This window comes from Jaculus jaculus, chromosome X (assembly GCF_020740685.1).
Source record: "Jaculus jaculus isolate mJacJac1 chromosome X, mJacJac1.mat.Y.cur, whole genome shotgun sequence".
Classification (NCBI taxonomy): domain Eukaryota; kingdom Metazoa; phylum Chordata; class Mammalia; order Rodentia; family Dipodidae; genus Jaculus; species Jaculus jaculus.
The window spans coordinates 132,176,313-132,464,670 of record NC_059125.1 but is presented as its reverse complement, the minus strand read 5'-3'; the positions used below and the strand labels follow the sequence as shown (position 1 = coordinate 132,464,670).

The window sequence follows — 288,358 nt, the reverse complement described above, 5'->3', positions numbered from 1 at the left end:
TCTCTTCTTCCATTTTTTTTTCTTTTTTACCCTCTTACTATGTTTAAGAGAAAGGAGTTTTGCATAAGCAAATTATGACTTAGTAACAATGACTTTATATTCACCAAAAATTTGTAGATAATCCCAGACTCAGAGTTGTGGAAGAAATATTTGCTATTGGTTGTGTTGTACACCAGTACACATCTGTAATAATACACCGTTTGTCTTGCCTTCCTGTATCAAATGATCTGTTTCTAGGTGGTGGAGTTACTTCTCTTGAATGGAGCTGATCCATTATTTAGAAATGAGAGTGGAAATTGTGCTTTGGATGAAGCCAAAGATTCCCGTATGAAGGCTCTCCTTGAGAAACATGTTCCTAGACATAAAAAATATCTTACATCAGGTACGATTAAATTGTGACACATTGCTATGTACACACTATGTTTGCAGAGACATTAAGGAAGTTCCCCCTGGTCACCAACTGGTAAGCAGATGCATCAGTATTAAAAACCAACAGTTGTGTTCCAGAGAATGTATCAATATCCTTGCTTTTCCCCAGCTGAATGAGGTGACAGGTCGATAGAGGTTCCATTATGCAAGTTATAACTTTATTACAATCATGAAAACCATTTCCAAATAAATAAACTGCTTTATTTTTAAACACCATATTGTTAAAACATTATACATTTCTAAATTCAAGCAAACTTGAATTTTAATGTATCACATGTAAAATTCTTCTTTAATCCTTCTATTGAATATTAATTCATCACTTTCAATGTATGCACAGTAACTTTTTTGGATTTTATCTTTCATGGATAAATGCATATTAGCTACCTACCATTCTATATTCATTATTTAAAGGAGGCAATGAAAGACATATAATAAATTACAAATTATCAATATAAGCTTTTAAATCAAATTATCTTATGTTTTTCCTGTATATTCACAATGCTGTTGGTCAGTCTGGAAAAGAATGCAGCATTCACGCTATGACCTTATCAACTCAACATACTACGAAATGATGATGATGTACTTAATTTTGAAAGAATCTTCTGTCTTATAAAAGGAGCTAGCATAATCTTCTGAATGAAGAGCATATATCCAGCTAATGTCTGTGGGAAAGTAAAATAGTATTAATTCAGTACCTATGTTTTCTTTTAGTTATTTTATTAGAGCTAGATCACTTTCCCAATAGATATGTTATTATCTCTCAAGATAATAGTTCTAATGAATGTGAAAGTTATATAACAGAATTCGCTGGGAATGATGTTGCTCACATTCCAGCATAGCACTCAGTAGGAGGATCTCTATGAGCTGGAGGCTATCTTGAGACTACAAATTGATTTCCAGATCAGTCTGTAAGTATAGAGTGAGAACCTACATGGAAAAACGAAAAATAAAAGTGGGCTGGAGAGATGGCTTAGCAGTTAAGTTGCTTGCCTGCAAAGCCAATGGACCTAGGTTTGATTCCCCAGGACCCTTGTAAGCCAAATGTACAAGGTGGCACATGCATCTGGAATTTGTTTGAAATGGCAGGAGTCCATGACGTGCCCATTCTCTCTCTCTCAAATAAATAAATCAAAATCAAAATATTTTTAAAAGTTATAAATTATAGTAACATTTTGCCAATTTTAATCTCTTTAAAGTTTTCATGGAATATAACTTATGGATGTTAGAAGTCTAGAGACAGACCAGTGGAAGTAACTTATTTTATTTTCTCTCTCCATTCCTATGCAGCTCAAAAAAAGAACATGAACCCAGCACAGGTAGAAGACGTAGAACCATTTAAGGTATGTCTATATATAACAATAAACTTTTTATAGGGCTGCAACTACTAGCCATTGTATAGATTGTTAGAGGAAAAAGAACAACTGTTGGAGCATCCATGAAGTCAGTTACTGCACCTTTGGCCTAAAGGCAATTTGGAATAATTCATGAGAATCAGAAGGTTCTAGCTCACTAATCTGAGAAACATTTGAGTAATTGAAATTTATCTGGGCGTATTAATGGTTTATAATCCATTTCCTTCCTCTTACCCACCTTCCTCTCCATGGAACTACTAGTTTTTCTACCATGTCAGATAAGTTCTGGGTTAATCATGGTTCAAGAACTTAAGTGCCAGTGCACCCGTTCAAGTGTTAGGTGGTAGGTGGCTACTCTTCATTTGGTACTTCAGTTTGGACCCAATGGGAAGAGACAGTTTTCTTTTCTTTCTTTCTTTTTTTTTTTCTTTTTTTTTGATTTTTCCAGGAAGCGACTCACTCTAGTCCAGGCTGACCTGGAATTCACTCTGTAGTCTCAGGGTGGCCTTGAACTCATGGTGATCCCCAACCTCTGCCTCCCAAGTGCTGGGATTAAAGGTGTGCTCCACCACACATGGCTGAATTTTCTTGCTTTAATCTTAGCTGCACACAGTTAATGTTTGAGACAGACTAATTTCCAAGTGTACATGTCTTTCTGTTTTAAAATCCCTTCCTCCCTTGGCCCACCTATATTTCCTCAAGTAGCAGAAAAAAATCATTCCTAATTCTGGTTTTTGCTAATTGTTGGGACAGGGAAATGTTGTAAAAGCATTTTGATGAAGCGTCACATACAACACTGTATGGGTACTACAGACAGAATTGAAAATTAAAGCTGACCATGTATTTTGTTTTTGCAGAAACAAAGATTCAATTCTAATGATGGGACAGGCTTTGTTTGTGACAAATATTCCAACAGTCAGAAGCCAGAACATGCAAACAGCAATGAAGGAAACAAAGGTGTATTTATTAATGAAAATTATGAATGTGGGTATTACCAAAAAAATCCCAGGACCACGGAGTTTAGTAAGCCCAGTATTAAAAAATCAAATGTTAACCAAACATGCTCTATGGGATACAGAAAGGGCTATCTACACCATTCCAGAGATAGCAGAACAGATGTGTCTAAAAGTAAAGGAAAAAGGAACCTGATGAAACACAAAAAGTCTCATGACTCTCAAGTAGATGATGAAGGTTATAATTTAAGAGGAGTAGCTATTTCTTCCTCCAATACAATGGATAAATCAATTAGACATCCTCAGTACACTCTCCAGAGCATTGAGGACTTTCCAGAGGAATCACTTGAAATATCCATCCCTACTCTGTCAAACTTGAAAACTGGTTTGGATAACAATAATGAGACTTGTTCAATTTCCAAAGAGTTGCATACCCACACTACAGATACACCAGAGAGTCAAGAATTAAAATCATTGGAACTGGAGTTCACTGATCAAACTGGAGATGTTTCTTTGTCGGGGTTTTCTGTACATAAAGAAACCATGTTACCAGTTGTCACTACAGATCACCAACCACCTCCTCATGAAGAACAGTGCAATAGCCTTGACAAGTCCCTTGAAGAGAGGATCTCCAGTACACAAAGTAAGCAGCTTAATGCCTGGGAAAATGCTTTTTTATCCATTATAAAGGAAGATGTTGATAGTGATAATGTTGATCACAGTACCTCTTTGAAGACGGTAACAGCTGCACCTGAAGTAGCTTCAACAGAGGGTGAAAACCTCTGTGATTATCAAAAGAGTATAACAAATATAGAAGAAATGGACGCTCAAGAATCTTTACCTTCCAAAGACCATCTTTCACAGAAAAATGAGATAAATGCAGATAACTTGACCTCACTTTCACAACCAGAAGACGTTAAACTTTATGATTCAGGCAATGTAGTCATTTCTGAGCAACATGCTGCAAAGCATAAACAGTGCATGGGCAAACCTCCTGTTGATCACTCACATGGAAATCCTGAGCAAACATCTCTGCCATGTATCAGAATGCCTTCAGAATATGACATTTCAAAGATGACTTGTTATGTGAAACTGTTCAGAATACCTCTGGAAGATGTCCCCAGAGGACCAACTCCTTCAGTGAATCAAAGAGATGCAAAATATGTGCAAAGGGGAAAAGGCTCTAAAAGGAATGGGGCTGTGACAGACCAAAATCCCAGTTCTTCAAATAGCCTCTTCCCCACAGATGTTCCTTCTCAAGAACTGGGAATAACTAGAGTTGGAAAGATGAGACAAGACGTTCCTGAACATGATTCCCTCTCTATTGACATTGAGGACGGAGGATTGACCAACATCTCACAAATTAACCAAGAAGAAGATAATGAGTCATTTCACGAGTCAGGTATTAGGACTATTACTCATTTTGTATTCTGTAAGTAGAACCACATTACTAATGCTATAAAATGTTTGTTTTTCAGATAGGGAAAACGCTAGTATTGCTAATGAAGATGAAAGCACTATAAATAATTGTGAAAAGAAAAAAGAGAAAATGGAATCAGAAATTCATGTGCCTCCTAAAATCCATGGCCACAAAAAAGGTCATAGTTTCTTTAAAAAAAAAAAAAAGCCATCCTTCCTCTGTTTTCTTTTCCTACCTCATTTTCTTGCTCTCTTCCTTCCTATATTTTTTTCTAAATGTGTATGTGTGTCTTTTCATTCATGTGCATGTATGCATGTAGAGACCAAAACTAATCTTTGGTATCATTCCTTTGTCTTTTGGAGATAGGATCTTGCCTTGTCCTAGAGATTATGAAGTAGACTAGATAGATGGGCTAGCCAGTTTGCCACAAGTATCTCCCCATTTCTGTCTCTCCAGTGATGTAGTTTTAAATGTGCATCAGCAAACCTGGCTTTTAAAACGTGGGCTGTAGAGATTGAACTCCATTCTTATGCTGTTATTCATTTTACTGGCTGAGCTATTCATCCATCCCTTAGGCAAACACCAAGGTTTGGGTAAAAGATCATATCAACCTAGTTCATCACTCCACATTAGAAATAATTCTAAGATTTTAGTAGTACTTTTTGTTAGGAGGCATGATATTCATTTGTTGTTAATGCGCTATCACTGGAGAATCCAGTGGTCTTCAGGTATGTTCTTGTCATATTTCAGACTATGACTTCTAGTTTCTTATGATAGAGGAGATAAACAGCATCAATAAATGAAAGGAAGAGAGAAAGGGAAGGGAAAGTGGGAAGAGTAAGAAAGACAAGAAGAAGGGGAAGGAAAGTGAAAGTGGGAAGAGAGAAATAAGGAAAGAAAAGAAGAAGGGAATGGAAGGAAAGTTAAGAACACGAGGTAAGGGAAGGCGAGGGATGGGATTTTAGTATTATTTGGTGACTTTCAGATATCTTCTAGTTTGTAATTTTAAATTTTCAGTAAGATACTGTAGAGAATTATGATGGCAGTGGCATTGACGGGAAACTTTATGCTAGAAGCATATCAGAAACCACAAAGTAGGATTGCTACCATCTGCAATAAAAATAACTACAAAAATATATCTTAAGATTTTGGGCTGGGGAGATTGCTCAGCACTTAAGTGATTGCCTGGGAAGCCTAAGGACCCAGGTGCAATTCTCCAGGTCCCATGTAAGCCAGATGCAAATGGTGTTGCATGAGTCTGGAGTTCATTTGCAGTACCTAGAGGCCCTGGTGAGGGCATTTTCTCCCTCCCTCCCTCTCTCTCTCTCTTTCTCTCTCTCCCCCTCTCTTCCTAGTCAATAAACAAAAATAAATTTTTTAAAAAATTGTATGTTTCAGGCCCACCATCTTAGATATTTTGTACTTGAAAACTAAATTATTTCAGTCTATACATCATTCTGTCACTGTCTGCATATGTGTACTCTTCCAAACCCTAATGTTGAGTGCCATTCTCCAACAAGGAGTATGCTGTCTTTCAGTCTGCATGCCAGAAAATACCTGTGATGCTTTCAGTCTTCTTTGTGATTTACACAATGCAATATTCCCTTTTTATATCAAGTAGTCCTCTCTCATTGTTTCCCCCAATGTTACATTACTGACATAGTAAAATGAGGCAAGAAAGGTCTCATGGCTTAATACATTCCTTCTTAAACCTTACCTTGAGTCACCACACTTAGTTAGCCTGATTAGACAAGCATGCTTGAACCAGCCTGCAGAACATCTACTTCAGTAGGTATAGTAGTTGTCTCTGTTGGTGAATAGCAAATTATCACACACATAATAATTTGAAGCAGTACACATTCATTATGTCATATATTCTGTAAATCAGGAATTGCACACCCCTAAACTAAGTCCTCTCACAGGAACAATAATAGACTACATCCAGGGCATTGTCTGTTACTGAGGTTTCTTCTGAAAACAACTAGGAAAGGACATTCAAGATCATTTACTTCTAAGAACTGAGGTTGTTTTTTTGGCTGTTTTTGTTTTTGTTTTTGTTTTTCAACGTAGGGTCTAACTCTGGTCCAGGCTGACCTGGAATTAACTATGTAGTCTCAGGGTGGCCTCCAACTCACAGTGATCCTCTTACCTCTGCCTCCCCAGTGCTGGGATTCAAAGCGTGTACAACCATGCCCGGCAGAAATGAGTTCTTTAAACATCGTTGTACTGGGTGCCTAACATCCTATTAGTTGCTGTCTTTCCCTAATAGCTTGCGCATGGACTTTTCTAATATGGTTCCTTCATTCATCAAAATATATAAGCTGGAGACAAGGAAACGAGTCCATAGCAGTACAGCAAATGTTTTAGTACATCCAATACTGAAGTATTCTTTTAGTTAAAAGAAAGTTACTCACTCAATGGGGAGGTGCTGACATAGTCACAAATGACAACAGGCAGGGATCCTTAGAAATCATTTTAGTGTTTTTAACCTTCACAGTAGGTTTGGGTTGGGCTAGTGCATTTGCATATTTATTTATTTGCTTATTGTTGTGAATATGTGCCATGATGTATGTGTAGATGCCAGAATACAACCTTGAAATGTTCCTCTCCTGAAACCTTGTAGCTTTCGAAACTAGTTCTCTTCTATTTATGCTGCTTGGAATGAAGGCCAGACTACTTGGCCTCATATGCTTCAGGATTCCCCTGATTCTACCTTTCATTACTGTAGGCACATTGGGATTATAGATGTTGGCGTGGCTTTACGTGGGTGCTGGAGCTTGAACTTGGGTTGGCAATTTTGCCTAACATTGCTATTAACCACCAAGCCATCTTCTTGGCATGAGAACTCACATTCTTAGCAAGTTTATCTAATACATATTCTATTCTGTTTTGTAGTCTTCCCCTCTATCTTGTTTAATGTGTTGGCTTGATCATCTTTGATATAGAAAATATAAAAATATGGAAAATAGACCATTAGATTTCTACTTTTTAAATGAGATTCTGTGATAAAAGAGTAGTTGCCAGTTAATCCAAAGATGGAGAAGGGACCTGTGGAAGTTTGAATGTGAAAGTGCAGGCACACACTACAGCACATAGCCTGAAAGAAGATGCTCATAATATGAGAATTTAGTTGTTTTAAGAAAAATTTCATCCCAGTGTTAAAGGACTACTGAACATGAAATGAGTATAGGGGGAAGTGAAACAAGATTGCTTGAATCAAGTGTGATTGACCACTCGCTAGAATGAATATAAATTAATGTTCTCAGGTGTTCTACAGCTTTTACTCAAGTTAGGACTCAAAAGCAGCGATGTTGGGTTTGTTTTGTGTACTGCATCCTGTGTTCAATATTTTCATGAAATTATTCTGCATTTTCTAACATCCTTTATGGTCATCAGAATTTGAAAAAAGAAGTAATATCGGTTTTGCTTGACATATTTACAGAACTGCAAACAGATGGGATCAATGACAGGAATGCTAGTGGGCAAACCCAGCTTCATTTGCCTTCCAGAAGAGGAAACTTGTCCCTAGTGAATATGCTGATGGAACCTGGATCAGATGTGAACATGAAAGGTAATTGTTGCAATCCGGTTCGCATTGCTGGTAGAAATCACCTAACCAAGAGCAGCTTCTGGGAAAAAGAGTTTTATTTTGGCTTACAGGCTCGAGGGGAAGCTCCACGATGGCAGGGGAAAACGATGGCATGAGCAGAAGGTGGACATCACCCCCTGGCCAACATAAGATGGACTACAGCAACAGGAGGGTGTGCCAAATACTGGCATGGGGAAACTGGCTATCAAGCCCACAAGCCCGCCCCCAACAATACACTGCCTCCAGGAGGCGTTAATTCCCAAATATACATCAGCTGGGAACCTAGCATTCAGAACACCTAAGTTTATGGGGGACACCTGAATCAAACCACCACAGTAATGATGCAGGTTTGGGGTCTTTTAATTATTTTTATAAATTGAACTGAATGAAATACGCATTTTCTTCCCCAGCCACTGTTTTGACCCTATCCAGTGATGAATTAACTTGGAAGTGTACTTTTATTACATATTTTATTTAGGTGAAAGTATGAGTTCTTATTGTTAAAATAGCTTTCTCCTTACATCTATTTGGGAACATCTGTATATAATGCATAATAAAAGAAGTTCAACCTTTTTCTTGGAAGTTTTAATTCAACCTCCTAATGTGGAATGAAAAATGCTGCCATTTTCCTGTCTCTTTCCTTTTTTGAACCCTTTATTCTGATTTTAACTGTTCTAGGTTTTTGTTTTTGTTTTGTTTTGTTTATTTTTTTTACTTTTCCCTCACTGTTATTCTTCAAACCTCTGTTTTAAAATTTGCTGTTATAACATGTCACATACTTACAAAAGAATTTTCAGATGGTGATTAAGGTGAAATGGGACAATGCATTGTCATACAAATATGACAAATAAGAAAGTCAGATATTTTAATATCTGAGTTGAAAAAAGCTAAAATGATTAGAGGATTTTCTAGTTTCACTATGTCTTACATACTGTGAGTCTACTATTTTGACACTTTGTCAATAGTATTTATGAAGAGCTCAGTGATTTTATTCCAGATGAAACCTTTTTATTCATTTTAATGCCTTTTATACTTTGATGTTACTTCTTGTTCAGTGGTTGTAATATTTACATCTGTAACAACAGAGAGAGGTATTAATTCGACTAATAAGAAGCCCTTAGTACTAAAGATAAGACATGACTATTTGTGGGAAAAGAACTGCTTGACTTTTTTCTTTCCTTTTTCCTGTTTTAGGTTGCAAACCACTTCATGAGGCAGCTAATGAAGGATTTAATGATATAATTGTAGACTTATTAAAAGCTGGCACAGATGTAAATTATGAAAATACTGATGGAATTTTGCCCTTATGCAAGGCTGTTGCAAGCAATCTTTCAAAGGTACAGCAAGTTCAGTTTAGGTTCTTACTACTTTTTTGGTAATGTGAATGAAGAAAATGAAGATAGCTTAAACTGAGAACTAAAGTGATTCCTCATATTAATGAATATAGTAAGGCCTGCTACAAATAAAAATGAAGTATAATATTACAAATTATAGGATTTGAAACCAATGTATATCTTAATAACTCACTTTCTGTTGTCTATCACATAATTTATCTACGTCAGAAGAAAACACATTCTAATGAATCTAACATCTCTCATTTGCGCATAAAATGATTTATCCAAAAAGGCTTAATTTTAGTGAGATAAATATAACAATATTTTTGCCTTTTGAGCAAGATCTAAATATGTATTTCTGGCAGGGCTCAGAAGAGCAATATTCTGGCTTTAACCACCTGACTACTGGACTATAAGCCTGTGACATATGCTGCCTACATTTTTGGCGTTGCTGTTTTCACTTTATCCTGGTTATATGGGCTACATAATCCACCCTACATTGAAGAGCACATCTATTTAGGTTCTAATTGAAACACATCCTATTTTCTAGACTAGCAAAGACTAAAGTGTGTTCATTTGGTTTAACTCTTCTGTCAAATTTATATCACAGTATAGGACATCTTTGATCTTACAGTTCTTTAATTCATGAGCTCAAAGACGATCTTTGTTCAACTCCTGAGACATCGTAAATTTGCCCTAAATACTCTATTAATCCATTCCCTTTCAAACATTATGGTTTTTCTATTTTTACTCTGAAAGACCTGTTAGTTTCTCATTTGTCAGTTTCTTCATAGGTGCTTCATGTACTCTAGATGTTTTATCATATGACTTCAGGAAATCTTCTATCTATTCATTTTCATTTTGTGATTCATAGTAAGTGCATTTCCATTTCTTTGTTAACTGCTTACAACATCAGCGATTAGTGATAAACTGATCAAGAGTCAAGTGAAATTTACTGATGGGATGTGTGGGAGAAATGTCATGTAAATTAGCAAGGAGAAACATTCAGTGAAATCATAGTTACATTTTTTAAATTTTTGTTTTATTTTATTTATTTACCTACTTATGAGAGAGAGAGAGATTGAGAGAGAATGGGCAGGACTTCTAGCCACTACAAAGGAACTTCAGAGGCATGCACCACCGCATACATCTGGCTTACATGGGTTCTCAGAAGTTGAACCTGGGTTCTTAGGCTTTGTATATTTTTAAGTGATCTTAATTAGTTAAAATTTTACTTTTGAAGGTCTGTTTTCCTTTATAGTCATTTGGTTACTTCAGGGAAATTGGAAAGATACTCAGATACAAAGTGTTTTATAGACAAATAAATACTTAGGGTAAAAAATAACCACAGGTGAAAGCACAAATGGAACTGAGTTTAGAGGATGAAAATTAGAAAAATCAGATTCTAGGACTTCCAGTTAAGATGGCTGCATAGGTACCATGACAAAGCAGCATAGGGGGAAAAAAGACCCCCCAAAAAAACTCAGCAAAATACGCACTTTTACTAAAAAGTGAGGTGTATAGGAAATTGAAGCGGCAGCAGAGAAGTAGAAGAGATCCAGAGCCTGCATAGGCCGGCAAAAGCAGCCCCGGCAGCTCCACCAACCGCCGCGGTGGCAGCAGCGCACCAGAAAGCTGCCAGGCTCGACTTCAGCTGCAGGATAAGCCAGGTGCGGGGAGCTCTCCGCAGCTCAGGAAACATGAAGGGAAAGTGGCAGTGAGCAATGGAGGAGCAGACTACGAGGTAGAAGAACAGATGGAACAGCAAGAGAACCAGAGCAGGTGTGGCTCCCTCACCTCCCCCACCACCTGAGCCCTTCTCCAGTGAACAGAGCAGCGGTCCCGGGAACGGCCAGACCAACTTGAGCGAACAGCGGGACCCAAGCAGGAGCAGAGTCTGGCAGCAACATCAGCGGCTCCAGCACCAGAAACAGCTGCCCCAGCAGCAGCAGATCCAGTAATGGCAGCAGCGGCAGACCAAGCAGCAACAGCTTCAGAGGCGGCAGCAGCAGATCCAGCAGCAGCAGCCTTAGTGGCAGCAGTGGTGGTGGACCCAGCAGCAGCAGCTTCAGCAGCAGCATGGCTACAGCAGCAGCAGCAGAGGCAGCAGCAGTGGTGGACCCAGAAGCAGCAGCTTCAGCAGCAGCGGCAACAGACCCAGCAGTGGCAGCTTTAGCAGCAGCAGTTCCAGCAGCGGGTGTGCTGATCTGCAGGGCCACAGTTGCCAGGCTCGGTTTGCCCCGCAGGAAAAGCCAGTGCCCAGCTCCAGAAATCAGAACAGCAGCCCGATGACCCAGGCAGCAACTTGACTGAGACCAAAATCATCCAAGGTAACTGGGATTGCACCAGGGAAGGATCTCACTTGGTCACAAGCTGACTTGGATCCCTCAACAGACCAGAAATCTAAACCTCTTTGTTGATAGAGGATCTGGTCATTATAATAACTACTCTTGCATACATACTTGGGGCTGTTTTTGATTGAATGTGTACAGTGTTTAGTTAACTTTTAGAATCTACCTGTATTTTATTCCACTCAGCCAACTTGAATACTCCCATAGCAGGGAAACTCAACCCCTAGGAACACCTTTGTACATACTCTGAGAGGTTTAAGACCCACACCTAACACCTTAAGCTCCTACCCTGAAAATATATAATAGCAAATCAATTGGTACAGCTAAGAATACCCAGCTAGCTAGAAAATCCAAGTATTAACTTAATCCAAGATGCAAAAATATATACATTATAACACAAGAAACACTAAAAGCAAGACGATATAAATTCACCTAAAAGTGTTAATGCATCAGAAATGACCTCCAGTGAGAATGAGTTAGAGGAAATGCCTGAGAAAGATTTCAAAAGAATGATTGTAAATATGTTCAAAGAGGTCAAAGAATGAAGCAAAAGAATCAAAGAAGAAATCATAAATCAAAGGAATCAAAGAAGAAATCAGAGAGGAAATCAAAGGAGTCAAAGAAGACACAGGACACCAATTTAATGAAATAAAGAAGGCAATAAAAGACATAAATAAGGAAATAGAAATAATAAAGAAAAACCAGTCAGAATTACTAGCAATGAAGATCACAGTTAATGAAGTAAAAAACTCTGTAGAAAATCTCACCAGTAGAATGGATGAAGGAGAAGACAGAATATCTAAGCTAGAAGACCAGGTGGCAGATCTAATACAGTCCAATAAAGAGAAAGACAAACTTATAGAAAAGTATGAATTGGAATTTCAAGATATTTGGGACACTATGAAAAGATCAAATATAAGAATTCAGGGCACAGTAGAAGGAGAAAAAGTCTACTCCAAAGGGATACTAGGTATCTTCAACAAAATCATACAAGAAAAGTTCCCCAAAATTGGGAAAGAGGTGCCAATGCAGATACAGGAAACCTTTAGAACCCCAGCCAGAAAAAACCTGGAAAGAACCTCTCCTCCTCATATTAAAATCAAACTTCCAAACACACAAGCCAAAGAAAAAATATTGAAAGCAGTTAGAGAGAAAAATCAAGTTACCTACAAAGGCAATCCCATCAGGATTAAAGCAGACTATTCAACACAAACTTTAAAAGCCAGAAGGGCTTGGAGTGATGTATTCCAAGTTCTGAAAGATCACAACTGTCAACCAAGGTATCCATTCAAATATATGGAGAAATAAGGACATTCCATGACAAAAGCAGGTTAAAGGAGTATTTGAAGACAAAACCAGCTCTACAGAAAATACTTGATAGAATCCTTCATGCTGAAGAAAAGGAAAAGCACACATATAAGGAACCTAGAAAAAACAAGCAATACTCAAACACTAGTTAACACAAGAGAGCACAGATAGAACAGAAACCACAAAAGAAATGACAAACATAAATACATGCCTTTCAATAATATCTCTTAATATCAACGGCCTCAATGCCCCAAAGAAAAGACATAGGTTTGCAGACTGGGTTAAAAAGCAGCATCCTACAATTTGTTGTCTCCAAGAAACTCACCTTTCTATAAAGGATAGACATTATCTTATGGTGAAAGTTTGGAAGACAGTGTTTCAAAAAAATGGGCCTAGAAAATAAGCAGGGGTTGCTATCCTAATATCTGACAAGGTAGACTTTAGTCCAACGTTAGTCAAGAAAGAAAAGGAAGGTCACTTTATATTGATTAAGGGCACACTCCAACAGGAGGACATTACAATCCTAAACATATATTCACCTAACATGGGGGCTCCCAAATTCATCAAACAAACACTATTAGAAGTAAGGTCACAGATAACACCAAACACAGTGGTGGTGGGTGACTTTAACACCCCACTCTCATCAATTGACAGGTCATCCCAGGAGAAAATAAACAGAGAGGCATATGGACTAAATGAAGCCGTAGAAGGAATGGACCTAACAGGTATATACAGGACATTTCATCCAAAGACAACAGAATATACATACTTTTCAGCAGCACATGGAACATTCTCTAAAATAGACCATATAATAAGGACACAAAGCAAATCTTAACAAATTCAGGAAAATAGAAATAATTCCTTGCATTCTATCTGACCACAATGGAATTAAACTACAAATCAGTAGCAAGAAAGGCTATAGAGCATACACAAAATCATGGAAACTAAACAATACACTACTAAATGATGAATGGGTCAATGAAGAAATCAAGAAGGAAATCAAAAAATTTATAGGGTCAAACGATAATGAGAACACAACATATCAAAATCTCTGGGACACAATGAAGGCAGTTCTAAGAGGTAAATTTATAGCCTTAAGTGCCTATATTAAGAAATTAGAAAGGTTGCAAGTAAACAACCTAATGCTTCACCTTAAAGCCTTGGAAAAAGAACAAGGCAAACCAAAAATCAGTAGGCGGGAAGAAATAATAAAGATTAGGGCAGAAATTAATGGAATAGAAACAACAACAACAAAAAAATCCAAAGAATTAATGAAGCAAAGGGTTGGTTCTTTGAAAAGATAAACAATATTGATAAACCCTTAGCAGATCTGATCAAAAGAAAGAAGAGACACAAATTAATAAAATCAGGGATGAACAAGGTAACATTACAACAGATTCCAGAGAAATTCAAAAAATCATAGGGACATACTATAAAAGCATATACTCCACAAAGTATGAAAATCTGAAAGAAATGGATGATTTCCTTGATCTATATGACCTACCTAAATTAAACCAAAATGAGATTAATCACTTCAATAGACCTATAACAAACATGGAGAGCCGAACAGTTATCAATAATCTCCCAACTAAAAAAAGCCCAGACCCAGATGTATTCACTGCTGAATTTTACCAGACCTTTAAGGAAGAGCTAACACCATTGCTTCTTAAGCTTTTCCAGGAAATAGAAAAAGAAGGAATTCTACCAAACTCCTTCTATGAAGCCAGCATCACCCTGATACCAAAACCAGGCAAAAATAGAACAAAAAAAGAAAATTACAGACCAATCTCCCTCATGAACATAGATGCAAAAATTCTCAACAAAATATTGGCAAACAGAATACAAGAGTATATCAAAAAGATCATTCACCCTGACCACGTAGGCTTTATCCCAGAGATGCAGGGATGGTTCAATATATGCAAATCTATAAATGTAATACATTATATAAACAGGTTGAAGGACAAAAATCACATGATCATCTCATTGGATGCAGAGAAAGCATTTGACAAAATCCAACATCCCTTCATGATAAACGTCCTACAGAGACTGGGAATAGAAGGAACATATCTCAATATAATAAAAGCTATTTATGACAAGCCTACAGCCAACATATTACTAAATGGGGAAAAACTGGAAGCTTTTCCACTGAAATCAGGAAAAAGACAAGGGTGTCCACTGTCCTCACTTTTATTTAATATAGTTTTGGAAGTCTTAGCCATAGCAATAAGCAAGAGACACACATAAAAGGAATACAAATTGGAAAGGAAGAGATCAAGTTATCATTATTTGCAGATGACATGATTCTATACATAAAGGACCCTAAAGACTCTACTAGCAAACTGTTAGAGCTGATAAAAAACCTACACCCATGTAGCAGGATACAAAATAAATACACAGAAATCAGTAGCCTTCATATATCCTAACAAAAAACACACAGAGAATGAAATCAGAGAATCACTCCCATTCACAATTGCATCAAAAAAATAAAGTACCTTGGAATAAACCTAACCAAGGAAATAAAGAATGTATACAATGAGAACTTTAAAACACTCAAGCGAGAAATTGCAGAAGACACTAGAAATTTGAGAAACATCCCTTGTTCCTGGATTGGAAAAATCAATATTGTGAAAATGGCAATCTTACCTAAAGCAATCTACACATTTAATGCAATCCCTATCAAAATTCCAAAGGCATTCTTCATGGAAATAGAAAAAACAATCCGAAAATTCATTTGGAATCTGAAAAAAACCTTGAATATCTAAAATAATACTGAGCAACAAAAATAAGGCTGGTGGTATCACCATACCTGATTTTAACCTATACTACAGAGCCATAGTAACAAAAACAGTGTGGTACTGGCATAAAAACAGACATGTAGATCAGTAGAACAGAACAGAGGACCCAGATGTAAGCCCAGGTAGCTATAGCCACCTGATATTCGATAAAAATGCCCAAAGTACTCATTGGAGAAAAGACAGCCTTTTCAGCAAATGGTGTTGGGAAAACTGGATATATATCTGCAGAAGGATGAAAATAGATTCTTCTCTCTTGCCATGCACAAGAATTAAGTCCAAATGGATTAAAGACCTTAACATCAGACCTGAAATTCTGAAACTGCTAGAGGAAAAAATTAGGGGACAAAGACTTTCTGAATACAGCCCCAATTGCTCAGGCAGTAAAACCACAGATAAATCATTGGGACCTCATGAAATTACAAAGGTTTTGCACTGCAAAGGACACAGTGAAAAAAGCAAAGAGGCAACCTACAGAATTTGAAAAAACCTTTGCCAGCTATATATCTGATAGAGGATTAATATCTAGGATATGCAAAGAACTCAAAAAGTTAAATAATAAGGAATCAAACAAGCCAATCAAAAAATGGGCTTTGGAGCTAAATAGAGCATTCACAAAGGAGGAAATACGAATGGCATATAAGCATCTAAAAAAATGTTCTATGTCACTAGTCATCAGGGAAATGCAGATTAAAACTACATTGAGATTCCATCTCACTCCTGTCAGACTGGCCACCATCATGAAAACAAATGATAGAAATGTTGGTGGGGATGTGGAAAAAGAACCCTTCTACACTGCTGGTGGGAATACAATCTGGTCCAGCCATTGTGGAAATCAGTGTGGAGGTTCCTAAAACAGCTAAAGATTGATCTACCATATGACCCAGCTATAGCACTCCTAGGCATATATCCTAAGGACTCATCTAATTTCCTTAGAAGTACATACTCAACCATGTTTATTGCTGCTCAATTTATAATAGCTGGGAAATGGAACCAGCCTAGATGTCCCTCAACTGATGAATGGATAATGAAGATGTGGCACATTTATACAATGGAGTTCTACTCAGCGGTAAAGAAAAATGAAATTATGAAATTTGCAGAAAAATGGATGGACCTGGAAAGGATTATACTAAGTGAGGTAACCCAGGCCCAGAAAGCCAAGCGCCACATGTTCTCTCTCATATGTGGATCCTAGCTACAGATGTTTGGGCTTCTGCGTGAGACAGAAAATACTTAGTAGCAGAGGCCATTAAGTTAAAAAGGAGATATAAAGGGAAGAGAAAGGAAGGGGGAGGGTACTTAATAGGTTAATATTGTATGTATGAAAGTACAGTGATTGAGTTGGGGCGGTAATATGATGGAGAATGGAATTTCAAAGGGGACAGTGGGGGGGGAAGGGAGGGAATTACCATGGGATGTTTTTTATAATCATGGAAAATTTTAATAAAAATTTAAAAAAAAGATAAAAATAAAATTTAAAACAAAAAAAGAATTGGGATTAAAGGTGTGTGCCACCACACCCAGCATCTCCTCTCTTATTTAAAAATATATTTTTATATTTTTATTTGCAAGCAAAGAATGTTGTTGCAAATGAACTCCAGACTCATGCACCACGTTGTGCATCTGGCTGCTTGTTTATTCTTTTTCTTTTCAAATTTTTATTAACAACTTCCATGATTATAAAAAATATCCCATGGTAATACCCTTCCTCCCCCCACTTTGCCTTTGAAACTCCATTCTCCATCATACCCCCTCCCCCTCTCAATCAGTCTCTTTTTTTATTTTGATGTCATCATCTTTTCCTGCTCTTATGATGGTCTTGTGTAGGTAGTGTCAGGCACTGTGAGATCATGGATATCCAGGTCATTTTGTGTCTGGGCTGATTGTTTGTGTTTTTTTTTTTATTTTTGAGGTAGTGTCTCACTGTAGTCCACGCTGACCTGGAACTCACACTTCTGTCCCAGGCTGGCCTTAGAGTCACAGTGATCCTCCTATTTCTGCCTCTCAATTGCTGGGACTAAAGGCATGCATGTGTTACCATGCCGGGCTGCATCTGGCTTTTCATGGGTCCTGAAGAATTGAACCAAGGCCAGCAGGCTTTGCAAGCAAGTGTGCTTTTAATATCTGAATCATCTCCCTAGCCTGGAATTCTCTTATTTTTGATGATTTTGAAATATTTGACAAGTACATGCCAGTACTATCTATCTAGTGGAATTGTCCAATGTTTTCATCATGATGGGATGGGGATTATGTGTTCTTGGGAGGAGGATCACAGAGATGATTTTGATTCTTGTGACGTCATACCAAGAGGACACTCTGTAAATGTGATTTGTGACTGTTACGTTGACCTTGATCAGTGGGCCAAGTGACATTTGTCAGGCTCCACTGCAGAGTCGTCCCCCACCCACAGCCACTTCTGACTAGGGCTGCTAGGAAGGAAGTCAGCCATGTGGGGAGACTAGAAGAGTTGGAATATGGAATAAGTTAAGAAACATACCAGGGGTGTTGGCTCACACCTTTAATCCCAGCACTTGGGAGGCTGAAGCAGGAGGATCATCACGAGTTTGAGGCCACCCTGAGACTACATATTGAATTCCAGGTCAGCCAGGGCTGGGTCAGGGGAGATGACTCAGTGGTTAAAGGCACTTGCTGGAAAAGTCTGCAGGCCAGTACTCAATTCCCCTGCACCCATGTAAAGCCAGAGGCACAATGTGGTGCATGCACTGGAGTTCCTTCACAGTAGCAGGAGGGGCTGACATGCCAATACTTTCGATCTCTCTCTCTCTTAAATACATAAAACTCTTTTTTAAATTTATTTTGGTTTATTTTTATTTATTTATTTATTAGAAAGTGACAGACAGAGAGAGAAAGTGGCAGCTAGAGAGAGAATGGGCATGCCAGGGCCTCCAGCCATTGCACACGAACTCCAGACGAATGTGCCCCCTTGTGCATCTGGCTAACGTGGGTCCTGAGTAATCAAGCCTTGAACCGGGGTCCTTAGGCTTCACAGGCAAGTGCTTAACCGCTAAGCCATCTCTCCAGCCCCATAAAACTCTTAAATAAAATAATATTAAAGAAGTGTAAAAAAAATCACATTCTAATCATAGTTCTACTGGTTGAGAACAATATTTGTGTCTTTATATCTCAAATGAAGAATGTCATTTTCAGCAGCTCTAGTTTTTACTATCTTAACATGTGAAGCAGTTACTTTACCAACTAAGGTATATCCCAGAGCCCTAAAGTATTTAATTATAATTCAAACTCAGTTTATTAGAATTATTACCCATATTTCAAGAGATTGATTCCCACATGTGTTGGCTGTATTTGACAAGGAGACTTGAACATTTCCATCATCACAGAAAATTCTGTTAGATAACTCTGTTCTACAGAAGGAGTTGGTGATAACTTCTCTAAGAGGCTAGACGTAATATTTAAGTTTTTTGTGCCACACAAACTCTGTTAAAGCTATACAGCTGATACAGTGGGTAAAATGCTTTTTATGCAAGCATGAAGACTTGACTTTAATACCCAGCAGTCACATAAATGCCACATGTGGCTGTGTGCACATATAATGCTATCTTTCAGGAAGCAAATGAAGGTGGATCCCCAAGGTAGACAGGATAGCTATAGTAACTGACTGTAAGATCTATGTACAATAAGAGAGCTGGTTTCAAAAAATAAGATGAAGAGTAATAGATGAAGAAACACAGTGTCAACATCTGAACTCCACAGAATGTACACATGGCCCTTCACACACACACATATAACACACGTCCACACACTGCACATACACACATGAAAAAAAGAAGTCTTCAAGTTTGAAACATAAATATAATTATGAGCACAGTGAACAATAACATCCAAAACTATGATAGCTATTATTACAAATAAGTATGTTCCATAAAAATCATGCTTTAGTAAATAAAATTAAGGTCTAAACATGAGTTTAAGCTAATACAAATGAAATATATGCAAACATTGTTAAAGCATTTTGTATCAAGCATTGTATACACATATGACACAAATGGCATTTATCTCAGAAATATGATTGGATTATATTAGAAAATCAATGTAATTTACCAAACTAATGAACTAACACTAAAAAATTATTTTCATATATATATAAATGGTATTTGAGAAAAATCCAAATTTGTTTATGATTAAAATGTAAAAGCTCTCAGCAAACCAAAAGTGACAGTAAACTTTTCTCTTTTTGATAAAGTGCACCTTCAAAATTTTCAGAAATGGACTGTAGAGAAGGCTTAATCAGTAAAATGCTTGGCACTAATGTCTTAACTGGGCATAGTGGCATATGTGTCTATAATTCTAACATGGGAGAAGCATACACAGGTGGATCTCTGGGCCATGCTAAGTTGCAATTCTAGCTGATTCTTTGAGCACTTATTTCAATGAGAGAGAATTCAGTAAGGCAGAAAGGGATTAAAGGCACGTGGTGTTAACTTCTGGATATGAGCATGTGTGCACACAACACACCAACTCATAGGTTCATGCAGTCACCTGCCACACATATGTGCTCCCACAGCCATATACATACAAAAAATAAAGGTAATCTCAAACTTAATTGTGAAGAACTATTTTTTTTCTTTTTTAATTTAATTTTATTTTTTCTCAATTTTTTTAAATATATTTTTTAAATATATTTTTTAATTTTTTATTTATTTATTTGAGAGCGACAGACACAGAGAGAAAGACAGGGAGAGGGAGAGAGAGAGAATGGGCGCGCCAGGGCTTCCAGCCTCTGCAAACGAACTCCAGACGCGGGCGCCCCCTTGTGCATCTGGCTAACGTGGGACCTGGGGAACCGAGCCTCGAACCGGGGTCCTTAGGCTTCACAGGCAAGCGCTTAACCGCTAAGCCATCTCTCCAGCCCTTTTTTCTCAATTTTTAAAATATTTTCAATAGCTATAAAAAATATCCCAGGGTAATACCCTCCCCCCCCCTTTTCCCCTTTGAAATTCCATTCTTTATTATATCCCCTCCCTATCTCAATAAGTCTCTCTTTTATTTTGATGTCATGATCTTTCTGTCCTCTTATGATGGATGGTCTTGTGTATGTAGTGTCAGGCACTATGAGGTCATGGACATCGAGGCCATTTTTTGTCTGGAGGGAGCATGTTGTAAGGAGTCCTACCCTTCCTTTGGCTCTTACATTCTTTCCACCACCTCTTCCGCATTAGACCCTGAGCCTTGAAAGGTGTGATCAAGATGTTACTCGGTACTCTAGTCACTTCTTTCCAGCACCATGATACCTTCTGAGTCGTCCCAAGGTCACTGCCATCGGAAAAGAGAAGATTCTCTACCCAAATGAGCGTAGCATTAATATAAGGGTGTGAATATTAAGAGAAGTGCTTACTGGGCAGTTTGATAAGCATAGTATATACACTTATCCAGACATCAGCTTTATTTTATGAAACATGGCAAAGATGCCTGCACCCACTGCTTCTCAGTAGCATAAAACTGCAGGTTTCTACCCAATGCTTTAATAGAAGAAAAAGAAATAAAGACCATGCATACAATTTGGAAAGGAAAGAATAAGACTGTTTTATTTTATATAACATGGAAGAAAAAACATCTGCTCTGCTAGGTGTGGCTTCTCATGCTTGCAGTCTTATCAGGTAGGAGAATACCCCGAGTTTGAGAGCAGGCTGACTACAGAGTGGGTTCTAGTCCAGGCCGGTTTAGAATGACACTGCCTCAAACAACGACTACATAATGAAGCTAGGAAGATGGTTCAATGGATAAAATGATTGTCATATAAGCATGAGGACCTGAATTCAGAACCCAAGTGCTATCATAACATGCCAGGTTTGAGGTAATCTTGTAATCCTTGACCTGGGGAGGTAGAAACACAGAATCCTCAGGGCTCAAGGGTCAGCCAGTCTACCTGAATCAGTGAGCTTTAGGATCAGCAAGAGACCCTATCTCAAAGAATTAGGCGGAAAAACAGTTGATTAAGCCTCTTGAGGACATTGACCTCTGTTCTCCACATGCACCAGCACAAATGTGGGCACCCATACACATAAGAACACACAAACATATACATGCATATGCAAAAAGTAGAAACAAAAAGAAAAACAAATCACTCTTGTATTTCATATGATGTAATGAAAAATAGAATACAGAGGAGGTACTCTGTAACTAAGTAATTCTAACATTCAACTACATTTCTCTGTACCAACAGTGAACAACTTAAAGTTGGAATTTTGAAAATATCAGTTATGATTATATCAAAGATATTATAGGCTTGAAGATAAATTTTATATGATATGTCAATAGCTTTGCATTGAATATTATAGAATATTGCAAAGAAGTATCAAAGAAGACCTAGATAATTGTAAAGGTGTCCCATGTTTCTACTTGGAAGACTCAATATTCTTTATGTTTCTATTCTAACTAAATCAGAGACTCAATTCCATTCAAAATCTCAACTAACCATCACAAGGAAATTGTCATGCTCATTTTAAAATTTATATGGAATTGAAAGGAGCTTGAAATAGCTGAGAAGTTTTGAAATAGCAATATTAGAGGGCTTAACACTACCATTTGCTTATAGGTACTTGTTTTATACCTATAATAATTTAAGAAGTATGGCATTACAGTTGTTAAGAACAGGTTTCTCAGCCTTAGCCCTGCTGACAATTCGGTGGGTGTTTGTCACTTTGTCATGGAGTGCTGTCCTGTATATTAAGGGGATGCTTAGCAGAGTCTCTAAACTTTAATTACGTGATGCCAGCAGAAACCATGCCCCAATAATAACTCTGAGCATTGCTGAATATACTGGGGTGACAAAATCAGCCCCACTTGGGAGCCACTGGGTTTTAGACAGAAATCATTTGTATAGTTGAGTAAAAGCTGATCAGTTTATATAACTTTTCACTGACAACTTCCATAATTGTAGACAATAAACCATGATAATTCCCTCCCTCTCCACATTCCCCTTCAGAAATCCACTCTACATCATTTCCCCTCTCTTCCTGAATTAGTCTCTTATCTTCCAATCTCATCTTTTCCTCCTGTTTTGAGGGGCTTGTGACTGTAGTGCTAAACACTGTGAGGTCATGGATATCAAGAGCTATTTCTGTCTGAATGGTTGCATTAGAAGCAGTCCTACCCTTCCTTTGGCTCCTACATCCTCTGCCACATCTTCCACAATGGTCTGAGACTTTGAAGGTATGATAGAGATATCCCAGACCTGAATACTCCTCTGTCACTTCTTCTCAGCCCGATGGAGCCTTTTGGGTCATTCTCAGTGCTCCCTACCATCTGAAAAGAGAAGCTTCTCTTACCCAAAGTAAGAGTAGCATCAATATGAGTATGAACATTAAGAAAAGGGCTTACAAGATAGTTTGGAGAGCATAATATAGGCATTTACCCAGGTAAAAGCAGACATCGCACTCCTAGGGCTCATGACCTCTCCCCTGCCATAGGCTTTTGATTTGGTTTTCAGTACCAGGCATGTATTCACTTCCATGGAGTGGACCTCTAGTCCAGTTAGGAAGCAGTTGGTTTCCCCAATAACAACATGCAGCTATTGTACCCATTCAGTCATTTGCCCTGGCTGGCCAAAATTAAGGCTTGCCATGTCCAATATTTTCACTGCGGATGACTTGTCTCTCCCATAGGGCTGCGTGCAGCACAGCTTTTTCCAGCTTTCTTTCAGCTTGTCTACAGTGAGGAGGGTTTCAGTTCAGGTGCAGCTTGATTTCTCAGTGACCTTGCTGCCCAAGCACGTGTGGTCTTGAACAGTATGGTCTTACCTTCTAATTCTGCTTATGAAACTAAGACCCTTGGCAATGGCCTGTGATGGTTTGGGGGCATCAGGTATCTCGCTGGCCAACAACTCACTGGAAGGTACCCCATCCCTGGCACTGAAATTTTTCTAATAACAGTCTAAGGCTTCTGGGTAGGCCATTATCCAAAAATGTAGGTTTCCAGGTGGCTCATTCACAGCATCTTGAATTTTGATTAACCCTCCCTCACCTGTCTTTTATTCAAACTCTTCCTGTGACCTCACTTAGAACATTTGTCCCCTGTCATCTGCTCATCTGCTCAAATATACAGAACACCATCTCCTTAAGTCCTCCCTTCTCACCCCTGCTTTATAGCCCTTTTCTAGCTTACTGGCTTTTGCTACCTATTTTTACCCCAACTCACATACAAGTGTAAAAATTTTTTAGCTGGGATCCACATATGAGGGAGAACATGTGACGTTTGACATTCTTGGTCTGGATTACATAACTTAGTGGAATCGTTTCCAGATCCAGCCATTTCCTGCAAATTTCATGATTTCATTTTACTTAATCACTGAATAGAACTCCATTGTATAAATGTACCCCATCTCCATTTATCCATCCATTAATTCAAGGATGTCTAGACTGGTTCAATTTCCTAGCTATTGTGAATAGAACAGAAATAAATAGTAAGAAGACTCCTTAGGATATATGCCTAGGAGTGGTTTAGGTGGGTCATAAGGTAAATCTGTTTTTAGCTGTCTCAGGATCCTCCCTACTGATTTCCACAATGGCTGTACCAGATTCCATTCCCACCAACAATGTAGAAGTTTTCCTCTCTTTCTGCCATCTCGCCACCATTTATTGTCATATGTTTTCTTGATGATAGCCATTCTGACAGATTTGAGATAAAATCTCAAATTAGTTTTAATTTGCATTTCCCTGATGGCTAAGGATGTAGAACATTTCTTTAGATGTTTCTATGCTTTGAGTATTTCTTCTTTTGAGAGCTCTGTATTTAGTCCCATTTTACAATTGGTTGGTTTAATTTCTTATTATTTACTTCATTGTATTCTTTGTCCTAGATATTAATCCTCTGTCATATGTATAACTGGCAAAATTTTACCTCTGATCAGTTGATTTTTGATCGTGGTATAGAGCTAAGTTCAATAAAGAAAAGATAGTTTGTGAATAAATTGAGTTAGAATTTTTTAATTATTTATTTATTTATTTGAGAGCGACAGACACAGAGAGAAAGACAGATAGAGGGAGAGAGAGAGAATGGGCGCACCAGGGCTTCCAGCCTCTGTAAACGAACTCCAGATGCTTGTGCCCCCTTGTGCATCTGGCTAACGTGGGACCTGGGGAAGTGAGCCTCGAACCGGGGTCCTTAGGTTTCACAGGCAAGCGCTTAATCGCTAAGCCATCTCTCCAGCCCTTGAGTTAGAATTTTTGAACTCCCATTTTTAAGGTACATATAATTTTGCATCATACATAGAAAGCTTATTTAAAATGAATCATAGGTCTAAATGAAAGAGTTAAGAAAATCTTTCAAAATAAATGACATTCATTGATTTTTGTGACATAAAGATTTCTCAAATGGGGCATACAAAGAATGAAATCTACTGTCTTGCTCTGATATATTGGAGCTTGTAAAATGTAAATTAAAATTAAATGGGAAAACTCTCAGATTGAGAGAATGTATAATGTAGTGTATCTAACAAATAGCTTGTACTCAGAATTTAAAAAGTGTTCTTAGAAGTCAGTTATAAGACCACCATTCATTAAGAAATGGGCAAAATAATTCAGCTTCATTACCAAGGAAGACAGATGAATGAAAAATGCTTAAAGTGATGGATCATTCTTCTCATGGTAATGCAAAACCACAGTTATGTCAGTTCATAGCCACAAGTGTGGTGAAATGAAGACTACTGAAAATAACAAATATTGGACGGATGTTGTAACAACATGTGGATTCTCTGGTACAAGTACAAATAGTACATTTGAGAAAACAATATATCCATTTTTAAATTATATTAAAATGTATTTACCAGTCTGGGGGTGGTGGTAATAGATCAGTAGTAGTATATTTTGCTGGCATTCATGAAGCCTTGTGTTTAATCACCAGCACCACAGAGATAAAGTAAGTAAGTGTGCGTGTGTGTGTGTGTGTGTGTGTGTGTGTGTGTGTGAACAGCTTCCCTTTGACTTTTTTCTTTTTGGCTTTTCAAGGTAGGGTTTTACTCTATTTTAGGCTAACCTGGAATTCACTATGTAGTCTGGGTGGCCTCGAACTCACAGCCATTCTTCTACCTCTGCCTCCCTCCCAAGTGCTGGGGAAGAAGGCCATATGCCACCATGCCTGGCTCCAACAACCATTTTCTTAAAGCTAAGATCTTTCTCTAGTCTGAAACTCACCAGTTAGGCTCAGCAGAAAATTCCAGGGATCCTCTTATTTATGCCTCCCCAGCACAGGAATTACGAGGCTGTGTTACCATGCCCAGCCTTTTTATGTTGGTACTGGGATAAGATCTTCTTGCTTGAGGGGCAAGTACTTTAGAGACTGCACTTCACCTGCAGTTTTAAAATTTTAAAGGAAAAATTGGGGCAACAAAATAGAAATAGAGGAAACTTCACCCAAACTTATTTTAAAAGTATGTCTATTAATATATAATTGACATACTACAAAATTCATTCAGGCTGGGCATGATGACACATGCCTTTAATCCCAGCACTCACAAAGCAGAGGTAGGAGGACCGCCATGAGTTCAAGTCCACCCTGAGACTCCATAGTGAATGCCAGGTCAGCCTGGACTACAGTAGACTACCTCAAAAAACAAACAAATCACTCAGAAGTATACAATCCAGTTGTTTTTGTTATATTCACAGAGTTGGTTAACCATCATTATCACCTAATTTAGAACATTTTTATTATTCCTGAAAGAAAACTCACAGTTGTTAGCTGACACTCCCCAAAGGCCCTGAGTCTACCAGTCCCAGGAAACCTTTCATCTACTTCCTGCCTCATGACTAGAATGAATGTATGGACTTCATGGAGGAAGACTGGAAAGGAAAAGTACCATTCCCTTCACATTACATCATTTCTTTTCCTATTTCTCTTTTTTTCTTTCCTTCCACTCTCTTCTTTCTGTTTTCCATCTTAGTGGTTTTTTTAAATTTTTATTTATTTATTTATTTATTTGAGAGCGACAGACACAGAGAGAAAGACAGATAGAGGGAGAGAGAGAGAGAATGGGCGCGCCAGGGCTTCCAGCCTCTACAAAAGAACTCCAGACGCGTGCGCCCTCTTGTGCATCTGGCTAACGTGGGATCTGGGGAACCGAGCCTCGAACCGGGGTCCTTAGGCTTCACAGGCAAGCGCTTAACCGCTAAGCCATCTCTCCAGCCCCCATCTTAGTGTTTTTAAGAGAAAAGATATTTGTATAAGAAAATCATGCCAGGCGTGGTGGCGCACACCTTTAATCCCAGCACTCGGGAGGCAGAGGTAGGAGGATTGCCATGAGTTCAAGGCCACCCTGAGACTCCATAGTGAATTCCAGGTCAGTCTGGGCTAGACTGAGACCCTACCTCGAAAAACAAATAAAAAGAAAAATAAAATCATGTCAGTAACAATGACTTTATATTGAGCAAGGATTTTATAGGTAATCCCAGATTCTGTGTTGTGGACAGAATATTTGCTGTTGCTTTGCGTTGTGCACCAGCACACATCTGGAATAATACACTCTTTGTCTTGTCTACTTTCCTTGAACAATCTTTTCCTAGGAGGGGGAGTCACTTCCTTTGAATGGAGCTGACACATTGTTTGGAAATGCAAAAGGAAAGTGTGTTCTGGATGAAGCCAAAGATTTCTCTATGAAGAGTAACCTTGAGAAATATGTTCTTAGACAGAAAACATGCCGTATATCAGGTAAGGTTAAACTGCCTTCTTGAACACATTAATAGACTTAGAGAAATTAGGTGGAAAATTACAAAAATTACATAACTTCATAATCACAATAATTTCATAAATTTTGAGAAAATACATTAGAAGGTGTTATTTCATCATTTTAATAATGCACACTGACTTTTTGTCAACTGTATGTAAGGGAAATACTCTCGAGGACAAAGCAAAGGCATTTCTTTTTCCCAAGGTTGTACAGAGCTATGAATTCAGAAACATTTAGAATTTTTCTTTTCTCAAAACATTTATTCATTTACTTGAGTAAATGATTGTGTGTGTGTGTGTCTGTGTTTGTATGTGTTTGGGTTTGAAAGGGTCACTTGCCTCTGCAAAGAAATGCCACACAATCACACCACTTTTGCATCCTGCATTACTTCTGTAGCTGAGGAAAGGAAACCAGGCCAGCAGCCTTTACAAGCAAGAGCCTTTAACTAATGTGTCATTTTCCCATCCTCAATGATTCTTTCATTTACTTGTATGATGTGACAGAATTTATAATTGGGCCAGGTGTAGTGGTTCGTACTTTTCATCCCAGCGCTTGGGATGCAGAGTTAGGAGTATTGTCATGAGTTTCAGCCTAGCCTGGGAGTACATAGTGAATTCCACATCAGCCTGGTGTTGAGTGGAAACCTACATCACAGAAACAAAAAAAAAAAAAAAAGAAAGAAAGAAAAGAAATTATAGTTGGATCTATCCATTGCAGTGAGTATGGCTAGAATTCCTTAAGAGGTTTTCTTTTATTTAGTGTTTTTATTTTTGTTTTTATTTATTCATTTGAGAGAGGAAAAGATGCAGAGTGAGAGAACAAGAGGGAGAGAGAGAGAGAGAGAGTGCATCAGGCCCTCCAGCCATTGCAAATTAACTCCAGATGAATGCGCTCCCTTGTGAATCTGGCTAACATGGTTCCTGCAGAATCAAACAGAGGTCCTTTGGCTTTGCAGGCAAGCGCCTTAACTGCTAAGCCGTGTCTCAACCCCCCTTAAGAGGTTTTCTTATGCATGTATATTATACTTTCCAAATGGATATCAAAATAATTTAATTTGTGTTTGTAAGTTAAATTCTATAGAAATTCTATTTAAAACTAATTTAAACTCATGGAAAATTTTAATTCACTCTTCAGTGCATCCTTCTTTGGTAAGATTACACTTCTTTGCTAAAAAACATACAGTAGTTCTTCAGTTCTATACAAGGGAAATACTCTAAAGGAAAAGAGAAAGGTAATACGGTCTGCTTCTTCTCAGGGGACTCAGTTGGGTTCATAATTCCTTATACTCCTTACTTTTTTGGTAGAACAGTGTATTGTGTTTTACTTTGTTTCTTTTTTGTCCAGGTTACTGGATGATGTTCCTATCAAACCATCTTTACCAGAAGTCCTATGTACCTCAGAATTCATGTCTGTATAATCAATTGTTTGTACTAGACAATGCAGAGTCTTAAAACTGAGAGATAGTAAAGCCGGGCGTGGTGGCGCATGCCTTTAATCCCAGCACTCGGGAGGCAGAGGTAGGAGGATCGCCGTGAGTTCGAGGCCACCTTGAGAATACAGAGTGAATTCCAGGTCAGCCTGGGCTAGAGTGAGACCCTACCTCGGAAAAAAAAAAAAAAGAGAGAGAGAGAGGAAGTAAAACTTTGTCCCTTCCATATTCTGTTAGGATCCATGTCTGCCTAACAGAATGGTTCCTGGAAAATATTATTTTTCTGTTCTTTGATATAAGAACCAAAGCTTGGAGAAGGCATGGTGTCCTTCATGCTGTTGGAAAACAAGTAATAGCAATAGTGGAAATAATGCTGTTTTCTTCATGCAAGGAATTCCTCTCACCTTTTTATGTTGAATTTATTATTTAATGTTTTAACTCTGGAGCTATTATGACCTTTCATTCATTAAGAAACTTGCCAAAGGTCACCCATAAGTAAGCAGAAGCATGAGTACTGAAAACGAAGTGTGATGTTCCAGAGAATGTACCAACATCCTCTGTTTGACAGAATATTCTGTTCACCATTCCTCACCTGAATGAGGTGACGGGGTGATGGAAGTTTCATAATAGAAAGTACACTTTGACTGACATCTTTTAAACCATTTTTAGAAGTAAATCAAATTTCTTTATTTTACAAACACAGTATTGTTAAAATGTTTTACATTTCTAACTTACATATACAGAGAAATTTGGATTTTTTTGTATTACATCTATAATTCTCATTCATTTTTTCTATTGAATATTCACTGAATCATTTCTATATACACATAGTAACTTTTCTAGGTGTATAACTTTTATGGATACATGCACATTTGCTAAATACATTTCTATATTCTATATGTAAATGAGCCAAGGAAAGATACATGATAAATTGCAAATTATCAATGGAGGCTTCTAAATCATATTCACTTTTGTTTTCCCTGTGCATTCACAATGCTGTTGGCTTGCTTGTATGAGAATGCAGCATTTGCACTATGATCTTATCAACCAAATGTACTGAGAAATAATAAGGATGCACTTGCTTTTCAAAGAATGATTTTTCTTATAAAAGCATCTAGCATACTCTACTGAATGGAGAATGTATATCTGGCTATTTCTGTCAAAAGTAAAAAATCATTTAACTCAGTGCCTAACTCTATTATTAGTTATTTTTGTTGGATCTGTTTCACTTTCCCAATGGAAATGTTAGTATCTTTTAAGACAATATTTAATTTCTAATGAATATGGGAATTATAAATTATAGTAACATTGCGCCAAGTTTACTACAAAAGATTAACATGATTTCATATCTTCCCACTGACTTTTTCCTTGCATACAACTTGTGCATTTTAGAAGTCTACAGTCTGACCACTGGAACATATTATCTTTTATTTTTTCCTCCTTTCCCACACAGCTCGAAGAAGGAACATGGATCTGACCCAAGGAGAAGTTGTACAGCAGTGTAAGGTATGTCCATGTATAACAATAAGCACTTTATAAGGCTGCAACTAATACACATTTCATAGATTACCAGAGGAAAAAGAATGAATGCTTGAGCATCAGGGTAGTCAGTGACTTCACATTTGGTATCAAAACAATCTGAAATAATTACACGAGAATCAAAAAGTTCTAGCCCTTTAATCTGAGAAGCATTTGAGTAAATGAAGCATATCTAGACACATTAATGCATTTTAATCCGTTTGTTTCCTCTTCATCCTTTTGCTCTTTATGGAGCTACTAGTGTATCTACCATGTCAGTATTGTTGGGATATAATCATATTTCAAGAATTAATGATGCTAGTCAGTCCCTTCAAATGTTATGTAGTAGGTGGTTACTCTTCATCTGGTACTTGTGTTTGGTGCCACTGAGGGGAGACAGTTTTCTTGCTTTACTCTTAGCTGCCCATAGTCACCATTTGTAACAGACTAATTTCTCAGTACATTTGTTTTCTTGTTTTAAAAACCCTACTTCCATTGAGCTACCTATATTTCTTCCAGTATCAGAAAGAAACATTCCTAGTTCTTGTTTTGGCTGGTTGTTGGGACAGGGAAATGTTTCTAAAACATTCTGTTAAAGCTTCATTTACAAAACTGTGTTAAGTACTACAGACAAAACTAAAAATGAAAGCTGGCCATGTATTTTGTTTTTGTAGAAACCAAGACTCAGTTCCAATGATGGCACGGATTTTGTTTGTAATGACAATTCCAGCAGTCAGAAGCCAGAACATGCAAACAGCAATAAAGGAAAAAAAGGTGTACTTACGAATGAAAATTATGAATGTGGATATTACAAAAAAAATCTCAGCACCATGGAATTTGGCAAGGCCAGGATTAAAGAATCAGATGTTAAGCAAACATGCTCTACAGGACGCAGAAAGGGCTATCAACACCATTCCAGAGATAGCAAAACAGATGTGTCTAAAACTAAAGGAAAAAGGAACCTAAAGAAACACAAAAGTCTCAAGACTCTCAAGTAGATGATGCAGATTATGATTTAAGACAAGCAGCTATTTTTTCTTCTAGTACAATGGACAAGTCAGTTAGACATCAGCAGTACACTCTCCTGAGACTTGATGACTATCCACAGGAGTCATTTGAACTTTCCACCCCAACTCTGTCAAGCTTGAAAAAGGGTTTGGATAACTATAATGAGGCTTGTTCAGTTTCCAAAGAGTTGTATACCCACACTCTAGGTATACCAGAGAGTCAAGAACTACAATCATTGGAATTGGAATCCACTGATCAAACTGGAGATGTTTCTTTGTCTGTGTTTTCATTACATAAAGAAACCATGTTCCCACTTGTTACTACAGATCACCAACCTCCTCCTCACAAAGACCAGTGCAATAGTCTTAATAAGTCCTTTGAAAAGAGGATCTCCAGTACACAAAGTATAAAGTATAAAGCTTAATGCCTGTAAAATGCTTTTTTATCCATTATAAAGGAAGATGTTGATAGTGATAATATTGATCGCAGTACCTCTGTGAAGATTGTAACAGCTGCACCTGAAGTAACTTCAACAGAGGGTGAAAACCTCTGTGATTATCAAGAGATATAACAAATATAGAAGAAATGGACTCTCAAGAATCTTTACCTTCCAAAGACCATCTTTCACAGAAAAGTGAGATAAATACAGGTAGCTTGACCTCATTAACACAACAAGAAAAAGTTAACTTGTATGATTCAGATACTATAGTCATTTCTGAGCAACATGCTCCAAATAATGAACTATGCATATCGGAAATTCCTTTTGATCACTCACATGGATATCCTAAGCAAACTTCTCTGTCTTGTATATCAGAGCGCCTTCAACGTATAAAGTTTCAGTGATGACTGGTCATGTGAAGCTGTTTAAAGAACTCCGGGATGATGACCCTAGAGACCTACTCCTTCAGTGTAACAAACAGAGGAACATCCTGTCGACAAAAAAGAAGGCTATAAAAGGAATGATGATTTGACAAACCAAAATCCTAGTTCTTCAAATATCTCTTTGCCCAGAGCTGTTCATTCTCAAGAAACAGGAACAACCAGAGTTGGAAAGACAAGACCAGACCTTCCTGAACATGATTTCCTCTCCAGTGACATTATTGACCAAGGACTGACAAACATCTCAAAACTTAACCAAAGACAAGATAAAGAGACTTTTCACAAATCAAGTATTAGAAGTATTGCTTAGCTTGTATTCAGTTCCTGCATAATGCTTTTCCATTTTGATAGAAATTACTATTTGAATTCCACTTAACCTCTTTTTGAGCTGTCAGGAATGAGGCCATCATCCTGTTTTGATTTAGGAAGCTCGTAATCCTGGGAAGTGGATACTAGTGTTTACAGTAGAAGTCATATTGTTATGATCAACTTTGGTTTCCAAATGGATATTAACCAGTAATAAACTGCATATCATCATATTTTCATTTTTCTTGTCTTATAGTACTTACCAACACAAAACTCAGTATCATTTCATAGCAGGAAATTGGACACTCTACTGATTTTAATTATTCATTATATTTCCATTATCATTACAACCACCAAACTTTCTTCATTACATAAATACATTTTAACAGATTCTGTTCTCTTAGTGGTTCAGCTTGAAACAGAAGCTCCAATACATACAAATGTTGTCGCTTTTTTAACCTTCATTTTATATATTTGAGAGAGTGAGAGAGGGAGAGAGAGAATCGGCACATCAGGGCCTTCAACCATTGCAAGCGATTTCCAAGCACATTCGCCACCTTTTCTATCTAGCTTGCATGGGTCCTGGGCAATTGAACCTGGGTCCTTTGGCTTTGTTGGCAAGATGAGTGTGTGCTTCACATGGGGAGTGAGGTTTGAGAAGGGTTGGAAGATTTGCCAAGTAATTGCCACTACCATTGAGCCATCTTAGAAACATGAAAATTCACATATCTAGCAAGTATTTTCACTGGTAATAATATTGCTGATTTAATAAATATTCATTTGTATTTTGTATTCTCACACTATTTTCCTTCATGTGCTCCTCTGATGTGGTTCCTATAGAAAATACTTTATATTCTTAGTTGTTGTATGATGATATGTGATAAAAGTGTAGTTTCCAGTTAATCCAGAGTTGGAGAAGGAAGCTGTGAAGGGTTGAATGGGAATATATGTCCCCGTTAGCCTGAAGTATTTCTGATTAAGCTTGCAATTTGAGTCTCTAGCAGGCAAAGTCCTGCTGGAGGAGGTGTCACTGTGAGCTGATCTTATAGTCCATCCCTACTAGGTGTGTACAGAGCAGTTTGAGCTCTGGATGTTCATGTTTGCTGGCTGTTGGTGGTGTCTCTGACATCAGTCTGTGGAAGTGAGAGAGGGTCTTTCACCATGGTGAAATTTCACCTAGAGTCTATAAGCCTGAAATAAATACTCTTCTGTCATAAGCTTCTTCTGGTGTGGTGTTTGTCATGCAATGAGAAAGTAACTTTTCAGCCAAAGCTGAATTGGAAATCCTGACTTAATTTCCTATACATGCTGTCAGTCCATTCTCCTATTTCTAGCGCTATTCCAAACATTACCTTCCATGGTAACTGATGACTTTCATGGTAACATGAAAACTGATTCCTATTTTCTCTGATACTTAAAATGTATTTACTACAGGCTGGGGAGATTTCTCAGCGGGTTAAATCACTCTCTGGGCAAGTCTAAATATTACCTTTCACATCTCTAGTGGAGTAAGCCTGAGCAACTGTAATCACAGCCTAACTACAACAGGATGGGAGGAGACAGGTTTTTGTAGTGGTGAACAACAATTCTTCCAACAAGATGGTAGGTGAGAGGATCTGCACATGGTAGATTCACAATCCCCCATATGTACACACACATGTACACATTCTCTCTCTCTCATACACACACAAACACACACAGATATCTTTTACTATTTTTCAAGGTTTGTGGAGAAAGGAAGGAAAAGATATCATCTGTTCTTTGCTTTCACTTTCAACTTAAATCTGTCCAATTTAACACTGTAAAGAAACAATTATTTTAAAAATAGATCTTTAGAAAATTAAATTATATTGGGTTTTTAAATTTATATATTTTTTATTGAAAGCTTCTGTACTTACAAACAAAAACCCATGGTATTTCCCTCCCCTCCCTTCCCCCACTTTCTCTTTCATAACTCTGCTCTCTGTCATATCCCTTCCCTCTCTCCATTAGTCTCTCTTTTAATTTGATGTCATCATCTTTTACTTCCTATTATGAGGTTCTTGTGTGGGTATTGCTAGGCACTGCCAGGTCTTAGATATCGAAGCCAAATTTTGTCTGGACTGTTCTATGTTAGGGGTGGTTCCCTTCCTTTGGTTCTTACATTCTTTCCGCCACCTCTTCCACAATGGACACTGAGCCTTGGAGGGTGTGAGATGTTTCAATGCTGGCCACTACTCTGTCCCTTCTCCACACTGTGTTGCCTTTTGGGTCATTCCAGTGGTCACTGCCATCTGAAAAGAGCAGCTTCTGTAACCAGAAGTGAGAGCAGCATTGATATATGAGTATGAACATTAAATGTAGTGCTTTCAGGGCAATTTGGTGAGAGGAATACATACATGTATTTAAACAAGAGCAGGCTTTATACCCCTAAGGCTCATTCCCACCCCTGCCATAGGATTTTGATTAGGTTTTCAGTACCAGGCATGTATTCCCTCTCTTAGAGTGGCCCTTCAGTCCAATTAGAGGGCAGTTTGTTTCCCCCAGAGCAGGCATGCCACTAATGCACTCGTTCAGTCATTTGGCCTATCTGGCCAAACTTGAGGTTTCCAGTGTCCACAGTTTTCACTGCTGATGACTTCTATCTCCCATAAGACTGCATACAGTGCAGCTTTTTCCAGCTTTCAGTTGGCTGGGCTACATGGAGAAGGTTGTCTTCTCAGTACCAACTTGGTTTCTCAGTGACTTTGCTGCTCAGTCATGTGAAGTCTTCAGCAATAAGGTCTTACCATCTCCTTCTCATGGGGAACCAATGGCCTTGGAAATAGCCTATAATTTTGTGGAGGCAACAGAGACCTCCCTGGCCAATGACTCACTGAGACGTATTCCATCCCAGGCACTGAAAATTTTCTAGTAACAATCTATGGCTACTGGATTATTTAAGAAAGTAGATTTTCATAAATCTTGTTCAGAATATCTTGAATTTTGAATGACCCTCCCCCACTGACCTATGCCAATAATGAGTTCCCCCTACATTTTCCTCTAGCAGTTTACAGTTCAAAGTGTCTATATTAAGAAATTAGAGAGTTCACAAATAAACAATTAATGCTCCATATTAAGGCCCTGGAAAAAGAAGAACAAGGCAAACCAAAAATCAGTAGACAAGAAGGAATCATAATGATTAAGGCAGAAATTAATGAAATAGAAACAAACAAAATCCAAAGAATCAACAAAGAGTTGGTTCTTTGAAAGGATAAACAATATTGATGAATCCTTAGCAAATTTGACTAGAAGAAAGAGAGAAGAGACAAAAAATTATAAGATTAGAGATGAAGAAGCCCCATTAAAACAGATACCAAAAAATTCAGACAATTATAAGTACATGCTTTAAGAATATATATGCCTCTGAGTTTGAAACTCTGAAAGAAATGGATGATTTCCTTGGTTCATATGACCTACCAAAATTAAATCAAGATGAGATAAACACTTAAATAGACCTATAATAAGTACAGTGATCCAAGCAGTTATAAAAAGTCTCCCAACTAAAAAAATACCCTAGGCCCAGATGGATACACTGGTGAATTTTAGCAGACCTTCATGGAAGAACTAATACCAATGCTTCTCAAACTTTTCCATAAAATAGAAAAGGAAAAAATTCTTCCAAACTCCTTCTATGAAGCCAGCATCACCCTCAAACCTCATGGATTTTTCTTGAAAAGAATGGATAAACCTAAAATGCATAGTGTTGAACATACCTAAGGAGAAACAGAATAGGTGTAGAATGAAGATTTTTGTTTGGTTTTGGTTTTTAGAGAGAGAGTCTCACAATAGAGCCCAAGTTGGCTGCCCTGAAGTTACAGATCCTATTGCCTTGGCCTCCAGAGTACTGGGACTATAGGCACATACTACATTAGTTAGCCTGAAAGGAAGTTTCCATAATATCAGATTTTTTTAAAAAATTTTTTTTTAATTTATTTATTTGAGAGCGACAGACACAGAGAGAAAGACAGATAGAGGGATAGAGAGAGAATGGGCGCGCCAGGGCTTCCAGCCTCTGCAAACGAACTCCAGACGCGTGCACCCCCTTGTGCATCTGGCTAACGTGGGACCTGGGGAACCGAACCTTGAACTGGGGTCCTTAGGCTTCATAGGCAAGCGCTTAACCGCTAAGCCATCTCTCCAGCCCTAATACCAGATTTTTGATGTAAGGAAAATTTTATCCCATTATTACAGGACTACTGCAAGAGAAATGAGTATAGACAGAAGTGAAACATATTTGCTTGAGCCAAGTGTTTGATTGACCACTGGTTAGAATGATTATCAATTAATGCTCTTGGGTGTTCAACAACTTCTACTCAATTTTGGACTTAAAATACAAGTAACAATGTTGTGTTTGTTTTGTGTAATGCATCTTGATTATATTATTTTCATGCTGTCCTGAATTTTCCAACAGTCTTTATGGTTATTGGAATTTAACCCCCCAAAAAATTTATCAGAGTTTTGCTTGACATATTTACAGAACTGAATACAGATGGGATCAATATGAGGAATGCTAGTGGGGAAACCCAACTCATTTGGCTTCTGGGAGAGGAAATTTGTTCCTGATGAATGTTTTAATTGAATCTGGAGCAAAGTTGAGTCTAAAAGAAACTCCATCAGTGGTGGAAGAAGGGCATTACCATGGGATATTGTTTATAATAATGGAAGTTGTTAATAAAAAATAAAAAGAAAATAAAAAAATCATTAAAAAATTAAATCAAGGTTAAAATGGTAAAAAAATGCAGGTTTGGATCTTTTTTTTTAATTTTTTATTTATTTATTTGAGAGCAACAGACACAGAGGGAAAGACAGAAGGAGAGAGAGAGAATGGGCGCGCCAGGGCTTCCAGCCTCTGCAAACAAACTCCAGATGCGTGCGCCCCCTTGTGCATCTGGCTAACGTGGGACCTGGGGAACCGAGCCTCAAACCGGGGTCCTTAGGCTTCACAGGCAAGCGCTTAACCGCTAAGCCATCTCTCCAGCCCAGATCCTTTTATTTTTATAAGTTGAACTCATTGAAATTTGCATTTTCCTACTAGTGTTGTAATCTTTGACCCTAGCTCATGATTAACTAAGAAGTATGCTTTAATACCATATTTTTAAAGTAGAATAGTAGGATTTATTGCTATTATGCAACTTTACCCTTTGTAATTGTCCTAACATCCATTTGGGAACAGTCATGGGCATGTACATAATGGATGATAAATGAAATTTTAACTTTTCCTTCATAGCTTTAATTCTACTTCCTAACGTTAGAATGAAAAATACTCCCATTTTTCTGTCTCTTCTTTCCTCTCCCAAATCCTTTAAGACTTTGCCCCTGTTTTGTTCTGTTCACTCTTGTTAAGCAAACCTCCATTTCATAATGTTATGTTATAATACTTCACTGATGCACAAAAGTATCATGTGTAATTATATCAAGAGGAAAATGCATCTGGCTTATGTGGGCCCTGCTTATTGAACCTGGGTCCTTTGGCTTTTCAGGAAAGCTCCTGAAGCACTAAGTAATCACTCCATTGCTAGAGGGAGATTTAAAGGTTAAGCCAAATGGCATGTAAAAAGAAACTTGAAAATGCAGTGCCAAACCAATATATGTGTGGTGGTTTGATTCAGGTGTCTCCATAAACTTAGATATGCTGAATGCTAGGTTCCTAGCTGATGAAGATTTGGGAATTAAACTCTCCTGGAGGCACTATATTATTGGGATGGGCTTATGGGTATTAAAACCAGATTCCTCTTGCCAGTGTTTGCCATACTCTCCTGGTGCTTTTGGCTATCTGATGTTGGCCAGGAGGTGATGTTCACCCTCTGCTCATGTCATCATTTTTGCTGGCCTTCATGGAACTTCCCCTTGAGTCTGTAAGCCAATATAAACCATTTTCCCATAAGCTGCTTTCAGTTGGATGTTGTCTGCCAGCACTGTGTATCTGACTGCAGCAGTAGATTTGGTACTGAGAGCAGGGTCATTGCTGAATGTGTGGATTTAGCCTTTTGGAACTGCTTTGCAGGAGGAATGGGGCTCCATTTGAAATCTTGACCTAAAATATGCCTTACAGTGCTGTAAATAGGGCTTGATGGGCTATTATGTTGAGTTGAAAGACCTGAATGCAGTAAGACTGTGAGGTTCGGCTTGTGAGGTTGAGAAAGTGCTTTGCTTGGACTAAGCTAAAAGTTTGTGTGAGAGGCTTGCTGCAATGCCTTTTTCCTGAGGTCTTGTGCAGTGTTGCATTGCTTAGAAGTGGACTTTTGTCAGCAGAGGGATATGGGACAGAATAAAAGTAAATTTGTGGGCAAAACTGCTGCCTGTTCACCTGCAATTTTGTGAGAGTTTACAACCATTGAGATTGGGCCAGATGCCCAACATTGGAACAAAAAAAAAAAAAAGAATGCAGAGTCTTTGAAGGGCCCTGAAGGAGTGACATGTTCTTCAAAATCTGCTTTCTCCCCCTGGATTTACAATTGGCACCCCAACTGGTATTATGCAGCATAAAAAATACAGGAAAGAGAGGGACAATGAATTTCAACATGGCCTTATGTTTTGGAAATGGGCATGGGCAGTGTGAAGTAGATTTGCTGGATTGTCTGAATGGAGACCAGATGGAGCCATTAGAATGTACCTTGGATTGCAGTTGAAAGGCTGCAACCACAAGATGGCTGGTAAGGAGGGCTGATGATCCCTGATGAAGTTTTCCAGGACTGTGAGTAGCCTAGCTAAAGGGGTGGAATTAGACCTCCAGAGACTTGTTGCTGGTTAGAATGATCAGAATTGTAGATTTGTCACTGGCTAGAATTGTTGAACTTGGAGCTACATAGTTTGATATTTTCCCTATTTAAATCTTGTATTGATTGAATATTTCTTTGCTATGCCCAATGCCATCTTTTCAGTGTAAGTGCTTATTCTGTTTCATTATGTTTGGGGGTATTATAGGTCAGTTAAAAGAACATTGACTATGGGAATGTTTGAACACCATTGCGACTGATAAAAAATATGGGTTCTTTTAAAGTTGGACTGAATATATCACATTGTACATCATGTATGGTTATCAGTATATTGGGGCCAGGGGTGGAATGTGGTGGTTTGATACTAGTATCCGCCATAATCTTAGGTATTCTGAATGCTAGGTTCCAAACTGCTGGCAGTTTGGGAATTAAATCCCCTTGGAGGTAGTGTATTGTTGAGGGTGGGCTTATGGATATTATAGCCAGCTTCCTTTTGCCAGTGTTTGGCACACTCTCCTGTTGCTGTTGTCCACCTGATGTTGGCCAGGAGGTGATTTCCACTCTCTTCTTATGTCTTATACCCTTGCCATCATGGAGCTTCCTCTCGTGTCTGTGATCCAAAATAAACCCCCCACCCCAAGTTGCTCTTGGCTGGGTGTTTTTTTGTTTTTGAATTTGAAACATGGTTTTGTGTCTTGAAAATGGCCATGGGCAGTGTGTAGCAAGTTTGCTGGATGCCTGTATGGAGACCACATGGGGCCATGGGGTTGAACCCTGGATTGCAGTGGAGACCCATTAAAGTTGCTGGGACCAAGAGATGACTGCCAAGGAGAGCTGCCAGCCTCCAATGAAATTTTCCAGTCATGTGATTAGCCTAGCTGGAGGGGCAAAATTGGAACTCCAGAGATTTGTTGCTGGTTAGATTATCGGACTTGGAGACTTTTCAGTGGCTAGAATTGTTGGGCTTGAAGCTACAGAGTCTGTTGTTTGCCCTGGATATTTTAAGTCTTGTATTGGTTGAATATTTTTGTGCTATTCCAATGCTATCTTTTGCAGTGTGAATGTGCCATTATTTGGAATGTTTTGGTATTATGGCTCAGTTAAAAGACCTTGCAATATGGAACATGCATGGTTGTACAAACATTTAATCCCAGCATGCAGGAGGAATAGGTAAGAGGATGGCAGTGAGTTCAAAGCTACCATAAGACAACAAAGTGAATTCCAGGTCAGCCTGGAAAAAAAGACCTTGGTCTATGGGGACGTATGAACATCATTGGAATTGATATAAAACTATGGGGACTTTTAAAGTTTGATGAGTGCATTGCATTTTAATTTACATTTATTTATTTATTTATTTGAGAGAGGGAAAGGGTTAGAGAGAGAGAATAGGTACACCTGGGCTCCCAGCCACTGCAAACAAACTCCAGATTCATGCACCAAGTTGTGCATCTGGCTTACATGGGTACTGGGGAATTGAACTGAGGTCCTTTGGCGCAGGCAAGGGCCATACCCACTAATCCATCTCTCCAGCCTTGCATTGTTTTTAAATCATGTATGATTATCAGTTTATGGGGGACGGTGATGGAATGTTGTGGTTTGATTCAGGTGTCCCTCATAAACTTAGGTGTTCTGAATGCTAGGTCCCCAGCTGATGGACATTTGGGAATTACTGCCTCCTGGAGGCAGTGTATTTTGGGGGATGGACTTATGGGTCTTATAGCCAGTTTCCCCATGCCAGAGTTTGGCACAATCTCCTGTTGCTATGGTCCACATTATGTTTGCCAGGGGCTTATGTGCACTCTTTTCTCATGCCATTGTTTTCCCTGCCATCATGGAGCTTCTCCTCCAGGCTCTAAGCCAAAAGAAACCTCTTTTTTCCCACAGGATAATCTTGGTTGGGTGATTTCTACCAGCAATGAAAATCTGAATGCAACAGAAGGATAGGGAGTCCTGAGAGAGGATTTCTGGAACAGGGAGGCCCTGAAGGGGAAGTCACTTTAAACAAGGGAACTGCAGTTATGAGGGATGGTTCAGGTAAAGCATAGGGGAGGCAGGCAGTGAGTTGGTATGATAAAATTGATTCAGAAGGGAGAGCAAACAAAAAAGAATAGATACCCACCACGTGGTAGAAAAGGTAAGATCATGTAGGTCATGTTGAAGTTTAATATGAGCCTGTTTGTTGTCTATAACAATCTGAATATGGGCATTTTGGGCAGTCTTATGGGCAGTCTGGGGGGAATCTAAAAATTCTTTAATTTCTTTTCATTTATTTATTGATTTGAGAGAAAGTGAGAGAGACAGACATAAAGAGAGGGAGAGAGAGAATGTGTGTGCCAGCGCCTCTAGGCACTACAAGCAAACTACAGACTCATGTGTCATCTTGTGCATCTGGCTTTATGTAGGTCCTGGAGAATTGAACCTGGGTCCTTTGGCTTTGCAGGCAAGCATGTTAACCACTAAGTCATGTCTACAGCCTTGGATGGATCTAAAAATTCTTATTCTGCCTCCATAGTGAGATGGAGAAGGATATAAAGTTGCCACTCCCTCCATTCAGTTTGCTCACTTCTGATCCCAGAATACTGTAATGGTGAGGACCACGAGTGATCCCTGAAACTCAAGTTGTGGTGGTTGGCTATGTAAACCTGGTCTGACAGGTTTATAGAAATGGGATTTGCAGAGTGGTAGGATCGACACAGAGCAACCTCAGAGAGTACCAGTGTAACATGCCAAGTAGACCTGGTCCCAGGCAAAGCAGAGGCCTCTTGTTCTCTTCTAGGGGTAGCCTCAGGGCAGTCATTAACTCCATCTGTGCTGGAGAAGGTAAGAGGGACACGTCCTGCACAGTTTGAGAGAGGATGGAAGGAAGAGCTATGGAGTTTGCTGTCTTTGTTTGTGGCTTTAATGTTGAAAAGCCAGGCACAAGGTGGATGAGCATTCAGAAGTGAGAGAGGAGAGTTCAGTATGAGGGACATGAGGCAGAAGGGGCATCAGTGAACCTAGGGAGAGTATTATGGGACTGGGAAAAGTGTAGAAGTATGGAAAATGCTGAGTTTGAGAGGACCAGTTGAGGTCTCCACCTGTACTTATCTCCTGATAAGATAGTGTCAGGTGGCAGTGTCTTTACCTGCTTGAGTTGTGATATGTGGATACAGTTGGTGATGCCTTGGGGCTTTGTAGCTGTAGGAGTAGTGAGTATGACTAGATATGGGTCAATCCAATGTGGTGGGAGGCTCTGTGGGTGAGGTTGTCCAAAGTGTACCTGGTCAACAGGGTTAAGAGAAAGACAGTGATGAGTTTTTTTGGTAGTTGGGGTAGGAGGTGATCAGCATGTTCTCAGGGGAGTTTCCCAACAAAAATGAAAGCAGGCAACTACCCAGGTATTTTGATAAGGTTTCCTAGTAAGAAAGGGCAACTGTACATATAAGTTCAAATGGACTGAGGAAAGAGGGAGGGCATGGGGTAGATCAGATTCAGGCAAGAGCAAGCAGGAGGAGGCTAGTCCAGGGCAGGTGCAGTTCAGAAGGTAGCTTTGAAATATGTGTCTTAAGAATGTCATTGGTCTGTTCTCCCTTCCCTGAGGATTGGGCATTTTGTGGAATGTGGAACTTCAGATGCGTTCCTAGCACCCTGGAAAATTCATGTGTTTCTTTAGAGATGTAAGGGCAAAGCCAACATGAGATAGAATAGACTCGAGAATATGGGAGGTAACCACATTTGCAGTCTCCTGGGTTGTTGGGAAGGATTCAACCATTACTGAGAAATTATCTACCATAGAGAGAAGGTATTTAATTTTTTGTGAGGGGTCATGTGTGTGAAGATTTTATGATTTTCCAATCAAAGCTGGGGATAGAGCCTTGGTGTTTGGTGAGGTTTGAAGGAAGGAGGGAGTCAAGCCCAACTTGTGAGGAGGCTTTGGTGCAAAGAAAGCAGGCTTGTGTCACAGAGGAAACCAGGGAGGAGAGGCAAGGGTGAAAACGAAGTGGAGTCAGAAACTTTTGCCAGGGGCAGGCACCAATATGGAAGACATTGTGTAAGAGGGTTAATACAGTAGTATCTTGGAGATCAGGCAAGAAACAGAGGTCTCCCAGTAGTAACCACCCCTGTATACCTGGGATACCACTCTGTCTTGTGAGAGTCTGATATTTCCAGGGATATGTGAATGGGTAAAGGAGGTCAGGGTGAGGAAAAAAGCTGAGAATATGTCTGTACTTTGAAGACTAGATTCCCTGGTGACTTTGTCTACAGATGAGTTTCCCCGGGCCACAGATGAAGCTAGAGGCTGTTGTCCCCTGCAATGGATGAAGGCTGCTTCTGCAGAAAGGTATGAAGCTTCTAGAAACTTAAGGATAAGAGGCCCATTGGTGGTTAAGGTTCCCTTCACTGATAGAAAACCTCTGCCCATCCAGATGGTGGCATCGCCACATAGAATACGAAAGGCATGTATATGTTAATTGATTTCCTTGGGCTAAAGTCGGAGCTCTGGTAAGGGAGACAAGCTTGGTGTTGTGAGACATACTTCTCTTAGGCAATGGGCCCATCTTTGTTATCTTGTCATCTGAGACAAGAGCATATCATGCTATCCGAGAGCCCTGTGGATTACTAGAAGACCCGCCATCTATATACCTGGTATGGTCAGGGTTGGGGAGTCGGGATATATAGATTGTGGACTTCTGATAATTAAGTTCCTCTAAGGTTCCTAAGCAGGAGAGTTAGAATTGTTTAGGTAGGGGTAGGAATGTATCAGGCTAAGTTGGGGACTGGAGTCATATGTGATGACAAGATCATGAAGGAACATGGCATGAAAGACTTGAAATTTGAATGGGGTCAGAGTGGACAGGCAGGATTCACAGACAGGAGGTCTCTGAGTATGTGAGGGGAAAGTACGGTGACGTTATGTCCAAAACTGCACTTCTTGAGCCAAAAGTGCTGCTGAGGGGTCAATGGATGGCTTAGTGGTTAAGACACTAGCCTGAAAAGCCAAAGGTTCCAGGCCCGGTTCCCTAGGACTCAAGTAAGATACACAAGGTGGCACATAAGTCTGGAATTCATTTGCATTGGCCAAAGGCTCTGGTGCACCCATTCTCTTTTTGTCTATCTGCCGCTTTCTTGCTCGCTTGCTCTCTCTCTCTCTCTCTCTCTCTCTCTCTCTCTCTCTCTCTCTCTCTCTCCCCCCTCACTCACTCAAATAAATAAAATTAATTTTTTAAATTTCTATTTTTGTGTACATATGCATGTATAAAATACATAGTATACTTTTATATAAGGTATCACCTTCCTGGTCACGGTTACCACAAACAAACTGAAGAGAAACCAACCAACGTGAAGTCCCATCCATGTGTTATTTCTATATCCAGCAGTCAGTGAGATGTGAAAGGAGAAGGTCTGGTGAAGTTCCTGCTCCTTAAGTATCTAATGAAGGGGCCAGCAGCTACCAGGGTACCAATGGTGACAAGTGTCACTAAAACAGGAATTTTGGGTTTACTTGCCAATATACTCATGTGCCAACACATTTAAACATTTAGGTCATGTTGGATTCTTGTGTTATGAATTTGAAGAGTTAAAATGTGCTGAGTGGAGGGCCAGGCTTAAGGGACATTATATTAGTTTAAGAGAGGAAAGAGGAGGTAGTGCAGAGAGCTCCTGTCACATGGAAGCAGGAGGCAATAGAGAGCCCAAGAGTGGTTGTGGTGGTGGGGGTCATATCCTCATATCAGCCCTGCTGGGATGACACTATGGAAGGCTTCCTAGAACCTGGCATTTCAAGAGCAAGGCCAAGAGAACTTGTCTTTTCTATGAAGTGTTTATTTACATCCTTAGTGTGGCATGCTTCAGGCTCAGGAGTGCTTGAGTGAGAGATGATTGGTATGGAGTAGGCGTTGGCTCAAGCAGATGCCACCCACAGTCCAAGCAGCTTCTGACAATGATATGATCAAGGAAATGATTTAAGTAGTGGAGGGAATGCAGTGTGAAATACCCTTACCTTCTCCTTTCTGTAACTGGCTGATTTTTTTTGTTGTTGTTGTTTTCTAAAATGTTACATAAGTAAACATAGGCTACCATAGGTTTATGAGTCTAAGATTATAAATCAATAAACTATCTTAATCATACATTTATTCCTGTTTATTCTGGTTAAGGGAAAGAGCTGTGCTATTTTGTAAAAGAAATTGAAGTGCTTTCTGTGCAACTGTCTATTGTTCATAAGATTACACGACATTTAAATTCAAAATGGAAAAGAATGTGGGACAATAATGAAGAGAAATAATGTCATTAATTTTTGATTCATCATTTTTGTTCTGTGCTTTGGAAAGTTAGGACATATTTACTAGGATTGTATTAAACTCAACACTACAGTGTGCATAGAATATCATCTAATCACGGGTTGATTTTTCCTACCACATTACAAGCATCTGCTATTTGGAAGGTCCTGTGATAGCAGTGGGATGCTAGGAGAAGTCAGATTGTTCAATACCTGAACAATTTGGTAGTGATATCAGGAAGAAGGTACATGTCCTCCTTGACAATGAGCAATTTCAATGCAGGTGAGGAGGTGGAGTTGTAGGGGAAAGCAGTCATGTGTCCATGCCCCGGAATTGATGATACTTTTTTTTTTCTTTTTTAAATGATTTTAGTTATATGCTGACATTGAGAGAAAAAGAAAGGCTTCGTAGGCAAGTGACTTAACCACTAAGCCACCTCAGATGAAGGTTCTCTGTATAGTTCCTGTTTGTGATGGATATGGTAGGAAGCAACATGGGATTTGGTCTATGAGTAGGAATAGGGTTACTTTGTAAGAACTTCCAGAGAGATAAGGGCATTAGGGTGACTGAGTCATAGAAGGCCTGGCAAGGTGTTCTTTTTGCTGGGCTGGGAGAGACTGATGCAACTACTGAAAGTGAATTTGAGTGTCTCCACTGTAACTTGGCCAGTTGCAAGCAAGCACTGTGTTTGGGCTGTCTGTTAAATGAATAGAGATCATTATTTGGTATGGAAAGCCAGAGGCAAATAGGAATGGAGTGAGAACTTGACACACATTTTAAGAGTTTTCTGAGGAGGATTCTCCTGAACACTCAGATAGTGCCATGTGTTTCCTGAAGGGGAATATTTAGTTCATTTGATAAGTAAAATTTCTATTTATGGCTTGGAGGATACCACAGGTCTGAATGTGTCTGTAGTCCAGGCTATTCTATACTCTAGTCCAAGGTTGGAGTATAGAACAGCCTGGACTACAGACACATTCAGTCTCTTCTCAGCACAAGGACAAGAATGTGGACAAATAGGGAGCTACACTTCCACAGTGTACCACTATAGTCAGTTCTTTACTCTGGGAAGAGGAAGGGCCTCTTGGGCTCCTCTAAAACCTCATGGACTCTGTGGGTCCCAAGAGCTTCTACTTGGTCTCCATGATATAGTATTAATAGGCCAGATCTCATGGGTATGTTCTGTGGGTGATAATAGATGCTCTGATTAAATACAGTAATTACTTTGTCCATCCCTGGTGAAAAAAAAAACACAAAACTGAATGAATATATTTTCCTCACAATTCTTTACCCCCAACTACAGTGAAATATTCACTTTAAACAAGACTAATGTCTTAAACTGTTAGGCCTAATGGGCAGAAGTGTCTCCTTAGTGGAGGTGGATGTGAGCTAAGAGTCCTGTAGCAACCACTGCTCATGTGTGTTTCTAAATTATGTCAAATAAACACTGATGTGTGTTCAATCTCCAGAGCTACAACTTATGTGTTTTTTAAAATTTGGTATGGTTTAGTTTTGATTTATTTCTTTAATTAAGTGAAAAATAAAGAGGCAGAGAAGAGAGTGATATAGACAGAGATAATTGGCGTGCCAGAGCAACCAGCTACTGCACATGAACTCCAGATGCATGTGTCAACCCTGTGCTTACATGTGTCTGGGGACTCACACCAGGGTTCTTTGGCTTTCCAGGCAAGCACCTTATTTGCCAAGCCATCTCACCAACCATATGTTTGTTTCATTCTCCCAAGAAAGAGCCCCATATGTCTATATGAATAAAATTCAGAGATAATAAGGTAATTACTTATGTGCTAACTGTCCTTCAGTAGTACATGTGTTAAAGATTTCACCCCATTGTGGTAGCTCATGGAAGTGGAGCATTGTGGGAGGTTTCTAGAATTTAAGATCATAACTCAAGTGAGAGTCTGTGGGACCACAGCCTACAATGCCTCTTGTTCTCTTTATGGTGAAGTTGTAAGCAGTTTGGTCTGTCACAGACACCTGTAAGGTTGTGTTGCCCTCACTGGATGCACAAAGACATGAAAACTTAATAAAACATTTGTCTTTGGTAACCATCTAAAGTAATTATATTAATGATTTAGAGGACATCAGAGGTCTGAATGTATCTGTAGTCCAGGTTGTTTTGGAGTACAGACACATGAAGCTGATGAATACAGCCCCAAGTGGGGCTAGTCATAATGCTGAGGCCACTAAACCCTTAGAATTTGCATATCAACATAAGAGCTTCTTGCTGATTATCCTGGAGTACAGAAGACCATATCACTTGCCCAGTAAGACCTCAGTGTAGATTACAGAAGCCCCACTCCATGTAGAGTTTTTCCAAGCAATACAGTTATATGTCTCTGGTCATTGCTATATCACACAGAGATTCAATTATCATGAACCCATTACTCTGTCCAGAGACTCTGTGCTGGAGCCTCCTTGGTGTTTCCCAGAGAGGAGACCAGGACAACTGTGTTCCTGAAGATCAAAGCTGAGAGGGAGCTACAGAAGCTTCACTCCAGGTAGTTGTGGGAAGTTTGTAGAAACTCTGACCTTTATGGAAGGAATTGAAATCACTCAGTATTGACTGTTCTGACCAACCAAGTGTGTCCTCGAGGGGACTCTGGAATTCCCATCCATTTTCTATTGTCCTTGGAGCAGAGAGTACCTGGGCTCTTTGAGGTGACATTGTAAAAGCCTGCACCTAAACTGAGGAATGATCACAAAGGGCACTCCAGATACTTCTGCTACAACTCTCTGTGCAGCCCTCATCCAAAGCTGTTAACATAATCAGGGTTGTAACCTACTTCAGCCTCAGGTGTTCAGTGTTGTCCTGAGATCTAAGGAGAAAGGTCCTCAGACCTGCCACCAGTCAGGCTAGAGCACAATATAGACTGAGGAAGCCTCAGCCCAGATGCATGTACCCCAAACGTTTCAGCTGCATACCTGCCATGCACAGTGAAGGAAATACTTTCTTTCCCCTTAGCAATGAGCCTATTCTCGCATTACTTCTCCAGGGACTCTGGGTGTTGGAGACATAATCTAAGTTCTGTGAACAGAAGAGTGCTCAGTGGACTGGTGATTTTCCCTTACATTCTGCCTTCAGTTTCAGAAGATTCTATATTTATTTATTTATTTACTGTTTTTCAAGGTAGGGTTTTCCTGTAGCCCAGGCCTTGCCTAGATTTCTCTACGTAATCTCAGGATGCCTTCAAAATAATGGTGATCCTCCTACCTCCGTCTCTTGAGTGCTGGGATGAAAGGTATGTGCCCCAATGCCCAGGTTTTGGATGACAGACGGAAATGTTGCCCACATTTAGAGGAGACCAGACACAGGGTGTTTGTTATATTTTCGGACTCTAGGACAAGGGTACCCCACAGAAGGTTGTCACTGTTGTCAGCACAGTGAAGTACCACTTGGGGTGGCCAGGGAGTAGGACCTCAGGTGAGCAGAGTTGGGAATCCAGATAGTGCTAGACATCACACTAAACACTTTATATGGGCTGAGATTACTCTGGATGGAGCAAATCCCCACCATTGCTCTGAGCACACACAGACAACTTGGAAGGTGAAGGGAAACTAATTCTTGACTTATGCATCCAAGAATAATAGAGGTAAGACATTTTTGTAAAGAACACCACCACGGCAGGGCATGCAGCCTAGCTATATCCAGAATATTCTATGTCCCTGTTATTCACCAAAAAAATCACTTCCATCAAGGTATTCCTTTAAGTGCCTTTCTATGAACTAGACAACGTTTACAAAAATCACAGCTCAAGTCCTTACACTCACATCCCTATATTAAGTTAGGTTCTGGGTGAGACCGAGTTCAGAGCTGGGAAAAAGTGACAGCACTTTATGCAGTTAATGATGCTTTATTTCTTTTCTGCTGGTGAAAGGCTTCAATCAAATTCCTGGTGGAGGGGCTCCTTTCCATTCTGCAGCTCTCCAAGTTTTCCCTATCTTACTATCCTACCTGAACCTAAGGTAAGGAGATCTCCTGCCACTGTCTCACTCCATTATCCTTGTCATCTATATAGTATAATGTTTGTGACAACACAACTTTCTCCAAATAGTGCCTCACCTGCCATTGATTGACATGTAGTATGTGGACCTCAATTTAAAAAGTCAAGTGTGGTGGCACACACATGGGATTCTACCCTGAGTGAGGTTTAGACAGGAGGAGCACCAGGACTGCTAGGCGAGCTTGTTTTGCAGAGCATGTTCCAGGCAAGCCAGGTCTACATAAAATTACCATGCCTCAACACAATGCAATTGTGAATCCCGTGTTGCCCATAGTACAAATGAGTAAAATGAAAGTGGTGTTACTATGAGCACATGGGGGCCCAAGTTCATCCACAAACAGTTAGCTCCATAAGGCTGTTGTTCATGCAACTCTTCTGTTGTTACAAGAGCTTCCCCAGGTATGGCATGTACTTTGTCTACTTGAACAATAGGCAACTGGGATTACTACAAGGAGACTTGCACAAGATTGGCCCCATCAAGTGTCAACAAGTAGTTCACAAGTTCATATTCCCCATGACGATTTTTTAAATAAAAATGGTGTGTTATTTATTTATTAGAGACAAGAAGAGAGAGAGGGGGAGGGAAAGAGAGTGAGAGACAAATGGGCTCTCCAGGGCCTCCAGCAACTGCAAAAACCTCCGTTGTGCATCTGACTAACCTAGGTGCTGGGGATTCAAACCTGGGTCCTTTGGCTTTGCAAGCAATACCTTCACTTCTAATCCTTCCCTCCAGACCCCCAAGAGGATTTTTGATAATTAACATTTACTACTCGAGAGGGACTCTTGAGGTCACCACCTGTGCCATGGATCCTTAGACAATTTGTGCTCCAGAAGAGGGTGTGGATGATGATCACTGCCTTCCCAGAAGATCTTTAGGCAATGAACAGTTGCTTTCCAGGAAGGGTATCATCATAAGGCCCTACTTCTTCCGCAATATTTAGAAGTTTAATCATTGCTGGGAGAAGAGAAACAATTTATTCTTTGACATGCACACATATACATTGCCAATTCTCTTGAAAGAAATCATTCATACATGCTTTTGTATATAATCCCAGAAAAAATGATTTGGTTCATGAATCTAGACTTGTGTGGAAACTACATTTGGTGAGAGAAAGGATTGCATGCTTGTATATTTTTATATCTTGGTACTGAAAACCTGCTTTAAATGTTGTCTTAACTGTGAAAATTTAGAATCCAGCTGCCAGATACACTCTCCACAAATAAGCTTCCCAACAAAAACGAGATTCTAATACTTAGGTATGGAAACAGGGAAAACCATACATTGCCACAAAAGAGTACCAGGCTGAGAGAATTTCCCTATGGAAGCTACGGAAGTGTTCACATAGTGATGCAACTGCAAATGATGAGGATGGTTGAGAAACTTATACATTCACCATCAAGTAGGACTTGTAATCATACAGTATGTCACTCAAATACTCCTAAACCAATCATATCCCAGATCAATTTCTTCCACAGCCTTACCACACCATTTCAGGGATTAGCATTCCCCTGCTAACTCCTACATTAGCTTTAATGTCTCATCATACGACTCCAATCTATGCCTTTTCAGCTGTATCTACTCCTATATGGTACCAATCTCAAACTCTCCAGCCCTGTTTTTTGTTGTTTTGTTTTGTTTTGTCTTTTTGAGGTAGGGTTGCACACTAGTCCAGGCTGGCCGGGAATTCACCATGTAGTCTGAGGGTGGCCTTGAACACACCATGATCCTCCTACCTCTACTTCCGGAATGCTGAGATTAAAGGCGTGTGCCGCCACCCCTGGTTGAAGCCCTTTTTTTTTTTTTTAACAATACCTTTTCAGTACCTCACAAGGAAGTAGCTAATGTTAGCCATCAATGTTCCTCAACCAAGTTACACTTGAGCACTCACAGCACAGCACTTCTACTCCTACTAACTGCAACTAGATTATTTCATCGGCCTGAGGCCCACTGCTTCTCTATATAATCCCACTATACTTCCTGGCAGTGTTCAAAGTTCTCTCCAAACATCCTACATAACAACCCAACATCCTACCCTTTTATTCTCATAATAAGCCAGCCAGATGACTCCAAAGTCACCATTCAAATCTGCCCTGGTGCTCCTTTAGCCATGCCCTGACTTGTGCCAGGACTCCACATTTTTATTTCAACACTTAATTCAGCACACAGAGCACGAACCCCAACTCCTATCTCAGTTCTCAGAGTACAGGCTTGATGCTGGGAATGCTCCATCCACTGTGCAAAAAGAAAGGGCATGTTGCTCCTCCACAACACTTCACTACCCAAAGTCTCACCCCAACTCCCATCAGAGCACTGAGAGCATCGCCCTTGAACTGCCACTACCCACCCCATGGCAGCTCAGTTCCCTGTCTCCAGAACCTTCTTTATCCCTTCACATGGGTTTGAGGTCATTCATCTGGACTCTTGAGGCCTGATGGATGCAGGGAGGTAGTCACCTGTGCTCCCTATGGCCACAGGATGAGAGAAACATGAAATCTCCTTAAATTTACAGGCCAAGAACCCATTGCAGAAAGAAGCTGGAATGTTGAGGTTGAAATAGTGACCTTGGACTTCCAGAGATTATTCCTAGGGAAGACACTATAGTTACAGTGTTCGGCTGGACTTTTGTGCTGATTCTTACTGCTGAATTTTTAATTGGTGGAACTCTCCATGCACAAAATGTCATTTTTGTTGGATCAAAAGAGAGTGTAATCTATCTTATATATTCTTCCTCAAAGAAGCTTTTTTTTTGGCTCAAATTAAACTCCTGTTTGAGGCTCAATTATGAGCCCAGTCCTCCTCAGTTTTGCATAACTGTGTCTGCCTTGGAAAACTTTATGTCTACTTGCAGATGTGAAATTACACAGCAGACATCTCAAGAAATGTGGGCAGACAGTGAGATAAATATCACAGTTTGTCCACTATGTGCAGCTATGTCTTTCATTCCTGCCTAGTACCAAATCCCTTCATCTCTCTTTCCCCACTGGTAATGCCCTGAGCCACTTTCCATTCTCACCACTTGAATGTCTGCCCTAGGCCAACAGAGTACTTAATTACATTTATTATAATTAATTATTTTTATCTCCAAACATAACAATAATTATACATTTATCTTCCGATGACAGAAATGTACTTCCATGAACAAAAGTGACTTGACTCAGGGCATGGACACTTGATTGCTATTCCCCAGAATACCACCTCCTGAGTGTTCTGTCCATCAAAGGGGACCCACCCAGTTTTCCTCATGTTTCTGTAGCCTTTTACCTGTAAGGTTGTTCTGCTTCCTCCATTTTCCCAGAGAAAATACATACAGGGAGTTTCAAACAACAGGTTCTCAAAGAAAGTTCAAGGCCTGGATTGAGATTGAATTGATTTCATGTTAGCTGCCAAATTCTACCATTCACTCTGTCCACTCAGAAGTGTTAGCTATTAATCCCAGGTTTATTTTCACACATGATTCTAGTCCAAGTTCAAGGGGCGGCATCAATTGGTATCCTTCTTGCTGTCCGAGCCTCTAGGTGGTGTAGTACAAGGTATGGAAATAGATGGTGTGGGTGCAAGAGACCTAGGAAGACTGACTGTCGTATGAGCCACACTCTCACGAGACTACACTATGCACTAATCATATGTTTGATTAATGTATTCATGAAAGCAGAGCCCTAAACACCTCCTAAATTCCACATCTTATAGAACTCCTTCTGAGGATTAAATTTCAACATGTGTTGCAGAGACGAAAGGCTATGTTCAAAGTGTAGCACATGGGCTAGACGCACTAGCATTTTCCAACTGTCATTGGTTCTTCATGGTCACTACCAATGTCATCTGTTATGTCATGGATAAGTTGTGGGGTAAGAAGAAATGTGGCACTGCTGATGCCACTGTGGGTACCTATGGCGAGCACATGTCCAACCTGGCAAAAAGAGAACCCTACCCACTTCATGAGAAGAATACCATCTAGCTGCCATAAGGTAGTTAACTGTCTCCCTCTCACTGCAGCATAAGACTCTTTTTTATTTATTTATTTATTTGAGAGCGACAGACATAGAGAGAAAGACAGATAGAGGGAGAGAGAGAGAATGGGCGCGCCAGGGCTTCCAGCCTCTGCAAACGAACTCCAGACGCGTACGCCCCCTTGTGCATCTGGCTAACGTGGGACCTGGGGAATCGAGCCTCGAACCGGGGTCCTTAGGCTTCACAGGCAAGCGCTTAACCGCTAAGCCATCTCTCCAGCCCAGCATAACACTCTTATATAGAAAGTAAGGCCTTGTTCTCCTGTGCTGTGCTGTGCTGACAGCGGGTTGGAACTATGAGCATTAGAAGTCCTCACATAGACTCAAATGAGTGCAGCTTGTTGAGCCGACGCATAGCTGCCATCCAAGCATGTCGCCCAATGAGTTAAGTCAGTGATTCCACTGAACCCACATTGCTGGATCCCCCCAATAGCCCTTGGGAGTGGGGTAAGAAGGCATAGAGACAACACACAGACTCCAGGAGTCAGGTGAGAAGCTGAAAGCAGACTCATATATTGAGGAAAACAGACGTCTCTGTACACCCCTTCCCTGCTTCCCATTGGTCCTTTCATTGTTTGGCATTGTGTTGTCCCTTTTTCATTGGCTCATTTCCTGCGTTTAGGCAGGGTTTAGCAGTTGAACATGTGCTGTAATATCAGGGCCTCATCCCAGGGACCCCCAGCTATGCTTCCTCTACATATCCACCCTTTTTTATTTCTTTTGGCATTCCAGCGGGAATCTGAGCCCAATGCTCTGGTTTTATTACTCCCACCTCAGACGGCACCCAGCACACTGGACAGTGTCTGTCTTAGGTTGTCCTCTTCAAGATTAAACCTTACCCATCATTGGCACATGAAGTTTTAATTCATGTCCTGTCTTAGGTTGACCAGCCCAAGAGGACATTACCCACCTTTGACTACCGGCCTTGGAAGAATGACCACTCTGGGATACATGCACGAGTGTTTGGGAGGGAAATGTATATGACGGATTTCCATGAGCCAGGCCCAAACGACATCATGAGGTGGACCACTATTAGGATGTTCAAGAGTCATGAGTACCTGGGGTGTAGATTTATTGATGGTGTGTTGGCATGACACATGCTGTAAGAGACACTTAAGGAGAACAATTAGAAACAAAATAACTCCACCCATAATAGCATATGTAACGATACAGGAGGGGTCCAATAGTATTTTCATATTATTCCAGATCTTTTGGATGAAGGAGTCATCAAATGACAGTACTTCAACATATGTCTGATTGAGATGATATTGAATATTGAATATTAAGGCAGGCTTGGGCCTGTGCTTGGTCATCATAAACAGAGTGCCAGCTGAGGAAAACCGAGGGCTCCACCACAAACTTAAGAAGGTGGTACCAATCATAATGTGTTTGAAGCTGCATGACCCATTGTCAGAGGACTTGTGCAAAACATGGAGAGTCAGGGTCAGACTCATTGGCTGCCTTGCAAATAAGGGAGTGATCACCAAGGAGGGTAGGTAACTATGGCTTGGTGGCTGCATTGGGGCCCAGATTAACCAGATAGGCCTCAGTTGGCTACCCGTATGTAAGGGGGTTGGCATGAGGGCAGATATAAGCTGTTGCCTTGAGGCATTTGACAGGAGAGATGTAGGTGGCTCCACCACGGAGGAGATAGTGTGGAGCTCCTGCCAAGGGTACTGGGGAGGAGGACCGAATGCGGTAGCCAGGGTATCAGGCTGGGGCAGGTGTGGGGGCTTGCAGGAGGTACTGAGTTAGATGTATCATCTCCCTCATCATCAGAGGATAGGGGTGGGCATCTACTGCAGACTTAGCAGCGGGCAGTGGTGGGATGATGGAAATGTTGACACTGGCCTGCTTCTGACAGTATATTATGGGCAGCTATGACTTCTTCAGGAGAAGAAGACTTCAAACTTGCTCTGATGGCAAGGAGAATAGGGTCAAAAGAGACAGGGGTAACAATCCCCAAGACAACTGGGCACTTCCTGGCGAGGAAGAGAACCCTCATCCATATGTCTGGGTCCCACATGTTCTTGGTAGAGATCCAAGGTACCAGTATCGCAGCCTCATTCCAAAAGTCCTCCAACTCTGCAGACTTCACCTTAAGTCCCTGAGTTACAAGAAGGGATTTGAATGCCCTGACTTGGGGCTTCTTGCAGTGTGATGGCAGTTTGACCATCTCATAGGCAAAGTGAAAGCAGAAGAGACAAGAAGTGTGTCAGACCAGAGTGTCTTATGCTGAGCCGGGGACTTTCATGGTTTGTTAGGCCATGGCCATATGCCCACATACTGTCTCTGGTAGAGGAGGGCCAGTCACGTGACAACTCCTTGGTTCATTCTCCTGGGGGATCAGCCCTTATGTGGAGATGCTGGGAAAACCTAGCATGAAGAATGTACCTCCCCAACGTTCAGATGGACAAACACAGAGAGAAAAACAAAGGGAGGCCGCCTGGCTCACCTCTGAAGGGCAAAGAACATGGAACACAAAAAGGGCCAACTTATTGAGAAAACACCAAGTGGGGGGCACCAGGTCTCACAATGAGAGAGGAAGGGCATCCGCGAGGTTGCCAGCTGGACAGCCAGTGAAAGGGAGTAAAAATCAGGACCCAAGACACGAGGTCAGAACCCATGCTCACATGGGTAAGGGGCAATGGATGCCAGCCATTGCTGCATCCCCCTGAACAGCCCTTGGGGGTGGAGGTAAGAAGGCACAGAATCAACAACACAGACTCCGGGAGTCAGGTGAGAAGCAGAAAGCAGACTCTTTACTGAGGAAAACAGACATCTCTATACACCCCTTCCCCACTTCTTTTATTAAATATTTATTTATTTTTTATGAGAAAGAGAGAAATAATTGACCAACCAGAGCCTCCAGCCTCTGCAATTGAACTCCAGACACATTTGCCACCTTGCGTTAATGTGTGATCTTTCATGTTTGTGCTACTGACTTACTTGGGACCTGGAGAGTTGAACATGGGTTCTTAAGCTTTGTGTACAAATGCCTTTACCACTAAGCCATCTCAAGCATAGCAAGTTGAATTCTACAAGGAACTGCAAATACTCCAAATGTTAAAACAAGAAGAACACACCTTACAAACCTGGTCCTCTTCCACACACCCCTTGACTCCTCTCTTCACTTCTACCCTTTTCTCTCCTGTCTGGCCTTTCCCTCTCAACACACCCATCCCATGAAGCTCTATTCCTACCATGTTCTTAATTCCCTCATGTGTTGCCCATTCTGTCCATCAAGGCGCCTACAATGACAATGGTGGACAACCAACACAATAAAAAAGAATCAAGTGGGCAAAACCTCCAAAAGAGGTCCTAACTCTTGGGGTAATCCTGAGAAATGGAAGGGGCAGTACTGTCCACCTCTTATTTTGACAGGGTGTTGGGCATTCAGGAAAGAGTCCTTGAATCACAAGCCCCAAATTCTTGTCTGTACCTGACTAAAGACTTGGGCAAACCTGAGAGAGAAAATTATTACACTTTTACATTTATTAAGGGAACTACAAAACTAAAGAAAGGAAAATGGATACTTCCACATGGGTTGAGAGGCCCTGTGATTGGCCTGGATAAATGAAAAATTGATTTAGAAAAGAAAGAGTAGAAATTATCAACAGCTCCTGCTGACGTGGACATGGTGTGGGCAAGGGGGATTCCATGTGTGAGTAGTGGTCAGAGAAAACTGAACAAGACCAGGAAGTTCAGGAGAGATGGATCGGCGGCAAATAGACTCCCCCCACACACATTAATCTACCTATAAACTTATTGTCGTGGCGTCTAACCTGAGGCTCAGTTGACCCGTAGAGAGTGGTGATTACTTTGGGCTAGGGGACTGGCTCAAGAAGCCAGCCATGACACCACACTTTTGGGCTGAGCTTCACCAAGTATGATGACAGATCATATTTAATTCAAGGAAATGGAAACTATAACCCAGTAAGGGGCTCAGATTGCTCATGGATATAAAAAAAAAAAAGGTCTAGGGAACTCCTTTAAAAAGAGATAGGATGTCAGATCATCTTTGATGTCTAGCAAAGTGGAGACTGCAAGGGAAGTCTACAAAGGCATCCCTTTTATGATCAGGGTCCAGTCACACCAACTCCCTCTTTATGACCAGCTGAAAGAGAAGGTAAGTGAAGATAATCCAGATGAGGTAAACTATAATTCCTCCACACAAAAAGGAACCAGACAACCACCCTGGTCAGTGTGCAGCTAGAACCAGAGACCCGACTGTGAAACCTCTACAGGTCTCACTACTGGACACATGTTACCATTCAGAAAGTGACATTTCTACCAACTGGTATTCTGTCATATTGATAACAGTGTCTAGTACTTATGACTACATATTTGTGCCTGTCTGTTATTACGCATAGAGATGAGGGAGTGGCAGATGAAATGATATGGGAAAAGAGGGAGGTGGATCATTTGTAAGGTTGGGCAGGTCCACAGTGAAGCAGAAGTACAGGGTAAGTTCTGGGTCAGGACATGACACTAAAGTCAAGTATAACACTGAACTGCCTAATGTGACTTTGGTTAAGCTATCTTCATGGGAGCATGGTAACATTTAACAAAGTAAAAATTAAGAAAACAAACACTCCCTTACATTCTATTAGACATTTACAATATTTTGTTCTGGAGAAATCAGACAGGGAAGAGCCTCACAATTCTGAGATTTAGGCAAGAGTTCAGAGGTGGGAGGTGCTTGATTGCCAAGTCTGCCAAAATGAGTTCAATTCCCTAACATCCGTGTTACAAACGCCAGAGGCAAAAAGTGTGTCAACATCTGTGTTCAAGAGGTCCTGACACACACAAACACACACACACACACACACACACACACGTGCAAATATACAAACATTTAAAAATTCTAAAATTTTGGTCATTTGAAATTTAATCTGACCCTCATGTCATAATTTAAATATGTGCAAAGGGTTCATGTTTTAAACTTAAAAAATAATTTTTAGTAGGATTTGCCCTTGCTGAAACATTGAGCTATAAGTTCCTCCATAATATTCATTGTATTTTATTTATGGTTTTGTTGGTGTGGTTGGAAAATGTATATATCATCATAAAAATGTCATATTTTGTTATTGAATTTGAAAAAATCAATTCATTTTAATGTTCATTTTTCTTTCCTCATCATCATAAATGGGAAAAAGCTGAAATCAGAAGTTTGTTTCTTCTAAATTTTTGAATCCCCCACAAATGTTTTCACTTTAAAACTTGCGATAGTCTATGGATTATGCCTAAAGCTGAATTTGCTGATACATGTGTTAACTGCTTTCTTAGCATCTGCAACTCACCTCCAATTTCAGGTTTAAACAGTCTGTAGAAGAACAATGTTAAAGATTAGGAATATGGCTACATTTCTGAGGAATGAATTTTCCACTTTTTATGTAATATTTACCTGGCTCACTGAAGATCAATAGCACACATTTTCACACTGAGATTTTTAAAATTCATTATGTATAGAACTGTCTCAAACACACAATGGAAGTAATTGCAGAAAATAAAGAATTTATTTCTATTTTGTACCTAACAGAAAAAATCTCACTCAACAAGTTCTAAGTATTTTGAAATATAAATAATGCACTATCACAAAATTTGAATTGAGAAACAAACTGACATGAAATATGAAATTCAGAAAGTGAATTGTGAAGGAATATTGTCACTCACACTGCAGGATCACTCCTTCCTCTACAAATGACACACATAAAACAAGAGAACATGAACACATCCTATGGTCAAAATATTCCAACTGCTATTTGAAGTGAGATACGAGATTAGTGGACACAAGGAGCCCTTATGAAAACGAGCATACAATGCATTTTCACACATTACATGAACATTGACAAGCATAGCTAGTGTCTTATCTGTCTACAAAGGGTGAAACCCATAAATCATAAGGAATTCACATGTCTAGAAGAAATGTCCCAAGAGGTAATGTGATGATGAGTGATACTGCAAATTAACTATAATAATATTCAAATCAAAGACTTTGGATATAAAATAACAACTTTTAATGTGACAATCAGGTGGCATTACAAATTACATATGCTATATTCAACACAATTATTTATTTGCACATAAACCATAAACTTTTGATGTGGCAAACAGATACCATTACAAAGTTGACACCAAATCAATATCTTTACAAAATCTGTCTGAAAATAGCATACTCATAAAATCAGACTGCATAACAAACATTTGTCTACATAGTGGTGTAACGGAGTTTTGCATGATCAGATCACTCTGAGACACATCATTATGTTGCTTATACTAATTAGTACAAATACACAGATTCATTTAATTTATAAAGTTATATTTACTGGGTTCAGTAATGTATGAAATTGGAATAATTGAATAATTGAAATCGATTGTTTATGCTTGAATTAATAGCCCATGTTTTGGGGATTCAACTCAGAGGCACAGTGGTTACCTAGCAAGAAGAATGTCATAGGGTTAGTCTCCATCACCAGAACTAAAAAAAAAAAAAAAAAAAAAAAAAAAAAAAAAAAAAGATCATATGGGTTTTTTGTTGTTGTTGTTTTGTTTTTTCGAGGTCGGGTTTCACTCTAGCTCAGGATGACCTGGAATTCACTGTGTAGTTTCCGGGTGGCCTCAAATTCATGGCAATCCTCCTACCTCTGCCTCCTGAGTGCTGGGATTAAAGGCATGCACCACCACGCATGGCTAAATGTTGTATTTTTTTTGTTTTTTTCTCATGAGGGGAAATATTGATTTCAAAGCAGGACAAGGAAACAAAAATGCTGTGTTTACTAAATTGGGAAGTTGATGCTGGAATTCTGAGATAGCACTTAAAGTGACATTATCATTACTGCTATGAGTCAACTGACAATAATAAGGGAGTGAGTTACCATTAGTACCAGGGTCTACAGAGTCAATCATACAGCTTAGGAAATGGTATCTGGTAATTCCTTGGGTTTTATTTGGGTTAACAAATAGGGCACCTGCCACATCGTGGACATGTGAGCAAAGAAGAAGTAATCACTTGAACTGCAGTCATACACCACTGTAGATTCAGGAAGCTAATCATCTGAAGGAACTGTGTCACCAACATGGAGCTTCTCCTTCAAAGCACTATGAGAACAACTGGTCTAGACGGGATCTGTGAAAATCTTCCTCTTCTGCAGTTGGCCCGTGAAATGACATGGTCAATGCGTGCTTTAAAGAAAAACATACCCGCACCCCATATACTTTGCAAGACACATTACTTACATTTGAATTTAGAATGCTGTCTTCCAGGGAAGCCATGAGTTTTCTCAGTTTAGCATTAACAATGATTTCCTCATCATCCCCAAGTTCCTTGAGACTCTACAATCAAAGACACACTGAGTAACTGCCACTGGTCACCCTGGTTTCCAAATGAGAGCAGCCATGTTTAGAAGGCATTAACTATGAGGATCAAAGTGGTGATCTTGTATTGTTTGAAAGCAATCTTACACTGTGTACTACATGAAAATCAAAGATCCCTTATAAACACAGAGTGTATGAAAGAGTCCCACACTGAGTTTTAACCCCACGCTTCCCTTTGAATCATGCCACATTGGGGTTTAGTGTGGATTGGCAGTGGAGTGCCATCTTTCCTGTTTCAGGCATTGAGATTGACACCTTTACATCATTGTGAACAAAAAGGAAAATGGAAAATGCAAAGCATTCAAATAAATAGCCAAAATACCAGAAACAGGAAGCCATTTGTTAAAACAGACACAGCTATTGGAAAAACTCATACAGGCAATAAAATATGCTGTGCTGTATGAACTCATCAAGTATTAAAATAAACCTTCATCTATACAACTCTATTTTCCATTAGGTAATCAGGATGGTATGAAATACTACCTGAAACGATTGTGCTATATGCTATGGAGGAACTATAAAGGTATGAATTCTTCCATAATCCAATGATAGTAGTGAACACAGAAACAGAAGCCACACACCAATTTCATAATGGTAATATGAACAAAACCCTCAGGTCTACGTAGATGAAAGGCAAACTTAGTAGTGACTGAACTGTGTAGCACACAATGATGATGGGGGGCGGATAGGGGAAGAGAAATGCGGGAATATCCTGAAGCATTGTCCACTAGCTGCCCCACAGGATGCACTGAGGCCCCCATGATCCCACATAGTATACACATAGTATACCATAACTACACTGAGGTGGGGCTCCAGTATAACAGGAGCCAGGGTGAGGGGATATAAGAGTAAATGCTGTTATAATATATATACAATAAAAATGAAACATGCAGAAATATTTATAGTTACTTGATGGAGAAATAGAAGGAAAGAGTGAATATGGGCATCCAATGTCTTCTGCAACTGTGAAAAAAGTCCAGACACACGCACTACTTTGTGCATATCTTTTTATATGGTTACCGAGACTTGCAAGCAAGTTGCTTCAACTACTTACTGATCCATATCTCCAGTTTATTTGAAGTTTTTAAATTAAATTTAATTTACACACGCATACACATGCGTGCACACACACAAAGAACAAGGCTGCAGGCTGGGGGAGGAAGAGGTCTACAGAAATGTGACCCTGTCAATAATAGAGAACGGTCTAGCCGAAGCAGAAACATGAAACACTGATTTCTCCAGGCTTCTCATGGAGGATGTCATCACTACACCCCTTCTCACTAGCACTTCCTATGAGATTCTGTGGTTTCAAGTGTCTTGGCGTGTATCAAGTATTCTGAATGCACAAACGGACACTTTCACTCTGTTTCTTGCCCCATGCCCATTCCTCTGCATGAGGTAAGTTTTAATATCAACTGTGGCAAGCACAAAAGTGCACAAGATTTAATTATTCTCCTCATAACTGTAAACCTGCAGCAAGAAAAGTTCACTGTGTCAGCAAAGGATTTGCTCAGACGCACATAGACGAATTCATAAGTGTGATTTCAGAAACTCTTCTTTCTCAACTTGCTTTTGCACTCTGTGGTGTATCTGGGTCCTGTATGACAACCCTAAGGGTCCATGAAAAGCAATCCAGTGCCAATAGATGATGGAGGAAGCAAACTTCCCAGAAGTATAAGCCATGTGCAAATATCCTACATTCACCTTGCCATTCTCTGATGAGGAATGGACAGTGAAACAACAGCTGGAATTCTTTTTATTGAAGGGTCTTTTTTAATTTATTTATTGTAGCTGCAGAGAGGGGGCTAGATAAAGGGAGAGAATGGGTGCACCAGTGTCTCCAGCCACTGCAAAGGAACTCCACATACATGTGCCACCATGTGTATCCGGCTTACGTTGGTCCTGGAGAATCCAACTGGGATCGTTTGGCTTAGTCAGGAGAAAACTTAAATCTAAGCCATCTCTCTAGCCCAACAGCTAGAATTTTTAAAGTACTAATTTCCTAGCTGGGCGTGGTGGCACACACCTTTAATCCCAGCACTCAGGAGGCAGAGGTAGGAGGATCACCTTGAGTTCCAAGGACACCCTGAGACTACATAGTGAATTCTAGGTCAGCCTGGGCTAGAGTGAGGCCCTACCAAAAAAAAAAAATTTAATTATAAAGTACCAATTTCCTAATATACTTTACTCAAGGTAAAATGACCAATGCACAAATTCCTGTTTATAGTGATTCTTATAACCTTTAATGCCACCAAATACTATTTTGGATAATCTGGAACAGTGTTCCTAGGAGAACATCCTTCAGTAGTGTACTTGTATAAGTTGAATGTTTTGAAAACAACATGAGACAAGAATGGACAACTTACTTCCAAGTGTTTCTCACACACCTCCTTAATTTCTTCCATATACTTTCTCTGAATAACTTGAAAATTTAGGATAAGCATTCGGTGATGTTGCAATTTAACCTATAAATATGAAGAAAAACATATAATAATAAATTAAGCAACACTCAGTGCATAACAGGCCCATTTTGACAGAATACCTTAAATTAAGTATTTTTGCATTTTCTCATCTGAAAGAATCTAGAGCCATTTTTCCTGACACTATGTTCTCCAGTATGATAAATTATTAAACCCCACAACCATTCTAACACACTTCTTCAAAGGGGAAATTTTTTCATTAACAATATTCAGAGAAGATGTGTTAGTTTTTGAACATTTGGAAAGCTACTCTTCTGAGGCTTGAAATAACACTGAGCTGACTATTCTTTCCCCACTGATGGTGACACCTCCCAACATTAGTCACTGTCCTACATAAGAACCCACACCATATTGACCTTCAGAGTGGCCTGCAGAGCCTACACAATAAGGGAAGCTTAGTAACTTTCACTCATATGGGAACCAAAGAACAAAGTTGTGCCCGTTCCCTGTGAACACAGAGCTAACTACTGGGGGAGGGGATGACGACTTGATCCCAGTCACTGGGCTTCCAGAGTGTACACTCCTGACCACTGGACTTCACTGGGCCCACGTAATGCTCAGCATGTAGCCTCCTTCCTTGGAGATTGCTCTTTTTAGTAGGATTTCATCATATTAGATCAATATGTATGATCCCTGGAATATAGCACTTTTCGATGTGCAGTACCATGTTCCTAAGATTTCACCTTCTCACTATACCTTCAGTGACACTGTTGTCTCGTTTTTATGTTGGTATGTATGTCCTGTTCTTATTGCCCCTGGACCAATCTGCCATGAATTCCAGCCCCTGCAAGTCAACTTTCAACCTGCTCTGCACAGCCCTGATGACAGCTCTTGCTTTACATTACTCATCACTGTGTCAGAAAGCTTCATGGCCTATTCCCATTGCTTGGCATCTGGAGACCACTGGACCTTTAACGGATTTGGAACACAAGACCATATGTTGTCTTCTACAACATGTGTCTACTGGCCCCTAAGCTGGCAACTAACATATGACCTTGTCATCTCCCCACATATACAGAAGTAGGCCAGAGAGCATGTGTAATCTCCCACCACCCACCTTGACCCTCTAAACTGACACCTTCTACCTTCTCCTCTGAGTATGAATTTCTGCTACGTCTATCTTTGACACAACTGTGTCAGATTATCGTAAGTCTGGTACCCACTGCACATTGGTGTTGCACTTCCTTTATTTTCTCTGCGTCCATAATCATTACTTCATTTAATGCAGCCATCTGTTCAGAATAGTCTCTGTTAAGCTTCTCCCTGGAAACGATAAATATTAACAGTTAAACATTGCATAGCAAGAAACGGATGATATGTACAATCAATTCTGACAAGATTAGTTGACACTATCAATGCCAAAGTCGAAAGCACCAGCAAAAATATTCTGAGGTGAAACAGAAAAGTTAGGTTCATCACTCCTGTTACACTCAAAATATTTGATCTTCCTGTGTAAGACGAGATGTGAACCCACAAACCTGATATCTAGAACACAGAAACAGAAATCAATTTATACATATCCCACAACTGTGCATTCCTGGGAGAAGAAAAACATTATTTTCTTTTCCTACAGAAAAGATCCTTTGTGAATAATGTACCCATGCCTGTGACAGAATTTCATGGAGGAAAATTTCATGGTGCCTTTCCTTGTCCCAGTGGTAGTTTTGAACATGATCATGGTGGACACTGATAAGCAAATTGACACACATTCATAATATCAAATTCACTTTTCTATCACATGGAACACAGTAATTTATTAAAACATTCAGAAAGGTATCTTTTATTCAGTCAGCATAATGGTGGGATGTGAGCAAAAGTATTCCTGCTTTGGTAAATCTAATGTATTTTAACAGGATCAAAAAAAAGTCATCATTATTCATTCCAGAAAATTGTACCCACTTCAGTCACAATATGAGAATATGGGACAAAAGAGTAAAATTACATAAACAAATGAAGCATAATACAGTTTGCAATTCAGAATCTAAAAACATAAGGTGATGGAAATTTCTGCAAATTCTATGTTCTTTCAACTCTCAATGACCAAAGGATCTGCTGTCACAGAACCAATGGCGAAAACCTTACCTTTCTTCACAATGGAGTTTTATGACATGCTCCATTTTCTGGCCAAAAGGTTGGAATATCTCAGTAAGAATCATTAAGGATCTTTCTCTACTTTCCTGGAGATGGTTCTCCATACGACCTGTATGGAAAATATAAGCTTGTGAGTATTTATTGTTAAGAGAAGAAGGTACCTTCACCTTACTGCAGTTGAAAAGATGCTTACTATAATTATGTGGGCACTGTGTCAAAAATTAAGAATTTTTAATGTCTTTCAGTCAAAATTACATTTGAGCTTCAATTTTTATGTTGAGATGTAGAATATACTAATGGAATTTATCAAAAGTAACATAATGATTTCAAAGTACTTCCTTCAATCTTGTGTGGAAAAAATACATTTCAAAAACATCCTAAAAATTTCTTTCAGTTTAAGGACACATTATTGAGGGACATTTGGGTCACTTCATACAAAGCACAAATGTATATCCACTTGTAAACTGTTTCAAAGTCTCACAGGTTTTTTCAAAGCATTACACAGTATTCTATCTTCAAATAGTCACTGATGCTTTCCAAAAAATTTGGTGGTAATATAGACCCCATGAATAATTTAAGAAAAAATATCCTGATTGCTGGATAGGTTTTGGTGCTGCAAGTGGAAACCATGGTGTGGGGCATGATAGCAAGTGCTCTACCACTTAGCTTCATCCCCATCCCAATTCTTGTATAATAGCCTAATGCTGGCTCTTGATCACACCAAACCATCTAAAGTGGCTCTGACTCACTTTGAATTTGAAGTTGAACGCCGCTAGTGTCTATAATTTGATACAGCAATGTATGATAGTTTTGATTCTGATCCAATATGGCTTACATGCTAACAGTCTTGGCTTTTCTTCTCCACTGCATGTGAGAGGGTGGAACTAAACAATAAGGGCCTATTTCATACAGGCGGGGCTGACTGCCTCCACCACAAAAAGAATTGTAGACTACAGCACAGCTGAAATGAAAAAATATAGAAGTCAGATATGAAAAATAGAAGTACCCGCTGGGAGTGGTGGCACACGCCTTTAATCCAAGCTCTTTGGAAACCGAGGTAGTTCAAGCTACCCTGAGACTACATAGTGAATTCCAGGTCAGCCTTAAATAGAGTGAGACCATCCTTCAAAATACTAAACAAATAAATAAAGGAAGAACCATTTAACTGAGAGAGATATACTGGAATGCTGATAATTTCAGCCCCCTCTCATGTAAGGCCTCACAGCATGTAACATTAAAGCTAAATAAAGTGATGTTTACGTCAACCATTTAAAAGGGCGAATAAGACAACCTAGAATGGGAGCTAATAAAAACTGAAGTATGAGTGGAAGGCATGTACACATGGCTGCTGTCCTCTAAGGAGCACATGCTGGCCTTACAGTGCTTTTTGCTTCACCCTTTTTTCTTAAGCTGCCAATGCCACCCAAAACATACCTGCAAATTCATCAAATACTTTCTGTATTTCATGCCTGCAAAGAAATCACATGAGTTTTTTAATGAAATGAAAATAAAAGACCAGGTTTCTTTTGAGCAGTGGTATCTTCAGCCACTTTACTTTGGACCTACTTGTAGTTTATTTATGAATACTGAGATGGGAATGGATATGCTAGGGTATCTGGCTAGTGTAAACAATTTCCACATGCATGTGTCCCTTACTTCAGCTGGCTATAGGTGAAACCTGTTGAGTCAAAACCAGGTGAATGAAATGGGCAGGTTATGGAAACAAGTACCTTCAGCTACTGCATGCAAAACCTCCCCAGGCCATAAGACGCATAGTTTACACAGAATCCATGTTCCAAGTGTCCCAAATGACTTTTAAATTTCCCACCACACTCAAAACAAAAAACACATTACCTGACTTGTGGAACATGTGGTCCTAAGGGTGTTCGTTCCTCACCACTGGAAATAATAACTTGACTCATTGCTGCAAAGAATATAAGAAAACCATTTTCAAATGAGTTGCAGTACTTCCATTACCTGTATGCAGAAATAGCTGGGACTGTTTTATCTTTCTTTCTTCCTTTCACTTCTTTTTCTTTTCTTTCTTTCTTTCTTTCTTTTTTTCTTATTTCCGTAACACGGAAAGTTGGAGGTGTATGGTGTATGCAGTTGTATATGACCTTGTAGTGTTCTATGTTCTTGCCTGAGGCTGCTAGACAACACAAGTGTTTAAGACAGACACCCCCATACTATCATGGCTATGTGCAGGTGAAGCAGAATTGGGCCACTGCATTTTTATGTCCCTGTGAACCCTACAGGAAGAGCTGTTAGTCCAACCCGTACAGCGGTGCCATGATCTGACCTTCCGGTGGGAAAATGGTAGCCTACACACATGCCTGAGGAATAGCTTTCACCTCTTTAATTCTTTATTTTATTATGTTATTGAACATTATTTCTTTGTATATGTATTTGCATCATAATCTCCTCCAATTCCCTTCATGTGACCCAACCCCATTCCTCTTCCATTGCACCCCTTCTCCCCAACTAGTAGTGCTTATATTTGATGACTTTATTATTTCTATGTGTGAGTGAGAGAGAGACAGACACACCCGATGTTTAATTATAGTTCCCTGCCCGAGCATGGGTTGCGGAATATTTGCCAAGACACATGCAACCTACCACATGATATGGAAACTGCAGAACATATACCCCATCTTCCCCCTCCTGAAAAAACAAGAACTGACAATAACTTCTCATGGATGTTTGTGGACATCCAGCAGGCCTGTATCATCCAATTTTTAGATTTTTTCAGTTTCTACAATTTCAAGTTATGCTACCAGGGGAATCCATGTGCAGCACCTGCCATGAGATGGATTAGTATGTCCTCTGCATCAGGGACCATTTACTGACACCTCCCCCATTTTTTACCTGAGAAAGCTTGACTCGCGTTTCTGGAATCATCAGCAGAAGGGTCATTATCCTTCCTCCTGTGTTGTTCAGGTGCATCCAAGGACATCCTTTGGTCAGGTGAGAAGCTTTTTTCTCACTGGCTGGAGAGGACTCTGAAGCCTGAACCTTCACATAAAAGACACAGGGAAGATTCACACAAAGCAATTAACAGGTACAGGTTCCCAGGGGATGAGGCAGCTGTCCCGGCATGTATGTTGGCCCTGGAGGGTCAGGGAGGATGATGGGTTGTTCTGTCCCATCTAATCCCAAGCTTTCCCATTTCCAGTTTTGAATGCAGAGCTCTTCCTGCAGTGAACCCCTGACCTCCATACAATGCGCTGTTTTCCTTTGCTCATCATGAAGCAAACACTGACCTATCACACAGTCACAAAGTAAGCCACTACTGGTCTGTTTGGAAGGCCCTTCCCATAGACAATTCAGCCACTGAGGTCATGAGTATGAAATGAGTACTTTAGTCCCCGGGCTGCAGGCTCTGTTGAGGGCCCTGGCCACTTGTCTCTGAACACCCAAGGAATACACAAATAAACCCTGGTGTGGACGTAGCACACAATCCCAAGGAGCACAGGGAACCGTTGCCCAGTTTCACCCAAACAATATAATCTAGCCCTGTCTGGGCCCAAAAGTCACTGTAGGACTCATGTCAACTCATGTAGGATACTAACAAGAGTTGTTGTGTGAGGAGGTCAAATTGCATAGTTGGAGAGGAGGATGAGGATGTGCTTGTGGGTTGGGGGTTCACCTGCTAAAAGCATGCATAAGGAACGAGGCATGTGTAGGGGCACCAAATTGCGATGCGCCCTTTGAAAGTGCGAGAAAGCCTAGGCCTGGAGCAGAACCGGTTGCAGCTCCTGAGCCGAGGGGAGTAAACCTGGTTTATGTTTATTGTGTCTGGCCAAAGAGCCCGTGCCAGAGAGAAGGACGGTCCAGGGATGAAGTCCTGGCATGGGTAAATGACCCCTGCGCTTGGGCAGTGTCCTACAGGACTCCCTGGAGGTGAGGACTCGGGAGGTTCGGGAGGCAGTACGAAGAATCAGAGACCGCACAGCCTTTCCGGAGGATCCAAGCCCCGGATGTTGACCTGTAACTCCCTCCTCCCCTCCAGTGACCGTTAGTTAGACCCAGGAGCCCTTGGTTGGTGACCCATCCCAAAAGGAGGGCCTGCACCCTCCAGCCTGTCTCCGCCCCCCCCCACGCTCCCCGTGTCCATCCCAAACCCTGGACACACTCACACAGACTCAAGAGACAGGACAGACGCCAAAATTGCACTTGGTGTACTGCGTGACTCCGCTGTTCACGCTGCGACGCAACCCCTCGAGCTTCCCGAGCTCGGAGAGATGGACGACAAGCGTGCCTCCTCCGCCCTCTCTCTGATTGGCTAGAGTCACGCATGCGCAAGGCGTGGTCCGTGTGTCCAGGGCATGGGGCGGGGAGAGTGAGCAAGGACCCTGATTCCTTCCTCAGTACAAACAGCCCTGCCCAAGTCCTCTAGCAGCGTTACACACAGGGTGACCGCAATGAAAGCTCCTCCCCTACTCCCTAAGCCTCCATCAGTGCACACTCTAGTACCATCCTGACCCAACCACCTAGTTCAGTTCTCATGAGCACACCCCCAACTCCCACCTCCCCTCTCAGATCCTCCCCCTGCTTCTTCCTCAGCCATGCCCCATCTGTTCTCAGGACTGCCAGGTTCCACTACTAGATGCCCCCGCAGCGCTCACAGCCCTGCCCTGCCACTCCGTCAGTGTCCCCAACCTCTACTGGAGCACAAGGAGCTCTCCTCTGGTCCTTGTAGCCACACCCGTTCAGCATGTCTGAGTGCAAGCTGCCTCCCCCCAAAATGTTATGGAACCACTGTTAGACCTGGTGTGTCAAACCAACCCTATCTTCAGCTCCTCCCTCAGCACTCATAGGCCCACCCAGCTTGTCATGCACCCTGCACTGATGAGTTGGAACAAACTTCTCACTGTTCCACTACTAATGTGACAATGATCACCTCACATCAAGTCCCAAACCCTGTCTTGAACAAGTGCCTTACAAACCCTCCCATATTCTCTTTTAATCCTGGCACAGGAATGCTCTATATTACCAAAACAGGCCCATCCCTGCTCCTCCCCTAATCCCCTGAACCTTACATGAATGCCCTTAAACACGGTTTGGATAATCAGTATCTGGCAAAAATCCACTTAAACTCGAGGTCAATTTCAAGCAAACCCCTCATACTCAAAGACTCCTACTCATTGAAACTCCCGGTTTCATAAAAACTCAGAACCTCATCTGCTTTCCAAGGTATTCAACTATACCTCTTCCATAACCTCCTATATCTGTTATCACAGCCTAGGCCTCTTTCCATAGCCCCTCTATCTCCCCATTGCCAAACCTGAGGACTCACAGCTTTGTCTAAAACATTTTTGAAGTAAACCCAGCACAGACCTCATCCATCATGCCCCAGTCCTGCTCCTACCTAAGCTCTTCCATCTCTATTTTCTCATAGATGCACCTCACACCTCACTGCAAAACCACCACCACACTCCTGAATGGTCTCATCCTGCCCCTCCCTTTTTCACCCCACATTTTCCTGGTTTGCTTTAGTGCCTCAGGGCGCAGTGATCCCAATAGAATCTGCTACTGGGCACTGACGAGTTGATTATATAATCCACTCTCCTTGTACCCATGGACATTGATACTGTAGAGTCCCTTGTTGACAGGTCATGTACATGTGATAGGTATATGTTCATATGTCCTTGATGATGCCTACATATGCCCGAGTATGAATGGTCATTGGCTTCTTGTGCGAGGAACATCACAGTTGGGCATCAAAATCAATTCCCTTAAACACCTATCATTGAATATCTGTCTCAGAATACATGTCAGCAGTGGCACCTTTTGGACATCTTCATAGTCACAATGCTCTCTGAGAAGGCCTAGGTCTTCTGCAAAGCTGGGCACAGGGGCCATTCATCAGATTACTGGAGGCCTGGCAGTATTGACTAGGGGGAGGATATTATTTCCTCGTGAACCAAGGCAAAAGTAACACCATGCCACATGATCAAGCACTGTGCTGATCCAAATGGTATTTGAGGACCAACTTTCTCTGTACCCTCATATCATGTGACATGATAACGGAAGAGCCCACTCACAAAAACTATCTCAGCACCAACTCACTAGACTTTTACCTGGGTAACTCCAGCCTGGAAGAAATATAATGGGCTTATTACTCCTTCAAATTTAGCAATCCAAAAAGCCCCACCTCCCAAGACATATCTAAGCAATCAGACCATCCCTGCTTCTGCCACGACACTGCCTGAAGTCCAAATCATCACAAAGTCAGGACATACTCTTCTCTATTGCCCACTCCATACACATACACAAGTAACTTGGGCTACTTGTACTGGAGCTGGAGTTCTAGGTGGACTCTAGGAGGTAAAGAATGGGGCTGCTCTGCTCTAAGGCTACAGGCCACATCCCCCAGTTTTCCTGAGCCTTAAGATTCAGAAGCCTACTAGAATTTAAGGAAGTAGAAAACTTTGAGGCAGTGCCTGTGAATGTGGAGATTCATGTACCATATATCTGGATTTAATTTCCTTGTCTTTTGACCTCAACACACCAGGCAGCCCAGCTGAAGGCCATTTATCCATGCCCTGCCCTCCTGACAGCCTCTCAAATTGGATTTGGGCATGTGGGAAACTGTGTGTTGCTGCATCCATGATGAGAACTCACTTCCCTTGAAGGTTTCAGGACAGGAGTGAAGTGATACCTTGAGAAGTCTACTCTTCCCTTCATTGTCGGTTGTGATTTTTTTTTTAAGTTTCCTGATTATCTTAGGAGCCTGGATTTTGACTCATAGTTCAGTCACTGTATCTGTCCAATCCATCCATTGAATTTACATTTGGACCAAGTAAAGGAATACATGGGACCTTCATTGATAGATATTCGCCAGTCATTGGAACTCGACTGGCTTCAGATTCCTCTTCCCCACTCTTAGTCACCACAGCCCTACACTAATATAAGCTGTATTCTATACTTCAGAATAACATCATCCATCACATCTCTCCAGTCCAAAACACCTTTTTTATTTCCTGCAGGGTTTTCCAAAATATTTCTAGAATGTACTCGATGGAGTAACTATCTGCTGAAGTCACTGTTCTCATTTAATAAGCAGTGTTAACCATCTTGGACCACAAAACTTGTCAGGAACAAGTGGCCAATATATTTGGATAGGATCCCAGGGCCTACTTTTGCTGAGATCTATGTACAAAGTTACGGTATAATTTGCAGAGCAGTCTTCTGTCTGCTGACAGACACATTTTGTTACAGGCCAGTCCTAATGAGTTAATAACTGTTTCCATTTCCTCTCCCTCTCATAAATATTATGGGGGGGTTATAATATTGTGACATCATCTCTGCTTTACCCAAGGGATAGATCCTTGTTACTTGACGCTTGTATATGACCCATATGATTTCTTAGATGGGCTAATAGTGGACTATATATCTAAGGCTGAGTCACCTAGTCTTCCTTTTCACCAAACAACATACCCGCACCCCTATCTTGAAATAGTATCTTCCAATTGCACATATGGGTTTCTTGGGTCTGCTCAAATGACACCAACTAATAAGGGGATTTTACTGACGATTGGTCAGGTTGTCCTCAGAGTAGGGACTGCTCAAAGAAAGCTGCATAGGTGCTTCTATGCTTCCAAGATTGGAGTGTTAGTCCAAGCACTGTTGGAAGAGGGAATAAAGGAATCCCTGCCTGTGTTGTGACATTCCACGTGGTGCTTGACTTTCCGCCCCAATTTAATTGTTTAGTGGATCACAGCAAAAAGGAATTTCTTCCCACATACATTATACTCATTGCCACAGACAAACTCATTTTTGAGGCCTGAAGACACAGGCTCTATCTTAAGGAACATTCCTGCTGCTTTCAGTAGAAAAGACAAATGTAATTCAAGTATAACAGGTACCACTAATGTTCTATATCTGGATTGAAGCTGACCCCATTGTTGTGACCCTTTAAAGCAAATTCACACAGCATTTATTCAGGGACAATTTCCTCAGCAAGCCTACATACGAAGAGAAAAGTAGTACATTGCATGCCCCTGAGATGTTTTGAAGCCTATAGAGTTTTCAGTTAAAAAGCCACACTCCTGGGCTGGAAAGATGGCTTAGCAGTTAAGCGCTTGCCTGTGAAGCCTAAGGACCCCGGTTCGAGGCTCGGTTCCCCAGGTCCCACGTTAGCCAGATGCACAAGGGGGCGCACACGTCTGGAGTTCGTTTGCAGAGGCTGGAAGCCCTGGCGCGCCCATTCTCTCTTTCTCCCTCTATCTGTCTTTCTCTCTGTCTGTCACTCTCAAATAAATAAATTTTAAAAAAATGAACAAAAAAGCCACACTCCTAAACTCACATAGCAATGCCTATGTTATGAAAAAAATGCCTCAAAATGAGAATGATATATTTTTGGAAACTTTACTGGAATGATTAGTAAATTTGATGTTATCACAAAGAAATACCACGGACTCCTTCTAAAGATAAAAGTTTAATATATCTCCAACATTTATTCACCTCTGGTGAGGATGACATAAGTATGTGGTTGTGCAAACAGCTTTCAGACCAAGACAGGAAGGAGAGGAGACATTATGGGGTGACATCTCTCAGTCTATCCTCTGAAGCATGTCCACAAGTCTCATCCTCCATGTAGCAACACTGTATGTATCATGGCCTTAGCGCATGGACCGTCAGCACCCACGGTTCACTAATAGATGAAATGCAGAGAGGGAAGAGGCCCTTGTCTTTGACTAAAACGCTAAAAAGGAAACATGTCATGGATCTAGAGTTGCAACAAATCACAATGCTTATTTGATGTAATTTAGACAATTATGTGGTATAGAAACTGTCCGGATCTCACCTCACACCCACCCCATATTAAGAGTCACTATGACCCACTGGCTATAAGAAAATGACACACCTACTTTGTTTCCAGTGCTGACAACTGTCAAAGTGAGAAAAGACATTGTGAGGAACTACCCTCCATCAAGTGTGGTGTAGCTCTTTCCCCATGGAGGGACATAACCATTGCTTTCTTTAGCCAGGTCCACTCTGATTATACACTCAGGACCCTCAGGAGATGTGGCCTATTAATATTCCTTCAGGGATGCCGGTGGTGTCTCTTAGGTTGGCCAGGGTTCATAGAGTCCCTGAGATTGCCAAGGGTCCTCTCGCATTCCCAAGGTAAATAACTGACTGGAGCAGGACTCTGTGGTATTGCAGCTTGCTATGTGACTTTCTTGTCACCTGACATAGTATGCTGTGCCAAGGAAAGCCTTGTAAGAGATTCAGGGCAGCCTCTGGCTGGGAGGATTGGATTCTCCTGGCCAAATTATACTAGAGACAGCCAAAATAATATTTCTTCCTCATAGTTGGTTCTGTTACCCCCTGATGCAAAAAACAGAACATCTTGTCAGGGATGCTAGGCCTTATAACCCATAAACTCCCCTTCTTCTTTCAGAAATACTTTCAGGCAATGGAATTAAATCAGTCTATATACTACCTACAACTGCAAGCATGATTCTTCCTCTAGTATCAAATGAAACCCTGGATTCTTTCCTTGCCATACCCACCATCAATATAAACTGATCAAGCAATATTTCCTTCACTAAGCACTAAGTCAGTCTTGACACCCAAATATATAGGGACAGAGCATGACAGATGGAAGAGCCGGCAAGGTGATTGGTCCCCCTGCACTTTGTTGGGGGGGGGGTTCATCTTATTGTCTGTATAGAGTGGAAACCATGGCATATGGCCAGAACAGGCTTATGGGAGAAGGGTTTATTTCAGACTCTCAGAATCAAAAGTTGTCACAATATGAGCCATTAAGTAGGAAGGTGAAGGGCAAGCTACAAGCAGCCACCTTTCCAGGGACAAACATATCAAGCAAGCAGGTTCTATGTAATCCTTTCATTGGTGGATGTGGGCTTCCTTCACACATGTAGTCCTGATCATGGATCCTCACTTAATAGTTGACAGAGCCTGCACACTCCCTCTGTTAACCAGACTGGGTCCCTGTGCTGCTCTAATTATGCCCCTCAAATCACAGCCTCACCTTCTTGAGAGAGGAGACAGACATGAGGATGAAACACATGTAGACACTCTTTGGTGAACAATCCCAAGGTTGACTAAAGGCGTAGAGTATTGTTTGTCTCAGGTGTCCTTAAAGAATTTATATTTCTTCCTGATGGTTCCTCCACTGTTTGTAGATTCAGTTTACAATTCAAGACCATTATTGTCATGATCCCAACATAGGCCCCAAAGAGGAAGCCAGAGGCAGAATAGCTTATCTACATTGTTTTCTCAATCCAGCCTGTACTACAGACAAAATCATGTTTGTTGAATTGGAGCTGCTTGTTCTTTTCCCAGTGGTACCTTCATTTGGACACCTGTGCCCAAATTCCTCAGATGAAAAGCCACACCTCCCTGACACCTCTCAGGCTGAAGTGAACATGCTGTACATCTGGTTACCCCACCAAGTCTCCTTCTTGTGGTTGACAGGAGCATGGAGGAGGTCTCCCTAATGTGAAGTACAAGTTCCCATTATACTAGCTCATTACTCACCTTAACACCCCACAGGATTGGGGCTCTCCTGCCAAGGTGATGCACTTTGTACGAATTTTCCAATCTCCTTTAGAGTTGGATGGAGAAATTAGGAATAACATCTCTGAATTATTTGATAACCCTCCATCTTGGTGGGTCTTTAGTTGTTTAGTCTCAGATAGCACTTCACAGGGAAAGTGTCTTGCAGTCCTCTAACATCCAAGGACATCTCCAAATGATGCTGTATCCTCAAAGTCTCACTTGTTAATAGGAAGGATGGGAAAGGACTCATTGCAACATATCAGCCATGATTTGCTGCAGTGCCTTTAGTAAGTTTGAGCTGTGTTAGTGGGGCCTGACTTTCTGAGTTGGGGCATCTGCAATCCCCTCTAAGCTCGCATCTAGATTCAGAAATCAACCACACACTGTCATTTTCAGGACTCCGTAAATGGATAATACGTGGAATCCTAACCAATCGACCAAGGCAAGGACCCATTATAACAGTTGAGCTGCACTTTGTGATGGGCATACAAAGTGCTAAATCTGAACTATTTCTTGACCCTCCATCTGGAGGGTAGCCTCTATAATCTAACTCTAAGCTCCTTCTTTCTGTTTTAAAGTATGGAATGTCCCTGTAAACCCCTGGAAACTCACAAAATTGTGCTATTTGTGATTGGGGTCTCATCTAGTATTTGATACTGGACTCTCAACAGTTATCACTCAGTCATTGGGTCCTACCTATGTGGGGTGGTGTTTTTTTCAACCACGTCCAGCTCCCCCATTTTGACTCTAAAAGTGGCTTGGACTTTTCATATCTAGAGCCTCTGACAATGGCCCTCACACAAACACACTTGGATTCCAAACAGGAAAAGGCTCATAACAATGGGATTCAGTGGGGTGCCAGGATGATATGAGGGTGAAGATGTATTAGTTGTAGACTGTATCAGGGTTGGGGTTTCTACCATCCATGGTCAGTAGTCACCTTTTCTTCTGAAAATTTAGTTGGAAATTCTTAGCTCCAAGAACATCAGAAAATGGTGTTATATCCACAAACTCCCTGGATGAAGATGTGGAAGGGTGGGGGGGTCCTCCTCCAGAAAGTAAGTCCCCAAGTTTTACCAGTCCCTCAGCTACATTTCAACTCAATTGTTGAAGCCTATTTATGTGGATTGGGGTTTCAGTGAACCATTCCCTGATACTACATTGACTAAGAAAGTATCCATTCCTTTTAGATCCACAACCTCCAAAAATGACTCCTAAGATGAGATTCCCAAGAATTGGAGGTGGGGATAGTCTCATGAAACCAACTCATTGTACTTTGGCCAAACTGACCAAGGAGTGATTACACATTACTTGAAGATATTCTTCATGCAGTTTCTGCTCTGCCCCCTCAATTCATGCCAAGGCTGGAATTAGAGGGATGTCTATTTCATTCCCTTTAGGTAGTCAGATTTGTAACTTATGGAAAGCTAGCCAGTCATCCAGTTATGGGTGATCATTTAATATTAACACAGCACTTCTCTAAGAAGTCTAAAGCAATAAATTATAATTTCCTCTAGGTGGCTAGTAATATGGGTATCTCCCCCTATGGCACTAAATAATTTTTTTTCAACTAGCAATGATAATTTAGACATGACAACACTGAGTTTCAACTTTCTGGATAGAATTTAATGCCCTAGATATCAATACTTACATCTAGTAAATTAGGTGCCATTTGATATTTATGGTATTAGTGCATTAATAACTATGAATATGTCCCTGGGACTATTTTGCATGTTAATTTAAGTTGTGATTTATTATGTCTATATATTGAATTTATATGTTCACAAGACACATTGACTATTAATACCACATTCACTTGCTAATTCAGATTGCCAAGTTTGTGAGAATACTCTTTATATTTTTTTTCAATTTTTAAAAATTTAGTACAATTTTATTTTACCTGGATCTTTAGTTAGTTAACAAACTATAGGATGGAGGGGTTCAGCAGGTTGACCCCATTCCCAAAATCCTTTCAGCCATTTCCATCCATTCCCAGGTGGGCCTGGACATCTGCCCCCCCCCACCGTATGTTCCTTAAGCAGTGAATATTTGCTAAGAGTAAAGGGCCAATGAGGTTTTGCCCCTTCATGAGGATATCTAAGAGGTTACCCATGCTGGTATTATAAGTGACATCTTCAGAATTGTAGCTGAATATAAGTTGCCCATTTTACTATAGACAATCCCTCACTCATGTGCCTATACATAAACCCAATTGAATACATTCCTTCACCAAGCAAGAATTTCTGGGACTCTTGGTCTCCTAATCCTCACTGCCCTATTAAGTGTGTATAAATATTTCATCATTTGGGAAACATCTGGAACCAGGAATGGCCAATTGCAGTGAGGCTGATGGTCAGACTGTGAGGTGACACAATGTGTAGCTATACAAGTTTGTTGACACACCATGGAATCCTTGCTGTTGCATTCAGGTTCACAGTTCTAGCAGAAATCACCCAACCAAGAGCAGCTTGTGGGATAAAATAGGTATATTTTGGTTTATAGGACATCACCCCCTGGCCAACATCAGGTGAACAATAGCACAGGAGAGTGTGCCAAACACTGTCAAGGGGACACTGGGTATAAAACCCATAAGCCTGCCCCAACAATACACTGACTCCAGGGGCCATTAATTCCCAAATCTCCACCATCTGGGAGCCTAGCATTCAGAAGACCTAAGTTGGTTGAGGACACGTGAATGAAACCACCACACTTGCTGAGCTGCCACCAGGAGTGCTCCCCAGCCACACTGCTCACAAGGACAGCAAAGATGAAGCCATCACAAGAGAAATTTGTAGAGAGGCTGCAAATGACAGTCATTCAGATTCAGGACATACACAGGAAGGGGAATCCTTGACTCAAGAGGGATTGTAAGTGGGTCTCTACCTGCTATGAGATCAACAACTCAGAGAGAATTCCTCCCCCCTCCCGGGATACACTTCACTCATCCAAGTGGAGGGTCTGTTTTCTTGTGAGCTAACATCAGAATGTGTGATGAGGTCCTTCAAAGCTTTACTCCTGAAAGAGGCAACTAAAATCCCGGTGGAGGTGTGTACAAGCTGGGTTCTCTCAGCCTGGGGTGGTTGACTTCTCCATTCTGTACCTCATTTCTTGTTGGTGATCTGAGAGCCAGGGTTAATGCAGTGTGTGCCCACGTCATGGAAGTGTGCTTTTGTGTGTGCTTCAATGGGAACAAATGGAAAAGTGCATGAACAGCAGCATGGACACTGAGAATGCTAATTCTCCTCTAGTGTCTGGCCACCTGCCTGGATGATCAGAGAGATGAACCAGGATTCAGGCTGTTATAGTCAACTTCCCCTTAGGAGACTCCCTCTCTCTCATACTGCTGCTTGCAATCTGCTCAAGCCTCTGCTTATGACTTCCTTTGCCCTGCTTGCCTGCTGCTTCTCCTCCAGAGAGTAGGCCAGAAGAAAACAAACTTTTCACCCATCAGCTGGTTTTGCCCAGGAGCTTTATCCCAGCAATGAAAGGGTAAGAGCAACAGTGAACTCTGCAGGGCCATGTCTCCAAGGAACCGCCTGCATGATGGCACGAATGACTCACCACCAGGGAGCAGGCCTATGAAAAGCAGAGTGACTCTGAATGGTCTCTGCCTTGCTGAGCACTCCCTGCTCTCCAAGACACAGACATCTCTGCTCTCAGGAGGGGTGGAAGTCAGGGATCTTCTTGTACTGTGCTTCTTTGGCCTCAGTGACAGTATCTCAGTCACCGTGACATTTAGAGGAAAGGAAAAGATACCAGGAAATATCCTCTCATTGCTGCTGACTTTTGTCCTCTTGCTGTCTAGATGCTACAAAGAAATGTGTTGGTGTTAACTGTTCTGTGGCAACCTTGGAGTAACTCTAGGACCAGGCAGGGAGTTAAAAAAAAACAAACTTTATTTTTATTTATTTATTTATTTGAGAGAGAGAGAGAGAGAGAAAGAGAGAGAGAGAGAGAGGGAGAGAGAATGGGCAAACAGGGCCTCTAGCCATTGTAAGCAAGCAACAAATACATTTGCCCCCTTGTGCATCTGGCTTACATGGGTCCTGGAGAGTTGGACAAGGATACCTTTCTCTTTGCAGGCAAATGCCTTAACCACTAAGCTATCTCTCCAGCCCCAAGGCAGTGACTTTGATGGCTGGTGTCATTAGATAAAGAATCCAAAGAGCTGTCGGTCTGTCCTTTCACAGTGCTATCATGTGCCAATGAAAAATTTGTCCTGTGGTCAATGTAGAGTGGGTGCTTCATATTTCATATTCCTGGGATCCTAAATACTGCTCTAATAAAGTGTGATTAATGTTTGAGAAGATTTAGGTTGTCTTGTTCCATGTGTGGAATTTTGTTATATTTAACAATGTTTCCAATGCCCGTTTTCCTAAGTGTCAGGGGCTCCCCACCATCATCTGCTGACTGGAGTAGCCTTTCTCTTGGGAGACAGGGTATAGTATTGCCCATCTACTGGTAGATTGGGGGTGGGGAGACTGTTAGGTGGTTCTGGGGATCTGCTGTGTTTTGTGTTAAGAGACCCTCAGTTGCTAATCAGAAACCCTTGAGCAATACTGATGGTAGGAGGTGACCCACGAGGAAGTACTCTCAGAATAGTTGACTAGACGGAGGTGACCTGTCTAGGTCAGGACCCAGGCTCTTCTGTCTATGGCCAGCTATCATGTGTCAGGGGCAGAGCTTCCTGGACCCTTGGCGCAGCTAGCAGCATGCTTTCAAGTAGGTGGGACAATGCTGCCAATTCAACTGAGAGAGCAAAAGAAACCCAAGTGATGGAAGCAAAGACACAAGAACAGAAGATTAGACATGTCACAGACTCAAGAATCTCACTGATAAATTTTATTTATCACCATGGAATTTGTTTTGAGGTTTTTAATGAATATAGCTGGGTTCATTCTTAGAAAACTGAGTTTTTTCTGTCTTCCATGATTTCTGACTTCATGAACGAGAAGTGCCCTTAAACAGCTCACAGATCACACACTTATTTTGAGAGGAGCCATGCTGGTCTTCCTCATCAGAGGACTCCTTTGAGAACACCCCCCACTTCTTCCCCATCACACAACCTATTTTATGGCATGGTGACAAGGCAGCCTTCAGGATGGAAGAACAAGTGTTGTAAGAAGATATTACGGCTCCCAAGCTACCCTACCTTGAGGAGCTACTGCTCACTTACCCAGAACCTTCCACCTTATCAATGGATGGGGACACAGAAGTAACATTTCTAGAGGTGACTGCCCAACATACACCAAGTCGCCCCAAAGAGGTGTCAGTTGTTTGAGGGTTTCCAGGGACTCTGGTTGGCATGAAGGCTCCATTGCCTCTGTGTCCCTAATGGTTGGGGATATGGGTGTTTTCTCCATCCTTCTTATGTAATCCTGGATAGTGTCTTGCAAGACAAGCTTCATTCTCTTCCTCATTGGTCTCCAGGTGTCTGTGCATAAGATTCATGTTTGGAGGTGTGGGAAACAGAAAGGACTGAGTGGATTACAGGGTGAAAGTAACACATGAGAATGGGCTGAAGAAGCCCTAAACCATGCAGCATTTCCAAGTAACACAAGAAAGTGCATACTTGTCCTTGGTCTACAACCAATTTAGGTGGACTTGTGGCAGATTTCCTCTTCACATTTCTTGGGTTTTGGGGAACTTAAGGTCACTGTGTAATGTTCTTCGAGTTTATACAGAGGGACATGCTGCACTTCAGGGGTTAAGGTCACTGCTAATGGCAGACTGCAGAAGGCCACTTCAGACAGTCCTCATAATATATCTTTATCCCTGGGTCATCCATAGGGGCAATTTTTGGATGCTCTGGATCTAAGGGGAGTGGTCACATTCTGAGTCGGGCTTGGGTATCCTAAACTGCATTCCACAAAGGCAGGCCCTAGTAGTTGAGTGATAACCAGGTTGAGAGTCCTGTGTAAATCCCTGGAGCCCCTCCCCACCCTTCTGCAACAACATCCTGGGACTTGCAGTATGTAGAGGCCTTTGTGAGTCTCCTAGGTCTCACGAGAGCTCTGCTTGTGTTGAGAGTCAAGGTGAGAGGCCAGCTTGCACTGCAGAAGCTCTACTCCAGAAAGAGGTTACCTCCAACCTAATGCAGTGGCCCTCTCTCAGCCTGGCACCAAGGTGATGCGTAAGTTATATTAAGGCAGGACCTTAGCCCCTCCACCTCCAAGATCCTTCTTAGGAAACATGTTTAGAAGTTACAATTTTCAGAGAGTATGTAAGGCCAATTTGTTAGTGAAGATTAGTTGATGGGAGTGAGTCCCCCGAAGCTCACTCTGCATAGACAGGCCCCAGATATTACATCACAACTCTCTTGATGGCCCTATGTCCATTAGTGGCTGAATTTTTTGGAATGAACCCTTAAGTGTTAATGAAGCACTAAGCAACCGGGACAAGCTGGCCCGGAAGAAAGCCAGGAAGCAGGGGAAATTTCTTTTTTCTGTAAACACTTCCCCAGGCCTTGACCCTGATAAATGACATCTGTTATACAAGAAATCACTGTCCTGAGACCACTAAAAGAAGCCCATAACTTAGAGATAGTCAAGTTTGACCTTAGATCTGGCCAGATCCGCTAAGAAAAAAACAGGTTATCAAGGGAAAATGCCTTGTTTCTATTTTGTGTCTTCCAGTCCACATTTCCCTGACCTTTTCCTCTTTCCTTTTTCTTTACCTTACTCACTTACTGTCATGAAAGTCATCTGTTTCCATTGAGGTTTGGTGCCATCTTTATTTCACATCACCCAGGTTGGTCCTGGCCCTGATTCACACCCAACAAGCCCAACTCTCCTCTTCTTTATTAGCATCCATGGACTTGGGCTATTTCGCATCATTTTGTGAGGTTTTGGTTCTTTGAGGCTCCCACCCTGTGTTTAGATTCAATGTAATTGCTAAGCTCTAGAGGTGGACAGCGTACAGTCCTTGGAAGATGACACAGCACCATAAATCCTTATTTCAGCATCAACGTGTAAAGAAAATTGTGGTTTCCTACCCTGAGTGGCACCCAAGCAGAAGGAGAGGCCAGATCCTGTGGGGAGTCATGGTCAAAAAGCATGTAAGATGCCAGGAGCATGCACTTCACAGTGTAGAGACCTCCACCCTCCTGAGTACCCTGGAGGGGAGACTGTGCTGAGTAAACGCATGGAATGCAAGTGAACTGCAGTCTGGGGGGGGGTCAGCATATGGTCAGTCTTTATCTGAGGTATGGGGGCACTAGTGTCCACAGATAGCTTGTCGGGCCCTTGTCAACAATTGAAAAGCTAAAATGAATGCTTCTGTTAGCTCAGGCTAGGTTCAGAGATGGATGTGAGCAAGATGGACAGTCTCTGACTTCCTATTAGAGGGCTGAAGTGGAATTGTGCTGGTTGTGCTGCAAGATGGATGTACAAGTCAGCAAAGACCCAGAGAAGAGTAAATATTAAAAGCTTGAGGACTCTTGCAAGAAAAGAAGACCCCTGCTCCTTCTGTGATCATAGGAAATCCCCCCAAGTTTTGTTTCCATGTGTGTTGTCACCTCATTTCTGTCTCTTCTCTCAGGAAGGTGATACGGTGGAGGGAGTGTTGTCTCCAGGGCAACAGTGGAGGCCAGGCCTGGATAACAGAGGGAGGTGTGCAGAATCTGCCAACACTCTAGGTGGGCAACCTTCTTCAGGAGTGTATGTGTGTGCGACAGCCACATCCTTGAAACAGAGACCTCACACACCCAGCTCAGCCTCTTCTCCGCTCAGGTCATCCCCTGAAGGGTGGCTCCAGGTCACACTCTGTCACTTCTAGTTTGCAGCTGGAATTGAGAGGTGCCAGGGTGCTAAGGACCTTGCCCCTTCGGATGATGTCAGGTTAATAGAGGGAGATATGGTCTTGGGTAATGGGGAAATGACAGAACACACAGGTCTGAGGAATAAACTTCAGTAGACTACAGGGTGCCCATCCAGACTCAGAGAGATCAGCCCAGCTCATGTGATCACCACCGCAGATGCCAAACAGAGGAGAAAGAGTGTGTCACCTGCTTACCTGTCCTGAGTGGCAGTAGTTTTTCTCTGTGGGGAGGCTCTTGCCCTGAGTGGATAACCATGGTAGGCACACACACGAGAGTCAACTGATCTGGAAATAGACAAGATGCAGACCACACAGGCAAGAATAAAGTTAACTCTTGTATAGACTATGGAAAGATGCTTTAAAATATCTACCCTGCAAACCCTGGCACATTCACAGTCCTAGATAGGGCTGTCAGTGTGACCCCATCCCTGTCTTGTTTCCAGGTCATTTGTGTCAGGGTGTTGAAGGTAAGAGAGAACAACTGTCAGGTCTCAAGATGAGGACACAGGAGCCTGTCACCCACACATGGGACCTAGATTTTCCTGTTCCTTGAGGTATTATTGGGAAAACTAGGAGCTGTGTACAGATTCAGTCCCCTCACGGTGTCTTCCTTCTACCTCACAGAAACTGTGCTTTGGTTTAAGGAAGGTGCATGGTTTATGAGAAGGAATGTTCTGATCCTTGCCATTTACCAAGTTGAGAACTGTGAAGAGCCCCATCAAATGTCACAAAGACAACACTGAATTGCGCTGCCTCTTATAATCTCCCCTGGAGAGGCATCAAAGAGAGGTGAGACCAATTCTTTTTTTAATGCATCTCAGGGATGTGGACACTTGTTCCATAAGGTTGCCCACAGACAGCAGTAGGGTGGAGCCCAGACCCTACCAGAGCAAAACTGAGACACTTTGGAGACACCATGAGCACACTGGGGACCATATGACATAGTGTAGGGACATTCCCCACAATCCAAGCCACACTTCCTTCCAGACTGGAGATCAAGTGTTTTACTGCCAGTCCTCCTCTGTGTGCCTCTGTGCATCCACAGCAGGTGTAGGGACCAGGGCATGAAGGAATGAAGGTCTTGGTCTGAGGATATGTCCTCCCCAGGTCAGATTGGAGGAGAAGCCCAGGCAGGTGCAGGAGTCAAGGTGAAGTACACATGACAAGGTACATAGGACCTCACAGTGCCTGGATCCACACACTCCCATTCTGTGACACAGCTTTACTCTAAGAAGGCTTTTGACTTCACCTCTGGATCTTGAAGTCACAGGCCTTCCCAAAAGACATGTCCTTGTCATCACACAAGGGAATCATTTGAGTGGCCTTTGGGAGAGAAGTCAGCAGAGTCTACTCTCACCAAAGATTAAATGATTCTTTGAGTGCTTCAAGTTGTAAGCAGGCATTATGTTTGGGCTGTCTAAGAAATGAACAGAGATACTCATTTGGATGCAAAATCCACTAGGAAATAGGAACGGAGTGGGAACTTGACTCATATTTTAGGAGCTGCTCTGAAGATGATTCTCCTGAACACTCAGATTGTGTCATATGTTATAAGGGGGAGAATTTAGTGACTTTTATTCATGAAATTTCATTTCAGGGCTTGGAGGCCACCACGAGTCTTAATTTGCCTGGAATCCTGGCTGTGTTATACTTCAGACCAAGGTTGAATTGACTCTCAGTATAAATCTCTTCTTAGCACAGGGACAAGTGGTGGACCAATAGGGAGCTACCCTGCCACAGAGTCCCATTGCCCTCATTTGTTTACCCTGGAAGAGGAAGTCTATTGGGGAACTATATGGCTTCATGGACCCTGAGAGCCTCTGGAATCTCCACTCTCCTTTCATGATATTAGTAGCCCAGCTCTAATGAGGGTGTTTTGTGGGGGAGCTTCACAGATGATCTGTATAAAGACAACAATCACTAGGTCCATTCCCAGATGAAAAAGCCATTCAAAACTGACTCAGACTAGGTTTCTCCCAATGCTTTTCCACAGCTACCCTGAATTCTTCACTGTAAACCAGGATGATTATTTTTGTTGTTGTTGTTTTGTTTTGTTTTCCTGAGGTAGGGTCTAACTCAAGCCCAGGCTGACCTGTAATTCACTATGAAGTCATTACAGGGTGGTCTCGAACTCACTGCAATCCTCCTACCTGTGTCTCCCAATTACTGGGATCAAAGGCATGCGCCACCATGCCCAGCTTCAGCATGATGTTTTACACTCTTAGGCCTGGTGTCACCTTCAATGTGGTGGATATGAACAAAGAACCCTGCGGTAGCCAATGGTCATATATGTGTATGCTTAAATTGAATCAAATAATGATTTGATTTGAAACTGCAGAGCTGTGACTTTCATGTTTCTTTATTAGCATTCTCCTCCCACCAAAGAGCCACACCCATCCCTATGAAGAAACTGCAGAAATCATAAGCTGATGACTTAAGTGCTGATTGCCCATCAATAGAGCATTTGTTAAGATTTCATCCTATGGTGGTATTACATGGAAGTGGAGCATGTGGGAGGTCCCTAGTAATTGGCAACCTGCCTCAAATGAGGGTCTGTGGGATTTAAGCCCACAATGCCTCTTGTTCTTTTTTGGGTTGAGTTGTAAGCAATTTTGTGTGGCATAGACTCTTGTTGCCCTTAGTGAATGCCTACAACCACTGGAACTAAATAAAACTTTTGTATTTACTAGGTGTCTTAAGTGTTTCACTGTCTTATCATAAAACTGATGCATACAACTCCATTAAAGTCCTGGTGTCTCTGTATATGAGCTACTTTCAGAGGTTAGTGGTTCCCTGCATGGCTTCCAGAGTAACAGAAAAATCTAATGGACTTCAAAACTCCAGAGAGAATGTTCCAAAATAATACAGGTGTCCCCAAATATGAATGTCATGCCATCCATGGTTCTACTTTTAGCCTGCTGTGTCTCTGGGAACTTTGTGAGTATGAACCATTTTTCAGAAGTTCTGGGCCTCTTTCTGAGACCAGATGAGAGCTTTGAATGGGTTGTCAAAACCCCACCCCAGCTAGGCCTCACTCATCCTTCGGTGACCCTATTAAGCACCTCCTGCTAATTAGGGCCTGTCTTGTGGAAATGAACCCTTCCTCAACCTACCCCACCCTCATCCAGCAACTTTTAGACTTGTGTCCATTTTGTGAGGTTTTGGCTGCACATAGAATCCCTAGCACGCTTGTTGTGAGAACATAGGTGAGATGTGAAGGTGGATTGCTGAAGGCCCTGCCCACAATGAGGGTCTCCAAATAATGCAAATGCACCCTATTTTCACCCAGGCCCCAAACAGAGGTTAACCTGCTGAAGTCAGCCACTTGTCAATCCCTCTACCAGTACTCTCCACAATGATTCCTTCTTCAGATATTTATGGACTGTTGAGGATAGGCTAAGTTTTCCAGTGGAGAAATGGATGGCAGTGTTCAATGTCCCACTACAGATAAACTGTCTCCCAACTGACGCTGCAACCCTTTGCCAGCCCTGCAACCAACTGGACCTCACACAGCCATTGTGATTTCTTTATGACATCTCCTATTCTTATAGCCTTACACTCTCTCCTCTTGCCTCCTGGATGTCCTAAATAATGCTCACATATCATCTTTCTCACATCTCTGAGGCCCAATATGAGGCTTCCCTTATCTGAAAAAGTTTCCTCTTTGAGTCTGCTCAAAAGTCTGGGACACTAGCTATTCTGGATGATCTTTCCTTTAAAATTTAAAATTGTGTTTTATGTATTAGAGAAAGAGGCAGAGAGAGAGAGAGAGAGAGAGAGAGAGAGAGAGAGAGAGAGAATGGGCACACCAGGGCCTCCAGCCACTGCAATTGAACTCCAGATGCATGGGCCCCTTTTGTGCATCTGACTTATGTGGGTCCTGGAGAACTGAACCGGAATCCTTTGGCTTTATAGGCAAATGCCTTAATGACTAAGCCATATCTCCAGCCCTGGGTGGTCTTGACACAAATTCATAGATTCCCTTCAAATATATACTGGTCAGTCTAAAACCTTCCTTTATGAAACCATGGCATGTTTCTCTGATGTGTTCCTTGTCTTGTTTGAGTAGGGTAGCCAAAGGTCTTTCTCAATTCTGTGTACAAACATTGTGTAATTTGTGCTAAGTTTCCTCCACCTGAACACATGCATTGTCCATGTGTTTTCGGGGAAGTTTTGGATACATCATTCTTATAGGTGTTTGGACGTGTATGTGTGTATGTGTACCTGAAGGTCAAAAAGCACCCCACTACTCACATGTCTGGAGCCCATGACCACCTCACCCCTGAATTGTGGTATGTGCTATTCCAGTGACCTTGGGGACTTTGAGCCATTTTGTGAGAGACCTGGATTGAAGTGGGACAGAGTGCTTTCTGAGGCATAGTGAGAGCTCACAGTGGACTGCAGAACCCATTCAGGAAAATCTAACACAAACGAGAAAGCGTTGCCCCTATATTTATGTATACACCATGCGGGGGCCTCAGTGTGAATTGCAGGAGCCTCATTCCATACAGAGGATTCCTTGGAAACACAGTTATGTGTCTCTGGTCATTGCTATATTACACAGAGAATCAATTATCATGCACCCATTACTCTGTCCAGAGACTCTATGCTGGAGCCTCCTTGGTGGTTCCCAGAGAGGAGACCAGGACAACTATGTTGCTGAAGTTCAGAGCTGAGAGAGAGCTACAGAAGCTTCACTCCTGCTAGTTGTGGGAAGTTTGTAGAAACTCTGACCTCTATGGAAGGTACTGAAATCACTCAGTAGTGACTGTTCTGACAACCAAGTGTGGCCTGAAACAATAGTCCACCTCCCTTGAAGAGACTCTGGGATTTCTATTCATTTTCTCTTGTCCTTGGAGCAGAGATTGCCTGGGCTCTTTGAGGTGACATGGTCAGAGCCTGCCTCTAAGCTGAGGAAGGAACCCAGAAGGCACCACAGTTACTTCTGCTACAACCCTCTGTGCAGTCCTCCTCCAAAACTGTTATATTAATCAGGGATTTAACCTACTTCAGTCTCAATTGTTGTCCTGAGATCTAAGGACAGAGGTCCTCAGAGCTGTCACCAGTCCAGGTTAGTGCAGAGCATAGACTTAGGAAGCCCCAGCCCAGGTATAGGTACCCCAAATGTTTCAGCCACATACCTGCTATGAAGAGTGAAGGAAATACCTTCCCTTGTAGTAATGGGCCTAACCCCAACTTACTTCTCCAGGGCTCTGGGTATTGGAGGCATATTGTAAGGTCTATGGACAGAAGAATCCTCAGTGGACAGGTTGTGTTCCCTTCCTGTCTGCCTTGGATGTCAGAAGAAAAGGATGCCCACAGTTAACAAAGACCAGCCCCAGGGTGTGAGGAACAGGTTTTTAGACTCCAGGACAAGAGGTACCCCACAGAAGGTTGTTGCTGCTCTCAGTACACTGAAGCTCCATTTCAAGGTACCCAGGGAAAGAGTGACGCTTCATAAATGGCCGCAGAGGTGATGTATGGGGGATCTTTTGGTTTCTTTTGAGAAAGTACCTGGTGGGCTCTGACTCACCTTTATACAACCGAGTCTACAAAGAGGGGTTTTAGAGAACCTTTTTTTTTTGTTTGGTTTTTGGATGTAGGGTTTCATTCTAGCCCAGGCTCACCTGTAATTAACTATATATTCTCAGGGTACCTTGAACTGAAGGTGATCCTCATACCTATGCCTCCCAAGTGCTGGGATAACATGCACATGCCACCACTAGAGGACCTTTTTGAAGACTAACTGTGTGTCTCCATTTCACTTAGAGCCACAAAAGACTGATATCTGGGTCACACTTGAGGAAATGAATGTATACAAAATAATTGGTTCTATTGGTAGAGCTAAGAGAATGGTCAGGGGCTGGAGAGATGGCTTAGCGGTTAAGCGCTTGCCTGTGAAGCCTAAGGACCCCGGTTCGAGGCTCGGTTTCCCAGGTCCCACATTAGCCAGATGCACAAGGGGGCGCACGCGTCTGGAGTTTGTTTGCGGAGGCTGGAAGCCCTGGCGCGCCCATTCTCTCTCCCCCTCTATCTGTCTTTCTCTCTGTGTCTGTCGCTCTCAAATAAATAAATAAAAATTAAAAAAAATTCTTAAAAAAAAAAAGAGAATGGTCAGTTTGCATTATTGGAATTTGTTCAAGCAAGAAGTATTTCTTCAAAGTAAAAACAAAGTTATGTTCAGGAGAGAGGCAACCTGGCAAAATCCTATCCAAATGGAAGTCCAGAGGGCAAGCAATCTTCCACAGAGCATATGGATCTGGACTTCTGTGCCATGTAACCCAACAATATAGTAAGGCATCACCAATGTAGTGTACATCTTCCTAGAACAAGCAAAGTGAGTATGAAGAAGGTCAGAGACCAGTGGTAGATCAGGTCTCAAAGTTGCTACAAGATCACTTATAAGAGGATTAACTTGAAAACACATGCCACAGAGGAACACAGCTGCTTGAGAACAATACCATTGGTATATGTTTCATAACCAGGCATCAAGTTGTGCAGGTGGCACTTGCTATGTCACCCTTAAGGAAGACACTTTTTCCTGCTACATACTGCAATAGACTTTGATAGCAGAGAACAGAGATTGGTCTCAGCCCAGCATACAGCATGGGCATGTGAGGATTTGTAGATAAGAATCAGTGTGTCATTGCATGGAAAATTATTAAGAGGTAAAAAATCAGGAATAAGGGGTATTCTGGCCTAAGCAGACCTAGTAGGATTCTAGCTGAGTACACTATGATCAGAAACATCTTAGGGAAGGTGGTGGATGAGGACCATGATCAGATGTTGAAGGCTACACCGGAGCTACATTAACAACACTGTAGTAGGAGCTGGCCTGCTTCCATTCCTCAGTTCTGAACTCCACACATGCCACTCCTGGAAGGGTAAGAGTATGCATTTCGTTAGAGGAAATTAAGAGATACATGAAATAAGAAATGATAATGTATAAAGTTTTGGAAATCTCAGTACTCTGAGAGAACTGGACCTTGGAGGAAAGTTAGTCCTTCATTCAACAATGTGGGGATTATGCTAGAATGATCAGGTATGTGATTGTCCTGAATTCTGTAAGCAATCATGATACAATGATAAGTATTTGTGTATTTCAGCATACGAAACATATAATGAAAAATCAATATAAGGCAAAAAATGGCATACTTGTTTGTACAGAGCACATACAGAGATCGGTCCCATAAGACCAGAAATTGTCCTTTGTGAGTCAGAGTGAGGGTTGAATGATGTTATTATATGCTGTGTAGACTTTTAGTGACAATTCTTACACTGCACTACATCTATCATTTTTCCTCAATAAAAATTCACTTTTTACTTGATCAACTTTATTTTTTTGTTTCTAATGACACTTAGCTTAAAATGCACATTGTGTATTTGCATAAAGTACTGCATTTATATTCTTGTTCTATTTTTAAATTAAAAAATTTCTGTTAGAGGGGCTGGAGAGATGGCTTAGTGGTTAACTGCTTGCCTGTGAAGCCTAATGACCCCAGTTCAAGGCTGGATTCCCCCAGGATCCACATAAGACAGACACACAAGGGGGCACATGTGTCTGGAGTTTGTTTGCAGTGGCTGGAGGCCTTGGTGAGCCCATTCTCTCTCTCTCTCTCTCCCTCTCTTTCTCTCTCCTCTCTCTCTTTCTCTCTCTCTCTTTCCCTCTTTCTCTGTCACTCTCCCTCTTTCTCTCTCTTGTCACTCTCAAATAAATAAATAAAAATAAACAAAATTTCTATTAGAATGGGAGAAAATCTTTGCCAGCTATACATCTGATAGAGGATTAATATCCAGATTATACTAAGAATTCAAAAAACAAAACAATAAGAAATCAAACAACCCAATTAAAAATGGGCCATGGAAGCCGGGCATGGTGGTGCATGCCTTTTATTCCAGCACTTGGGAGGCAGAGGTAGGAGGATTGCCATGAGTTCGAGGCCACCCTGAGACTCTATAGTGAATTCCAGGTCAGCCTGGGCTAGAGTGAGACTCTACCTCAAAAAAACAAAAAATAAAAATAAAAAATAAAAAAAATGGGCTATGGAACTACATAGAGAGTTCTCATACAAAGAAATACAGATGGCATTTAAATACATAAAAAAGTGTTCTACACCCTAAACCATCATGAAAATGCAAATTAAAACGACTTTGAGATTCCATCTCACTCCTGTCAAAATGGCTACCATCAAGAAAAAAAAATGACAGTAAATGATGGTGAAGATGTGGTAAAAGGGGAACCCTTCTCCACTGTTGGTGGAAATGTAGTCTAGTACAGCCATTCTGGAAATCAATGTGTAAGTTCTTGAGACAGCTAAAAATAGATTTACCATATGATCCAGCTATAGCACTCCTAGGCATATATCCCAATGACTCTTTTCATTACCTTCAAGATACTTGCACAGCCATGTTTATTGCTGCTCTCTTCACAATAGCTAGGAAATGGAACCAGCCTAGATGTCCCTCAACAAGGGAATGGATAACATAGATACTGTACATTTACACAATGGAGTTCTATTCACCAGTAGAGAAAAATGAAATTATGAAATATGCAGGGAAATGGATGGATCTGGAAACGATTATAGTAAGTGAGGTAACCCAGGCCCAGTAAGCCAAATGCCGCATGCTCGCTCGCTCTCTCTCTCTCTCTCTCTCTCTCTCTCTCTCTCTCATATGTGGATCCTAGCTACAAACTTTTAGACTTGTGTGTGAGCTAGAACCAAAAATAAGTAGCAGAGGCCACTAAGCTAGAAAAAGGCTACAAGGGATGGAGGATAGGGAAGGACTTTCAGTGATGGTATCTTATATATGGAAGTAGATGAACAGATTAAAGGGAGTAGAATGGCCTAAGTGAGGCCAGGGAAAGAAATTGAGTAAAAGAAGTGTGGAGAGAGGGTCAATCAAAATTCAATTCAAGATATTCTCATTAAGACACATAAAAGCCTAGGTTTTTTTTTTTTTAATAATGGCATATTCAGAAGCCATAGATTGCTACTAGAAAAATTTCAGTGCCAGGGATGGGATACCTTCCAGTGAATTGTTGGCCAGGAAGCCATGTTGCCACTAAAACATTACAGGCTATTGCCAAGGCCCTTTGTTTCCCACAAGCAACAGATAGTAAGACTCTATTGCTGAAGACTTCACATGCCTAGGCAACAAGGTCACTGAGAAATCAAGCTAGTCTTGAGTTGAAAACCTTCTCTCTGTAGACCAGCCAGCTGAAAGCTGGAAAAAACTGCACTGCATGCAGCCCTATGAGAGACAGAAGTCATCAAAAGTGAAAATAGTGGAAACTAGAAGCCTCAAATTTGGCCAGACAGGCCAAATGACCAAACTGGTACAATAGGGACTTGTCTGCTCTGGGGGAAAGCAATTGCATTCTAGTTCAACTAGAGACCCTCTCTATGGGAGGGACTACATACCGAGTACTGAAAACCTAATCAAAAGCCTGTGGCAGGGGAGGTCATGAGCCTTAGGGGTATAAAGCCTGCTCTTTTCCTGCTAAATGCATATATTATTCTCACTGAACTGCCCTGAAAGCAATACACTTAATGTTCATATTCATATATAAACCTACTCTCACTTTTGGTTAGCGAAGCTGTTCTTTTCAGATGGTGGTAACCACTGGGTTAGCCAAAAGGCAACACACTGCTGAGAAGAAGTGACAGAGGAGTGTCCAGCACTAAAACATCTCTATCACACTCTCAGAGGCTCAAGGTCCATTGTGGAAGTGGTGGTGGAAAGACTGTAAGAGACAAAGGAAGGGTACCACTGCTTATAATGCAACTGTCCTGACATAAATTGGCCTTGATATCCATGACCTCGCAGTACCTAGCAATACATTCACAAGAGCCTCATAATAGGAGGAAAAGTCATCAAAATAAAAGAGAAACTAATGTAGAGAAGGAGGGAATATGATGGAGAGTGGAGTTGTGAAGGGAGAAGGGGAAGGGAGGGACTTATTATGGATTATTTTCTGTAAGTATAGAAGTTGTCAATAAAAAAATAAAAAAAATCTGCCCGGCGTGATGGCACACACCTTTAATCCCAGCACTAGGGAGGCAGAGGTAGGAGGATAGCCATGAGTTCGAGGCCACCCTGAGACTACATAGTGAATTCCAGGTCAGCCTGAGCTAGAGTGAGATCCTACCTTGATAAACAACAACAACAAAAAATTTAAAATAATTCTGTTGAAAACTAAAAAGCAAGCATACCTGATAGCCTAGGCCTATGCAGAATTAGGATCATTGATGTCACTGTTTTTTCCTTCTACATATTGTCCCACTGGATGCTATTTAGTGGCAGTGACATGCACATAGCTATCATCTCCTACACCACCACCTTCTTCTGCAATCCCCCCTGAGCCTCCCCACTGCTCTTTTTGAGAAATTTGTCTGTGGTAGCTCTCCTGCTCCATACCTTTGCATTCTAGAATTGCTTGTAGTCTGACCATCCATGTACCACCACACCTGGCAAAAGCTGGTATTTTTAACACAAGCTGCTAGAACAACTGGATATACATGCAGTAAAAAATAAGCTTTATGCTGTGCATGGTGGCACACGCCTTTAATCCCATCACTTGGGAGGCAGAGGTAGGAGGATCACCATGAGTTTGAAACCGCCCTGAGACTACATAGAGAATTCCAGGTCAGCTTGAGCTAGAGTGAGACCCTACCTCGAAAAGCCAAAATACATACATAGATACATACATACATACAAACAAATAAACTTTATGTTCTAGTTCAGAATGTACATACACAAACAACTTAGAGTTAAATCATAGATCTACATGTAGTGTTAGACTCCTGTCTTCTATAGAAAGCAAGGAAGAATATATTCATAAGTTCTAAGGGAAGAGTATCTTCATGACCTTGCCTGAAGCAAAGATTTCTTTCTTTCTTTCTTTCTTTCTTTCTTTCTTTCTTTCTTTCTTTCTTTTTTTTTTTTGAGGGAAGCTGAACAGACTGGCCTCTTCTTCATTCAAGAGAGTGAGCGTGAAAGAGAGACAGAGGGAGAGAGTTAGAGAATGAGAATTTGCCACGAGATGTATGCCTGTGAGTTCCAGGCTAACCTGAGACTACAAATCAAATTCTAGGTCAGCGTTGGGTACAAGTCAGACTCTACCTCAAAAAAAAAAAAAAAAAAAGAAAGAAAGAAAGAAAAGAAAAGAAAGGAAGAAGATAAAGAAAGAATAACTAATTTAAATATTTTGTGGTATACACTGTCTACCTTAGGGGATACTTGAAGAGGGTGTGTATCAAAGGAATGAGACAGAAAAGAACCACTTAGTGGACTGAAAAAAATTCTCCTTTGGGTCTAACACCTCATTTCTTTAAGAACAGGCGGGGATGCAAGGGGAGGGCAGCAAAGTGTGGCAGATCCCATTAGGACCCCAAGCACCAGGTGCTGGTTCAGTCTCGGGTCTGCAGCATGACTGCATTCCTGATGGTCATGTATCAACCTCAGTTTCCCCCTCACTGGGTGAACTAGGCAGTGAAAATCCATGCAAAGTAGCCTTAGGTAATGGCTTAGTGGGAGCTTGAGCATGGCGTTGTGGGCCACTTCATGCAGGGGAGCCTGCGATATATCTGGCTGGAACTGACTCCAGGAAGCATGGCTGTAAACGCAGACAGGGGGCGTGACACCAAGGGGGCATGGCCAGAAAGAAACCTGAGGTCCTGATTGGTTGTGAGTGCAGGGGGCGTGGCCGGAAGTGAAGCTTGGCTCAAGCCTCTGAGGAGGCTTGGCGCACTTCGGCGCCTTGCTGGCAGCATGTGAGGCGGCTGAGCCTGGGAGTCTCTTCCATGCTCGAGGCTTCAGCAGCCCAGTCCGACCTGGCTGTTGCTGCAAACTCGCTTATATTTTGAAGTCGGCATTTCCCTTGCGCTGCAAATCTTTGTTTCGCTTGCAAGCAAGGGGAAAGTCAAGAAGAGTCAAGACCCAAGACCGCAAGAGTGCGACGCCAAGATGGAGGAAGGCGCTTGGGCCTCAGAGAGCGACAGTGACGAAACAATCATTGAAGGCTCGGTGACAGAGAGTGAGGAAGGCGAGGAGATATACAGGAGAAGGTGACTGACCGCTAGTGTTCGGGGACTTCTGTTCTGTGTGTGGGGTGTGTGTGGGGGGTTGTTCGTGAGAGCGACAGCGCCTCGTCGGGGCTCTTAGGTGGGCGGTGGCGCCGAAGCCGAGTCGCTCAAAGGCTGAGGCTCCACACAGCAGCAGCCGAGGCCGCAGCCTCTTGCCCGTTCTTGTCGCTATGAATTTGAGCAAGGCAGTGTGTTACGTAGACCATAGTGGGAGAAATACAGAATTTAGAAGGAGTTCACGAGAACTTGTTACAAGAAAACGAGTCTTGTGGAGCAGGAACGGGTCTACAGGGATGGAGGGGAACTCAACTGTGGGTGGAGCTTTTGTGGGAATAGAAATTCCTTTGGGAAGAAAGACCAGGTTTAGAAGCTTTCTAGGTAGGATTTCTGGAAAAATTGGTAGTAATAGTCAAGAAATCCTAAGGTTCCTTTAAGTAGGGGGCCAGGATAATGGGCAAAGGGGCAGTATTCCCTGAAATCTTAGTTCTTTAGGAAGGGTGGGTATAAGCTTAACCTTCTAGAAATGTTCGGGGGGGGGCATGTCATTTCTGGGAGAGAAAGATATGAGGGGGAAAAAAACAGGTTCTTTTTGCTGTATCACTGACATTTCCTACATTTAGCCAAGGAGAAAGCTATTCAGTCTGAAGTTCTACTATCGTAAATTGCATATCCATTTTTTAAATTTATATTAGAGTGAGAGAGAGAGAATTGGTGCTCAAGGGCCTCAGCCACTGAAGTTGAACTCCAGAAGCTTGAACCGCCTATTTGGCATGTGCAATCTTGCACTTGCCTCACCTTTGGTGCTTCTGGCTTGTGTGGGAACTGGAGAATCAAGCTTGGTCCTTAGGCTTTGCAGGCAAGTACCTTAATGGTAAACCATCTCTCCAGCTCTGCATACTCATTTTTTTTTTAATCTCCTATTCCTCATTAAGGCCTGGAACTCCAGGACAACTTCAGGCTTAGGCCTTGGCTACCCTTGCCACTTCCAGTATTTTTTTTTTTTTTTTTTTTGGTTTTTCGAGGTAGGGTTTCACTGCAGCTAAGGCTGATTTGTAATTCACCATATAGTTTCAGTGTGGCCTTGAATTCACAGCGATCCTCCTACCTCTGCCTCCTGAGTGCTGGGATTAAAAGCGTGCATCACCATGCCCGGCCCACTTCCAGTTTTTTTTTTTTTTTTTTTTTTTGTGGGGGGGAAGTTCTGAGGTAGGATCTCACTCTAGTACAGGCTGACCTGGAATTAACTATGTAGTCTCAGGTTGGCCTCGAACTCTCAGTGATCCTCCTATCTCTGCCTTCTGAGTGCTGGTATTATAGGTGTGTGCCACCAGGCACGGCCCCACTTCCAGTTTTGAGTGGAAATAGTTGCCATTACATTATGTACCTGTGAGCAAAAATAGAGCTGTGTGTGTGTGATGGGGGCACGTAGTCATGATAGCAACCTTTGCCTGTCCACCTCAGCAGGGCCAAAATGATGCTAGGTGTCCTGGTGGCATTTAAAAAAACTCAACTTTTACTCATATTGGAGCTGTTAAGTACTGCTGTACAGGTTTAAACGTCTTGAAACTGAAAAAGATTCATCACCTACCATTAGCTTTGGTCTAGATAATGGTTCACAGAAATTTTTTTGTTGTTGTTTTTTAGGTAAATAACTGTGATGGCAAAACTGGTTTGTATTAAACTGGGAACATAAGACTTCCATGTCAGGATTCCAGTCCATCAGTCTTTTTGAACATGGTCTCTGTGTTAGATAGGAAAAATAGTTCAAAGACGGGGCCACTGCCTTTGAGACAACTTAAGGCTTGTAACAGAGTTAAGCAGATAATTTCAATATAATATGATAAATCCAGAGGTGTAGGCATTTTGTTCAGAGTGGTTTAGGAGCCCTGAGAATTCTAACCTCAATGTGTGTGGTTATCATTTTGCTGGATTGACTTCATAATGAAGCTTGCAAGTGAGCAACAACCAGCCACACAAGGAACAGATTATATTCTCTTTTTTTTTTTTTTTTTGGTTTTTTGAGGTGGGGTCTCACTCTGGCTCAGGCTGACCTGGAATTCACTATGTAGTCTCAGGGTGGCCTTGAACTCTCGGCGATCCTCCTACCTCTGCCTCCCGAGTGCTGGGATTAAAGGCGTGCGCCACCACGCCCAGCTCCGAGATTATATTCTTGGCAAAGAAAGTGAATGGGAAAAGAGGAAGATGTGGAATATAGCACTGAGTTGTGTATTTTAGAATTACAAACAGTTAAGTCTTACAGAGTTGAAAACTATGAGATGGGAAGTGATTAAAGAGAAAGCTAAGTAAAGTCAGGCAAACCCTCATTCATCCTATCTTTTTTTTTTTTTTCCCGTCCTATCTTGATAGGGTGTTTGTAACATTTTAAGGGGAAGGCTAAAAGAAGATTTCTGTTAACTCTGGCTTATGTTATACTAGGGATTTCTAATTTTAGAATCATATTGGAATCCTGTTAAATTGTGGATCCTAATTCAGGAATTGGTGGGGGGGGTAGGTTCTGCATATCTAACACACTTCTAGCTTAAAGTTGTTACTAATAGAGCAAAGACCCCCTTTTGCAAGAAAAAGTTGTAGAGCTTAGGTTTGGGATAAGTTACAGACTGTGTCGAGTAAGAACCTAGCAGAAACCATAGGAGTGAAATTCTTTTTTTTTTTTTAATTTTTATTTATTTATTTATTTAGTTAGTTAGTTAGTTAGTTAGTTAGTTGAGAGCGACAGACACAGAGAGAAAGACAGATAGAGGGAGAGAGAGAGAATGGGCGCGCCAGGGCTTTCAGCCTCTGCAAACGAACTCCAGACGCGTGCGCCCCCTTGTGCATCTGGCTAACGTGGGACCTGGAGAACCGAGCCTCGAACCGGGGTCCTTAGGCTTCACAGGCAAGCGCTTAACCGCTAAGCCATCTCTCCAGCCCAGGAGTGAAATTCTTTATACTGTAGAGTTGCTATGGCATCAATTACCATGTCTTGATTTAGCTTTAATCTATTGATATGCCAGTGGGCAACAGACTTGGTGCTGATGGTTTAAGTTTTCCATTAAAAACAAAAATGTTCAACTATCATGAACAAGTAGGTAAATAAACAAAACCCTTAGTAACAAACTTCTTAGTCATACCTTAGTACAGAAAATTTCACATTGTATTCCTGGATTCTGGAAAATTATATTTAAATAATTAAAAATTTTAAATTTCTTTTATTATGGTGGGAAAATACATTTTACCCTAAATTTATTAATTTAAATGTTTTAAGTGTGTAGAGTTACTAAGTACATTCACGTTGTTCTGCAACCATCACCACTGTTTCCATCCCAAAGTGACATTCATGAAGTAATAAATTGGCTGGGCATGGTGGTGCCCACATTTAATACCAGCACTCAGGAAGCAGAGAGGTAGCAGGATCACTGTAACATTGAGGCCAGCCTGACACTACAGAATGAGTTGCAGGTCAGCCTGGGCTACAGTGAGTCCTAACCTTAAACAAAAACCAGTAATTCCATTCCTTTCTGTCTCTACCCATGGCAACCACTGTGTTTCTATGTCAGTGGATTTGAATACTCTGGGTTCCCTGTATGAGTAATGTAATTGTCCTTTGTGTCTGGTTATTTCTCCTAGCACAGTGTCTCTCAGGTTCATCTGTTGTGCATGTATCTGTATCTTTTAAACAGAATGATTCCATTGTGTTTGTATACATATTTGTTCTTGATGGACATTTAATTTTTCCCACTTTTTGTCTACTGTATATGATAATTCTATGAAGATTCAGATTATAATGGTGTTTCAAATTCCTGCTTTCACTTCTTCTGCATATATACTCAGAAGTGAGGTTTAAGTCTTTTTTTCTAAATTTATATGTGTATGTATGTGTGTGGGAGGGTGTCGCCAGGCACTCTTGCTCTTGCAAGTGAAAGCCAATGCAAATGGATTTATGTGGATATTGGGGAATTGACTTCAGGTCATCCAGCTTTGTAAGCAATCACTTTAACTGCTGGGTCATCTCTAGCTCCCTGTTTAAGTTTTTGAGAAAGAAATACACTATTTTCATAGTAGCAACATCATTTTATGTTCTCACTAGCGATGATTCTGATTTCCAGTTTCATTGTGTCTTTACCACATTTGTTGCTTTCATTTTTCTTTTTTTTTTGTTTGTGACACAGTGTCTTAAGTAGCTCTGACTAACCTTGAACTTGCAAAGTAGCTGAAAATGACCTTGAATCCTGATCTTCCTGCTTGCTTCTCTCAAGTGCTACGATTATTGATGGGTACCTTCCTACCATGCCTAGAAAAGATTTTTAAATCTTAACTTAATAAATCACAGCCATCTAAATAAGTGTGAAGTTGTTTCTCACTGAGAGTGTATTGTGCATTTTGGTGTGTGTATGATATAGGTGAGTGTGCCCCACAGTGTATACTAGAGGTTAGAGGACAACTTTTGGGTATTGATTCTTGCTTTCCACCTGGTTTTGTGGCAGTCTCTTGTTCACTGTTCTACTTGCCAGGCTAGCTGGTCCATGAGCTTTTGGGGAATCCTGTCTCAACCACCCATCTCATGATGATCATTCTGGGATAACAGCAGCTCACCAAAACTTCTGGCTTTTACATGGGGTCTGGGGATTTGAATGAAGGTACTCTTAAGTGGCAGTGGCTTTACTCGCTGAGCCATCTTCCTGGATCCTCATTGTGGATTTGAATTATATTTCTCTAATGATTAGTAATGTTGAGCATTTTTATATTGTTAATAGCCATTTGCTGTTACTTTGTGAAACTATTTGAAATATTTTCCTAATATTTTATTTTAATCATTTTATCTATGTATTTATTAGATACAGAGGGACAGAAGGAGAGAGAGAGAGGGAGGGAAGGAGGGAGAGAGAATGGGCTTGACAGGGCCTCTAGCCAATGCAAAGAACCCCAGATGAATGCACCATAATGTGCACTTGGCTAACATGGGACCTGGAGAATCCAACCTGGGTCCTTAGTCTTTGCAGGCAGGCACCTTACCCACTAAGCCATCTCTCCAGCCCCCTTTCATATAAAAAAAAAAACAAAAAAAAACAGAAAACTTAATACTTAAATATGCCAAGTACTATACTCACTGTGGTGATTCATTGCTATTTCTTTCTTAGTTTTATATCCCTCACTATACCTGGAGCTTCTTGAGGGCCAAGCATGGTGTATCTTTTTTCTTTTGCCGTGGGTCCTGACTGAGACACAGTATGAGGTACATCCATAAATTAACAAATCATGCCCCTATGCATTAGAAAATGTATCCTCCCGTTTAGTCCTGTAATTTTAATCTCAACTTCTCTCTGTTATTACAGAGAAATATGAAGGATAAAAACACAGCCAGCAGTTATGGGTGCTTAAATGATCTCATGTTTGCATTTGTTCAGGTACCATGGACACCCTGTGCTCAATCCACAATAATAACAGAATATTTGTACGAATGAACATGACTGACCATAGAAGTATCTTTCCTCTTCGACCAATTTTATGCTTAGTGTTTGGTTTTGGAATAGAAACACTCATAGTAGTATCATAGAATTTTATCAAGTTTAGCTAAAACAACAGTTAAATGTTAGTGTTCCTTTTGGTAACATCATAATAATCTCTGTCTTCTTTCTGTCTTTGAAAGTCTGCTCTTAGATGAAGACACATCTCTTGGAGCTAAGTTCGTTTTTCATGCTGGCACAAATGGAATGTGGCAAGGTGAGAAAAATATTTCATTAAACATTATATCAATTTCCCAAGTATTATCATTGCTGCCCTCTTACTTTGCATTTAGGCTTACTGTTAACTTTGCACAGTTTCTTATTGGCATTTGTATTAGACCATAAGGTATAGCATTGCAAAGTGTACCATTGAGTAGATATTTAAGAATCCTGGTAATGGGTCCAAAAGTTATTGAAGTGTCACCTGGATAGCTCTTCTCATCCATCCCTCAAATCTCTTTTACCCCAACACCTATCTGTAAAAGTACGTAAGAGTTTTATTTTTCTGTTCTTTTATTTATGTATATACAATACTGTCTCTTAAAGTCCTTCCCTCTCCTCTCTCCCTAATAGCCTTTTTCTAGCTTACCGGCCTCTGCTACCAATTTTTTGTTCCAGCTCACACACAAGGCTAAACATTTGTAGCTAAGATCCACATATGAGAGAGAACATGTGATATTCGGCTTTCTGGGCCTGGGTTACCTCACTTAGTATGATCCTTTCCAGAACCATATATTTCCCTTCAAATTTCATAATTTCATTTATTTTTTTTTACCAATAACTAGAACTCCATTGTGTAAATTTACCACATCTTTAGTATCCATTCATCTGTGTATGTACATCTAGGCTGGTTCCATTTCCTAGCTATTCTGAATAGAGCAGCAGTAAACATGTTTGTGCAAGTGTCTCTAAAGTAGTGAGAAGAGTCAATAGAATATATGCCTAGGAGTGCTAGAGCTGGATCACATGGTAAATCTATTTTTAGCAGTCTCAAGAACCTCCACACAGATTTCCATGATGGCTATGCCAGATTACATTCCCACCAACAGTGTAGAAGGCTTCCCTTTTTCCTGCATCCTTGCCAACATTTATGGTCATTTGTTTTCTTGATGGGAGCCATTCTGACCAGAATGAGATGGAATCTCAAAGTAGTTTTAATTTGAATTTCCTGATGGCTAAGGATGTAGATCTCTTTTTATTTGTTTTATTTTTTGAAAATATTTAATTAATTAATTTATTTGACAGAGAAAGAGGGAGAGAGAGAGAGAATGGGAGCACTAGGGCCTCCAGCTACTGCAAATGAACTCCAGATGCTTGCGTCCCCTTGAGTTTCTGGCAAACATGGGTCATGGGGAACCAAACCTGGGTCCTTTGGCCTTGCAGGCAAACTCCTTAAACACCAAGCCATCCCTCCAGCCCTAGATCTCTTCTTTAGATGTTTATATGCCATCTGTATTTCTTTCTTTGAGAAGTCTCTAATTAGAACCATAACCCATTTTTAATTGGGTTGATTTATTATTGCTTTGTTTTTTCAGTTCTTTGTATATTCTGGATATTAATCCTCTGTCAGATGTATAGCTGGCAAAGATTTTCTCCTATTCTGTAGATTTTCTCTTTGCTCTATTCACAGTGTCATTTGCTGTACAAAAGCTTTATAATTTCATGAGATCCCAGTGGTTGTTTAGTGGTTTTATTTCCTGAACAATTGGGGTTATATTCAGAAATTCATTGCCTTTGTCAATATGTTGCAGGGTTTCCCCTACCTTTTCCTCTAGCAATTTCAGAGTTTCAGGTCTGATATTAAGGTCTTTGATCCATTTGAACTCAATTCTTGTGCATGGAGAAAGACAAGGACCTATTTTCATCCTTCTACATATAGATATACATTTATCTTAGCACCACTTTTTGAAGAGGCTGTTTTTTTATCCATTGAATATTTTTGGCATTTTTTTTTGTCAAAAATTAGATGGATGTAGCTGCCTGGCTTAACATCTGGGTCCTCTATTCTGTTCCATTGATCTACATGTTTGTCTTTGTGGAAGTGCCTTGCTGCTTTTATTACTATGGCTTTGTAATATAGCTTAAAATTGGGTATGGTGATACCAACAGCCTTAGTTTTTAGTTCAAAATTGTTGTGGCTATTTGAGATTTTTCCTGAATCCAAATGAATTTTAGGGTTGAATTTTCTATTTCTGTGAAGACTGCTATTGGAATTTTAATGGGGATTACATTAAATGTGTAGATTGTTTTGGTAAGATTGACATTTTAACAATATTGATTCTTCCAATACAAGAACATGAGATGTCTTTCCATTTCTTAAATTCTTCTGCAATTTCTCACTTGTAGAGATCCTTTTCTTCCTTGGTGAGATTTATTGAAATGCACTTCATCTTTTATTTGAGGCAATTATGAATGGGAAGGATTCCCTGATTTCATGCTTGTTGCTAGTATGTAGGAAAACTAATAATTTATGTGTGTTTATTTTGTATCCTGTTATGTTACTAAAAGTGTTTATTAGCTCTAACAGAAGAGTCTTTAGAGTCCTTATGTATAGAATCATATCATCTGAAAATAATATAATTTGGTCTCTTCCTTTCTAATGTATATCCCTTTTATGAGTGTCTCTTGCCTTATTGCTATGCCTAGGACTTCTAGTATGGTGTTAAATAAAAGTAGGGACAGTGGACACCTATGTCTTATTCCTAAATTTAGTGTAAAAGCTTTGACCTTTTCACCACTAAATATTATGTTGGCTGTAGGTTTGTCATAAATAGCATTTATTATATTGAGGTATGTTCCTTCGGTTCCCACTTTCTGTAGGACTGTTACCATGAAGGGATTTTGGAATTTGTTGAATGTCTTTTCTGCATGTAATTTTTGTCCTTCAGTCGATTGATATAGTCCAGTTATATATATTTTGTTGAACTATCCCTGAATCTCTGGGAAAAAAGCCTGCTTGGTCAGGGTGAACTATCTTTCTGAAATATTCTTTTATACTGTTTGCCAGTATTTTTTGTTCAGAATATTTGTATCTATGTTAATGAGGAAAATTGATCTATAATTATCTTTTTCTCTTCTGTCTTTGTCTCATTTGGTATCAGGGTGATGTTGGCTTCATAGAAGGTGTTTAGTAGAATTCCTTCCTTTTCTGTTTTAAGGAAAAGTTTGAGAAGCAGTGGTGGTAGTTCTTCCATGAAGATCTGGTAAAATTCACCAGTTAATCCATCTGGGCATGGAATTTTTTAGCTGGGAGATTTTTTATAACTGCTTGGATCTCCATACTTGTTATAGGTCTATTTGAATTATTTATCTCAGCATGATTTAATTTTTGTAGGTCATATGATTCAAGGAAATCACCCATTTCTTTCAGGTTTTAAAATTACAAGTGTATAAAGTCTTAAAGAATTTCCTTATGATTTTCTGAATTTCTTCTATTGTAATGATACCATTTTCATCCCTAAATATATTAATTTTGTCTCTTCTGTCTTTCTTTTGGTCAGATTTGCTAAGGGTTTGTCAATCTTGTTTATGGTTTCAAATAAAGCACTCCTTGCTTCATTGTTTCTTTGGATTTTATTTGGTTTCTTTATATTTCATTAATGTCTGTCTTAATCTTTATTATTTCTTCCCTTCTACTGATATTTTGTTTGACTTCTTCTTCTTTTTCCAAATCCTTAACGTGAACTACTAAATTATTTACTTGTGAACTCCCTAATTTCTTAATATAGGCACTTAGAGCTCTAAATTTTCCTCTTAGCACTGCTTTCATTGGGTCCCAAAGGTTTTGTTATGTTGTACTCTCATCATCATTTGATTCTATGAATTTATGGTTTTCCTTTTTATTTCTTCAATGACCCTGTCATCATTCAATGGAGTACTGTTTAGTCTCCATGAATTTCTGTATACTTCATAGTTTTTCTTTTTGCTGATTTATAGTTTAATGCCATTGTGGTCTAATAGAGTGCAAGGGATTATTTCAGTTTTCCTATATTTGTTGGGCTTTACTTTGTGTCCTAATGTGTGGTCTATTTTGGAGAATGTTCCATGTGCTGCTGAGAAAAGTATATATTCTGCCACTTCTGGATGGAATGCTCTGTAGATATCTGTTAGGTCCATTTGTTCCATGACATCATTTAATCCAGATGTTTGTCTGTTTGTTTTTGCTGAGATGACCTGGCAATTGATAAGAGTAGTGTATTGAAGTCATCCACTACAATTGTGTTTGGTGTTACCTATGACCTTAAGTCTAATAGTGTTTGTTTGATGAAATTGGGAGCCCCCATATTAGGTGCATATACTTTTAAGGTTGTAATGTCCTCCTGTTGGAGTATTCATTTTATCAGTATAAAGTGGCCTTCTTTATCTGTCCTAACTAATGTTGGTTTGAAGTGTGTTCTGTTGGATGTTACAATAGCAAGCCCTGCTTGTTTCCTAGGCCCATTTGCATGAAAAACCATTTTCCATCCTTTCACCCTAATACAGAGTGTATCTTTAATTGATAGATGAGTTTACTGGAGGCAACAAACATCAGGATCCTGCTTTTCAATCCATTCTGCAAGCCTGTGTCTTTTGGTTTAGCCACTGGGGCCATGACAGTAAGAGTTATTTTTGAAATTCTTCTTGTTTGTAGTGCTTCCTGTTTCCCTTTACTCTATTGTTTTAACTGTTATTTGAGCATTTTTTTTTTTCTGTTTCTCCTGTGTGTGCTTTGCTTTCTGTTCAGCATGAAGGATTCCTTCAAGTATTTTCTGTAGAGCTGGCTTAGTTGTCATAAATTCTTTTAGCCGGTTTTTGTTGTGGAATGTCCTTTTGCCTTCAATTTGGATAGATAGCTTTGCAGGATAATGTATTCTTGGTTTACAGTTGTTATCTTTCAGAGCTTGGAATACATCTTTCCAAGCCATTCTGGCTTTCAATATTTGTGTTGAGTAATCTGCTGTGATCCTTATGAGCTTGCCTTTATAGGTGACATGGTGTTTCTTTTTCCTCTCTCTAACTGCTTTCAATATATTTTCTGTTGTGTGAGTGTTTAGTAGTTATTTTTATAACATGGTGAGGAGAGGTACTTTCCAGGTTTTGTCTGTTTCGTGTTCTAAAAGATTCTTGTATCTGCATTGGCATTTTTTCCCAATTTCGGGAAATTTTTCTATGATTTTGTTGAAAATGCCTACTAATCGTTTGGATTGAAATTCTTCTCCTTGTATTATACAAAGAACTCTTATGTTTTATCTTTTGATAGTATCCTGAAATTCCCATTCATACTTCCTACTAGCTTCCATTTCTCTTTGTTGGTCTGTAGTATTAGAGCTGCCACCTGGTCTTCCATTTTAGACATTCTGTTCCCTCCTTAATCCTTTCTACTGGTAACACATTCCATAGAATTTATATTTGACTGCCTGTGTTTTACAGTGCTAGTATATCTGCATGTTTGTTTTTTTCAGTATTTCTAGTTCCTTACTCATATCTTGTAATGACCTCCTTATTTCATTAAGCTGGTTTCCTGTGTTCTTTTCCTAAGCTCAGGAGTTTGTTTTCTTCTTTTACTTTTTTCAGTATAGAAACATTTTTTTAAAAAATCTTTGTCACGCATTTCATCTAAAACAGTTTCATGGGAAGCCATTTTTGATGGATTTATAATTTTTGGTGGGATCTTATTGTCTTGATTCTTTGTGTGTCTTGTATTATAATGTAGTGATTTTTGCATCCTGAGTTGATTTGATGCTTGGGTTTTGTAATTATCTGCAGTGCTTTTAGATTTGGAAATCCATCTTTATGCACCTTCAGAGTAGGCATTAAAGGTGCCAATTTGTAGCTCTTGTACTCCAATCCAACAGCAGAAGAAATCCTAGGTGTTGATTTTGCCTGCCATTCAAGTATTCTTGTGGGGTGGGTGGAGCAATTTATTAGCAAATTCTAAAATTCAACTCAGTAATATACACATTCAATAATAACCAGTACAGAGTATGCAAGTGTGGGTATTGAAACAAGCAGATTACCTTATAATGCCAAAATCTATAAGGGTATATGTTGTTCTACAATATTAATCCTGTCAGCTGGGAGGTTGAGATTTCTGTTCTTAAATGGGTTCTAGGTCAGTCTGGGTCTGATTCAGACCCTGTCCCCAATAATGACAGAAGAAAAAGACAAAGGCCCTATGTATCTGAAAGCATCAAAGGCAACAGTAATCAACCCCCAAATACACCTTAATTGAGAATGATAATGCCAACCAAGGATATGGAACCTATAATCTGCCCTGACATGGAAAGAGAGATTAGCACTTCCAGCACAGGCCTGTATATCTGCTTTTCTGTCAGCCAGCCTTGTTACCTTTTGGGATGGCTTCAACTCTCACTAATGATGAGTGCCCATGTCAATTACTCCATGTTGTGCTGTCAATCTGGCGTTCTGATCAGCTGTGCTGGATGCCCTGCCACAAGGAGCTAAATGCATTTTCCATAGGGTGGTGGTGCTGTGGGTTAGGGGATGAGAGATTGTAGTAAGCCTGGAGTTATACTGGAACTGCTCAGTTGGTCCCACCTGTGTCCCATTCAGCAGCTCATTATCTAATCTCTGCTGCTTCCCATTCAGGTTTCCTGACTGTGCAAGGAAGCTGATGAGTTGGAAAGACACCTTGTTTGGTTTCTGCTCCTGCAGCTGGGTGCCAGGTGGGGGTGTGGATCAGTGCAGAGAGGGTCCAGTTCTGCAAGTGGTTTCTTGGGATTCTGGCCTGTTTCCTCCTTTCTCATAGATCTTAGTCTCTCCTGCTTCTCCACTCTGGCTTATAAAAACCTGTACACCTTCACTTTTTTGGATCAAGTGTATATTTTTTCTGTGGTTTTGCTTAAATCCCTCCCTAGGCTGGATTGGTGTGACTCCTGTGCAGCCATCTTGCTCAGAAGTCCTCTTTTTTAAAATTTTATTTATTTGAGAGAATGAGGGAGAGAGAGAAAAAAGGAGAGAGAGAGAGAGGTACAATGAGGGGGGTGTGAAAATGGGCCCACTAAGGCCTCCAGCTGAAGCCACTGAAAACGAACTCCAAATGCATGCACCATCTTGTGCATCTAGCTTATGTGAGTTCTGGGGAATTGAAACTTGGTCCTTTAGCATTGGAGGCAAGTGCCTTAACCACTGAGCCATCTCTCCAGCCCATAACTGACTTTTTATGTTGATTTTGTTATCCTTCAACTTTGTGTCACATGTTTTTATTAACATTTATTTCTTCCTCTTGTCTTACTCTGTAATTGAGACATGAAGCACTGCATTAAGTTAGAGTGGAGAGATGGGCCATCCTTGTCTCACTCCAGGTTTTGTAGGAAAAGGTCTTAGTTTTTCTCTATTTAATGTCATTGGCTATAAGTTTGTAACATACAGTTTTCAGTATTTTAGTATTTTGAGCAGGTTTTTTTACTTGAGATATCTTTGCTTTATGAATAAAAGCATTCATAGATGTAAACTATGTTAGAACTATGTTAGCTATATCCCAGAAGTTCTGGTAAGTTATGCTTTCATTTTCATTTGAACCATTTTTTTAAAATTTCCTGTCTGATTTTGTCAATGACCCCCTGATTATTCAAGAGTATAGTTCAATCTCCATGTATTAGTGTGGTTTCTATAGTGTTTTCTGCTGTTGTTTTCTAGATTTCTTACAGGGTGTTCTGATAAGATATAAGAGATTCCTTTGATTCTTTAGTATTTAGTGAGACTAGAATGTGATCTATTTGATAAAAGGTTGCACAAAATGTAAGAATGTGTATCTGCATCTTTGGATGGAATATTATGTACATATCTGTGAAATTAAATTGATCACTGGAATATTGAAATTTCCTTTATGGTTTATACTGTGCATGACCTTTCTAAGTTTGAGAGTAGGGACTTGGAACATGGCTCCAAAGTTAAAGGTACTTGCTTACAAAGATGGTTGGCCTGGGTTCAATTCCCTAGTACCCATATAAAGCCAGACACAGCTGGATGTGGTGGTGCGCACCTTTAATCCCAGCACTTGGTAAGCAGATGTAGGAGGATCACTGTGACTTCAAGGCCCCCTTGAGACTACATAGTGAATTCCAGGTCAGCCTGGGCCAGTGTGAGACCCTACCTCAAAAAACAAAAACAACAAAACAAAAAACCAGACACATAAACTAGCACATGTACATCCAGAGTTCATTTTCAGAAGCAAGAGGCCCTAGTGCACCCGTATTCTGTCTGCTTCACTCCAATAAAAAAAAAAAATAAATATTTTAAAGATGAGTGTAGGATAATTGAAAGAATCCATTATTATGTTTTCATGACCCTCTGACTTTTTTTTGTTTGTTTTGTTTTTTGGTTTTCCAAGGTAGACTGTTACTCTAGCCCAGGCTGAATTCACTATCTCCTCTCAGGGTGACCTTGAACTCACTGCAATCCTCCTACTTCTGCCTACCAAGTACAGGGATTAAAGGTGTGCACTACCACAGCAGGCATCTCTAACTTTTTATATGCACTAGTGAGGTGCATTGTGTATATATGTGTGTGTGCAGATGTGTGTATTCCATGTATGAACATGCTAAGGCCAGAGGTGAACATCAGATGTGTCTTTATGTTGTTGCTCATCTGCATATTTTTTGAGACAGATTTTGTTATTCAACCCAGGGTTACTCTCCATCAGTGACCTCAGTTATTTATTTTCTGGTCTCTGCCCCTGCAGACTGCGGGGACAGATGTGTGTGGGCACTCTCATGTTTTAATATTGCTTCTGCGGAGTTGTACGTGTTGGTCTATGGAATGAGAGACTTTAATACTTAACCAGCAAGTGCTCTTAACTGCTGAGCAATCTCTCCAGCCCTCAGTCTATATTGCATTTATTAAGTGTTGCGTGTGTGTCTCATCCAATAATTGTAAAACAATAACTTAATAAGAAATTATGATGCACAGTTTTTCAGCTATGTTGGTGATTTAACACAGGCTTTCACACATTCAAAGCATGTACCCTGCCGTCAAACTATAACCCTGGATCCTCCCAAATGTTTTCTAGTGACATTTCACAGTGCTTATAACATTCTTGAATCATTGTAAAAGCAGTGCAACAAATGATGTGCTTTCTTTTTTATTCTAGGTAATCTTTCTCCTGTGATTCCAGTTGGGCTCACACTCAGAAAGTACTCACAAGCGCAAAAGAACAAAAGGGAGACAATACTGGTTCTTAGTGAGGATACAACATTACAGGTGTGTCAGATGTTGATTGAACACATCCTTATTAAAATTGAAAATGTGTCGGGTGTGGTGGCACATGCCTTTAATCCCAGCACTTGGGAGGCGGAGGTAGGAGGAACGCCATGAGTTCAAGGCCACCCTGAGACTACATAGTGAATTCCAGGTCAGTCTGGGCTAGAGTGAGACCCTACCTCGAAAACTCCCCCAAAACATATTGAAAATGTTATTTGTCAAAGGGGCATAATATGTGTGATAATCCTTTTGCTATTACTGTCTTGCTTTTTATCTTTTCCTTTATATATTTATTAGACCTTCCTTAAACAGTCATTCTATTTCTTGCTCCAAATTTGAAAAAGGCTATTTGTTTTAGGAGGGGAATTGAAAATATTTCTCTTTTCTCCCTTAAGACTTTCGGTTTCTGGTGGATATATGGAAGTAAAAGGAACAGATTAAAAACAGGATATTATGATTATGATTTTCATTAGTTGATATCAGTGTTCATCTTAAATGTGTGAAGAAGATACCAATTTGTGTGGTATGATTTTAAGATAGGAGACATATTTAAAACCTTGTCTTACATGTGTGCAAAAAATAAACATATATATGTACATGTATACATGTGTGTGTGTGTGCATGTGTGTTTGTGTAGGTGTGTGCTCATAGTTTAAGAACCTTACTTGTTTTTCTTTAACGCAAACACTATAGTGAAGAGTGGGGGATGAATAATTAGTACATTGACACGATTAACTTAGCCAGCCAGAGATACCTAACCACAAAGTCTCAAGGGATTAGAGGAATGATACATATGCATATATATGTATTTTTTATAATGAGACAAGGTTTCATTATGTAGGGCAAGCTTATCTGAGGCTCACTATATAGCCCAGGGTGACCTCTAATTCATAGCTCTTCTCCTGCCCCTTCTTTCTTTCTATTTTTTTAATTAGTTATGTACTCAGTGTATATACAGTCATGTTGGTACCATTATTAGCCTCCTCCCTGCCCTCCCCCCCTCCACAGGGACCCTCCTCATTGGGGAATATGGGCCGTCCATGTCGGGTTAACAATCAGTTATGGGTATATGGGTCGTTCATTGTTGGGTTAACAATCAGTTATGGGCATATGGGTCGTCCATTGTTGGGTTAACAATCAGTTATGTGTAAGAGGCAATGTCTCTGTGCATAATGACACAACTTGTGGCTCTAACAATCTTTCCACCCCCTCTTGGGCAAATTTCTCTGAGGCATGTTGGGTTCATTTTACGTCTGTTTAGTGATGAGGTCTTGGGAGCCTCTGTGTCTCTGGATGTCTGGTTTGGTTGCAGTTGGGTATTCTCTGGGTCTATCTCCTTCACCATTGTGTTAGTACTAGGTTCACCAAGAAAGCAGCACTCTTACTCACTTCACCAGTTACTCTAGGTTTCAGCTGGGGCCATTGGGGTACAATGTGTTCATTATCTCATCTGGATCTGCATCCATCTGAAAAAGAGTAGCAGATTATACAGCAGAGAGTGAAGTCAGCACCAGACAAATGGGATACCCATTATTTTTTTAGAGATAATTTCATAGGTGTAGGCCCTCTTGTAGCCCACGATTGGTAGGAGATTGATAGTGCAGAGTGGGCTTACTTTTTGAATATTGTTCTGAATTGTTTCCTAGCTCTAGCTATGAGTTCTATTCCACTGAGAAGATCACTTCAAGAGCAGCTGGTTACCCACCATAACTGTGTGCCACTATTGTCCTTGTGTGAGCATCACATCATGCTGTTTGCTGCTGGGTAGCTTAGACTAGGAGTTGCTTGGACAGATGTTGGTCATTTTTCCCATAACTCATGTAGCACCTTCTGGCACTAAATGAGCTAACTGTCTGGTGACTAATTCTTCCAGATTCCAGCCAGGTCACTCCATGTTCTGTACCAATAGTACATAATATCTTCAGCAGTAGGGTCTTATCACTAACCTTGAGTGTTTAGTCAAGTACTCTGACAGAAATTTGTCTACTTTTGAAAAACCTTGTAGTTTTTTCTGATCAAGAACTTATTGTGGACTGGGAGTTACAGTCCAGCACAAAGTTAAAGAAGGAAGACAAAGAGAGGTAATATAAAGGCATAAAGGAGATAGAGAGGAGAGAGAGAGAGAGAGAGAGAGAGAGAGAGAGAGAGAGAGAGAGAGGATATTAAGGTTAGTCTTCATCTTACCCTCTCTAGGGCCCTGTAATGCTGGTGTTCCCTCTGCGGATCTGATGAAGGTTCAACCATTTAGTCTGTCGTTTAGGATGTAGAATTTTATAGTACCATTGCCATTTGGGTCCAGTTTTATGTACCTCACCCCAACCCTTACACTCCCTACCTTTACACTCCCCTCCCACCCCACCCACCCTGTTGACCATTCCTCCTTGAGATGTTTACTAGGTATGTCAGCATCTTGGGTCCATTCACATTAGGGACTGCAGAAGAGTGAGACCATGTGCCAGTTATATTTCTGTGATTGGGTCCGTTAGCTGAGAATGATCTGTTCCAGGTTCAACCATTTTTCTTCTAGTTTCGTTGTGTCATTTTTCCTTAATGCTGTATAGAATTCTATTGTGTAGATATACCACATATTAGTTGTCCATTCTTCTAACGATGGACATCTGGTTTGATTCCAGCTCTTAGCTATTATGAATTGAGCAGTGATAAACATGGTTGAGCAGGTATCTATGAACTGAGGCATGGGACATTTAGGGCAAATGTGCAGTAAGGGAATAACTGGGTCTATTGATAACTCTATAGTTAATCTTTTTAGGAGTATCCATATTGCTTTCCATAGTGGTTGTACCAACTTACATTCCCACCAATAGTGAATGAGGGTTTCTATTTCTCCACATCCTCACCAGCTTTTGTTTTCATTTGATTTTTTTAATGTTTTCTATCCTTACTGGGGTAAGGTAGAATCTCATAGTTGTTTAATTTGCATTTCCCCAATGGTTAGGGATGATGAACATTTTCTTAAGTGTGTGTTTTCCATTTGTATTTCTTCCTCTGAGAACTACCTGTTCAGTTGTTTGCCCCATTTTCTAAGTGGGTTGTTTGACTTTTTATTGTTTAGGTTTTTGAGTTCTTTGTAGGTTCTAGAAATTAAGTCTGTGTCAGTTGTATAGCCAGCAAAATTTTTCTCCCATTCTGTGGGTAATCTATTTGTCTCTGTTTATTGTATGTTTGTCTGTGAAGAATCATTTTAGCTTCATGAGATCCCAATGGCTGAGTGATTGTTTATGTTCCTGAACTACTGATGTTTTATTCAGGAAGTCTTTTCCCATTCCTATATCATGGAAAGTTCTTCCTATTTTTTTCTTCCAGTAGTAGCCAAGTTTCCAGTCTTGTATTGAGGTGTTTGATCCATTTGGACTTGATTTTTGCGCATACTGAGATGTGTAGATCGAGTTTAATTTCCCTGTATATGGTTATCCAATTTGTCAAGCACAATTTGTTGAAGATTCCTTCTTTTTTCCAGCCTACATTGTTAGGACCTTTGTCAAATATCAAGTAGCTGTAGTTACTTGACCCAAAGTCCGGGTCCTTGACTCTGTTCATTGATCTATAGTCCTGTATTTTTATGCCATTGCCATGCTGTTTATATTACTATGGATTTTTAATATAGTAATGCCTCTAGAGGTGTTCCTTTTGCTGAGGATATGCTTGGATATCGAAGGCCTTCTGCCATTCCATATGAATTTTGAGATCATTTTTTCTCTCTGTGAAGAACAATGTTGGGATTTTTATTGGTATTGCATTTAATCTGTATTTTGTCTTAGATAAGACTGCCATTTTCCCAATGTTAATTATACCTATCCTATCCAGGATTATGGGAGGTCTTTACATTTTCTCAATTCCTCCTTAATTTCTTTTTTGAGTGTATTTATGTTTTCATTGTATAGAAATTTTTTGTTGGGCGAGGGGTTTATGTTTTCATTGTATAGGTCTTTCACATCTTTGGTTAATGTTATTCCAAAGTATTTTATTATTATTTTTTGTTGCTATTGAAAATGGGACAGTGTTATTCATTTCTTTCTCTGTATCTTTGTCTTTTTGCATATAGAAAGGCTACTGATTGTTGTGCATTGATTTTGTATCCTGATACTTTACTGAAGGAGTTAATCACCTTTAAGAGTTTAGATGGAGGTTCTTGGGCCTGTTATGTATTGTATCATATCATCTGTGAATAGGGCTAACTTCACTTCTTCCTTTCCAATTTGTATAACTCTTATTTATTTCTCCTGTCTTATTGCTTGAGCTAGCACTTCTAGTACTATGTTGAAGAGCAGAGGTGGGAGTAGAACAAGACCCTGTCTTGTTCCTGATCTCAATGGTAATTCCTTCAGTCTATCCCCATTAAGTGTTATTTGGGCTTTAGGAGCTTTATATATAGCCTTTATTATGTTGAGATATAAACCAGCCATGCCTATTCTCTACAGTATTTTGATCATGAAGTGATGTTGTATTTTGTCAAAGGCCTTTTCTGCATCTACTGAAATGATCATGTGCTTTTTGTGTTGAAGCATATTTATGTGGTGTACTACATTGACATATTTCCATATGTTGAACCACTCCTTTGTTCCTGGATATGAAGTCTATTTGATCAAGATGGATAAGACTTTAAAAAAAAATTCGAGATAAGGTCTCACTCTAGCCCAGGCTGAACTGGAATTCACTATGTAGTTCTGACTGGCCTCCAACTCACAGTGATCCTCCTACCTCTGCCTCCCAAGTGCTGGGATTAAAGGCATGTGCTAACACACCTGGCTGTATAATGCTTTTGATGTGTTGTTGCATTCAGTTTGTGAGGCTTTTTCTCAGGATCCTTGTGTCTAAAGTTCTTCAGGGAAATAGGCCTATAGTTTCTTGTGGCATCTCTGCCTGGTTTTGGTATTAGGGTGATACTAGCTTCATAGAAGGAGTTTGTTATCTTTCCTTGTTTGGCACAGTTTGAGAAAAGTTGGTTTCAGTTCTTCCATGAAGGTTTGATAGTATTCAGCTGAGTAGCCATCTGGTCCTGGAGTCTTCTTTTTGTGGAGGTTTTTGACTGCTTTCTCAATCTTGGTGGGTGTGATAGGTTTGTTTATGAGATTAACCTGCTCTGAGTTTAGCTTTGGTAGGTGGTATGTGCCCAGGAATTCAATCTTTTCCTCCATATTATTAAGTTTTATGGAATAAAGGTTTTTGAAATAAGTCCTGATGATTCTCAAAATATCATTTATGTCTGTTGTGATATCTCCTTTCTCATTTCTAATTTTGTTAATTTGAAGTGTCTCTTTTTTTTGCTAGATCACATTGCCCAGGGGTTTATTAATCTTGTTTATCTTTTCAAAGAACCAGCACTGGGTTTCATCAATTTTCTTAATTATTTTCTTAGTCTCCAATTCATTAATTTTTGCTGTGATCTTAATTATTTTTTTTCCGTCTTGAGGTCTTTGGGTTGGATTCTTCTTGCTTTTCCAATGTCTTTAGGCGAATGATTAGGTTATTGATTTGGGATCTCTCTGTCTTTGTTATAAAGGCATTTAGTGCTATGATTTTCCCCTAAGGCCTGCCTTCATTGTGTCTCATAATTTTGGGTCAGTGTGTTCTCATTGTCATTCATTTCTAGAAATTTCACAATTTCATTTTTTATTTTGTCCACTACACATTCATTGTTTAAAAGTATGTTCTTCAGTTTCCAGGAGCTGATGGGATTCTTGGTGCCTTTTGTTGTTAATTTCTAGCAATACAGCATTATGATCTGATATCATTCAGGAAATTATGTCAATCTTCCTAATTATATTGAGGCAGGCTTTATGACCCAGTATATGATCTATTTTAGAGAAATTTCCATGGACTGCTGAGAAAAATGTGTAGCCTATGGATTTTGGGTAGAATGTTCTGTAGATATCTGTTTGGTCTAATTGATTTATCATTATTTTTTATGCTGTCTCATTTCCCTGTTAATTTACAGTTTGGATGACCTCTCGATTGCTGATAGTGGAGCATGAAAGTCTCCAAGTATGATGGTGGTGGTGGTTATTTCTGTTTCATTGTCAACTAGGTTTTGTTTTATGAAATGTGGTACAGCTGTGTTTGGTGCATAAAGATTGATGATTGTGATATCCTCTTGTTGGATCATTCCTTTGATAAGTAGGAAGTGTCCTTCTTTGTCTTTTTTGATTACTTTTGGTTCGATGTCTATTTTATCTGATATTGGTATGGCTACACCTGCTTGTTTTCTATTTCCATTTGCTTGGAATATCATTTTCCACCCCTTCGCCATGAGGCAGTTTCTGTCTTTAGTGGTGAGGTGCATTTCTTGAAGACAACAGATTGAGGGCTCTACTTTTCTGATTCGTCCTGTTAGCTTATGTCTCTTGATGGATGAATTAAGGCCATTGATATTTATGGTAACAGCTGTCAGGATTGATTTAGTCCCTGTCATAACATGGTGGTTTATGTGGTTTGGTGTGTTCTTGTACTTTGTAGTTTTTTGTATATTCTCTGAGTTTGGTTATTCTGATCTGCTTCTTATAGGCACTTTAGGTTGATTATTTGATTCTTCTGTGTGGAGAATTCTCTGAAATACTCTCTACAGATTCGGCTTTGTGTTCATATAGTTGTAAAGCTGAGTTTTATTATGGGAAGTTTTTCTTTCACCATCTATTATAAGGGATGCTTTTGCTGAGTAGAGTAGTTTGTCTTGGAAGCCATAGGTTCTTAGGCTTTGCAGTGTCCCATTTGAGGCCCTTCTAGCTTTCAGGGTTTCTCATGGGGTTACCTTTATATGTAATGTATTGTTTCTTCCTAGCTGCTTTTAGGGCTTTCTCTTGGTATCGATGTTTAGAGTCTTAATGATAATATGTCTTGGAGAATTTCTCCTTTGTTCTAGTCCATTTAGAGTTCTGTTAGCTTCTTTTATCTTGATGGGACTTTGCTTTGAGAGAGTGGGAATTTTTTCTTCGAAAATTTGGTTGAATAATTTCTCCATGCCTTTGGTCTGAATGTCTTCCCCTTCTTCTATCCCCATGAGCCAAATATTGGGTCGTTTAAGGATATCCCACAGTTCACTCGTGTTCTGTTTACAAAATTATTTGAATTTATTGAAACTTTTGGACTCATTAACTGTTACTTCTGTTTTGTCTTCCAGTTCTGACTTTCTCTCCTCCACATGACTGACTCTATGCTTGAGAGCTTCTGTAGAGTTTTGAGCTTGTTCAGTTTGGACTGCATTTTCTACTACTTTTCTATGTATAGTTTCCATCCCTCTGTCCAGTTCCCTTTTCACTTCATTTTCTGATTTTCTTAATAGTTTATGTAATTCATCCTTGTAGTTGTTTATGTCTTCATTGAACTTAGCCAGCTGGGTATTGAGTTCCTCTTTGCTCTTATCTTTTAACTGCCTTTGGATCCCTTCCTGGTTCATATCTATTAGGTCTAATCTTGCAAGGACAGGATTCATAGGATTATTGACCCATATTCTGCTATTGCTTGCATAGCTTGTATCTTCATTTTAGTGTTCTGATCCTAATGTCTCTTCTGTGTTTTAATTTTTTTTTGTTTTATATATTTACTTATTTGAAAGCAACTGACAGAGAAAGAGGCAGATAGATAGAGAATGGGCACCTTAGGGCCTCTAGCCACTACAAATGAACTACAGTTGCATGTACCACCTTGTGCATCTAGCTTATGTAGGAGCTGGAGAATCGGGCCTCAAATGTAGGTCATTGCTAGCCATCTATGCAGCCATATTCTTTGTATTTTTTATAAATTTTTTGTTTATTTATTTATATTTGAGAACGACAGACATAGAAAGAAAGAGGCAGATATATAGAGAGAGATAATGGGCATTCCAGGGCCTCAAGCCACTGCAAAGGAACTCCAGACGCGTGCAGCCCCTTGTGCATCTGGCTAACATGGGTCCTGGGGAACCGAGCCTCGAACCGGTGTCCTTAGGCTTCACAGGCAAGCGCTTAACTGCTAAGCCATCTCTCCAGCCCATATCCTATGTTTTGATTAGAGACATCCGTTGTGGGAATGGGCAATCATCCTGGATTTACACGCATTTTATTTTTCATGAGATTCCTCTTGCACAGTGGTCTGCCCATCACAGTACAGGAGTCTTATTTAATTTATGGGGAAGATGTAATTCTGTGGGTCAGGTGACATGCCAGGTGGGGTGGAGGTCCCCTGTGGTGGGAGAGCCAAAGGAAGGTTGAACCCTAGTCTGCTAGCCTGGGTCCACCCACGGAGAGTTAGTGGTGTTTTGAGGTCCCTGGTGGCAGTAGGTGGAATGCTAGTTCTTGTGTGGAGGTCCCTGGTGGAATGCTAGCCTGCCGGCCTGGGTCTGTGCCCAGGGGTGGGGGGGCAGTAACAATTCAGACAATGTTCTTACCAGGAGGTCCACTGAGGAAATGCTAGCCTGCTAGCCTAGGTGGCCACACAGAGGTGGGAAGCAGCGGCTAGTGGGACGACCTTTGCACCTGGAGGTCCCCTGATGGAACGCTGGCCTGGGTCCGCTCATGGGGGTGGGGTGGCGGAGAGTAGGATGGCATTCCGAAGCGTGGAAGTGTGCAGCCTGGGCCTGCTTACCTGTGGTTTGTGCAGGAGGAACATGCAGTTGGGACTATGGCTAGGGCGACTGCTTGAGGGGATTAGGGGGACTGATGGACTACCTGTGAGTGTTGGAATCCTGGATTTCTTTTTGCTCCTCTGCACACTTCCACTGGCAGTCTATTAGAGTCTTCTCACCCCTAGAACACCCAATGAACCCTCAACATCTTGCCTTTCCTTTCCCGGGAGCTGCGGTGCAGTTAGATGGACACCATCTTGACTAGAAGTCCAACCTGCCCCTTCTTTCTAAGTCCTAGGATTACACATGTTTACCACCACACTCCACTCATGGGTTTTGATCGCAGTTATGAGAGTAAGGACTTTCTGAAAGGTCTGTGAAGATCTACTTAATATTATACCTGGAAATTGTCTCTCATTAAAAGAGAAAAATTCTGTGTCGAAAATTTTTCTCTGAAACTGAGATATCGATATTTGGCTTGTATTTTTATTTTCCAGAAGTTGCTTTTTCAGGAGCTGGGGAGATAGCTCAGTGGATAAGAATGCTTGCTGCACAAGTAAAAGGTCCTTAGTTTGATCCCCAGCACCTGTATAAAAAATGGTATAGTCATGCATGTGTGTAACCCTAATTCTGGAGGAGACAGAGATTGGAGAATTGCTGGGGCTCACAGCCAAGTCAGTCAGATTGAAAAATGGCAGTTTTGGGTTTAGTGAGATGCTCCCATCTGAAGGAGATACAGAGGAAGAACAATAAAGGAGGAGACCTGACATTCCCCTCTGGCCTCTGCACATGGTGCACATCTACACACATTAAGTGCATACACTATACTCACACTCCAAGTATAATAACACTGTCTACATCACACACACACACACGCACACACGCACACACACACACACACACACACACACACACACACACACACAGAGAGAGAGAGAGAGAGAGAGAGACAGAGAGAGAGAGATACACATTGTTTTTCCAATTTCCAAAAGAAGGAAAAACTATTTTATGTCTAGCTTCAGTACCTGTGAAATGAGAAGTATGTATGTATTTTTTTCCTTCCTCTGCTGAGGATTGAACTCGGGCCTTTGTAATGCTATGCAAATGCTTTACAAGTAAGATACTTCCCCAGCCAGCGGGGAGTTGAACAAGGACTCAAAGAGAAGCTAACCTGGGTGAAAGAAGACAGAGAGAAGAAGGAGACCAAGCTAGGTGTTTGTCACAGCCTCTAGAGTTTATTCTTACATGTAGGTTTATATAGAGTTGTAAGGGGAAGGGGACATGGTCAGGGCAAGAAGTTGTAGGGGGAAGGGGACATAGTTAGGGCAAAGATCACAGAGTTATTGGTTAAACCGCAATGCCTTTGTTTCTTCATCAGCTACCGGCAGGATGGGGGAGTGTTTAGCCAGGTGTACGATCCCATTGTTTCTGGTAGCTGAATATTAGGTGAGGAAGTAGAAAGTTAACTTTCTATATGGCAGTCTTTGTTTCTGGTAGTTGAGTATTAGGTGAAGAAGCAAAAACTTAATTTGCTATATGGCAGTTTCTGTTAACATGGCTGAGGTTTGGTTCATAGCTCTCAACAAGATACATCTCCTTCTCTTAAAAGATTGTTGTAGTTCTAAGAATTTCTATGTGATTATTGTTTCAGGCTCTCAGTTGCACCCCCAAACATGGTTTTGAAATCTTGTCTATCAGACTACTTTGGATAGCTTTTTAAAAATAAGGATTACAACAAGACAAGAAAAGACTGCCTAGTGTGAGAGGAGTCATTTCTACCACATCTGCCAGGGTCGAGTAGACACTAAAGAGCAAGTAGCAATTTAAATTCAAGGGCTGTTCCCACTGCTGCCTGACAACCTCCTTGAGGGAGATGCTGATAGGCATGGAGGAGACTCAATTTATCAAAGCAGAATTTCAGATGATGCAGGGAGGTCAACAGTAAGGGAGACTTACAAAACACCTTCCAAGGCTCAGGAAACATTGAGGAAGAGGACCTGGAAAGATTGTAAGATGGTTGCCCCTATGCCCTGAGACTGACTGGTGCTTTCAGTTCCTCACAGTGAATGCCAACAACCCCACTGAGGAAGACCCACAGTGGAATGGGGGCAGGAGAGGAGTGATATAAACATATAACCCAATGGAAATATAGCCAATATGTGGTATGTTTGTGTTGTAAAGTTTTAATAATAAATATTGTCTTTAATATGGTTACCAGAAGTGTACTTGGAGAAAGCCTGGCAGTGTTCATACGTTGAACCTCCCAAGTAATTTCTGATTATCAGCAGCTTAGAACAGTCTTATTAGATGATCCAAAGAGTTCATGAATATGCCTTTCAAAGTATATCTCACATAGTATATTACCCTTTTGGTGACTAGGGGCTTGTTTTAAAATTAGAATGACAATGGTGACTGCAGTACAGACTCAAAACCCACCAAAAGTTCTGAGAAGCAGTGACAGCCCTAGCAGAAGGCAAGCATGAAGTGTTTATTGAATTCATGACTTTATAGTGGCTGTCTTATCTGCAGACCTGCATAACATTAGGCCATCAAAAGGTCATGATGATACAGGAGGAAAAATAAAAAATGATATCAATGTAGGAGAGGGACTACCAAGGGAAAAAAAATGGACATTCAGTGAACTGGTATGGAGAAGAAGGGACAAACAAAAACAATGGGAGGGGATTATTTAAATATTAGTAAACCTTTTTTACTTTAGATTTCATTTAAAAATTAATGAAAATAGCCGGGTGTGTTAGCACATGCCTTTAATCCAAGCATTTGGGAGGCAGAGGTAGGAGGGTTGCCATGAGTTTGAGGCCACCCTGAGACTACGTAGTGAATTCCAGGTCAGCCTGGGCTAGAGTGAGACCCTACCTCAAAAAACAAAAACAAAAAAATAATAATAATGAAAATAAAATGTCCTTATTTTTATACACATCTGGATTCTTTGTTTCAGTCATTCCAAAGTTGTTGAGAAAAATGAGATATCTCTTTGTTTAAATTTTTTATCACCATAAATCATATTTCATTTGAAAAAGAAAAAATTCCATGAGATGAACTGCTACATAGTTTTTTTTTAAATTAAAGTTACAAAGTAAAATTACAAAAGCTGTCATTAAAAAATTAGAATGAGGGCTGGAGAGATGGCTTAGCGGTTAAGCGCCTGCCTGTGAAGCCTAAGGACCCCGGTTCGAGGCTCGGTTCCCCAGGTCCCACGTTAGCCAGATGCTCAAGGGGGTGCACGCGTCTGGAGTTCGTTTGCAGAGGCTGGAAGCCCTGACGCGCCCATTCTCTGTCTCTCCCTCTATCTGTCTTTCTCTCTGTGTCTGTCGCTCTCAAATAAAAAAAAAATTAGAATGAGGAAGGCAAATGGTATACTTGATATTTTATTTTTGGTTTTTACTGAAAAACTAGAAAACTACTTTAACTTTTCCTTGTACCTTCATATTTTGTCCATAGTAAAGACAAGTTTTTAAACATCAGTAATAAGTATTAATAAATGCACGGTTTCTAAATTGTCATATGTTGCTACTTTAATCCAGCTTTTACTTTTATACTACGAAAATAAGCTTTTGAAATTCAACAGTAGCAGAGACATTTATTTTGTTAGATACAGATACACACACTTGGATGGCTATTAAAAAATATAGCCAAGATAAAATAACAAGGATTGTCAAGGATATGATAAAATTAATACCTTTATGCTTTCCAAGGTAGAATGTCCATGGCTGGAGACGGATGGTTCATTGGTTAAAGGCACTCAATTGCAAAGCCTGAAGGCCTGGGTTTGATTCCACAGTATGCACATAAAGCCAGATGCACAGGGGCACATGCATGAAATTCATTTGCAGTAGCAGGAGGTCCTTAGTACACTCATACTTTCTCTCTCTCCTCTTTCTCTCTCTGTTGGCCTCTTTGTCTCTCTCAAATAAATAAAAACTGCATTTTAAAAAAGAATGTTCAGTGGCATAACTACTATGAAAAATACTATTGTGGATCCTCCCAAAACTAAACAGAATTTCATATAACCTAGAAATTCTACTTCTGAATGTATACATGAAAGAAGTGTAAAGAAAGACTTGAAGAAACATTTGCACACTCATGCTCACCAGAAGTATTCCATAGCAGCATTATTTACAGTAGGTAAAATGGAAGCAGTGCAGTGTCCATCCATGATAAATGGATACATACAGTGTGGTCCATAGCTGCAATGGAAAACAATTCAGTCTTAAGTAGAAAATAGTGCTGCATGCAACAACACGCATGAGACATGTATCATGTGAAATAAGCTAGTCACAAAACAGCAGTTAGTATAGGATTCCCATTCCATGCTGTTCATAGAGTAATCGAATTCATAGAGACTGTGGTGGTTTGAATAGAATAGGTGGCCCCCAATATATTCAGTTGTTTATTTGTAGTTTGCATCTGCTGGCTTCCTGGCTAGAGGCTATGTCACTGGGTAGATCTTAAGTTGTGGTGGTGGGTTTCATATTTCAATGTAAAGATATGCAGAGTGTGCCTAGATGGAGTTCCTGAGGTGTGCTGTGGCTTTTGACCTTTATGCTTGTACTTCTCTCTCTCTGCTTGGTCCTGTGAAGGCAGGCCAGCTTCTTCTGCCATTTATGGAACTTCCCCTAGATCTGTAGACTTCAATAAATATCCCTTCCTCCATAACTGTGCCTGGTCTGAAAGTTCATCTTAGCCAACCTTAAGCTGTCTGCTACAGAACTTGGTACCAGGAGTGGGGTAAGATGTACCTGGCCATGTGGATGTTGGTCTTTTGGAACCTTTGTTTTGGAGGAATGGGCATGGATGAGGTGCTTGCAAATGAAGATGCCTTCTGGAATGGTAAGCCAAGTTTTATGTGCCCCGGCCAGCAGGGAGTCAAACAAGGACCCGAGGGGAAATTAACCTGGATGAGAGACAAGAGACACAAGGAAGGAGACCAACTCTATGTTCTGATCAAGGTCTTCAGATTTTTATTTTTTACACAATGTTTATATAGGGGAAGAAAGTGGGGAGTTAAGCTGGCTGACATGATTTAGGGCCAAGGGATTGTTAGAGAACCTAGAGGAGATGTAACCGAGTGTTTGTCTAACTTTGCCTCAATGGCTTGACAGCCTGACCTCAACGGCTTAACAGCCTGACCATGTCAGGCTTGACCGCCTAACCATAAACTGTCCTTTTGCAAAAGATAAGATTCTGCAAACAGTCTGCTGACCAACATTCCTAATTGCAAGCTGGATGGACCAGCTTTCTAATATATGATTCAACTTAAGAACCTGCCCAGGCAAAATGGAGAGGCTTTTGCTCTATGGCTCCTGACATTTATGGACAATTCTGATGAGAGTTTGAGAATGCTAAGTGCAGACAATCTTTTTTTTTTCTGTCTTTTTATTTTTTTTTTTTAATTTTTATTAACATTTTCCATGATTATAAAATATATCCCATGGTAATTCCCTCCCTCCCCACCCCCACACTTTCCCGTTTGAAATTCCATTCTCAATCATATTACCTCCCCATTACAATCATTGTAATTACATATATACAATATCAACCTATTAAGTATCCTCCTCCCTTCCTTTCTCCACCCTTTATGTCTCCTTTTCAACTTACTGGCCTCTGCTACTAAGTATTTTCATTCTCACACAGAAGCCCAGTCATCTGTAGCTAGGATCCCCATATGAGGGAGAACATGTGGCACTTGGCTTTCTGGGCCTGGGTTACCTGACTTAGTATAATACTTTCCAGGTACATCCATTTTTCTGCAAATTTCATAACTTCATTTTTCTTTACCGATCAGTAGAACTCCATTGTATAAATGTACCACATCTTCATTATCCACTCATCTGTTGAGGGACATCTAGGCTGGTTCCATTTCCCAGCTATTATAAATTGAGCAGCAATAAACATGGTTGAGCATGTACTTCTAAGGAAATGAGATGAGTCCTTTGGATATATGCCTAGGAGTGCTATAGCTGGGTCATATGGTAGATCAATCTCTAGCTGCTTTAGGAACCTCCACACTGTTTTCCACAATGGCTGGACCAGATTGCATTCCCACCAGCAGTGCAGAAGGGTTCCTTTTTTTCCACATCCCCGCCAACATTTATGATCATTTGTTTTCATGATGGTGGCCAATCTGACAGGAGTGAGATGGAATCTCAATGTAGTTTTAATCTGCATTTCCCTGATGACTAGTGACGTAGAACAATTTTTTAGGTGCTTATATGCCATTCGTATTTCTTCCTTTGAGAACTCTCTATTTAGCTCCTTAGCCCATTTTTTGATTGGCCTGTTTGATTCCTTATTAGTTAACTTTTTGAGTTCTTTGTATATCCTAGATATTAATCCTCTATCAGATATATAGCTGGCGAAGATTTTTTCCCATTCTGTAGGTTGCCTCTTTGCTTTTTTTACTGTGTCCTTTGCGGTGCAAAATCTTTGTAATTTCATTAGGTCCCAGTGGTTAATCTGTGGTTTTATTGCCTGAGCAATTGGGGTTGTATTCAGAAAGTCTTTGCCAAGACCAATATGTTGGAGGGTTTCCCCTACTTTTTCCTCTAGCAGTTTCAAAGTTTCCGGTCTGATGTTAAGGTCTTTAATCCATTTGGACTTAATTCTTGTGCATGGCGAGAGAGAAGAATCTATTTTCATCCTTCTGCAGATATTTATCCAGTTTTCAAAACACCATTTGCTGAAGAGGCTGTCTCTTCTCCAATGAGTATTTTTGGCATTTTTATCGAATATCAGGTGGCTATAGCTACTTGGGCTTACATCTGGGTCCTCTATTCTGTTCCACTGATCTACATGTCTGTTTTTGTGCCAGTACCATGCTGTTTTTGTTACTATGGCTCTGTAGTATAGGTTAAAATCAGGTATGGTGATACCACCAGCCTCTTTTTTGTTGCTCAGTATTATTTTAGATATTCGAGGTTTTTTGTGATTCCAAATGAATTTTTGGATTGTTTTTTTCTATTTCCATGAAGAAAGCCTTTGGAATTTTGATAGGGATTGCATTAAATGTGTAGATTGCTTTAGGTAAGATTGCCATTTTCATGATATTGATTCTTCCAATCCAGGAACAAGGGATGTTTCTCCACTTTCTAGTGTCTTCTGCAATTTCTCGCTTGAGTGTTTTAAAGTTCTCATTGTATAGATTCTTTACTTCCTTGGTTAGGTTTATTCCAAGGTATTTTATTTTTTTTGATGCAATTGTGAATGGGAGTGATTCTCTGATTTCATCCTCTGTGTGTTTGTTGTTAGCATATATGAAGGCTACTGATTTCTGTGTATTTATTTTGTATCCTGCTACATTGCTGTAGGTTTTGATCAGCTCTAACAGCTTGCTAGTAGAGTCTCTAGGGTCCTTTATGTATAGAATCATGTCATCTGCAAATAATGATAACTTGATTTCTTCCTTTCCAATTTGTATCCCTTTTATGTGTGTCTCTTGCCTTATTGCTATGGCTAAGACTTCCAAAACTATATTAAATAGAAGTGGAGACAGTGGACACCCTTGTCTTGTTCCTGATTTTAGTGGAAAAGCTTCCAGTTTTTCCCCATTTAGTAATATGTTGGCTGTAGGCTTGTCATAAATAGCCTTTATTATATTGAGATATGTTCCTTCTATTCCCAGTCTCTGTAGGACTTTTATCATGAAGGGATGTTGGATTTTGTCAAATGCTTTCTCTGCATCTAATGAGATGATCATGTGATTTTTGTCCTTCAACCCATTTATGTAATGTATTACATTTATAGATTTGCGTATGTTGAACCATCCCTGCATCTCTGGGATAAAGCCTACTTGGTCAGGGTGAATGATCTTTTTGATATACTCTTGTATTCTGTTTGCCAATATTTTGTTGAGAATTTTTGCATCTATGTTCATGAGGGAGATTGGTCTGTAATTTTCTTTTTTTGTTCTATCTTTGCCTGGTTTTGGTATCAGGGTGATGCTGGCCTCATAGAAGGAGTTTGGTAGGGTTCCTTCTTTTTCTATTTCCTGGAAAAGCTTAAGAAGCAATGGTGTTATCTCTTCCTTAAAAGTCTGGTAAAATTCAGCAGTGAATCCATCCGGGCCTGGGCTTTTTTTAGTTGGGAGATTATTGATAACTGCTCGGATCTCCATGTTTGTTATAGGTCTATTTAAGTGATTAATCTCATTTTGATTTAATTTAGGTAGGTCATATAGATCAAGGAAATCATCCATTTCTTTCAGATTTTCATACTTTGTGGAGTATATGCTTTTATAGTATGTCCCTATAATTTTTTTAATTTCTCTGGAATCTGTTGTGATGTTACCTTGTTCATCTCTGATTTTATTAATTTGTGTCTCTTCCCTCTTTCTTTTGGTCAGATTTGCTAAGGGTTTATCAATCTTGTTTATCCTTTCAAAGAACCAACTCTTTGTTTCATTAATTCTTTGGATTGTTCTTTTTGTTTCTATTTCATTAATTTCTGCCCTAATCTTTATTATTTCTTCCCGTCTACTACTTTTTGGTTTGCCTTGTTCTTATTTTTCCAAGGCTTTAAGGCGAAGCATTAGGTCGTTTACTTGCGACCTTTCTAATTTCTTAATATAGGCACTTAAGGCTATAAATTTACCTCTTAGAACTGCCTTCATTGTGTCCCAGAGATTTTGGTATGTTGTGTTCTCATTATCATTTGACTCTATAAATTTTTTGATTTCCTTTTTGATTTCTTCATTGACCCACTCATCATTTAGTAGTGTATTGTTTAGCTTCCATGATTTTGTGTATGCTCTATAGCCTTTCTTGCTACTGATTTGTAGTTTAATTCCATTGTGGTCAGATAGAATGCAAGGAATTATTTCAATTTTCCTGAATTTGTTAAGATTTGCTTTGTGTCCTAATATATGGTCTATTTTAGAGAATGTTCCATGTGCTGCTGAAAAGAATGTATATTCTGCAGCCTTTGGATGAAATGTCCTGTATATATCTGTTAGGTCCATTCCTTCTATGACCTCATTTAGTCCAGATGCCTCTTTGTTTATTCTTTCCCTGGATGACCTGTCAATTGATGAGAGTGGGGTGTTAAAGTCACCCACCACCACCGTGTTTGGTGTTATCTGTGACCTTAGTTCTAATAGTGTTTGTTTGACGAATTTGGGAGCCCCCATGTTAGGTGCATATATGTTTAGGATTGTAATGTCCTCCTGTTGTAGTGTGCCCTTAATCAATATAAAGTGACCTTCCTTATCTTTTTTGACTAACTTCGGACTAAAGTCCACCCTGTCTGATATTAGGATAGCAACCCCTGCTTGTTTTCTAGGCCCATTTGCTTGAAACACCGTCTTCCAACCTTTCACCCTAAGATAATGTCTATCCTTTGTAGAAAGGTGAGTTTCTTGAAGACAACAAATTGTAGGATCCTGCTTTTTAACCCAGTCTGCAAATCTATGTCTTTTCGTTGGGGCATTGAGACCGTTGATATTAAGAGATATTATTGAAAGGTGTGTATTTATGTTTGCCATTTGTGTGTGTGTGTGTGTGTTACTTGTTCTACCTGTGCTCTCTTCTGTTAACTGGTATTTGAGTATGGCTGGTTTTTTCTAGGTTCCTTATATGTGTGCTTTTCCTTTTGTTCAGCATGGAGGATTCTATCAAGTATTTTCTGTAGAGCTGGTTTTGTCTTCAGATATTCCTTTAACCTGCTTTTGTCATGGAATGTCTTTATTTCTCCATCTATTTGGATGGATAACTTTGCAGGATAAAGTAACCTTGGTTGACAGTTGTTATCTTTCAGAACTTGGAATATATCACTCCAGGCCCTTCTGGCTTTAAAAGTTTGTGTTGAATAATCTGCTGTAATCCTGATGGGCTTGCTTTTGTAGGTAACTTGATTTTTCTCTCTAACTGCTTTCAATATTTTTTCTTTGGTTTGTGTGTTTGGAAGTTTGAGTATAATGTGGCGAGGAGAGTTTCTTTCTGGGTTTTGTCTGGCTGGGGTTCTAAAGGCTTCCTGTATCTGTATTGGCACCTCTTTCCCAATTTGGGGAAAATTTTCCTCTATGATTTTGTTGAAGATGCCTACTATGCCTCTGGAGTGGAATTCTTCTCCTTCTACTATGCCCTGAATTCTTATATTGGATCTTTTCATAGTGTCCCGAATATCTTGAAATTCCCACTCATACTTTTCTATAAGTTTGTCTTTCTCTTTGTTGGACTGCATTAGGTCTGCCACCTGATCTTCTAGCTTAGATATTCTGTCCTCTCCCTCATCCATCCTACTGGTGAGATTTTCTACAGAGTTTTTTATTTCATTAACTGTGTTCTTCATTGCTAGTAATTCTGACTGGTTTTTCTTTATTATTTCTATTTCTCTATTTATGTCTTGTATTGCCTTCTTTATTTCATTAAATTGGTGTCCTGCCTCTTCTTTGACTCCTTTGATTTCCTCTTTGATTTCCTCTTTGATTTCTTCTTTGATTGTTTTCATGTGTTCTTTGACCTCTTTGAACATATTTATAATTATTCTTTTGAACTCTTTCTCAGGCATTTCCTCTAACTCTTTCTCACTGGAGGACATTTCTGATGCATTAATACTTTTAGGTGGATTTATATCGTCTTGCTTTTTAGTGTTTCTTGTGTTATAATGTATATATTTTTGCATCTTGGATTAAGTTAATGCTTGGATTTTCTAGCTAGCTGTGTATTCTTAGCTGTATCAATTGATTTGATGTAATATATTTTCAGGGTAGGACCTTAAGGTATTAGGTGTGGCTCTTAAGACTCTCAGAGTATCTACAAAGATGTTCTTAGGGGTTGAGTTTCCCTGCTATAGGAGTATTCAAGCAGGCTGAGTGGAATAATATACTGGTAGATTCTAAAATTTAACTAAACACTGTACCCATTCCATCAAAAACAGCCCCGAGTATGTATGCAAGAGTAGTTATTATAATGACCAGATCCTCTATCAACAAAGAGGTTTAGATTTCTGGTCTGTTGAGGTATCCAAGTCAGCTTGTGACCAAGTGAGACCCTTCCCTGGTGCAATCCCAGTTACCTTGGGTGATTGTGGTCTCAGTCAAGTTGCTGCCTGGGTCGTCAGGCTGCTGTTCTGATTTCTGGAGTTGGGCACTTGCTTTTCCTACGGGGCAAACTGAGCCGCTGCTGCCGCCTCTGCAGCTGTTGTAGGTGCCACCCCCGGAGCCCCCACCGCTGCTGAAGCTGCCGTTGCCGTGTCCACCGCTGCTGCTCACCCCGAAGCCGCTGCTGCGGGATCTGTCACCGCTGCCGCTCCTGGGTCCGCTGCTGCTGGGGCCACTGGTACCAGTGCTGGAGCCGCTGAAGTTGCTGCCGAATTCTGCTCCTGCTTGGGTCCCGCCGTCAGCCCAAGTTGGCGTGGCCGGGTCCCGGGCCGCTGCTGTGTTCGCTGGAGCTGGGTTCAGGCGGCAGGGGAGGGGAGGGAGCCGCGGCTGTTCTGGTTGTATCGTTTCTCCACGTGTGCTTTTACCTCGCGGTCTGCTCCTCCCTCCGTTGCTCGCTGCCGCTCTCCCCTCACGTTTCCCGAGTTGCGGAGAGCGCAGTGTGAGGGGAAAATCCCGCACCTGGCTTGTCCTGCGGCTCGAGCCGAGAGTCCGGCGGTTTTCTGCCGCTCCGCGGTTGCGGCGGGTAGCCGAGCCGCCCCGGAGCCGCTGTTCCCGCCTGTGCAGGCTCTGGATGCTCTATAACTCTTCCACTTCTCCACTGCCGCCTCAACTTCCTATACACCTCACTTTTTAGTAAAAGTGTGTATTTTGATGAGTTTTTTTTGGTCTTTCCCCCCCCCAGGCTGTTTTGGCGTGGTACCTACGCCGCCATCTTAACCGGAAGTGAGTGCAGACAATCTTGAACTTTGAGGCTTGGCTTATGAGCTTTCTAAGGGGAAGGAAAGACTGCAGAGGACTTTGTTGGAACTGGGCTACTGGCATAAGGGCTGGCTATGTCCTGCTGCCCAGGCCCAGAGAGTTTGATCAAGGTTAAATTTGTAATGGACTGATGTGCTTGGCTAGAGATATTGGAATGAGAGGTTTAAGATTTTAAGCTGGAAAACCTCAAGTAAGTTAAAATAATTACAGGCACTGATACTGTTTTAGGTTACTAAGTCTGCTATTGTCAAACACATTATCAATCTTAAAGGAAGATGGTCCAATTGCTTTACCATGGAAAGGATACCTGAGGAAAGACTATTATAGAAGTGCAAACACTTTTGGAAAGAGTTGATTGGAGAAGGAACCTGCTTTTCAAGGTTATGATTTATTTTGTCTGTGCATTAAGAATATGGCTGTGTTCTGCACACCTGGTATTGGTTTCAGAAGCATGAAAAATATGAGTGGTCATGAATTGCACATGGTTCCAGGAGCTGCCGCTGAGATATGGCATGAGGCAGGGCATGATGCCCTGATAGGCTGAAAGAGCCTTTGGAAAATGTGAGGAGTGGTCATGAATTGCACGTGGTCCAGGAGCTGCTGCTGACATGCTGCATGAGGCAGGGCATGATGTCCTGATAGGCTGAAAGAGCCTTTGGAAGATGGACTGTGGTTTGCATGAAGACCTCAAGATGTTTTGTATATACCAGGACTGTGCAAGGGCTACCATAGAGCACATTGTTGGCCTGGGATGGAAGTGTTCCCTGGCTACTCTGCCCAGCTGGAGGGGAGTAATTGGAAAATCTGGAGACTGTCAGTCTCTGGTTGTGTTGAACTTGAACTGCAGAAGTTTGATGCTTGTTTGATGGTGGCTGAGTTTGCATTGTTTTAGTCTCTCCTTGCTGTGCCTTATACCAGTTGAAAATGTTTACTCTGTACCTTTATATGTTAGAATTGTTTAACTTGTTTGATTTTACAGGTCTTAATATCTTAAATTGGTCAAGACTGTGGGCACCTTTGAAACTGAACTGAGTACAATTTACAATGTGTGATGGTTATTAATCTTTTGGGGGCCAGGGGCGGAATGTGGTGGTTTGAATAGAATAGATGGCCCCCAATATATTCAGTTGTTTATTTGTAGTTTGCATCTGCTGGCTACCTGGCTGGAGGCAATGTCAGTGGGTGGATCTTAAGTTGTGGTGGTGGGTTTCATATTTTAATGTAAAGATATGCAGAGTGTGCCTAGATGGAGTTCCTGAGGTGTGCTGTGGCTTTTGACCTTTATGCTTGTACTTCTCTCTCTCTGCTTGGTCCTGTGAAGGCAGGCCAGCTTCTTCTGCCATTTATGGAAATTCCTCTGGATCTATAGGCTTCAATAAATATCCCTTCCTCCATAACTGTGCCTGGTCTGAAAGTTCATCTCAGCGAACCTTAAGCTGTCTGCTACAGAGACAGAAATCAGAACTTGCTTGCCTTGATAAGAATAGAAGAAAATATGGAGTTTGTGTTTCATGGGCATGCAGTTTCAGTTAAGGAAGTGGAAGCAGTTCTGGAGATGAACAGGGTTTTGTTTACACAAAGCATGAGTTACTTAATACCTTTGAAATATACTCTTACAATGCTTACGATGACCCATTTTATGTATATTTTGCCACCATAAGATGAACCCAAGAAAGACTGACATAAGAACGATCTCAAACAATAGTGTTAGCTTATTGCTCTAGATTAATATTAGTTGGAAAAAAACCACAGAACTAAACTGTTTATCTTTCTAGCACTGTGAAGATGAAACAACTCAAAATCAAGTTTCATTACAGTAAGTATAGGATGTTTTACTTCATTATATTGTACTTTTATTCTTTTTGTCATTTTTCTCATCTGAGTTTTTGTTTCCTTATGAGTTTTAGAATTATTACCTATTTTTGAGTAATCACCTCTCTAATGGTATAAATATATGGGTTTAGATAAATATTCTAGGTTGGTCTTACTTCTTAAGAAAATGAATCTGATTATGGTAAATTGAGTCTTCACTAATCTTATTTAACAAGTGAATTTATATCATAGCATAAAGGAATAATTGCAGAGTGGTTCTCAAAGTTGGTCAATGGCCTCCCTGGGAGGTCCTGGGATTCTTTTAGATTATGAGACTGAAGCACTGCCCACTGCGCTAACGTGGCACCTCGGGCAGTTCTTTCATTTCCCATACCACTTTCATCTCCCAAACCATTTTCATAATGATACCAGTATATTACCTGCTTCTTTCCATGGTATTCACATTTCATCTATAGTGCCACAGGACCAGTAAGTACAATGCTAGGCAGTGTCACCAAATAATACTTGTAGTGATCCTGTATTTTACGACCATGTACCAGCAGGTAAAAAGAATAAAACTACACAGGTGTAGTTGTGCACACCTTTGATCCCAGCATTCCGGATGTTGAGATATCACTGTGATTTAGAGACCATCTTGGGGCTCCAGAGTTTCAGGTCAATGTGGTCTACAGTGACACCCTACCTTGAAAAACACAAAAAAGTTATTAGCTTCTATGAAGTGCTTATTTTGAATATGTGTGTGTGTGTGTACATATGTATGTATGTATGTGTGTGTGTGTGTGTGTATATATGTGTGTGTATGTATATGTATGTATAAAGATATATATATATATATATATCTTTAATATTCCTTGTAATGAAATAGGAAGATGCTCAAAGCCCCTCTGCATTTTCCGAAGTATGAGGCCATAAGCACAAGTGTGCCTTATTTACTCAAGCCTAATAGGAGAACTAGCTATTATTTTTAAAAGATTGATAGAGGGGCTGGGCAGGTGGTTCAGCATTTAAAGGTGCTTGCTTACAAAGCCTGCAGGCCTGCATTCAAATTCCCAGGTGCCCACACAAAGCCACATTGGCATTTGTTTGCAGAAGCAAGGGACATTAGTGTATCCATACCTGTCCCCACCACACACATAAATACATTTAAACTAAAGTTCTTTGAGATCTTTTACATTTGTAAGAGTGAAAGGGAACTGAAGAGATGGCTCAGAAGTTAAGGTGCTTGCCCTTAAAGCCTAATGATCTGAGTTTGATCCCACATTGCCCATGTAAAGCCAGATGCACAAAGTGGTGCATGTGTCTGAAGTTGTTTTGCAGTTGCTAAAGGCCCTGCTATGCCCATGCATTCTTTTCGTCCCTCTCTCTTTCTCCTCTGGGTGTGGTGGCACATGCCTTTAATTCCAGCATTTGGGAGGCTAAGGTAGGAGGAGGATCAATGTAAGTTCAAGGCTAGCCTGACACTACATGGTGTATTCCAGCTCAGCCTGGGCTAAGGCAAGACCCTACCTCTAAAAACAAACACAAAAGGTATATATACATATACATATATACATATATATATCATTAATATATATTTTATTCATATTTTTATTTTTATTTACTCATTTGAGAGTGACAGACAGACAGACAGACAGAGAGAGATAAGAGGGAGAGAATGGAAGCACCCAGGCATCCAGCCACTGCAAACGAACTACAGATGCATGTTCTATCTTGTGCATCTGGCTTACATGGGTCCTGGGAATCAAGCCTCAAACTGGGGACCTCAGGTTTCACAGGCAAGCACTTAACCATTAAGCCATCTCTCCAGCCCCTTGTTCATATTTTCTATAAAATTGGGATAATCTACAGATATATATTTTTTTGTGTGTGGGAAAAAGAGGTTTATTTTGTCTCACAGCTTCGAAGGGAAGCTCCATGATGACAAGGGAGAATGATGGCAAGAGCAGAGGGTGGACATCACCCCCTGGCCAATATAGGGTAAGCGATAGCAACAAGAGAGTGTGCCAAACATTGGCACGGAGAAACTGGCTATAACACCCATAAGCCTTTCCCCAACAATACACTGCCTCTTGAAGGTGTTAATTCCCAAATCTCCATCACCTGGGAACCTATAATTCAGCATACCTAAGCTTATGGGGGACACCTGAATCCAACCACCACATTCTGCTCCTGGCCCCCATAAACAGATAACCATACTTGATGTAAAATGTAATACAACCATCTAATTTTAAAAGTCCCTGTAGTTTTTATCAATTCCAATGATGTTCATACATCCCCATAATCCAAGCTTGTAACTGAGCCATAATACCAAAATATAACCTCAAAAAGTCCATAATGGCACAGAATAAACATTCATACTGCAAAAGATGGCAATGGGCATAGCATAGAAATATTCAACCAGTATAAGATTTAAACAGGGCAAACATCAAACACTGTAGCTCCAAGTCCAACAACTCTAATCAATGACAAATCTCTAAGTCTGATAATTCTAACCAGCAACAAGTCTCTGGTATTCCAATTCTGCCCCTCCACCTAGGCTACTCACAGTCCTGGAAAACTTCATCGGGGCCAGCAGCTTTCTTTAGCAGCCATCTCATGGTCCTGTCATCTCCACTGGGTCTCCGCTGTAATCCACAGTTCATTCTCATGGCTCCATTGGGGCATCATGCAGGCATCCAGCAAACCTGCTTCACACTACCAATGGCTGTTTCCAAAACACAAAACCGTACTGCAAACTCAATGACCCTCTCTTTCATGCATTTTTTTAATCTTATTTAAATATTTTATTTTTATTTTTTTATTAATTAGTTTTATACTCAGTGAATACAGTCAATTTGGTACCATTGTTAGGCTCATCCATATCCTACCCCCTCCCTCTGGCCCCTCCTTGTTGAGGTACATGGGTCATGCATTCTGGAGTTAGCCCACAGTTATGGGGAGGATAAATGTCTCTGCATATCATGACCCAATGTGTGGCTCTGACATTCTTTCTGCCCCTTCTTCCATAAAATTTCCATGAGCCATGTTGGGTTCATTTGTAAACTTTAATATAATAATATGTCATAGTTATTTTCTCATGTCATTAATTTTAACATGTATTTTAATGACAATATTTCATTATGTAAGTATTGAAATTTGTTTAATCATTCATATATGATTTGACATTTTGATTACTAGCAATCTTGTCTATTGTAAGTATTTTTAGTAGTTCAAATGAAGCTTTGGTATATTTTAAAAAGTATGCCTTGAATTCTCTCTTGTAATTAATGAAAGATAGTCTCTCTTGTGGATTCAAAGTATGATTTTATTTTGTTTCCAGTTGCCTAGTTCTTCTCAAAGAATCATTTGACACTCTTTTTCTGTTGGCCTGATAAATTATCATTCTGTCTAAGTAGCTTCATCACCTCTTTTCAGAAAAGGTTCTATTGATCAGTTTGGATTTTGGACAAGAGAAAATGTGTGATTTGTTAAGTAGCTATGTGTAGTGCATAAAAACTGTTGTTAACACATCCGACATGAGAGGCCTTTTATAAAGGAAGTTGTCTTTATTACATTTATACAATAAGTTAGCCCAATGGGAAAAAGAGAAGGTTATGTTCTTCAGTTAGCTTTCAATTATCCAAAGCAAAGGATTTAAATTGCAGATTTGATTAGCCATGACCCTTTTCTTGCTTTTCAACTTTTCCTTTTAATATCCCTTCTTTGCTTATTAAGAAATTCAAGAACAACACATGATATTGGAGAAATTCCTCATCAGCAGCTTTCACTCATATCTAAAACTGTAATGCCAAACTATCAGTGTATTTAATGATGGCTGTAGCAAATGTGTGTAATTTAGACCCTCTTTCTCCCCGAGGCTGATATCCTTCTTAGGTGGACAGTCAAGTCTAGATGGGCTTTACCTTGTTTCCACACTTGAGTTCATCCATTTAGTTTATAGCTCACTCCATTTTTGTGATCACTCTGAAAGTAGATTTAACAATTTTGTAATAATTTTAATAAACATTGAATTTTGTAGCAAACAAACATGTTTGCAAATCTCTTTATATTAGAGAGTTTAAATTGTCAGTGAGAAATTTTTTCCACTTAATTAACTTTTCCCATTTTTATTAACTTGCTGATTTACTTTTTAGGATGGGAAACAATTTTCCAACATTAACTCGGACATTTTCCAAGCCTGGAGGTCCTTTGATCCACCAAAACATTGGAGGTATGTTTTCATAGTACCAATGTATAAGAAAAATCTGTCTGCCTAAAAATAGAAAACTTTAGTCAATATGGATTAACATGCAAGTAGGCTATTTACCATGCATTTTGAAATATGAAATTAATATTGTTGATCTTGGATTGTGCTGCATATATTGCCCACTGGAAAAATAGTGTAGTTGCATACCAAATATCTACTCTTTCCACTTGTGATTTTTGGGGTTCAAATATATATACATATATTTTAGTTTCCTTTCTCTATAATAATATAAATATGTGTGCTATGCCTCATATGTGCACATCTTACCCTTGGTGTAGTAACACTACAGGATGATTGTCTTGCTGTTTGAAGTGTCTCCTAGTGACTCCTACAGAGTGAAGGCTATATAATTGTCTTGCTAGGTAGTAAGCATGCACTGTGGTGGGTTTAATGTAAAATGTCCCCCACAGGCTCATGTGTTTGAATACTTAATTTTAAGATGGTGGAAATGGTCTAGCAGGTAGTGGAACCTTTAGTGCCTTGCTGGAGAAAGTGTATCACTCACTGGAGTGTAGATCTTGAGGTAGTAGCTTAGCAGACATGTGCTCTCCTCTCTCTAGTGTCTATCTACTTCATTTTCTGTAAAAAAAAAAACAACAAAAAAACAACAAAAAAACTTTTATTGACAACTTCCATACATATACACAGTATGCCATGACCATAATCCCCTCCCATCACTGGCCAAGCTGTGACAAATTATAGAAAAAGTAATTTTTGCTCCTGGAAATAAATCTTTAAAAACAAAAAGTTCCCCTCCCAGGGTTGATTTTTTTGTTCATTTATTTATCTATTTATTTGAGAGTGACAGACAGAGAAAGGCAGATACATAGAGAGAGAATGGGCATGCCAGGACCTCCAGCCACTGCAAACAAGCTCCAAACACATGCGCCCCCTTGTGTATCTGGCTAATGTGGATCCTGGGGAATCGAGCCTCAAACCGGGGTCCTTAGGCTTTACAGGCAAGCACTTAACTGCTGAGCTATCTCTCCAGCCTGAAATAAATTTTTGAAAAGATCACAAGTTCATAATAATTCTCAAAAAGCGTTGAATGCCAGACATGGTAGCACATGTCCTTAATCCCAGTACTTGGGTGCCTGAGACAGGAAGCTTGTGGTGAACTCAGTGCCAGCCTTCACAAAATTTGCATACTTTGTTTCTGTTGTTTCGAGGCAGGGTCTTATGTAACTAAGGCTGGCCTGAAACTCGCCATGTGATGAGGGATGGCCTTGAGATACTGCCTCTGTCTCCTAAGTTCTGGTGTTTCAGGTGTGTACAACCACACTCGGGGAAAGCACAACACAAGCAGGAAGCTGGCTCACGTTGTCATATACCTGCAGCATGAAAGTGCAACCTCTTTGAACTCTCGGTGAGCTAGATCAATTAACCTTAAGGTTAGTGGAGTTGAAGTCATGAGGCACTGAAGCAGTCCTTCATATTCTACATGAGATATCCATGCCTAACTCCAGATAGCATGCAAGCTGCATTATGTCTCATGAAGAAGATGAAATAAAGTAGATACAAGTTTTCCTTTTGTAGTTATAAATACTCAGAGCAGTTCAGCTGAAATAATTAGGCTTTCTTTTTTCTAAACCCATTTCAAATAGTTAAAATTAAGCTGGGCATAGTGGTTCACACCTTCAGTCCCTACACTCAAGAGGCAGAGGTAGGAGGATCACTGCTAGTACGAGGCCAGCTTGGAACTATATAGTGAATTCCAGGTTAGTCCTGGCTAGAGTGAGACACCACTGTGACAAAAACAAAAACAAAAAAATATAATTAAACTTTTATTTGGATATTAAATATTTTAAGAAATTAAGAATATTTTACCTTTCTAATAATACCTTTACTTCAGTATACTGACAAATTTATAAAATATTTGATCTATCACTTTAATTGTTTAATAGAATTAAAGTTTTGTGATTATAAAATACTGATGGAAATGTTGTTTTTTACTTTTTGTTGACAGCTTCCATAATTATAGACAATAAGCCATGGTAATCCCCTCCACCACTGTCCCTTCTCAATTCCACCCTCCGTCATATCCCCTCCCCCTTTCAATATGTCTGTCTTAGAGCCATAGGAAGGGTAGTATGGCTTGCAATGCAGTCTTTCTAAATGGCGTTGATATTCATCACCTTGCAGTGCCTGATACTACCTATACAAGAATTTCATAATAGGAGGAAAAGATATCAGAATAAAAGAAAAAGGTGTTTATAATGATTTAATAAAACTATGACAATGGGACTGGAAAGAGAGTTCAGTGGTTAAGGCACTTGCACATAAAGCCTTACTACTGAAGTTTAGATCCCTAGTATGCACATAAAGCCAGATGCATGAAGTGGCACATGTACTGGAGTTGTTTGCAGTAGCTGGAGGCCCTGATGCACCCATTCTCTCTTGTTGCTGGGAGTGGTGGGTATATAACCTTAATTCTGGCACTCAGGAGACAGAGATAGGAAGATCTCTGTAAGAGCAAGGCTAGCCTGCCACTACATAGAGACTTCCAGATTAGATTTGGCTAGAGCAAGAGCGGATCTTGAAAAACAAACAAAGAAAAAAAAAGTATAATAAAATACTGTTCTCTTCTAGGACCTGAAGGTGAAAATTTGCCACACCACCAAAAGGTTAGTTTATGTAATAGAGACTGACTATGTGATCATGAATTTAGATTTTTTTTTTGAAAGCATGTTAAGGTTTTAGATATATTTAGATCCTCTTCTAGGCAGTCAGATGACTAAAGCATATCTGAGAAGAGATCTATGCTCATCTAAAAACCTCTTCCAGTATTTTTTTCACTAATAAAATAGTATTTTCCTGATCTGTTTCTCACCTACCACTGCAAATATCCTAGTGTTTTTTCGGAGGAGCGATAAGACATGGCAGAAGTATTGTCTGGTAATCTTCATGTTGCCCTGTTTGCTTTAATGATTCAGATTACTTTCCAGTGCTCCTGGTGGTCATGTGATAAGTGCCTCCTCCATCACTGCTTCTGCTCTCAGCTATGGGGAATCAAAGTGCTCTATGACTGGTTCTGCCTACAGTGGACTCAAACGCATCTATAGGGATATCAGGTGCTCAAGTACCTTCCCAGGATAGCCCTACCATACCTGGGCCTTACCTAATCTTGGGTACCTTACACACTTCATATCACTAAACTTGTTTTATTCAAGTAAGGATTCCAAAATCAGGAGGATGAACATAAAACTTTGGAATTCAATCAAGGGGTAAGTTTGTTGTCTACCACTATAAAATACTAATACTATGAGTTATACTGAGAGCAATGATGGTTTATGGATGCATATACTTGGATAGTTCTGCATAAATATATTCTTCTTTCTTCTTTCACGCCTTCACACATCTGTAATACCTGACCCAAGAAGTTTCTTGTTTTGCATCTATTTTAGGTGACTTGTAGTATTTTTTAAAATTTATTTTTATTAGATATGGACATATTTAGTATGTAAACAAAACATGTTGGCACCGTCCTTTTCTTCCTTCTGTCCCTTTTCTGAAGAGGCCCTCCTTGTTGGTGATGCAGGTCAACTGCATGGGGATTGTGGGTCAAGTATTATGGGGGCAGACATCAGTTATGGTGGAGAGGTAGTGTCTCTGTGCAATATGTCCCAACTTGTGACTCTAACAATCTTTCCACCCCCTCTTCCACAAATTTCCCTGAGCCATGTTGGGTGTGTTTTAAGTCTACTTCAGTGATGGGCTCTTGGGATCCTCTGGATCTCTGCTTTGGTAGGTGTTGATTGTCCTCAGTGTCTACCTCCTACATCCTTTTGCTGATTTCAGCTTAACTAAGAGAGCAGCACTCTTGCTTATTTCCCCAATTCCTCTGTGGTTTCAGCTGGAGCCGGGGTGGAATGTGCTGGGCTGTTTATCTCCTCAGATCCTGCTCCCTTCAGAAACAGAGTAGCAGAATCTCCAACAGAGAGTGAAGTCAGCACCAGTTAAATGGAATAACAGTTATTAATTTTAAGAGAATTTAAAGGGTTTGAACCCTCTTATATGCAAGACTATTGGGAGCTTGACATTGGGAAGCAAAATGATTATCTAGATGTGATTCTGACTTGTTTGCCAGTTCCAGATATGGAATCCAAGAGCAGTTGGTTATGCACCTTGGCTGTGTGCCACTTCTGCACTTGTGTGAGCATCATGTCAGGTTGTTTGCTTTTGAGTTGTGTATACTTTGAGTTTCTCAGACAGATGTTGGCCACTTTCCCCCAGTAGCTTATGTAGCACCTTCCAGCATTAGATGGGCTAATTGTCGGGGGACTGGCTCACTTCCGGATTCCAATCAGGTCTCTCCATTGTTCCTGCTGACATATGGTGTCTTCAGCAGTAGGGTCTGTCCATTAACCTCAGGTGGGTAATTAGGTGCTGTGACAGAAGTCTGTCTTGTTTGTTTTGGGAGATCTGGTAGGTCTCTCTGATCAACGTCTCATTGTGGAAATAATCCACAACCTGGTACAGGGAAGTACAGACCAGCACCAAAGGAAAAGAAAAAAAGAAAAAGAGAAGAAAGAGAAACAGGAGAAATGTAAGGTTAGGCTTCTTCTCACCCTTTCCAGTGCCCTTCGATTCAGGTGCTCCCCCTAAGAACCTTTTGAGGGTTCCACTTGTCTAATTTGTATAACTTTCAGGATATAGGATTCTATGTTACCAGTTCAATTTGGGTTCATTTTTGTGTCCCCCCACTCTTCCCCTTCTCCCACACCCCACCCTCCCTATAGAGCAAGCTTCAAGATGCCAATCAGGTATGTCAGCAACTTGGGCTGATCTAGGTTGGGGACTGCAGATGAGTGAGACCATGTGATGATTGTCTTTCTGTGATTGTGGGAGTTCACTTATAATGATGTATTCCAAGTTCAACCATTTTTCTACAAATTTCATTGTGTCATTTTTTTCTTCCTCCTGAGTAGAATTCTATCATGAAGATATATCACACCCTCATTATCCATTCATCCAATTATGGACACCTGGGTTCATGGTACTTCTTAGCTATTATGAAGTGAGCAGTTATAAAAATGGTTGATCAAATATCTCTGAACTGAGATGTGGAGCTTTTAAGGTAAATGCACAGTACAAGAATAGCAGAGTCAGTTGGTGACTCTATATTCATCCTTTTCAGGAGTCTCCATCATGATTTCCATAGTGGTTGTACCAGCTTACGTATCCACCAACAGTGAATGAGGGTTCCTATTTCTCCACATCATCACCAACATTTGTTTTCATTTGATTTTTTTTTTTTTAATGTTTGCTATCCTTACTGTGGTGGAATCTCATAGTTGTTTCAATTTTCATTTCCCTGATGGTTCAAGAAGTTGAACATTTCTTAAGTGTGTGTTATCCATTTGCAATTCTTCCTCTGAGAACTCCCCACTTGGTTATCTACCCCACTTTTGGAGTGGGTTGTTTAATTTTTAATTGTTTAGTTTTTTGAGTTCTTTGTAGATTCTAGATATTAGGGTTCTGTCAGTGGAATAGCTAGCAAAGATTTTCTCCTGTTCAGTGGATAATCTATTGGCTGTTCTTATGGTATGTTTGTCTATGCAAATGCTTTTTACCTTCATGAGATCCCATTGGCTGAGTGCTTGTTTAATTTCCTGGGCTGCTGGGGTTTTGTTCATGAAATCTTTTCTCAGGCCTATATCATGGAGAGGACCTCCTATTTTTTCTTCCAGTACTTGAAGAGTTTAAGGTCTTATATTGAGGCCTTTAATCCATTTGGACTTGATTTTTGTACATGGTGAAATAAGTGTGTCTAATATTATTTTTTTACATATGGGCATCCAATATGTCCAACAGCATTTGTTGAAGATGCTGCCTTTCCTCCAGTGTACATTATTGGCACTTTTATCAAATTTCAAGCAACTATAGCTACTTGACCTAAGGTCTGGCTCTTCAGTTCTGTATCACTGATATATGTTTCTGTTTTTTTTTTAATTTTAATTTTATTTATTTATTTGACAGAGAAAGGGAGAGAGAGAGAAAGAATGGGCGTGCCAGGGCTTCCAGCCATTGTAAATGAATTCCAGATTCGTTCACCCCTTTGTGCATCTGGCTAACGTAGGTCCTGGGAAATCAAACCTGAGTCCTTTGGCTTTGCAGGCAAATGCCTTAACCACTAAGCCAGCCCTCCAGCCCTGTTTCTGTTTTTTATTCCAGTCTCTTGCTGGTTTTTTTTTTGTTGTTGTTTGTTTGTTTGTTTTCACTAGGGCTTTGTAATAGTTTTACATGAGGCATGGTGATACTGCCAGATGGTTTATTTATTTAGTTAGTTAGTTTTTGCTGAGGATATATTTGGAAATCTGAGGCCTTGTGCCATTCCATATGAATTTTGAAATCATTTTTTCGGTCTCTGTGAAGAATGATGCTGGTATTTTATTGGTATTGCATTAAACTGTGCATTGCTTTTGGTAGAATTGCTATTTTCACAATATTAATTCTACTTATCCAGGAGCAAAGCAGGCCTTTCTATCTTTTCAAGTCCTCCTGGATTTCTTTCTTGAGTTTTTTTTTTTTTTTATGTTTTCATTATATAAGTCTTTCACATTCTTGGTTAGTGTTATTCCAAGGTATTTAAATTTTTGTTGCTACTCAAAATGAAACAGCCTTGCTGATTTCTTCCTTTGTATATTTGTCTTTTGCATATAGAAAAGCCACTGTTTTTTGTGCATTGATTTTGTATCCTGCCAGTTTACTGAAGGAATTTATCACCTTCAATGTTTTGAGATGGAGACCAGAGAGCTGGGAGGAGACAGGATACAGGGGTCTGGTGTACTCACACTACTCAGCAGTGCCCATCAACACACTGAGCGGGCAGGGGACCCAGACCAGGGAGATGGGAGGAACCAGGAGACAGGGGTCTGTCCTGCTCACTCAGCACCCCTATGCCTGCCTGCACACTGTCTACGTAGGGAACCCAGACCAGGTAGCTGGGTGGAGCCAGAAGACAGGGTCTGGCTTACTCACCCCACTCTGCCAAACCCACCTTCACACTCTCCGCACAGCTGGTAATCTTGACCCCAGTAATTATTCCTTCTCAAATACTCACTTTTTCCACTGGCTATGTAAATATCCTCATGTCTTATATGCTCAAATGTTAATAGATCATCCATAAAAATCATTCTTTTTGGACAAAAATGTCCTAAGACAATGATTTGCAATGTACATTCTTTGAAAAATCCTCTGAGAAAGCAACTTTTTAAATTTTGTTTTATATTTTTGACAGTATCAGGAAAAGTCCATTGCATCCTTCTCCCCGAAAACATATTCTTGTATAGCGTTAGGTTCTCTGTAACTATTTTTTTTGTGTGTGTGTGTATGTGTGTTTCTTGAGGTAGCGTCTCACTGTAGCCCAGGCTGACTTGGAATTCACTATGTAGTCTCAGGGTGACCTCGAACTTGCGGTGATCCTCGTACCTCTGCCTCCTGAGTTCTGGGATTAAAGGCATGTGCCACCACTCCCTGCTAATTTTTTTTTCTTTTTAAGCTCTGTATGTTATAAATAAAGGGATACATGGTGAAAGATTGGAAATCTCTGGAGGAAGAATAAAATATGTCTTACTTTCTAAATTCAAATTAGAACAAAGTATTAAAAGACTAAGAAAACAATAATGCATCTTGCCAGAAAGGTGATAGATTTGAGTTTGGGAAACAAATGAAGTCATTGAAACGCATCCTATTCTTTAAAATCAAGTAAATTAATAAGTTTTGTTGTTCTTATTGTTGGAACAAATTTAGTACCCTCAAAGTTCATTATTTTCTTGAATGGCTCGTCAACTGATTTTGAAAGCAGTTTTAAAAATGTGATTCCAGTAGTATTTTGAGGATTGGAAACATTGTAAGACAAGTACAATGTGTTGAGCTAATATTTGTGAGAAATGATTTTCACTTAGAAATTAAAGTTTTATATTTTTGTTATAGCAATCAAAACCTATAACTATTAATTTATCACTAGGGCTCATAAATTTTAGACAGACTTATTGTACTATTTTCTCCTATTTTCCTTTCTGACTTCCTGTCCATTTCATCTTCTTTACTTCATATTTGCATATTCACTTAGAACGTGAAATGGCAGTAATTTTTATAAGACATTTGGAAAGAAAGAATATAACAGTCATTGCTTCTGTCTAATATTGAGATCATCTATAAATAAACCATCCACAGTATCTCTGTCTCCTTCATTATCATAGATAATTAACTTACTTTAGCAGATAATTTACAATGTGTAAATTGTGCAGCCAATATTGCCCTTGGTACAGTGTTAAATGTTTAACTATGTACCCAGGAGTTACTGATTTGACATGGGGAAATAGTATGGAATGTTCTTTCAGTTTATGGATAAAGAGGATAACTGATAAAAATGAATAACAAGCAAACATTATAAACAAAATGAATTATGAGTTATACAGCTAACATTTATCATGTTTAATGTTTCTTTGCATTGACTTTAATAGAATTTGTTTGGAATACACAGGAACTACATGAAGACAGAGTGTCCCCTGCAGTTAGCCTGCACACAGGTACTTCTGTGAAAGAGCCCAATGTGGATTCTGTAAAGGAGAAATCATTAACAGGGCCAGAGAAGATCTTAGCAGTACCAGATGCATTTTCTGAGCCTGAGAAGGAAAATATAATGGCCATGGCTTCTAAAGAAACTGAAGACGAAGAAAGCTCACTTGAAGGTTCAAGTTCTTCCTTAGCAAACTTATTGTCACCAAAACATAGCCAAGAAGAGAGACTGCTTGAAATACTGAATGATTTTGATTTAGGAGCATCTATGGACCAGTTGGATAACTCCCTGTGTTCCCTATTAATACCTCTTAGTGCCTTGCCACCATGCTGTGGAGATTTACCAGGAGGCACAAAGAATGATAAAACATTGTCTCTTGAGTGGTTGCCAGCCGTCAACACATGGTCAGGAGCCCAGGTGGGACACAACTGTGAAGAAAAAGAGAAAAGCCAAGGTCTTAGTGGTGGAAAGGAAAGTTTAGAAGTGCATCTTGGTGTGCCTCAGACCAATGACAATTGCACAGAAATAGCACAGGTGAATTTTCAGTCCTTGTACTACTGTACCATTTGAACAAAGTTCTAGGCTAGCTAGGCTGTGGGACAACCATCTGTCAGTGAACAGTAGGCACACAGTGTGGGTGTCTGATTATATCTTTGTTGTGATACATGCAGATCTACCTAGATGTCAACATCTAGAAGACGCTTTTGAGAAGATGACACGATGATCCTTTAGAAGGTCTTGAGTGGAGATTTAAAGGGATTAGAAAGTGAAAATAGATTTATCCACAGTATACCTAAGAAGGCATAGCTTTACTTTCCTAATGTATGTAATGAAATGTATGAAATGAAAGGAAAGAATTTTCTCACTTCAGAAAAGTAATACATTTATTTTGATGCAGAGTATTACTTTATAGTTCAACAGAGAATAATTTGGACTGCTAAGTGAGGGGACAGTTGTGGTGACACATGCCTGTGATACCAGTATTAAGGAGACTAAGGCAGCCAAATCAGTTGTTAAGGAATTCACGGCTAGCCCAGGTGACATAATGAACTCCTGTCTTAAAATCAGAAAAGCAGACAAACATAAGAGACATTACAGGATTACATAATAATATAGTAACAACAATTCTTCCATACTTCCACTCACTAGAGATAATCATTCTTAAGCGTTTGATGCATTTCAGATTATTTCTTTTGTGTATGTATGTGTGCATACCTAAGTGTATGAATGTTCATTTTTGTGTGAGCACTCATGATGGTAGAGGCCAGAGATCAATGGATGTCTATTTTAGTCACTCTCCACCTTATTTCTTGATGTGGAGTCTCTCTCTGAACCTGGAGCTCACCAGTTTGGTTAGTCTAGCAATCAGCTTGCCCAGGGACCAGCCGGTCTCACCTTCTAATTGCTGGGATGAGCAGCCACACCTGATTATTTACATGGGTGCAAGGAATCCAAACTCAGGTTCTCACACCTGTGCACCATGTGTTTTACCGGCTGATCAATCTCTGTAGCCTAGTCTCCAATTATTTCTGTTGTATTCTATGAAAATTTATCTTATTCACATAGAATTATACTATACAGCATTTTTATAAATTCTTTTTTTATATATTTAATATATATGTTAGTGATCTTTTAATGTCAGGAAATACAGCACTACTTAAATCTTTTAACTTATTAAATTATATTGCTCTATATAAACAGAATATAAATCAGAGTTGGATAATTTATTAATAATAGAAACTAGATATTTTACTTTGCTATTGTCTATTACTAAAATGGTCTATGGGTACTTGAAAGACTGAGATAACATAATAATATAATATGTTGAGGCTGGAGAGATGGCTCAGCATTTGCAAACCTCCATAGCCCATGTTTGACTCCCCAGTACTCACATAAATCTAGATGCCCAAAGTAGTACTCATATCTGGAGTTCATTTACAGTAACAGAAGCTCTAGTATGACCATGATCATTCTATCATTTTCTCTCTCTCTCTCTTTGTGTGTGTGTGTGTGTGTGTGTGTGTGTGTGTGTGTGTGTGTGTCTGTCTGTCTGTCTGTCTGTTTCTCCCTCTGTTCAAAAAAATAAATATAAAGAATAAAATATTCTTATGTTACAGTACACGCACACTTGAAATAATACTGCATACAGATATGCTAAATACATCACAGACAGACATGGTTGAACTAAGAAAAAAAAATCTAGAAAAGCATTAGGCATGGAAATAAGGATGAAGATTAAACATTGTAGTATCTGAAAAAAGGAATGTGGGTAATATATAGGAAATTATGATAGATTAATGATGAAGTAAACACAAGATTAGCAAGTTTTAAAAATAAAATGAAAACTTTTAAAAAAAATTTTTGTTTTGTTTATTTATTTAAGAGCAACAGACAGAGAGAGAAAGAGGCAGATAGAGACAGACAGAGAATGGGCATGCCAGGGCTTCCAGCCACTGCAAACGAACTCCAGATGCGTGCGCCCCCTTGTGCATCTGGCTGACGTGGGTCCTGGGGAATCGAGCCTCGAACTGGGGTCCTTAGGCTTCACAGGCAAGCACTTAACCACTAAGCCATCTCTCCAGCCCTAAAATGAAAACTTTTTTTTTAATATTTTTTTTTGTTCATTTTTTATTTATTTATTTGAGAGGGACAGACACAGAGAGAAAGACAGAGGGAGAGGGAGAGAATGGGCGCGCCAGGGCTTCCAGCCCCTGCAAACGAACTCCAGACGTGTGCGCCCCCTTGTGCATCTGGCTAAACGTGGGATCTGGGGAACCAAGCCTTGAACCGGGGTCCTTAGGCTTCACAGGCAAGCACTTAACCGCTAAGCCATCTCTCCAGCCCTAAAATGAAAACTTTTAACAACAGAGAGATTGGAAAAAATCATGTAAAATTCTCTTAGTTATAAATTGTAGAATATTTTATTTTGAGAAATTTGTAACTTACATATATAAGTGAACTGAAGAAGATTTAAAATCCATATAAAAATATTTTCAAGGAAGTTAAATGTATAATGGATTATTAAAGGAATGTTAGAAGAATTCATAATATATTGTTAAGCTTTTTTGTGGGTTTTTTTTTGTGTATGTGTGGATGCAGGTACGTGTGTGTGTGTGTGTGTGTGTGTGTGTGTATTCTATGTATTATTCATATGCATGTATGCACATGTGCAGCAGCATGTGTGTGGAGGTTAGAGTGGCATTGCTGTCTTCCTCAGTTGCTCTTCACTTTACTTACTGAAGCAGGGTCTAACACTTGAACACATACTAGTGCCTCTGCTAGTCTATTTTGCCAGCTTACTCAGGGGTTCTGGCTCCACCTCCCAAACACTGGGGTTAAAGGTGGGTTGCCATGCCCACCATGCATCTATATTTGTTATGGGAATCCAGATTCCAATATTTACAAGCACTTTATGCCTGAGCCTCCTCCTCAGCTCCTATTAACCTTTCAGAATCAATGTTATTAAGGGTATGTATCACTTTGTCCCATTAAAATGTCAGTTACTGCTGTTGATGAAAACAAGGTAGTAGACCTTGTAGTCCATTGATATGATCCAGGATAGTATTTCTCTTGTCTTATGAGTCTCCTATCAGTCTGTCTACTTGTTTCCTATAGAATTTAAGCACCAAGAGTGACCTGTGTTTTCTCTTGAACTTAAGCATATTATTGATTAAAGTTAGTTTTAGGCTTTACTGAGTTAGGTCTATTAAATGTAGCTTGATTCTTCTTTTTAAATGATTATGAACCTTTCATTACGGTTACATATATATGAATGCTTACACTTTTATATTATAGTCATTTTAGTTTTATCAAAGAAGATAAAATTTAATTTCTTACCATTTTAGTTATTATTATGTTATAATTACTTGTGGATACACTTACATCTTTGTAGGCTATACAAGACCCCAAATCATTTGGAATGCAAATTTTGGCTCATGAAAATTCCATCTCTCACGAACCACTAAATAATGAAGGGAATTCAAGTCTGGTGGAAAAAATCTCTGCCTTAAAAACTCCATGTATTGTACGAAGATCATCTAGACTGGAGAAACTAAAAGCAAGCACAGATGCAAAGCATACAGATGACAGGTGTAAGATGACAGAAATGATTTTGCCAAAAACACTTACCTGTGAGGATCAAATAAATAAATCTTCAACTAAAAATTACGGGTATGATATCAAATTACCTCTGTCTTGGTAGATAGGCTATAGGTCTAATGGATAATTAAATACTTGGTGCATGTTAGAGTCAGTATAAATTAACCCCTAAATAAAATGTGTTTTATGTTGCTGTGAGGCATAGCAAGTCCTTTTTCTTGCAAAGAACTTGTTCTCCTTTTCCATATGAACTGAATAGTGGGAATAATAACATGCCAACATGGGAGTGATGGGTGGGGCAGGAGTCTCTGAATAGTCAGCATTTGAGGTAACTACACACAGAAAAGAGAAGCACCAAAAGAGGGCTAGTTGGCTAGTATGGGCATGTTTCTGATTTGTCCTCCGTTTGATCAGGAGCCATTTACATGTTAAAACTGCCTGTTGAGAACAGCTCAGTAAAATACCTTTGGGTTTTAAAATTTTAGTCAAAATTCTTATAATTTCCCTTCAATACATAGGGGTAAACATTGCACTCATTTAACAACTATATTTTCTTTTTAAGAATACAGGATTCTGTTTTAATGACTGAAGGTCAAGAGAAGACTATGCATTTATCCACATTCAAGACTGAGCAGATAATGAAAAATAAACGACTTATAAATGGTGAGGCATATTTTGAGTATTTAAAGTAACCTACAGAAATGGTATATGGTAGAAAACAATTTACAGATTACCTTTCTCAGCTTTCTCATTTGATTGATGAGGAGACAAGTTCAGAAATGGTAAGACTTTCCAGTATCACATAGTTCATTAGTAGTATAAATAGAATTTGACCTAACTGTAGATGTCACTGTACTATGTTTTTCCATTTCTATTTTGGAGAGTACTTTTAGTATTCTTTTTAAATTGAGGTGCATGGACAATATAACAAAACACTTTGCAAAAGAATACCCAAAATAGTATCAGAGGAAAGAAGAAGGCAAAATCCTTATTAGTATTATTAACTTGTATGTTCCTATCAAACCCCAAAGACTGAACTAACAATGCTGATCTAATAAAAGAATATATAATCATTAGTTAAAAATAATAGTGAAAATGGACAAGTTTAAAATGTGGACTGTAGATTGTATCAGCTTTGAATTTTCTGCATTTGATATACTATGGTAGTATAAGACAGTATTTTTATTCTTAGAAAATATATACTAATAAAATACATGCTAAGTATTAGTGGAAAATACATGCTAAGTACTTGTGATATTTAAAAGTTACTGTCCCTTTGTTGCATGTGTGTGTGTGTATACACACACACACACACAGAGAGAGAGAGAGAGAGAAGACTTCAAAGTTGTAGCAAAACGTTTACAGTGAGAAAATGCCATGTTAACCCTTTTTGTTTTTTTCTATTCTGAGCAGGACCAAATCCAATATTTAACACATTCTAGGTAAACACTGTACCACTGAAGTATATCCTCAACTCCTTGGTTCTGTTTTTATAAATTTTCTAGAAGTCTGAAATTATTTCATAATAAAAGGTATGGAAGTTCAGTGGGGTGTGGTGGCACACACCTTTCCAACACTTGGGAGGCAGAGGTAGAATGATCCTTTAAGTTCGAGGCTAGCGTTGGACAACAGAATGAGTTCCATGTCAACCTGGATGAGAGTGATGCTCTACCTCAAAAAAAAAAAAAGTTAGGGAATGTCTATAAACCAAAAAGATAAAAATTAATATATGTCATATATATCAACTAATTGAATCATGTAAGAGAAACCCCCATGTGGGTCTAGAAAGATGGCTCAGCAGTCAAAGGCACTTACTTTCAAAGCATGATGGCCTGGGTTAGATTCCTCAATATCCATGTAAAGTCAGATGCACAAAGTAGCACATACATCTGAAGTTCATTTACAGTGGCAGGAGCCCATGGTGTGTCCATTCTCTCTCTCTCTCAAAATTTCTCTCTCTCTCTTTCTTTCTTTTTCTCTTCCTCTCCCTCTTCTCCCTTTCCCTCCCTTCCTACCTCTCCCCCCCCCTTTCTGTCTGTATAATCAGAAGTCAGGCCAGGCTTAGTGGCACACACCTTCAATCTCAGCATTTGAGAGTCTGAGGCAGGAGGATTGTTTTAAGTTTCAGGCCAGCCTGGGTTAAGGGTGAAACTGTATCTAGAAAAAAAGTAGTTTATTAAACCTGACAGTCCAAGTTCAGTTCCCAAGTACCCACGTAACCATATGTACAAAGTGGCACATGTGTCTGGTGGTCATTTGCAGTGCCAAGAGGCCATGAAGCACCCATTTTTCTCTCTCTCTATCTGCTGCTTCTTGCAAACAAATTTTAAAAAAATTAAAAATGATAAGTCAGTATATTTTTAAATAGAAGGTATCTAGAACAACAAAACAACTATGAAAAAGTGCTTTTGGGGGTTCTAACATAATCAAATTTCAAGAAGATAGCTACAGCAATAAACATAGCATAACATTGGCATCAAGTTATGGAAATCGATCAGCAAAATGAAATAGAGTACAGAGATCCATCCACACACATGTGGAGAATTGGTTTGGACGGAGGTGTAAGAGTAATGTAGTGGAGATCAAGTGGATATCTATATGCGTCAAAATATTAGCATGTATATTTTAAAGGTAGTATTGCATTTTGTTCTCACAAGTTATGTGAAGGTCAGCTTAAACTTTTAATCTTTTTAGTACTTTGTTAAAACCTGTGTAAGACAGACCTATTGTAGTCTTTAGTACTAGTTGATCCCTGGTGTTAGGACATGATCATTCAGGGACATGGTCATCCAGGGGTCTCTTAGATGCTATGGATATTCTGTAAGGTCTCTACTCAAGCTGGCAAGAATTTGAAGACTCTCGACCTTGGTGAGCATTGATGGTTTTATAGTTCCTAAGTAGTTGTCCTTGCCCAAGATAGTGAAGGCTGTCCTTACACAAGAACAGTTTGGGCTGGAGAGATGGCTTCGCGGTTAAGCGCTTGCCTGTGAAGCCTAAGGACCCCGGTTTGAGGCTCAGTTCCCCAGGTCCCACATTAGCCAGATTCACAAGGGGGCACATGCGTCTGGAGTTCGTTTGCAGAGGCTGGAAGTCCTGGCGCGCCCATTCTCTCTCTCTCCCTCTATCTGTCTTTCTCTCTGTGTCTGTCGCTCTCAAATAAATAAATAAATTAATTAATTAAAAAAAAGAACAGATTATTGTTCAGATAATGTCTCAGAGAGCCCTTCAAATAAATTTTTGGGGCCTTGTTTCCATTCTCTTATCTCTGGTACTCTGCCTTGAAATTCTAGCCACCACAGCTTTGCCAAACTCTAATTTCTGTCTTCAAAGATCAGGAAGATCACCTTACTCAACCCTTAATCCGCACAACAGTGCTCTGTAAAGTGGATCCAGGCAAGAATCCATGGTGACCATGGGGTTCACCACTTTTGTTTCCCTACACTTGTAATCATAGATCTGAACTGTTCCAGGCTACTCTTTGGAGAGATAGAACACCAAGCCTTACAGCAGGAAGTTTTTTTTTTATTTATTTTTTTCTTTATTTTTATTTATTTATTTGAGAGTGACAGACAGAAAAAGAGACAGACAGAGAGAGGGAATGGGTACACCAGGGCCTTCAGCCACTGCAAATGAACTCCAGACATGTACATTCCCTTGTGCATCTGGCTAACGTGGGTCCTGGGGATTCGAGCCTCAAACCAGGGTTCTGGGTGTTCAGAGGCAAGCAATTAACTGGTAAGCCATCTCTCCAGCCCTGGAAATGGCTTTATATTAATATGTGTCAACATGACCTCAGTGTATTCACAGCCAAAGGCTGAGCTCCACGTGCAGCAGGACCTTGCCCTTTTCTTTCTGCCATCTTTCTGTACCCCCTATACATTTTTAGCCCCCTTATCTTCACCATACAGTTACCTGTGTCCTGATTGATTATCCCAAACTCCTTAGTTGCTATGAGCACATTCCTCGATACAGGGAGTATTCCAGGTCCAAAGTTAACTACTGACCACAGGCATGTAGTTGCCTTCTCTTGTTTTGTTAACTCTGATCACAGAACTACCATCTTTTGAATGTTTGTAAATGGGTCTCCTACTGTATTTTATCTGGTTTTCTAGTTGTTTACTCTGGAGGACAAATGCCATAAAATGAGTATCTTCTGCAACTTAGGATTCATTACAAAATTGTTTATGTCTTGCTTGTAATTTGTTATTTTAATAAATTGCCTAGTTATAATTGCATGGACATATTTGGAAGCAAGCACTGTTGTTTCTTTCTTTCTTTTTTTTTGGTTTTTTTTTTTTTTTTTGATTTTTTGAGGTAGGGTCTCACTCTAGTCCAGGCTGACCTGGAATTCATTATGTTGTCTCAGGGTGGCCTTGAACTCACGGCAATCCTCCTACCTCTGCCTCCCAAATGCTGGGATTAAAGGCATGTGCCACCATGCCCAGCTACTGTTGTTTCTTGGCAAACATACTTATTACCTGATAGAAGAATACTTTGTATTTTGAGTTATAGGGAGGAATGTTCAGCCATTAGCAGCAGTTAAATTATTTTTTTTAATTTTTTAATTTTTATTTATTTATTTGAGAAAGACAAACAGAGAGAAAGAGGCAGATAGATATATAGAGAATGGGCATGCCAGGGCCTCCAGCCACTGCACATGAACTTCAGAAACATGTGCCACCCTGTGCATCTGGCTTATGTGGATACTGGAGAATTGAGCCTCGAAGTAGGGTCCTTAGGCTTCACAGGCAAGCGCTTAACTGCTAAGCCATCTCTCTAGCTCCCAGCAGTTAGATTAATTTTACAGTGAAGTGACAGGGAGTAACATGAAAGATAAATTAGTTTAAGAAAGATGCTGTGGGGCTGGAGAGATGGCTTAGCGGTTAAGCGCTTGCCTATGAAGCCTAAGGACGCTGGTTCGAGGTTCAACTCTCCAGGACCCACGTTAGCCAGATACACAAGGGGGCACACGCGTCTGGAGTTTGTCAGCAGTGGCTGGAGGCCCTGGCATGCCTATTCTCTCTCTATATCTATCTGTCTCTTTCTCTCTGTCTGTTGTTCTGAAATAAATAAAAAATAGGGCTGGAGAGATGGCTTAGCGGTTAAGCACTTGCCTATGAAGCCTAAGGACCCCGGTTCGAGGCTCGGTTCCCCAGGTCCCACGTTAGCCAGATGCACAAGGGGGCACACGCGTCTGGAGTTCGTTTGCAGTGGCTGGAAGCCCTGGCGTGCCCATTCTCTCTCTCTCCCTCTATCTGTCTCTCTCTATGTCTGTCGCTCTCAAATAAATAAATAAAAAATGAACCAAAAAAAAAATAAAAAATAAATAAAATAAATAAAAAATAAACAAAAAAATAAAAAAAGAAAGATGCTGTGGTACTTAGTTACTTTTATAAAGTGGGCTATTTTTGTTTTTGTGAGACTCTGTCTTGCTCACTTAGCTTTTGTTTCTTCCTTATATGCCTCAGTGATATTTTCCTCATAGTTTTACAAGACTTTGGGGTGTGGCAACATTGTAATAAAGTTTGATAATGTATCACTTGAGCAGAATTACATATAATCATCTTATAAAGAGAAAATGTTTAACTTGGTCATTCCACAAATGACACTCTTTGTTGCTTTGGTCTTGTGGTGAGGTGGCACATCATAGCAGAAGAACATGGTGGAGCAGAGTTGCTTCCATCATGGATAGGAAGTAAAAGCGAGGAGGGTTAAGGGGCTGGGTTCCCACTGTACTCTTTGAGGGATGAGGACACGATCCCTCTAGACCTCACATCTTAAAAGCTTCACTACCTCCCATTGGCACTACTCTAGGAACCAAGCATTGAACACATAGACTTTTGAGGGATATTCAAGATCCAGACTATAGAAAATGTCATACAATTCTATCTCAAAATATATTTTTCACCAGAATTTATAAGAAAAGGTGTTTCTCTTCTTATATGATCACTTTGCATGAAGTTTTGATCAACAAATGTCACATATGATGTCATGATTTTATAGGTTGCTGCAAATACTTGAAAACATTTATTTCAAAAGCACTTATATCTTTCTCCTTTTATATTTAGATACCATCATAGTGGTGATAGTGAATAAAATACTCTGTTATAATATTATATACCCTATTTTCAGTGTATATTTCTCATGTTCAGTTTCTCCTGGTTTTCATACAAGGCTTTTTGTTCTCTACCCTTCCCCTCGTTTTAGTAAAGAGAAAGGTGAAAAGAATGTGTCCTGCTATCATAAACCAGAGAAACATTTATGGAGAGAACTTACTGTATCTGGCTGCTATGCATGATGATGTTGAGCTTGTTGAGCATTGTATAAAAAATGGTGGAGATGTTAATCAGCCAAGTTATTCTGGTAAGTTAGGGTTACCACCCACAGTTGTGTTTGAGAATGAATTGTAGTTGTATTTGAATTACCTCCATGAAAGTATAGCAAAATGAGCCTCAGGTAAGTCTGAATCAGAAAGCCATTTGTTAATTTTCTTGCATAAGTAGTTCTTCACCATTATCTCCGAGAAAAGAAAAGAAAATGGGTGGTGGAAGAACAGCATTAAATTTCTCCTTAAAAGATTATGCTAGGTGGGGTATGTGTAATGGTGGTGTTGGCTTTTCAGGATCATTATTAATATGAGACATATTCTTGAATGAATGTGAATTGAAATCAAACCTGGTAGAAACTGATGGTTCACTGAACAAAAGGAGGAATGTCATGAAAATGTAAAATGTGCAGGGGTAATGACTAGGGATATGGAGAGATTAGAGTATGAGGTAGAGCATGGTAAAGGTTCTGAAAGAACATGGTCTTCTGGTTTTTTTTGGGGGGGAGTCTAGCTTTAAGGGGCAAAAGTCCCTTGGAGAGATTGTTTTTCTAGGAAAGAGAGACTCCTTAAAGATACTTGCTGTGCTGAATAGTATGGGTCAAGCCCGGAGGGTGCTTTGGAGTGTCTGTAATTTTGGTGTTGCTTTCAGATTTTCTAGTTTGTGGAATAGTGTAAAGTCTGTGGCACACAGAGATGCCATAACACAGTCCATAGACAACGAGGAGCTGCTCTGTGCTCATGCTAGCAAGACCTGGGGTTTTGCTGTAGAAAGGGTTACACCAAGGCCCTGTAATCCCTGCTTGATTTGAAATTTGTAGTTCATTCTGTTAGTAGTCTCTGTTTCTGGCATTCCAGTCACTCTACATGCAGCCACCCTTTATGGATGTCCCAGTCATCTCCCTTTTTTTTGTTATTTATTTATTTATTTTTGGTCTTTCGAGGTAGGTTCTCACTTTAGCCCAGGCTGACCTGGAATTCACTATGTAATCTCAGGATGGCCTTAAAGTCACAGAGTTTGGATGCTGGGATTAAAGGTGTGCACCACCACACCTGGCCAGTCATCTCTTTTTTAATAGTTTCTTTTTATGTATTTTTTGAGAGAAAGAGAGAGACACAGATAGATAGATGGAGAGAATAGGCACACCAAGGCCTCTGGCCAGTGCAGATGAGCTCCAGATGCACAGTATCCCAGTCATCTCTTAATGTTCTTTTCCCTCGCCCTCATTGTTCCAGTGTTAATGTCATTAGAGGCTGGTAATTCACTGCTTGTCTTAAGCCAACTTCCTTGCTGCCACAGACACTCCAGTGACCTTCCTTGGATTACTAACCCTCGTTTCTCAGGCTTCTTGAACTCTCTTATTCTCTACTTTTCCTTCTTGCTTTGCATCTTACCTCTATTTTTATTTAGGGATATTATATCCTTGAAAATTAAAAAGAGCAGTGTTACTGTAAGGTTGTCTGCAAACCATTTTCACCAGAAATTATAGTGTTTGTTTAAAATACAGGTATCTCATTGCTTCTCCCAAATCTATAGATTAGCATGTTGAAACTATATTTTTTCACAGGTGTGCCCATGTGATTTTTTTTTGTTGTTTTTTTTGAGGTAGGGTCTCAGTCTAGCCCAGGTTGACCTGGAATTCACTATGGAGTCTCAGGGTGGCCTCGAACTCACAGCAATCCTCCTACCTCTGCCTCCCAAGTGCTGGGATTAAAGGCATGTGCCACCACACCCAGCTACCATGTGATTTTGTTAAGTTCATATGTGGTATTTATAACCTAATTACTATAGGATTCTTAAATATTGTCCTTTTTTAAAAAAATTAAGGAAACATAAAATGCCCATCAGACAACTGGTAAGAGAAATAGTACTCTATTTAGTGCTTCATAAGGTTACTTCCCTTCTTATCATCAATGTTCTTTTATCTTTTCCATTTATAATTTACTTATTTATTTATTAACATATTATATTCTTTTATTCTATTTCTCCTGTTCCTGTTTCTCTGGTGCCCTCCTCTGTGGGGTAATGGAATTTACTGTGGGGTTGTGAACACCTCAGCTAGTCCCAAAGGGATAGTGGGAGGTACTGTTCCTCAGGGTATTGGCACTCTGTCTGTGGCTCATAGTCTTTCTGCCCCATCTTAAGCAATGGTCCTTGAGCCATAGTGGGTTTGTCAGCAGTCTGATTTAGTGTTGAGTTCATTGTAGCCTCTGTGTTTCTGTTTTGATAGATTGCGTTTGATCAACCATGTCTGCTACCATCAACCTGGCGTTGGTTGTCAGGTTAGCAGTAAGAGCAGTGTTCATGGTGCTGCTTCTACTACAACTTCTCCTGGGCCATGACAGATGTGGAAGAGGTGGCAAGTCTTGTGGTTTGGCTGTCAGTTATCTTTTATTTCTGTGGCAAGGACATTTACTTCCACTCATGTAGTATATTTCAAGGAGTTAGTAAATTAACTTGATTCACCATGTTGTAGATCTCTTAAACTTAGTCCTCCTGTAATGCTTCAGTTTTGTGTCCTTTAAGAAATAGTTTCCAGGGCTGGAGAGATGGCTTAGCGGTTAATCGCTTGCCTGAGAAGCCTAAGGACCCCGGTTCGAGGCTCGGTTCCCCAGGTCCCACGTTAGCCAGATGCACAAGGGGGCGCACGCGTCTGGAGTTCGTTTGCAGAGGCTGGAAGCCCTGGCGCGCCCATTCTCTCTCTGCCTCTATCTGTCTTTCTCTCTGTGTCTGTCGCTCTCTAATAAATAAATAAAAATTAAAAAAAAAAAAAAGAAATAGTTTCCAGCCAGACATGGTGGCATGCGCCTTTAATCCCAGCACTTGGGAGGCAGAGGTAGGAGGATCGCTGTGAGTTCAAGGCCACCCTGAGACTCCATAGTGAATTCCAGGTCAGCCTGAGCTAGAGTGAGACCCTACCTCGAAAAAAAAAATCATAAAAAGAAATAGTTTCCAATACTCTGCTACAACCACCTCAGCTGCTCATAGCTACATTTATTTTGCAATACAAGTTCTTTCTGGTGTATCCCAGGCTGGCTACTTGCAATCCTCCTGTCTCCACTTCTTTTCAGTGCTAAGAGTATAGGCATGTGTTACCAAGTCTGGTTTTTCTAGTTCTTTCATATCAGTCCTCTCAGATTTCCACCCGTGAATGAGATCATATAGTATTTGTTTTTCTGTGCTTGGCTTATTTCACTCCACATAATGCCTCCTGGATCATCCATATTAAATTGTTAAATGCAAGATTTCGTTTTTATTATAGATGAATAATATTCTATTATATGCATCTTGTTAGCAACTATTAATTATAAGTGACATACTATCATCTCAAACAAAGAAAAATGGTGTTTATATAAGAAAAGTTGTTTCTGGTTAGTTGAACTACTCTATGTAGATAGCTTTGCAAGTAAGAAAAAAAAGAATGTCTCTGAACTGACTGACACATGGACTTGCTCTCTGTGTTACAGTAATGAATGTATCTTGATTTACACAATAAAATATTTCCACTCTTCTGTATTCCATATTAATTGATAATTGACCTATAGACTTGTTTTTTATTAAATATGGGGTGGTTAAGAATACTTTAAAATACAGGGCATGGTGTCACATGCCTTTAATCCTAGCACCTGGGAGGCAGGAGGAGGAGGATTGTTCAAGGCCAGCTTCAGACTACAGTGTGAATTCCAAGGGATCCTGGGCTAGAGCGAGACCCTACCTGAAAAAAATTTTGAAAAAGTACCCTATTGAATATTTGTCTTCTTGTGTTATTTTCGTACTGCAGAGTTGAAGGTTAAGAATATGATTTTCGGGCTGGAGAGATGGCTTAGTGGTTAAGCGCTTGCCTGTGAAGCCTAAGGACCCCAGTTCGAGGCTCGGTTCCCCAGGTCCCACGTTAGCCAGATGCACAAGGGGGCGCACGCGTCTGGAGTTCATTTGCAGAGGCTGGAAGCCCTGGTGCACCCATTCTCTCTCTGCCTCTATCTGTCTTTCTCTCTGTGTCTGTCGCTCTCAAATAAATAAATTAAAAAAAAAGAATATGGTTTTCCTTCAGTTTATTTTTCTATAGCATTGGCTGTCTTCAAACTCCACATGTGATGGTAACTTTGAACTTCTGATCCTCCTGCCTCCACCTCCCCAGTGCTGGGATTGCAAGGCATGTGTTATCATGACTGGTTTAATGCTGGGGATTGAACCTAGGGCTCTGGCTAGCCGGGCACAGTTAACAACTGAGATACATCCCAAGTTCTCCCTCAGATTTTCTGAATTCACTAAGTAACACGGGGTGTTCTTATGGTTATATTTTGTTGTCTCATGTAATCAGAATAATTTTAAAGAAACTATCTATAATTAGAGTTTTAAGGGTGAGCACAAGTATTACGATGCCACAAAGCAATATTGTATTTCTGGTATAATAGGGTGGACAGCACTTCATGAAGTTAGTGCACGAGGATATTATCAGACAGCAAGTGAACTGCTGAAGGGTGGAGCAGATGTAGATCACAAAGGAATGTACCAGATTACTCCTCTTCATGATGCTGTAATAAATGGACATCATAAGGTATTTGAATGCTTTTGTTTGATAGTAATTGTATTATTAAATAAATATTAAATATGGCTGTTACCACATGAGAAATTCATTTTAGTTCATTGTGCTAATGAATACCTTAAAGTGGCTTTGTTTCTCCTAATATGATTGATGTCATTTTAAACTTTTATTGGCTTTTTGAGGTAGGGTCTTACTATAGCCTAGGCTGTCCTGGAGTTCACTATGTAGTCTCAAGCTGCCCTCAGACTTACAGTGAACCTCCTACCTGTGCTTCCCAAGTGCTGGTATTAAAAGTGTGTGCCACTATGCCTGGCTATTTTAAACTTTTTGTGAAATTTTGGTTTGTTTCATTTTCTGTGAGTTATTGTCTTGCTATGTTGTCTAGGATTTCCTCAAACTTCTGGATTCAAGGGATCTTCCTGCCTCACCTTCCAGAGTAGCTGAGATTATAGCTAGGGTTCATATTCCGTATTACTTTTTCATAATTATGAAGAATACATTTTTGCACATACTGTTTTAACCCATACTCCCTTTTTACTTATTGAAATTTTTATATATGTATATAATATATTCTGACCATAATTCCCACCGATTTCTTTCTCTTTTCTATCCTCTGTACCCATCCCTCCTCAACTTGTACTCCTTGAATTCTCTTTCCACCAGTGCCTTATAGGCTTTAGAAAACTATTTCCTTGTTACAGAGTGTTAGACAATGATGCCCAGTCCCAATAAGAGGTCTAATACCATTTTCGGAATGGGCACAGGACATGAGAACAATCAAGAGTTTAACCATTAGCAGCTACATGTTAGCATGGCTATACCAGTGGCTATCTATCAGAATAATATAACTCTACTCAAGTGGGCTAGTAGTGGAAATAAATGGAAACATTAAGATTGTGAATACAGTATACTTTTTTTTTTATCTGAGAAGCTATAGGTATTACATTAAAGGTCTGAGAAATGTGCTAAAGAAACTTTTTCTTTTTTAGCGTTGAGCATCTAACCCAGGCTTTTCACATAATATGCAAGCACTTTGCCATTGACATATATTTATCTATATATTCCCCTAGCCACTAAATAAAGCTTATTCTTTATTTCAAGTATTAGAGGTTACTTCTGGGTTCAAAACTGAAGGGTAACTAAAGACTTTAATCTGCTGAGCACAGGAAGATCTGTTCTGCCTATTTCCAGAAGAAATGCAAACACAGGGAGCTTCCTGTTAAACCCCTTTCTGATTCTTGGAGTTTTGAACCCAGAAGGAACTTGTAATTATATTGTTGTGATGGTTGTACAACTCTCTTAGTATAATAAAAGTTGAATTACTCCTTAGATAGAATTTGTGGTTCATGAATCACATCTCAATAAAATACCTAAGTAAGTGCCTTTTAAGGTTAAAAAGTTGGAATTTGAGAATTAGTATCATTTCAGTATGTATGCTTCATTAGAAAAATTTAAACAAATTAATAAGAATATGGATAAGGCAGGGCGTGTTGGCACACGCCTTTAATCCCAGCACTCGGGAGGCAGAGGTAGGAGGGTCACCATGAGTTCAAGGCCACCCTGAGACTACATAGTGAATTCCAGGTCATCCTGAGCTAGAGTGAAACTCTACCTCAAAAGAAAAAAGAATATGAATGAAATATATGAGCAAAATATATTGATCTTTGAGAATATGTAAGCACAAAACTGAAAAGAAATTGCAAAGAGAGTCTGTTGATATCACTAAGAATAAATCGTGTCACAATTAATTGTTATTATACATGTGAGGTTTACTTCATTAGGTAAAGGAAGTAGCATTTATATAAGCTATTGATATGTTAAAGTTTTCTTTGATGAAGTGTCCCATGTTTGGTGCTTATGAGATGTTAGATTGGAAGTTTACTGGCAGTACTCTTGGGATTCACAGGTATTAAAAATATTCCTCACGGGCTGGAGAGATGGCTCCGCGGTCAAGCTCTTGCCTGTGAAGCCTAAGTACCCTGGTTCAAGGCTTGATTCCCCAGGACCCACATTAGCCAGATGCACAAGGGGACACATGCGTCTGGAGTTCATTTGCAGTGGCTGGAGGCCCTGGCGCGCCCATTCATTTTCTCTCTCTCTCTCTCTCCCTCTTTCTCTCTGTGTCTGTCACTTTCAAATAATTTTTTAAAAAATTTAAGTTTTTGAAAATATTCCTCAAATATTATAACTGTTAATTCTTTGTGTTCCTAGAATGAGCTCTTGTATAAAGATTGTTATATAATCTGTTATGATGGGGAGTCAGTACCACATGCCTACACTGGAACATGGATTGTGTTATATTGTTGAATTAGCTCAGATATCATAAAATTTTACTCCTAAATTTCCTGCATGTGTAGAAGATAAGAATATTTTCAAATGAAGTTATGAAATTTTGCAGAAAAATGGATGGACCTGGAAAGTATTATACTAAGTCAGGTAACCCAGGCCCAGAAAGCCAAGCGCCACATGTTCTTCCTCATATGGGGATCCTAGCTACAGATGACTGGGCTTCTGTGTGAGAATGAAAATACTTAGTAGCAGAGGCCAGTAAGTTGAAAAGGAGACATAAAGGGTGGAGAAAGGAAGGGAGGAGGATACTTAATAGGTTGATATTGTATATATGTAATTACAATGATTGTAATGGGGAGGTAATATGATTGAGAATGGAATTTCAAACGGGAAAGTGTGGGGGTGGGGAGGGAGGGAATTACCATGGGATATATTTTATAATCATGGAAAATGTTAATAAAAATTTAAAAAAAAAAAAAAGAAAAAAAGAAAAAAGAATATTTTCATACCCACAGCATCATTTCTCTTAAATATTCATAGTATGATTTAATAACAGTGTACATTTGAATTTCCTAATATTTTATATTAAGTTGTTTAATTAGGATCCATGAAGGTACTTGCATTATATATTTTCATTATATCTCTTAAGTATTTTTTTGTTTTTTTTTTTGTGTGTGTGTTTGCTTGTTTGTAGAAGTATGGTCTCACTCTAACCCAGCCCAGGCTGACCAGGAATTCACTATGTAGTCTCAAGCTGTCTTCAAACTCACAGAGATCCTGCCATCTCTGCCTCCCAATTGCTACTATAAGGCATATGTCACCACACCGAGCTCTCTTATGTATGTTTTAAGTTACAATTGTTTATCCTATTTGTTGAAGAAATGGAATTATTTGTCCTATAGAATTCCCAAAACTCTCAATTTGGTCAGTTTATTTTGTGACATTGACTAGCTTGTTTCACACCATATATTTTGTAATTGATAATATTTTATTGGAAAGTCTACTTAAAGACCACAACATGAATGCTAGATGTGGTTATTAGTACTAGATCTTAACTTTCATTGAAATGTATATTTTCACATAGAAAATTAAGTCATCTGTTCATACTGATATTTATTTTATAGATCTTTTCTTGGATTGTAACTTGAATAACATTTTCTTATGCCAAACATTTGTTTCTTAATACATTAATTACTAATCACACAACATACTTAGGAGATTATCACTAACAGTGAAAATACTATTGTTAACAGTGAAACTGCTAATGTGGTAGTTTTTTATTATTAGAATATATCTCATGAAGAATTAATGGTCAAGATATTATATTGTCTAGTATTTGAAAGAATTTTGTTTTTGTCCCACTGGCTTCTTATACAAGGCGGTCAGCTAGTTCTAAAGTAAGGGAAAGTACCTGATTCAATAGAATGATTGACATGCAACAACTTCACATGCCTTCACACAGCTGTCTGTGTGGAACCCCTGACAACTGCATATGTGAATGTGGCTTTGTTGTTTCATGATGAGATCACTATATGTGACATTCTACAACTTGTCTTGTGTATTCAACCCAAAGAGTAAGCATCTTTCAGTCTTAGAGTAAGCATCTTTAAGTCTTACTTTAGATAACTCAAGTACCACAAAAGGCTTTTAACGTCCTGCATAGAGTTACACATTTTAAAAACATTTCATATTTATTTATTTACTTAACAGAGAAAGAGGGAGAGAGGGAGAGAATTGGCACCCTAGGGCCTCCACCCACTGCAAATGAACTTCAGATGCATGCGGCCACTTGCACATCTGGCTAATGTGGGTCCTGGGGAATCGAACCTGGGTCCTTTGGCTTTGCAGGCAAACACCTTAACTGTTAAGCCATGCCTCCAGCCCTCTTCTTTCCTTTTGTTAAGATAAGGTCTGTCACTGCCCAGAACAGACCAATTAGTGTAGAGAGGCTAGCCAGCAAAATGCAGGGATTCTACTGCTTCTTCCTCTTCACACTGAAATTACCAGTGTTTGTCACCATGCTCACTATTTTTACGAGTGGACTGGCATCCAATCACATTTGTATGATGGTGGTGCAAGACTTTTACAGATTGAGCTTATTTCCTCCCTTGCAGCTTGAAATATTTTAAATTAAAAATTAGGGCAAAAAATAAGATACGGAAAAATCACCACTTGCACTTATTTTTTAAAAAAATTATTTATTTATTTATTTGAGAGCGACAGACACAGAGAGAAAGACAGATAGAGGGAGAGAGAGAGAATGGGCGCGCCAGGGCTTCCAGCCTCTGCAAACGAACTCCAGACGCGTGCGCCCCCTTGTGCATCTGGCTAACGTGGGACCTGGGGAACCGAGCCTCAAACCGGGGTCCTTAGGCTTCACAGGCAAGCGCTTAACCGCTAAGCCATCTCTCCAGCCCCACTTGCACTTATTTTAAAAGCATGTCTGTTAATATATAGTTTGCACACTATAAAATTCACTCATAAGTATACAATTCAGTTGTTTTTGTTACATTCATAGAGTTAGGTAACCATCTTTAGGACCTAAATTAGAACATTTTTATTAGTCCTCAAAGAAAACTCATAACCATTAGCTGGCACTCCCCAAAGACCCCAGGTCTTCCAGTCCTAGGAAACCTTTCGTCCACTTCCTGTCTCATGAATAGAATGAAAGAACATATGGACTTTAAGGACATTATGTCATTCCTTTTCCTATCTATCATTTTTCTTTCTTTCTCTCCTTCCATTTTTTTCTTTTATACCCTCTCAGTATTGTTTAAGAGAAAGGAGTTTGCATAAGAAAATTATGATTTAGTAACAATGACGACTTTATATTCACCAAAAATTTTTATAGATAATAACAGATTCTGAGTTATAGAATAAATATTTGCTATTGGTAGTGTTGTACACCAGTACACATGTGTAATAATACACCATTTGTCTTGCCTTCCTACCTTGAACAATCTGTTTCTAGGTGGTGGAGTTACTTCTCTTGAATGGAGCTGATCCATTATTTAGAAATGACAGTGGAAATTGTGCTTTGGATGAAGCCAAAGATTCCCGTATGAAGGCTCTCCTTGAGAAATATATTCCTAGACGTAAAAAATTTCTTACATCAGGTATGATTAAATTGTGACACATGATATGGGCATGCTATGGTTGCAGACACATTAAGAAACTTCCCCCTGCTCACCCACGGGTCAGCAGATGCATCAGTATTAAAAACCAACAGTTGTGTTCCAGAGAGTGAATCAGTATCCTTGCTTTTCCTCACCTCAATGAGGTGATTGGTTGATAGAGGTTCCTTTACGTAAATTATAATTTTATTACAATCATGAAAATAATTTCTAAGCAATAAATTAAACTGCTTCATTTTTAAACACCATATTTTTAAAATACTTTCTGTTTCTAAATTCAAGGAAATTTGTATTTTTTATGTATCACATGTAAAGTTCTTCTTTATTCCTTATTTATTGAACACTTTCTATGTACACAGAGTAAATTTTCTCTCTAGTGGATAAATTCATATTAGCTATCTACCATTCTATATTCATTATTTAAAGGAGGCAACAAAAGACATATAATAAATTACAAATTATCAATATGAACTTTTAAATCAAATTATCTTATGTTTTTCCTGTATATTCACAATGCTGTTGGCAAGTCTGGATGAGAATGCAGCATTCACACTACAACCTTATCAACTCAACATACTATGAAATGATGATGATGTACTTAATTTTGAAAGAATGTTTTGTCTTATAAAAGGAGCTAGTGTAATCTTCTGAATGAAGAGCATATATCCAGCTAATGTCTGTGGGAAATTAAAAAATACTAATTCAGTACCTATGTTTATTTTTAGTTATTTTGTTGGATCTAGTTCACTTTCCCAATAGAAATGTTATTATCTCTCAAGGAAATAGTTCTAATGAATATGAAAAGTTATATAACAGCATTTGCTGGGAATGGTGGTGCTTGCCTTCCAGCTGAGCACTCAGTAGGAAGATCTCTGAGTTGGAAGCCAGCCTGACACTACAAATTGATTTCCAGATCAGTCTACAAATACAGAGTGAGACCGTACATGGGAAAAATTAAAAAAAAAATTGGGCTGGAGAGGTGGCTTAGCAGTTAAGTTGCTTGCCTGCAAAGCCAAAGGACCTAGGTTTGATTACCCAGGACCCACATAAGCCAGATGCACAAGGTGGCACATGCATCTGGAGTTTATTTGAAATGGCAGGAGTCCATGACATGCCCATTCTCTCTCTCTCTCTCAAATAAATAAATATAAATATTTTAAAGTTATAAATTATAGTAACATTGTGCCAGTTTTAATCTCTTTAAAGTTTTCTTGGAATATAACCTACTGATTTTAGAAGTCTAGAGACAGAACAATGGGAACTATTTTATTTTGTTTTCTACTCTCCATTCCTATACAGCTCAAAAAAAGAACATGAAACCAGCACAGGTAGAAGATGTAGAATGGCTTAAGGTATGTCTGTGCTTAGCAATAAGCCTTTTTAGGGCTGCAACTACTAGCCATTGTATAGATTATTAGAGGAAAAAGAATAACTGCTTGAGTATCTGTGAAGTCAGTGACTATACACCTTTGGCCTAAAGGCAATTTGGAATAATTCATGCGAACCAGCAGGTTCTAGTTCACTAGTCTGAGAAACATTTGAGTAAATGAAAGCTATCTGGGCACATTAATGCTTTGTAATCCTCTTCCCCATCTTCCTCTTCATGGAGCTACTAGTTTCTCTACCATGTCAGATATATTCTGGGTTAATCATGTTTCAGGAACTTAAATGCAGGTCCATCCCTTCAAGTGGTAGGTGGTAGGTGGCTACTCTCCATCTGGTGATTGTGTTTGGATGCAACGGGAAGAGACAGTTTTCTTGCTTTAATCTCAGCTGCTCACAGTCAATGTTAGAGACAGACTAATTTCTATGTGTACATGTCTTTCTGTTTTAAAATCCCTTCCTCCATTGGCCCACCTATATTTCTCCAAGTAGCAGAAAAAAAAATCCTAATTCTGGTTTTTGCTAGTTGTTGGGACAGGGAAATATTTTTAAAGAATTTTGATAAAGCTTCATTTACAAGACTGTACAGATACTAAATGCAAAATTGAAAATTAAACCTGACCATGTATTTTGTTTTTGCAGAAACAAAGATTAAATTCTAATGATGGGATAGGCTTTGTTTGTGACAAGTATTCCAACAGTCAGAAGCCAGAACATGCAAACAGCAATGAAGGAAACAAAGGTGTATTTATTAATGAAAATTATGAATGTGGGTATTACCAAAAAAATCCCAGGACCACGGGATTTAGTAAGCCCAGGATTAAAAAATCAAATGTTAACCAAACATGCTCTACGGACCACAGAAAGGGCTATCTACACCATTCCAGAGATAGCAGAACAGATGTGTCTAAAGGTAAAGGAGAAAGGAACCTGATGAAACACAAAAAGTCTCAAGACTCTGATATAGAAGACGAAGGTTACGATTTAAGACAAGCAGCTATTTCTTCTTCCAGTACAATGGATAAATCAATTAGACATCCGCAGTATACTCTCCAGAACCTTGAGGACTTTCCAGAGGAGTCATTTCAGATTTCCACCCCAACTCTGTCAAACTTGAAAACTGGTGTGGATAACAATAATGTGGCTTATTCAATTTCCAAAGAGTTGCATACCCACACTATAGATACACCAGAGAGTCAAGAAGTACAGTCATTGGAATTGGAATCCACTGATCAAACTGGAGATGTTTCACATAATGAAACCCTGTTACCAGTTGTCACTACAGACCACCAACCTCTTACTCACAAAGAACAGTGCAATATCCTTGATAAGTCCCTTGAAGAGAGGATCTTGAGTACACAAAGTAAGAAGCTTAATGCCTGGGAAAATGCTTTTTTATCCCTTATTAGGGAAGATGTTGATAGTGATGATGTTGACCTCAGTACCTCTAAGAAGACTGTAACAGCTGCGCCTGAAGTAGCTTCAACAGAGGGTGAAAACCTCTGTGATTATCAAGAGACTATAACAAATATAGAAGACATTAACTCTCAAGAATCTTTACCTTGCAAAGACCATCTTTCACAGAAAAACGAGATAAATGCAGGTAGCTTGACCTCACTTTCACAACCAGATGATGTTATTCTTTATGATTCAGGCAGTGTAGTCATTTCTGAGCAACATGCTGCAAAGCATAAACAGAGCATATGTGAACCTCCTGTTGATCACTCACATGGAAATCCTGAGCAGACATCTCTGCCTTGTATCAGAATGCCTTCAAAATATGAAATTGCAAAGATGACTTGTTGTGAGAAGCTGTTCAGAATACCTCAGGAAGATGACCCCAGAGGCCCAACTCCTTCAGTGAATCAAACAGATGCAACAAATGTGGAAAGGAAACAAGGCTCTAAAATGAATGAGGCTGTGACAGACCAAAATCCTAGTTCTTCAAATAGCCTCTTCCCCACAGATGTTCCTTCTCAAGAACTGGGAATAACTAGAGTCGGAAAGATGAGACAAGACGTTCCTGAACATGATTCCCTCTCCATTGACACTGTGGACAGAGGATTGACCAACATCTCACAAATTAACCAAGAAGAAGATAATGAGATGTTTCACAAGTCAGGTATTAGAACTATTTCTCATTTTGTATTCAGTTCCTATTCACTCACTTTTTCCTAATGAAATTTCCATTGGAATTCCATGTAACATATGTTCAAACTGGCAAGAATGAGGTCACCATCCTGTTCCAATTTAGGCAAGTACTGAGGCTCGTCATTGGATACAGGTGTTCACTTTTGAAGTCAAATTGTTATGATCAAGAATAGTTTCCAAATTTATATTAACAAGTAACAAGCAGTGTATCATATTTTCATGTTTTTTTTGTCAGATGGCCTGTACTTACAACAGGAAACAACCCCATTTCATAGAAGAAACTGGCATCTGCACTGATTGAACTCATCATTATATTTCCATTACAGTTACAATTAGAAAACTATTTTATAAAGGAATATTAAAGGTTTCAATTCTCTTAGTTATTCAGCTTGAAACAGAAGCTCTAAAACATGTGAATTTTGTTTTGTGCTATATAGGCAGTAAGGAGAATCACACTACTAATGCTATAAAATGTTTGTTTTTCAGATGGAGAAATAGCTAGTAGTGCCAGTGAAGATGAAAGCACTATAAAGAATTGTGAAAAGGAAAAAGAGAAAATGGAATCAGAAATTCATGTGCTTCCTAAAATCCATGGACACAAAAAAGGTCACAATTTTTAAAAGAAAAAAAAGACATTTTTCCTCTGTCTTCTTTTCCTTTCTTTCTTTTCCATTTTCTTCTTCTCTTCCTTCCTTCCTATCTTCTTTTCTGTATGTGTATGTATGTCTTTTCATTCATGTGCATATATGCATGTGGAGACCAAAACTAATCTTCAGTATAATTCTTTTGTCTTTTGGAGATAGGATTTTGCATTGTCCTGAAGCTTATGAAGTAGACTAGATAGATGGGCTAGCCAGTTTGCCACAGGTATCTGCCTCTCTGTCTCTCCAGTGATGTAGTTTTAAATGTGCATCAGCAAACCTGGCTTTTAAAATGTGGGCCTCTAGAGATTGAACTCCATTTTACTGACTGAGCTATTCATCCATCCCTTAGGCAAACACCAAGGTTTGGGTAAAAGATCATATCAACCTAGTTCATCACTCCACATTAGAAATAATTCTAAGATTTTAGTAGTACTTTTTGTTAGGAGGCATGATATTCATTTGTTGTTAATGCGCTATCACTGGAGAATCCAGTGGTCTTCAGGTATGTTCTTGTCATATTTCAGACTGACTTCTAGTTTCTTATGATAGAGGAGATAAACAGCATCAATAAATGAAAGGAAGAGAGAAAGGGAAGGGAAAGTGGGAAAAGTAAGAAAGACAAGAAGAAGGGGAAGGGAAGTGAAAGTGGGAAGAGAGAAATAAGGGAAGAAAAGAAGAAGGGAATGGAAGGAAAGTTAAGAACACGAGGTAAGGGAAGGCGAGGGATGGGATTTTAGTATTATTTGGTGACTTTCAGATATCTTCTAGTTTGTAATTTTAAATTTTCAGTAAGATACTGTAGAGAATTATGATGGCAGTGGCACTGACGGGAAACTTTATGCTAGAAGCATATCAGAAACCACAAAGTAGGATTGCTACCATCTGCAATAAGAATAATTAAGAAAAATATATCTATTAAGATTTTGGGCTGGGGAGATTGCTCAGCACTTAAGTGATTGCCTGTGAAGCCTAAGGACCCAGGTGCAATTCTCCAGGTCCCATGTAAGCCAGATGCAAATGGTGTTGCATGAGTCTGGAGTTCATTTGCAGTACCTAGAGGCCCTGGTGAGGGCATTTTCTCCCTCCCTCCCTCTCTCTCTCTCTTTCTCTCTCTCCCCCTCTCTTCCTAGTCAATAAACAAAAATAATTTTTTTAAAAAATTGTATGTTTCAGGCCCACCATCTTAGATATTTTGTACTTGAAAACTAAATTATTTCAGTCTATACATCATTCTGTCACTGTCTGCATATGTGTACTCTTCCAAACCCTAATGTTGAGCGCCATTCTCCAACAAGGAGTATGCTGTCTTTCAGTCTGCATGCCAGAAAATACCTGTGATGCTTTCAGTCTTCTTTGTGATTTACACAATGCAATATTCCCTTTTTATATCAAGTAGTCCTCTTTCATTGTTTCCCCCAATGTTACATTACTGACATAGTAAAATGAGGCAAGAAAGGTCTCATGGCTTAATGCAGTGCTTCTTGAATCTTACCTTGTATCACTATCATTTAGTCAGCCTGCTTAGACAAGCTTGCTGAAGCCAGTCCTCAAAACATCTACTTCAGTGGTTGTAGTAGTTGTCTCTGTTGGTGAATAGCAAGTTATCACACACATAGTAATTCAAAGGAGTACACACTCATTATGTCATAAATTCTGTAAGTCAGGAATTGCTCATTCCTTAGCCAAGTCCTCTGACAGGAACATTAATAGGCTACATCCAAAGCATTGTCTGGTACTGAGGTTTCTTCTGAAGAGAACTAGGAAAGTACATTCAAGATCATATAGTTCTAAGAACTGAGTTCTTTAAACCTGGTTTAAAACAGGCTAATCTGGAATTCACTATGGTTTCTCAAGGTGGCCTTGAACTCTTGTCATACTGGGACTTAAGGTGTGCACCACCACGCCTGGCTACCTGCAGTGGGTTTTTTGTTTGTTTGTTTCTTTCTTTCTTTCTTTTCTGTTTTTTCGAGGTAGTGTCTCACTCTAGCTCAGGCTGACCTGGAATTCTCTATGTAGTCTTAGGGTGGCCTTAAACCCATGGCAATCCTCCTACCTGTGCACGCCAGCAGTGTGTTGGATGAAGCTTGCAATTTGAGTCTTCAGCTGACAAAGAACCACTTGAGGAGATGTCACTGAGAGCTGATCTTGTAGTCTAGCCCTACTGCGTGTGTTCAGAGCAGTTTGAGCTCTGGATGCTCATGTTAGCTGGCTTAGAGTAGTATCTCTTACATGCATCTATGGAAATGAGTGAGTGACTTTCACCATTGTGGAAATTCCCCTGTAAGCCTGAAACAAACCCTTTTCTCCCATAAGCTGTTTCTGCCCAGGTGTTTTTCCAGCAGTGAGAAAGTTGCTGCAACAGAAGCTGAGCTTGAACTCCCAACTTTCCTACATGCAAGGTTTCCACATCTCCCTTTTTTCTAGCATTGTTCCAAACACTGCCTTTCATGGTAACTGTTGACTTTCATTGTAACATAAGTGATTCCATTGTTTTTTTCCTGTATATTCTCTGCTATTTATAAAATATCTACTACCATCTGGGGAGATGGCTTCATTAGTTAAAGCACTTACTGGATAAGTCTACTAGCTTTCTCATCTCCAGTGATGTAAGCCCCAGCATCGGTAATTTCAGGCCTTCTATCACAATATGGGAGGAGACAAGTGTTTGCAGCAGTGAACAACAAGAAACCTTCCTTCAAACAAGGTGGAAGGCAAGGACCACACACCACACACACACACACACACACACACACACACACACACACACACACACGTACATGCATACACAAATATATTTTAGTATATTTTTAGCAGTTTGAGGAGAAATCAGGGAAATATATGATCTGTTCATTGCTTTTAGATCCAACTTAAGTCTAACACTGCAATGAAAATATTACTTTAAAATCAGATCTTTAGAAAATTATATTGTACTGTATTTTTATTGAAAAAATAGATAAGCTAAAAGCTGTAATTTTCACATACCTAATAAGAAACAGAATAGCTGTAGAAAGGATGTTTTTGTTAGTATTTGTTTTTACAGACAGGATCTCACTATGTGGCCTAGGCTGGCCTGAAACTCAAGATCCTGCTGCCTCTGCCTCCAGAGAACCACAAGTGCAGGCACACACTACAGCATGTAGCCTGAAAGGAGATTCTCATATTATCAGAATTTAGTTGTTTTAAGAAAAATTTTATCCCAGTGTTAAAGGACTACTGAACATGAAATTAGTATAGGGAGAAGTGAAACAAGACTGCTTGAATCAAGTGTCATTGACCACTCACCAGAATGAATGTAAATTAATGTTCTCAGGCGCTCTACAGCTTTTAGTCAAGTTAGGACTCAAAACAAAAGCAGCAATGTTCGGTTTGTTTTGTGTACTGCAGCTTGTGTACAATATTTTCATGAAATTATCCTGCATTTTCTAACATCCTTTATGGTCATCAGAATTTGACAAAAGAAGTAATCTTGGTTTTGCTTGACATAGCTACAGAACTGAAAACAGGTGGGATCAATAACAGGAATGCTAGTGGGCAAATCCAGCTTCATTTGCCTTCCAGAAGAGGAAATTTGTCCTTAGTGAGCATGCTGATGGAACCTGGATCAGATGTGAATATGAAAGGTAATAATGCAGGTTTGGGGCCTTTTGATTATTTTATAAATTGAACAGATTGAAATGCACATTTTCTCCCCAGCCACTAAGTTTTGATCCTACCTAGCGATAAATTAACTTGGAAGTGTTCTTATTACATATTTTATTTAGGTGAAAGTATGAGTTATTTCTGTTAAAAGATCTTTCTCCTTTGAAAGGATCCTTACATCTATTTGGGAACATCTGTACATAATGAATAATAAAGGAAGTTCAACCTTTTCCTTGGAAGCTGTAATTCAGCCTCCTAATGTGGAATGAAAAATGCCGCCATTTTCCTGTCTCTTTCCTTTTCTGAACCCTTTAACTATTCTGTTTTATCTTTTTTTTTTACTTTTCTCTCATTGTTATTCTTCAAACCTCTGTTATGAAATTTGCTGTTACAACACGTCACCTATTTACAAAAGAATCTTAAGATGGTAGTTAAGGAGAAATTGGACAATGCAGTGTCATACAAATATGTACATAAGAAAGTCAGATACTTCAATATCTGAGTTGAAGAAAGCTAAAATGAGTAGATTTTCAAGTTTCACTATTTCTTAAATTCTGTGAGTCTACTCTTTTGAAACTTTATCAACAGTATTTGTGAAGAGCTCAGTGATTTTTTTCCTAGATGAAACCTTTTTATTCATTTTAATGTCTTTTATACTCTGATGTTACTTCTTGTTCAGTGATTATAATGTTTACATCTGTAACAACAGAGAGAAGTATTAATTGGACTAATAAAAAGCTACTAAAGATAAGACATGACTATTATGACTATTGGTGGGAAAAGAACTGCTTGACTTTTTTCTTTCCTTTTTTCTGTTTTAGGTTGCAAACCACTTCATAAGGCAGCTAATGAAAGATTTAATGATATAATTGTTGAGTTATTAAAAGCTGGCACAGATGTAAATTATGAAAATAGAGATGGAATTTTGCCCTTACATGAGGTTGTTGCAAGCAATATTTTAAAGGTACAGTGAGTTCAATTTAGGATCTTACTACTTTTCCTGGCAAAGTGAATGAAGAAAATGAAGATAGCTTAAACTGAGAACTAAAGTGATTCCTCATATTAATGAATATAGTAAGGCCTGCTATAAATAAAAATTAAGTACAGTACTACAAATTATAGGATTTGAAACCAATATTTATATTAATAGCTTACTTTTCTGTTGTCTATCACATAGTTTACATAGGTCAGAAGAAAACACATTCTAATAAATCTAACATCTTTCACTTTTGTATAATATGATTTATCCAAAAGGGCTTAATTGTAGTGAGATAAATGTAACAATAGATATTTTTGCCTTTTGAGCAAGGTCTCAATATGTAGTTCAGGCAGGGCTCAGAAGAGCAATATTCCTGCTTTAACCTCTTGATTACTGGGTTATAGACCTGTGACCTACTCTGTCTACATTTTTTGGCTTTGCTGTTTTCATCTTATCATGGTTATATGGGCTAGATAATCCACCCTACGTTGAAGAGCATATCTATTTAGGTTCTAATTGAAACACATCCTATTTTCTAGACAAGCAAAGACTACAGTGTGTTCATTTGGTTTAACTCTTCTGTCAAATTTATATAACAGTATACAGGACATCTTTGACTTTAACAGTTCTTTTTTAAATCATGAGCTCAAAGACAATCTTCCTTTAAAACTCTCGAGACATTGTAAATTTTCTCTATATGCTCTATTAATTTGTTCTCTTTTGAACCTTATGGTTTTTCTATTTTTAGCCTGGTAGACCTGTTAGTTTATCATTTGTCAGTCTCTTCATAGGTGCTTCATGTACTGTAGATATTTTATCATATGACTTCAGGAAATCTTCCATCTGTTCATTTTCATTTTGTGATCCATAATAAGTGAGTTTCCATTTCACTGTTAACTGCTTACATCATCAGTGACGAGTGATAAACTGATCAAGAGTCAAGAGAAAGGTACTGATGGATGTTTGGGAGAAATGTCATGTAAATTAGCAAAGAGAAACGTTCAGTGAAATCGCAGTTTAATTTTTGTTTTATTTTATTTTTTACCTACTTATGAGAGAGAAAGAGATGTTGAGAGAGAACGGGCAGGGCTTCTAGCCACTACAAAGGAACTTCAGAAGAATGCACCACCACATGCATCTGGCTTACATGGATTCTCGGGAGTTGAACCTAGGTTCTTAGGCTTTGTAGGCAAGCACCTTTATCTGTAAGCCATCTCTCCAGCCTCAGATCACATTTTTAAGTGATCTTAATTAGTTAAAATTTTATTTTTGAATGTTCTATTTTCCCTTATAGTCATTTGTTACTTCAGGGAAATGAGGAAGATACTCAGATACAAAGCATCTTATAGAAAAATAAATACTTAGAGTAAAAAATAACCACAGGTGATAGCATAAATGGAGCTGAGTTTAGAGGATAAAAATACTGATACGAGATTAGCAAAATTGGATTCTAATCGTAGTTCTACTCCTTGAGAACAGTATTTGTATCTTTATATCACAAATGCCATTTTCAACAGCTCTAGCTTATACTTTCTTAACATGTGAGGCAGTTACTTTACCAGCTAAGGTATGTCCAAGAGCCCTAAATTATTTAATTATGATTCAAACTCAGCTTGTTATAAGTATTAGCCATATTTCAAGAGATTGATTCCCACAGGTGTTGGCTCCATTTGACAAGGACACTTGATTTCCATCATCACAGAAAATTCTGTTAGATGACTCTGGTCTAGAGAAGGAGTTGGTGAAAACTTCTCCAAGAGGCTAGATGTAAATATTTAAGTTTGTTGTGTCACACAAAATTTGTTAAAGGTATTCAGCTGCTTAGTGGATAAAATACTTATTATGCAAGCATGAAGACCTGACTTTAATACCCAGCAGTCACATAAATGCCACGTGTGGCTATGTGCACATATAATGGCCAACTTTCAGGAAGCAAAGAAAGGTGGATCCCCAAGACAGACTGGCTAGCTAGACTAGCTGATTGTGAGATCTATGTACAATAAGAGAACCAGTTTCAATAAATCAGAAGAGCAACAGACAAAGAAACAAAGTGTTAGCATCTGGACTCCACAGCATGTGCACATACCCCTGCACACACACACACACACACACACACACACACACACACACATAACACATGTCCACAGACTACACATGCACACATGCAAAAAAGAAAAGTTTTCAAGTTTGAAACATAAATATAATTATGAACCCAGTGAATAATAACATCCAAAACTATGATAGGTATTATTACAAATAAATATGTTCCATAAAACCTAATGCCTTAGTAAATAAAATTAAGCTCTAAACATGAGTTTAAGCTTATACAAATGAAATATATGCAAACATTGTTAAAACATGTTGAATCAATCATTATATATTGGCATTTATCTCAGAAATATGATTGGATTATATTAGAAAATCAATGTTATTTACCAAATTAATGAACTAAAACTGAAAAACTGTTATATGTATATATATATATATATATATATATATATATATATATATATATATATATATATATATATGGGCATTTGAGAAAAATCCAAATTTGTTTATGATTAAAATATAAAAGCTCTCAGCAATCCAAAAGTGGCAATACTTTTCCCTTTCTAATAAAATGCACCTTGAAATTTTTCAGAAAGGGGCTGTACCGAAGGCTCAATCAGTAAAATGATTGGCACTAATGTATTAGCTGGGCATGGTGGCATATGTGCCTGTAATTCCAACACTGGAGAAGCATACACAGGTGGATCCCTGGGCCTTGCTAAGTAGCAATTCTAGCTGATTCTGTGAGCACTTATTTCAATGAGAGAGAATTCAGTAAGGCAGAGAGAGATTAAAGGCACCTAATGTTCACCTCTGAACATGAGCACACATGCACGCACACACCAACTCACAGGTTCACACAATCACCTGCCCCACATAGGTGCTCCCAAACTTATTTTAATACCTATAGTAATTAAGAATTATGTCATACATACAAAAAATACAGATAATCTCAAACTTAATTGTGAAGAACAGTTTTTTCTTAATTGTCTGAATCATGACAAAGATGTCTGCACCCACTGCTTCTGACCAGCATAATACTAATAATGGAAGAAAAAGACATAAAGAGCATGCATGCAATTTGGAAAGGAAAAAAAATAAAACTTTTACTTAATATAACATGTAATAAAAAGCATCTGCTCTGCTAGGTGTGGCATCTCATTCTTGCAGTCTCATCAGGTAGGAGAATTACCATGAGGACAGGCTGACTACAGAGTAGGTTCTAGTCCAGGTTGGTCTAGAATGACACTGCCTCAAACAACGACTACATAATGAAGCTAGGAAGATGGTTCAATGGATAAAATGATTGTCATATAAGCATGAGGACTTGAATTCAGATCCCAAGTGCTAACATAAAATGCCAGGATTGAGGTAATCTTGTAATCCTTGAATTGGGGAGGCAGAAACAGAATCCTCGGCACTCAAGGTTCAGCCAGTCTACCTGAATCAGTGAGCTCTAGGATCAGCAAGAGACCCTATCTCAAAGAATAAGGCGGAAAAATGATTAAGCCTCTTGAGGACATTGACCTCTGTTCTCCACATGCACGAGCACAAATGTGGGCACCCATACACATAAGAACACACAAATATATACATGCATATGCAAAAAGTAGAAACAAAAAGAAAAAAAAATCACTCTTGTATTTCATATGATGTAATGAAAAATAGAATACAGAGGGGGTACTCGGTAACTAAGTAATTTTAACATTCGACTACATTTCTCTGTACCAACCGTGAACAACTTGACATTGGAATTTTGAAAATATCAGTTACGATTATATCAAAGATATTATAGGCTTGAAGATAAATTTTATATAATATGTCAATACCTTTGCATTGAATATTACAGAATGTTGCTAAGAAGTATCAAAGAAGACCTAGATAATTGTAAAGGTGTGCCATGTTTCTACTTGAAAGACTCAGTATTCTTTATGTTTCTGTTCTAACTAAATCAGAGACTCAATTCAATTCAAAATCTCAACAAACAGTCATCACATGGAAATTTTCATGCTGATTTTAAAAGTTATATGGAATTGGGGCCTGGAGAGATGGCCTAGCTGTTAAGCGCTTCCCTGTGAAGCCTAAGGACCCCAGTTCGAGGCTCTATTCTCTGGGACCCATGTTAACCAGATGCCTAAGGGGGCGCACGCGTCTGGAGTTCGTTTCCTGTGGCAGGAGGCTCTGGCATGCCCATTCTCTCTCTTTCTCTGTCTGTTGCTCTCAAATAAATAAATAAATAATTTTTTTTAAAATTATATGGAATTGAAAGGAACTTGAAATAGCTGAGAAGTTTTAAAATAGCAATATTAGAGGGTTTAACACTACCATTTGCATATAGGTACTTGTTTTATAACTATAATAATTTAAGAAGTATGGCATTACAGTTGTTAAGAACAGGTTTCTCAGCCTTAGCCCTGCTGACAATTCGGTGGGTGTTTGTCTCTTTGTCATGGAGTGCAGTCCTGTATATTTAGAGGATGCTTCGCAGAGTCTCTAAACTTTAACTACATGATGCCAGCAGAAACCACACCCCAATAATAACTCTGAGCATTGCTGAATATACTCGGGTGACAAAATCAGCCCCACTTGGGAGCCACTGGGTTTTAGACAGAAATCAGTTGTATAGTTGAGTAAAAGCTGATCAGTTTATATAACTTTTCATTGACAACTTCCATAATTGTAGACAATAAACCATGATAATTCCCTCCCCTCTCCACATTCCCCTTCAGAAATCCACTCTACATCATTTCCCCTCTCTTCCTGAATTAGTCTCTTATCTTCCAATCTCATCTTTTCCTCCTGTTTTGAGGGGCTTGTGACTGTAGTGCTAAACACTGTGAGGTCATGGATATCAAGAGCTATTTCTGTCTGAATGGTTGCATTAGAAGCAGTCCTACCCTTCCTTTGGCTCCTACATCCTCTGCCACATCTTCCACAATGGTCTGAGGCTTTGAAAGTATGATAGAGATATCCCAGTCCTGAATGCTCCTTTGTCACTTCTTCTTAGCCCGATGGAGCCTTTTGGGTCATTCTCAGTGCTCCCTACCATCTGAAAAGAGAAGCTTCTCTTACCCAACATGAGATTAGCATTAATATGAGTATGAACATTAAGAAAGGGGCTTACAGGATAGTTTGGAGAGCATAATATAGGCATTTACCCAGGTAAAAGCAGACATCGCACTCCTAGGGCTCATGACCTCTCCCCTACCATAGGCTTTTGATTAGGTTTTCAGTACCAGGCATGTATTCACTTCCATGGAGTGGACCTCCAGTCCAGTTAGGAAGCAGTTGGTTTCCCCAATAACAACATGCAGCTATTGTACCCATTCAGTCATTTGCCCTGGCTGGCCAAAATTAAGGCTTGCCATGTCCAATATTTTCACTGCGGATGACTTGTCTCTCCCATAGGGCTGCGTGCAGCATAGCTTTTTCCAGCTTTCTTTCAGCTTGTTTACAGTGAGGAGGGTTTCAGCTCAGGTGCAGCTTGGTTTCTCGGTGATCTTGCTGCCCAGGCACATGGAGTCTTGAGCAGTAAGGTCTTACCAACTATTTCTCATGTGAAACCAAGAGCCTTGGCAATGACCTGTAATGGTTTGGGGGCATTAGGGATCTCCCTGGCCAACAACTCACTGGAAGGTGCCCCATCCCTGGCACTGAAATTTTTCTAGTAACAGTCTAGGGCTTCTGGGTAGGTCATTATCCAAAAATGTAGGTTTCCATGTGGCTCATTCACAGCATCTTGAATTTTGATTAACCCTCCCTCACCCGTCTTTTACTCAAACACTTCCTGTGACCTCACTTAGAGCATTTGTCCCCTGTCATCTGCTCATCTGCTCAAATACACAGAACACCATCTCCTTAAGTCCTCCCTTCTCACCCCTCCTTTATAGCCCTTTTCTAGCGTACTGGTTTCTGCTACCTATTTTTACCCCCAAGTCACATATAAGTATAAACATTTGTAGCTAAGATCCACATATGAGGGAGAACATGTGACATTTGATATTCTGGGTCTGGTTACTTCACCTAGTAGGATCGTTTCCAGATCCAGCCATTTCCTGCAAATTTCATAATTTGATTTTACTTTATCACTGAATAGAACTCCATTGTATAAATATACCCCATCTCCATTATCCATTCATTAATTCAGGGATGTCTAGGCTGGTTCAATTTCCTAGCTATTGTGACTAGAGCAGAAATAAACAGTAAAAAGACTCTCTAGGATATATACCTAGGAGTGATATAGCTGGGTCATAAGATAAGTCTGTTTTTAGCTGCCTCAGGAACCTACATATTGGTTTCCACAATGGCTGTACCAGAGTACATTCCCACCAACAGTGTAGAAGTTTCCACTCTTTCTGCCCCCTCGCTACCATTTATTGTCATTTGTTTTCTTGATGGTAGCCATTCTGACAGGCGTGAAATGGAATCTCAAATTAGTTTTAATTTACATTTCCGTGATGGCTAAGAATGTAAAATATTTGTATGCTATCAGTATTTCTTTTTCTTTCTTTCTTTTTTTGGATTTTCAAGGTAGAGTCTCACTCTAGCCCAGAATTCACAGCGATCCACTTACTTCTGCCTCCCAATTGATGGATTTAAAGGCATGCGCCACCATGCCTGGCTTAGTATTTCTTCTTTTGAGAGGTCTGTATTTAGTCCCATTTTTCAATTGGATTGTTTGATTTCTTATTATTTAGTTCCTTTTGTATTCTTTGTCCTAGATATTAATCCTCTGTCATATGTATAGCTGGCAAAATTTTCGCTCTGGTCAGTTGATTTTTTGACTGTGGTATAAAGCTAAGTTCAATAAAGAAAGGATAGTTTGTGAATAAATTTAGTTAGAATTTTTGAAATTAAAGTACATAAAAATACTCACACCTACATGTATATGTGGGGAGAAATTTCTGTTGTCAACTTCATGAAGTATTATAGATGACCTTTTATAAAAAAAGAATATTATTTATTTATTTAACAGAGGAAGAGGGGGGAGAAAAGAGAGAGAAAGAGAGAAATGGGTGTGCCAGGGACTCCAGCAACTGCAAATGAACTCCAGACACGTGTGCTCCCTAGTGCATCTGGCTAATGTGGGTCCTGGGGAATCAAACCTTGGTCGTTTGGCTTTGCAGGTGAACACTTTAACCATTAAGCAATCCTTCCAGCCCTAGGGGTCCTTCTTTTGAGATTGGGTTTCACTAGAGGCCAGGATGACCTGGAACAAATTCTGTAGTCCCAGGGTGACCTTGAACTCACAGTGATCAGGATTAAAGACATGAACCACCACCACTGAATTCATGTTTTACCTTTTTTGTAAGTTTTATACTTTTAAAACTGTGCTTTTGTATGTGTAGGTCAGAGGACAACCTTGAGTATTGTTTCTCAGAAGAGCTTCCATTTACCTTTTTTTCTTTTTGGCTTTTCAAGGTAGGGTTAAATTAGGCTAACCTGGAATTCACTATCTAGTCTCAGGGTGGCCTCAAACTCACAGCAATCCTCCTACCTCTGTCTCTTTCCCAAGGCCTGGGAATAAAGCCATGCACCACCATGCCTGGCTCCATCAACCTTTTTTAAAGAAAAGATCTTTCCCTAGCCTGAAACTTACCAATTAGGCTCAGCAGCAAATTCCAGGGATCTTCTTATTTATGCCTCGCCAGCATGGGAATTACAAGGTTATGTTACTATGCCCAGCATTTTTTTTTAATTTTTTAATTTTTTTATTAACAACTTCCATGATTATAAAAAATATTCCATGGTGGTACCCTCCCTCCCCCCACTTACCCCTTTGAAACTCCACTGTCCATCATATCCCCTCCCCATCTCAGTCATTCTATCCTTTACTTTTGATGTCTTGATATTTTCCTCCTCTTATGATGGTCTTAATGCAGGTAGTATCAGGCACTGTGAGGCCATGAATATCCAGGCCATTTTGTGTCTGGAGGGAACATGTTGTATGGAGTCCTGCCCTTCCTTTGGCTCTTACATTCTTTCTGCCACCTCTTCCGCATTAAACCCTGACCCTTTGAAGTTGTGATACAGATATTGCAGTACTGAGTACTGTGGTCATTTCTTTCTATCACCATGATACCTTCTGAGTCATACCAAGGTTACTGCCATCTGAAAAGAGAAGATTCTCAACCAAAAGTGAGAGTAGCATTAATATAAGGGTATAAACATTAACAGAAGTGCTTACTGGGCAGTTTGATAAGCATAATATATACATTTGGCCAGACAACAACAGATGTTACACCCCTAGGGCTCATGACTACCCCTGTTTTAAGTTTTCAGTATCAGGGATGTATTCCCTTCCCATGGAGCAGGCCCCCAGTCCAATTAGAGGGCAGTTGGTTTCCCCCATAACAGACGTGCCACTATTGCACAATATAAGGGTTGAAGTGTCCACTGATGAGTATCTTCACTGGTGATTTCTCTTCCTCCCATTGAACTGCTGGTCTACATGGAGGAGGTTATCAGCTCAGTTCCAGCAAGATTTCTCCGTGGCCTTGCAGCCCAAGTATATGGAGTCTTCAGCAATAGGGTCTGTGATCAAATCATATCTTCTTGCTTGAGGGGCAAGTACTTTAGAGACTGTACTTCACCTGAAGTTTTTGTTTTTAAAGTAAAAATTAGAGCTAAAAATTGATATGGAAGAAGCTTCACCTGAACTTATTTTAAAAGCATGTCTATTAATATACAATTTACATACTACAAAATTCACTCAGTCTGGGCATGGTGGCACATGACTTTAATCCCAGCACTCACAAAGCAGAGGTAAGTGGATCACCATGAGTTCGAGTCCACCCTGAGAATACATAGTGAATTCCAGGTCAGCCTGGGCTAGAGTGACACTACCTCGAAAAACAAACAAAAAAAAATCACTCAGTAGTATACAGTCCAGTTGTTTTTGTTATATTCACAGAGTTGGGTAACCATCATTATCACCTAATTTAGAACATTTTTATTATTCCTGAAAGAAAACTCACAGTTGTTAGCTGACACTCTCCAAAGGCCCTGAGTCTACCAGTCCCAGGAAACCTTTCATCTACGTCCTGCCTCATGACTAGAATGAATGTATGGACTTCATGGAGGAAGACTGGAAAGGAAAAGTACCATTCCCTTCACATTACATCATTTCTTTTCCTATTTCTCTTTTTTTCTTTCCTTCCACTCTCTTCTTTCTGTTTTCCATCTTAGTGTTTTTAAAAGAAAAGATATTTGTATAAGAAAATCATGTCAGTAACAATGACTTTATGTTGAGCAAGGATTTTATAGGTAATCCCAGATTCTGTGTTGTGGACAGAATATTTGCTGTTGCACACATCTGGAATAATACACTCTTTGTCTTGTCTACTTTCCATGAACAATCTTTTCCTAGGAGGGGGAGTCACTTCCTTTGAATGGAGCTGACACATTGTTTGGAAATGCAAAAGGAAAGTGTGTTCTGGATGAAGCCAAAGATTTCTCTATGAAGAGTAACCTTGAGAAATATATTCCTAGACATAAAACATGCCACATGTCAGGTAAGGTTAAACTGCCCTCTTACACATTAATAGACTTAGATAAATTAGTTGGAAAATTACAAAAATTACATGTATTTTACTCATAAATTTTGAGAAAATACATTTGAAGATTTATTTCATTATTTTAATAATACACATTGACTTGTCAACTGTATGAAAGGGAAATACTCTAGAGGAAAAAACAAAGGCAATTCTGTTTCCCAAGGTTGTGCAGAGCTATGAATTCAGAAACATTACATTTTTTTTCTGTTCTAAAAATGTTTATTCATTTATTTGAACAAATGGTTGTTCATGTGGTTTTGGGGGGGTTGCAAGGGTCTCTTGCCTCTGCAACGGAATGCCACACAATCATATCACTTTGCATCCTGCATCACTTCTGTAGTTGAGAAATGGAAACCAGGCCTGCAGGCTTTGCAAGCAGGAACCTTTAACTGATGGGTAATTTTCCCATTCTCAATGATTCCTTCATTTACTTGTACGATGTGATAGAATTTATAATTGGGCCAGGTATAATAGTTTGCACCTTTCCTCCCACCTCTTAGCAGGCAGAGTTAGGAGTATGGCCATGAGTTTGAGCCTATCCTGGGTGTGCATACTGAATTCCACGTCAACCTGGTATAGAGTGGATACCTACCTCACAGAAACAAACAAAAAAACCACAACCAAAAAGAAATTATAATTGGATCTATCTACTGCAATGAGTATGGCTAGAATTCCTTAAGAGGTTTTCTTTGTTTTTAATATTTTTTATTTTTATGTATTTATTTGAGAGAGAGAAAAAGAGGTAGAGTGAGAGAACAAGAGAGAGAGGCCGCACCAGGGCCTCCAACCACTGCAAATGAACTCCAGATGCATGTGCCCCCTTGTGCATCTGGTTAACAAAGGTCCTTGTGAATGGAATTGAGGTCCTTTGGCTTTGCAGGCAAGCGCCTAAACTGCTAAGCCATCTCTCCTGCCCCCTTAAGAGTTTTTCTCATGGATGTACATTATACTTTCAGAATGGATATTAAAATAATTTTATTTGTGTTTGTAAGTTAAATTCTAAAGAAATTCTATTTAAAACTAATTTAAACTCATGGAAAATTTTAATTCACTCTTCAGTGCATCTTTCTTTGGTAAAATTACACTTCTTTGCTCAAAATTATACAGTTGTTCTTCTGTTCTATGCAAGGGAAATACTCTAAAGGAAAAGAGAACGGTAATTCTGTCTGCTTCTTCTCGGGGTCTCAATTGGGCTAATAATGCCTTATACTCCTTATGTTTTTGGTAGAACAGTGTATTGTGTTTTACCTTCTTTCTTTTTTGTCCAGGTTTCAGGGTGCTGTTCCTATCAAACCATCTTTACCAGAAGTCCTATATACCTCAGAGTTCATGTCTGTATAATCAATTGTTTGTACTAGACAAAGCAGAGTCTGAAAACTGAGAGGAAGTAAAACTTTGTCCCTTCCATATTCTCTTGGGATCCATGCCTGCCTAACAGAATGGTTCCTGGAAAATATTATTTTTTTCTGTTCTTAGATATAAGAACCAAAGCTTGCAGAAGGCATGGTGTCCTTCATGCTGTTGGAAAACAAGTAACAGCAATAGTGGAAATAAATGCTGATTTCTTCATGCAAGGAACTCCCCTCAGTTCTTTATGTTGACTTTATTATTTAATGTTTTAACTCTGGAGCTATTATGACTTTTCATTCATTAAGAAACTAGCCAAAGGTCACCAACCAGTAAGCAGCAGCATCAGTACTGAAAACGAACTGTGATGTTCCAGAGAATGTACCAATAGCCTCTGTTTGACAGAATATTCTGTTCACCTTTCCTCCCCTAATGAGGTGATGGGGTGATAGAGGTTTCATTGTGGAAAGTACTCCTTAACTGCAATCATGAAAACCATTTTCAAGAAATAAATCGAATTGCTTTATTTTCTAAACACAACATTGTTAAAACATTTTACATTTCTAACTTATATACAAAGAACTTTGGATTTTTTTTCTTTTTTCTTTTTTTAATTTTTATTAACATTTTTCATGATTATAAAATATATCCCATGGTAATTCCCTCCCCTTTGGATTTTTTTTTTAAATTTAATTTATTAGTTTTCATTTCAGTGAATACAGGCAGTTTGGTACCATTATTTAGGCTCATCTGTGATCTACCCTCATTAGAAACCTCCTTGTTAATGAAAATGGGTCGTGCATTGTGGAGTTAGCCCCCAGTTATTAGTATGATAAATGTCTCTGCAAATCATGACCCAACATGTAACTCTGACATTCTTTCCGCCCCCTCTTCCGCAAGATTTCCCTGAGCCATGTTGGGTTCATTTTTGGTCTGCTTCAGTGCTGAGGTGTTGGGGGCCTCTGAGGCTTTGGCTCTCTGATTTGGTAGGAGTTGATTTTTCTCTGCGTTGATCTCCTTCCCCTTTGTGCTGGTATCCGGTTCACAGGAAAACATCACCCTTGCTTATTTCACCAGTCATCCTTAGTTTCAGTTGGGCCCCTTTTGCGGTATGTTGGGGCAGCTCTCTTCTTAGGATCTGCATCTATCTGGAAAAGAGAAGCAGATTCTCCAACGGAGATGTATCGCATCTAAAATTCTCATTCATTTTTTCTATTGAATATTCATTGAATCATTTCTATATACACATAGTAACTTTTCTAGGTGTATAATTTTTATGGATAAATGAATATTAGCGAACTACATTTCTAGATTCAGTATGTAGAGGAGCCAAGGAAAACACTTGATACATTGCAAATTATCAATGTAGGCTTCTAAGTCATATTCAATTTTGTTTTCCTGTGCATTCACAATACTGTTGGCCTGCTTGGATGAGAATGCAGCATTTACAGTACAATCTAATCAACCAAATGTACTGGGAAATAATGATGATGCACTTAATTTTCAAAGAATGATTTTCTTATATAAGCATCTAGCAGAATCTACTGAATGGAGAGTGTATGTCCAGCTATGTCTGCCAAAAGTAAAACATTATTTAGACTCAGTACCTAACTTTATTATTAGTTATTTTGTTGGATCTGTTTCACTTTCCCAATGAAAGTTACTATCTTTCAAGAAAATGATTAATTTATAATGAATATGGAAATTATAAATTATAGTAACATTGTGCCAATTTCACTACAAAAGATTAACATGATATCACATCTTCCCACTAACTTTTTTGTTGCATACAACTTGTGTGTTTTATAAGTCTACACTCTGACCACTGGAATATATTACCTTTTATTTTTTCCTCCTTTCCTACACAGCTCGAAGAAGGAATATGGATCCACTACAAGCAGAAGTTGTACAACAGTGTAAGGTATGTCCATCTATAGCAATAATCATTTTATAAGGCTGCAACTATTACACATGTTATAGATTATCAGAGGAAAAAGAATGAATGCTTGAGCATCAGGGTCGTCAGTGACTTCACATTTGGTATCAAAACAATCTGAAATAATTACACAAGAATCAAAAAGTTCTAGCCCTTTAATCTGAGAAACATTTGAGTAAATGAAGCATATCTAGACACATTAATGCATTTTAATCCATTTGTTTCCTCTTCTTCCTTTTGCTCTTCATGGAGCTACTAATGTATCTACCATGTCAGCATTGTTGGGATGTAATCATATTTCAAGGATTAATGATGCTGGTCAGTCCCTTCAAATGTTATGTAGTAGGTGGTTACTCTTCATCTGGTACTTGTGTTTGGCACCACTGAGGGGAGACAGTTTTCTTGCTTTACTCTTAGCTGCCCACAGTCAACTTTTGTTACAGACTAATTTCTCGGTATATTTATTTTCTTGTTTTAAAATCCCTACTTCCATTGGGCTACCTATATTTCTCCCAGTATCAGAAAGAAACATTCTTAATTCTGGTTTTGGCTGGTTGTTGGGACAGGGAAATGTTTCTAAAACATTCTGATAAAGCTTCTTTTACAAAATTATGTAAGTACTACAGACAAAACTAAAAATAAAAGCTGGTCATGTATTTTGTTTTTGTAGAAACCAAGATTCAGTTCCAATGATAGCATGGATCTTGTTTGTGATGAAAATTCCAGCAGTCAGAAGCCAGAACATGCAAAAAGCAATGAAGGAAACAAAGGTGTACTTATGAATGAAAATTATGGTTGTGGATATTACCAAGAAAATCCCAGCACCACAGAATTTGGCAAGTCCAGGTTTAAAGAATCAAATGTTAACCAAACATGCTCTACAGGACACAGAAAGGGCTATCTACACCATTCCAGAGATAGCAAAACAGATGTGTCTAAAACTAAAGGAAAAAGGAACATGAAGAAACACAAAAAGTCTCAAGACTCTCAAGTAGATGATGAAGATTATGACTTAAGACAAACAGCTATTTCTTCTTCCAGTACAATGGACAAGTCAGTGAGAAATCAGCAGTACACTCTCCAAAGCCTTGATGACTTTCTAGAGGACTCATTTGAAATTTCCACCCCAACTCTGCCAAACTTAAAAAATGGTTTTGATAACTATAATGAGACTTGCTCAGTTTCCAAAGAGTTGCATACCCACACTCTAGATACACCAGAGAGTCAAGAAGTACAATCATTGGAATTGGAATCCATTGATCAAACTGGAGAAGTTTCTTTGTCTTTGTTTTCATTACATAAAGAAACCCTGTTACCAGTTGTCACTACAGATCACCAACCTCCTCCTCACAAAGAACAGTGCAATAGCCTTGACAAGTCCCTTGAAGAGAGGATCTCCAGTACACAAAGTAAGAAGCTTAATGCCTGGGAAAATGCTTTCTTATCCTTCATTAAGGAAGATGTTGATAGTGATGATGTTGACCTCAGTACCTCTAAGAAGATTGTAACAGCTGCACCTGAAATAGGTTCAACAGAGGGTGAAAACCTCTGTAATTATCCCGAGAGTATAACAAAAGCAGAAGAAATGGACTCTCAAGAATTTTTATCTTCCAAATATCATGTTTCACAGAAAAATGAGATCAATGTAGGTAGCTTGACCTCACTTACACAACAGGAAAAACTTAACCTGTATGATTCAGATACTGTAGTCATTTCTGAGCAACATGCTCCAAATCATGAAATGTTTATATATGAAACTCCTTTTGATCACTCACATGGCCATCCTGAGCAAACTTCTCTGCCTTGTATCAGAATGCCTTCAACATATGAAGTTTCAGTGACGACTAGTCATGTGCAGCTGTTTAAGGAACCCCAGGATGATGACCCCAAAGGACCAACTCCTTCAGTGAATCAAACAGAGGAATATCACGCGGACAGGAAACAAGCCTCTAAAAGGAATGATGATGTGATAAACCAAAATCCTAGTTCTTCAAATATCTCTTTCCCCACAGCTGTCCATTCTCAAGAAACAGGAACAACCAGAGTTGGAAAGACAATACCAGACCTTCCTGAACATGATTTCCTCTGCAGTGACATTACTGAGCAAGGACTGACCAATATCTCAAAACTTAACCAAAAAGAAGATAAAGAGACTTCTCACAAATCAGGTATTAGAAGTATTGCTCAGCTTGTATTCAGTTTCTATATATTTCTTTTCCATTTTGATAGAAATTTCTATTTGAATTCCACTTAACCTCTTTTCAAGCTGTCAGGAATGAGGCCATCATCCTCTTATGATTTAGGAAGCTCCTAAGCCTAGGAACTGGCTACTAGTGTTTATGTTAGAAGTCATATTGTTATGATCAACTTTGGTTCCCAAATGGATATTAACCAGTAATGAACTGCATATCATCATATTTTCATTTTTCTTGTCTTATAGCACTTACTCACCAACTTTACTCAGTATCATTTCATACCATGAAATTGGCCACTCCACTGATTTTTAACTATTCGTTATATTTCCATTAGAATTACAACTACCAAACTTTCTTCATTATATAAACACATTTTAAAGGTTTCTGTTCTCTTTATGGTTCAGCTGGAAACAGAAGCACCAATACTTACAAATGTTGTGGCTTTTTAATATTTATTTTTATATATTTGAGAGAGAGAGATTAAGAGAGAGAATGGGTGCATCAGCGCCCTCAACCACTGCAAACGATCTCCAAACACATGCACCACTTTGTGTATCTAGCTTACCCTGGTCCTGGGGAATTGAAACTGGGTCCTTTGGCTTTGTAGGCAAGTACCTTAAACAATAAGCTATCTCTGCAGTCCAAAAGTTTATTTTGTGTTTTGAGGCCAGTAAAGAGAACCACTCTACTAATATTATAATTTTTTTTCAGATGGAGAATTAACTGTTACCACCAATGAAGATGAAATCACTGTGAAAAACTGTGAGGAGAAAAAAGGAAAACTGGATTCAGAAATTCATGTACCTTCTAAAACCCATGAGCACAAGGAAGGTCAGAATTCTATGCCAAGAGAATCCTCCAACACTCTCTTTGCTCCTTTATGCTTTTCTTTCCCTCTTTCCTTCCTAACTTCTTTGCTATATGTGTATTATATGTCTGTGCATTCAGTGTATATATGCATATGAAGACCAAAGAATACCCTAGGGTACCATAATTCTTTTTGTTTTTTTTTCTTTTTTCTTTCTTTTTGGAAATAGAATCTTGCACTATCCAGGAGCTTATCAAGTAGACTAAGAGACTGTCTGGTCATTTTTCCCCAGGAATCTCTGTGTCTGTCACATCTCTATCTCTACAGTACTGTAATTTTAACCACGTATCATCACACCTGCCTTTCAAATTGTGGGTTTCAGCTATTCAACACAGTTCTCATGCTTTTTTGCATTTCCCCAGCATTAAGAAACTGTTTCAAAAAGGTCTAATGATTGTAAAATTGTTTAATAAAAAAGATTTATATAAACCTAGTTCCTCTTGCCACATCAAAGAGTTCCTAAATCTTTAGTTATAAATTTTTAGGAAGTGTCATAATCATTTAATTATGAGAGTTTTTCATCTATATTTGTTTTATTGCCCCACCACTTGAGAACCCAGTGGTCTTCAGATAATGTTCTTATCATAATTCCGGCCATATATTCTAGTTTCTTATATTAGATGAGATTAAACAACAAAGACAACAAGAAAGGATAGGAAGAGAGCAAGGGAAGGGAAATGTGAGGAGAGGAAGTATGAAAGAGAAAAAGAAAGGAAGGGGAGTAAAGAATAGAGTGTAAGGGAAAGGGAGGGAAGGGGTTTGAGTATGATTTTGTGATGGTCAGATTTCTTCCAGTTTGTAATTTTAACTTTTCAGGTAAATGCTATAGAGATTTATGATGCCAAAAACACTAGAAACCTTCTGTTCTACAAGCTTATCGGGAGTAAGACAATAGGGTTTCTACCATACACAATAAAAATTATTAGGAAAGATATATCTGTTAAGGTTTGTAGTTTGTACTTAAACGGTAAATTGTTTCTGCCTGTCTCTGTCCATATACGAGAATATATCCAGTAACAGATTTTGAGTACCAATCTCTGCAACAAGTAGTATGTTTTGTTTCAGTCTGCATGTCATAAAATACCTGTGATACTTTCAGTCTTCATTGTGATTCAGATAATGCAAGACTCTTTTTTATAGAAAATAGTCCTCTTTCATTGCTTCCCCCAATGTTACATTGCCGACATAGTGAAATAAGGCAAGAAAGACCTCATAGCTTAATGCAGTGGTTCTTTAACCTTCCCTTGCATCACTACCACCTAGTCAGCTTGTTTAGAAAAGCTTACTGGAACCAGCCCTCAAAACATTGGCTTTATTGGGTATAGAAGTTGTCTTTGTTGATACAAAGCAAATTGTCACAAATATAATAATTTAAAGCAATACACATTTCTTAACTCATAGGTTCTGTCAATCAGCAATTGAGCACTTCTTAACCAATTCCTCTGACAGGAACTTTGGTAGACTGCAGTGTAGACAGTGTTTGGTACTGAAGTCTCATCTGAAGACTGAACATTCATGGCCATATAGTTGTCAGAATTGAGTTCTTTGAACATGGTTTTACTGGGGACCTCTTTTCCTATTGGCTATTGTCTATCTCTTTTCTTATCCACGGGCTTTTCTGATATGGTTCCTTCATTCATCAAAAGATATAAGCTAAAGGGAAGAGGATGAGTCCATAGGAGGACAGAAAATGTTATAATATAGTGTTATTTAATCAGAACCATGAAATACATACAATGTTGAGGTATTCTATTTGATAAAAGGAAGTTATTCAAGGGGGTGTTGATTATATAGGCACAAATAACAACAGGAAGTGATCCTTAGAAGTCATTTCAGAGTCTGCCTTCCAGAGTAGGTTTGGGTTGGTGTGAAGATTTAATTGAGGTGTCCCCCATATACTTATGTACTCTGAATGCTAAGTTCCCAGCTGATGGCAATTTGGGGGGGGGGTCAGGCTTATGGGTGTTATAACCAGGCTCCTCTTCCCAGTGTTTGGCACACTTTTCTGTTGTTGTTATCCATCTGATGTTGGCCAGGAAGTGATATCCATCCTGTGTTCATGCCATCCTTTTTCCCTGCCATAATGGAGTTCCCCTTGAGTCTGTAAGGCAAAATAAATCTTTTTTCCCCACCAGCTGCTTGTACCAGATAAGTCGGATTCTTGCTGACAGAAATGTGAATTTGACTTTGTCCTTTAGCAACTGCTTTACAGGAGGATGTGGACCAATTTGAAATCTTGGCCTAAGAGATGGCTTGCAGTACTTTCAGTACAGCTTGATGGAATATTCTGGTCAGTGTTGAAAGACTGGAATGTGGTAAGAAGTATGGACTGTGAGGTTTGGTTTATGAGGGTGAGAAAGAGCTTTGCCTGCATTAGGCTAGAAGTAATTTGTGTGAGAGGCTTGCTGTTTTATGCCCATGTCCTGAGAACTTGTACAGGGTTGCATTGTATAGGAATGGACTGGTATGAGCAGAGGAATATGGCACAGAAATAAAATCTTTGGGCTGAAACTTCTGCCCTTCAGCTACAATTGCATGTAAGATTACAACCTTTGAATATGGGCCAGCTGACCTACATTGTGACAACAGGAAGAATGCAGAGTCTTTGGGATGTGTCTAAATGCTGAAGGAGTGTCCTGTTCTTTAATGCCTGCTTTATTCCTCCTGGATTAACAAATTGGCAGACCACTTGATATTATGAAGTATAACAAATGCAGGAAAGAGAAGATCAGTAAATTTACTACATGGCTTTGTATTTTGGAAATGACTTTGGGTGGGTTGTAGCAGGCTTGTTGGATTACCTGCATTTAGGTCCGACGGGGCATGTGGATGAACCATTGGTTGCAGTGGAGACAAGTAGAGATGCTGGGACCATGAGAGAGCTGCTAAAGAGAGCTGTTGCACCAGATGAAGTTTTCTAGTACTGTGAGTAGCCTAGCTGGACAGACAGAATTGGAACTGCAGAGACTTGTTTCTGCTTAGAATTATTGGACTTGGAGATTTGTCACTGACTAGATTTGTTGGATTTGGAGCTATAGAGTGTTGTGTTTGCCCTGTTTGTTTTAAATCTTGTATCGGTTGACTATTTCTTTTTTTTTCTTTTTTTTTAATTTTTATTAACATTTTCCATGATTATAAAATATATCCTATGGTAACTCCCTCCCTCCCCACCCCCACACTTTCCCATTTGAAATTCCATTCTCCAGCATATTACCTCCCCATTACAATCATTGTAATTACATATATACAATATCAACCTATTAAGTATCCTCCTCCCTTCCTTTCTCTACCCTTTATGTCTCCTTTTTAACTTACTGGCCTCTGCTACTAAGTATTTTCATTCTCACACAGAAGCCCAGTCATCTGTAGCTAGGATCCACATATGAGAGAGAACATGTGGCCCTTGGCTTTCTGGGCCTGGGTTACCTCACTTAGTATAATACTTTCCAGGTCCATCCATTTTTCTGCAAATTTCATAACTTCATTTTTCTTTACCGCTGAGTAGAACTCCATTGTATAAATGTGCCACATCTTCATTATCCACTCACCTGTTGAGGGACATCTAGGCTGGTTCCATTTCCCAGCTATTATAAATTGAGCAGCAATAAACATGGTTGAGCACGTACTTCTAAGGAAATGAGATGAGTCCTTTGGATATATGCCTAGGAGTGCTATAGCTGGGTCATATGGTAGATCAATCTCTAGCTGTTTTAGGAACCTCCACACTGTTTTCCCCAATGGCTGGACCAGATTGCATTCCCACCAGCAGTGCAGAAGGGTTCCTTTTTTTCCACATCCCCGCCAACATTTATGATCATTTGTTTTCATGATGGTGGCCAATCTGACAGGAGTGAGATGGAATCTCAATGTAGTTTTAATCTGCATTTCCCTGATGACTAGTGACAAAGAACATTTTTTTAGATGCTTATATGCCATTCTTATTTCTTCCTTTGAGAACTCTCTATTTAGCTCCATAGCCCATTTTTTGATTGGCTTGTTTGATTCCTTATAATTTAACTTTTTGAGTTCTTTGTATATCCTAGATATTAATCCTTTATCAGATATATAGCTGGTGGAGATTTTTTCCCATTCTGTAGGTTGCCTCTTTGCTTTTTTCACTGTGTCCTTTGCGGTGCAAAATCTTTATAATTTCATTAGGTCCCAGTGGTTAATCTGTGGTTTTATTGCCTGAGCAATTGGGGTTGTATTTAGAAAGTCTTTGCCAAGACCAATATGTTGAAGGGTTTCCCCTACTTTTTCCTCTAGCAGTTTCAGAGTTTCCGGTCTGATGTTAAGGTCTTTAATCCATTTGGACTTAATTCTTGTGCATGGCGAAAGAGAAGAATCTATTTTCATCCTTCTACAGATATATATCCAGTTTTCAAAACACCATTTGCTGACGAGGCTGTCTTTTCTCCAATGAGTATTTTTGGCATTTTTATTGAATATCAGGTGGCTATAGCTACTTGGGCTTACATCTGGGTCCTCTATTCTGTTCCCATGATAAATGGGGAAAAACTGGAAGCTTTTCCACTAAAATCAGGAACAAGACAAGGGTGTCCACTGTCCCCACTTTTATTTAATATAGTTTTGGAAGTCTTAGCCATAGCAATAAGGCAAGAGACACACATAAAAGGGGTACAAATTGGAAAGGAAGAGATCAAGTTATCATTACTTGCAGATGACATGATTCTATACATAAAGGACCCTAAAGACTCTACTAGCAAGCTGTTAGAGCTGATCAAAACCTACAGCAATGTAGCAGGATACAAAATAAATACACAGAAATCAGTAGCCTTCATATATGCTAACAACAAACACACAGAGAATGAAATCAGAGAATCACTCCCATTCCCAATTGCATCAAAAAAAATAAAGTACCTTGGAATAAACCTAACCAAGGAAATAAAGAATCTATACAATGAGAACTTTAAAACACTCAAGCGAAAAATTGCAGAAGACACTAGAAAGCGGAGAAACATCCCTTGTTCCTGGATTGGAAGAATCAATATTGTGAAAATGGCAATCTTACCTAAAGCAATCTACACATTTAATGCAATCCCTATCAAAATTCCAAAGGCTTTCTTCATGGAAATAGAAAAAACAATCCAAAAATTCATTTGGAATCACAAAAAACCTTGAATATCTAAAATAATACTGAGCAACAAAAAAGAGGCTGGTGGTATCACCATACCTGATTTCGGTTGACTATTTCTTTGTTATGGAAAATGTCATATTTTTCAGTGTGAGAGTTTATTTTGTGCCATTACAGGGTTTGGTAGAATTTTTTTTTTTTGTATTATGGCTGAGTTAAAAGACCTTGGATTATGGGAATGTTTCATATCGTTAGGATTGAAAAAAATAAAGAGACTTTTAAAGTTGGAGTGCATGTATTGTATTTTATATCATATATGGTTATCAGTTTATAGGTACCAGGATGGAATGTGGTGGTTTGATTCAGATGTTCCCATAAAGTTACATGTCCTGAATGCTAGGTCATCAGTTGATGACAATATTGGAAAGAAGGCAGTGTATTGTTGGGGGTGGGCTTATGGGTATTATAACCAGCTTCCTCTTACTAGTGTTTGGTACACTCCCCTGTTGCTTTTATCCATCTTGTGTTGGCCAGGAGGTAATGTCCACTCTCTGCTCATGCCATTTCTTTCCCTCAGTGTCATGGAGCTTCCCCTTGAGTCTGAAAGCCAAAATTTACCTTTATTCCCAGAAGGTGCCTTTGTTTGGGTGCTTCCTGCCAGGAGTATGAGCCTGACTGCAACAGTTGGACTGGGGACTTTGCTTATGTGTTTATGTATTCATTTATTTATGTATTTATGTGAATATGTTCTGTGACATGTGTGCAAATGTGAGAGTACAACCTTGAGGTGTTGTTCCTGTCCTTACATCTAGTAGTCCTTGAAAGCAAGACTCTCCTGTTTGTGCTGCTGGGAAGGCCAGACTAGTTGGCCTCATATGCTTTAGGACTTTCCTGACTCTGCCTTTCATTGCCACAGGCACTTTGGGAATACAGATGAGTGTGTGGTTCACATGGGGAGTGGGGTTTAAGTAGGGTTGGCAGTTTTGCTAGGTAATTGTAACTAACCATAGAGCCATCTTACCAACATGAGAATTCACATTTCTAGCAATTGTTTTCACTAGTAGTAATATTGCTGATTTAATAAATATTCTTTTGTATTTTGTACTCCCACCCTCAATTTTCTTTCATGTGTTCCTTTGATGTGGTTCCTATAGAAAATACTTTATATTCTTAGTTGTGGTATGAGGATCTGAGATAAAGGAGTAGTTTCCAGTTAATCCAGAGTTGGGGAAGGAAACTGTGGAGGTTTGAATGTGAATGCTTGCAATTTGAGTCTCCAGCAGGCAAAGTCCTGCTGGAGGAGGCGTCACTGTGAGCTGATCTTATCGTCCATCCCTACTAGGTGTGTACAGAGCAGTATGAGCTCTGGATGTTCATGTTTGCTGGCTGTTGGTGGTGTCTCTGACATCAGTCTATTGAAGTTAAAGAGGGTCTTTCACCATGGTGAAATTTCACCTGTAAGCCTGAAATAAATTCTATTTTCCCATAAGATTCTTCTCATGAGATGTTCGTCCAGCCATGAGAAAGTTACTTCAGCCAAAGCTGAACTTGAAATCCCAACTTTCCTATACATGCTTTCAGTCCACTCCCCTGTTTACAGCACTATTCCACACACTACCTTCTATGGTAAGTGATGACTTTCATGGTTTTTCTTTTCCTTTATTTTCCCTGATACTTAAGCAATATTTACTACAGATTATAGAGATGGCTCAATGGGTTAAAGCATTCACTGGGCAAGTCTCAATATTACATTTCACATCTCCAGTGATATAAGCCTAAACATCTGCAATCATAGCCCTCCTACAACAGGATGGGAGGAGACAGGTTTTTGTAGTGGTGAACAACAAGAAATTCTTCTTCAAACAAGATGGTAGGTGAGAGGACCTGCACATGGTAGACCCACACTCCCCCTATGTACACACATGTACACATTCTCTCTCTCTCATACACAAACACACACACACACACACACACACACACACACACACACACAGATATCTTTTACTATTTTTCAAGGTTTGTAGAGAAAGGAAGGAAAATATATAATCTGTTCTTTGCTTTCACTTTCAACTTATGTCTGTCCAACTAAACACTGCAAAGAAAAGATTATTTTAAAAACAGATCTTTAGAATCTGACATTATATTAGATTTTTACCAAAAAACCCCTAGATAAACCTAAAAGGCATAGAGTTGAACATACCTAATAAGAAACAGAGTAGGTGTAGAATGAAGATTTTTGTTTGGTTTTGTTTTTTGAAGACAGAGTCTCACAATAGAGCAATAGAGTCCAGGCTGGCTGGCCTGAAATTACAGATCCTACTGCCTCAGCCTCCAGAGTACTGGGACTGTAGGCACACACTAAATTACTTAGCCTGAAAGGAAGTTTTCATAATATAAGATTTTTGTTGTTGTAAGAAAATTTTTTATCCTAGTGTTAAAGGACTACTACAAGAGAAATGAGTATAGGGAGAAGTAAAACATGCTTGCTTGAGCCAAATGTTTGATTTTGACCACTTACTGGGATGAATATCAGTTCTTGGGTGTTCAACAACTTCTACTCAACTTAGGACTTTAAAACAAAAGTATCAATATTGTGTTTGTTTTGTGTAGTGCATCTTGCTTATATTATTTTCATGAAATTGTCCTGTATTTTCCAGTAGCCTTTATGGTTATTGGAATTTGACACAATAAGTTAATCTGAGTTTTGATTGACATATTTACAGAACTGAATACAGATGGGATCAATATGAGGAATGCTAGTGGGAAAACCCGACTTCAGTTTGCTTCTGGGAGGGAAATTTGTCCCTGGTGAATGCTTTAATTGAATCTGGGGCAGATGTGAATCTAAAAGATAATACAGGTTTGGATCCTTTTGTTTTTATAGATTGAACTCATTGAAATTTACATTTTCTTCCCAGTCCAGTAATATTTGATCTTAGCTGATGATTCAGTGGGAAGTATGCTTTAATACCATATTTTGTTTAGTAGGATAGTAGGATTTAGTACTATTATGCAACGTTGCCCTTTGAAATGGACCTAACATCTATTTGAGAACAGTCCATGGGCATGTACATAATGGATAATAAAGGAAATTTTACCTTTTCCTTAATAGCTTTAATTCCACTTCCTAACTTTGGAATAAAAAATACCCCCATTTTTCTGTCTCTTCTTTCCTCTCCCAAATCCTTTAAGACTTTAACTCTGTTTTGTTCTGTTCACTCGTTCTTGTTAAGCAAACCTCCATTTCATAATTTAATGTTATAACACTTCACCGATACACAACAGTATCTTGTGTAATGAACTCAAGAGGGAATCACACACACACACACACACACACACACACACACACACACACACACATGTGATATGTATATAACTTATTTATTTATTTATTTGACAGAGAGAAAGAGAGAGAGAGAGAATGGGTGTGCCAGGACCTCCTGCCACTGAAAATGAACTCCAGATGAATGTGCCACCTTGTGCCTATGACTTGCATCTAGCTTATGTGGGTCCTGGGTATTGAACCTGGGTCCTTTGGCTTCGCAGGCAAGCTCCTTAACCACTAAGCCATCCCTCCAGCCCAAGAAGGAGATTTAAAGGTTAAGTCAGATGGCATGTAAAAAGAAATTTGACATTGCAGTGCCCTACCAATATATGTGTGGTGGTTTGATTCAGGTGTCCCCATAAACTTAAATAATCTGAATGCTAGGTTCCCAGGTGATGGATATTTGGGAATTAAAGTCTCCTGGAGGCACTGTGTTATTGTGGATGAACTTATTGGTATTATAGCCAGATTCCTCTCACCAGTGTTTGACACACTCTCCTGGTGCATTTGGCCATCTGATGTGGCCAGGAGGTAATGTCCATGTTCTGCTCATGCCATCATTTGCCCTGGCCTTCATGGGACTTCCCCTTGAATCTGTAAGCTAATATAAACCTTTTTTTTCCCATAAGCTGCTCTTGGTTGGATGCTTTTGGCCAGCAATATGTACCTGATTACAGCAGTAGAGTTGGTACCAGAGCGGGGTCATTGCTGAATGTGTGGATTTAACCTTTGGATCTGCTTTGCAGTAGGAATGGGGCTCAGTTTGAAATCTTGACCTAAGAGATGCCTTATAGTGCTGTAAGTAGGGCTTGATAGACTATTATGTTGGAGAGTTGAAAGACCTGAATGCAGTAAAACTATGGACTGTGAGGTTTGGCTTGTGAGGGTGAAAAAGAGCTTTGCTTGGACTAGGCTAGAAGCAGTTTGTGAGAGGCTTACTGTTATGTCTTTTTCCTGAGGACTTGTGCAGTGTTGCATTGCTTAGAAATGGACAGTTGTGAGCAGAATAATATGTCACAAAATAAAAGTAAATTTGTGGGCAAAGCTTCTGCCTGTTCAGCTGCAATTGTGTGAGAGATTACAGCCATTGAGATTGGGCCTGATGATCTGTATTGGGCCAAAAGAAAGAATGTAAAGTCTTTTGAAGGGGCCTGAATGCTGAAGAAATGACCTGTTCTTCAAAGTCCACTTTATTCTCCCATGGATTTACAAATTGGCACCCCAACTGCTATTATGCAGTATAAGAAATGCATGAAAGAGAGGGTAGTTGAATTTGCAGTATGGCTTTATGTTTTGGAAATGGCCATGGGCAGTGTGATACAGGTTTGCCCAATTGCTCGCATGGACACCAGATGGAGCCATGAGGATGTACCTTGGGTTGTAGTGGAGATGCTGTGACCACGAGACAGCTGCTAAGAAGAGCTGATAGCCCCAGATGAAGTTTTCTGGGACTGTGAATAGCCTGGCTGAAGGGGTTAAATTGGACCTTCAGAGACTTTTTGCTGGTTAGAATTATCAGACTTGTTGATTTGTCACTGGCTAGAGTTGTTGGGCTTATACCTACAGAGTTTGATGTTTGCCCTATTTAAATCTTGTATTGGTTGAATTATGCCCAATGTCATCTTTTGCAGTGTAAGTGCTTATTCTGTTTCATTATGGGTTTTTTGAGTATTACAGCCCAGTTAAAATAACTTGTACTATGGGGACATTTGAATATCATTGGGATTGATAAAAAATGTGGGTACTTTTAAAGATGTACTGAATGCATCACATTTTACAACATGTATGGTTATCAGTATATGGGGGCCAAGGGAGGAAATGTGGTGGTTTTATTCAGTGTCCCCCATAAACTTAGGTATTCTAAATGCTAGGTTCCCAGCTGATGGAGATTTGAGAATTAATGCCTCCTGGAGGTAGTGTATTGTTGGGGGTGGGCTTATGGATATTATAGCCAGCTTCCTCTTTGCCAGTGTTTGGCACACTCTCCTGTTGCTGTTGCCCTCCTGATGTTGGCCAGGAGGTGATTTCCACCCTCTGCTTATGTCATCATTTTCCTTTGCTATCATGGAGCTTCCCCACAAGTCTCTAATCCAAAATAGACCTTTTTTTTCTTACTCACAATTTGCTCTTGGTCTGGTGTTTTCTGCCAGCAATGTGAACATGACTGCAACAATAAGCATATGATAGATATTCTAATGCCTCTATTTAAACAAGCTGAAATGATTAGTTTTTCTAGTTTCACTGTCTTAGATTCTGTTTGTCTTATGTTCTGAGTCTTTGTCAGCAGTATTTATGAAGAGATCAATGTTCTTTTTTTTTTTTCCAAAATAAACCTATTGTTCATTTTCAAGCATTACACTTTGACGTTTTACCTTGTTCATTACTTAGAATATACACATCTGTGACAGTGGAGATATGAATTCTGCTAATGAAAATGTCCTTAGTACTGAAGATGAGACACAAATGCTCATGGAAAAAGAACTACTTGACTTTTTTTTTCTTTTTCCTTTTTTAGGTTGCACATCACTTCATGAGTTAGCCAAAGGAGAATGCAGTGATACAATTGTAGAGTTATTGAATGCTGGCACAAATGTAAATTGTGAAAATACAGATGGAATTTTGCCCTTACATGAGGCTGTTGCAACCAATCTCTTAGAGGTACAATGAACTCAGTTTAGGTTCACACTACTTTTCTTGGCAAAGTGAATGAAGAAAATGAAGATAGTTTATAATGAGAAGCAAAGGGATTCTTTATATTAATGAATGATGGTATGGCCTGTTATAGTTAAAAATGAAGGTGTAATATTGCACATTTTGCATTAGAATACCAGTCAATGTGAATCTTAATGCACCATTTGGCTATTATCTATTTTATTAGTTATGTAGATCAAAAGAAAATACATTCCAATAAACCTAATATCTTTAATTTTTTAAATGATTGCTACAAAGGGCTTAATGTTAGTGATAGTACATGTAACACATAGGTATTTTTGTTTTTTAATGTATTGTATAACCATGTATTCAAGGCTAGGCTCAAAATCACAATATTACTGCTTTAACATCCTGATTGCTTGATTATAGGCCTGTTATATAATCTGCCTTCATTTTTCAGATTTGCAGTTTTCAACTTATAATGGGATGTATAATCCATCATAAATTGAAGACTGTATCTATTTATGTTCTAGTTGAAAACACACTAATATCTAGACTAGCAAAATACTAAATAAAGAATTTCTTTCAGTTTAACTTTTCTGACAAGTTTGTATGACAGTCCATAGGACATATTTGACCTCTCAGGTTTTTTACATCATGAGTGCAAGGAAGATGTTTCAAAACTCTTGAGGCAGCATGAGTTTTCTCTAGATCCTCTGTTAATACTTTCCTTTTCAAACCTTGTAATGTTGCTATTTTTAGACTAATAGACCTGTCAGTTTCTCACTTATCAGTGTCTTCATAGGTGCTTCAGTTACTCTAGATATATTATTGTATGACTCAGGATTATGATCAACAACAAGTGTGTTTCCACCTTATTGTTAACTGATATACCATCAGTGAGTAGTGATGAACTAATCAAGTGTTAAGAGAAAGATACTGATGGTTGTGTGGGGGAAATGCCATGCAAATTAGTACAGAGGGATATTCAAATAATTGACATTTATGAGAGCTCTTCATTAGTAAAAATTTTATTTTCAGAAGTTCTTTTTTATAACAATCATTTGATTGCTTCAGAGAAATGAGAAAATAATTAGTCAGATACACAGTGTTCTATATGAAAATGAATACTAAGAGAAAAAGTAGCCACAAGCGATAACAAATAGGGTGCTAAGTTTAGGGGATAAAAATACTGGTATGAAATTAGAAAATTTGGATCTTAATCATAGTTCTGTGGCTTGAGGACAATATTTATTTCTTTATGTCTCAAATGAATATTTTTATTTTTAAGCATTGGTAGCCTATACTATATTAACTTGTGAGTCAGTTACTTTAGCAACTGAGCTATCTCCCACAACCCTAAATTATTTAATTTTACTTCAAACTCGGCTTGTCAGAAGTATTAGCCATATTTCAAGAGATTGATTCCCATATGTGGTGGCTCTATTGGACAAGTAGATTCTAACATTGCCATTGTTGCAGTAAATTCTGTTGGACAACTCTGGTCTAGAGCAGAGGTTGGTGATATCTTTTGTAAAAGGCTAGTGTAAACATTTGAGGTTTGTTGGGCCACACAAAATCTATGAAAGCTACTCAGCTGCTTGGGGATGAGTGTATAGCTTAGTGGATAAAATGCTTAGTATGCAAGCATGAAGACCTGAGTTCAATACCCAGTGTCCCCATAAATGCCATGAGTAGCTGTGTGCACATACAACCCTAGCTAAAGGGAGGCATGAGAAAGTGGATCCATGAGTCAGACTGGCTAGCTAGACTAGCTGGATCTTTGGGATCTGCATTCTATAAGAGATACAGTTTCAGTGAATAAGGTGAAGAACAATAGAGGAAGACATACAATGCCAATACCTGGCCTGCACAGCATGTGCTCATGCACACATGCATACAACAGAAATACTCACAGTACACATTCACACATGCATAAACAAGAAGTCTTCAAATTAGAAACATTAATATAGTAAGAACTCAGAGAACAATAACATCCAGAAATATGATAGATATTATTATAAATGAGTATGCTCTATAAAAAGTAATGCCTTACTATGTGAAATTAAGCTATAAACATGAGTTTAAGCTAATACAAAGAAAGTTTACGCAAATATTATTATAATATGTTGAATCAAGCATTATAAACATATAACACAAATTGAGTTTATCCCAGAAGTATGATTTGGATTATATTTGAAAATCAATGTAATTGCCAAATCAATAAACTAAAACTGGAAAACTATAATGTTAGTATATTTTAAAAGGCAATTGATAAAAATCGATAGTTATTTATGATTAAAACTTAAAAGCTCTTAGCAAACCAAAAGTGGCAGTAAACTTTTCCCTATCTGATAAAGTGCACCTTCTGAATTTTCAGATAGGGACTTTAGAAGGCTCAATAGGTAAAATGCTTGTTAGGCAAGCATGAGATCCCAACTTTGGATTCCCACCACTAATGTCACAGCTGGATGTGGTGGCATATGTGCCTATAATTCCTGCACTGGAGAAGAAGACACAGGTGGATCAATTTTAGCTGATTGTGTGAGCTCTTAAGTTCAATGAGAGAGAATTCAATAAGGTGGAGAGAGATTGAAGGCACCTGATGTTAACCTCTGGACACACACACACACACACACACACACACACACACACACACAAAAGCAGGCTCACACACTCACTTGCCACACATATGTGCTCCCACACCAATACACATACCAAAAGTACCAACTAATCTCAAACTTAATTATGAAGAACGATTTTTTCTTAGTTGTATGAGATATGACAAAGATGCCTATACCCACTGCTTCTGACCAACATAAAACTGCAGTTTTCTAGCCAACATGTTAATGGAAGAAAAAGAAACAAATAGCATACAAAAAAAAACTTTAGAAAGAAATAATAAAACCTTTTTTTGTTTGTTTTTTCGAGGTAGGGTCTCACTCTAGCCCAGGCTGACCTGGAATTCACTAAGGAGGCTCAGGGTGGCCTCAAAGTCATGGCAATACTCCTACCTCTTCCTTCTAAGTGCTGGGATTAAAGGTGTGTGCCACCATGCCTGGCAAAACTTTTATTTTATCTAACATGACAAAAAAAATCTGCTGTACTAGGTGAGGTGGCTCATGCTTGCAATCCAAACACTAAGAAAGCTCAGGTTACCACGAGAGTTATCACGAGTCTGAGAACAGCCTAGACTACCAAGTGGGTTCTAGTCCAGGCTGGTCTAGAGGGACACTTTACTTCAAGCAACAACTACATAATGAGGCTAGGAAGATGGTTCAGTGGATAAAATGATTGTCATATAAGCATGAGGACCTGAATTCAGATCCAAAGTCCTAACATAGTATGCCAGGATTGAGGTAATCTTGTAATCCTTGCACTGGAGAGGCAGAAACTGTGAATCCTTCGGGCTCATAGGTCAATCATTCTACCTGAATCAGTGAGTTCTAGGATCAGCAAGAGACCCTATCTCAAAGAGTAAGGTGGAAAAAAAAAATGAGGAAGACATGTCTTCTCCACATTCACCTATACAAATATGGACAACCATACACATATGAACACACAAACATATATGTACATATCCAAAAAGTAGAAAATAAAAGATGGTGTGATGAACAATAGAATACAAAGCACTAAGTGATTCTAACACAAAGATTCAACTGCATTTCTCTGTACAACCGTCAACAACTTGAAGCTGGAATTTTGAAAATACCATTTACAATTATATCAAAGATATAATAGGCTTGAAGATAAATTGTTTATAATATGTCAATACCTTTGCATTGAATATTATAGGACAATGTTAAGAAATATCAAAGATCTAGATCATTGGAAAGGTATACCATGTTCCCATTTGAAAGACTCAGTATCACTTATATTTCTCTTCTATCTAAATCAGAGATTCCATGCAATTCAAAATCTCAACCAAGATATCCAGAGATAGTCTCATGGAAATTCTCATGCTGACATTAAAATTTGTACAGAATTGAAAGGAGCTTGAAATAGCTGAGATGTTTTGAAATAGTAATATTAGAGGGCTTAACACTATCATTTGCATAGGTACTTGTTTTATACCTATAGTAATTAAGAAGTATATCATTAGAATTTATAAGAACAGGTTTCTCAACCTTAGCCCTGCTGACAATTTGGTGGGTGTTTGTTTCTTTGTCATGGAGTGCTATCCTGTATATTTAGAGGATGCTTAGCAGGGTCTCTAAACTTTAACTACATGGTGCCAGCAGCAACCACATTCCAATAGTGCCAGCACATTGCTGAATATACTCAGGGTGACAAAATCAGCCCCACTTGGGAATCACTTGGTCTTATACAGGAAATAGTTGCAGCATTGAATAGGTCAGTTGATGTTTCTTAAACGTTTTTATTGAGAAGTTCCATGATAATAGACGATAAACCATGTTATTTCCCATCCCCACTTTCCCCTTCACAAATCCACTCTCCATCACATGCCCTCCTCTCTGAATTAGTCTCTCTTTTTATTTTGATATCATCATTTCCTCCTATTCTGAGTGTCTTGTGAAGATAGTACCAGGTATTTTGAGGTCATGGATATCAAGTGCAATTTTTGTTTAGACGATTGCATTGTAAGCAGTCCTACCCTTCCTTTGGCTCCTGCATTCTTTCTACCACCTCTTCCACAATGGACCCTGAGCCTCAGAGTTGATTTTTCACTATAGTATAGAGCTGGGTTCCATAAAGAAAGGATAGTCTTTGAATAAATCAAGTTAGAATCTTTGAATTTCCATTTTCAAAATAAAGAAGAATATTGCATCATATATAAAATCTAAATTTAAAATGGATCATAGGTTTAAATGAAAGAGTTAAGAAAACCTCACAAATTAGAATGAAAAATAAACCAATTTAGTATTTTTTAAATGAAGATTTCTTAAATAGGACATAAATGCATTAGTTCTAATGACAAGCTCTGATAAACTAGACTTTGTGAAAACTTAAATAAAATAGGAAAACCATCAGATTAAAAGAATTTATATTTCCTAAATTGTGTATCAAAGAAGTAGTTGTACTTGAAATTTATAGAGTTCTTAGAACTCAGTGACAAGGCAAACATCCATTAAGAAATGGGCATAATATTTCAGCTTCATTACCAAGGCAGATACATGAATGAAAAGTGAGTGCTTAAAATGATGCATCATTCATCTCACGGTAATGCAAAACCACATAGTATGGTGAAATGAACACTGCTAAAAATACCAAATATTGGGCAGTCTATGTAACAATATACAGATTGTCTGTTGCAAATACAAATAGTCTGTTTTGAAAAACAGTATATCTGGTTTTTTAAAAATTGTCCTAAAATATTTTTACCAGGCTGGGTGTGATGGCACATGCCTTTAACCCCAGCATTTGGGAGGCAGAGGTAGGAGAATGGCTGTGATTTTGAGGCAGCCCTGAGACTATATAGTGAATTCCAGGTCAGCCTGAGCTAGAATGAGACCCTACCTTGGAAAAATAAATAAATAAATAAAAGAAATAAAAATAAAATAAAATATTTTTACCAATCAGGGACCTAGTGGTAATAGACTAATAGTAGAGTATTTGTCTGGTATGCATGAAGACCTGGGTATTCCAAAGCACCACAAACATAAATTGTGTGTGTATGTTTGTGTATTGTGTGTATAAAATGAGCTATTGGCTCACTCCTAGGTATTTACCCAAGAAAATGAGTATGTTTTGTCCACACAGAGACTTGCCCTAGAATGTGTGCAGCAAATATATTCAAAATACCCTCAAACAGAAAGGGACCCCAAATGTTTGTCAGCTTGGTGTACAAATAATTAAAAGGGTATTTATATAGGCAAATTTTGACTTACTTTATGTTGAACATAGATTTTATAGTTAATCCCAGCTATCGCTTTGTGTTACATGCCAGCACACATCTGTAATAATGCTCTCTTTGCCTTGCCTACCTTCCTTGAATATCTTTTTGTAGGTGAGGGGGTTACTTCCTTTGAATGGAGCTGATCCATTGTTTGGAAATGAAAATGGAAAGTGTGATTTGGATGAAGACAAAGGTTCTTGCATGAAGAATCTTGAGAAATATGTTCTTAGACGTAGAAAATGTCATACATCAGGTAAGATTGAATTGTGATACAATGATAGATTATAGAAACTAGTTACAAAATTGTGAAAGGTAAATGTATTTTCTCCTAAATTTTGGAAAAATACATTCAAAGATATCATTTCATTCTTTAATAAATCACACTGACTTGTTTGCAACTGTATGTGATGGAATTATGTGAAAGGAAAAAAGGTAACTCTTTTGCCGCAAGATTGTACATAGATAAGAATTAAGAAACATTTTAAAATTTTCTAAAAATATTATTTATTCTGTATTTCAGTAAATGATTGTGCATGTGGTGTGTATATATATGTGTATGTTTGTGTCTGTCTGTCTGTCTGTGGGTGGTGGGAGTATACAAAGGTCTCTTGCTTCTGCAATAATATGCCAGACATTCAAACCAATCATTGCCTCCAGCCTTATGTAGATATCTGAGGAATGGAAATCAGGCCACAGGCTTTGCAAGCAAGTATCTTTAACAGATATGCCATCTTCCCATCTTTGACAAATCTTCAATTGACATGTGATGTGGTAGAATTTTTATAACTGGACCAGAGGTAGTGGTTTGCACCTTTAATCCCACCACTTGTGAGACAGAGTTAGTTATATTGCCCTTAGTTTGAGCCCAGCTTGGGAGTACATAATGAATTCCAGGTTATCCTGAGGTAGAGTGAGAAACTACCTCACAGAAATTAAAAAAAAAAAAAAAACTGAAAAGAAATAATTGGATTTGTCCACTGCAATGAGTATGGCTAGAACTCGAGGTTTTCTTATGGATATGTGTTATACTATCAGGATGGAATCCAAACAATTTTATTTATGTTTGTAAGTTAACTTCAACAAAAATTCTATTTAAAAATGATTTAAACTGATGGAAAATTTTAAATTCACTCTTTAGTGCACCTTTGTTTGGATAAATCACATTTCCTTGCTCAGTACCATGCAATGTATCTTCTATTCGTCTTTATAGGGGAAATGTTCTAAAAGAAAGAGAAAGGGAATTTTCTCTGCTTCTCTGCAGAGGTCTCACCTGGGTAAATAATTTCTTACAGTCCTTATATTTTTGGTAGAAGAATGTATTGGGTGTTACCTTGCCTCTTTTTTTCTCCAGGTTTCTAGGTAATAATCCTATTCCACCATCATTACCAGAACTCCAGTGCAGCCCAGAATTCATATCTATATAATAAATGGTTTATACTAGAGAATGTAGAGTCTTAATAAGGGAAATAAAACCTTTGTCCCTTCTATACTCTCTGAGGAACCATGCCTGCCTGACAGAATGGTTTCTGGAAAATACTATTTTCCTGTTATTTGATTTAAGAACCAATGTTTGGAGAAGACATGGTGTCCTTCATACTCTTGAAAAACACGTAACAGCAATAGTGGAAATAATGCTTTTATCTTCATGTAAGGAACTCCTCTCACATCTTTATGTTGAATTTATTATGTAATGTTCATAAATGGAGATATTATGACCTTTAATTTATGAGCATTTTATGGTGGCAGAGACATTAAGAAGCTTGCCCAAGGTCACCCAGTACTAAGCAGAAGCATCAGTACTGACAATAAAGAGTGATGTTCCAGAGAATGTACCAGTATCCACTGTTTGACAGAATATTCTGTTTGTATTTCCTGACATGAATGAGGTGATGGGGTAATGGAGGTTTGATTATGGAAAGTAAACTTTGACTGTAATCATGAAAACCATTTTTGAGAAGTAAATCAAATTGCTTTATTTTCTAAACATAGTATTGTTAAAACATTTTACATGTCTAGCTTCTTTACAAAGAAATTTATATTTTGTATGTATCACATCTCAAATTATCATTTATTCTTTCTCTTGAGTATTCATTGAATCTTTTCTATGTGTAACAAGCAGCTTCAGGTTCATTGAGATGAACTTCCAGACCAGGCACAATTATGGAGGAAGGGATTTATTGAAGCTTACAGATCCAGGGGAAAGTTCCATGGTGGCAGAAGAAGCTGGCCTACTTTCACAGGACTAAACACACACAGAGAGAAGCACAAGCCAAAAAGCCAAAAGCCACACAGCACAGCACACTTCAGTAACTCCAGCTAGACACACTTCACATATCTTCAGATCGAAATCTCAAATCCACCGCTACACCTTAAGTTCTTCCCAGTGACACTGCCTCCAGCCAGGTGGCTGCAGATGCAAAGTACAAACTAATAAAACACTGAATATATTGGGGGCATCTATTCAAAGTACCACATTCCACCCCTGACCCCAATAGATTTATAACCATCACACATTATAAATTGTACTCAGTTCAAAGGTTCCCACACAATCTTGACCAAGTTAAGATAGTAAGTCCTGTAAAATAAAACAAGTTAAATATTTCCAAAATATAGAGGCACAGAGTAAACATTTTCAACTGGTATAAGGCATAGCAAGGAGAGACTAAAACAATTCAAACTCAACCACCATCAAACAAACATTAAACTTCTTCAGTTCAGGTTCAGTATACCCAGAGACAGAGAGTCTCTGGAATTTCTAATCCCACTCTTCTAGCTGGGGAGAGTAGCCATGGAAAACTTCCACCTGAGGCTAACAGTGTGCACCATAGTAGCCCTTGCACAGTCCTGGTATATCCAAAATATCTTCGGGTTTCCAGGTAAACCACAGTCCATATTCCAAAGGCTCTTTCAGCCTATCAGGGTCATCACGCCCTGTCTCATGCCACATCAGTGGCTCCTGGAATCCTTTGGATTTAATGACCACTCCATGCATTTTTCACACTTCCAAAACTAATACTAGGTGTGTAGGACACAGCCATATTCTTAATTCAAGGTTGAAATAAATAATAACCTTGAAAAGCAGATTCCTTCTCCAGTCTAATCTTTCCAAAAAAGAGTTTGCATTTCTATGATCGTCTTTCCTCGGGCATCCTTTCCATTGTTTTGATGTAAAGCAGTTGATCTACCTTCCTTAAGATTATTAATGTGTTGACAATACCAGGTTCAGTAACCTAAGACCAGTCTCAGTGCCTATAATTTTAACTTGCTTGAGGTTCTCCAACTTAAAATCTTAAATCTCTCAGTCCAATAACTTTAGCCAAACATATAAGCCTATTACAAATTTAACCTTGATCAAACTCTCTGGGCCTGGGCAACAGAATGCAGCCAGCCCTTATGCCAGTGTCTCAGTTCCAACAAAGTCCTCTGCAGTCTTTCCTTCCCCTTAGAAAGTTCATAAGCCAAGCCTCAAAGTTCAATACTGTCTGCACTTAGCATTCTCAAACTATCATCAGAATAGTCTGTGAAACTGGACTTACCACTCCAGAAGGCATTTTCATTTGCAAGCACCAAGTCCATGCCTATTCCTCCAAAACAAAAGTTCCAACATCCACATGGTCAGGTTCATCTCAGCCCACTCCTCGGTACCAAGTTCTGTAGCAGACAGCTTCAGGTTCACTGAGATGAACTTCCAGATCAGCCACAGTTATGGAAGAAGGGATTTATTGAAGCTTACAGATTCAGGGGAAGTTCCATAATGGCAAAAGAAGCTGGCCTGCTTTCACAGGACCAAACACAGAGAGGGAGAAGCATCCTTGTAGACTTTTAATGAAATTATCTTTTGTTGTTCTTGTGTATTCATAATGCCATTGGCCAGCCTGGATGAGAGTGCAACATTAACCCTTCAATACTATCAACCAAACATAGTAGGATAGGAGGATGTTGCACTTAATTATGAAAGAATGCTTTGTCCTATAAAAGCAGCTAGCATAATCACTGAATGAAGAGCATATATCCAGATATGTCTGTGGGAAAGTAAAAAATACTAAACTAGTTCCTACTTTTATTGTTGGTTATTTTGTTGGATTTATTTCATTTTGGATACATTTACAATGGAAATACTATTATCTCTCAAAATAATAATTACATTCTAATAAATGTGGAAGTTTTAAATCATAGTAGTATCATGCCAATTTTAATACAAAATATTTATATGATTTCATACCCTTCCTATATATATATATATTTTTTTAAATTTTTTATTTATTTATTTGAGAGCGACAGACACAGAGAGAAAGACAGATAGAGGGGGAGAGAGAGAATGGGCGCGCCAGGGCTTCCAGCCTCTGCAAACGAACTCCAGACGCGTGCGCCCCCTTGTGCATCTGGCTAACGTGGGACCTGGATATTTTTTATTTTTAATGTATAACTTTTTTACAACTGCTATATATACAGAAAATAATCCATAATTTCCTCCCCTTACCCACTTTCCTCTTTACAACTCCACTCTCCATCAAATGCCTAGCTCTCTCCATTAGCCAATCTTTTATTTTGATGTCATCATCTTTTCTTCCTATTATGAGGGTCTTGTGAAGGTATTTCTAGGCACTGCAAGGTTGTGGATATCGAGGCCAATTTCTGTCTGGACAGTTGCATTGTAAGGAGTAGTGCCCTTCCTTTGTTTCTTACATTCTATCTACCACCTCTTCCTCAATGGACCCTGAGCATTGGTGTATGCGATAGAGATGTTTCAATGCTGAACACTCTTCTGTCACTTCTCAACACTCTGTTGCCTTTTGGTTCATCCTAATGCTCACCGCCATCTCAAAAGAGAAGCTTCCATGCTTGCTTCGGCAGCACATATACTAAAATTGGAACAATACAGAGAAGATTAGCATGGGCCCTGCGTAAGGATGACACACAAATTTGTGAAGCGTTCCATATTAAAAAAGAGAGAGAGAGAGAGAGAGAGAGAGAGAGAGAGAGAGAAGCTTCCCTAACCAAAAATGAAAGTAGCATTAATATATAAATATGAAAATACAGTGTAGTGCTTTCAGGGCAGTTTGGTGAGCAAAGGATATGCATTCAGCCAGACAAGAGCAGGCTCTATACTCCTAAGACTCATGATCTCCTCTGCCATAGGCTTTTGATTAGGTTTTCAGTGCCAGGCATGGACTCCCTTCCATAGAGTGGGCCTCCAATCCAATTATAGAGTAGTTGGTTTCTCACAGAGCAGACATACAACTATTGCATCCGTTAGGTCGTTTGGCCTGCTTGGCCAAATGTGAGGCTTCCAGTGTACACAATTTTCACTGCTGATGACTTCTTTCTCCCTTAGGACTGCATGCAGTGCAGCTTTTGCCAGCTTTCAATCATCTGGACTACAGGGATGGTATACAACTTGAAGATTTTAGAACTCTTAGAGTCTGACTACTCAAAAACAATTACCTTGTATTTTCTCCTATTTTTCTTATATAGCTCAAAGAATGAACATAGATCCAGCACAAGTAGAAGATGTACAACCATGTAAGGTATGTCTATGCATAGCAATAAATATCTTATAGGGCTGCAACTAGTACACACTTTATAGGTTATCAGGAAAAAAGAATCAATACTACAGCATTAATATGGTTAATGACTTCACTTTGTGGTAAAGGCAACTTGAAATAATTACATTAGAATCAGAAGGTTATAGCCCTTTATTCTGAGAAGCAGTTGAATAAATGATGCATATCTTAACACATTAATGCTTTGTAATATGTTTGCTTCCTATTCCTCTTCTTCCTTTTCATGGTGATACTAGTTTATCTACCATGTCAGCTTTGTTGTGGTTTAGTCATGATTCAAAAATTAGTGTTGTCACTCAATCCCTTCAAATGTTATGTAGTAGGTGGGTATGCTTCTGGAGCTTGTGTTTGGGGCCACCGAGGAGAGACAATTTTCTTAGTGTACTCTTAGCTGCCCACGGTCATCTTTTGTTATGGAATAATTTCTCAGTGTATTTGTGTTTTTTTTTCAATATCCCTTCTTCCATTGGCCTACCTATAGTACTCCCAGTATCAGAAATAAACATTCATAATTCTGGTTTTGACTGGTTGTTGGGACAGGGAAATGTTTCTCAAACATTCTGATAAAGCTTCATTTACAAAATTTTTTAGGTACTATTGACTAAACTGAAAATTAAAGCTGACCACATATTTTGTTTTTGTAGAAACCAAGATTCAATTCTAATGATTGCACAGGTTTTGTTTGTGATGAAAATTCCAGCAGTCAGAAGCCAGAATATGAAAACATCAATGAAGGAAACAAAGGTGTACTTATGAATGAAAATTATGGTTGTGGATATTACCAAGAAAATCCCAGCACCACAGAATTTGGCAAGTCCAGGATTAAAGAATCAAATGTTAACCAAACATGCTCTACAGGACACAGAAAGGGCTATCTACACCATTCCAGAAATAGAAAAACAGATGTGTCTAAAACTAAAGGAAAAAGGAACATGAAGAAACACAAAAAGTCTCAAGACTCTCAAGTATATGATGAAGATTATGATTTAAGACAAACAGCTATTTCTTCTTCCAGTAAAATGGACAAGTCAGTGAGAAATCAGCAGTACACTCTCCAAAGCCTTGATGACTTTCTAGAGGACTCATTTGAAATTTCCACCCCAACTCTGCCAAAGTTAAAAAATGGTTTTGATAACTATAATGAGACTTGCTCAATTTCCAAAGAGTTGCATACCCACACTCTAGATATACCAGAGAGTCAAGAAGTACAATCATTGGAATTGGAATCCATTGGTCAAACTGGAGATGTTTCTTCATCTGGGTTTTCTTTGCATAAAGAAACCCTGTTACCACTTGTTACTACAGATCACCAACCTCCTACTCACAAAGAACAGTGTAGTAGCCTTTCTAAGTCCCATGAAAATACTATCTCCAATAAACAAAGTAAGAAGGTTAATTCCCTCCAAAATTCTTTCCTATCATTTATAAAGGAATATGTTGACAGTGATGATGTGGCCTGCAGTGCCTCTAGGAAGACTGTGACAGCTGCAACAGAGGTAGCTTCACCTGAGGGTGAAAACCACTGTGATGACCAAGAGAATATAACAAATATAGCAGAATTGAACTCTCAAGAAACTTTACCTTCCAAAGACATTCTTTCACAGAAAAATGAGATAAATGCAAGTAGCTTGACCTCACTTTCACAACAGGAAAATGTTAATAATTATGATTCAGACAGTGTAGTCATTTCTGAGCAACATGCTAAAAATCATGAACAGTGCTTACATGGAACTCATTTTAATCACTCACATGGCCATCCTGAGCAAACTTCTATGCCTTGTATCACAATGCCTTCAGCGTATGAAATTGCAAAGTTGACAAGTCAAGTGGAGGTGGTCAAAACTCATCATGATGATGACCCCAGAGGACTAACTCCTTCAGTGAATCAAACAGATGCAACAAATGTGGAAAGCGAACAAGGCTCTAAAAGGAATGAGGCTGTGATAGACCAAAATCCAAGTTCTTCAAATAACCCTTTCCCCGCAGCTGTCCATTCTCAAGAAATAGGAATAACCATAGTTGGAAAGATGAGACAAGACCTTCCTGAACATGATTTCCTCTCCATTGATGTTATGGACAGAGGATTGACCAACATCTCACAACTTAACCATAAAGAAGATAAAGAGACTTCTTTCAAATCAGGTATTAGAACTTTTGCTCAGTTTGTATTTGGTTCCTATTCAGTTACTTTTTCCTGAAGAAATTTACATTGGAATTGCATTTAACCTATGCTAAAATTAGCAAAAAAGGAAACCATCAACCTGTCACGATTTAGGAAGCAACTATGCCTAGTAACTGGGTACTAGTTTACTTTGGACATGAAATTGCTATGATCAAGAATGTGTTCCACATGGATGTTAAGAAGTAATGAACTTTATGTCATTATATTTTCATTTTCTTTGTTTTATAGCACCTACTTAGCAACAGGAAATACAATATCATTTCATAGCAGAAAATTGGCCACTCCACTGATTTTCATTATTCATTGTATTTCCATTAGGATTACAATTAGCGAACATTCTTCATTATATAAATACATGTTCAAGGTTTCTGTTGTATTAATTGGTCAGCTTGAAAGATAAGTTCTTAATATATGTGAATTTTATTTCTTGCTATGTGGCCAGTAAAGAGAACAACAATTTTAATATTAAAAAATGTTTGCTTTTCAGTTGGAGAATTAAGTAGTAGTGTCAATGAAGATGAAACCACTATAAAAAACTGTGAGGAGAAAAAAGAAAAGTTGGATTCAGGAATTCATGTGCCTTCTGAAGTCCATGAGGACAAGAAAGGTCAGAATTTCAGACCAACACCACCCTCCATCACTTTCCTAGACCCCTTCTGCTCTTCCCTCCTTGTTTCCTGCCTATACTCTTTGCTATATGTATATTATATGTCTGTGCATTCAAGGGCATGTATGCTTGTGATAACCAAAAAAAAATCTTGGGTATCATTCCTCTATTTTTTTTTTAATTTTTGTTTATTTATTTATTTATTTGAGAGCGACAGACACAGAGAGAAAGACAGATAGAGGAAGAGAGAGAGAATGGGCGCGCCAGGGCTTCCAGCCACTGCAAACGAACTCCAGACGCGTGCGCCCCCTTGTGCATCTGGCTAACGTGGGACCTGGGGAACCGAGCCTCGAACCGGGGTCCTTAGGCTTCACAGGCAAGCGCTTAACCGCTAAGCCATCTCTCCAGCCCTCCTCTATTTTTTTTGAAGATACAATCTTGTATTATCCAGGAGCTTATCAAGTACAGTAGACAGACAGGCTGGCCAGTTTGCCTCAGGGTTCTCTGTCTCTGTCTCTCCAGGGCTATAGCTTTAAGCATGCATCATTGACACCTGGTTTTTAAATTGTGGGATCCAGCAATTCAACACTGTTCTCATATTTTTGTGCATTTTCCTGACTGAACTATTTCTCCAGCCCTAAGACAATGTCTTAAAAAGGACCAAAGGTTGTAAACTTGCTTAGGAAAATGTTTTGTATAAACCTATTTCTTCCCTCCACCTCAAAGAATTGCTAAATCTTTAGTTATATTTTTATGAAGTGTCATAATCATTTAATTATGAGATTTTTTTCAGCTATATTTGTAGTTAATGCCCCACCACTTGAGAATCCAATAGTCTTCAGATATGTTCTTATCATATTTCTGAGAAAAAGAAGGGAAGGGAAGTAAGAAGTAAAGGGTAAGGGAAAAGGAGGGAAGGGATTTGGGTATGATTTTGTGACTGTCAAATTTCCTCCAGTTTTTAATTTTAACTTTTCAGTTAAATACTACAGAGATTTATGATGACAGTAACACTAACTAGAAACTTTCTGTGCTACAAGCTTAGCAGCAGCAAGACAGTAGGTTTTCTACCATCAACAATAAGAATAATTAGGAAAGATATAGCTGTTAAGATTTGTAGTTTGCAGGTCAATCATCTTAAATATTTTATACTTAAACGGTAAATTGTTTCTGCCTGTCCTTTTGTGAGAACTCTTCCATTGCAAAGTTTTGGATGCTAATCTCTGTAACAAAGAGTATGCTTTGTTTTGGTCTGCATGTCTTAAAATATCGGTGATAATTTTAGTCTTCATTATGGTTCAGATAACACCAAGACTCTCTTTTATAGAAAATAGTCCTCTTCTATTGCTTCCACCAAAGTTACATTGCTGACATAGTGAAATAAGGCAAATAAGGTTTCATGGCTTAATGCAGTGGTTCTTCACCTAGTTAGTTTGTTTATAAAAGCTTGCTGGTGGGCTGGAGAAATGGCTTAGCGGTTAAGCACTTGCCTGTGTAGCCTAAGGATCCCGGTTCGAGGCTCTATTCCCCAGGACCCACATTAGCCAGATGCACAAGGGGGCGCACGTGTCTGGAGTTTGTTTGCAGTGGCTGGAGGCCCTGGCATGCCCATTCTCTCTCTCTCTCTCTCTCTCTCTCTCTCTCTCTCTCTCTCTCTGTCTGTCTCTGCCTTTCTCTCTGTGTCTGTCTCTCTCAAATAGATAAATTAAAAAAAAAATTAAAAATAGATAAACCTAAAACTCATAGTTTGGGACATGCCTAATGAGAAACAGAATAGCTATAGAAAAATTTTTGTTTAGTTTTTTTTTTTTTTTTTTTTTTTTTTAGAGACAGTGTCTCACTATGTAGCCCAGGCAGTCTTAAAACTCAAGAACGTACTTGCTTCAGCCTCCAGAGTACTTGAGATTGTAGGCACACACCACAACACCCAGTATGAAATAGGGCTTTCCTAATATCAGAATTCTGTTTTTTTTTTAAGAAAAAATGTACCCCAGTGTTAAAGGACTACTGAAAGTGAAATGAGTATAGGGAGAAGTTAATCAAATTTGCTGTAATCAACTGCATGGTTGACCACTTGCTAGAATGAATGCAAATTAATATTCTCTGGTACTCTACAACTTCAACTGAAATTAGGACTTAAAACAAAGGCAGCAATGTTGCATTTGTTTTATGTACTGCATCTTTCTTATAATATTTTCAAGAAATTCTTCTGTATTTCCAAGAACCTTTATGGGAATCAGAATTTGACAAAATAAAGTAATCTCTGTTTTGCTTGACATACTTACAGAACAGAATACAGATGGTATTAATAAGAGGAATGCTAGTGGACAAACCCAGCTTTTTTTGGCTTCCAGAAGAGGAAATCTGTCCCTAGTAAAAATTCTTATAGAATGTGGAGCAGATGTGAACCTAAAAGATAATGCAGGTTTGTGTATTTTTAATTGTTTTTTGTGAATTGAATTCATTCAAATATATGTTTACTTCCCTGGCCACTAATTTTTATCCTAGCTGATGATTAACTAACTTGGGAGTATGGTTTTATACCACATTTTATTTAGTCGAATAGTATGATTAACGACTATTATCATAACTTTTTCCTTTGAAATGGGTCTTACATCTGTTTGAGAACATTCCATGGGCATGTACTTCATGGACAATAAAGGGAGTTGAACCTTTTCCTTTGGAGCTTTAATTCTACTCCCTAACTTTGGAATGAAAAATGTCCCCCTTTCCCATCTCTTCTTTCTTTCCTGAATCCTTTAACATTTTAACCCTTTTTTCTGTTCCCTAATTGTTGTTAAGCAAACCTCTGTATTAAAATTTGATATTGTAACACTTCATTTACGCCAAAAGAATCTTGTGTAAAGAAGTCAAGAGGGAAATGCAAAGGTTGAGTCAGATGGCATTTAAAAATAAATTTGACAATGCAATATCATGCAAATACATGCATATGAAAGTCAAATATTTTAATATCTGTGTTGAAACAAACTGAAATGATTAGAGTGTATTCTAGTTTCACTCTGTCTTACATTCTGTGAGTCTTCTGTTTTGGCTCTTTGCCAAACTTGAAGGACTCAAATGTTCTTTTTTCCCCGCCAAAATAAAACCTGATGTTCATTTTTTTTTTAATTTAAAAAAAATAAGATAGATTTAGATTAACAGTTTCTTTGAGAAATGGCAAAAGAAAATTTAGGACACACACAGTTACCCACCCACCCCTACAAACTAAGATCATCTAAAAGGAAGAGGGAAAATTAGCTCCATTTCTGGAAGGTATTTCCACACCCCGTTCCATGTCCACTTCCTCTGGGGGCCACAGCTTTTCCATGGCCAGCCCCCAAGCCTTGGTTTTTTATTTTTCATGCTCTTTAACATGGGCGCCTTTTCAACATGGCAGGTAAAATGAGAAAGCGGATCTTGCTACCACAGATGTTCACTTGCTCCAGCTGTGCCACTCGGCCGTCTCTGTAGGTGACTGATGTTGGACAACTGGCAGTTCATGTTGTCCTCCACTTCAGTGAGCTTCCCCGATACACTTCACCGGTGTCAGTCTCACACATCACTATGTGGCGCTCAGCCTCATGCAGGACTTTAACTGGCACACCAATAGACATCTTGGCAGGAAGAGTTCAACTGTGCGGACTCCCTCCTCCTCTCAGGTTTCTCCACCAGTGCTCCGACCATGAAGGTTAAGAAGCAAAGGGAATCCTGTTGTTCATTTTAAAGCTACACACTTTGACATTTTTTTCTTGATCATTACTTAGAAAATGTATATCTGTAACAACAGAGAATTTAATTCCACTAATAAAAAAGGTCTTTAGTACTTAAAGATGAGACATGAATGTTGATGGGGAAAGAACTGCTTGACTTTTTCTTTTTCCTTTCTTAGGTTGCACCCCACTTCATGAGGCAGCTAATGGAGGATATAATGGTATAATTGTAGAGTTATTAAAAGCTGGTGCAAATGTAAATTCTGAAAATGTAGATGGAATTTTGCCCTTACACGAGGCTGTTGCAAGCAGTCATTTAAAGGTACAGTGAACTCAGTTTGGGTTCGTACTGCTTATCTTGACAAAGTGAATGAAGTCAATGAAGATAGCTTATAGTGAGAAATGAAGTGATTTCTTATTAATGAATGTTACAAAGCCTGCTATAATTGAAAATGTAGGTATATATTGCATGTTTTGGATTAGAATACCAATCAATGTGTATCTTAATAAATTACCTATCATATAATTTATGTAGATCAGAAGAAAACATTCTAATAAACCTAGTATCTTTCATTTTTTTATAAAATTATTGCTACAAAAGACCTTAATATTAGTGACAATACATGTAACACATAGACATGCTTGCTTTTTGAGGCAAGGTCTGACTGTGTAGTCCAGGCTGGGCTCAAAATCGTAGTATTCCTGCTTTTACCTCCTGCCTACTGGATTATAGGCCTGTGACATACTCCACTTACATTTTTTGGCTTTGCTGCTTTCAACTTACTGTGGGTTTATGGGGATGTATAATCCATCATAAGTTGAAGACTATATCTGTTTAGGTTCTAATTGAAATTCATACTAACTTCTAAGGTATACATGTGGCAGGTTGTTGCAGTCTGGTTCGCATTGCTGGCAGAAATAACCCAACTAAAAGCAGCTGGTTGGTAAAAAAGGTTTATTTTGTCTTATAGGCTAGAGGAGAAGCCCCATGAATGCAAGGGGAAAACAATGGTATGAGAAAAGGGTAGACATCACACCCTGGCCAACATAGGGTAGACCATAGCAACAGGAGAGTGTGCCAAACACTGGCAAGGGGAAACTGGCTATAACACCCATAAGCCCATCTTCAACAATACACTCCCCCCAAGAGATGTTAATTCCCAATCTCCATCAGCTAGGAATCTAGCATTCAGAACACCTAAGTTTGTGGGGGACATCTGAATCAAACCACTGCACAGGTTAATCAAGTTGTAGGAAATTGTTTTATGGACTGTTTACTCTCTATTGTCTTCCATTACCACAGAGTCTTTGCAACTCTTAAGAGGAAAAATGAGATATTAAAGAATAGAGTTTTTATTTGCTTGTTGAGACAGAATCTTGTTATGTAGCCCAGTCTCACCACGAGTTCATTGTCCTGCTTCAGCCTTTCTAGTGCTGGGTTACAGATGTGCATTATAAATCTCAGAGAGGGTGATTCTTTTGATTCTTTTGTTTTGTTGTGATTCTTTGAGATTTTACTCTGTAATCCAGTATCCCCACAAACTCACAGCAGTTCTCCTGCCTCAGTGTTTTACGTGCTGGTATGACAAGTGTGAGCCACTATGACTGGCTTGAGATTTGGTTTTATTAAGAGACTATTATATGCTAGAGTCTTTAATTCTTTTTGATTATGGACATACTTAGTATGGATACACCATGCGTTGGTGGACCATGGCTGAAGTGGGAAGGGTTGTTTATTTCCTCAGGCACATTTCTAATATTACCCTGGGAACTGAAATGTGGTTAGGAAGCCTCCATTTAGAAGATATGATTCTGGGTTTTGTTGTTGTGCAGTTAGGTTTTTTTGTTTGTTTTTTGTTTTGTTTTTTTGTTTTTTAGAGAGATAGGGTTTCAGTGTAGCCCAGGCTGACTTGGAATTCACTCTGTAGTCTCAGGGTGGCCTTGAATTCACAGCAATCCTCCTACCTCTACTCCGAGTTCTGGGATTAAAGGCATATGCCACCATGCCCAGAAGACTCAATTCTTTATAAATACTTACGTTTCATCTTAGTAGGTGATCAAAAAAATTAGAATCATAGTTGATAGGTATCTGATCAACTAAGAAGTGGCAAAAATTTTGCATTCTTGCCTATGAATCAACATGTTGTTCTTTACACTACATTACATTATTATTATTATGCCTATAGAGCAAATAAGAGTTATCCTTGGGACTGGAGAAATGGCTTAGCGGTTAATATGCTTGCCTGTGAAGCCTAAGGACCCAGGTTCCATTACCCAGTATACACTTAAGCCAGATGTACAAGGTGGTGCATGCACTGGAGCTTGTTTTCAGTGGCTGGAGGACCTGGCACACACATCCATTATCTCTCTGTCTGACTCTTCTCTCTTTCTCCCTCCATCTCTGTCTCAAATAAATAAATAAAATATTGTTTTAGGAAACTTAAAAATAGTTATCCTTAATTATTTCTGCTGGATCAGTAGCTCTTAAATATCTTCATTCCAGCCGGGTGTGGTGGCGCACGCCTTTAATCCCAGCACTCGGGAGGCAGAGGTAGGAGGATTGCCGTGAGTTTGAGGCCACCCTGAGACTCCATAGTGGACTCCACATCAGCCTAGGCTGGAGTAAGACCCTACCTCGAAAAACCAAATATATATATATATATATATATATATATATATATATATATATATATATATATATATATATATATATATATCTTCATTCCCTCTCCATCTGTGGACAGAAAGATGCAATCTCTTGGAACATAGTGTGTCTCCATTTTAACAGAATTCTGGCCATCTTTTCCTAATGAGAAGATCCCTAAAACTTTGAGTCACTTACATTCCTTGTGCAAATGGAATTCCCAGATGTGTTTTACTACGTGACTTATATCATAATTTAATCACTTGGCATTCTTAACTTTGGCCAAGTATAAAGTTACTTTGTGTTATTTAAGGAACGTTATTTATATTAGAAATGTTTTTTTCTTCTAAAAAAGTCATAACCTCTTTGGCTTCAGTTTTCATTTCTATAAAATGATGAGATTGGAGTTGATTATTTCTAAATCTTTGACATCTTGTGACTGTAAGAGGTGGTTAGGACACATATATCTGTCTAAATTAGACTAAATATCAAGTTGTGAGGTAAATTTACCTGAATTATAGGACTAAATATCTTATATCTAATAGAACTTTATAATACAATTGGTAACATTGTCCTGAAGCAACTCTTACCTTCTCCTTTACCCCATCCTCAGAATTTTGATTAAGGACAGGCACTTTGTTAGTGAGGTAGGGTAGATATTTTCACATCTATGATTCCATGTTTGAGTACAAATGGCAGAGTCTACAAATCATATAGACCTGAGCTATCCTGTATGGTAATCATAAACTATTTTTATTGTGTAACTGGGGAGATGGTTCAGTTGGTAAAGTACTTGGCACTCATGTAAAAGCCTAGCATGTTGACGTGCACCTGTGATCCCAGCACTGGAGAGGTGGAGACAGGAGGATATGTGGGATTTATGGCAAATAAATAAGTTCTAGGTTCAATAAGAGACCCTGTTTCCCAAAGGAAAGTGGTGAGTGATTGAGGAACGCATCCATCATAGACCTCTGGCCACTGCATGCACATGCATGCATGTGAACACATGTGCATACACATGAACATACACATACACAAGTATGCATACAGTTTTTTTCTTGAACATATTGTGGAAACATTTGATAACTCCTATATCTTACTTGGTGGTATCTTGAAATGAAAGCATATACATGTAGAGGTAACTTTGAAAAATTACCTTGTAGGCAGTAGAGATACTACTAAAATATGGAGCAAACCCTAATCAAAAAGATCACAAACAGAACACTGCCTGGGATGAAGCAGATGATGACAGAATGAGAGAGTTGCTAAAATCTTATGGTGCTGTGGAGACTGATATTGAAGATGAGAGCAATTCTATAGTTCCTGGTATGTACATCAATTTCATTCATGTTCTTTAAGGTTTTATTTAAGGTAGAGTCTCATTCTAACCAAGTCTGACCTGCATCTCACTCTGTAGTCCCAGACTGGCCTCCAACTTGTGAAGATCTTTCTACTTCTGTCTCCCAAGAGCTGGGACTAAAGGTGTGCACCACCATGCCCAGCTCACTTACTATTTTATACAGGTGTAGATCTCTGGTTAGTAAAATAAAATTTTCACATATGTAATGTAAAACTGTTTCATAGCTTGGGCTAGATGTTTCCTATGCTTTTAAAACTCTCAAAAATATTTTTTTGAAATAAATATATTCAAACTTGACTTAATTTGTAGATCATTTACTCTGGCTGGGTTTTCTCCCTCCCTTTCTTCTTCTGATGTTATAGTATCTGAAGGTCAAGCTACCAGGGTCTTTGTGTGTGTTAGTTGAGCTTCTGCCACTGAGCTATATCCACAACCCACATGATGGTACTGGATTGGAGTTACTGAGGTGAAACATACATTAATCAAACATTAATCCTTAATCAAACATTACTCCCCCTACCTTTATGGTTTGAGATAGAAGCATAACTGAACCCAGGCAGATTAGTTTACTTGTAGAGAGACTAGGAAAGGATAGCATCATGTTGAAGTCTTTTCACTGAATATTACATTTCTTTAAAATTTGTAATGATTCATGGATTGGTTATGCTCCTGCCTACTTTTTAAGAATCTAATATTCTAATCCTTGAGTATTGACTTGTTAAGCAAATATACTTGTAGGCATAATACATATAATGGTGAAAAGATTATTTCAGGTGAATGTATAGCTAGCCAAAATTTTATGAACCAATTTTAGCAACTGTTTGCATTTTGTTAAGAGTTGAGAGGATTTATTTCTTTCTCCTTCATGCTTGAGCCTTGACTCACAGAGGAAACTGGAAATGGGGTATATATGCAGGAAGAATATATCTTCCTATCCTGCCACACTTCTCACTAACTGTTGACTTTTCTAGGGAGGACATGGTGGTCAAAACCAATGATATCATTGTGTCCTATTTTATTAATCATGGAGATCAAAGTCAAGACTTCTACTCATTTTCTGCTTTCATTTGTGACTATATAATAAGTCTATACAGATAGGGTCTCTGTGATTTTTGTTTCTCCCTTTCTTAACAGCCATACCTGAATGTTCAGGTCACCTGACTGGCTTAGCATATTAGGGAAACTTTGCATTTTAAGTAATTAAGACTCTGTCATAAGGTTCTTTATCTACTCCCATGTCAATTTATTTTTTCTGTGAATAGACTTCCTTAGTCAGGTACCCAGAGGAGTGAGAGCTATAGGGCAAATGGTAGTATGGTAAAGGGAATCCATGATGGGAAAGGGTTTGAGAGAACCCTACAGAGCACTGAGTCATGATCATAGTGGATAAGAGACAAACTTGGAGTCAGATAGCTCAATACCCCATGACAGTGTTTGCTATCCTGATCTTCTCTGAAGATTCACTTCTATAAAATGAGTATTATAAAATGTCTGCCTTGGGCTGGAGAGATGGTTTAGCAGTTAAGCGCTTGCCTGTGAAGCCTAAGGACCCCGGTTCGAGGCTCGATTCCCCAGGACCCACGTTAGCCAGATGCACAAGGGGGCGCACGCATCTGGAATTCGTCTGCAGTGGCTGGAGGCCCTGGCGCACCCATTCTCTCTCTCTCTCTCTGCCTCTTTCTCTGTCTGTCACTCTCAAATAAATAAATAATAATAAAAAAAATTTAAAAAAATAAATAAATAAAATGTCTGTCTCAAAGGGTTCAAAAAAGTCATATTTACATGACTCACAGAAAGCCATTCAGCATGTGATAAGGGCTCAAAACTGTTATCTGGCCAGGTATGATGGTGCACGACATTAATCCCAGCACAAGGTAGGAGGATTGCTGTGAATTTTAGGCCAACCTGAGACTACTAAGTGAGTTCCAGGCCAGCTTGGGCCAGAGAAAAATCCTACCTTGAACACCACCCAAAAAATGTTACCTGTAGTCAGCTAACAATAATGACATGCTATCGAACATTAATACATGATTGTAGTCTTAATTTATCCTCCCTATCCTTGTCTATAGAATGTATGTATGCTTTTGAAAACTCTTATTTTTCTAACTTTATTTTAAAGCAAAAATTTCTGCTGCCCAGCCAAAAAGATGTCAATGGTGTACTTGTGAGGGTGACAAAACTATCATTCACCCTTCCATTTCAAACTACACGAAAAGAAACAAAAGCCTATCTGAGGTAAGTGAATGTGAAATCCTTTCATTCTTCAGTGTAGAAAATGTCATTACTTCTACCAGCCAGCTATGGACTATTGACTGCACTCTTTACATTTCAAGGGCACACAAGTTGAAAATTATTTCTTTCATAACAAAATAAGATAGCATAATTGATCTGAATGAGCCAAGAGGATATGTTGTATAGTTAACTTCAGTCATCTTCATTGAATACAAAAGTAGGGTTTACAGTAACTTGAGTTATTGGGCTCCCTTTTGTCCCACAGACACTGATACTGTCATAGTGTGTCTTCAACTCCCCAAACTGTCTAGGACATCTAGTTCATAGAAAAGACTCAAAGCAATATGGGGTACAGGAAAGTTACCTGATATAGTTGTCTTCCATCCCACATGGTTTAAAATGAGAGAGCTTGCTGTAAAACACATCATATAGAGAGAGAGATTTACAAAGACATTTATAAAGCTAATCTCACAGCTGTTCAATAAACTACATGTTTATGAATTTATTCTTGTTTGACAAAACCATCAAGATAATTAAACACAGACTTAAGCAAGGTGATATTTTTCATGAAATATTCCTCTAGTTAAGCCTTGGATCATTGTGGCTAAGACTGAATATTTCTACAATATAAGGAAAACAGGAAAGTTGACACCAAAGGCTATTTTCTTTATATTAGACTGTAAGTAGAGGCTTAACCTGGGTACAACTTCAGACTTTCAATTTGCTTTCATAATAATAAGTCATCCACTGTATAAAGATGTGAACCTTGGAATTTGGGGGGTTTGCATACTAATATTTTACAGTTTCACTTTGATTCATTAAATAAATAGCATTATGATTGCTTTATCTAATAATTAGTTAATTTTATTGTGACATTTTCCATATCTCTTGTAAGCACCAAAGTAAAAATTTTTGAGCAGTGTACTTCAGAAGGCTTTAAGGGCCTGGAAAATGAATATATATAAAGAACTTATGGCTGGGTATGGTGGCACATGCCTTTGATCCCAGCATTTGGGAGGCAGAGGTAGGAGGATCACTGTGAGTTCAAGGCCACCCTGAGACTCCATAGTGAATTCCAGCTCAGCCTGTACCAGAGTGAGATCCTACCTCGAAAAACCAAAATAAATAAATAAATAAATAAATAAATAAATAAATAAAATAATTTATGATGGCATAAATGACATGATATTCATGTACCCAGGATCTTGGAAAGCATACATAAATAGGAAAAAAAACATGTTCTTACCTCTAACACCTTAGTTTCTTGATGAGAAAATACTGTGTATAAGGCATTCTGTGGCTCTGAAATTCTAACTCAGAAAATGATATCAGTATGGATTATATTAGACAAAGTTTTTATATGAAGTGGATTCACACATCAATAATACCAATATTTATTGAGCTCTCAATTTGTTCTGTCACTGTCCTAACATTTCACATGTATTGCTCAGTTCCAGAGCAGAGAGGATGAGTCATCCAACTAGGAGAGGTGGAGCCAGAATTCACACCAACATGGTCTGGTCTGGAGCCTGCTTCATAATTCTCTCTTGAAAGAAAGAGAACTTGTCAGGGTAAATTGAAGGCATATCAGGCAGAAATATTAGCATTGACTGCATATGAAATACAATTAAAATCCCTTTGTAAGCTTTTAAGAGAGTAGTGTTTCATGTTTCTAGGTTTATGTAGGGGATTTTAGTAGTATGCAATGATAATCATAAAAGAGAACCAGTTGTGAACCAGCTTGGTGGTACACACCTTTAATCCTAGCACTAGGGAGGCAGATGTAGGAGGATCGCCATGAGTTTGAGGCTACCCTGAGACTACATGGTGAATTCCAGGTCAGCCTGAGCTAGAGTAGGCTCTACCTCAAAAAAACAAAAAAAAGAACCAATAGCATATATAATCACTAAATATTATGTGCCAATTTATTTCCACCATCCTAACAATTTTAACAAAAGTCAGTGAGAAATTGTGATCACTTTTATGGTTACTACCTTCACATTCTGATCTCCAGGAGATATACTGTATAAATCAAAATATATTTATTTATTTCAAATACACAAAATTAATTTAAGTAAGGTTACATAAAACATAAGTACATTTTGAACATGAAGAGAAATTAGCATTGTTAGTGGTATGTTGTGTTTGTCAGTAGCATATCATCAGTCCTCTTATAATGAAGTTTCCAATATTTTTCATCTGCTAGTGTCAGACCACTAATACCTTTCTACAAGATATTGAAGAAAAACAAGAATGCTTATTAGGCTTTGAAATAAGAAGCCCTGAAGATGCCAGTAAGTATGTACTCATTCTCAAGTATAATTTTTCAGACAGCAAAGGACATTGTTGCCTTTTCTTCTTAAGGTACATGTTTATCTCAAAGTTTATAGTATCTAAAAGCATGGATGTTTTACATGATCTTCTCTGTTGATCCAGGAATTACCAATGACCATCAGTGATAAAAAAAAAATAGTTGCATAATAATAGTTAACAAAGATGCTCCTATAGATTCATTGTATCATGATAATGAAATGACATTAAGAACCATGATTAAAATTTTGATTGAAAGCTGGGCATGGTGGCACACGCTTTTAATCCCAGCACTCGGGAGGCAGAGGTAGGAGGATTGCCATGAGTTCAAGGCCACCCTGAGACAACATAGTGAATTCCAGGTCAGCCTGGGCCAGAGTGAGACCCTACCTCGAAAAAGAAAAAAAAAAAAAAAAATTTTGATTGAAGAAAACTTAGATGCTTCAAGGAAAAAGATGAACTTTATTTTTTTTTATTAGACTTAATGTTTTTAGGTTTATGGTTAAACTTTCATGGTTGTAGCAAAATCTGGAGTCATCCAGAAGATATAAGTGAGCATTATTTTCCAGAGATCATACTTTTTGTCCTAGAAATAATGAAAGTAATATTTTTTTTTTTGCCTGAGCACATTTTATTACACATCCATTACACTTTTACTAGGGATATATATTAAACTCACAGTGATTACCATAACCCCACTGAGGAGGACCTCCAGGGTAATAGGAGTTGGGACAAGGAATAATAGTATATAACCTGTTATGAAAGTAATATTTTGGTGCCATGCACTCCTTACCTCTTCAGACTGCAGCCCTGTATTTTCATCTTCTCATATGGCCTACTCTAGATTTGATAGGAATGCATTTCTTTCTGAAGTTGATATGCTTGGGAAAAGAAGTTATGCACAGATACATTGCCTATTCCCAATAACTGATGGCTACCCCCACGATGCATGACCCACAATCCCTAATGAGGAGTGTCCCTTCAGAGAGGGGATAGCAGGGAGGAGGATGGTACCAACATGGCTGTTTACACACTGAGTATGTACATAGCTAACAAATAAAAAAGGGAAGTGTATCAATAGCCCACATTATACTGGGCAACTTTTTTGATTTATGGAAATTGCAAAGTTTATCATTTTAGTTAAAAAAATCCAGAAAAAACAAGAAAGCTGATCCTAATTAGTAGGGCAGCAGAATTAGAATTTAAGCTAACCTACTCTTTCATGTTACAGTGTTCTTATCTATATACCTTGGGGCATCTCCTTTGAATGACATTAATTAAAAAACCTTGGCATATAGGCTGTTACTATTGGGAAAGTGATAGAGAATAATGGAGAGTGGGACCCTGTCTCAGAAAAAAAGAACAGTAGAACTAACCATGTGTAAATAAATTTCACAAGTTCTACCATTTAAGCAACTAACTTAATTTTATTACTTTCTTTCTAGAACAATACATGGAAAAAATGTTAGAGATAAATGAAGCTATAGATAACATGCTTGTCCAACAGAAAGCAGAAAGCAAGGCTCTAGCTAAAAAGTACAAGTAAGTGAAAAAGAAAAAGAAAAAGAATGCCAAAGAGTACCTAGAACTTATCCATTTTTTTAATTATAATAGTGCCATAGTTTGAATTTGGAATATCCCCCAAAGGCCCATGTCTTAACCACTGACTCAAACAACAACATCCCACTATTGGGAGGTGTGAAAACTTTGAAGTGTGACCTAGTGGGGGGAGGGTATTACCATGGGATATTTTTTATAATCATGGAAAATATTAATAAAAATTGAGAAAAAATAAAAAATAATTCTTCAAGCAAGTGCCTTTATTTGTTTGTTGAATTGTTTAACTAGTTATTTATTTATTTATTTATGTATAGGAGAGTTAGCATAAGCATGGGCACACCCAGATGTCTTGCCACTGTATATAATTTCAAATACATGCACCACCCCTGCATATGTTTTTATGCGGAGAATCGAATCTAGACTGGAAGGCTTTGTAATCATGTGCCTTTAACCAATGAAACATCTGTCCAGCTGCATATACACTATATTCTTTACTCACATTTAACTTCTCTAAATATGCTTTTTATACTTCTGTCTTATAATCATTTGACGTTGATTATATATTCAGCTATTCTGATCTCACCAAAAAATTAGATCTTAAATTTTATAAATCTGTCTTTTATCTTTACTTTGTCTTTCTTTCCAACACATAAATATCATAAGTTCTTTTCTCTTCCAATTAGTTTTCTTGGTAGTATCAAGCGAGTTTTTATTGACTACCAACTATAGAACATTTTCTCAGTAACTTCAGGAAGTCTCCAGACTTCACTTTCCTTTAATGCTTTACAGTGAGCAATGTATTCATAATTTTGGAGAGTTCCCAGTCATTTGAGGTTTCAGTTAGGTAAATCACATTAATATTGATTTCTATAAAATTTTAAATCTTGCGATATAATCTAAAGAAAGTAACTTTTTATATGAATTCTTTCACATAGTTTTAGGTGTGGTATTAATTTTTCTTCCGTCTTTACCCAGTTTTTTACATGTTATGCTACTAGTTTGCCAGTCCCACTTCGTATTGCTGCCTTAGTCTACCTATATGTGCCAGTGCTTTCAATACACTCTCCAGCAAGTTCCATGCCACCAACACTAATTTTTTTTTTAATTTGTTTGAGAGCGACAGACAGAGAGAAAGACAGATAGAGGGAGAGAGAGAGAATGGGCGCACCAGGGCTTCCAGCCTCTGCAAACGAACTCCAGACGCGTGCGCCCCCTTGTGCATCTGGCTAACGTGGGACCTGGGGAACCGAGCCTCGAACCGGGGTCCTTACGCTTCACAGGCAAGCGCTTAACCACTAAACCATCTCTCCAGCCCCCAACACTAAATTTTGACAGGAGGGCAGTACCTCTGTACTGCTGCTTCTCCTTGAAGTAGCAGTTCTTAAAGTGTGGTCTGGAGATTCTTGATAGATCTCTGAAACCATTTCATAGAGGCTGTTTTTTTTTTTAACATTTTTTATTTTTAATTTTTATTTTTAATTCATTTTTTTATTTTCACAATTTTTATTAACATTGTCCATAATTATAAAAGGTATCCCATGGTAATACCTCCCCCCCGCACTTTCCCCTTTGAAATTCCATTCTTCATCATATTACCTCCCTCATAGAGGCTGTTTTTAATAATGCTAAGATATAATTTGTTACTCTCTCATGAATGTGTGTAGAATTTCCCACAGGCAACCCGATGGTTAATGAAATATGTCCTTACATATTCATTTTTGCAAACTTTTCTCTGTTTTAATTTCTAAAATAGACAAATGCCCTTTCTATTCCATGACAGTTTTTTTTTTTTGAGAAGGAGAGAGATTATTGGCACACCAGGGCCTCTATTCACTGCATTTGAACTCCAGACACATGCTCCACCTTGTGTGCATGGTCTGAGTCCTTAGGCTTTCCAGGCAACTGCCTTAACCACTAAGCCATCTCTCCAGCTCCTATGTTGACAGTTTTTAAGAGTATAAAGAGATCTAAAGAAAAAGAATACATTGGGAACCATTGAAGATAAAGTGTTCAACATCCCGAAGGTCAGTGTGAGATACATCTGCTTAATCAAAAGACAGAGATGGGAATTCTCCAAATTTCCAGACACATTGTTTATCATAGGGCAAGGGACATGAGCCATTTCTTGTTCCTTCCTCCCATGGGATCCTGAGAAATTTGGTTTGGGGAAGGTGTACAGGACAGTGCTTACCTGAGAGGTCCCTCTTATGGTGAAATGTCTTGGCACAGCTTCAGTGTACAGTTGTAGTAAGTGCTTGAGGAACTAACACTGCTCAGGTCTGGCTCAGGTAATGAGTATTTGCAAAACAATCTTGTTCCTCTGTAGGTAAAGGAATCTGAGTGGAACTTACTTCCATGGTTTAATTTCTAATAAACCTTTCTATCTTAGAGATGGTAAGAGACCCTGAAACTTAGGCAATAGTGGTATTTCTTAGCCATCAATTGCTATCTACCAACCAAAGACTACTAGATAAGTTACTCAAGTTTTGTTGTTCTTTGAGATTGACTCACAAGTATCAATTTCAGTGACTGCTAAAGAATGTTTTCTACTGTGTTTAGATCTTCTTATTTTTTCCTACAGGATATCCATGGAGTCATTTAAGCATGAAACTCTGAGAGAAGAACTGGTCAGTTTGACCACAAGAGAGAAGAGTCTTTCCCTCATGGCAGATAAACAGAAAAAATTAAGACTGAAAATGCAAAACTATGAGTTTGTCACATCATGTTCTGGTCTTAGTTTACAGAAGTTGCCATCTTGTTCAAATATCTCTAGGAAGAACAGCAACCAAGAGCTCACCAGTCTGGAAAAGTCACTGCATCCCCACTTAGGTTCACTTTCTCTTGGCAGCCCTGCTAACGCAAGCCTGAAGGAAACACCATTGTCCCTAGAAACTTGGAATGGCCACCAAAGCACTAACATTTATCTCCATGAAGAGGCCCTGAGAAGAGATGAATTGAGTGGAAATGAGATGACTTCTAAAGAAAATGTCAATGATGCTACCTTGGCTGAATGGTTGAAATACACATACTATGATGGCACTGAGAAGACTGAAGGATCGTCCCAGCCTGTAGCTTTTGTTGTTCAAGAAGAATATTCACAAAAAGAAAATGGTCTTGAAGAAACCACAGCCAAAGGGCATGGTGTCAGTAGTCTTCCTGCTGCTACAGACACATTAAAATTCTCAGAAGGCACAAGTGTCCTTTCTCAAAATGATGCATGTCCATCAGCGGTTTCTTGGAGTCAAGACCTTTTACACTGTGATCGAAAAAGAAGAAACAAGAGAATAGATTCCCAGCAACCACCTGGGGGGATATCAAAATCTCTGGCCATTCCCTTGATCTTAGGCAGTGAAACTATTCCTCAGACAGACCCATGCCTGAAGAAGACAGCTTCTGCTGTTTCACATGCAAGTAACAGTCGCATATCTTCTTCCTCTGGGTCTAACCGTCGACGGACTTTTAAAAAGACTGTACCCGATGCCACAGCTACAAAAAAGAAAACTATGCAGTTAAAAGATTTGCTATCACTTGGAAGAATTAGTCCAGGAGACATTCTGGAATTCAAAGCCAAAGTATGCTACTATTTTTTCTCTAAAATCATATAATCTTTATGAGTACATGTTGCTATAATATAGTATAAGCGTGCATGGGAATGGGATTTAGATGGGCTTCCAGAATGGAGGGATATAGCCATTGTATCCTTAGCAAGAGAAATCATAACTTCTGGAATTTCTCTGACAGATTTTAGTCATAAGCTCCTTTGGTTTTCAATTAGAATTAGTCAGAACATGGGTCCTTAGGCTTCACAGGCAAGCACCCTGACCACTAAGCCATCTCTCCAGCCCATAATGCTGTATGTTTCCGAAGGTCTTTGCTAAATCTATTGATATGATCATATGGTTCTTGTGTTTACATTTATTTATGTGGCATATTATGTTAATCAATTTCTATATGTTGAAGCATCCCTGTATCCCTGGGATTTAGCCTGCTTGATTAACATGGGTAATGTTTTTGATGTGTTGTTGAATTTGGGTTGAAAGTCTTTTGTTCAGAATTTTTGCAACTAGGTTCATCAGGGATATTGGTCTACAGTGTTCTTTTATTGTGTCTCTATCTGGTTTTAGTATTAGGGCATTTCTGGTTTCATAGATAGGAGGTGGGGAGCATTCTCTGTTTTTCAGTTGTGTGAAATAACATGAGAAAAAGTGGTTTTAGTTCTTTGATGAAGGTTTGGTAGAATACAGCTGAGAATCCATCAGGTCCTGAACTTTTTTGGGTGGAGGGAGGCTTTTAATTTTATTTTCAATTGAGTTAGATATAATAGGTTTGTTGAGGGGATATATATGCTCTGTATTTAGTTTTTATAGGTGGCATATATCTAGGATTTCATCCATTTCTTTTTAAATTTTATTTATTTTTTCTTTATTAGTTATGTGCATACTCACTGTGTAAACAGCCATGTTGGTATCATTGTTAGCCTCCTACCTGTCCTCCCCCCTCCAAAGGGACCCTCCTCGTTGGGGATTGTGTGTCAGGCACTCTGGGGTTAGTCATCAGTGTGGCGAAGAGGCAATGTCTCAGTATGTAATATCCCAACTTGGGGCTCTAACAATTTTTCTGCCCCCTCTTCCGTGAATTTCCCTGAGCCATGTTGGGTTCATTTTAGGTCTACTTCAGTGATAAGGTCTTGGCAACCTCTGTGTCTCTGGATATCTGGTTTGGTAGGAATTGAGTATTCTCTATGACTATCTCCTTTCACCCTTGTGCTGGTACCAGCTTCACCAAGAAAGCAGCACTCTTTCTCATTTCTCCAATTACTCAATAGTTTCAGCTGGGGCACTGTTGAGGTGTGATGGGCTGAAGCTCTTCTCAGGTTCTGCATCCATCTGATAAAGAGAAGCACATTCTCCAATGGAGAGTGAAGTCATCACTGGATAAATGGGGCAACCATTATTATTTTAAAAGGAATTTAATAGATGTAGGCCCTTTTGTAGCCTAAATTGGTGGGAGCTTCATATTGGAGAGTGGACTCAATTTTTGGATATGGTTCTGACTTGTTTCCCAGTTCCACCTGTGGGTTCCATTCCACTGGGCGGAACAGTCAGCCAATTCAAGAGCACTTGGTTACCTGCCATGGCTTTGCACCACTGTTGAGCTTGGGTGAGCATCATGTCAGGTTGTCTGCTGCTAAGTAGCTTAGACTATGAGTTGCTTGGACAGATGTTGGTCATTTTCCCCATTTGTTCATGTAGCACCTTCTGGCACTAGACAAGCTAACTGTCTGGGGACTGACTCTTCTAGATTCTAGCCAGGTCTCTCCATGTTCTGTACCAACAGCATATGGTATCTTTGGCAGTAGGGTCTTACCAATAACCTTTGGTGGGTAATAAAGTGCTCTGACAGAAATCTGTCTTTTTTGGGGAAAACTTGTAGTTCTCTCTGGTCAACAGATCATTGTGGATATCAACTGTATCCTGGTACTGGGAGTTACAGGCCTGTGCCAAGTGAAAATAAGGAAGAAAACGGTAGGTAATATAAAAGAGAAAGAAGAGAGAGAGAGAGAGAGAAAGGAGAATATTAAGCTTAGTCTTCATCATACTTTCTCCAGGGCCCTTTGATTCAGGTGTTCCCTCTAAGGGCCTGGTGAAGGTTCAACCATTTGGTCTGTCATTTATTATGTAAAATTTTCTGGGACCATTGCCATTTGGGTCCAGTTTTATGTCCCCCTCCCTTATCCTCCCTTCCGTCCCTACCCACCCTATTTTCTGGTCCTCGATATACTTGCTAGGTTTGTTGGCATCTCACTCAGGTAGATTCAGGTTAGGAGCTGTAGATGAGTGAGACTATGCAGCAATTATCTTTCTGTGATATAGTAAGTTCATTGAGAATGATCTGTTCCAAGTTCGATCATTTTTCTTCAAATTTCATTGTGTCATTTTTCCTTACTGCCATTTAAAATTTCATCATGTAGATATAACAAATATTAGTTATGCACTCATCTAATGATGGATATCTGGGTTGATTCCAGCTCTTAGCTATTACAAATTGAGAAGCTATAAACATGGTTGAGCAAATCTTTCTGAACTAGGTATGGAGCTTTTAGAGTACATACCTAGTAAGGGAATAACTGGGTCTGTTGGTAACTCTATAGTCAACCTTTTTAGGAGTCTCCATATTGCTTTCCACAGTGGTTGTACCATCTTATATTCCCACCAACAGTGGATGAGGGTTCCTATTTCTCCACATCCTCGCCAGCATTTATTTTCATTTGATTTTTTGATGTTTGCTATCCTTACTGGGGTAAGGTGGAATCTCATAGTTGTTTTTATTTGCATTTGTCTGATGATTAGGGATGCTGAACATTTTCTTATATGTGTGTTTGCTGTTTGTATTTCTTCCTGTGGGAACTGCCTGTCCAGTTCTTTGACCCATTTTGTGAGTGGGTTGTTTGATTTTTTTTTTTAATTGACTAGTCTTTTGAGTTCTTTGTAGATTCTAGAGATTGGGCCTCTGTCAGTTGGATATTTAACAAATATTTTCTCCCATTCTGTGGATAATCTACTGGCTCTGCTTATTGTATTTTTGTCTATGAAGAAGCTTTTCGGCTTCCTGTGATTGCATTGGTTGAGTGGTTGTTTAAGATCCTGTGCTGCTGGGGTTTTGTTCAGGAAGTCTTCTTCCATTCCTATATCATGGAAAGTTCCTCCTATATTTTCTTCCAGTAGTAACCAAGTTTCCAGTCTTATGTTGACATCTTTGATCCATTTGGACTTGATTATTGTGCATAGTGAGATACATGGATCAAGTTTCAATTTCCTGCATATGGTTATCCAGTTTTCCAGCACCATTTATTGAAGGTGCTGTCTTTTTCCAGCTTATATTGTTAGGGCCTTTGTCAAATGTCAAGTGGCTACAGTTACTTGGCCCAAGTCTGGGTCCTTGGTTCTATTCCACTGGTCTATATTCCTGTTTTTATGCCAATACCATGCTATTTTATTACTATGGCTTTATAATTTATCTTTATATCAGGTATGGTGATGCCTCCAGAGGTGTTTCTTTTACTGAGGATATGCTTGGATATCCGCTGCCTTCTGCCTTTCCATATGAATTTCGAGATCGTTTTTTTCTATCTCTGTGAAGAACAATGTTGGGATTTTGATTGGTTTTGCATTAAATCTGTATATTTCCTTTGGTAAGATTGCCATTTTCACAATGTTAATTATACCTATCCAGGAGTATGGAAGGCCTTTCCATTTTCTCAAAACCTCCTCAATTTCTTTTTTGAGTGTTTTTATGGTTTCATTTTATTTCACTTCCTTGGTTAATGTTATTCTAAGATATTTTATTTTTTGTTGTTGCTATTGAAAATTGGATAATGTCACTTATTTCTTTCTCTGTATCTTTGTCACTTGCATATAGAAAGGCTACTGATTTGTGTGCATTGATTTTGTATCCTGCTACTTTGCTGAAGGAGTTAATCACCTTTAAGAATTTTGGGATGGTTGCTCTTGGGTCTCTTACATATAGAATCCTGTCTTCTATAATTAGAGCTAACTTAACTTCTTCCTTTCCTAAATACATCTCTTTTATTTATTTCTTCTGTCTTAATGCTTGAGCTAGGACTTCCAGTACTATATTGAAGAGCAGAGGTGAGAGTAGATAGCCTGTCTTGTTCCTGATCTCAATGGGAATTCCTTCAGTCTCACTCCATTGAGTATTTTTGGGGGCATTAGGAGCTTTATATATAGTCTTTATTATGTTGAGATATAATCCGACCATGCCAAGTTTCTCCAAAGTTTTGATCATGAAGTGATATTGTACTTTGTCAAAGGCCTTTTCTGCATCTACTGAAATGATCATGTGGTTTTTGTGTTTAACCTTGTTTATGTGGTATATTACATTAAGAGATTTCTGTATGTTGAACCATCCCTGTATTCCTGGGATGAAGCCCACTTGATCAAGGTGGATAATGTTTTTCATGTGTTGTTGGATTCTGTTTGCGAGGATTTTGTTCAGGTTCTTTGCATCTAAGTTCATCAGGGAAATAAGCCTATAGTATTTTTTTTTTTCCTTGTGGCATCTCTGCCTGGTTTTGGTATTAGGGTGATACTAAATTCATAGAAGGAGTAGGGGAGCTTTCCCTGTTCTCAAATTGTCTGGCACAGTTTGAGGAAGATTGCTTTCAGTTCTTCCATGAAGGTTTGATATACAATTTGGCTGAGAAGCCATTTGGCCCTGGACTCTTCTTTTTGGGGAGGTTTTTCATTACCTTTTCAAAATCAATGGGTGTGATAGGTTTGTTTAGGAGATTAATCTGCTCTGAGTTTAGCTTTTGTAGATGGTATGTGTCCAGGAATGTATCCATTTCCTCCATATTATCCAGTTTTATGGAGTAGAGATTTTTGAAATAAGTCCTGATGGTTCTCCAAATTTGACTTGTGTATATTGTGATCTCTCCTTTTTCATTTCTAATTTTGTTAATTTGAAGCATCTCTTTATTTCACTTGATCAAATTGGCCAGGGGTTTATCAATCTTGTGTATTTTTTCAAAGAACCAGCTCTTTGTTTCATCAGTTTTCTTAATTGTTTTCTTAGTTTCCAATTCATTAATTTCTGCTCTGATCTTAATTATTTATTTCCATCTGGAGATTTTTGGGTTGCATTCTTCTTGCTTTTCCACTTCTTTCAGGTAAATGGTTAGGATCTCAAATCAATATTTGAGATCTCTCTGTTATGAAGGCATTATTGCTATGAATTTTCCCCTGAGGACTCCCTTCATTGTGTCCCATATGTTTTGATATGTGTTCTCATTGTCATTCATTTCTAGAAATTTTGCAATTTCATTTTTTATTTCATCCACTACCCATTTATTGTTTAAAAGTGTGCTGTTAAGATTCCAGGAGCCAATAGGATTCTTGGTGGGTCTTTTGTTGTTAATTTCTAGCAATATAGCATTGTGATCTGATATCATGCAGGAAATTATGTCAATCTTCCTAAATATATGGAGGCAGGTTTCATGACCATAGATGTCCATTAGGTCTAATTATTCTATGATTTTTTTTTATTTTTCGAGCTCTCTAACTTCCTTATTGATTTTCTGTTTGGATGACCTATCTATTGCTGATATTGGAGTATTGAAGTCCCCAACTATGATGGTGTTGGTGGTTATTTCTGTTTTATTGTCAAGTATGTTTTGTTTTATGAGTTATGGTGCCTCTGTGTTTGGTGCATAGATATTTATGATTGTGATATCCTCTTGATGGATTGCCCTTGATAAGTAGCCTTCTTTGTCTTTTTTGATTATTTTTTTATTTGAAGTCCATTTTATCCAATATTAATATAGCTATGCTTGCTTGTTTCTTGTTCCCATTTGCTTGGAATATTGTTTTCTACTCTTTCACCCTGAGGAGGTCTGTCTTTGGAGGTATGGTGGGAGGGTTCTTGAAGATAACAGATTTAGAGCTCTAATTTTCTGATCTACCCTATTAGCTTATGTCTCTTGATGGGGGCATTAAGGCCATTAATATTTAGGGTAATGACTGTGAGGTTTGATTTGATCCCTGCCATATTGTGTTGGTTTATGTGGTTTGGTGTTTCGATGGACTTTGAGATTGTTTTTTTGTGTGTCTTCACTGAGTTTGGTTATTGTGATCTGCTTCTTGTAGTCACTTGAGGTTGACTATTTGTTTCTTCTCTGTGGAGAATTTCCTGAAATACTCTCTGTAGGTTTGTGTTCATATAGTTGTAAACCTGAGTTTTGTCATGGAAACTTTTTCCTTCACCATCTATTATGAGGGATACTTTTGCTGGGTAGAGTAGTTTGGGTTGGAAGCCATATGTTCTTAAACTTTGCAGTGTTCCATTCCAGGCCCTTCTGGCTTTCAGGGTTTCCATTGAGAAGTCTGAAGTAATTCTGATGAGGTTACGTGTAAATGTGATGTGCTATTGTTCCCTAGCTGCTTTTAGAATTTTCCCTTTGGTGTCAATGTTTAGAGTCTTAATGACAATATGTCTTGGAGTGTTTCTCCTTTGGTCCAGGCTCTTTGGAGTTCTGTTAGCTTGTTGTATCTTGATGGACCTTTCTTTTGAAAGAGTGGGAAAGTTTTCTTTGATAATTTTGCTAAATAAGTTCTCCATGCCTTTGGTCTGAATTGCTTCCCGTTCTGGTATTCCCAACATCCACATGGTCAGGTTTATCTTAGCCGATTCTCCAGTACCAGATTCTGTAACAGACAGCTTCAGGTTTGCTGAGATGAACTTCCAGACCAAGCACAGTTATGGAGGAAAGAATTTATTGATGCTTACAGATCCAGGGAAAGTTCCATAATGGCAGAAGAAGCTGGCCTGCTTTCAGAGGACCAAACACACAGAAAGAATTACAAACCTAAAAGCCAAAAAGCACAGCACAGCACACTTCAGGAACTCCAACTAGGCACAGTTTGCATATCTTTAGATTGAAATCTCAAACCTACCACCACACCTTAAGATCCACACAGTGACCCCCCTCCAGCCAGGTGACTGCAGATGTAAATTACAAACTAATAAAGCGCTGAATATATTGGGGGCCATCTATTCAAACTACCACATTAGAGCAATAGGGGGAGTTTTTTAATGAGTCCTGCCTATTCAGTGTTTTGTGTGCCTCTTGTGTTGAGATGGGTATCACTTTTCCTAGGCTTGGGAAATTTTCTCTTATAATTTAATTGAAAATATTTTCTACTTATTTTGCTTGAAGCCTTTTTTCTTCTTTTATGCTCAGTATTCATATATTTGGTCTTTTCCTAGTATCCCAAGTATATCTTGTATTCTGCTAAAACTTTTTTGAACTTTTGATGATTTTGACTACCTGATCTGTTTCTTCTACTTTGTCCTCAAGCCCTGATAATCTGTCCTTCAAATGGTCTGCTCTGTTGGTTAGGCTCTTCAAGGAGCTTTTTATTTGATTTACTGCATTTTTCATTTCTATCTGATTTTTCATTTATATCTCTTTTTAAAATATTCTATTTTCATATCTTGTTTCAACTTGTTCATTTCATTTAGATGTGTTTTCTTGGAGTTCACTTAGGCATTCATGTCCTCTTTGAATCCATTCGAGATATATTATTTCAGTTGTTTGTGCTGTCTTGAATTTCATTCTGATATTTATTATGTCCTCTTTAAATTCATTATACATATTTATGATAGGCATGCTTTTGAATTCTTTTGCTGGAATATCCTCTAAGTAGCCTTCATGGGAGGCATCTACTGCAGGATTGTGTATTCTTGCTGGGGATATATTGCCTTGTTTTTCTGTGTTGCTTGTTTTGCATTGGGATTTGCCCATCTGGAAATACTCCATTTGTTGAGAATGTCTGGGCTCAGAGAAGGTAGCAGTAAGATTGGAGGAGGGGCATACAGAGCTGACTTAGGGGAGTGGGCTCACATTGGGAGTGAGAATGTGGGGTGTGAGGGAGGAATTTTATTAGGTGAGGTATAGCAGGGGTGAGAGGGGTGTGTGGAGTGGGATGATGTGGGTTTACCCACTAGAAGCAGGAGTTGGGAACACAGACAAGGAGTGTATCTATTTAGTGATGGTCTGGTGATGTGTCTGGACAAGTGGATAGGGCACATGTAGAGGAACCATGTGTATGTAGGTAGGGATGTACACCAGGAAGGAGGAAACTCACCAACAGCTGTGAATTATGACTGGGCCACGGGAAGGCAGGGGGTTGGGCTCCAGGGAATGGAGCTCACTTGAAGCAGCATAGTGTGAATAAGGGCCAGAAAAGACTCAAGAGCATGGGTGCAGGCGGTGGGAGACCCACCTTACATTATTATATCTTAGGGTTCATATCCTTTTTGTGTCTGACATTTGGCATCTTGAAAACCATTGATTTTTTTTTTAGTGGTTGTTTTATTGTTTGTGTCAGGTGTTAGGGTAAATCTGGTCTCTCTTATTTTATCATGGTAAGAAACAGAAGTTCATACATTTTAGCAGCACCTTCTAATCATCATTTTCTGTTATTTTTCACTCCAGGAGACTACCTATAAAGCCAGTATTTTATTGAATGGTAAATTCAAGACAGAAAATGGTCAGATTTATCAAAGTCCAGTTACCTGGCTCAAGGATCTTCTGGGAAAAGACAGTCATGTGACCTGGAATTATGCTTGGAGTAATGTGAGTTATGGTTAAATTTACCATTATCTTCATACTCAAATGAAAATATGCATATTTTTAAGATTGAAATATCTTGAGAAAAAATTGGAAATGTTGTTTAAGCTAGTTTTTCCCATTTATTTGTTCAGTGCCTGCTCCCACACATACACTTGCCAGAATTCCAAAGTCATAGCTATACAGTTTACTGCACCTCCCTTCTTGACTCTTTATCTAACATCAGAAACTTAAAGGCTGCTAATATTACCTTCTTATTATCTCAGTGGATTTCAGTTCTCTGTGACTCCATATTGAAATTAGACATCATTGTTCTAGTTAATCTATCTTATTATTAGTCTAATGAAATAAAAGCAAAATTCTTTCCCTAAGTACAAAAGGAATGGCCAGGAAGACTTAGACTCACAACTATTGCATTGTACTTTGACCTTTGAACATGACACTATCCACAAAGAATTACTTTCCTCATTAAAAAATAGTAGCCTTTGGTCAGCTCTGGCTTCTGAGTTACAAGCCCAGTAATAATTTCACCATTTCAAAAACCATGTTAAACTGAAAAGGGCACGAAACACCAAATCTAACCTTATAGTTTCAAAGAATAAATGATACCTTTAACCTCCATTAGCTACTGCAGTAAGCCTTGGAGCATGAGTTAACAGGAAACTTTTAACTTCTCATTTTTCGGACGCCAGTTCTGCCTGCTCTCCCTTCCAGGTCCTGCTGTGTCTCAACTTCTGCATACTGTGCCCCAACTCTGCAGACTGGTCTCCTAGACCTTTCTTATAAGTGCTTCCAGTGCTGTTTTAGTTCCGTCATTTATAACAGCATTTTCTTGATTTTGTCTTCTCCGTAGCCTGTTTTACTTTGTTCCTGTACCGTAAGTTTCTATGTTTCTTTTTTCTTGTCCCTGGAATCACCAGGCTGTCTTAATTCAATTCACATTAATCCCTTCACCTAATCCTGTTCATAATTTACATCAAATGTTAGCAATTAAAATCTTACCATAATCTCTTCTATTGCCAGAATTTTTAAATCATGATGAATTATTTTCTTGCTCACAGGATGAACATAGTAGATCACTGTGGTTCAGGTTCTCTTGACATCAGAATATTTGTGTTAAACTGTGACCAGTGAAGACTCACTTTCTCACTATTTTTTCTCCGTTGGATTTACTGCATGTCATGCCTATGAATTGCTGGCAGTGACATTATTTGTTTTGCATGGTGTGCTAGGCAATGCCTTGTTTACATGTAGTGTTTTCTCACCAGCCATCAATTAGAGTCCTATGGTTTAGCATCCATGTGATAAATGTGAAGGCAAATGTAAATGTGAGCGCTGAAATAGACAAGTCTTGGGTATAAGATATTTTTCCAGTGCTAGAGAGATGAGTCAGTGGGTGAAGGTGCTGCTTGCGAAGCCTGCCGACCTGGGCTTAATTCCCAAGTACTCACATAAACCCAAATATACAACATGGTGCATGTATCTGGTCCTTTTAGTGCAAGATGCCCTAGCATGCCAGAAATCTCTCTCTCTCTCCCTCCTTCCCTCTTTGTCTCTCCCCCCCCTTGCAAATAAATAAAATATTTGTTTTGGGGGCTGGAGAGATGGTTCAGTGGTTAAGGCACTTGTCTGCAAAGCCTAATGTCCTGGGTTCACTGGTACCCACATAAAGCCAAATGCACTAAGGAATGCAAACATCTGGAGATGGTTTGCAGCAGCTAGAGCCTCTGGCATGCCCATTTTCTCTGTCCCTGTCTGCTTGCAAATAAATAAAGTTTTAAAAATACTTGGATATTTTTTTTTTTTGAGACAGGAGTTCTCTCTAGCCCAGTTTGACCTGAAATTCACTCTGTAGTCCCAGACTTGCCTCAAATTCACATCAATCCTCCTATCTATGCTTTCCAAGTTCTGGGATCAGTGGAGTGCACCACCATACCTGGCTGAAATTATAATTTCCTTTTTAAAAGCTTCTCACAAAACCATCTTCCTCCTCTTGTCTTGGAGGCTCTCCTGAAGTTACAGTCATCTCTGTTTTTCTTTTATAAATATTTTATTTTTATTAATTCATTTGAAAAAGAGAGAGAGAGAATGGGTGCACCAGGGCCGCCAGTCACTGCAGATAAACTCCAGATGTATGTACCACCTTGTGCATCTGGCTTATGTGGGTCCTGGGGAATCAAACCTTGGTCCTCTGGCTTTGCAGGATAGTACCTTAACTGCTAAGCCATCTCTCCAGCCCTCTCTTTTTCTTTCGATTAGTATGGCTAGGGGTTTGTCTACCTTATTCAATGCTTCAAGAAAACAGCTCTTTGATAAATTTGATAAATGTATTCTGTTAGTCTATTTTGTTAGTGTAGGTCCTGATCTTTATTATATTTCTTCTAAGACCTTAAGATGCATTGTTGGATGATTTGAGATTTTCTTTCAATTTTAATTTTCTAATTATTTATTTGTATGTGTGAGGGATAAATGGAGAAACAGAGGCAGAGAAAGCACACTGAAGACTCCTGTCACTGTAAACAAGCATCAGACATTACAGCACTTTTTATATCCAGTTTATATGGGTGACTTAGGAACCCATCCTAGGCCAGCAAGCTTTGCAAGCAAGAAACTTTAATTGCTGAGCCATCTTCCCAGCCTCTCTCTTTCTCTTGAATTCTTAAAAAATATTTTATTTTTATCTATTTTTAAGAGAAAGAGAGGAACAGAGAGAGAGAGAGAGAGAGAGAAAGAATGGGAGTGTCTGGGCCTCTAGCCACTGCAAAGAACTCCAAACATGTGCACCACCATTTGCAACTGTCTCACATAGGTACTTGAGAATTGAACCTGGGTCCTTAGGTTTCGTAGGCAAGCACCTTAACCACTAAGTTATCTCTCCAGCCCTCTTTCTGACTTTTTACTATAAGTATGCACCACTATAAACTTTCCTGTAAGAACTGCATCAGCTGTATCTCAAAGCTTCTGGTAAGCTGTGCTTTCATTTTTATTTGATTCTAGGAACTTTTTAATTACCTCCTTGATTTCTTCAGTGGGCCACTGGTCATTCAGGCATGTATTGTTCAGTTTGCAGGTATTTGTGTAGTTACTGAAGTTTCTCTTGCTGTTGATTTCCATTGTGCTGCACAATAATATGATAATATAAAGGGATAATTATATAATGTAAGGGTTGAGTTGTGGCCTAAAATATCTATTTTAGAGAAGGTTCTATTAGCTGCTGAGAAAAATGTGTGTTTTACTCTACTAGATGGAATATTCTATAGATACCTGATAAGTTCATTTATTGTAACAGATACCAAAATAGCTATGCCAGCTTGTTTTAGCTTCCATAGGCTTAATAGTTGTCCAACATTTGACTTTCAGTCAGTGGTTATCTTTATTAGTAAGGTATGCTTCTTAGAGACAACAGAAATGTGGATCTAGTTTTTTGAATCTATTCAACCAGTTTGTCATTTTACTGGGAATTTGAGGACATTTGCATGTCAGGTTATTATTGAGAGAGATTAATTCTTATTTTTTATTTTTTGTTTATTTTTATTTATTTATCTGAGAGTGATAGACAGAGAACGAGGCAGACAGAAAGAGAAAGAGAGAATGGGCGTGCCAGAGCCTCCAGCCACTACAAATAAACTCCAGATGCGTGTGCCCCCTTGTGCATCTGGCTAACATGGGTCCTGGGGAATCGAGACTCGAGCCAGGGTCCTTAGGTTTCACAGGCAAGCTCTTAACTGCTAAGCCATCTCTCCAGCCCAATTCCTATATTTTTATTGGTTGTTTTCCAGCTGGGTTGATCATTGTTTGTTCTTTACTTTATCCTCGTTAGGATTACAGGTTGCTTGTTTGCTGTGTTGGACATGTTGGTTTCCTCCTTAGCTCTTTTCTTCAGCCATTCCTCTCATGAAATCCATTCCTTCCTGTGCTCTCATTGATTGGGACTGTCTTTCTTCCTTCTCTGTGTGTAATATTTATTTAAGTATCTTTTGTAGTGCTGGCTTGATGGTCATGAACTGACTTGTGTATATCTTGTAATGTCTTTATTTCCACGTCAGTTTTTAAAGATAGCTTTGATGGATATAGCCTGTTGGGAGTAGTATTTACTTCCAGGGTTTGAAATATATCATTTCATAATTTTCTTTTTTGAAAGTTCTTGACAAGAGATCTGATGTTATTCTGATTTTTGTACATTTGTAGGTGAGTTGACATTTCTCCCTATAATATTTTTAAATATTTTACTTACTTACTTGCAAGGAGAGAAAGGAAGAGAGAATGGGTGCTCCAGATCTCTAGCCACTATAAACAAACTAGGCATATGCATCACTTTTTGAATCTGGCTTTATGTGGGTACTGGGGACTTGGACCCAGGTGGTTAGGCCCTGCTGGCAAGTGTGTTAACCACTGAGACATCTTTGCAACCCAGTATTTGTTTGCTTTGTATGTTTCACATCTTGGCTATAAAATGTCATGGGGATGTTCTTCTGTGGTTGTGTCTGTTTGGAGTTCTAAATGCTTCCTGTGATTGAATCTCATTTTCTTCCCTAGATTTGGATTTTTTTTCTGTTATTATTTCACTTCATAAATTCTCTTTGCCATTGCTGTTTATGTCATCCCATTTTAGACTGTGCATTCTTAGATGTCTCCCTTAGTTACATACAGGAGTCCTTGGACTTTGTAGCCACACTTGATTTTTTTTTATTTGTATATGTGGTGATTTAAGTTGGTGTGCCTCATAAGCTCGTGTGTTCTGGATGCTAGGTCCCGACCTGATGGCAATTTGGGGATTGGAGCCTTGCTGGAGGAGATGTGTTGTTAGGGGCTGACTTATGGGTGTTCTAGCCAGCTTCTCCTTGCCAATGCTTGGCACATTGTCCTGCTACTGTTGTCTGCCTGATGTTGGTGATGTCCAGCCTCTGTTCTTGCCACATTTTCCCTGCATTGTGGAGCTTCCTCTCAAGTCTGTAAGCCCAAACAAACCCTTTACTCCCACAAGCTGCTTTGGGTTGTGCCACTCGGTGCCAGTCACAAGAAGGTGATTGTGATAGATAATACTGAAATGTGCTTCACCTCCCTTGTCCTCCATTCCTGACACTCTTTCTTTTGCTTGGTAACGTCTGTTGGTGATGGTTACCGTTGTGTTTTTTATTTGATTCATTAAGTTTTTCATTTCCAACATCTTGATTTTTTTCAACATCTCAAGTCCTTGATGTATTTTTCCATGTGGCTGAGTTTTTCATCTGTATCAGTGATTTGCATCCATCTTAATGACTTGTTCCTCTGTGTTGCTGACTGTCCCCTCTGGGTGTAGATTTTATGTTCATCAGCGGTTTGTATCCTCTTTTAGGTCACTAATTCTTTTTACCAGAAAACATTTAAAATCTTCTGGTGTTTTATGTTTTAATATTTTTGAATTCTGTAGTTGTGGTATGATCTTTGGGAGCATTCATAATGCCTTGATTTTTTCATGATTCTTGCATTGCTATGTTTTGATTTGCACATTTGTTTACCTGACTATCTCATCTACATTGTAGAAGGAGGTGGTTATCTTATTTAGTAGCCTACACTTGAACGTTTAGTTCCCAGTGCCACTCAATAAGGAGGAAACAAAATTATGAGTCTCCTCAAGCTTCATCATAGCTGGAGAGTCTAAACTTCAAATATTTTCCATCCACCATGTGTAAAAACCTTTAGGCTCCGGACATCCTTCAAATCAGTAGTCACATCGGTCTAAACCCATCTTCTGTCCTTACCTCACCTCTCTTCCCTACCATATGCAAAATATCTTTTTATTATATAGGGACATATTTAGTATATAAACAATACATGTTGGTATCATCCTTTCCCTCCTCCTTGCCCCCCCTTTTTTATTGAAGTAGTGTCTCACTCTAGCCCAGGCTGACCTGAAATTCACTATGTTATCTTAGGGTGGCCTTGAACTCACAGCAGTCTTCCCAAGTGCTGGGATTAAAGGCATATACCGACAAGTCCAACCTTCCTTGCCCCTTTTCTTTTTCTTTTTCTTTTTCTTTTCTTCTCTCTTTTTTTTTTTTTTTTTTTTGGCTTTTCGAGGTAGGGTCTCACTCTGGTCTAGGCTGATCTGTACTTAACTCTGTAGTCTCAGGGTGGCCTTGAACTCACGGCAATCCTCCTACCTCTGCCTTCTGAGTGCTGGGATTAAAGGCATGCACCACCACGCCCGGCTCCTTGCCCCTTTTCTTAAGAGGTCTTCTTTACTGGGGATGCAGGTCAACTCCATAGGGATTATGGATCATGCATTATGGGGGGGGGGGGTGATGTCTCTGTGCAGAATGTCCCAACTTGTGGCTCAAATAATTTTTCCGCCCCCTCTTCTACAAAATTCCGAGCCATGCTGGGTACATGGAAAATAGATTTTTAACTTTGTGTATTTTCTGCTTATATTTTCATTCTATTTTGTATTGTTTTAGTTTTCTTAAAAAGATTTCTATTGGGCTGGAGAGATGGCTTAGCAGTTAAGCACTTGCCTGTGAAGCCTAAGGACCCCAGTTCGAGGCTCGGTTCCCCAGGTCCCACGTTAGCCAGATGCACAAGGGGGCGCATGCGTCTGGAGTTCGTTTGCAGTGGCTGGAAGCCCTCGCTCGCCCATTCTCTCTCTCTCCCTCTATCTGTCTTTCTCTCTGTCTGTCACTCTCAAATAAATAAATAAATAATGAACAAAAAATATTTATAAAAAGATTTCTATTTATTTTGTGTGCATGTGTGTATACATATATGTAGGGGGGATATGCCACCTTCTCTTGTTATTGCAAATGAATGTCGGATGTGTGTGCCACTTTTTGGATCTGGCTTTATTTGGGTACTGGGGAAGCAAACCTAAGACAGCAGTTTGGACAAACAAGTACCTTTAAGTGCTGAACCATCTTCCCAGCCTCGATTTTTTATTTTTGAGACATTCTCTTACTATGTAGCCCTTGCTGGCCTGGATCCAACTATATAGACCAGGCTGGCCTTGAACTTACAGCAATTCTACTCTTCTACCACCCTAGTGCTGGGATTACAAGCATGCATGTACTACCATACCCATTCTAACTCAGCATATTTTCTTTTTAAAAAATATTTTATTTTTCTTTCTTTATTTGACAGAGAAAGATAGAGAGAGAAAAAATTGGCATGCCAGGGCCTCCAGCCACAGTAAACAAACTCCAGATGTGTGCGCCCCCTTGTGCATTTGGCTAACGTGGGTCCTGGTGAATCAAACCTGGGTCCTTTGGCTTTGCAGGCAAATGCCTTAACTGCTAAGCCATCCCTCCAACCCCTCAGTGTGTTTTCTTACAGCTGTGTTTTTGTGTATCTGCATTGTCTCCAATAGTATGTGTAAGACACCTTACATTAATTACCAGCTTATATTACTTATATTACTTAGCACATACAAATATACCCAGCCTATATCTTACTAATCTCCTATGCCTTTCTCAGTATATTCAACTTAACAATTCTCGACAGGTATGACAAATGGTTTTTCTTTTTGTAATGATCTCTTTCAATCCAGACCTAATAACCTGGAGGTACCTGTTTTAAAAGCATACAAATTGAGGCTTGGAATTTAAGAAACTACTGTAAGAGTTGAGACTTTGGAATTTAACCTCATAGTGTAAGACACCATATGCTTCTAAGGATGTAAAAATGAGTATGACATAGACCAACAAAAAGCTTATGATTTAATGGAAACAAGGCATCATAACTCAGTTAAATAGGACAAATATTGTGACATAAATAGGCACACAGACATTATGGGAGCCTAGACAATTGGTATTAGTTAGGTTTAGAGGTTACGGAGATACAGGTAGAGGCAAGGATGGTCAGGATACCCATAGCGAACCTATACTCGAGGAAGGAATTCATAGATTGCCCTCAGTAAGAGTAGTCATCACAATGACCCTTGTACATGGAACATTTCCAAAATGTATTTGTCAGTCTCCCCCCGCACTGCTCTTTCATTTACATTTTTAAACTCTGAACCTTTTGGCTGGTAACAGAGAATCAATGTATAGATTTAAGGTATTATTTTTCCTCTTACAGATTGTATTTTAACTTGTTTTTAATTATGTCCAGATAACATGCCTTGGAAAGGAGCTTTTAAAATATATGTCTGAGGAAGCACCTCCACCTCCAGAGCCAAATGTTGTACCTCAGCAGCAGGAACCTTGCCTTCCAGGTATGTTTAGCCCAATACCTATTTCCAAGGTGCAGGATAAAAGCACCAAAACATATTGAAATTAACCTTTTGAACATGAAAAATCCAATAGCATTTGGCACATTTCTAACGTGTAGCCCCTACTTCTATGTAGTTTCAGAATACTTTCATCATCTCAAACAGAAATGTGGCCCATTCAGCAGTTACTCAGTATTCTCCACCTCTTCTCTCATTCCTGGGAGTTGCTTTCCATCTGGATGGATGTGTTTATCCTGAATATATCATGTAAATGAAATACTATGACCTCTTGCGTTTAGCCTCCTTTAGTACGGTGCTTTTTGATTATCTACATTATGGCATGTATAAATATTTTATTGCCTTTTACAACTGAAAAATATTCTATTCTATGGATGTATCACAATTTATTCATTTATCCTTTGAGCACAAGTTGTTTACACTTGGGAGTTTGGGTGAAAATGCTGCTAATGAACACACATGTACAAACAGTTGCTTAATGTCAGTATTGGGCTCTTGTGGGTATATACTTAGGAGCAGAATTGCTGTGTTTAATGTTTAGAAGGATAACCAAACTATTTTCACAGCAGTGGAATCATTTTACACTCTCACCAGTAATGATCAAAGTTTTTCCAACTGTTCTATGTCTCAGATAACATTTGCTAGTATATATATTTTTTAATTATAAATTTTCTGGGCATGGTGGCCTACATCAATAATTCCAGCACTTGGGAGGCCAATGTAAAAAGGATCACTGAGTTCAAGGCTAGCTTGGGGCTCACAGAGTAGCCTGAGCTACAGTGAGACCCTACATCAATTTTTTATACATGTATATAATGCATTTTGATCATACTCACCCCCATTACTCTCTCCCCATTAAATACTGTTTTCTTTCTAACCAGTTCCCCTGTCACCTTCTCTCTCTCTTTCTCTCTCTCTCCTTGTTTGTTTGTGTGTGTGTGTGTGTATGTGTGTCCATTCCATTGAGGAGTTTAATTAGGGTTGCTGCATGAACATGGGTATGGGGTGATTTACTGGAGCATGGAAATTTCACCACTGGCTATACACTGAAAAACATGACTTCCTGTCCCTCAGAAACCATCACTTGCCAATTGTTCCTCAGGGAGTTTTGGGACCCCATGGGCCCCTCTTCTGGCTCTCTCGTTCTTTTCACTCCCTCTTCCACAATATGTCCTGAGCACTGGAGATGGTAATATAGATGTCCCACTTAGGGACAATTTTTTAATTATGACATACTGTCAGAACTTTGAACAGGTACAAGTCTCTGTAGCAACCACAGACCACTACAAAAGTTTTGCTGATTACACGAGGAAAACATTAATCTGTAGATATAAACATACATATTTATAATGCAATTTGACAACATGCCTATTAAGCAAAACAAAACTGATAGTAGCTTCGCCCCTTGGGGCCATGACCACCTCAGCCATGTGCTTTTGATTAGGTTTACAGTGCCAGTCATAAATTACCTCCTGTGGATCAGACCTTAAATCCAATCTGAAAGAATGTAAGAGCCAAAGGAAGGGTAAGACTCCTTACAACATTCTCCTCCAGTACAAAATGGCCTGGATATCCATGACTTCACAGAGCCTGACTCTACCTATACAAGACTATTATAATAGGAGAAAAAGATGATGACCTCAAAATAAAAGACAGACTGATTGAGAGGGGGAGAGGATATGATGTAGAGTGGAGTTTCAAAGGGGAAAGTCGGGGGAGGGAGGGAGTTACCATGGAATATTGTTTATAATTATGGAAGCTGTCAATAAAAATATGTAATGCTAACCTAGATATGGCTTCAGAAGGAAAAATGTACCATTTTTCCATTTAAATAACACATTAAATGAAATAACCCTGAGTAATTACAGAATAGATTCAGAGAAAAGAATTTTTCAGGGTGGTATAATTTCTGAAATATCTGAAAGTTGGTTACCCCCATAAGTCATGCCACTATTGCACCAGTGGCCACATCTTGACTATCAAGTCAATATTATAGCATATACTATCTCTAGCTGGGTAAGATTATTGATGACTTTTTTCCTCTAACAGCCTGCATAGCACCCTTGGCATCACAAAAAAATAGTTCTGGCTTGATTGTTCTATGTCATGCAGCCAAAACATGTAGTAGCATCAGCAATAGGAATTTACTACCTAGATTTGGCAGGCAACCAAGAACCAAGAACAATAGGCATAGTCTGTATGGTTTTAGGGGCCTCCCTGACCAACAACTCATAGAGAGCTGTGTCACACTTGATATGGAGATGTTGTTTAATAATCAATAACCCATGACATCCTGGAGGAGTGTTATCCACATATTTTTATTGACAGCTTCCATAATTATAAACAATATTCCATGGTAATTCCCTCCCTCCCCCGACTTTCCCCTTTGAAACTCCACTCTACATCATATCCTCTCCCCCTCTCAATCAGTCTGTCTTTTATTTTGAGGTCATCATCTTTTTCTCCTATTATAATGGTCTTGTATAGGTAGAGTCAGGCTCTGTGAAGTCATGGATATCCAGGCCATTTTGTACTGGAGGAGAATGTTGTAAGGAGTCTTACCCTTCCTTTGGCTCTTACATTCTTTCAGGCACAATGGACCCTGAGCCTTGGAAGGTGTGATAGAGATATTTCAGTGCTGAGCACTCCTCTGTCATTTCTCAGCACCATGGTGCCTTATGAGTCATCTCAAGGTCACTGCCATCCGAAAAGAGAAGCTTCTCTAACCAAAAGTGAGAATAGCATTAATATATGGGTATGAACATTAAGAGAAGAGCTTACTGGGCAGTTTGATGAGCATAGTATATACATTTAGCCAGACAGCAGCAGAAGATACACCCCTAGGGCTCATAAATAACCCTGCTGTAGGTTTTCAGTATGAGGGATATATTCCCCCATGGAGCAGGCCTCCAGTCCAATTTCAGAGTGTTTGGTTTTCCTCATAACAGATATACTACTATTGCGCCATTGGCTCATTTGGCCTGGCTGGCCAAACATAAGGCTTGCAGTGTCCACTGTTGAATATCTTCACTGGTGATTTCCCTCTCTCTCCCATTGAACTGCATGCAGCATGGGTTTTTTACAGCTTTCTGTCAGCTGGTCTACATGGAGGAGGTTTTCAGCTCAGTTCAAGCAGGATTTCTCAGTGATCTTGTAGCCCAAGTATGTGCAGTCTTCAGCAATAGGGTCTTTCCATCTATTCCTGGTGGGAAACCAAGGGCCTTAGCAATGGCCTGTAATGTTTTGGGGCATCAGGGACCTCCCTGGCCAACAACTCACTAGAAAGTAGCCCATCCCTGGCATTGAAAATCTTCTAGTAACAATTGATTACTCCTGAGTCTTCCATTGTCCAAAGAAGTAAGTTTCGGGCTGGAGAAATGGCTTAGCAGTTAAGTGCTTGCCTGTGAAGCCTAAGGACCCCGGTTCGAGGCTCGATTCCCCAGGTCCCACGTTAGCCAGATGCACAAGGGGGCGCACGTGTCTGGAGTTCGTTTGCAGAGGCTGGAAGCCCTGGCGCGCCCATTCTCTCTCTCTCCCTCTACCTGTCTTTCTCTCTGTGTCTGTCGCTCTCAAACAAATAAATAAAAAAAATTTTTTTAAAGTAAGTTTCAATATGACTTATTTATATCCTGTTAGATTTTGATTAGCCCTCCCTGTACCTTTCCTTTTTTCAATCTCTTCCCCTGACCTCACTTAGGCCATTTCACCCCCATTAATCTGTTCTTCTAGTTACATATATGCAATACCATCTATTAAGTACCTACTCCTTCCCTTTCAATTCCCTTTAAATATCCTTTCTGCATTAAATATTTTATAAAACCAGGTACTAAAATAAATCTTTGCTTATTAAGCTAATATTCCTTATCAAATTGAGTTAAGTTTATCCTGAGAAAACTAAAGACAGTGCAATCACCAAGAATTATCACATTTTAATATTATCTACCAGTGTACAATACCATTTTGAAAAACAGACCAATGTTGCATTACATTCATCTACTACAGGGAATATCCTTTTCTCTAGGATGTACTTTTATAACCTCTAACCTTAAGTGTTTGATCCTGTCTCAGACGAGTGTGGGACAACTGATTTTTCCCTAACTTTATACTTAACTCTTCCCCCTCCCCAACTTGTCTTCTTTGGATCTTCCTGTGTCTCAAAAACTAACTTCACCCAGGTGTGGAGGCACACACCTTTCATCCAGGCACTAGGGAGTCAGAGGTAAGAGGATTGCCAAGGGTTCAAGGCCACCCTGAAAATACAGACTGAATTCCAGGTCAGCCTGGGGTAGTGTGAGACCCTACATCAAAAAAAAAAAAAAAAGAAAACTAGCTTCACAGTAAGAGGTGCTTTCTCTCCGAATGTGTAGTGAGTCTCATAGGTACTTTTCATCATTTCTGGGGGACTCTGGTCCAGGAGATCAGATAACAATTATTGTGGGAAGTTAGTATAGTAGGAAACTGGAAGAAGTTCACATGGTAATTAACTCAGTGTTTGGTCACTAACCCTGACTACAGATCAGTTTAATCAGATTTTATATTCAGGCCTAGTAGCCTGAAAATTTTAAAGTTATGAGTCTGATAGGCCATTCTGATTATAGATTATTGAATGGCTACTAGTGTGTGTATTTGTGTGTGTGCGTGTGTGTGTATACATGTATGGCCCACATGCCCACAGTGTGCATGTAGATATTAAAAGCCATTTTTTAATTTATGAAGGAATTAATCCATTCATTAGGTGAGAGCTCTCATGATTTGTCTCTGAAAGCACCATCATAGATACAGAACACCCAGAAGTGTATTTGCTAATCCCCTAGGAAACTCACAGTTTAGTCTAGTTGATAGGGAAGACCAGTGATCACATCATATGTTGAAATAATTGTGAATCATTTAACTTGAAATTATATTTCTCAATCAGAGTTGTCTAATGATAGAAAACTGTTAGATTTTTGTCTATGGGTCCTAGTGCAGAGTTCTAAAGCACTTGAATATTCCAGGTGATAAGGGTGCTAGGCATATCCTTTTTTTCAGAGGTAACTCTCTTGGCTGGTCTTCAGATGGCATCAGGGTGAGGGCTAGTCTCCAGTAAGGCCGACTCTTGATTGAAAAATTGGAACTCTCAGCCCCCATCTGCAGGGCCCATGGAGGAGAGAAGATAAAAGTGAGTTAATCACTGGTGGGCAATGATTTAATCAGTTGTTTGAGGCCTGTGGTCAGGCACATAAGTACATCATGGCAGCAACATGTGACAGTGCAAATGCCCATCTCATAGCAGGGAAGCAAATGAGAGAGAATATCCTGGGGTTCCACAGTCCCCCATGTGACTTATGTCTAAGGACTGCCCACAAGGTCCAACCTCTCAGAGGGTCCAGGGCTCTATTACCCTGGACCCAAAGCTTTTAACAAAAAGGGCTTGGGAGGACTCCCCCAAGATCCAAACTATAGCAGACACCCAAATTGTGTCAGAGAGTCAGACAAGTGGTTGGCATGAGGAAAAAAAGACCTACACATTGGATGCCAAAGTTTTGTGAGTAACAACTGCTCATTAGAATGAGATATGTTTGTTTGCATGTATTTATGTATGTATGCATGTATACATATACGTATGTATGCATTCACTTCTTATAAAAAGTAGAGTAACCCATGTCCTTCCATGGCGAAGTATGGATGCCGGAAGTCCAGAGCAGGCAGTGTAGCAGAGTAGTCATCCTGTCTTTCGGCTCCATCCTCCTTAGTGCTGATTGATGTCTTAGATCAACCCATGGCCCAAAATAGCAATGATCAGCCAGCCAGCGCATGTGAAAAGGGGAAGGAAAGGAGGAAAGAAATCGGGAAGTCTAACGCAACATTTTGGTATTGTTGCAGTCCGGTTTGCATTGATGGTAGAAATCACCCAACCAAGAGCAGCTTGTGGCAAAAAGAGGTTTATTTTGGCTTACAGGCTCAAGGTGAAGCTCCACGATGGCAGGGAGAAATGATGGCATGAGCAGAGGATGGATATCACCCCTTGGCCCACATAAGGTGGACAACAGGAACAGAAGAGTCTGCCAAACACTGGCTATACTACCCATATACCAGCCCCCAACAATGCACTGCCCCCAGGAGGCGTTAATTCCCAAATCTCCACCAGCTAGGAACCTAGTATTCAGAACGCCCAAGTTTATGTGGGACACCTGAATCAAAGCACCACAGGTATCCATCCCATTGACCAGAATTTAGTCAAGTGTCTCCGCTACCTGCAAGGAAGTCTGTGACATGAAGAATTTCCATTTAACATACTCCCAGGATTTTCCTGAAGGGAACAAAGCCAAAAGTAGAAGTAATTTATAATTTTGCCAAAAGTCCTTTGGAGGTAGTTGCATGACTTCTGTTTCTTAGGAATATGAGTAAAGTTTATGGACTGTATGGAATGTCTAAATAAAACTGCCTGGGTGAGTTCACAACATACTAGCACTACATGTGGAATAGGGTTGAATTTTCTGGGTGATGAATAGCTCATATAGCCAAACTTTGAGACTCTCAGGGAGCACAAAGCAACCAGTTTAGCATCACTGACCACTTTGACTGGCAGAGCCAAAAGCATCCTCACTTCTGAAAAAAAGTACAAGTCTGAAGGAGCTTTGTAACTTGCTGGAGACCAGGAAGACAGTGAGGTTAAGACTAGAAAATCAGTCAGCTATCTATTTAATATTCTTTTCAGTAGTAAATAATGATAATATTAGCCACTAGTATTTTACTATTTGCTATATTCCAGGCAATATGCTAAGCATTACATAGGTAAAATTTTGTTTGAAGCCGGGCATGGTGGTGCACACCTTTAATCCCAGCACTCGGGAGGCAAAGGTAGGAGTTCAAGGCCAGCCTGAGACTACATAGTGAATTCCAGGTCAGCCTGGGCTAGAGTGAGACCCTACCTCAAAAAAAAAAATTGTTTGATCTATACAACTGATTTTTTGTTCTTAATTCATTGGAATTCATAGAAAAGTGAGCTTTAGTAAATTACCTTTAGAAGTTTCCACCATCCCTTCCCAGCTATTACTTTAGAATGCACACAGTTCTCCTTTTGTCTCAAGGTCAGTCAGTGCTACTTTGTGGGCTTGTCATAGGTACAAAAAGTGGAATGAATGAGGGATGTATGTCCTAGTCACACAACCTGTTCTTTCCTACAGACTTGACTAGGTTATTATTATTGTTGTTATTATTATTATTATTATTATTATTATTATTATTATTGGTTTTTCGAGGTAGGGTCTCACTCTGGCCCAGGCTGACCTGGAATTAACTCTGTCATCTCAGGGTGGCTTTGAACTCATGGCGATCCTCCTACCTCTGCCTCCTGAGTGCTGGAGACTGGGTTATTTTTTTTTAAATTTCTCTCTCCTCTCTTCCTCTCTCTCTCTCTCTCTCTCTCTCTCTCTGTGTGTGTGTGTGTGTGTGTGTGTGTGTGTGTGTGTGTGTGTGTGTGTTCTTGAGTATGGGCATATGTGTGCCATGGCATGTACATGGCATTCATAGCAAAACCACCAGTGGTAGTCCTCACCTTCCACCTTGCTTGAGATGGCATCTCTTGTTCCAGGCCACTTATGCCAGGCAAAGTGGTCCATGAGCTACAAGGGATTCTTCCCTCTCTACCTCCCATTATTCCATAACTGCACTGGCATTAAAGATGTTCACTACTTCACCCAGCTTTATATGTGTTCTACAGATCTGAACTCAGGATCTCATATTTGGACAGAAAGTACTTTACCCTCTGAGCCATCTCCATATCCCCTTGACTAAATTCTCAGATTAAGAATAACTGCACTTAAATCTAATATTGTAAAATGCTATTTTAATTTTTTGTGCATATTTTTATAGACACTTCCAGAAAATCAGAGCAAAATATCCCTCATTATCTACAAACTAAAGAAATACTTCTAATAAGCGAGGAAGAACTTCTCCCATCCGATGTAATGGATAAGTATTGGAATTACTTCGTGAATTGTAAAGATCTGTCATTTTGAAGCCTGCAAACACCCTTCTTCATTTTTCTTGTACGGTGGGCTTAATTTAATCTAAACTTTGTGGGTTAGTACTAAAGTTGTGTATTTACTGTTCTGAGAACACTATTACGGTAACATTAGTATTTTTTGCCATTAAAATAAAGGATTTTCTGAATAAAACTGTTGGCTCTCTTGTTTTCTTTTTGTTAACAAAAACTTAAGACTAATTTTTCAGTGCCCCTACCTTTCTGAAAATAGCAAGTGTTCTGAGTAACAGTTGTTCAATAAGGGAAGTAAGGCTAGAAATAAAAGTAGACAGTTGGCCCTGAAAAGACCCAAAAAAAGTGAATCCACTTCAGACAAGAATTTTGAGTCCCAATATTCTCCCATGTATTTTGACATTTGTCTCAAAATAAAATTGTAATTTATGAAGGAGATTTAAGTTTTATATGTGATTATGTAGATAGGATTGCAATGGCTCAAGTCGTAAAACAAAGAACTAAGGAAGTATTGATTGAGGGATGATTTAAAAAAAAAAAAATGTATGTGCTGCCTGAGAGAAGGCTTAGCATTTAAGCGCTTGCCTGTGAAGCCTAAGGACAGTGGTTTGAGGCTCGATTTCCCAGGACCCACGTTAGCCAGATGCACAAGGGGGCGCACATGTCTGGAGTTCGTTTGCAGAGGCTGGAGGTCCAGGCATACCCATTCTCTATCTATCTGCCTCTCTCTATGTCTTTTGCTCTCAGATAAATAAATAATTTTTTAAAAAGGATATGCTCCACCCTTGTTCTGCTACATTGTAGTGGAGATTTAAAAAAAAAGATATATTCAAGAGTTTTATCGGGTGCAGGGGAGGGTATTACCATGGGATATTTTTTAAAATTATGGAAAATGTTAATAAAAATTGTGAAAAGATAAAAAATAAAATAAGAAAAAAAAGAGTTTTAAAGTGGGGGGGAGGGAATTAACATGGGATTTTTTTATAATCATGGAAAATGCTAGTAAAAATTCGAAAAAAAAAAGAAAAGAGTTTTATCAATTCTTCTCAAGCCTCTTTCTTAATATTGGATAATCACATTATTCTTTACTTGCCCTGTTATTAAAATTCATATTGTTTGCTTAATTATTTATTTACTTAAGAGAGAGTAGGAGAGAGGGGGAAAGAGAGGCAGATAGAAAGAGGAGAGAATGGGAACACCAGGGGCTCCAGGCATTGCAAACAGACCCCAGATGCATATGCCACCTTGTGCATCTGACTTAAGTGGGTACTGGTGTATTGAACCTGGGTCCTTATGCTTCACAGGCAAGCATGTTAAGTGCTAAGCCGTATCTTCAGCCCAAGCCATCTCTCCAGCCCTTACTCTTTTTTAATCCCTGCCTCCAAAATAGGTCTTTGATTTTATGGCTTTATTCTATAGCTTCTCTCTTAATTTTCTAAAGAACTGAAAACTGTGAGAAAAATTTCTAGAATGTTTTCTTTTGGTCTGGAATTGCCTTGGGGACATATTCTTACTTGAAATGTAAAGTTGATGTGGTAGTTTGAAAAGATGTCCCCCAATATATTCAATGCTTTATTAACTTGTACTTTGGATCTGTAGCCACCTGGCTGGAGGTGGGGTCACTGGGCAGATCTTAAGGTGTGATGGTGGGTTTGAGATTTCAATCTTAAAATATGTAAAGTGTGCCTAGCTGGAGTTCCTGAAGACTGTTGTGTGGCTTTTGGATTTTAGGCTTGTGCTTCTCTCTGTGTTTGGTCCTGTGAAAACCTGTGAAAACTACTTCTGCCATTATGGAATTTACCTTGGATCTGTAAGTTTCAATAAATCCCTTCCTCCATAACTGTGCCTGGTCTGGAAGTTCATCTCAGGGAACCTGAAGGTGTCTGCTGCAGAAGTTGGTACTGAGGAATGGGCTGAGATAAACCTGACCATGTGGATGTTGGTCTTTTGGAACTTTTGTTTTGGAGGAACAGGCATAGAATTGGGGCTTGCAACTGAAGATGCCTTCTGGAGTAGTAAGCCAAGTTTTATGGACTATTCTGATGAGAGTTTGAGAAGGCTAAGTGCAAACAGTATTGAATTTTGAGGCTTGGCTTATGAACTTTCTAAGGGGAAGGAAAGACAACAGATGACTTTTTTGGAACTGAGCTACTGGCATAAGGGCTGGCTGCATTCTTCTGCCCAGGCCCAGAGAGTTTGATCAAGGTTAAATTTGTAAAGGATTTATGTGCTTGGCTAAAGATAATTGGACTGAGATTTAACATTTTTAAGCTGAAAAACCTCAAGCAAGTTAAAATTACAGGCACTGAGAATGGTCTTGGATTACTGAACCTGCTGTCTTTAACTACTTTAGCAATCTTCAAGAAAAATGGCCCAGCTGCTTTACATTAAAACAATGAAAAGGATGCCTGAGGAAAGACAATCATAGAAATGCAAACTCTTTTGGCAAGATTTGACTGGAGAAGGAATCTGCTTTTCAAGATTATGATTTATTTCCACCATTAATTAATAACATGGTTGTGTTCTGCACACCTGGCATTGGTTTCAGAAACATGAGAAATGAGAGGAGTGGTCATGAATTGCACACAGCCTGGGCTGCAAGCAGCATGGATGGAGGGGTGGAGTTGCCTAAGCCCTTTTGAGCTCAGATGATTTCATCAGAAGTCCTACATGCTCTATATGCAGGATTTGATATTTGCCCTGATGGTTTTCAATCTTGAATTGGTCCAATCTTTTTTTGCTATGCTCTTATTCTTCTTTTGGGCTTGGGAATGTTTACTTTGTGCCATCATATGTTGGAAATATATAGCTTATGTTTTAATTTTAAAAGGCTCACAGTTAAGAGACCGCCTTGAACATCAGATGGGACTCAGGATGTCTGAACAGTGTTGGGACTGATGGAGACCCTGGGAACTCTTGAGGTTGGACTGGATGTATTGAGTCATGCAGGATCAAGAGCCTATGTGGGCCACAAACAGAATGTATTGATTTGAATTAAATGTTCTCCATAGGGTCATGTGTTTTCAACATGTGGTTACCAGCTAGTGAAAATTAGGGAAAGTTGTATGGCCTTTACGAAGTGGAGCTTTGCTTGGGAAGGCATGTCATTTGAAGGAAACTTTGGGGTAACATAGCCCAGCTTCAACACCAGTACTTAGACTACTTTCTTCCTGCCTCTGTGAAAATGTGACCAAGGCTGCTTCTTCAGGCCTGCTATTCTTAACACACAATGACGAAACTTCCCTTCAAAACTGTAAGCCAGGGCTGGAGAGATGGCTTAGCAGATAAGGTGTTGGCCTGCAAAGCCAAAGGACCTCGGTTCAACTCCCCAGGACCCACATAAGCCATATGCACAAAGTGACACCTGCATCTGTAGTCCATTGACCGTGGCTGGAGACCCTGGCATGCCAATTCTCTCTCATTCTCTGTTTCTCTTTCACTCTTCTGCTCTCTATAACAAATAAAAAAATAAACATTTTTAAAAGTAAATAAAAAAGCCAATTGTGGTGTTGCATGCCTTTAATCCCAGCACTCAGGAGGCAGGGTAAGAGGATTGTCTTGAGTTTGAGGCAGGCCACCCTGAGACTCCATAGTGAATTCCAGGTCAGCCTAAGGTATAGTGAAACCCTACCTCAAAATAAATAAATAAATAACTGTAAGCCAACAGAAACACTTTCTTTCAATGAGCTGCTTCGTGTTGGTTTTTTTTTTTTTTTTCCTAGCAACAAGAATATAACCTCTATACACATACTGCAGAATTTCTGATAATGATTGTCGGCATCACTGGTTTCCTAAGTGCTCCAGAGGTCACTATGCAGCCAGGCTGAAAACCACTGTTATAAACTCTGCTGATCTCCTACTTCTCTCTCCTGGCCTTCTAGTCACCTTTCTCCAGGCCTGGGAGAGAAACTCAGAATTCCCTGGTTTTCCTCAGATGCATGTGCATGCGCACGCTCGTGCACACACACACACACTTCTATCTAAGTACAGTATTTTGGCTCTCTGTCTTTTTCTGTCCCATGTCAGCAATGCTCAGATTTCTTGGCTTTCTCACCATTGTGGTATTCTGATAGGTGTTGTGCTGCTCTGTATGTAAAATGTCTCACATATACTCAAGTGTGCATGATTAAATTTCCTACTTCACCTCCAGCTAATGGGTCCTGTAGAGGCGGAGCATTGCAGAAGGAGCTGTGACACTGAGAGTGGACCTTGCGGTTTATTAGTCCAGCTCTATTGAGTGTTGAGAGCTTACTCATTGTGAGACTACTTCCTACTGTTGTGACAAGATGGGATTCTTCATCGGCCTGCTCCACCATGATAGTCTCCACCATGCTGGAATTTCCCCACAAAATTATAAGCCTGAAATGTGCCCTTTCCTCTCATCAGCAACTTCTGCCTGGGTGTTTTGAGAAGGTAACTGCTTCAGGTGTCTTCTCTAGCCTTAAGTGGTAGACATTTTTCATTATTGCTCGCAAATAATGTTTTCCATAGTAGGAAGAAGTGACTACAGATTATTTTTTTTTTGTTTGAGTTACAGCAAAGTCCTTGCAACTCTCCATATAGAATAGGACTTCAAGGATTCCAAGTCATGGACAAGAAGCTGGAAGTCAGTAGATTACAACATCATAATTTCATCAGTGTCTGTATATTCCTGTAGATCGTAAAGGCTTGCAGCCCAACTGCACAGAATTTCATCACCAGTGAGCTTTAAATCCCTGCCCCAGCCTGGGTGCCATCCATGAGAGTCTAGTTTCATTGCTCTGAGAATCATAGTTTGTTTCTAGTCTCCTCTGCAGAACTACAGTATGTAACTGTGACATCTGTCTGCAATATACTTTTCTAAATTCACTTTTCCCTCATTCTTCAACTACTGAATGCATTCCATGTCCCAGACTGTTCCATTAAAAAAAAATTACTTTGTCTGCTTCTTAAAAATACTCTCCTGAGCCCCATTCTAGGCTTACTGAAACAGAATCTTCCCGCAATTTTTTTGACCAGATAAATTTTTAGCAATTAAATGTCAGAAGGATTACATTACTTTAAGCTACTTTTTCCTTGAAGTTTTTTAAATTGTATGCATCAATGAGAAATGGTATCATGATTCAGTACTTCAACCAGTCTTGTGAGGTGAAACAGGGCAATGATGATGTAAGAGGGTGGAGGTGTTAATGTGAAATGTTGCCCCCATAGCCTCAAGTATTTGTGATTAAGCCTTATACTCAGTCCCCCAGCAAGATGATCCATTGTGAGGGGTATCTCAGTCGGTGGAATTAGGTTCAAAGCTAGCCTAACTCCAACCATTTTTTTAAATTTTATTTATTTGTTTATTTATTTATTTATTTGATAGAAAGAAAGAGGCAGAGAGAGAGAGAGAATGGGCACACCAGGGCCTCCTCCAGCCACTGCAAACAAACTCCAGATGTGTGCAGCCCCTTGTACATCTGGCTTAAATGGGTACTGGAGAATCAAACCGGGATCCTTTGGCTTTTCAGGCAAACCCCTTAACACTAAACCATCCTCCAGAACCTCCAACTGTTTTGTAACCCTGCTCTCTTGCTTGTGCTATGCTTTCCCTGGCAAGATGAAGCTAAGTTTCCCCTTGAAAGGGTTAAATGAAGAAACCCTCTCCTCCGTAGGTTGCTTCTGATCAGGTATATATTTTTTTTCTGGAAACAAGAAGGAAACTGATACAGATAGCATCCCAGACCCTACTTTTCTTATGTATGTGTAAAATAATCCTAAATATGGATAGGGGTGGAGTACACTTTGCCATCCCCTCTACGTGGCACACAGGGCATGGCTGAGTTAGTCTAAACTGTGGTATGGTCTATATGGTTTTGTTAGATGGGCCTAAATTTGACTATGTCTCCAACGCAGAGTAGACTAGTCTTGCTTGTGACCTACCAATATCCTCACACCCCTGCCTTACATTGGATTCTTCCAACTGCTCCTACTGATTTCTTAGGTCTTCTCAAATGTGACTTTGTGACTTAGTAATGGACATGTGTTCAGTTTACCCTCAGAATAGGGGTGTGCCTAAACATAGCAGGATACAGGAGCTTCTCTGGTTCCTAGGTGGTAGTGTTACTCTAAGCACTGCTGCAGGATCAAATGACCAAATCCCATGGTGTGATGTGAATTCCTCTGTGGAGCTCTGCTTGCCACCAAGTCTCATAGTTAAGTAGTAGTATAGCAGATACCTTCCCATTGCTGGCACCAAACAGCTGGCCAGTTCCAAGTTTAGAATGGAAGGTTTTATTTGGGCTTACAGTTTTGAGGAGAAGTTTCACAATGGTAGGAATAAGCATGGCAGAGCACACACCCTAGCCATACATCTTGTCACAGCAGCAAGAAGGCAGTAATGTGAGTCAGTTAGCTAGCAAAGGCAAGGGGACTGGACTGCAAAGACCATCCCCGGGGATACCTCAAGTCAATCAAGGCTCTACCTGCCAGGCATCAACTATGAGGCTTAATCACAAACAGGTGAGGCTATGGGACAGATTTTACACTGAAACACCACAAGGGTATCATGGTAGAATGCACTCTGATCTCCAGTTCTTCCCTGTGATGTCTGAAGACTGTCCAAGGGAAAGCTCATCCTTGTTTTAGTAGACACGATGAATGTAATTCCAATCAGTTACCAGTCAGGTCCTCTGTTTCAATTTAGGATGGCTGTCATTATGTAATATTTTTGACAAAATTAACAATGCATTCATTCTAGGGCAGTTTCCTGTGCAAGTCCAAGCACTTAACACATAGGAAGTGAAGTGCAAGCCACCAGGATGTCTCTGAAGGTAGTATGCAGAATTTGCATAAGTTAAATAACCTTTCTCTTTACACAGCAAGGCCCTGTTTCCTCCTCTTCAGACTGGGAGGGAAATTTAATCATGGCCTTTACTATCTTATTGTCTTATTATCAGCTTAATCTTATTACAGTGCAATATCGGACACAGATTCCCAAAGACAAAAGTGTTAATTAGACCCCATGTCTTTGGACCTCTGTGAGGACAACAGATCTTTGTGGGAGTTTGTAGCAGAGCACACTGATTGGACCTCACCCCAGGAAGGAGAACAAGGAGCACTGTGGGCTGAAGTCCCTCAGCCCCTCTTCTCAGGCACGAAGTACCAAAGCTCAAACTGGTCTCTCCACACATCTTATGTATGGCTGATCCAAGATCGACCCCCAAACACACCATAGGGATGGACTCCAAGATCTGCCACCAGTGGTATGCCCCCTATAGCAGGGATCAGCCTGCTGGGGGCTCAAGAAGGAAGTATCATTAAAATGACTTTGGAGGGCTGGAGAGATGGTGTAGCGGTTAAGCGCTTGCCTGTGAAGCCTAAGGAACCCGGTTCCCCAGGTCCCACGTTATCCAGGTGCACAAGGGGGCGCACGCGTCTGGAGTTCGTTTGCAGAGGCTGGAAGCCCTGGCGCGCCCATTCTCTCTCTCTCCCTCTACCTGTCTTTCTCTCTGTGTCTGTCGCTCTTAAATAAATAAATAAATGACTTTGGAGCACTGGGGAAATGGCTTAGAGGTTACGGCCTTTGCCTGTGAAGCCTAAGGACCCAGGTTTGATTCTCTAGGACCCACGTGAGACAGATGCACAAGGGGACACTTGTGTCTAGAGTTCATATGCAGTGGCTAGAGGCCCTGGCATGCCCATTTTCTCTTTCTCACTATCTGTCTCTTTCTTTCACATAAATAATTAAATAAAATGTTTCTTAAAAAATGACTGAGTCTGCCGGGCGTGGTGGCACACGCCTTTAATCCCACCACGTGGGAGGCAGAGGTAGGAGGATTGCCATGAGTTCGAGGCCACCCTGAGATACCATAGTGAATTCCAGGTCAGCCTGGGCTAGAGTGAGACCCTACCTCGAAAAAGTAAAAAAAAAAAAAAAAAAAAGACTGAGTCTATCTATAGAGCCATACATTCAAACTATCACGGGGTCATTGGTTGACATAAAAATGCTAATGAGGACACATGAAAGTCATAGCTTGGGAATTTAACCATGGGGCCATTGTTTATTTGATATAATGAAGACACCCATGTCCTGTGCCAACTGTAGGACTCTTAGCTAACATCCACCCTAGTTATCTACCAGGTCCCAGCAGGCCACTTCCTTCAAGCTGTAATCCCTCTCATTTTATAGGCTGTGTCCTCAAAGACCTTTCAAATGGTTGAGCACAGAGCATGATCTTAATCTCTAGAACCCATATTCAAACACTCTCAAGTCCCATTGCACAGGGACAACTGTCACTGCAGCTCTAAGAGCATGCACTTCCAGCTTCTATAAATGTCATCTCCTCCCTCCCATTCCAAATCCATCCCAACCTGTCTGTCTCATCGGGTGCTGGGACATTACTCCTATTAACAGTTAGCATATTTTCTAACACTTCGCCTGACCCTGTCCTGGCTATAGCATTGCACATACCAAAGACCCCTTCGAGTGCAGGATACCCTGGCAAAGACATGTGAGGGCAACTCCTGGTAAATCCCAGTGGGGAAAGACACATGTCAGGTGCTTCTCTCCTGGCAGCATCAGTGAGGGTGCTGAGTATTTAGGCAATCAAAGCTCTAGCACCTTCTTTATTCATCAAACTCCTCCTTTCCTGTCACAGGATGGGACCTGGCTTCCTACAGGGACCTTGCTGAGGGTGTCCCATTCTTTCCCTCTCTGGGAGGAGTGAACATCTTCTGGCATATATTGCATATCCTGGGCGTAGTTCTCACGAAAGGGGCTGCAAAAGTGGATGTGCAGGGAGATGTCAGCATGTGCTCCAGGAGGTAACCCTCAGCGCCACAGTCATTAAACATGTACTGAAATGCTGTGACCTGCATCAGCACCGCATCATAAAAGAGCATGCTGCTGTTACCCCACTGAAAGCTCCACTGCTCACTTACCCCCACTTACCCACATCCTGGACCAAAGGTTTTTGCCACCTTTCAGGAGCCCGTGCTGTCAGTTGGCCACTCTGTTTCATGGCACATGCTTGTGTTCCTCATTTCTAGTTCACCAGGTACTCTAGGTGAAGGCCTGTGTGTCTTGCACAGTTCTCAGTAGATGAGATGGTGGTGAGGGATACTGAGGTGTGTGCGGAAGTTTCACTGTTAAATGATGAAGGGGGGCTGGAGGGATGGCTTAGCAGTTAAGCACTTGCCTGTGAAGCCTAAGGACCCCGGTTGGAGGCTCGATTCTCCAGGACCCACGTTAACCAGATGCACAAGGGGGCGCACGCGTCTGGAGTTTGTTTGCAGTGGCTGGAAGCCCTGGCGCACCCATTCTTTCTCCCCCCTCTCGCTCTCTCTCTCTCTCTCTCTCTCTCTCTCTCTCTCTCCCTCCCTCCCTCCCTCTTTCTATCTCTGTCACTCTCAAATAAATAAATAAAAATGAACAAAAAAATTTTTAAAAAATGATGAAGGGCAGATGATCCAGGCATGAACAAAGTATGGCGGATTAGAACTTGTGCTCAACAATAGCTGTCCCAGGGTAATGTGTCTGAAACTGCAGCAATACCAGTCAAATCCTCCTTCACCATCCTATTAAACTAGGGAATTCATCATTATCCTTGACCACAGGAAGAAAGCAAAGCCTTGTACATCGGACATAGGAACTGACCTGCTTCTTCTGGGGAAAACCATAGCATCATCCATCCCAATATTAAAGCTGAAATCAATACATGCCACAGACCTTCCTCTAGTATATAAGTAATGCCCACAACACCAAAGAGAGGCAATGAGGCAAGTGCCTATACCTGCATGCACACAGCAGCCCAAGCATAGACACCCCATGACCCTCTCAGTCGGGAAGGCTGAGCAAAGTGCAGTCTCTCCCAGCAGTGAGATATTATGGAACCATAAGAAGAAATGCATGTGCTGCTGATGCACATGACAACCTGGGTGAGTTTCTATTTTGTCTTTCACGAAATAGGCCAGACAACAGAGTTGGGTGAGTGGGGCGTCAATACTGGTGCATTTACACATGGGTGATAATGCATGTGCACACCAAAGGACAGTCTTGGGTTTCATATTCAAGGTGTCTGCCCTCTTCCTTTAAGACACAGTCTCTGGTTGGCCTTCGACTCAACAGTGAAGCCAGGTAGGTTGTGTGGAGCGATTGATGGGTTTGAAGGGGCAGGAGTGGATCAGATCGATAGTCCTGGCTTTTCTCTGGGCCTGGGGGTGGGGGGGGAATGTAGTAATAAATCACAGTGCTTTCTCCTTACCATGAATGTATCTAATGGCACAGAATACCGTGCTTCCATGTCAATAACTTGAGTGGCACAATGTGGTTTGTGCAGAATACCATCTGTTTGGGGACTAGTGCTGCATCTTTCTTTCCTAAAACTTTGCTAAACAAGTTGTGACCATCTATTTTCATTTAAGATCATAGGACTACTAGTTGTCTTATGTACAAATGCGACAGGTGGTCCTGGGGCCTCTGCCTTTCTCTCCCAGGCAGGTGTTTCGTTCTCAAAGTTTCCTTCTCTTAAGGGCACTTGTATGCAACCCAAAGTCCAGCATTCTGCTCAAGTGAATGTGCCTTCTCTATGGATTCTGGCAGGTATAAATTGGTCCTTCTCGGTGCTTTCACCCTAATCCTGTCTCAAAGGGAGTACTAAAACTCCCACATTGCTATGCCCTCCCCTAAACTCACTGTGGAACATACCTGCCCCTGAGGCAGCAACATGTTCATTACTCCAGGCGGGCATGCACTCTTTCATCCCTGGGGCTGGGCAGGGTCTAGCTGAAAGACGACAATCAACACTTTGCCTCTCAGGTCATTTGGTACTTCCTGCTTCCCATAGACAGCCTGTGTCACAGAGAGAGACCCTTTCGATGACAATGTAGTTTCTATGACAACCAGGGCAGAACATTCTTTCCTTTTCAGGGGCACACTTCACCAGGATATTCACAGACTGGAAGAGTCACTGGAAACATCAAGGCAAGGAGCTCCCTGCTGTGAACATGGGTGAGTAGTTTGCCTATGAGTGTGTGTAGGGAGTGAGTGGGCTCTTTCATAGGACTGGAAGGGACATCGTTCCTCCTGTTTGTGGGGCATGTTAACAGCTCTAGTTGAAGGACTGGGGGCTGGAGAGATGGTTTAGTGGTTAAGGCATTTGCCTACAAAGCCAAAGAACCTAGGTTTGATTCCTCAGGACCAACGTAAGCCAGATGCACATGGTGGCGAGTGTGTCTGGGGTTCATTTGTACTGGCTGAAGGCCCGGCCGGAGTGCCCATTCATTTTCTCTCTGTCTCTCTGTCTCTCTGTCTCTCTGTCTCTCTGTCTCTCTGTCTCTCTCTCTCTCTCTCTCTCTCTCTCTCTCTCAAATAAAGGAAATGAATTAAAAATATTCCAAAAAGTAAAGACTTGGTTAGGAGACTGAGAACTCCCCTATCACCCAGATAGGATTGGTGACCTGAGGTGGGAGCTTGTCATTTGAGTGCAATATGAAACCTAGGTCCATGTATTTCTGTATGGAGGTCTGCTTATTGCTTAGGATTTTCATGTATGTCCTTAAGAATGCAACTTTTTCAGTTTAATAAGCCCTCTTCCCAGCAAGTGCACACATATGTGATCTCAGGGAGAAGGTGGATGGCAATAGCAATGGGGAGGGACTGCCTGACTGGTTTCCTAAGACAAACCATCCATGGAGGAAGATATTGTGCTGTTCCAGGAGAGCTGAGGGGAAGCAACTTCTCCTCCAGTGGTCAGCAAGCCTGCCCCTACACCACTAGCTGTAGTTAGGTAAACTGAAGAGTCCTCACTATGACATCACCCCACCCATATGCACAGCACACACCATCCTCTCTATGACATCACCCCACCCATATGCACAGCACACACCATGCTGATAGGAAATCCATGGGTGCATGGCAGATCTATCACCTAAGGTGTGGGAAACCCTGATCTGGGATCATCAGGAGTAGAATCCTCTCGGCAGCCAAAGAGGAAATATGGTAAGAGAAAAACATGGAGGAAAATGAAGAGGTTGGTTATGCTACAGAGGAGATTGTGATATCCTTTCACAATCTAAAGGCATGCATGCCTTCTAGAGATGGGAATAAGAAAATGATGTCTCACACATCATGTGATGGCATAAGTTCCTATCTGTCTTGAACTTTCCAGATTAACCTTATGGTCAGAAGTCCTGGACAGTAATATCGAGTGGCCAGGAATCGACAGGAAGAGCTGTGAACTTCAAAGACAGAGCTTGGAGTGCAGGGTCTGGAGACACACAGCTGGATGAGCTATTCCCAGGTACTAAATGTTCATCTGTCATGAAAAGGTTCTGTTCTGGGCTCTATGCTCTGTAACAACTCGTTTCCATAGTGACTAGCCCAGATTTAGGGTCAGGAGTTTAGCAGTATAAGTCACAATCCCCTGGTACAGGATACAGGAGAGGACTAGTGACAGCAGCCATCGTGGAGCGCACAGTCGCTTTGGCAGTTTTCTTCTTGTTGAATGGACAAAACACCAACCAAATGTTGCTGATGGCAGGAAAGCTTTTATTTCCGCTTACAGTCTCAAGGAGAAGCTTCAGGATATCAGGGAAAAGCATGTATAGAACAGAGGCTGGACATCACCTCTGCCACAGCAGGTTTGAAACAAAAGCAAGAGAGTGAGCCAGCCTCCAGCAATGGGGGGCTGACAATAAAATCCTAACAACACATCTCTTCCAGCCATGACCCACCTCCCAAATTTCCACCACCCTGAGACCAAGCATTTAGAACACCTAAGTTTATAAGGGACATCTGATTCAAATCCCTACATTCCTTCCTTGGCCCCACAAAACCCATGATCATCTTGATGGAAGATGCATTCAGTCAAATGCAAGATCTAAAACATACAGGGCACACATAAAATCCTATAACTCCAGGGCTGCCATTTGCATACAGGGACAAAATCCCTGGGGTTCCAATTACACCCTTCCATCTGGGCTCCCCACAATGAAAGAAAACTCCATCCCAAGCCAGCAGCTCTCCTTGGCATCCATCCTAAGTGACTGCCATCAAAAAAGTCCGGGGATCTCCATTGCAACCTATGGTTTGACTCCATGAATCTTTAGGCCTCTACACAGAAACTCTAACAACCCTCCTCACATTTCCCAGTAGATATTTCTGAAAACTAACCATATTTAAACTCTAATGAACATTTCTTTTCTGAATTTTTTATGTTCTCATGGTACCAGGTGTGATACCAAATTTGGTTAATATAGGAGAGGATGAAGGCAACTTTGAAGAGCAAGAAAAAATCCTTCAACATGTATCCTTGCAGTCACCCCCATTGATGTCCCAATGCAGAGCACATGGCCCCGTCTCAATGGTAGTAATCTCTGAAAAATTTGAAGCTAATGTACACTGCTCTCTTCTGACCCAAACTTTTATTTCTTTCTGAGTCATATCCATTGACATACACCAGTCCATTTCTAGTAAACTCAACCCAGCTCAAGTTCTCACTGTAAGGACAGAGTGCACCTAGTTTTTTATACAAACTGCCTCTAGTTCAGTTCAGACAAATCTATTTTTCCCCTCATCAGCCAAGCCTGACAGTCCATAGTTCTTCTTTCTGCATTTAAGTCTTTCAACTCTGACCAGAATGGTCCATAAAACTCTGCATATAACGCTGCAAGGTATCTCTAAGGCTAAGGTTTCCAATCCTTCCACATTCCTCCCAGGTATCAGTTGCAAAATGCAAAAAGCCCCACAGTCGAATTTCTAACAGAAATAACCCCCTCCACTGGTACTAGTTTTATGCTGCATTTACCTTCTTGCTGCCGGCACAAAGCAAGTGACCAAAAGATGCTTCTGGTAGTTTCATTGGGATGTTTCCACATAAACTCATGTGTTTTGAATGCTAAGTCCCCCAGCTTTAGCAATTTGGGAATTGAAGCCACCAGAAGGGAGTGTATTGTTAGGGGTGGGCTCATGGGTGTTCTAGCCAGCTTCCCCTTGCCAGTGTTTGGCACACTGTCCTGCCACTGTTGTCCACCTGATGTTGCCCAAGAGGTGATGTCCACCCTATGCTCATGCCATCATTTTCAGCTGCCATCGTGGAGTACCCCCTCGAATCTCTAAGCCAAAGAAAACCCTTTCCTCCCACATGCTGCTCTTTGTTGGGAGTTTTCTGCCAATGAAATAAAGCTGATGGCAACACTGCTGATGGGAAGAAAACGTTTCCTATGGCTTATAGTCTCAAGGGAAAGCCTCACAATGGTAGGGGAAAGCATGGCCTGGGCAGAGGCTAGACATAGCTTATGCTCCAGCATGTTTAAACGAGCAGCAAGAAGTGCTGAGACTCCACAGTCGGAGCTAGCACTAACATCTCAAGACCCGCAGCAGACAACACACCTCCTCCAGCATGGCTCCATTTCTAAAATTCCTACCAGCTTGGGGTCAAGCATTCAGAGCCCAGAAGCTTATGGGGGACATCTGATTCAAACCACCACAGTAACCTAGAATCACAACTACCTTGCTGCTGAGTCAGACATCACACTGACAATGTGTGTGCAGAAAGAGTCCTAGGGGTTCCTGGGGTAGTTGTGCCTCCCTTAAAAGAACATAGAGGCATTTATCAAGGGAAGCATATGTCCCCAGGAGTTCCAGCTGATTGACAGGAAGTGAAATGACCTATAACAGGAACCAACTTTCAAATTTGGATGCTTCTCAGCCTACTGTATCCTACTGTAGTAGGATAACAGGTTTGGGCTGCTGCATTTGGGATCCCCTGTGGGCCCTTCCTTATCTTGCCCCAACACCCTTGTCATCGGTCTACCTCTCTCTGTAGTCCAAGTATTAGGCATGTCCTAGCTTTCTTATCAAATCATGGGGTAGCGTCCTTCTGTGTCCACAAACGATGCTTGCCTTGCTAACCCTATTCTGCTTTGCTTTTGCATCTTACAGCATCATTATACATTACACTGAAAGCACAGGCTTAGGGCACTTAGAGTAAAGAAATGATCCCCATGAGCAAGGATCCCTTTCTGGTGCTAAGTTGAAGGAGAACTAAGACAGTCAGGGACAACCTTCCCCCACAGGCAATGCCCCAGCCTGGGCCTTACTCTTCATCTCACTCTTTGCAGCCTTCAACTCCAAACCAATGGATACAGTGGAGTATGTACTATGTTGTTGGAAAGGCCAGGTGTGGCCGGGAAAAGTGTTGTCACAATCTTGGAGTTCAGCCATACGTGAGGAAGGGCTGTCTTCTTCTCTTGAAGTAGAAATCCTTCCTGTAGGAGCCAAATGTAGAATGAAAACCACAGAGGTGCTATATATAAGTAAGTCTGAAATTAAAACCATTGCCTCCTTGGGAAGAATGGTATCACATAAAAGTGCCCCACCAAGGAATGAAAGGGAATACAGACGAGCACTAAAGGTGGCACTTGATGTCGTGAATGAGGGGTTATACTTGCTTGAGGATAAACATGCAGGTGGTCCAGAGAACACTGTGGTGCTTCCAGATATTCTCCATAATCAAACCCGATCAAGCTCTTGCCCATGCCTGAGCAATGAGAAATACCAAGGGCGCTCGCAGAGGAGTCTGTGGAAGAGGGAACACACAGACACAGACACTGTGTTTGTGGAATCAGACAAGGAAGGCATACTGCCTGGTAAGAAACCGCAAGGGAACAAGGCATTTCCCCTTTTGCCATCTGAAATACAAGCAGAGGTTTCACAAAGTACCAGTGGGTGGCCACACTCCTATACAGGTGCACTTCCTGCCACTGTAAAGGGGGGGATCAGAATGCAGCGTGTCTCCAGGCTCACGTCCATGAGTGCTCCAGTCCGTATCCAGCAGACTCTGTCTGGACAAGATGGTATCACTTCCACCTTGCCCAGTCTACCTAGAAAAGAAGTGCAGGACTGTGGCCTCGACATGCTGATGACTAGAAGCCATAGTAGCAATACCAGTGCAAGGAGCATGAAGGACTCTGACCCAGATGCTCAGAGGGTCCACTGTGAAGGACCAGCATCATGCTTCAAGCTTCCAGTACTTAGTTTTCGATATGTACCGCCCATTGAAATCACACCTGGGAAATTTCAGTGGTCTGAGACTTGCAGACTGCCCGCACTTGAACCTGAAATGTGCTCACAAGGGACAGACAGCACCATAGAAAATTACATGATGTTCCTGCCTAACCTCGTGGAAGCTTCTCAGGACCAAGCCAACCAGAAGCTGGTAGATTTTATAGTAAACAGAAAGGGGGCCAACAAACACCTAATGAATATCATGAAGGGCAAGAAACCATCGAAATGGCTGGCATCCTATCTGGATACAAAAGAGCAAGTATTCGACATGGAGACCTACCTTGAGGATGAGGACCAGTTGTATGCTGTGGCCAAACACATACATGAATTCTCCAAGCTAAATGGTGAGACTGTGATCACTCAGGGTATAGAAGACAAAATAAGTTTTACCATGCAGGTTCTTCTCCCTGAGGCAATCATCTGGGCCATCGCCATCCTGGACGAGATTGATTATGCGGCGGCAGAAAGAAAGTTCCTTCGTGGGCCACCCATGGCTTACCGCCAGGAGAAAGACTGGTATGATGAGAGCCTCCTAGGTGAGTGTGTAAGTCCCATAGCAATGAGCAGTCCATCATCCAGGACCACTCCTTCACCCATTTCTTTAGACCTTCCAGACACCATTTAGTGTGCGGATTGAACAACACCTCCAAAATGTAACTTCTGAGAAACTAATGGACACTGTGGTCACTACAACTTCCTCCTTATTACTCTAAATAAATATGCATGTTCAAGCTTGGTGGTGCATAATTCTAGATGTGGGTCTTAGGGGTGGTGTAAGTGCCAGTGCTGGTCAGGTACTGCCCTTTGTCCTGTGCTCCTAAATACAATTCCTGTGAGGCAATTGTCTGCATACATCAAGGTGCACTGCACAGCCTCTGTGCTCTCTGCTCTGGACCCTATACTTGGCAGAACAACATACCCATAACTCTGTGACTCCGTGTTTGAGTCCAGCACTCTATCCCATTTCAGCATCCTCAGGCACTGTTGTCGGTGCCTGGGTTCTAATGTTTTCTCTTCCACCTCATTCATTCACTCATGGTAGGGTCAAGGAGCCAGGCAGGCGTGGTTTAAGGCTCTGATCTGAAAACTAACTTCATGTTCCAGAAACCGGCTGGTAAATGTGTGACCAAGGTTACAGTGATTCCCAGTTGTGATGACCTCCTTCCCGTCTTGCATGCCAAATATGTCTGTATAGGGGGACATTTTCAAAGGTTGTGGATCTGAGAAGGCCAGGTCAATTTTGAGTCAAAATAGGAGCTGGGCATGGGTTAAAGAAGCCCCAAACAACATAGGTCCCAATCATTAAGCTATAAATCTTCTCAGAGTCCAGCATCATTTGGGGGAAACTTGTTGGATGACAATTGCCCCTATTGCCCCACCATATCCCCCCACATGCAAGGAATCGGGTGGGACAAATCCTACAATTTTGTGGGATCTCTTGGGGATAAATGGACATTCTATGGTTTAAGACAAAAAGGAGAACCTCAGGGTAGATTACAGAAGCCACCCTCCAGATAAACGGTCCTCATATAGTTCAGTTTTTTCCCACTGTACACAGCCCAACAGAAAGTGTGACCAAATTGTTGTCATGGGGGCTTTGCTATCTCCTAGAAACCCCAATGCATTATACCTTCACAGGGGATCATGAGGCTGACAGAGCCTTCTTGTTTTCTGAGTCTAAATGACAGCTAAGAAGGGATTAAAGACACCCCAACTCAGAAAGTTGGGCCCCAGAAATACAGCTCACACTCACTGACAGCACGGCACCAAAGCATTGCTGACTTGATGCAATGATCCCTTTCCCTTCCTTCCCATTCACAACTGACACTTGGAGGACACAGCATCATTGTGTGATGTTCCTGGAAGTGAGAGGACTACCAGGCACTTTCAGAGTGAGGCTGTTGTGATTACTTCCTGGTTGCTGGGACAGACACACTTGATCAGAAGCTGCTTATGAAAAGAAGGGGTTTATTTCAGGCTCACGGTTACCAGGAGAAGCTTCATCATGGTGAGGAAAGCATGCCGTGGCAGGAAGCTGTCACATTCCTGGGTGGATGTAGTCTGAGTGACCTGGCTAGCAGTGGAAAGCTGAGCTAAGACACCTCCAGTTCTGTCCCAGTAACACAACTCCTCCAGGAAGACTCCTCCTCTCATATTACCACCAACTGGGGACCAAGTATACAAATCAACTGAGCTTATGAGGGATATTGCATTAAATCCACCTCTCATGGGTTCTCCTATATGCAAACTGACAAGATATGAACACCAAGGATTAAGGGTTATGCCAGTGTAGAATGCAGACAATAGCCACACAGACATCTTCCGTGCACCACCTGGCACACCTATAGTCCTAAATTTGTCTGTCAACATGAATCCTGTTGTTGTAGTCAGGTTCGCATTGCTGACAGAAATCACCTGACCAAGAGTAGCATTTTTGGGGGGAAAAAAAAGGATTTATTTTTGGCTTACAGACTTGAGGGGAAGTGCCACGATGGCAGGGAAAGCGACGGCATGAGCAGAGGGTGGATATCCCCCCCCCCGCCATCACAAGGGGGACAATAACATAGCAACATGAGAGTGTGTCAAACACTGGCAAGAGGAAACTAGCTATAGCCCCCATAAGCCTGCCCCCAACAATGTACTCCCTCCAGGAAGCATTAATTTCCAAATCTCCATCAGCTGAGAACCTAACATTCAGAACATCTAAATTTATGGGGGACACCTCTATCAAACATCCATACCTATCTTATAGGCAAGCCAATAGTCCAAAGTTCTTGAAAGCCTCTGGAAAGAAGAACCATGATTCAGACAATGAGAGGGAGGACATCAGGCCTTTCAAGGCTCAAAGTGAGCACAGATGGAGTACCATCACCCACAAATGGGAACCAGGCTGTTGTAGTTTCATTGGATGGATACACAGACCCAGACTTTTTTTTTAATTTATACCGAACTTGCACCTTAAATAACCAGTTTCCTGATGGAGGGACTGTCATCAGGGGAGGATCTTAAATCCAACTCTAAGATTTGTTCAGAGAACTCTGAGCTCTGGCTATTGTGTTTTGGGCCCTTTGTGGTGTTTCTCTGCTTGGATCTATGGAAGTGAGCTGCCTTCCACTTCCACTTCCACTGGTGGTGTTTCACTTGGGATTCTGTAGCTCTCAAATAAACCCTTCTTCCCATAAGCTACTACTTTTGATCTGATGTTTGTCTATAACACAAACCTGACTGCAATGTAGACCCTTATGTCATCTCTGACAGCCAAGGGAAAACCTAGCACCTGTAGGTGGCTAGATTGTATTATTTCCCATATTCTTCTTCTGTCTCACCAAAATAGGGTTTCGTTTTAGGAAAGATAGCCTCAGACCATGAGAAGGAGCAGCCTGCACATTAACACTTATCCCAGCAAGGAATGGGCAAGGTCCCTATCCTGGATCACTCGTACCTCACTTATTTGTGACATCCCTTCACAGTCTCCCCTGGACAATTGTAGGCACAGAGGAGACCATCTCACTGCCAGTGGTTGCATCTCAGGTATTTATTTATTGCAAGATTTTCTATTCAGCCAAAGGGACAGTTTGTCTAGACCCCACTGGAAGAAGGTTGGGGGTCCACAGTGAGCACAATGGGGCTAAACATCCTAGAGTGGGAAAATTCCCCCCAAACCTTACAATCACTCCTCTAAGGACTGAGAACTCAGCATTGTCCTCCATCAACACATGTGTGGCTCTGTGTGATTAGCGGAGTTGTAGGGACCTGAAGGTGGTAGTTTTGATTTAAGGCCATACCCTTTTCCTCCAAAAGCAGAGGAGGTCCATGAGAAGTCAGGGATCAAAGTGATGTTCACACCTTGACCATGCACAAAATATCCTCAAATCTGTGGACCACCTTCACCCTGATGAGATACATCCTATGTGATGTTCTGAAGGATCAGGTCTGCCAGAAAGGCAGAAGACCAGATGGTGTTACAGCAAGATCCAATGGGGGAAAATGTAACAGGTTTTTGGGAGAGAATTCTGAAGAGAATGGATACGTAACAATTGGTGAAAAGACAGCAAGAAAGGTCTCATGTAGCCGGGTGTGGTGACACACCTTTTATCCCAACACTCAGGAGGTGGAGGTAGGAGGATCACCATGAGTTCGAGGCCACCCTGAGACTTCATAGTGACTTCCAGGTCAGCCTGAGCTAGAGTGGAAAATTTCCTTTAAAAAAAAAAAAGAAAAAGAATGGAAAGGAGAATGAAAGAAAGGAAGGAAGGGAGGGAGGGAAGGAGGGAGGGAGGGAGGGAGGGAGGGAATCCCATCTAATATTTCACATGATCCAAATGCAATTTCAAGGGATGATTTGCAAGACACAGTGACTGAGGTGTGAGTTAAGATCCAGGCTTCACTTCTTTTGGGAGCAGAGATCCTGGGACACATTGCCTGATGAAATGTGGGATCCACAAAGAATCATGTCACTTACTAATTCATGACTGGACCCTAACCATGGGTTGTTCAAGCACACTTCCAGTAAGCAGGGCCAAAACTTAAGAGTTGTTAGCCTGTTGAGGGCCCTGGGACTCTCAGAGTTTAAATGTGGGAGTGTGACTTTCTCACCCCTCTGCAACAGCATCTCAGTACTTGAGGGATGCAACAACATTTGATGAGTTTCCCTGATCTTAGAGGCCCCAGCTGTGCTTACAGTCAAAGGCCAAGGTGAGTTTGGATTGTAGATACCCCATTCCCGATTTTGTACCTACAAAAGATGGTAGCATCACTCCGATGTTAGCATAGGACCAAAATGAAACCCAATTGTGTAGATCAGCATTATTTGTTTTTGTACTTTGTGTAGCGTAGTAGTCCTTTGTAGTTTTCCAGATCTTGAAACAGAAACTTAAGTTCAAGTCAGCAAGACAGTAAGTGCCATTAGGAGACTTTCAGTAACACATTTATTAAACTGAGTGGGCCCAGAGGAATTCACAGACCAAGCAAGCTCTGTACCCAGAGCTCTGGTTGACCAAGGTATATATAGGCAATCTGACAGTATCCTGGGCCTTTACATTATTGGTGGGCTTAAACTTCAGGCTACAAGACTAGGGAAATGAACTGGGAAATTCTTTAACAACAGTAACATTTAAAGAAGGAGGCTTTCAGACCAGGAAAGTTTGCTTGCAGTTGTGCCATGGAGATGAAGTAGTCAAAACAGGATGAGTTACAAAATAATAGAAATTGTAAGCTGGGATTGGGCCTTGAAGAAATAAAGACATTACAGAACTGGCTATGGCCTAGGGGTAGGGACATCAGGATTCTCTGGCTTAAATTTTTACATCACAATCTGAGAGAGCCAGATTGCTTTCTGAGTCCAAATTAGAGTTGGGAATGGATTGAAAAGCCTCAAGAGGACAGCTCAAAATGTTAAGGATCCTTCAACAAACAGAAGCTGAGTGTAATCTATCCCATACCACCCTTTACAATAAGCATATTGGGCATGGAAGATGTAGTGTGAATTTTTGATGTTCCTGGAGGTCACATGGCTATGCTAGGCTTAGTTGAGTCAGGGTGATGAAGGGATAGAAGGGGCATTTAATGCAGTGAGTTTTGTGCAGGTGGGGGAAAGAGCAGAGAGCACAGTAGTAGAGAGAAAAGAGCTACTTCATCCGCAGTGAAGGTCACAAATGACCCCTCTAACCACAGGGTGTAGATGGCATCCTGTAGCTCATCAGCCGTTGTTATTGGCAGAGGAAACAGCCAGAGGTCTTCAAGCACGTCCATCAGGAACTGACGGAACAGGGGCAGGATGACGTCCATGTGGAGAGTTGTGCTCTGGAACGAAGTAAATCCTAGAAACAAGCAGAGAAGTTGGACTGTAGACGTACTCTCTGATAAGATTGCTGAGGACTAGTTTGAGCTTGGATTTGTGTACTCAGGTCAGGTCCCTGGAGTTTAGCTGCCATGGTAGTGGTAAATATGACTTGATAGGGTCTCTACTACTTTTGTTGTAGGGTATTCAGTGAGTGGGGGATACTGAGATCTACCTATTGGCTTACCTAGAGGCAGAATTTGGGGTTAGGTGTGGGGTGTGGCAGCTCCTGGTCCATGTAGGCCCAGAGAGTTTTTCAAAGGTGCTGCACGAGAGGGAGAGGAGGGGGTACTTGTTGGAAGGAAGGAGATGGGAATCCTGGCATTACTAGGGGCCTGCCATATAGGAATTCAATGTGGCTTTGGTCTACAGGTTTACAGATCTATCTACTGTCTATCTACTGCCACGCAGAACAGGTAAGCAGGTGACATACTATTTCTGTTCTGTTTGGCATCTGCGGTGGTGATCACATGAGCTGGGCTGATCTCTCTTGAGTCTGGATGGACTCCCTGCAGTCTATTGAAGTTTATTCCTCAGACCTGTGTGTTCTGTCATTTCCTATTTACCCGAGACCTCATCTCCCTCTATTAACCTGACATCATCCGAAGGGGCAAGGTCCTTAGCACCCTGGCACCTCTCAATTCCAGCCGCAAACTGGAAGTGACAGAGTGTGACCTGGAGCCACCCTTCAGGGGATGATCTGAGCAGAGATGAGGCTGAGCTGGGTGTGTGAGGTCTCTTTTTCGAGGATGTGGCTGTCGCACACACATACACTCGTCAAGAAGGTTGCCCACCTGGACTGTTGGCAGATTCTGCACACCTCCCTCTGTTATCCAGGCCTGGCCTCCGCTGTTGCCCTGGAGACAATGATCCTTCCACCGTATCACCTTCCTGAGAGGAGAGACAGAAATGAGGTGACAACACACATGGAAACAAAACTTGGCGGGGGGGGGGGGGTTTCCTATGGTCACAGAAGGAGCAGGGATCTTCTTTTCTTCCAGTCGTCTTCAAGGTTTTGATATTCACTCTTCTTGGGCCTTTGCTGACTTGTACATCCATCTTGCAGTATAGCCAGCACAACTTCCCTTCAGGCCTCTAATAGGAAGTCAGAGACTGCATGTCTTGCTCACATCCATCTCTAACCCCAGCCTGAACTGACAGAAGCGTTCACCCTGAGCTTTGTATTCTTTGCTGTTATTAGATATGGACATGTTTTGTATGTAAACAACACATGTTGGTACCATCCTTTCCCTCTTCCCTGCCCTTTTTCTGAAGAGGCCTTCCTTGTTGGGGATGCAGGCCAACCCAATGGGGATGCATTATTGGACAGGTGGAATGTCTCTGTCCAAAATGTCCCAACTTGTGGCTCTAACAATCTTGCCAGCCCCTCTTCCGCAAAATTCCCTGAGCCATACCCGATATCATATTTTTTGGACAATGATGCCCACATTTTAGGTAAAGACTCTAGGCTGACACCCCACAGGCTAACATGAAAATGGATTCCATGTGGTTACTCAGCATTGTCCCCCTTCCATGGTTTACAGAAGGGAGGAGGTGTCTACAATGTGAAGTGCAACTTCCTGCCATCTTAGGTGCCTTATGACCATGACTCCCCACAGGATCTGAGCTCTACTGCTCAGGTGATGCTCTGGGTAGGAAACCCACAACCTCCTTCACACGTGGATGCTGAAGTCAGGATTTATCTTCCATGAACCCAGAGCCTGTAAAAATGGCTCCAATGAACTGCCCCTAGCTACATGTAGGTGCAGGGCTCCCTGATGAGAATTGTAAATTCCCACCACCCTATCCCATCTCTCACGTGTACTCCTCCCAGGATCTCAGCTCAGCTTGAGCTAAGGTAGGAATTCACTAACCTCCTTAAGAAATGGATGCACATGTCAGAAATCACATGTGTGGGATCAGCAATTTTTTAAAAATCTGGCAAGTCTATAGTCCCCAGCATTTGAAGCCACCCAGTCTTCAGGGTTGAAACTGGATATTGGGACCTTTCAGTCTGGGTGGGGTTTCCTAAACTGCTGTCATTTGATTCAGAACCCTACCAAGGCAGCGAGTATGGAATTCTCTGTAAATGTTTCCTATATACACAGTGTCTGAAGATGGATAGGGCAAGGCAACATTTCAAGAAGTGGCCCCTGTTGGAGGCACCCTTCTCACAGAGCATTGCTGTACTATGCAGAGATCTTCTAAAGGAGTGGGGATTCTACAGTCACCTCTTTGGTTCTTCAGTCACTCAGAAGGCCATACTGCAATAGCTCTGGAAGCTTCTGAAAATGGCTGGTATACTGAGATATATTGATAAAGAGGGGGCAAGGAATTATTAATGGCTTTCTGGACAGTTCATTTTGAGGCTGACTACTGTGGCCCAAATGCACTAGGTGGGGGGTCCTCATCCTAGAGTGAGGCCTCGGCTGACCACCATCACCAGCCATATGGACTCTGTAAAGCACATGTCCCTCCATGGTCATGAACCTCACACAATGTCACTATTTCTCTCTAGTTTCTGAATGCTAATGTCAAAGTGTGTTTACCAGGGTTCCTTTGCACATTTCAGTCCCCGATTGGCAGGGAGCACTCAACAGTTTTAGATCTCAATGAGTGGCGCCTGTCTATGCATGGTGAGTGTGGGCAGGACCACTCTCATGCCCCAATCGTGAGTGGCAAAGTGCCCTAGGATACGGAAGTTCTAAATATGGTGGCTATGCACAGACAGACACAGACCATAGGGGGATTATCACAACTGGGCCACACTCTAGGTGCTGGGTGACCTGCGAAGTGGAAGTGGACTGCAGTTTCTAAAGTCCGCCCACAATAGTCACCTCTGAGCACTCCCTGTGGTGGGGGAAGGTCTATGTTCCAGAACCATCACAAAATGGCGCTACATACCCAAGTCCCCGGATGCTGACTCGCAAGTGTGGGCGCTGGTCCACAAACAGGGTTGTGACTCAATTTATCAGGTCCTATATGGGGTTTTGCTTGAGGTGAAACCCTTCTCATCTCCAAATCTTGACTCGCTAAGTGACCTGACCCTCAAAGATCCAGAACTGGAAAAACAGATCCGGCAAATACAACTGGACAAAGACTACCAAAGGGGCTCAAAAGAGCTACTGAAAAGTACTTCGGTTTCAGGCTAAGGGAGAGGTGCTACATCATTATTGGGGACCCTCCAACCAGAACAAGGGTTCCACAGGACACGGTCAGCACTTACCCTTCCCTGAAAGCGCCCCGAGTCCTCTAACGTCCCCCACGGAGCCTCACAAAATGGCCGCTCCACCCCTCAAGTTCCCGGATACTGATGCTCAAGGAAGGGGCGGGCTCAACAGTCCAAGTCACCTTCTGATTGGACCGGGTACATACTCAATTACTGGGTCATAATGGGGTTGTGCTGGAGGTGACACCCTTCTCACCTCCAAATCTTGACTCCCTAAGTGGCCTGACCTTTGGATATCTGGAACCTAGAAAAATGCATTGGGGAATACACCTGGACTAGGATGACTACAGGGACTCATAAGAGCTACTGCAATGTACTTTGGCTCCAGGCTAATGGAGAGGTGCTACATCATTATTTGAGGCCCCTCCAACCAGAACAAGGGTTCCACAGGACATGGTCAGCACTTACCCTTCCCTGAAAGCGCCCCAGTCCTCTAACGTCCCCCACGGAGCCTCACAAAATGGCCGCTCCACCCCTCAAGTTCCCGGATACTGATGCTCAAGGAAGGGGCGGGCTCAACAGTCCAAGTCACCTTCTGATTGGACCGGGTACATACTCAATTACTGGGTCATAATGGGGTTGTGCTGGAGGTGACACCCTTCTCACCTCCAAATCTTGACTCCCTAAGTGGCCTGACCTTTGGATATCTGGAACCTAGAAAAATGCATTGGGGAATACACCTGGACTAGGATGACTACAGGGACTCATAAGAGCTACTGCAATGTACTTTGGCTCCAGGCTAATGGAGAGGTGCTACATCATTATTTGAGGCCCCTCCAACCAGAACAAGGGTTCCACAGGACATGGTCAGCACTTACCCTTCCCTGAAAGCGCCCCAGTCCTCTAACGTCCCCCACGGAGCCTCACAAAATGGCCGCTCCACCCCTCAAGTTCCCGGATACTGATGCTCAAGGAAGGGGCGGGCTCAACAGTCCAAGTCACCTTCTGATTGGACCGGGTACATACTCAATTACTGGGTCATAATGGGGTTGTGCTGGAGGTGACACCCTTCTCACCTCCAAATCTTGACTCCCTAAGTGGCCTGACCTTTGGATATCTGGAACCTAGAAAAATGCATTGGGGAATACACCTGGACTAGGATGACCACAGGGACTCATAAGGGCTACTGCAATGTACTTTGGCTCCAGGCTAATGGAGAGGTGCTACATCATTATTTGAGGCCCCTCCATCCAAAACAAGGGTTCCACAGGACATGGTCAGCACTTACCCTTCCCTGAAAGCGCCCCGAGTCCTCTAACGTCCCCCACGGAGCCTCACAAAATGGCCGCTCCACCCCTCAAGTTCCCGGATACTGATGTTCAAGGAAGGGGCGGGCTCAACAGTCCAAGTCACCTTCTGATTGGACCGGGTACATACTCAATTACTGGGTCATAATGGGGTTGTGCTGGAGGTGACACCCTTCTCACCTCCAAATCTTGACTCCCTAAGTGGCCTGACCTTTGGATATCTGGAACCTAGAAAAATGCATTGGGGAATACACCTGGACTAGGATGACCACAGGGACTCATAAGAGCTACTGCAATGTACTTTGGCTCCAGGCTAATGGAGAGGTGCTACATCATTATTTGAGGCCCCTCCATCCAAAACAAGGGTTCCACAGGACATGGTCAGCACTTACCCTTCCCTGAAAGCGCCCCGAGTCCTCTAACGTCCCCCACGGAGCCTCACAAAATGGCCGCTCCACCCCTCAAGTTCCCAGATACTGATACACAAGGAAGGGGAGGGCTCAACCCTCCATGTCATCTTCTGATTGGACCGGGTACATACTCAATTACTGGGTCATAATGGGGTTGTGCTGGAGGTGACACCCTTCTCACCTCCAAATCTTGACTCCCTAAGTGGCCTGACCTTTGGATATCTGGAACCTAGAAAAATGCATTGGGGAATACACCTGGACTAGGATGACCACAGGGACTCATAAGAGCTACTGCAATGTACTTTGGCTCCAGGCTAATGGAGAGGTGCTACATCATTATTTGAGGCCCCTCCATCCAAAACAAGGGTTCCACAGGACATGGTCAGCACTTACCCTTCCCTGAAAGCGCCCGAGTCCTCTAACGTCCCCCACGGAGCCTCACAAAATGGCCGCTCCACCCCTCAAGTTCCCAGATACTGATACACAAGGAAGGGGAGGGCTCAACCCTCCATGTCATCTTCTGATTGGACCAGGGACATACTCAATTACTGGGTCCTATATGGGGTTGTGATTTTGGTGATACCCTTCTCATCTCCAAATCTTGACTTGCTAAGTGAGCTAACCCTCAGGGAACCAGAACAGAGAAAAATGGAGCCAATGAATACAGCTGGACTAAGCCTACCACAGGGACTCATACAAGCTACTGCAATGTACTTTGGTTCCAGGCTAAAGGGGGGAAGTTGCCGCATCATTATTTGGGGGCCCTCCATCCAGAACAAAAGTTCCAAGTGACACAGCCAGCACTGACCCCACTTCTCCGATGGAGCCTCAAAAAATGGCCACTCCATCTCCCAAGTCCCCAGATACTGATACAAAAGAAAGTGGAAGGCTCAATCCTCCATGTCACCTTCTGTTGACCCAGGCTCATAACTCAATCAATTACTGGGGCCTATGTGGGTGTGGCTTGTGAAAGGCCACACCCACTCTTGTCCCAGGAAGGGGCCTGGTTCTACCCACAGCTGTTCTCTTCACTCTAAACACACTGTAGGGCCTCCATGATCCAGGGACCTCCCCAAATGTCATTAATTGCCCCACCATCCCAGTTGCTGATGTACAGAGATTGGAAAGACTTAGCCCCACAGTTTATCTCCCCCCCCCCAAGGGCACAGGGTACTCAACTGGGTTATACCTCAAGTATTGATTGAAGGTCATATAGAGAGGTCTTACAAGACCCACACATAGTCCCCAATCTATACTCAGAAAGTGACCTGGCCCTCTAAGACCCTGAACTTTTGAAATTGGCTCCTGTGTGATCACATGAGAAATCTTGGGGAGGGGCTTAAGTGTCTCATTACAAGTGTTGGCCCACACATCATTTCCAGGGTGACACTGGCATCGTGATTCACTATTTGAGAATGGTCAATTGTAGTGGGAATTCAACCGTGCACACTTAAGACCCAGGATGGTAGTTCAGAAGGGTCAGAAGGAGGGGCACATTCCTGCAAAGCAGCCCCCACATTGGAACAGAGCCATAGGCAGATGTATGAATCAATAATTGGCATCTGCCTAAGTGGGGTGTACTTTGATGATCCACTCTCAGCTCTTTCCTGACTCAGAAAGTGACCTGGGCCTTTCAGATTGGTTACCTGTGAAAACGATTCCTTTTGCAGACACACCAGAAACTCCGAAGCAGGGATGAGATTCATTATAACAATAGAATCCCACTATGGTGCCAGACTGACACATGGGTGTTGTGTCATTCCCCAAGAACTCTACACAGTCCATCCTCAGCTCTTACCTTACAATCTTACATCAAACAAGTTATGAACCACTGTGGAGACATTTGTTACATGACAAAGAGGATGGTGACTTAAACTCAGGGTGGGACCCTCTAAGAACAAAAAAACCTCAAAAATGGAGCTATATACCCCAAGTCCCTGGGTTCTCATGCAGAAACAGAGTTGGGCTCATTCCACAAAATCAGCTATTAATTGATATAAGGCCATCAAGTGAGTTATGGTGCAATAACTGGAATCTGTATATGTAGAATGAGCATTTGGAGTCCCACTCCTGCCTATCAATCTTGACTCAAAAATTGGCTTTACTTATCCTCTGAGAATAGTATGCTCTGACGTAGGTTCCCACGAAGACACTTGGTGTCAGAGAGGCTAAGCTAATGCCTTACTGTCGCTATTAGGCATTGCCTTGGGTCTAGGCTGAGAGAGGGATAGTGCATTATTTTGTGCCTACCCTTTATCTGGTATAGGGCTCCCACAATGCAAGCTCACTTCTCCCCTTGACTCTGACAAACAGGGCTCTCCTAAGATCCAAGAAAGCCACAAAATACCCCTACCTGCTACAAACTCCAAGATGTTATCGCAGAAGATTCTGGAGGTGGCTTGTTCCCATAAATCAGCCCAGGGTTATAACAGGGTTCTCAAATGAATTGCCACTAAATTACTAGGGTCTGCCCATGTGAAGTGGGGTTCAGGGTTCTCAATCCTGACCCTCAGAGTGACCAGGCACACTCAGATTCATGACCTCTAAAAATGGCTCCTGTGGCTTACATATGGGGTAAAGGTGCATTATTGTGGAGTCTCTGTCTACATTGACCTTTTTACGGTCCACCAGAAGCACATACCTTAATGTCTGAAGTGCACCATTTCCCACCTTATTAACTCCAGGAACCTAACACAATACCCTTAAGTTCCCTAAGAACCATGAAGTGTGAAGAGAGACTCTCTGACAAGTGAGCCTATGTCCTGTCCCTTTGCTACAGCTCTTATGATAGAGGACAGGCATTACTGCTCAATGTCCCTCCTCTCATTGGAAAACTATCATAGAGCGCTTTCCTCTTCAGATGGACATATCCCTTGCTGCATGTACTTAAAGCATATGTGATGACCCCCACTTTATCCTCACAAGAGCTACCTTATAAATATTCCATTATGCAGGGAGAGGAGAGGATCTTGGGGCACAGAGTGCTTATGAAGTCACTGAGGTCCACTAGAGGTCCCTACCCTCTCAAAAGTAACTAAGTAGCTAGAGTTGGACTCTGTGCCAGTGTAGTTAACATATATGGTGCCCTTCTTGTTGTGTATGCCGAGAAAAGCCTTGTCCAGAGAATCGCATCAGCCTTGGAAATTGGGCAATGGGAAGGACAACCTGGCCTAAAGTATGTTCAGACTGAAATCTCCTTCCACCCTGAAATGAAATTTCATAAGTGAAATTTGGTAAATCCTGCCTCTTAGAGGACACATGAAAACATGTATATGTGTAGCACTATCCTCCTCCTCATGGAAGCTTCTGGAATAAGAGGGGGCTTGGATTCACATCTTTGTCTGAGACAGGAAAGGATTTGGAAAAATGGACAGGGAATCAGGTGATCAGAGTGAAGCAGACAATGTCAGAAGTCATGGTGCTAACTTTGGAAGAGCTGAAATAAACAATCTTCCTGAGGATCAAGTCTGTAAAAATCATAGCTCTTTAAAAGGCTATCTTACGTCACAAAACTG

At 39.9% G+C, this 288,358-nt stretch overlaps 1 protein-coding gene and 1 non-coding gene across 2 annotated transcripts; both read left to right on the top strand.

Moving 5' to 3' along the window:
- The first annotated feature begins 95,040 nt into the window (after nucleotides 1-95,040).
- On the top strand, nucleotides 95,041-258,110 carry LOC101605591 (ankyrin repeat domain-containing protein 31-like). The gene is made up of 27 exons (XM_045139950.1): nucleotides 95,041-95,212; nucleotides 95,562-95,760; nucleotides 136,882-136,958; nucleotides 138,261-138,360; nucleotides 139,928-140,073; nucleotides 145,463-146,052; nucleotides 149,411-149,688; nucleotides 150,179-150,279; nucleotides 150,936-150,960; nucleotides 155,843-155,979; nucleotides 160,358-160,500; nucleotides 165,749-165,893; nucleotides 187,531-187,583; nucleotides 188,269-189,766; nucleotides 190,505-190,637; nucleotides 192,770-192,798; nucleotides 196,673-196,693; nucleotides 218,243-218,368; nucleotides 219,833-219,975; nucleotides 223,461-223,623; nucleotides 225,777-225,892; nucleotides 228,096-228,183; nucleotides 229,645-229,741; nucleotides 232,341-233,331; nucleotides 241,776-241,916; nucleotides 249,993-250,095; nucleotides 257,965-258,110. Exons 1-27 carry the CDS (start codon nucleotides 95,041-95,043, stop codon nucleotides 258,108-258,110), a joined length of 5,961 nt encoding a protein of 1,986 aa, XP_044995885.1.
- Nucleotides 212,429-212,535, top strand: LOC123456827. Its single transcript, XR_006634705.1, has one exon. It is a non-coding gene; the product is annotated as a U6 spliceosomal RNA (small nuclear RNA).
- Nucleotides 258,111-288,358: the final 30,248 nt, after the last annotated feature.

Excerpts from the sequence above, each read along its gene's own strand:
- LOC101605591 (XM_045139950.1), top strand. The coding sequence starts at position 95,041 with ATGCAAGGGGAGGGCAGCAAAGTGTGGCAGATCCCATTAGGACCCCAA. Across the intron at positions 165,894-187,530 it reads TAAAAAATTTCTTACATCAG|CTCGAAGAAGGAATATGGAT; the intron begins GTATGATTAAAT and ends TTTCCTACACAG. Across the intron at positions 241,917-249,992 it reads GGAATTATGCTTGGAGTAAT|ATAACATGCCTTGGAAAGGA; the intron begins GTGAGTTATGGT and ends AATTATGTCCAG.